The 288358-nt window shown below is 44.8% G+C and overlaps 1 protein-coding gene across 1 annotated transcript; it reads right to left on the bottom strand.

Moving 5' to 3' along the window:
* Positions 1–95147: 95147 nt before the first annotated feature.
* On the bottom strand, positions 95148–242261 carry LOC138497458 (desmoglein-4-like). Its single transcript, XM_069620958.1, has 16 exons — positions 241990–242261; positions 189660–189695; positions 188568–188699; positions 180680–181189; positions 176634–176778; positions 170044–170210; positions 166127–166261; positions 165584–165769; positions 157872–158143; positions 134818–134960; positions 127996–128217; positions 121859–122092; positions 117284–117414; positions 116200–116260; positions 104797–105143; positions 95148–102707 (listed from the first exon to the last, which is right to left on the bottom strand). The coding sequence occupies exons 1-16, from the start codon at positions 242035–242037 to the stop codon at positions 101583–101585; spliced, it is 3894 nt and encodes a 1297-aa protein (XP_069477059.1). The 5' UTR covers positions 242038–242261; the 3' UTR covers positions 95148–101582.
* Between the last annotated feature and the right edge of the window lie 46097 nt (positions 242262–288358).

Genomic DNA, 288358 nt, shown 5'->3' with positions numbered 1-288358 from the left:
TTTATCAGCACTTTCTGATACTTTTGATGTTTTTTTATTACTGTACTTTCCCTGTATATGCTCATATTTTTATATGTTGTACTCACACTATTTTCCTTAGGGTCCAGACACATCATGTGATATATATAGAAAGGGTAAGTAACAGCTTTGAAACATAGCAATCATTTCTCTGCATAAAGGTAATCAGTTAGGTTATGAACACTTTCTGCTACTATTGCTGTTTCTTTTTCTTACTTCAATTTCCTTGTACATATTCATATTTGTATCTGGTGTTGTCTCTTTGTGATTTGTCTATAATAATGCAATTATGTAGTAAGTGGGTTTTATCACCTACTTATCACAAGTTTCACTGTACGCAAAACTCTAATATGAAAACAGTTATCATTTCACTATTCAACATGGCAAGCTTATGAATATTGCACCTCTATCATGTATGCTGCACACAATGCCTATGTTTCTACATGAGTACCTTAGTATACTGGATTTTGAAGTTAATAATAGAATGCTATTTATATCAACGCATAGCTTAAAGCACTGATTAGCACTTGATATTTATTCCAATAATCTTTGACACTTTTTTAATTAACATTATATTAAGAATCCCTTGTACAGACTTTTCATGAAAGGTAAATGCACATGTGATGTCATCAGTGATATACATCAATGACATTTGTGATGTCATCTTTGATGTCCTGGGTGTTAGGCTTAGCAGTGCACGGTGGTGGTGCGAGTTATGGTTGCTTAGTTTACCATAACTGGCGAATTTCAGGGGTTTTTCAGTTTTACTTGGAACCATAACGTCCCTTTAACAAAGTTTTTTCACTGAATTTCATAGGTTTTTAGTTGCGCAACCTAACCATAACGTCCCGTTAACAAAGTTTTTTTACTGAATTTCATAGGTTTTTAGTAGCGCAACTTAACGATAACGTCCCGTTAACAACGTTTTTTTACTGAATTTCATAGGTTTTTAGTAGCGCAAGTTAACCATAAACTCCCTTTAACAAACTTTTTTCATTAGCACGCAGACAATATACAAAGATGGAGTGTAAAAAGCAATTTCTTAGGGATGGCTTTACACAGAATGTTGCAAAGTAAGAATGTATGCTTGTTCACAGTGAAGGTCAGTTGCTTCCATTTTTGTTCTCGCGGGCCGGAGTGGCCCATGACTCGCACTATAAGGGTCTATTGTTTTTTGACCTTGACAGACAGGGATCGTGCCAAAAGACTTCTTTTGAAGGAGGGGTGCAAAAACGTAAGAGCCGATAAGGATGACATTTCTGAAACTAAACCGCTTTTATATATTATATCACTATGAGAAAGATCGTTGGCACAGATAGAGTCGTATTTAGGGACTGCATTACGCGTAGACAATGGAAAATGCCAATTTAATGTAAGTAACCCTTTAGATTATTTTATACCGGAATATAATAACAATAGCACGGCGTTAAAGCCTGGTTAAATTATACTTGTTCGTTCAATGTGGCATATTGTTTTGTACCGCGCACTATCACCGCCGAAGTGGTCCCCTGGCGCTCAGACGGCTCTGAAAAAGGCAGAGGAGAGAGGGTGGGTAAGTGGGAATAAGTTAACATACTCCGTTGCACTATCCTCGCTAGCAAATAGTTTCACGCCCAAATAAATAAAATGAATATTTTTAATGAAGATCGGCTCATGAGACTAATTTATATTTTTAAAACAGGTACATCCTTCCCTACTGTCAATGCCACGATTTTCAGACCCCGGCCGACGGATTTTTTAACTGCCAGGTGCAGCTACTTCTAAACAACTTCATGTCCCTCACCATTTTTTGGGACAATCGCCAAGGACCAATATGCCCTTACGCGGTACTAGCGGCTAGAAGCAACATACCAACCATTATGGTGGTCTAATGCCTCGTTGTTGGAACAGCCTTCCGATTATCAGTGCGACCATAGTGCTTCTTTTATCATAAACCAACACCCTGTGTACCGCAAAGGAACAGCGCGTGACTCAAGATGAACTTTTGCGGATCGACAGCAAAGACAAATTCAAATCGCTGAATATTCTCTAAACATTTGATGTCAAATAAAAGTACTTTACGAAATGTACAATCTTGCTGTTTGCTTTTAAATCACAGTTTCATATTCCAAATTGTGGCGCGCTGTGTTGTGAGATGATCTGTGTTGTTTTCCGGGTTCTGTGTAAAGTCGCGTAGGACTGGAGACGACTGGGCCTTACGCGGTACTAGCGGCTAGAAGCAACATACCAACCATTATGGTGGTCTAATGCCTCGTTGTTGGAACAGCCTTCCGATTATCAGTGCGACCATAGTGCTTCTTTTATCATAAACCAACACCCTGTGTACCGCAAAGGAACAGCGCGTGACTCAAGATGAACTTTTGCGGATCGACAGCAAAGACAAATCGCTGAATATTCTCTAAACATTTGATGTCAAATAAAAGTACTTTACAAAATGTACAATCTTGCTGTTTGGTTTTAAATCACAGCATCATATTCCGAATTGTGGCGCGCTCTGTTGTGAGATGATCTGTGTTGTTTTCCGCGTTCTGTGTAAAGTCGCGTAGGACTGGAGACGACTGGGCGCGTTTGGCTACGCACTCTGTAACGTCACTGAGAGAGACGGGGAATATGAATGCTTTGATAATGTCAGGCTTAGGGGCGGGAGATATGATTTAGTGTCGCAAAAGCAGGTCAGCCAGGTTGATGGGGCAAGTGATAGGATTATCACATAATGTCGGCGCACAGCAGCCTGATTTATCGTTTGTTTAGTGGACAAAAAGTCGGGTAAGGCCCATAGGAAATTGTAATGTCAACAGACATAAGGAGGGTTCTTAGAACACTTTCAACCTGACAGCGAACAATACGAACAGCGTTCTCAGAACACCCCCATTTTGTTTAATTGCAAACATTACCTCCACGTCCACTCTTCCTCGTCCCAGTACTTACTTCATGAGGCCCCTGCCTCCGACACAGGACCTTCTTCTATTTCTTTAAATTCCTATAACTCCTCCCCCACATCCACATCACTCAGTTTCATATTACCAAGCCGGAGCATGGGACCTTCCCCGCAGGGAGGGTGAGAAGGGTCGTCAGTACTGTGACGAGGAAGAGTAGGACTAGGAGTAATGAAGATTACCGGTAAGTAATCAGCGCATTTCAGGACACCGCGAGTGTTCTTAGAACACATTCAACTTGCCAGAGTACAATATGGACAGCGTCCTCAGGACACCCCCATTTTGTTTATGTACGAACATTTAAGGACACCGCGAGTGTTCTTAGCTCAATTTTAGCTTGCTTGCGAACAAAACGGACATATACTCCGTCCTCAGAACACCCCACCATTTAGTTTATATAGAAAATTTCAGAACAGCCGTGTTGTCCGCAGACAAATCGAACACAACAAAAGTGTCTAGCACATAAAAAAAACAGAACATTGAACCTATCTCATACTCCCCCACCCTCCCCAAACACTCTTAAACACCAACACACTCCACTAAATACAATTTTTCATCCAAGTTTCACCGCGCTGTCCGGGGTCGTCGGCGAATGCAAGATGGCGGGCGCCACAGAAAATCTGACGCGCTTCACGCACCACGCCGTCCAATCAGCGAATACGTCGCATGTCCGCGGACATCACGCAAGCCGCTCGGCCAATCAGGGCACTGTCCGCGGAGCGAACCGGGAAGTCCGTCCGTGGAGCGAACGGAGATATCACAAATTTTTTTGCCTTACATTTTGGTCATTTAAAAAAAAACTACTGGACGGATTTACACCAGATTTGCAAAAGCACGCTTTCGGGACCAAGCCCCCCTCCTGCCGCAAATTTGGTGTAAATCTGTTGAGCGGTTTGGGCGGTAGGCGTGCGCAAAGTTTTTTCCCATTATGTCTATGTGACAAAACATAAGTTTTGGGAAGCCCCCCTATAACTTTGCCCCCCCTGGACCAAACCTCTCCAAACTTTGCAAGAAAATTCCGAGTGGGCCATATACTTTTTTTGCAAAGTTTGCTGAGGATTCGTCCAGAGGGAGCGAAGTTATAAGCCACCCAAAAAATGTTCTTCCTATGGAAACACCAACTTAACCATAACTACATGGACGCTACCGCGTCCATGTAATGAGTGTTAGTATAATCACTGCATGCCCCTTATCTGGAAGGCACGCCTTGAACACCCTCTAACTGCGTAAAATACAGATAATAGCAGAAAAACCGCATTGGATAGGCTTCTGCAACAATGTAAGTTCCACCGTACGTAGGCCCTGATGATTGGTTGGCACTCTCTTCCAACCTTGGACATTCAGCTTGTCAGCAGCACGTAAGCAACAAAACCCAGGTGTAAGGGACCAACGTCAGACAACTGCCTTCCTTAGCTAATTAGCCTATCATCTCTCATCAGTTAGGCCCTAAGCCAAGGCTTCTTCTTTGTAGTTGACCTTGCTGTCTGTTCCTTTCCTCTGAACTTTAAAGGGTGTGAAGGTACACTGCTATCTTTGTCTGGTGCCTTATGAATAGGCCTTGTTTTCCAGTCCTGAATCACGTGTGAGGAGACCATGATTTTGTCCATTCTGTCCTTCTATTTAGTGCTATTTGATTCAATTATATTGGGTGCTATTACTCCTCTTGGCCCGTGGAGACTTGGTTGCTTTGTCTTGCATGTGGTTTCTGCATCTTTGATTGTACAATTAATAGCACTCCAAATTATTCACTCCCTTTCTTAATCTAAGAAAAATATGTTTATCTACATAGCTTATCCGCTTCGACTCCTTTCGTTCCTTGCAGTTGCTTCTTGCTGTGGCCTCATTGATTCTGATGCAAGCAAATACCCTTTGTTCTTGCACAAATCGGTATTCCAGCACCTGTCAGCTCTGCCGTCTTGCTTTCCCTTCTCAAGGCTTCTCGCTTGCTATTATACGATGCTGACATCCGTTTTCTCAACACAGCTGCTTTACCCATGTTATATTTCCAACTTTAGCAAGCTTCTACGTTGTCTTATCTACCTTGTGTTTCTGTGTATTTACATCTACTACATCTCTTGTGACTTATTTTCTGCGTGTATATGGTTTTCTTCATAATCGCATATATGTTTACTACGTTGTTTCAATTACATCTTCATTCTCTAGATATTCATACATCCGGTTTAGTGTGCTAAATTATTTTCTCTCTTCATGACGTCACTTCATGTCTGTCAGACTTTACTTATAGCTCTTCTATATCCGTGCTCTGAAACACTTGTTTATTAGCACGATATAAATAAAATATATCAAAAATATCATATACAGTGTTGTCTGCAGGCTCATGTCTACCTCATCGGTTCGAGGGTACATTCACTATGGTTGTCTGAGTGCATATCATCGCTCATACCCTCGATGTGGTATTGGGATAATATCAGGTGTCATGCACAGTGTTTTCTTGATATTCTCCCAATATAACGCAGGTGAGGGTGTGGCCTCTATAAATGATGTGCACATCTGACTCTCTACATATGATTGTTCTCATTACAATATTAGTGAGACAATTATGGACTCACCTACAAAATAGTGGTTCCTATTTGGAATGGATATTAGTCTTGACACAGTGTTTCTAACTGTGACCAGTTTCATACGAATGGCAGACAGAAACGTCTGTTTAAATTATTTCCCAAATATGGCCATTAATACCAGCTGTTATCCATGTAAATTCTATGTATGGTTTATTTATTTATTTTTATTTATTTATAATAATTTATATAGCACTGCCACTGACCAGGGGGGTTAAGGGCGCTAAACATATTCAACAAAGACAACAGTCGGCTTATACACTGACAGAGCGGTATGTCAGATGAATCCGGAAACTAGGAAATGCTGTTAGTTAAACGGAGGGGTTTTCAGTCCCTTTCTAAATACCCTGATAGAGGATTCTTCTCTCAAGTTGATAGGAAGTCCATTCCACAGAATAGGAGATGCCGAGAAGAAGGCTCCAGTTTTGGCCTGTGTAAACCGGCAGACAGGAGTCTTAAAGAGGGAGCAGTTGCTGGATCTCAAGTTATAATTACTGGACTTGAGAACCAGATCATCCTTAAGATAAATTGTGCCCGCATTTTTCAGACAGTTAAAGGTGATTCCCAATAACCAAACCTGAATTCTCTGCTTGATTGGCAGCCAGTGTAGATCTCTTCTTGCGTTCGAAATATGATCCCTTCTGTTCCGGTTTAGAATAACACTGACAGCATTATTCTCCATCACTTGTAGTCTATTGATCTGGCAGTTGGGTAAACCAATCAGGATGCTACTACAGTAGTCCATTTTTTAACTAATTAGAACTCGTGCTAATGCGTCCCTGCTTGTTCTAGATAGAAATTGGTGGGCATGAGACAAAAGTTATAGTAGGCTGTAGAAGCGACTGCTGACCTGCACCTTCATATTCAGACTACTGTCCAAATAGACCCCTAAAGTTTTTACCTTATTTTTAGTTTCGATAATACAGCCACCAATCACGAATTGGGTATACTGTCCCTCCAGCTTGCAAATGTTCTTTTCTTTTCCTACAAGCATTAAGTCCGTCTTGCTCGTATTGAGCGAGAGACCGTTAGAACTCATACAGTTTTGGATAAGACAATAGATTCTATTGATGTTTGCTTCATCCTCAGCGAAGACACCAGTGAGTGTGATGACATGTTGGGCGTCATCAGCATAGTTGGTGAACTCAATGCCGTTAAGATCCAAGAAGTCCAGGAACGGCACAGTAAAAATGTTCCAGAAGATAGGGGAGAGACAAGCTCCCTGAGGAACTCCTTGTTCTAACTCTGTAGGGGTGGCATCCACTAGGTCACTGCTCACTCTCCAGTAATGCCCCCCCTCAGGAATGATTTAACCCATTGGGCTGCGGCAGGCTTAAAGCCCGCTACCTCCTCTAACCTGGCAACCAAAACTGCATGGTCCATCAGGTTGAAGGCGGCAGACAGGTCAAGCAGCATAAGCATGCTAGTATTTCCCTGGTCCATGTGCTGAAGAAGCCTGAACTTTTAAATCTAGAAGAGCTGTCGCTGTACCATGCTTTTCTCTGAAGCCGGATTGTCTTAGGTTCAGGATATCAACGGTTCTCAGATGGGCGAGCACTTGTGTACATGCCACCCTGTCAAGAATCATCATCAGAAACGGGGAGTTAGAGGTAGGTATATAGTTTAGCGGGTCGCTGGGTGAGAGGGTAGGCTTATTTTAGAGTGGTGTGACCCAGGATTGCTTAATGCAGGCTGGTACAGAGCAGTCTCTAAAAGACGCATTCACAAAACTGCAAAGAGTGGAAATCAAAGCAGCAGAGCATGCTTTAATAGCCAGTGCAGGACAAATGTCCCCCTTACAATATGAAGGCTTAAGTTTCTCTACAATTGACATGAATTCAGCTTCACATATAGGTTTAAAAGAGAAGAGCTCTTCTGGTTTCCAGCTCTTGGGTGTAGGGTTGCTCATATTGGGAACAGTTCTTACCATAGTTTTGTTAGATAGCCTGATACCAGCTTTAATCTTGTCAAGTTTAGAATCCATTGCTTCTTGGACCATATTACACCAGTGGCATCTCTGGTGATTGTGTCCATATTGTTATTTTGTGTAGTTTCCAGCTCTCTAAACACTTGAAAGAGCTCCTTAGGTTGCGATTGAGCTTTAGCTATACGATCATCAAGGTGAGCTCTCTTAGTCGCAATAATGTCCTTTTTATAATTCTTAACCAGTGTTTGATATGTTTCTTTATCTAAATCAGCTCGTGAGTTTTTCCATTTGTAGCAGGCTTTAATTGTATTGCTTTTCATGGCTTGCAAATCAGTGGAGAATCAGGAGTTGCTCTCCCTTTGCAATATTTTCTTAAGTCGCAGAAGAGCTAAAGTGTCCACAGCTTTTATCAGAGTGTCCTGATAAGAGTCTATCATTTCTTCCACAGAGCATTCAGCATTTACCTTCTGCTGTAGTCCACAAGTCCAAGGAGCTAAAGTTGCATCAGCTTTTTAAGATTTCTACAAAGAATAGTGGTAGGTTTCTTGTTGATTACAGTTTTTTCAGAATCGATCTGAAAGTAAATAAACAGATGATCAGACCACGGGCACGGGCTGACTGTCAGATTGGTTGCTGCTATATTAAGACCCGCCAGTCAGTCAAGAGTATTCCCCTTCACATAGGTAGGAGCATAGACGTTTTGGGAAAATCCCAGGTTTGAGAGAGCTCTATCCAGTAAATTGGCTGGAGGATCATTATTATCACCTTGCCTGTAATTAAAATCCCTGAGAAGAAAACTTTAGAAGAGGGTTTTAGGAAAGTTAAAAGGCGATCCGATAGTTGGCTAGTAAAATCCTTCATAGGACTAGGTGGGCGATAGACAAGGATAACATTCGCAGTATTTTCTGCGTGTAATCTGATTTTAATATGTAGAATGTCACAACTATCTATATTTAAAAGGTCAGTTTTCCAGACATCTACAGAGTCTTTAAAATAATTGCTACCCCTCCCCCCTTACCTTCGAGCCTGTTCTGGAAAAGTATGTTATAGTCATGAGGTATTGCCAGGACAAGAGAGGGTCCCACCACAGTGTGAGTCCACGTCTCGGTTACAGTACCAATATCAATGTTGTGTGTAGAGATGTATGCAGAGACCCTAGAGCATGTTTCACAAGGGACTGCGTGTTGAGTAAAAGGCATTTGAGCTTAAAGGTGGAATTATGCTTGCTCTTCATGGGGACATGAGCACTGTTTGAGGAGCATTAATGGCATTATTGCTCGTAAGTTTAATTTGCTCTTCCTGGATAGCAGTGTAATGCTCAGGAAGTGCTAGCTAAGAATTTTGGACCTTATCGGTATCTCTAATATTATTATCACTTGAGGTTTCTAAAAGATCCTCGTTCTGGCATGAGTGTCCAACATGCGGAATATCAATAACCATGTTAACTGTGTGTTGTCCTAACTCAGAGCATATCAAAGTATGCATGTTCTGAATGCGAGAACTAGAAACCGCAGCCATTTCTAGGAAATGAGCCGCTCTCCATTCGGAGTCCGCTCTTTCCTTGGCAATTAGATCAAAGATAGTCAGGAGACTCATGGTACTTACCAAATAAAAACGCCAACTGCAAAGGAGAAGGCCCCTTGAGACCCCGAAGCACCATGGACCGGCACAGACCGGCTTGCCCCCTTCGCGCCGGCGCGTTCACGTCAGGTTTCTATGGAAATAGAGCAGAGAACTACAATGCCAATGGGGATTGTAGTTTATCTCTCTTAGTGCGTGCAGAGACCCGAAAAGGCTCTGATTCAACTTGCAATGAAAGAAACAGCAGCACAAATGTAGGAGCACGGAAAGGCACAAAAAAGGTCAGTAAAAAATAATAATATTCACACAAGTGTCCACGCTTAAAACCAAATGCAAGCTAAACACAAGAGGTATTCAAATGGGCCACACAGGCTAAAAACGAGTGATTTAAAATGAGCAATTTAGACAGAATAGCTAACAACAGGCATACGACATGGAACAATCAATGCAGAAGAAGGACAGCGAGATACTTTTGAAACCGGCACAGACCGGTTTCAATGGAAATAGAGCAGAGAACTACAATGCCTATGGGGATTGTAGTTTCTCTCTCTTAGTGCGTGCAGAGACCCGAAACGGCTCTAATTCAACTCGCAATGAAAGAAACAGCAGCAAGAATGTAGGAGCATGGAAAGGCACAAATAAGGCCAGTAAAAAAAAAATAATATCCACACAAGTGTCCACACTTAAAACCAAATGCAAGCTAAAAACAAGAGGTTTTCAAATGGGCATCACAGGCTAAAAACAAGTGCTTTAAAAAGAGCAATATAGACAGAATAGCTAACAGGCATACGAATTGCAACAATATCAATGTGATATAAAAGAGGTAAGCGCTATACAAGAATAGATGTAACTAGTCCTTAATTTTCACAAGGTGCTAGAGAATATATCAATGTGATATAAAAGAGGTAAGTGCTATACAAGAATAGATTTAACTAGTACTTATTTTTCACAAGGCGCTAGAGAATAATTATTTGCCTTTCAGCTTCCCTTTTTACTCCTTTATTGTAGACCTAAAGAGAGAGATACACTAGAAATGCATAATTTTGGATGTCCAATTTTGAAAGGTGCATGGCATGAGCTACCCAGGTGATTAACAATTTGACTCCATGTGAGATTTGATATAATCATCAATAACCCTAAATGAAGTGAAACAGATTATATATTTGTACACTTATTCTTTAGATAACATCTGAAAAATTGCAGAATTTTTAAGAATCAATATTATTTTGCTTCTGGTGAAGGGAATGACCCGAAACTTGTTGAGCAATCTTTTGTTTTATTTTTGCTTTATTGTTCTAAACTTAGTACATATTAAAAATTGAAAAATGAGTGTTAATCTCTTAAGATTTACTTGAAAAAATGTCTGTTGATTTGATGAGAACGATTGTAATTAAGTAATTTGAATCCTCCTGTTCTTAGTGACAGTAATAACAGTGTGCAGGGGATGGGAGTGCTCATCAGTAAAGGACAATGGGCCTCATTATAAGTTTATCGGTCGGAAACAACCATTGTTTCCGGACCAGCAAACTACGGGTTTACCTGGTGGAGCCACTGTGGCCGACAGGTCTGACCCTGCCGGGCACAGCAGCGACGTTAGGCAATTAGCCACAAAAGCACTGGCACCGTTAACAATGGTGCCAGTGCTTCCGTGGTTCCTATTCCCATAGAGTCCATTAGGACTCTATGGGAACGGGGACTTACATTTTCCGGCGCCTGACTTACCGTAGTTTGTAATCCCCCGGTTTTACCAGGAAGTCAGCCGGTGGTAAATCATTCCTAGTCCTGCGGAAACCTGCTGATAGAGGCAGGGTTACCGCGAAACTCGGAATGAGGTCCAATGCGTTTTCTTTTTATATCAATAGAGCTTTGTTAAGAGGCCAGAGTGAAGCAAGGGACACTATGGTAAATGTCCATTTGCCCAGTGTACTTTCTTGGATGAGGAAAGGGCACTGTAAGGAACATTGCATATTTCACGTTAAGGTATGTTGACTTATGGTGATGTCATTTGCCTTTCCATATGTTTAAGAACCCCCATTTTTTTTAAATCTGTTCCCTGGTTGCCTATGTGTGACCATTTCCATCCACCGCCAGCATCACAGAGGTCCAGCTGTGTGGGATGTTTTTACACCACTAGTCCAGGCCCTGCAACATTACTGTGCATTGCTTGCATCAGGAACATCAGAATGGCCACCGGAAAGCATGTTGCTCGCTAAAAATCAGCCAGAAGTGCGCAGTAAAAATCTGAAAAATAGGCCCCCATCCACTTTTGCCTATCTCAGTGGTAACACAGGCGACCACTTCCAAAACCCATCATTTGGCTGCCCAAAAAGCAAGGCTGATTGCAAAAGAAACACAGAGCTGTGTGAAAATCTGTTTTTCTTGGTTGTCAAATTTGCAAAAATCATGGCTCACAAACCACCCAAAAGACCCAACCTCCTTGTTGGGTGTTAAACATCATTCTACTTCAAGAATCCACATAAATACAATGTCCACAGAAGTACACTTGTCAGAAGAAAATCCACATTGAAGATTGCTTGCTTGGAAAATTATGTTGAAAATGGGTGCAATACCGTTACTCACCTCTGTCAGAAGCTGGCGATTTCTAAAACCTGTCATGTTTAAAGTTGTACATTGAACTCAAAGTATGTCAAAGAAAGACTTGCTATCAGAAGCCTTAGAGGTGGATACAATTCAAAACCATATTTTAAAAAGGCTTGAATTAAGAAATTGGTTGATGTATTTGTTAAAAATGTAATTTATTTTTTAGGACAAGACAATTTCAGACATTGGGCCTCATTACGAGTCCGGCGGTAACCGAGGTGGTAAAACTGCCTGGTTACCGCCGGACTCGTATTACCATTCTGCCTCTGTGATTCCCGGAATTACCGGGGTATTACAACCCCGGTTTCCCGGGAATCACGGAGGCGGAATGGTGTTAATCCCCATTCCCATTGAGTCCTATGGGACTCAATGGGAATGGGGATCATGGAAACACCGGCAGCATCTCGTAATGCTGCTGGTGTTTCCTCGTCCGCCTGCAGGCGGCCGGTGTTAAACCGATGTTAAACCCTAGCGGGAATATCACCTCCCGCCTGCAGGAGTTGTGATCGCCCATCATGGAAACAACGGTGGCGGCGGGTTTACCGCCACCGTTGTTTCCATACCGGGCGATTTGTAATGAGGCCATTGTGTTTAAAGGTTAAAGTTAGCCACACTGAGCTTCAAAGACATTGCACACCTTCTCCTAAACAAAACAAAGGAATCCTTTCCCCTGTGCTCTGCTGAGTATCTGACAGGCAAGTGTGAAAGGAAATGGGAGGGGCACTCTGGCATGTTGTTCTGAGTGAAGACAAGCGACTCTCTTGAGTTGAATGAAAATGCTAATTTGGGTGTGACTGACACCAACTGCCCTGGCAGGGAGAAGCCCATGTGACTCTCTGACTCAGCCGAGCTTTGGAGGCGGGCCAGACTGAAAATGTGGATTTGAAACTAAAGTAACTGTATGTTTTGGGAAAAGACTTATAAAATATTGTGCCGAACTGACAAAAATATGAAATTTAGAGATTATTAAAATGAAAAATTTGCTCACAGTTTAAAACTAATCTGGAATCTGTGTGACATTCAGAAACTGAACCCCGGAAATGTTCATATTCTAGCTATTGTGATTACGCTAGGAACATGACAAATTACAGGCATATGCTCAGATTGTATGTGTATGCATGTGTAAAAAATTGTACAGATCCGAAAATGTGTAACCAACCAAAAGCGCGAAAAACTGTCATTGGTGAACCAAAACTCGTAGGAACATGAGACTTTGACAGAAGCGTACCTTAAGTAATCTGTAATGTAAATATGCATTATCAATACGTTTGTGATATTGGAAATATGTTTTTTTTGAAAAGTAGATCTTCTGGTTAGACACAAAGGGGAGTTTTTTTCGTTGGACCATAAACACAGTGTCACTCTGACACATGATGACACATCATGACACACTGTTCCCTTCTCAAATCAGGAGAGAGAGAATTCTCTAACCTATCAGATCCTTAGAGGGTTGGGCATTGTATAATCAGCCTCCCCACCCCTTTGGAAGATGGATAAATAGGGACTGTTGAGGATCCAGAAGACACACATTCACTCATCAACTGATACATTGGCGAAGCACCCTGCAGGAAGATCCAGACTCCAGAACCTAGATCCAGACTCCAGAACCAGAATCCAGAACCCTGAAGCAGAGCCCTAACCCAAAAAGCTGAACTTTTCTCAGTGGGCCTGTAAAAATCCTGCAACCTGATTTAACCCCTAAACTTCATCGGGGCCTAATTAAACCATTCAACAGTACCAGAGTGCCTTAATGAGAGCAGTCCATGTGTCCTGAACCCTGTCCGGTGGCAAGCGAAGTCCAGTCCAAACCTTTGACCAGATCTTTGACGGGCCCATTCCATTCCAAAGCCATTTTAGTGAGTATTTAGTATAGAACTGTCCATAGTCATCTCTTAGTTTAAAGTAATCCTATTTAATCCATTTCAACCTATCCAGAATTGCATTATAGAATCTTGTGTCCATCCTGAATCCTTCTCATTATATAATCCTGTGATAATTGTAGTGGTAATCATCTGTGCACTGATATTTTTCTGAAGAAAGTCAAGTGTCCTGGCGGACAAAAGTCAGAGCGGAAGCCGCCCTGTTCTGGTGGCTGTCCCGTTGGGTATCTTGCATATTCATAGCCCCTTAGTATAAGTCCATCTTGGTTCCTAATCTTTAAAGCGCATCTTTCATTTTGAAATCTTGACTCTGTTTCTGAAAAATCTACCTTCACTAAAACCTCTGTAACTTTTGAACCGTACGTCCTAGAAATTTAAATGTCATTTTGAAGCTAACATCCTCAGCTTTCAAATGAACCCATTTGGCTTAATTTCACTCCATGTAAAAACAGCTATTTCTTGATTTCAACTTCTGAATTTCGTTTTCCATCTGCTAATCATCCAACAATCATTGCTGGTGTTTCCCCAAATCTATCCAGAGCAACTCTCACTAGTTCTGAATCTCATTTAGTGAATTAACATCATTTTAGCATTTTTCCCATTCAATTCAAACAACATTTAAAAGCAATTGACCTGTTTTAAAATCATACCTGTTCTCTCTAAGCTTGCTGGGAGAATCGGGATTGAAACTGCAATTGTTGATTGTTATTCCTGATACCTGTGTGCCCTCATTCCATCTCTTCATATTGCATATTGGGGGGAGTGAGTAATAACAGGGGGAAAGAGTGATTACATTGGGCCTCATTACACGGATGGCGGTGAACCATGGCGCTATTAGCGCCATGGTTCATGCCGGTAAAATACCGGCACCGCCTTGGTGGAAAGGGGAATTACCGCCCTTTTCCAAAGTTGGCGGGGCGGTAATTCCCCCTTCCACCATTGCCCTTCCCCATTCCCATTTTTGCCCCATAGGGCTCTATGGGAATGGGGAAGGCGCTAATTACGGTACCGCAAATTGCAGTACCGTAATTAGCTCCCTGGTCCCTTTGCGGGTTGGTTTTTAATGCCTGCAAAAAGCAGGCGTTAAATTCCCCAACCCGCAAAGGGACCTCGTAGTAAGGCGGTAAGGATTTACCGGTACCGGTAAAATACCGGTACCGGTAAACCATTACCGCCATCCCTGTAATGAGGCCCATTGTCTTTGGTTGAATTCATATCAAGTGTATTTCTGTGTTGCATTCTTTCCTATCATTGCATTTCCTTGAACCATACAAAGTATTCTCTGCTACATTATTCTTCCTACTCCTAATTGATTAAAGAGATTGTTGATATTGTAATATTGCCCATTGCTGATCATTGTTCATATCCATAATAGTGTGATATTTAGATATTGTTCATATTTATAAAAGCGTGATCTATATATATATATTGTTAATTTCTATAAATATATCTTTTAACTTTGCAAAACAACCTTCTTCTTGGTTCAGTGAGACCGGGGGGATTCAAAAAGCGGGGAGATATATAAGGGTACATCATCCAGAATTAAAATAACTTTTGACATAAAAATATATAAATAAGGGTTTCCATTGGGCATCCCATACTAGGCATTGACTTAGTTGGAATGCTGGAGTGAAATCACTTACAGATTGGGGGCTCGTAGCGTGATTTCTGGATTAGGTCTACCACTTGTGCAGCTTAATACAGTGTGCTAACTGACAGGATGCATAAATCCTGTTGGGCTACCACGCTGTGTTACATTGTAAAAGCACCCCTCAAAAGGGAACGCTCTAAGGAAACATTCTGTTTTGCAAAAATAAAATAATAAACGTCTGTAAATCAGGAAGGAAATTAATATTTCCAAAATGGCGACATTGGTAGACATCAAGATAGCTAGAGAACACCTTTTACATTAGTTATTTGTGCGAGGTGAGTGGACTGAGCAGGATCAGAATGTGGGGTTGCAGGCAATCACACAACAGATCACTGCAACAGGGTTAGATATCTGGAGAGATCAGGGTCCCTTGCATGTGGCCCTGAGTGAACTATATATGGCCCCTAGGGCCAAGGATGAGCAAAATAAGATTGCGAAGATAGTGGCATATCTATATTTATTTATGGGAGCCATACAGGATAAATATGCTGAAGGCCAAGATCTGACAAGTAGGCAACTGATGGCATTAGAAAAGGCCCAATCTGATCTGGACTCTTCTGAGCAGAGGCTGCAGAGGAGCCAGGAGTCAGAAAATGAAAGCAGGCAGTATATAGTTAAAATAAAAGAGGACATGGGTATCCTGCAGCAGGAAAAGGCAGACCAGGATACCACAATTCTGGCCTTGCAGACGGAGTACCAACAAGGTCTGGACTCCCTACTGCAGAGCCAGAAAAAGCTGGAGCAACAATTGGATTTCAACAGGGCATGCACAGAGCAGATAGTCACCCTGCAAAGCCACCTAGATAGAGAGAAGGCAGAGAGCAACAAATTAATTCTGAAAGACCTGGACACCCAGGCAGAGTTTGATGACGAGCGCCAGAAAGCTGGTGCCCTTCAAAGACAGAGGGACGACCTGGCAGCACAGAGGCAGGCTCTTTCTCAGGAAAGGGACACCTTAGGCCAGGAAGTCTGTCACTTAAATGGGAAACTGGAAGAAAATCACCTGGCCCTCCAGGGACTGGGTGACCTCCAAAAAGAGCATGATAGATTGTTAGAGCACACCAAGTGGGTGGAATATGCTCTGGCAAGGAAGGAGCAGGCCAGTATGAACAGGACTGAGGAGGTAACCCTCCTGCAGCAAAGACTGGCCCAGTACTCAAAGACAAACCAGGAAGCACAGAGAGAAAATGAGGCTCTCTGTCAGAACAATGATAGGCTCCACAGGCAGGTAGCCATGCAAGAGAGACAGATAGTGACTAGTAAGGCCTTGATTGAGGAACATAAAGCTCAGGTTCTTGCATGGCAACAGGGAGCAGGGGCTGATAGAGATGAGGTTCACTGGGAAAGGGAAACACCTGATCATAACCTCAGGAACCCTAGTACCAGAGGCCTTCATCTCTCCCAGTCCCTGGACTCTGCCACCCCCATGTCCACTGGCACACATGAGCCCAGGGCCACGGGGATGGCTGATTACTATCCAGTCAGAAGTATGGGACTCATAGACCAGCACCTCCCAGGTATGGATGGGCGGGCATCTGGGTATGGGTACCCAAGTACAGTGAAATTTAGTGGGGAACTCCAGGAGAGTAGGCCCACTAAGGGCATCCTAAAAACCTCTGCCCAGTTAGGACAGTGGGGGGGGGGGGTACCCATCAAATCCTGGGAGCAAGGAGGAATCAGAAGACTCCTCTGAGCGCCCCAGGACACAGGAGACTAGGTCCCCAAATTCTGCCAGCCATTCTTAGGCTCGCAGAATCCGGGAGAACCTAGAAGACCAGACGGGCACCTCTGGGAGCAGTGCCCCTGAGTCAGAGGAGGATTGGACCAGGGTTACTCGAACCAAGAAGGCCAATAAGGCAAAAAGGGCCTTGCTTAAGGACCCCTTAAAACAGATCAAGGCAATAAGGAGCGTTATCACGCCTTATCATAAGAACGCTAAGTATTCTGTTTGGGAGCACTTAGAGCTCTTTGAGCAGATGATGGAAACTTTCCATTTGAAAGACAGCAGTAGCTGCATTCAGTATGTGAAATGGACCTTTTCACCAGAATACTCCAGCTTCTTTACGGGGCTGGAGGACCAAAATCATTCTAGGTGGCCCACCTATAGGGCGGCCATCTTGAAGCATTTTTCTGTACACAGAAATCCCGAAGAGGCTCGCAAGGCAGCCTACAACTTGCAATGTGGGGAGGATCAGGCCCCACAAGAATTTGTGCAGGAGTTAAAGCGCGCCTTTGCGCAAACTACCAGAAAGGTGCGCACGGACAGCAAATAATTTGTTAATACTTTTTTCCATGCTCTAGCAAAGTACATCATGACCCAGTTAGTGAGAGATTTTCATGAGAAAAGATCACTAGACTGGGTCATTGAACAGGCCATCCGAATCTATGAGGTGCAAAAGCCCATAGAAAACAAGAATACTCACAAAAAAACCCAACCCAACTTGCCTGCAGAGCAGAATAATTCCAAGCCCAGAAGGTCCTCGGGCCAGTCACAGACAGGGAGCCAAGGAGGTACCCCACAAATGGGATCCCTCACTCCCCTGACTATGTTAGTCCCTGCTACAAGGGGAACCAACCCATCCTGGGTTATGTGTGGTCTCCTCCTGCCCAAGAGGGGGGATCCAACCAAGCACCTAACCCAGGGAACTTCCCTCCTCACTTCCACCAGAAGAGCACAAATTCCCCAAATCCTGGTCAGAAGTTTTTCCCCAGGTATCCACAAAATGTTCAACCCCAGAACAATCCATCCTTCTTCCCCCACTTTCCTGAGCCCAGACAAACTAAACCAGGAGAGGGGGGGCCAAGGGTGGAGGGGTACCCAAATCTTCCACACCCGGGGTATTAACAGAGAAGGGATAGCTACCATTCCTGGGATCAGCCCAGTGGAGAAATGAGAACCCTGTATCAGTCTGAGTGGGTTTCACAGCTAGAGTGCCAGGTCCAAAACATGGCACAGGATCTGGGTCACATGCTGAGGGCTCAGCAGAACCCTCAGATGAGCATGCCTGCACAGAATGCCTCAAACTCTGGACCTCGTGCTCCAGAACAATGACGGGGGCAGCAACCCGACAACCCACCGGTTTCCAGGGAGGAGGCACAAGGGGAAGGGGGGTGTAAATCCTTGGAAGAAGCTTCCTTCCCCACTTGTAAAAAGCCTCTGGAAACCCAGGAACCGGTACCAAAATCTCCTGCCCCTGAAAGTCTGCCACCCAAGGAGCAGAGGGGGGGTAGGAGAAACAAAGAACCCAAACAGACCCATTTTGTGGAGAAGGTACAGATCTTCCACTTTGAAGGAGAGGGATCCTTAGAGGATCCTGGGAAAAGGATCTTCTCCTTCAGAGATGGGGGAACTCCTCCCAAAGAAAAATGGGTCCCAAAGGATTCAAATCCAGACTGGGTAGATGTGGGGACTGAGCTAGCGCCGCCCATCATCCAACCCCAGAACCAACAGCATCAAAATACCCTGGTTCAAACCCATCGTGGTGACTGCCTCCAAAAGGGGGGGGGGGCGGCCCAGAACCGGAACCAGGGGAACCCAAAACTTCTACTATCTCCAGTTGCCAACTTTTCTTTTCAGATTCCCAAGACGCTCCACAGAATTCTGCCCAAATCTCTTCTCTCTCAATGTCCAAAACCAGAAAATTAGCCCACCAGTTGTCTAAAAATGTGCATTATCTGTGCCCCCTTGCAGAGAAGGAGGGAAGATACTATGCCCCGGTTCAAGTACAGGGGCAGGGTACAATTTTGGCACTGGTGGACACTGGATCCCAAGCTACCCTTCTGTTCAAAAAGGCCTTTGATAAACTAAATTCAGTAAGGGGGGAGAATTACCAAATTCCTCTCACCTCTCTTCCTGGACAACTTCAGAACTTTGACAGGAAGGAAATTCCCGTCGAGGGGACTGCGGATTTGGACATTAAAATTGGGTGACCCAAGGTGAAGCACCCGGTCATAGTTGTGACTCCAGAGGCACCCCTTGTTTACTAGGGAATGACCTCCTGAGAAGGTTGTCACCCCTAATAGATTGCGTAAACAAGGTCCTCTGGACCCAGACTAGCCGACCAATAAAGTAAAAACAGAGTGTCAACCATGTTAGTTTAAACGGCACATGCCACATGGTTGAACAAAAATCTGACCAAGTAGAATTTCACTTCCAGAACAACCAAATCCCAGACGTGACAGTAATAGCAGTAGAACAACAGACCGGTGAAGGGGGGTCCTCTCTATTTCTGAAAATCAACCTTCCTTCCAGTTTAAAGTGGCATTCCACACTGGATGGAATCACTCTGAAATTCTTTACCAATCCACAATCAGACATTCCCACTCCTACAGTAAAGAAAGATGAAAAATCAGCTCAGAGCCTGGCTGATATTCAGCAAATTGGAGAGCAGTTGTTCATCCCTGTTCAGTTAAATGAAGGGAAGGACTCTGTTCTCGCCCGAGTGTGTGTGAACAACGGTAAGAGCTTCATCAGCGAAGCCATGTTCCACCAACTTCCAAAAGATCCGGCCATTCCCATATTTAGACTGATAGACAAATGGGAAATGGATCTGGAAACACCCAACTTCAAACATCTCCTGCCAAGCTGGTGTATGCTCAAAATCTCCATAGGCAACAAGAGCATAGTCCATAATTGTTGGGTCGTGCGAGACGTCACTGCCGCCTTTTACTTAGGCAGTGACATTCTCAATCGCTTTGCCATTAGTTTGGACCTAATAAACTTCAAAGCTTGGTCCCGATTAGCGGATAATCCCATGGGTTTTGATGATCCAGAGAAAGCATTTAGGTCAGCTCAATTGCTGCCTTATGCAGTTGAAATTCAGATTGGAGAGGAAGTCACCATCCCAGAAAGGACTCGACAATTCTCCCTGGAAGTGAACATTAAAAGATGACAGAAATTGAAAAACCCTGATGCCTATATTCATCTAAATGCTTCTCTCCAACAGCAAGGGTTGGGGGTAAACCCAACACCACTAGTCAACATAGAACATGACACCATTCCAATAGAGGTGGATAACAGCGACTTAAACAGCGACTTAAAGAGTATCACTCTAGCCGCAGGCACCATTATTGGAATGGCGGTTGATGACCGACATTTTTCCATTGATTTAGGAAATGAACTGTTAGGACTAATCCCCAAGGACTGTTTTGACAGTGACAGTGATGACAACACAACACCAGACAGGATCTTTACCCGGCATGGGGGGAACTTCCTGGTGTACACTTCCTGTCCTTACGGCAAGGAAGAGGTGACCTGTGACTTCAGGAGGGATGAGGTGATTTTCCAGGTCCATGCCTTCCCCACCTGAAGCCACCAGTCCAAATCAGCACTCTGACCAGGGACTTCTCCACCTAGCTGGAGGAGGCCGCTGAGATAGCGAAACCAGAAGTCTTTCCAGGCTTCAGGCAGATGGTTGAAGAGAGAGTCAAACTAGCTGATGCCTGTGAGACTCTGGAGCAGAAGCAAAAACTTAAACAAGTTTTCTTGTATTTTCAAGATCTCTTTGCAGTGGACTCATATGACTGTGGTCGCACCAACATCCACACAACAACAATTCCCACAGACCCTGACATGACTCCATTGTTTGTGAAGCAATATCGCTTGCCTCTCGCATCAATGGAGTCCCTTACTGAAATAATTAAGAATCTTGAGTCTAGTGGGATAAACCGTCCAGTCCACAGCACCTTCAATAATCCGATGCTGGGGATATTGAAGCCAAACGGCCAGTGGAGACTCTGCACCGACCTTAGGGAGCTCAACAAACGTGTCCATACTTCTCAATGGCCTCTTCCCTACATTGACCAAGGGCTGGCCCAGATCCAGGGGTCACAGGTATTCACTGCAACAGACCTGACCAATGGATACTGGACTGTACCTGTCAGTAGGGAGGACCAATACAAGCTGGCCTTTACCTTTGGGGGCCAGCAGTACACATGGACCTGGACTCCCTTCGGATACATCAACTCTGGCAATGAATTCAACATTTTCCTACATAAGGCCATGCCTGACCTTGTTGAAAGGGGTAACCTGGCTTATGTAGATGATGTCCTCATCAAAAGCTCAACTGTGGAGGAACACATAGTGGAGATCCGTTACGTTCTGACACAGTTGAGGGCCGCCGGAGCAAAACTTTCCTTTCAAAAGGCACAGTGGTGTAGAACCCGTGTAAATTTCTTGGGGCATGAGATTACTCCTCAGGTTCTCCGTCCCCAGGAAAAGAAAGTGGAAGCCCTCCAGAAACAAAAAGACCCCACAACTCTGCGGGAACTAAGGAGCCTCCTTGGACTGACTAATTACAGTAGAAAGTTCATTGAGGTCTACGCAGAGATCACAAGACCCCTGATTCATCTTTTGAAGGGGGGGTCAAGTGGGAATGGGGTCCAGAACAAACCGAGGCAGTAAGACAACTCAAAAGAAGCCTCTCACAAGCGCCTTGCCTAGCTTACCCTGTCAGAAACCAGGAGTTCTTCTTGGAGACAGGGTTCTCTAATACATGCATGACTGCAGTATTATACCAAAAGCATGACAAGGTCAATAAAGTAATCTCCTATGCGAGTAAAACTTTATCCTCTGTGGAGTAAAAATTCGACGACTGTGAGAAGGCACGCCTGGCAACGCTGTGGGCATTGAAGAATTACCGCCGTTCATCCAGGGGGAACACATCATAGTGGAGACTCCACACCAGCCTCTGCAATATCTCCAAAGTAATAGAATCCGGGCCGGAAATGTGAGTAATTCCCAAATTACTTCCTGGATTCTGTCAATGCAAGGCTTTCCTGTAGAGGTCAGATATGGCCAAAACAAGAAGAGTCCCCTCGTGCAAGGTCTGGCTGACATGCATGATTGTTCCAGAGAAAACTGTCTCGAGGACGAGAGTCTAAAAAACAAGGACAACATGGAGGCATACCTCAATTCCCCACACAAAGTCTTTGAAGAAGATAAATGTGAGGGAATGCCCACTGTCTATGTGGATGGATGCTCTTACCATGTTGACAACAACGGGGAAAAAGAACTTGTGGCCAGCATAGGGAATGCATGGGTGAATGAGATCCCAGAACCCTCCGCTGGGTACAAGATTGGTCCCCGAAGTAGTCAAGTGGCAGAGTTGATGGCTGTGCATCAAGCCATCCTCACTGCCGTCCAACATCAACTCCACAAACTGGTCATAATCACCGATTCGGATTATGTACGGAACGGGTTCGTGGAGCACCTGGTTAACAGGAAAACCAGAGGCATGTTATGTGCTAATAACAAACCCTTGAAACATGGGAAATTAATCCAAAACATCGATGATCGGGTCACCTCGAATGGGATGACCATCTACTGGAAAAAGATCAAGGGTCATTCTAAAGTAGAAGGACCAGACAAAACTGGAAATGACTTAGCTGATCAGCTGGCCAAAACCGGGGCCATCCAAGGGGATCTAATAGGGATCGAGTCCCTGTTGGAGGAAATCCAGGTCACTGCTATCACTAGGTCCCAGTCAAATGCTCACAATGAACTCTCAACTGCACAATGGAGTAAGGAGACCCCAGATGCTGATTTGATGACGGCTCAGAAGGGGGATCCAATAATTGGTAAGTTTTATCAACACATTAAGGACCCTGAGAACTTTCCCCTGACGGATACAGATTACATAGGGAAAGAGGACCTCAGAGTGTTGATGAAATGTCCAAAAATGTTCTGAATCCAAGACGGTTTGTTGGTAAGCAGGTGTTAAATCCGCCATGGCGCTAAGGGAACTCGTACTCAGGCGGTAAGGGTCGGCGATGTTTACGCCGGCGTAAACCCCTTACCGCCTGGGTCGTAATGAGGGCCATTGTCTTTGGTTGAATTCATATCAAGTTTATTTCTGTGTTGCATTCTTTCCTATCATTGCATTTCCTTGAACCATAGAAAGTATTCTCTGCTACATTATTCTTCCTATTCCTACTCCTAATTGATCAAAGAGATTGGTGATATTGTAATATTACCCATTGCTGATCATTGTTCATATCCATAATAGTGTGATATTTAGATATTGTTCATATTTATAAAAGCGTGATCTATATATATATTGTTCAATTCTTCAAATAAATCTTTTAACTTTGCAAAACAACCTTCTTCTTGGTTCAGTGAGACTGGGGGGATTCAAAGAGAGGGGCTTTATATAAGGGTACATCATCCAGAATTAAAAGAACTTTTGACATAAAAATATATAAATAAGGGTTTCCATTGGGCATCCCATACTAGGCATTGACTTAGTTGGAGTGCTGGATTGAAATCACTTACAGCTGTCAACTGACAGGGTTAGCCAGTTCGATAGCATAGTGAGTAGAGCGCTCGCTTTGACATCTGTGCAGAGCCTGCTGATGCAGGTTTGAATCCCAGCAGGGCCAAACTCATCCTTCTGAGATTGATTAATGAGCAGCACACACCGTGGGTAATAATAAACAGCTCTCAGATACCTGAGGGTTCGTAGCAATATATAAACGCGTAATTATTATTATTATTATTACTTAATGGATCCCTTTGTTCAGCATTGCCATGAGAATCCATCCGCTTATATTTTATGCGCATATATTGAGGCTGTGGCAGCCCTGGACAGCCTGTACTGGGTAGATCTAATTCAAGAAACCATGTATGTCTACTGAAATTATGAGCTAATTTCTGGCATCTGTGTGTGGGAAAGTGCCAACCATGGCTGTAATATATATTGGACTAAAACTACAGAGAATAAATCTAGTTGGAGATATAGTTCTGATAAATTAATAGCCAGACATCAAAAGCAAACCAAAGAACAAACACATGACTGCCACTCATTTAACAGGTAAAATGTCAGAAACTAACTGCCCTATATCAATCAGGATATAAATCCCCTTATCAGCTAGGACACGACTGCCCATTATAGTCAAGGGCACAACTCCCTCCCTACTAACCATGGAATAAAGGCCCCCTGTATTGGCACAAAAATATTCTACTCCATATCAGAAAAACGTAAATTATCCTTATAAACAATGACCTAAAGCACATCATAGGGCATGCCTTAAGTGCTCTTGGCCTTGTTAGAGTATGTACACCCTTCATTTCATTCAGTACCTCAATATGCGAAATAGAATTCGATTAGGAAAGAGAAGGTGACACTGCATTTGGGAGGTACATATCATAGGTATTTCTATAGCTGTTGCATCCACTTTCACAGCACTATAATATTGCACAGTTTGTCCCGATCTGTCACAGGAGGACGGAAAGGAAAATCAAATGAGATTAGGCCTCTGACATAACGTTATTTTCACACAACTTTTAGCACGACATGAATTCAACACTGAACTATCTGACAGGGTTTATGAAAGCAGAAAGGAGAATATTAGAATGCTTTCTACATGGCTGCCATTGATATGAGTTCACAGCACTGTAACCTTGTCCGAAGGTGCATCCGCTGCACAGCTCAGGTGTCCAGTAAAACAGTGGTAACTTTCAATTTGATATTGGGAATAAAAACAGTACATAAGGCCAGTGCTTCCAGTGGACGTGCACTCACTTGACTAGAGGTTAAGCTTCCTTTAAGCTTTACTTGCTGGTGCCAATTTCTGGACCCGAGGTTAGGGCATTTTCCCTGGACAAGAGAAGAGGAAAAAAAAGAAAGGAGGAGGGAAGAAATTATAATATGAACAGGAGGCAGGGAGAGAACGAGTATACCTAGTCATAAATGCACAACTATATACCTATAGTGAAAGGGAAGAGGTAGACCAATACTATATACAGGAGGGGGCGGAAGGAAAGAGAGAGAGAGAGAGAGAGAGAAAGAGAGAGAGAGAAGATTGGGAGAAAACAGGGTAAGAAATAGAAAGGGAGAGATGGGGGCACATAGCAGGAAACTGGGAAGTAGGGAAGACATACATATATGCAAGAGAGAAATATTAATTATATAGATATATAAACACACACAGAAGGGAGTAGAGAGGGAGTGCAGGGGAAACATTAACAAATACAGGAAAAGACAGGCGATTGGAGAGTAGGGGAATGTCAGGAAGAGCGGGTAGATAAGACGAGAGATAGGGGCAGAGAGTGAACACATATTGATTGATAGGTTATTTATAATGCACCTATACACAAGTGTTTCAAGGTGCAACCAGGCAGGGAGGGGAAAACGGGGAAACAGGACAAACGATCTTACTAGGCCTACTATCATTTAAATCGTGTAAGTGCACAGACAAGATGTGCAGGGGAGAGGAAGGGGAGAAGTGCACCCAGTGAAACAGGGCTCTGGGTTAAGTGCAAGGAAGGCAGGGCCTCCAAGGGGAACATGCCCCAGAAGTGCAAGGAATGCCAGGTGGAAGTGCAGGAGGGCCCGAAGGCAAGTGCGAGGGACTGGACAGGGAGTCCAGGTGTCCTATATGACTCTGAGGAGCACCAGGCAGCCAGTCAACGTAACTGAGCAGGAGGAAGGGAAGGATAGAAGAGGGAAGGCAGAGAGAAAAGGAGAGGAAAGGTTAGATGGGGAGAGGCAGAGAGAAGGAAGAGGAGAAAAGGAAGGCCTTGGGGAGCTTCCGGAACTTAAGGAGGTCCGGCTCAAGGCAGAGAGCGGCAGAGAGTGGCAGAGAGGCCTTTCCAGAGGGAGGCACCTGCAGAAGAAAGAGATATACCACCCAGTCTCTGCTTGGAGAAGTGACTCACCTGCAGAGAATTGGAAGTAGAAGAGCAGAGGGCTCTGGAAGAAAGGTACTTAGGAAGAGAGCATTGGAGATAATATGGGCCCCTGGTCCCCGGAAAGCTTTGTGGACAATGCAGAGGGTCTTGAACTTTACCCTTGCAGCCACCGGGAGCCAGTGGAGGGATTTCAGAGCCGGAGAGATGCAATCCCTGGGCTTAAGGCCAAGTATAAGTTTGCGGTCCTGTTTTGGATGAGTTGGAGAAGGCGGAGGGTAGAGTTAGGTAGATTGAGAAAGATGCTGTTGCAATAGTCAAGCCTAGAGAGAACTAGGGCTTTAGAGACAGTGAGCTTCTGGGGCAAGGTGAGAAAAGGTGGAATATCTCTGAGGATGGAAATGGGACTTTTTGGAGATGTCCGTGATGTGTGGAGAGAAGGAGAGAGAGGAGTCGAAGATACCCCCAAAGATTTTTGCCTCACAAGAGGGTGAGGGCACAGGGCCAAGGGAGGCCAGCCAGAGTGAAAGGGGAAAAGCATGAGCAGGGGTCCCAGTGAGAAGGATCTCTATCTAACTGGCATTAAAGCAGAGATCATTAGAGGTGCACCATGCCTGAATAGCAGAAAGACATTCAAGGATGAGTGAGGAGGAGGCAGAGGGTAGCCTGAAAGAGAGCGACATGCCATCTGCATAACAGTAAAAGTTAGAGGAAAAGGTAGAGATCAGGCAGGCCAAGGGGGCCAGATAGACATTAAAAAACCAGGGTGAAAGGATAGATCCCTGGGGCACATCACCTGCTGAGAGTGTGAAGGAGGAGATAGAGGAAGGACCCAACTTCAACCTGGGAAAGTCGGTCCAAGTGGAAAGAGTATAGCCATGCCAGAGCCTGATCCATGATGCCCAGGGTATCCCGGAGACGAGTGATCAGGATGTTGTGGTTCACTGTGTCAAAAAGCAGAAGAATGGTTGAGGAGGATGAGGGCAAAGGGAGAGTTAGAGTCAAGGTTAGAGAGCAAATCCTCATGGGTGTTCAGGAGAGCAAGTTATGTGCCTCTGGCTGCTCTGAGGCGAGACTGATTGTCATGGAGACAACCAACAGATTCAGTGTGGAAGGTTAGCTGGTAGCTAGCCAGTTTCTCCAGTAGTTTGCCCAGAGTGATAGAAATCTGGCTATAGTTTGCCGGGATGGAGGGGTCGAAAGAAGGCTTTCTGAAAAGGGGGTGTACAAGGGAGTGCTTGAGAGGAGAGGGGAAAACTCCAGTGGCGAAGGAGTGGTTGCAGATATCGGCCGAGGCTGGAGCGAGAGAGTCAATGTTGTCCTTAATGGTTCTGGAAGGGCAGGGAGACACCTGTTTGGATGAGACCTTCATAGACCGGACTTGTCTGTAAACCCCATCAGGTCTGACAGGAGAGAGGAAGGAGAGGAGGGGGTGGTCAGGAGGGCGTGAGAGAAGTACGAGGGAGGGGAGCAGATGAGAGTGAGGACAGGATGTCCTGAGTTTTAGTTGTGAAATGAGAGGCCATGGCCAAGCAGAGGGCCTGGGTGGGTGTGGTAGAGGAAGATACTGCAGTATGATTGGCCAGCTCCTTGCAGATTTAAAAAAGTCTGGCTGTGTTGTTAGATGCTGCGTATATTCAGGCTTGAGTCTTTATTGCATTTGGAGTAGGCAGCTGGCCAGTTTGTCAGAGGGTGAATCTGAAGCTCCCCATTTCCATTCAGCTGCTCTGCACTTGCGTTTCAGGGAGGCCAGGTCAGAGTTTTACCAGGAATTGCACTTTTTGGCAGACTTCAGGTGGAACCTCATGACAGGGGATACCAAGAATGTTAGAGATGGAAAGGTGAAAGTTGGAAAGGACTGTGTCAGGATGGGAGTCATCTGCAGGAGTAGGCGGAGGGGAGTAGCTGGAGACAAAGGCTGCCACCGACACTCTCTTCATGAGTCGGATGACCGTGATGGAGTATGGCAGTGCTGGGTGGGCCATTGCCAGGGGAACAGGAAGCTTCAAGTGAGAAGAGAGAAGAAAGTGGTCAGTCCAGCAGAGAAGAGTAGTGAGAGGGTTAGAGAGAGGGGTGTCAGAGGAGATGAGAGCATCCAAGATGTGTCCCGCAGAGTGGGTTGGACCAGACAGTAGAATGAAAAGAGAGAGCGAGAGAGTCACAGAGGTTGCAGAAAAGTGCAGAGGAGTCAGGAGAGTCCAGGTGGGTGTTGAGATCTCCGACGAGGAGAATCTGGCAGGTAGAGGAGATGAGAGAAGAAGTGAGGTCAGCCCATTCAGAGAGGAAGATGGTGGTCTGGCCAGGCGGCCTGTAGAAGGTGTCCAGGGTCAGAGATGAGCCAGGAGAGACAGAGAGCCTGCAGACCAGGCATTCAAAGGAGGAGTAGGCTTGAGTGGGAATGATGGAGACAGTGATTCACTCATTAAAGATCAGGGCCACTCCGCCTCCGGGCCTGTTGGGCCTGGGCTCTGAGAGGATCTTGTAGCCCACAGGGAGAAGTGTGTCACAACTAGTGACTGAGCTGGCCTTGAACCATGTCTTGGTTAGAGCGAGAACATCTAGATCCAGCAGTTCAAGGAGGTGGCAGATGTCAGAGGAGTGTTTCTCAGCAGAGCGACAGTTTAGAGTAGTAGTGTGGAGCAGGTTGCCACTTTTGAAAGTCTTCCGGGGAGGGGTACAGGGGGCAGGGTTCCCCACCGGAAGTGGCAGAGGAGCCTGGGAGGTACAGAGAGGAGGAGGCAGAGGAGCCAAGGAAGAACTGGATGGCAGAGGGGGCAGAGAGTTGGTGGCCAAGGGAGGCGAGGTAGCCAGGAGAGAGCCAGCTTGCAAGGGAGCCAGAGAGGTAGAGGACAAGGCAGGCAAGGGAACCAGAAGACTCACAGCTGGCAGGGGGGCCAGAGTAGCGGAGGGAGGGGGTGGCAAGGAAGCTAAGGAGGTAGATGGCAAGGGAGCCAGAGAAGCGGAGGGAGGAGGTGTCAAGGGTGCCAAGGGAGCCAATGACTGAATATAGGAGAGACAGCACAAGATTGAACATCTAGTAATGTATACAAGACAGGGGGCATAAGAGAGAGCGATCAGTGTTGACAGCCGGAGAGTGGAGTGGAGTGGAGTGGTATTGAGAAAGGACAAATGTTAATATATGAACTGGGAGACGGGGAGACAGGAACAATGAAAGGGGAGAGAGGAAGCTACATTAATGCACATTAAAGAGGAGGGAAGAAATATGCCAGAAAGCGGATAAAGAGAAATAGTAATACACATAGACGAGGGAGCAAGGGGGAAAGATAGGGAGATCACAGAGAAAAGGTGGGCATGAAGGGATATATTAATGCAAGCAGAACATTGACGAGGCAAAGGTACCTCATGAATTGAAACAGACGGGGGCAGGGTCGGATTGGCCGCTCGGCCTTTCGGCCCGTGGCCGGGTCGAAATCGTCCTTGGGGTGTTGGGACCGGTTTCTGCCCATGCCTGAGCCAGTTTTGAAAAAATAATTGAACAAAACAAATATTTTCTTTTCCATTTTTTTTTTCTTTTTCAAAAAGCCTTTCATGCTTTTTAGGTTGATAAATGAGTACCAACACAGGTTGGGTGATATTGTATGCATATTTGTTACATTAAAAAAAGCTTAAGCGTAAGTGCTATACAATAACATATCATTTGGCCTTGGACGTCTGCTTGGATTCACAGTAATTTAGTGTACTTAGGACCAATGCTATTTGATGACACTTCCTGTTTTGTCAAGGGGTGAAAGGTCATGTTTCATTGCTTCCCGGGATGTCACTTTGGGGTGGGGTCAAATGACATCACAGTGATATCAGAGGTCAAGAGGTCAAGGGTCGTGAGGCAAGGCGTGGGCCACTGTTTTTTGGGTTACCTGGCCTATTTCTTGTCCCAGTCCGACCCTGGACAGGGGAAGAGGAGCCAGGAATTCTATCCACGCAATAGAAGCAGAGACAGACATTTGCGCCCTGGGAAGCTGCCCGTTTTGCCCAGGCCAAGAAACGGGCCTGCACATTTGTTGCATATTACATTAATATAAAAGCAGGTTCTGTGTCATTCACTGTACATGTAGTGTTGGTTTTCAAGATAGCACTTGGCTTTTGAGGGCCATGCGTGTTATTATGTAACAGTGAATTCACTACATCAAAGAGTGTCCAATTCACATTGCCATGTAGGTCACTGGAGGCCATTGGGCCATTAAAAGTGGCTCAGACAGCTCAGGGGGCTAATGCACCCTCTGAATGTTTCTGTTCACCCTGTTTAGCAAAGGTAAGAATCTGTGAGTGACTCTTTTATTCTTCCGCTGCGAGAAATGGAGTATAGTTGAGGTGAGTAATAATAACATTTGTTTTTTGTCTTACACCTGGGCAGCACACTGTGCAATATGAACATATAGGGCCTCATTACGAGAAGTGCGCTAAAAACGGGGTCATTACCGGCATGGAGGAACTAGCGGGTCCGTGCTCGTTTGACGCCGCTAATAGCGGCTGATTACGAGTGCGCGAGCACGCGCGTCCCCCCCATGCCGGTAATGGCCATACTGGCATGCCGCTAAAGTCCCTCCAACCCCCCGATAGCGCAATCACGGGACCCTCCGATACCGCCTTCGCCTAGGAGGAACCACTTAATACCAACCCGGTAATAACACCATGCTAATACCGGGCTCGCAATACCGGACCCGGAAGTAACATCATCGCGTCGGAACGGGAAATGCGCCGGCGGCCATCTTTGAAAACACAATCCAATGTAGTCCTCCCAAACCACCAGTGTTTTACAGGAGAGACCAGGGCCTTCCAAATCACCATGTCCAAGGCAAGCAGAAAATCTAACCCCCGCCTGCGCAAGAAGCGTTTTTCTGATGAAGAACTAAACATGTTGGCGGAAACCCTCGCTGCCCATGCTGAGGACACAAACACCCATAATCTCAAGAGGGAGGCACAGCAGAGGAAAAAGGAGATTTGGGAGGAGGTAGCCCACAAGGTTTCTGCTGTTAGCACCACCCCACAGACAGTCAAAGACTGTAAGAAAAGGTGGGATGACCTCCGCCTGAGGGTACGAAACATCCTGGCCAGCAAGGGAGGCCATGGCCACAGGCGGGGGTGCCCACTCCCCAACAAAACTAATGTGCTGGGAGGAGACGTGTAGTACCTTCATCCAGATGGTGTCCATCGAGGGCTTTGGGGAGATAGAGACGGGTGCCGCAACATCTGGAGATGGAGGTAAGTGACCCTGCAGACCCCAGTAGGGGAAACCATGACGTAGCACAAGTGATCTGGAATAGCATCTAGGCAAGGGAATGCATGTCCCAACACACACACATCAACATATCCATGCCCAGATGGAGGCCCAAACCCTGCCACACTGAAATGCATGCTGAGTGCCAATACCATTACCATCAGACAGCCAACACAAACAGACCATTCACATGTCATACATCACACAAACCCCAATACAACGGCATGCCACCTGCCATGCAGCCTTCCTGAATTGAGACGTCACGGCTAATGCCAAAATGCCCCCTTCAAGCTACCCTGTGTGACACACCTCTAAGATATGAATGCATGATAAATGAAAATCTCCACAGCACCATATAATGCAACTTGCATGTAACACCATCACTGATGCCCTGCATCTCTTCTACCCCCCCAGGCACCGATGGAGAAGATGCCAGTGAGGAACCAACCACAAGGGCATCCACGTCCTGGGCCAAGACAACTGCCACCGACAAAACCACCAGCCTCGCAGCCCACACCAAAACCCAGGGCGAGTGCCCAGGCCATGGCCGCACATGAGGCCCCCACAGCTACGCCTGAGACCGGGACCACAGAGCTGGCAACACCAGCGGAAGGTGAGGCGAGTGGCACCCATTCGGCAGAAACAAGTTCCGTGGGCGAGGCAGCAGCCACTGTAGGGGGAGGGGGGTAGCACATTGCTGTAGTTCATATTAATACACCCGTTGTGTGAAAATCATTCAATGCCTGGACATTGTTCATTTCGTGTGTATACATTTTATTCATGACAGTGCACAGTGCCCAACACCCCACATTCCCTATGTGCATGTCCACATGGACCCAGTGTTCAGTGTAGTACTGACACATATCCATCAAAGTCCCTGTGGGTCAGAAGTATTCGTCAGTCAGTGATTGCCGTACTGCACGGCCATCTTGTGCATCACGTACTGGCAGGGGTGCTGCTTCTCCTCCGTCTTCATCCTCATCATGCTCACCCAGAGCATTCATGTCAATGTCAGGTGACAGTGGTACATTTCTCCTGACGCACATGTTGTGCAGCATGACACAGGCCATGGTGATCTTTGCGACCTTCTCAGGCCTATGAAGGAGTGCTCCACCAGACCTGCTTAGGCAGCGGAATCGCGCCTTCAACAGGCCAAAGGTCTGCTCAATCACAATACGGGTATGGACCCGATTGTACTCCACTTCATGGCTGTTACACGGGTTCCGCATGGGTGTAAGTAGCCACGGCATCAAGGGATATCCTCCATCACCTGCATGGGAGTACAGAGAGGTCTGTGTGAGTCATTCTGAGCTGCCACCTTCAGGATTCACAGCCATGGACGCAGCAATTTGCTGTTGACATGCACATGTCCCTGTATGTATGCACAAATATTATTTAGATGCATTGTATACTGCAATATGGTGTGCTATTCTAGATGGCGTTGAACGGATGATGTAGAGTGATTACTTGCATGCCGATGCGGATGTACTGTGGATGCAGGACGATGTCTTGCCTCCCATGATTGCTGTGTATAATACTCTGTGCATGATCACAGTAGCCACATTGGCACTGTTTTAATCATGTTTGGTCATGCAATGCTTGACATACCCATGGTGGCCAGGTTGGGCATCTTACATGTTGTCATTGATATACGGCATTGGTCCAATGTGTGGCAGTGATGTGTCATGTTCAGGCTGGGAGGTTCAGGTCAGGGGTGTATAGCTATGCGTGCATTCTCCACTCACCGCCCATTCCCACCCTGGTGGAGTATGCATCCCCCACCTCACGACCCCGATGCACTGCCATGGCCCAGTCAGGCAACTCACCAAACAGCCAGGCACATCGTCCAGCATGTCGCTCCATGTGACGGGGTAGCGTGGAGTTACGCAGCACCATGGCATCATGTGTAGATCCGGGATATCGGGCGCAACAATGTGTGATGATCTTGCTGGAGTCACATACCATCTGCACATTGACAGAGTAGTATTGCTTGCGATTGCGATACACAGCCTCTATGGCATGAAGGACTACCAATTCGACATGGGTGCAGTCGAGGGCAGCAACGCAATTGGGCATGCCTGCCAGTGCGTGGAAGCCTACTTTGGTGTCAGCAATCTCCTGGGCAGTCCGTGGTAGGGATATGTGGGTGCTAGCGTGCTTCAGGAGGGCATCCAGCACTTGGGTCAGCATGGTGAGAAGAGTGGTTGTGAAATGCCATGCAGCTGGCCCACTGTGTGCTGGTAGGTGCCTGAGGCCAGGAAGTGGAGCATGACACCACCTTTAGTAGCGGGGGGATGGCAGTGCGTATTTCTATGAGGCTGACGATGTCGTCATGTATCATGTCCACAATGGTGGTGATGGTGTCCCGGTCCAAACAGTACAGGGTGTGGATCTGCTCAGGGGTTAGGTTGAATGGACTGGGTCTGATGCGCGGAATTGGTGGCTGCCGACCAGGTACTACTGGCTGCACTGGTGGTAATTGCTGGGCCTGTCTCACCCTCCTTCTCCTCCTGCATCTCCTCTGTGCTGCTTGTGGATGTGGTTGTTGTTGTTGCTGTAGTTGTAGCAGTATGGGCATGTCCTCCAGCCCCATGATTGCAACAGCTAGTGGTATCATTTTGGTGTGGGAAGGGGTGTGGTGTGTGGGTGTACTCCTTTGTGCCTGCCTATGCCTGACTCTACCCTCTGCCATACCCTATGCCCATCTTATACCAGGGAACTTTCGGCCAACAACACTGCACTACTCCCAGTTACCTACTGTCTCCAGCACTATGTGCGTCCGTGACACCCCAGGAAATAGTAACCAAAGTGCATAACCCATGTGTACCACAGGACTGCAAGGTGTTACCCCACTGCATTTTTGCCAAATTGTGCTATTTGAAGTTAGGTGTTACCCCAATGCATTTTTGCCAAATTGTGCTATTTGAAGCTAGGTGTTACCCCAATGCATTTTTGCCAAATTGTGCTATTTGAAGTTAGGTGTTACCCCACTGCATTTTTGCCAAATTGTGCTATTTGAAGCTAGGTGTTACCCCACTGCATTTTTGCCAAATTGTGCTATTTGAAGTTAGGTGTTACCCCTTTGCATATTTACTGCCTACCACCTACCACTATTCCCGCGCATATTCCGTCTACAAAGCCACCTTTTTCAGATAACACCCACTTTGCTACTCCCACTCTGCTCACATAACGCCAGCGCAGTACTGCAGAAAATGCTAACCATATTACTCATCTTCTGTGCAATGGCCACGCCCGCATCCCTAGACATTCCCATCCAGGATACCGACTCAGGAGCCCCCCCTCCCCAGCCAGGTACTAGTCTCACCTACACAACTAGGTACTATCCTGACCCTTCCTACCTAAGATATCATTGCAAGTCAGGTCCTACAACTTTTGCCTCCCACCCTTGCACTACCACCCAAAGAAACAACAAACTTCGCGCCAGACTCTCTAAACTTTATGAGCCGCCCCGAAGATTCCTGTCTGATTCCAAATGCGCAGCCAAAAGTTCTACCAAAGGCACCACTATCCCCACAACCAAGTCCAAACCTATCATTCATACAAACTTCTCGGCAAAAACGGATGTACATTCTTACAAAGGAGCTCTCCTCAATACCAGATCACTGGTTGCACATGCCCTTGATATTGCAGACCTAATTATCAAAGACAAATTAGACTTTATTGCTCTAACTGAAACGTGGCTCCACAATGCAGCAGGCCCATCTCTACTCCCACTCTGCTCACAAAACGCCAGCGCAGTACTGCAGAAAATGCTAACCATATTACTCATCTTCTGTGCAATGGCCACGCCCGCATCCCTAGACATTCCCATCCAGGATACCGACTCAGGAGCCCCCCCTCCCCAGCCAGGTACTAGTCTCACCTACACAACTAGGTACTATCCTGACCCTTCCTACCTAAGATACTACCACCCAAAGAAACAACAAACTTCGCGCCAGACTCTCTAAACTTTATGAGCCGCCCCGAAGATTCCTGTCTGATTCCAAATGCGCAGCCAAAAGTTCTACCAAAGGCACCACTATCCCCACAACCAAGTCCAAACCTATCATTCATACAAACTTCTCGGCAAAAACGGATGTACATTCTTACAAAGGAGCTCTCCTCAATACCAGATCACTGGTTGCACATGCCCTTGATATTGCAGACCTAATTATCAAAGACAAATTAGACTTTATTGCTCTAACTGAAACGTGGCTCCACAATGCAGCAGGCCCATCTCTAATGCTAGCCATCCCAGACGGCTACACTATATCTAGGCAGGACCGGGTAGGTAACCGGGGCGGTGGCATCGCCATCATATCGAAAGTAAGTTTAGCTCTCAGACTAGCCCCGACCCAAACCCTGCAATCGTGTGAATCCCTCACCGCCAAACTCCCCATAAACAATACCCAATCCCTCACTATCCACCTGATCTACAGACCACCAGGTCCACTTGGAACCTTCGAGGAAGATCTACATAACCTAATTTCTAACAATGCGAAAACCACTTCACAACTACTGCTACTAGGGGACCTTAATCTAGGGTTCAACGACCCAGCAGACATACATGCCTCTACCATAGCCAATACGATCTCATCACTTGGACTCTCACAAAAAGTTAACCTAGCCACCCATCTGAAGGGTAGAACCCTAGACTGGGTTGCTGATGCCAATTGCTCAGCGGTCATCTCCGCCACCACACCACTTCCTTGGACCGACCATTCGCTGGTCTCATTTAACCTATTGACCTCTAGATCACCTACCACAACTGTGTCACTGGCACCACCCTGCCTCACTAGAAATAAGAAAAATATCTCAATAGAAAAAATCATCCCAGCTATCCTTCCAACCCTAAACGCATTGCCAGACAATCTAGACCCCAACACACTAGTTCACGAATATAATAAAATCATGTTAACTACCATGGATAAAATTGCCCCACTCAAACTTCGCTCCAGTAAGCCTAAAACCCATTTAAACAAATGGTACACACCCGAACTCAAAGTCCTCCGTCTAAAAAAGCGCAAATGTGAAGCTGATTGGAAATTATGCCCCTCCAGTGAAAAGAAAGCCATCCTGGACACGATTTCTCGTCAATACAAAGCTGAAATTTGCTTAGCTAAACGGAATTTCTATAACATCCGCATTGCCAACTCCAACTCAAGTATGAAGGAGCTCTTCTCCATACTAAAGGAACTTGAGTCACCCATAGCCACACCCGACACCTGTACCAAGAACCAGACCTGGTGCACAGACATCCAACAAGCACTAGCAAATAAAATAAACACCTTACAAAATAAAATTCATCTAAAAAAAGATTCCCTAAACCTCTCTAACCCTCCCACTTCTCCGCCCAAAGTCTCACCAAGTATACACACTAACTCATTCACCTTCTCTAAAACCACCACCCTTGAGGTTGAGAAAATCATCCTCTCTCTTAAACCATCAAACTGTAAAGGCGATATCTGCCCTGCACACATAATAAAGGACGCAGCCAGAGACCTGTCACCCTTTATCTCCAAACTTATAAACGCCTCCTTCTCCTCAGGCAGTATCCCCTCCAACTTAAAACAATCTTGGGTACTCCCCCTCCTCAAAAAACAGACGCTCGATCCCCTCATCCCCACCAACTACCGACCCATCACAACTGTACCCTTCCTACTGAAAATCTTGGACAAAGTTGCCTATGTCCAGATTCAAAAATACCTAGAACTACATAAGCTACTAGGCGCCAGACAATCAGGTTTCCGCCCACTACACGGCACGGAAACAGCCCTCATCGATCTGAAAACCCAAATTGATGACCTGAGGGATAAGGGCAAGACAGCACTCCTCCTCTTACTTGACCTCTCCGCGGCTTTCGACCTCGTCGACCACAAGGTCCTCTGCAGACACCTTGACTCAGCTGCTCATTTCTCCCCAGAAGCTATCAAATGGATTGAATCCTTTCTGAGTGAGAGAACTATGAGAGTCTTCTCCCCTTCAGCAGCAGCAGACCCCTCTCCTATCACTTGCGGAGTCCCGCAGGGCTCTTGCGTCTCCCCCACCCTATATAACATCTTCACCAAACCCCTGTTCGACGATCTGGACCATCTGGGTGTCACCTACACTAATTATGCTGATGACACTCAGATTCTCCTCCCACTTTCAGGGGATCACAGTAAGGACAGTGAGTTGGTGAATAGGGTATATCTCATCATTCAGGCATGGATGGCATCTCATGGTCTATGCTTGAACGATGACAAGACAGAGCTCATCATCTTAGGTACCCCTGCTAATATCAATAAACTAGGCCTTGAATATGCTGATTTCAACATAGATGGTAATCTCATCAGAGTATCCAGGGAAGTAAAAACCCTTGGCTTTTATCTGGATGCCACTATGTCATTCACTAAACAGGTTAACTCACTAGCATCTACCACTGCGTACACTTGCAAATTAATAAGGGCAGGTAGACCTTTCCTATCCAATGACAGCTGCCTGATCCTGGCAAGAGCACTCATACTATTTAGGCTTGATTATTGTAATGCCCTCTATAGCGGTGCCAACAAAGCCATTATCCACAGGCTCCAAATCCTACAAAACAATGCCTTGAGAGCTGCCCTCGGCATTAATAAGAGAGATCATATCTCATCCCCTAGACGCCAACAGAAATGGCTCTCTACAGACAACAAAATCAAACTAAAGTTGGCCTCCCTAACCCATAAAGCCCTCAACAATGCCGTCCCCAGTTACCTGATGGACAAGGTAAAGAGAAAGTCCTCCATCCGATTAACAAGAACTATCAATTCCAACCGTCTGATAATCCCCAGATTCAAACTCTCCACCATTGGTGGGAACAGCTTCCCGGTGAAAGCTGCCACGCTCTGGAACTCTCTGCCTCACAACCTAAGAGCTGACCAACCATACTCGCACTTTAGAAGACACCTCATCAGTCACCTTAACTCCAATAACCCTTGTATCTAGCTGCACTTTCCTACACCTATGTATAGATAGCGATACTCTTGTTCGTATCTCTGCCTTCGCCTCTAACAGCCCCGCACACTTCTGTACACTTACCTCCTGTATAGATATTGACTTTTAATGTTTGAAGACTTGTATACCTCTTATTCCTTATTAACTCTGTAATCCTGAATATTCCTTTAGGTTTACCCGCCTCTAACAGCCCTGTACATATCTGTATATTTACCCCTGCATAGATATTGACTCTGTATATATGAAGATTTGTATATTTTTTATTCCTGTAATTCTGATTATTTTTATGACTACCTCAAAGTGTATATTTCTGCAACATTGTAAGCCTCGAATTATCTTTTGCCTGCGCCCTGTTGCCCCTGGGTAAGGTGCGCTATACAAATAAATAAACAAACAAACAAACAAACAAACAAACAAACAAACAATGCTGGGACAGGCTCCATTGACTCCACCTGTGGGGATTGTATGCACCTGTGGCAGTCGCCTTGACTGCAGGTTGCTGTTTACGGGTGGTCCGCGATGCATGTATGGCCGCCATCGTGCAGGCCCTAATTACTGCCTTCGGGATGCCGATAATTGCAGGCCCGCGTGAGTTGTGATGTCCTCCTATTACGGGCATCCCGGTATTTCCTCCGCGAAGGGGCGCGTGTACGCGCGCGAGCTGGTATGAAGGGGCATGATATGGGCGGTGGCGGTATTGGCGGGTTGTCGGGGCGTAATGGCCCGGACCCGTTAACGATGCCGGTAATACCATTCCGCCTTCCTATATTCATTACCTCCATTCTCGTAATGAGGCCCATAGTCTAATTTCCCATTGCAGAATTAGCAAAGTCAGTGTGACAAAGGCAACAGAACACAGGAAAAACGAAAGCTCTCCATGTGCCCAGAGATGCTTTGCTCTGTGCAATGCACTATGTACATGTATGTGCACATCCATCGAATACAATTGAAACCACCTTAAAAATAACTTTTGAAAGAGAAGTGACAAATTAATAAAATAAATGTATTTTACGAAACGTATGCTGATTCCCCCAAATAACAAAGTAACATGCCAACAATTTAGTAAAGCATTGAAGAGGGCATGAACACCACATGAAGTGTGTACAAATATAAAACCTACAGCACACTATGCAAGTTCACTGCATGGGTTGTACATCAAATAAAATAATGAGATAGAGTCTATGCTCCAAAGTGCCTGCTTCAACCAAAAAGAAGTATTTTACATCTCTCTCAACGCCACCTGCTTTTTTGAAGACATAGCACTAATTTATCTTGTATGTGTTAAACTTAACAAGGAGTTGTTTCTGAAGCGTCCACTGAAAGTTATAAAAGATCCATGATATTCGGAGAGCATTTCATTAATTTCTCCTCCACCATACATAAGGAAGACTTGCCACGGTTGGTATGGCAGTTAATGCAGCCCTCTGCATATTAAAATCTGGCCTGTGTGTAATTCATAGAGAAGGCTTGCACACTGCCATAACCTTTGCCGGGAGGTATTTAGAGGGACGCTATATGCCCCTTCCCCCCACCCGCTCTTCATGTCGAGTGGATCCTGTTGATCCCCCTCAACTTCGCAAGGGTCACGCTGTCTGGGAATGCATGGGGAGCAGTTATTGTTTTAGAAACACCCCTGACCTCTATGTTGTACAGACTGTGACTGTTCTGCCACCAAACTTATGCCCCAGAAGGCGTCCTGACATGAGGGAGTGATAAAGTAAGGACAGGACACCAGTGAAAAAGGTATGTATTTGTAAAAGAAGGGAAAATAATGTCTGTGTGAATTCAGTGTGTGTGTGTGTGTGTGTTTAGACAAGGCAGTTTGAGTGTGTGTGCACATGTGAGTCTTAGCGCTCATGTGAGTTTGTTTGAAATGCATGTTTGTGTGTGTTTGTGTGCTTGGGGGGCTGAGTGCTGGCACCGGCACCATGAATTTGAGGGCACGCTCTGATATCCATAACCAGAATGTTATTTACAGTGGCACACTGGCATATATTGGGGGCGCCATCATGAAAGAGTTTCACAGTGGCAAAATTGGCATGTATTTGGGTATTGACTTCATAAAAATCTTTACCAATGCTCTTATGTTGGTGACCTTGCAACCATCCATTGGATTTTTATGTGTGTTTATTTGCTTCCCTAAATAACAGATTGTAAACTATATGCTGTTAGCCAGATTTTCTGAACAATTGTGTTCTAAAATGCACTATTTCAAACAATTATTTATAACAACACCTCTACATAAGATCCCCCCATCCCTGAGCCCTAGATATTTTTCTGGCACCCTAGCTACACTCAGTCACATATGCCAATTCAGGGGAAATAATAATGTACCAAAAATGACAAAATAATCGAGAACCACCACTGACCTGCACTCATTTATAAGGGAGGTGGTGCCCCGTTAGGATTTCTTGTACCCTGTAGCACCAAATGCTGCCTCCTACACTGTTGAGACCAGGTGTCAGTTTGCTTCAAACCTTCCCCATCTTTTCTTGGCTTCACACTTCCCTTCACCAATTAAGCCCTGTTCGCGAGCCACCCTGGCTTACCCCCGCAGCAGGCCATTTTCCCTGCCAGTGAGAAGTACCTGCATCCTGAAGCAGACATAGTTTAGTTAGTGCCCAGCTCCCAGTCTTAAATGAAGTACACCAATGTTTGAATGTAGGGCATATCTATTAAACATCCCAGTGGACTGATTGGCATTCCATTTGGCTAGAGAGAGAATCGTTTCACTCGTCCAATAGCATCCATCCATCCATCCGATTCCACCCACCCATACTGTATCAAGCACCCACAAATAGTCACATTCACGTACATCAACCAGGTATACACACCCATGAATTCATTACACAATCACACCCATGCATGTATTCACAATCCTAACACTATCCACACAATAATGCCCATTCAGTCACATTCATCCATTCATACACATTCCTACGCACAATTTCACCCATTCATCCATCACACCCATCTATACTTCATGTGGCCAACTTAAGACTTCCAAGAGTCAAAGCTTCAAAGAATTCAAGTGGCTGAGCATGCTCAGGTAGTTTACATGACCCCTACAGCCACCCAGGATGGAGTCACTCAACTCAAGCCTTATTTAGATGAACGGAAACAGCTTTATAATCGATATGGGATGATCTCAAAACCAACGTAGACTCCACTGTCAAATCAGCACTAATACTACTTGATCTATCAGCAGCCTTCATCCCAGTCCACCACGAAACACTCATCAAAACACTCGAAGATATAGAGATCGCCAACACAAAACTACTATGGCTAAAACCCCTCATAACATTATGAATGGAAATGCCCTGGAAAAGACCATTCGAGTCAACAACCTGCAAAACAAAATGTGGAATCCCACAAGGCTCATCACTCTCACCACTACTTTTCAACACCTCCATGACCCCCTGATTAACCTCATCAAAAGACACAGCCTCACCTGCTACAACTATGCATTCGACATGCATATCTACAAAATCAACACCAGCAAAGAACAAAACCCAACTCTTGCCACCTGCCTCGCAGAAATAAATCATTGGATGAGCACCAACAGCCTTAAACTCAACCTGGTCAAAACGGAAATCATGATCGTTTCCAATGGCCCGTCAAACCTTCACCACATTCCACGGCCTACCCAACTGAGAAACCCACCAGAACCATCCAATATGGTCAAGAATCTCAGAATATTAATGGACAACAAACTAACCCTCGAACAAGTCAACTCAGTAGTGAATAAATGCTTCTTCCACCTACACACAATCAAGAGGATGCTCCCCTGCTTCAATTTCCCACACAGAACACTCACCGTCATATCTCTAAAAATGTCAAGTATCGACTACGCCAAAAGCATGTAGCTCGAAATGTCAAAATGTCTTATGAAAAAACTACAACGAATAGAGAACGCAGAAGCAAGACTACTCCTCAGACTCACCGAGAGAGAACACATCACACCAGCACTGAGAACACTACATTGGCCACCGGACAAAAACACACTGTTTTTTCAAAACACTCTGCATAACACGCAGAGCAAGGAGCAGAATTCATACAGGGAAAAATCGCCATCTACAAACCAAAATTAACATCCGGGGATCAGCATTCTCCTGCATAGCAGCAAGAGTTTGGAACTCATTCCCAAAGTAAATACGAACAACGGAAGACCACATAAAGTTAAGAAAATTGTTAACAACATGGCCTTTTAGCACACCAAGTTAAATAGGAAACATCACTGAAGGAAAACCACCAAGACAACACAATAGAAATAACAAAAACCGGATTGCCCGAAACAGGGCCACCCAAAGAAATAAAGCATCTTACCGAAAGTCACCTTAGAATAATATTGACTTGATGGATCAACATAACCTGCTGAAAAGGACTCAGATGACTGGCCACTAACCCTATTAAAAAACTCTCTAATACTCTGCATTATGTGAGGAGTCTTACGGACTCCTCACTAAGCCCCTACCTAAAGTCTCCTCCCAGGTGGCCAGGGAAAGGCAGACGCTTTATGATCCCGACCTTGGGGTTGGTGTTCTGCCGGAGCATCACCTGGGAGGAGAAAGGGCCCAGAGCAATGAGAGGACTCCATGGAGTCAGATGCAGTATTTGTCTTCCTCTAGGGAGGACATTTCCTCAATACCAAAGTATGTAAGTGCTTGTTGTCATAACAATCATTTTGTTCCACAAATTGAACATCTTAATGTGGGTAAAATAAATCATAAACCCTTAGGAATTCAGAGAAATAAAAATCCTTCTAAAACCCTGGAGACTTACAAAGTTAGAAGCTCCCCAACTCCCAAAGGTACAGTGAAGGGAAGTCTATGAAAAATAACAATTCAAACTCTAAAGAACTATATTCTTCCATACAATCCAGTCTGGTAATTGAACCTTATGTGATATTCCTTTTAAGAATATTATGGGGAAAACAAATGGGTTTGAGACCAAAAATCAAACTAGAAAAACTAATCTTGTCATTAGGGACTTCCAGTCCCATAGTTCCCGAAGTACTGGGACTAAGAAGAGGGTTAAAGAGGAACAAAACTGCAGGAGTGGTCAGCTTTTTAGTGGAAATCACCACACCTGAGCGAGACTAGGAGGCTTAAAATGCCCCTAAGGTGCAGGCCATTAGTGCGCAGGGAGAGCAGAGTGAGCCATGGAACAAGCTGAGGCAGAAACTGGAGGAGGGAGAAGATGCCTGGACCACTGTCAAGCAGAGAACAGTAGCTAATCCTGAGAGGGTCTTGGTCTCCAGAAGCCTGAAGTGCAGAGGATGTGCATCGGGAAGTGTGAAAGAGGGAAGCTTGCCCTTTGAAGACCTCTTTTGCAGAGGATGCACAGCGGGAAGCGAAAACGTGGAATTCTTTCCTCCCTACCATGCTGTCTCCGGTGCCCGGCGATCACCAGAGAGCCTCTGTAGCAAAGGAAGCTCCTTTTACAAGTGGCGTGGGAGACGGTGAACCAAGAGTAGCAGTTTGCCGGGTCACAAGGAGCTGTTCAAGCAATGTACCTGTGAGAAGTAAGGGAATCGGACGTGCACACCTTACCCGGTGAGTTCACCAGCTTATAGTGACCCGGGAGCGCTCAGAGTCTGCTTGCATGTTCGATACAGGCATATGCAGAGTAGAAAACACTTGGGTGTGAGTGGAAGTACTATTGAAGGCAATTTTGAATACCGAACTATCAGAAATCAGCTAAAAGAGTATTTTTAAAAACCAAATGCATGTATCTTTAAACATGTGAGTTGTTGGGAGCCCAGCAACAAGATGGGGCAACATTATTAGAAACAAATGCAGACAACCATTGCACAAGCCAAAAGAAAGCCAAAGTAACACAATTTAAAACCAACAGATATTGCCAAAGGCAGGAGGGCACTAAAGGAAGTAACAAAGGTTGTACAGCTTGTTGCTCCTATTTGAAGAAGCATAACACAAAAGCTGGTATAAACCCACATTGCCAAAGCCAACGAAGAAGCAGAATAAAATCTTATCCTTGTCAGTATTCGGTCAATAGCGCATTGGGAAAAGAAGAGTGGCAAGAAGGCTGCATCTCTGGAAAAGGTTATTCAGAAGGAAAGGAGCATAACTTGCAGAGGTTTTGGAAAGTGCAAAACAGTACTAAAGAGCACCAATGTGAATCTTGCTTTACCTGATGTTGTAAAGGAATGAACACTGCAAAGCTGTTGTACAGCTGTTTTAAGCTGATCTTAACCTACTTGTTTGTGAAATACTATTCAAGGCAGGGGAGTATACCAGAGTGGCAAACCTTTGAAGTTTTAGGCCTGGCATGGGAGTAAACCAGGGGTGATTGAAGTAGCAGGTCCGGCATGGAAGTAAACCAGGTAGAGGTTGAGGAAGTGATGTGAAGTGGTGTTAACAAGTTATTCTAACAGACTTTTGTTGCTGGAGAAAGAACTGTATAAAACTGCTGCGGAGGAGTTATATTTCCTCAGAAATAATAAGTTGTTGCTAAGCATCCTGACAAAGACAATTTATGTTGCTACTGACAACCTAAAGAAGTATTCCTTGTTAAAGTGAAGATAATTGTGAATCTTACTATTGCAAAATAAAGAGAAAGAACCTTTTTGATGAACCACTGGTGTGTTGGAACTTTCTGTTGTCAAGTTGAAGTCACAAAAGAACGTTGCTAGAACTTTGTTACAAATCAGGAATTTCTTGTTTCTTTTTTTTTTTAACTGTGGAGCATAATCCTGCTTGAATCTGGGCAAGCGGAATTCACACAAATTATAAAGGGAGATTGTTATCATATTGTGAATTTAACTGTTATATTTTTGTTGCTTTTGAACTGCCATCCATTACCTTATTGAGTTACTGTATGAATAAGTGTGAGGGACAGATATCCTTTGTTGGAATGTTTCCTTTAGTTTATTTTAGCAGGGAAAAACCTTATCAATGTAGGGATAGTGAGGCATTTATCCAATCTTTTGAGTTACTAAAATGGCATTTTTTGAAAAACCTTCACAAAGTTCTTCGCCTCACATTTCTGACCCCTCACAATACTCATCCTCAAAAACTGAACAAACCAGACACACATACCTCAGCCGCAGAAAAAACAAAAACCTCCACAAACTACAGATGCCCTACCGATATTTCACAACACCCAAGAGGACACTAAACCAATCACACAAAAACCACCTATATACGATCATGCACCAAACACCACATAATGTCGACCAACTTAAAACAAGTCAGCATACACTGACAGCTTTTTCAGAACTGAAGCTACCAACAGCACACCAAAGCCCTCTTGTGCTTTCCCTCTCAATACCACCAACCCCTGCCAACCCCCTTCCTTTTCAGATCTGCCAGAGCGCCTGAAGACCATGAAAATGGCTGCGGTAAATGGTGTAAATCACAATTACAAAACATCATTTTAATAACATTTAAGTACAGAGTTTGTGAGTGAAAGGGAAGTGCTCTAAAATCTTTGGAAATATAAAAGGAGTCACTACAACTAATGCAACCGACTGTCTTGTCATTTTATGTTTCAGATTGCCTGCAGAGGAGGAGATTTCTATCGTGTTAATATAACTTGCTTGTGCCTGAGATCACGAGCCACGGGAGGATAGCTCAGAGGCAACTTGCTCGCCTTAGAAGCAAGATGACACGGAGCAACACTGGGTATTTAGCATGTTATAAATAACCTATCATATCATATCTGGGTTCTTTGCGGACCCACTTGGCTATGTGGCAGTATGCATGCATATGGGTCTACAATGTGCATACCTAGCCAGTAAACAACAGAATACTGAATAAGATCCCAGGACAAGGTCGGGGTAAAAGGAGGCATGAAGCAGTGTTCAGTCTTCACCGAGGAAGTGTTTTAAGGGAAGCGTTTGCAGTTCCTTCTTGAAGAAAGGAATGGTGGTGGCATGTGTAAAACAAGCAGGAAGGTTTCTATATTCTGGTTGTACAGGGGGCTAATAATTTTATTTTTCACTTTTGTGCATTTTTGTGTTGCAACCCAGCAGTATCAATGCATATCTTGAGATTGTGGCAAGGTAGGTTGGCATGCCTTTAAATATGGCCTTTAAGGTGATGCAGATTGGTAGGGGATGCAAATGCATTTATCTGAGGAATAGGGAGCGGTGGTCAACTTTCTTTGTGGCAGCGGCCAGGTGTGCTGGGACATGGTATAAAGCTTTCAGGGGCGTAAGTGTGGAGGCCAAGGTGGCTGTAATGCAGGCGGATGAGGACCACCTCTTGGGTGACATTTCTGGAGTCTACTGTCATTTAAGCTTTTTAGAGGCTGTAACCTTGAATTAAAGTTCTTCGTCAATGGTTAAACTGGGAGGCTTAGCTTGTGGTGTGAGCTGAAATGGAAACGTTTTGATTTTAAGGTCTCCTCGCCATGTCTGAGCTGTGTGTGCTTTGCTGGATTTTTAAGGAGAATGAGGTATGTCTTCATTGGGTTTAATTTCAAGCAGACACTTGATGCATCTCAGTAGAATTTAATATTTTTGTTTTTTTAACATTCTGATATGAACAAACAATTTGGAATTATGACATCCTGTCACTCATAGCTTCTGTCTTAGAAAGCATCATTTCTTTGCAATTTTGTCCGCGAGGAAAATAAGTTAGATGAATAGCTTGTCTACTAAACAAATGAAGACACTTGGTTACATAATCAAAAGGGTAACTTTCTGGTGAGGCACCACATACTCGGATATTCAAAGAGCTCTAGAGATTTATTTTGAAAGGATCCAGCCCTCTAGACACCCAGACTTTGAATGGCATGAGAAGGTACTCTGGGTAGCGATGAATACAATATGTTAATGGTCCAAAGGCCACCCCCCTAAGTGCCGATTTGTGGAATGCCCGAAACATAAGGCTGCCACTCGCACATAGACATGTAAGCGGCGTAGCCTAGAAAGTAGGCGATAGAGTGGAGCCGGCAGCCGCTAGAGTGCATCAGGTACGTAGGGTGAGATGGCGAGGTGAGAGCAGAGGCTGCTAGTGGAAAAGGAGTGCAGGGGGGACCCCGCGCCTGAAAGGGACTGGGAACAGGTCATAAACAAAAGGCCACACTTGCAGGATTTGCCTTTTAGGTCAAGAATATGCAAGTTCAGCCTTTTGTTTGCAGCCTACTGATATAGATCCATAAATGATTTGTTGAAGAACAATCTGAGGAGTAGGAAACGTCTGCTTGTGGCACTCCACCTCATGGACAATGTTAAGGTCTGCCACCTGGTGCTCCTTACCTATCATGAGCTAGGTCAGGCATGGAGGGGTGATGCTCAAAAGCCACACGGTAAAGGACACTGTACATTAAAGGACACTGGCGGTCTGCACGAACAAAGAAAGGAAATTCCTTCTGCCAACCAGGGAGATTAAAGGAAGAAGAATCAATGCCTAATGGGTATTCAAGTCCAAGTTCCCAGATAACTCAGAGAAAAATATGAAAAAATAATTATTGCATGGTAGGAATTGAAGTGTCAGTGCCCAGACACATGTGAGAAAGATTGAAAAGGTAATCATTGCGTGCTGGAATTTAGCTACTAGCTACGTTTTAGGATGGAACTGACAGGAAAACTAATTGAAGTTTAAACTCCCAGATCCCTCTGAGAAATAGTCAGGAAGGCAAACTATTGCATGCTAGGAATTGAAGTCTACATTCTCAGACACAGACAAAGAAACTGATACAAGAATCACTGATGCTAGGAAGCGAAGTCCAAGTTCCCTAATAGGTCTGAGGAAGAGACTGAAAGGAGACCAATTGCATGCTGGGAAGGAGAGTCACACAGGTCTCAGAGAGCACAGTGATGTTCAAGACCCCTTGTGATCAAACAGAGACCCTGATCGCTAGAGCAGCAAGGAGAGGATAAGCATACAAAAGGGTCTTGACGAGAAGAAAGTAAGAATAGTGCAAGCGACACAGAGGAAAACATAGGCACTCACAGATGTAGGAAAAAAACAGCACAACACACCTAACAATCAATATGGAATCAAACCAAACTGGATCCGGATTGGAAGTGCAGTGGAAATGCGGTTTCAGAACTCCCAAATGCCCATAGTAATGTGTCATGAGGTTCTGAAGGAATATTCAATAGGGAATAAACCCCAAAGCATGCCTGCAACTGATGGCATGAGGGAAAAGGGAGTGAGTTGTGACAGAAGCATCTGAAGGCCAGATATTGAAGCCCAATTTCCAAGACACATCTGGGGGAGGAGATTGCAAAGAGACTTAATGCATGCTGGCAATTGATGCCTGAGTTCTCAGACTGAACTTGGAACGAGATTGAGTAGCTTTACCTAAAGATCAATTGTATCGACAATGTCCATCGACTCAGGCATTTGACATCCAGGCTCAGATGAGGAAAAGATAGTGCTTATCTGAAGCTCAACTTTACAAAGACCAAATTCCTTCTCCTATGAAAAGCCACCAAGCACACCCCAGCCCTGAATTGGCTGACTGACATGAAGCTCCACGGAATCATGCCTCAGCTCTCATCCAGTGCAAAAGCTCTCAGGTTTAGTATCGACTGTGAACTTCACAAACTACACTTTTATCCCTGCCTTGAGCTTCACAACAGTTGTCCAAGCCCTGGTTTTCTCCCATCTAGACTCTACTCACAGGAGTCCCAGACACTACTTGGGCCACGTCTGAAATGTGTCCAGCATGCTGCAGCACACCTCACCAAAGGACTAAGCACATTTTACCACATCACTCCCATCTCCAAGGAGCTGCACTGGATACCCCTTCAAGCAACCATCATGTTCGAGGCTGACTGCATCACCTACAAAGCAGCCACAAGCAAAACATCACCCTACTTGGCAGAGAAACTCATCATTTCCAGAGGCCAGCACACCAACAGAAACCACACCATTGCCAGGCTGGAAAAAAGAACTTCAAGAGGAAAAAAGACAGGACACAGGCTTTTTCATATTATGCACTCTGTCTCTGCAACAAGTTACCAACGCAGATAAGACTGGCCCCTCCATGCTACAGTTGAGGAGGGGTAGAGGGGGGGGGGCTGAAGTCCCTACTCCTTAAAGAAAATCTCATCAATCACTGAACCCTCCTCCCAACCCTTTCTCCCCCCCATGTGTTCTCTGAGCTCCTTCTGCTGCCCCTGCTTCCTACTTGTAACCCCTGGGTGTGACCCGTTTGTGCAGCTTCCTAGCCAGGTGTGTGCTTTATAAATAAATAGGTCCATAAATACATTAAATAGGACAGCATTGCATGCTTTGAATTGAAATCAAAGTTTCCCAATGCCACAGGAAAGAGACAGGGCGGTAAGCATGGCGTGGTAGGAATGTAAGTTCTAATTCCTATATATCTCTGGATACCCCTTCAAGCAACCATCATGTTCGAGGCTGACTGCATCACCTACAAAGCAGCCACAAGCAAAACATCACCCTACTTGGCAGAGAAACTCATCATTTCCAGAGGCCAGCACACCAACAGAAACCACACCATTGCCAGGCTGGAAAAAAGAACTTCAAGAGGAAAAAAGACAGGACACAGGCTTTTTCATATTATGCACTCTGTCTCTGCAACAAGTTACCAACGCAGATAAGACTGGCCCCTCCATGCTACAGTTGAGGAGGGGTGGAGGGGGGCTGAAGTCCCTACTCCTTAAAGAAAATCTCATCAATCACTGAACCCTCCTCCCAACCCTTTCTCCCCCCCATGTGTTCTCTGAGCTCCTTCTGCTGCCCCTGCTTCCTACTTGTAACCCCTGGGTGTGACCCGTTTGTGCAGCTTCCTAGCCAGGTGTGTGCTTTATAAATAAATAGGTCCATAAATACATTAAATAGGACAGCATTGCATGCTTTGAATTGAAATCAAAGTTTCCCAATGCCACAGGAAAGAGACAGGGCGGTAAGCATGGCGTGGTAGGAATGTAAGTTCTAATTCCTATATATCTCTGGATACCCCTTCAAGCAACCATCATGTTCGAGGCTGACTGCATCACCTACAAAGCAGCCACAAGCAAAACATCACCCTACTTGGCAGAGAAACTCATCATTTCCAGAGGCCAGCACACCAACAGAAACCACACCATTGCCAGGCTGGAAAAAAGAACTTCAAGAGGAAAAAAGACAGGACACAGGCTTTTTCATATTATGCACTCTGTCTCTGCAACAAGTTACCAACGCAGATAAGACTGGCCCCTCCATGCTACAGTTGAGGAGGGGTGGAGGGGGGGGGGCTGAAGTCCCTACTCCTTAAAGAAAATCTCATCAATCACTGAACCCTCCTCCCAACCCTTTCTCCCCCCCATGTGTTCTCTGAGCTCCTTCTGCTGCCCCTGCTTCCTACTTGTAACCCCTGGGTGTGACCCGTTTGTGCAGCTTCCTAGCCAGGTGTGTGCTTTATAAATAAATAGGTCCATAAATACATTAAATAGGAAAGCATTGCATGCTTTGAATTGAAATCAAAGTTTCCCAATGCCACAGGAAAGAGACAGGGCGGTAAGCATGGCGTGGTAGGAATGTAAGTTCTAATTCCTATATATCTCAGTGAAAGAAAAGGGAAGGAGAAACACTGCATGCTGGACATCGAATTCTAAGTTCCTATTGAATGTTGAGAGAAAGAGATTGAAAATGAGAATTGGAATCCATGTTCCCAGATCCAGCGGAGAAAGAGACAGTAATCGCTGGTTCATTAAGGGGGTTGGGGCTCCGCCCGTCTAAATATGTCACAGAGAAAGAGAAAGTTGCCCTTAGGGAACCAGAGGTGAGTGAAAGGGATGATGAGCCGTTCTTTACTGTACATGTGTCACTCACAGGGAGCAACTTTTGTGAAGACCCATGACTCATGCATAGTTTTTACTTGTGACATGGTCAGAGAGAGGGTCGAGGCGCAGGCAGGTCTGCAAGCGGAGGCAGCCGAGTCTGCCTGCACAGGGCACTGCTGTTATCCGTAGAAAATGCACCGTCCCGTAACCAGCTTTTTGTAAGGAAAGGCGGTGGAAACTGTTGAGCCATTGGATACTGAAATCCAGTCCAGTTTTAATTTGTGGTGTCTTGAAAACCTACTTACGTTTGGTCATTTGACAACCCCAGTCCTAGTTGAAAGCGGACATAAGACATTCATAATACGAGAGAAAGCAAGTTAAAAACACCATGACAAAAATCTATTTCCACAATAGAAAGCACTATTCACATTGCAATCCAAGCGGCGCACTGGTTTACAGAAAAATCTGAATGAAAAGATGGCCTGGCATTCAAACTGGAAGAAGCGAGTAATTAGCAGTAGCATGACTAGCACTAAAGCATTAGGGACTCCATAGCAAAAATTAGCAAAGGGAAACAAGAAAGGTTTTCACCAAAGCATACATGGAAACACAATAGCCGAAGAAGGATTTTTGTCTCCCATCTAAAACAAAAGTATCCTAGATAAAACTGACAGCCAACCTTCCCAAAGCATTTGTTGCATCAGAGCAAGCAAAGGCAATGGGAGCCTTATTGTGCCCTTGCATGCATTGAACCAAGAAGCACGAGGCAAAGGAAATGGATGCCACGCCTGGAAGGGTGCTTGCACATTATGAGCTGTACCACATCTCATACAGCCTGTGGGGCTCATGGGTCTTGGTCAGATGGAAAAATAAACACAGTCCCTAAAAGATAATTTACAACATCAAAGGGGGCATCGAAGGTTGCAGAGGACTGGAGACTGATGGATTTGGCACTTAGATAGAAGTCACCCGGGCTATTACTATTCAGATAAAATAATTATGTGAATGATATGTGAGCGCATGGGAAAGTAAAATATCAAACAAGCGCGACCATTGGGTTGTGAAAAATAAATAATTTCACATTCATTTCTTTTTCCTGTTCTTTTGCAATAACAAAACAAGGATTACACCAATTGATGTTACGTTGGCTTACCATAGGTCAGAAACATGTAGGAACTAAAGATGTGCCTTTTCGTACCCTCAACCTTCGCATCAAGGGATCAAAGCAGGACGCCTGCTCTCTTTGGCATCTCAGCCAGATCCAACATGTCTGGGCTGTTCATGTAAGTTGTAAGGGCATCAGCATTGACGGGAGCAGGACTATCCTGCAAGAAAGTGGACAGTGCCAATCAAAGACGTGTCATTACCCACCGTCCTATGCTGTACACACATTCTGCAGAAGTTTCCTCCAAAGAGGTTTCCAGCTTGAAGTGCTATACAAGGACAGTGAGCAGAAAGCGGCCAGGTAAAGGATATGAGGCGAGCATAAGGCAGGAGAGGACGAAGTTGAATTGTTGATACAATTTTGAGAGGACCACAAAGAACACGTCGAATGTGACCTACAAAAGAGTGCAAATCTGAGGCCTGAAGCTTAAATGGTACACATTGCAGCAGGCAAAAAGAACACTATCAAAGCAAAGCAGGCAGGAGACTTGCCTGGTTCTTGTGTACCAATGCACACTCAGAGCAGATCCAGTAGGGATGCAGGTAGGTGCAGGCAAAGAGCAGCAAAAGAGGGTCACCATTGCACTTAGAAGCAGAGGGGCTATGTGCGCTGCTGACGGTTGTGCTAGGAGGCGGGGGAAGTGACCCAACACCCAAGGTAGCGGTAGGCACATGCTTAATTGGGAAGCCAATGTTCCATGTAACATGTTGCAGTGGTGCTGGCGCCTTACCACTGCTTTCCCCAGGATCCGGAGGAGGACATTTCTGCTTGCTGCAGCCATCATGAAATCTCGCTGGCAGCCGAAGTGAATGGGAGATGGACTCATGCGCACTGCATCCATATCATGGGCTCCTTGGCTCATTGCCAGCTGCCACTCGACGCCTAAGTTAAAACCATGAGAGTTGATGCTCACTTAAGAGGCTGAACATAACTTTACTACTTTACCAATTAACATACAAACATATAAAACAGTAACAATTGACACAGTCATCCCTTCCCTGCCAAATAAAACATTTCAGATGATGAGCAAATCAACACAAGTGTAAGAGATATTCTTTATGACTTCCAATTAAACCCTACATGACCACTTTGTCCCTTTGCTCCACAAATAACACAACAAGGAATATTCTTCAAATTTTTCTTAGAAAAAGAACCAGGCATTTTCCAATTCAATTAGGGAGCTCTCCACCTAGGGTGGTCCTGCCGTTTACCTTATCCCCCAAATGGGCTCCCACCTCCCTAGCCCAGAAAACCCTACTCCCCCCAATGCTTCTTCGCTCTCAGTGACTGCTGCCAGGTGACTCCTTTGACCTGGATCGATCCCTAACCCTATGGGAGGCTTAAATGCAATGGCCTTCTCTAACCCTGTCCCTCAGGGGCTTTCCAAGTGACCTGATTTGTTTTCTGGATGCTTCTATCTTTTTCTGGAAAAATGGTCAACTCTACAGATTCCCCTAATTCTCACACCCTGTTCCTTTCCGCTCTTTCTCTCTGTCCCCCTCTCCACACTCTTTCCTCTGATCTGTCTGGCCTCTCCTACTTCTCCTATCTCCAGCCACCAAATGAAGTCCATGCTCTCCCTATACTGCACTTCCTGGACTTCTCTCTCTTGTAGAGGAGGAGCCAACTGCCTCTACCGGAAGTCTCACACCTATTCTGCCTATACATTGGGAACAGGAAATGGTGACAAGCACGACCCCTGTAATGATGCCCATAACACAAAAAGCCTTTGGGACAAGGTATCCATTGAGAAAGCCATTCTTTATGTATCTGCAGAGAGCTGACCATCTCTTGGAAGAGATCCCTAAAGAGCATGTAAAGGCGGATGGAAGTGGAGACTGGTGATGTCTCATGAAGCAAGGTGACACGCCAAGAAGAGATGCCAAGAGCGAAGGTGACTCTTTATGTGCGGAATGAAGATGCATGTGCAAAGAGCTCTGAAGAAAATGCAAACCGTTTTATAATTGTACAGATGCACTAACGCAAGTAGACTAAGTATTCATTAAGTATTCATGAAGGCTGGCTATACGTAGTGAATAGACTGCAGGTAATGCCGCCATTATATAGAATCTGAATGTTCTACGTCATATTTTAGCAAACTAGGACCCCATGAACAGAAGGGATGAAAGTGTGGCTCTGAAGAATAAGAACAGCTGATGGAGGAGGATGAATCGAGAAGGCTTGCCTGGCCCAGTGTCAAGGGTTGAGCCAGCCAAGAAACTGGTTATCTATCATCGAAAGATACAAAGAGGCGAGACAAGCTCCTGTTAAGCTGCGATGGAAAGACAATGAGTGCCAAGTTTAATTTATTTTAATAGTACTAACTATGAAGAAGGAGCTCAAAACATGGTCTCCTGTCACATGGTCTAGATGGAAATAGAAATTGGGCAAGCTACGCCGAGACTTGATGATAAAGGTATGTTAACACTCCCTTCTATTCCCAGGAGCAGTGATACTTTGCAAGGCCAAGTTCAAAGACTATTCTAATGCCAGATGGCTTGAGTGATGATGGATGATGGGCTAATTGGGTGGGGAGGCATGGTCAAGTCCAGCCCACCAGCACCTGGGGTACCAGCTTGCATGCTGCTAGCGAGTGGAATATTTCAGAAGGGTATAAGCGTGCCAACCAATTGTAGATAGCCACATAGCAAAGAGCGCTATAGTTTAAGACTCAATGAAATGTTGTGTATTTTATGACACTGAAGATGACTTGCACTAGGGGTGGGCATAGTTGTCCACCTGACTCTAGAGACCCAATCATAATCCTATTCCTCATAGGAAGTATACCTAGATGTTGTCTGTTGGCCTACCACAATCCAACTTAGGTTTTCTTAGTTTGCCACGTAGTGTGATGTTAATGATGACGGGCTTTTACTATATAAATGTGTTTTTTTATTTAGTTCACTGAGAGCGAACTGTGAGACGTCCGTTGATGTCCGTTGTACTCCCTGTTTTAGATAATTGTTAATAAAACAGAAAAATTTGCCAACTTCCTGAGTCGGTCTTATTATTGGTGTATGAGTAACTTCTGCATCCCCATCCATCCCATTGAGCGCTACCTCGCTTAAAGGGCCTACGGTTCACTCTCTCCCTACACTTCATCCCCTGTTCTTCCCTCTCTCTCCTTGCCTGTCTCCATCCTTCAAACACCCACCTCTTCTCCCTTCTCTACAACAATCTGCGATCCCACCAGTACACCTGCCTATACTCTTCTTATCCTCCTGCTTATCCCTCTCACTCCCTCTCTATCTCTCTCTAACACAAACACACACGCACATACATCTCTCTCACAAACTCCTCTTTTCTCTACTATCAACTTACTCCCCCTTTTTACACTCTTTTTTCAACTCACTTACTCATACAACTCAATTGGTACTACCTTCTCAGACCCAACATCGAACCTTCACTCTCTCACAACATGCCAACAGTCTCCTCACCTACCACACCATTCTTGTTCTTGCTGGTCATTTGGTCCACCTCGGCTACTGACCTCACCTGAACATCTTTCACCTTTTTCTGCACTTGCTAGTTTTTCATAGCGCAGTCTACTCTGTGTTGGAATTCCTACCGGTTCCCATTTACCCACCATGTCACATTCCCCTTTTTGCCAATCTCCAGTTAATCTATTCCCCCTGGGGACTTCCCCTGAAGGTCTTTAAGAAGGCTTCTAGCCTTGCCCCTTTTCAATCTCCATGTTCTGTGGCTGCTCATTTTTCTGTCGTTCTCCTCATTTGCTGGTGACTTTTGTTTCCAACTGGGTTTGGGGAGGATTTCGGTGTCTCCCCTGTTCGATTACAGTCTTTTTCCCTCCCAGTCCATTTTCTGTTGTCCCACCATGTCCCCAGGGTTCATCTGGGGTTGGTGGGTCGGGTATTGGGTGCCTCCCAGTCCATTCCATTTCTAGTGCCGATTCCATTCCCTTGTTCTAGCCCATGTTTTCTTAGTTGCACCCAGGTACATTCTGGGGGTTGCGTTATAGAAAAGAAGAAAAAGACACCTGACTAGGACAGAGTGAGATAGGTATTGTGACAGGGACAATGGTACCACTATCCCTGTACAAGGGGAGAATCAAGTGTGGCAGGAGTGTGGGGACTGGGGGGAATGATACACTATGGAAAAAGTCCTGATTTCTTTTTGTTATGGGGAAACCAGGTTTTCCCAATGGGTGGTCAAAGACATTGACCTAACTAGCCATATTCATGGGCTTCTATGCCCCTTTTTACAATGCCACTATAGTGTGATGCTGCAGATAAGATCAGCACAAGATCTGGCCCTGCTCCCACTTGATCCTAGAAGCAAACAAAGGAACGTGCTGAGACGTTATCTGTAAACAATCAATTTAAATACTAGAGGTAATGCAACCACTGTAGAGAATAGTATAGATTGCACCACACAAGTAGGGTTAGAAGTAGAGTGTGCTCACAAGTTTAGGGAAAGGTTGCAGAATACAGAGATAGGGTTAGACAAGTAGTATAGAGATGGGCATAGGTAGGGACAGGTTGCAGAATACATGGATAGGGAATAATGTATGGCGGCATGCAAGCACGAGACACAAACATTAACATGGCAGAGATTGTACCAGAGTACTGCCATTTTTCAGACAGAATTTTGAAAGGCCTTTATTCTGAAATACTGAATCCTGATATCAAACCTGCTTTGCAAATAATCCCATTCCCCACAATGTTCAGACAGATGCTCAGGCATTCAAAGTCAGTAAGGAAGGAGGTCCTGACAGGTAATCGAAATCACACTAGATAACATTCTCCAGAAGCCCACAGCATGCAACTATGAAGTAAATTAGTTTCAATTGGTAGCAATGAGAAAGTACAGATAGCCTTGATCTCAGGTGCAAATAGCTATCATGCCAAATAACCTCCAAATCCATAAACACACAGCGCAGCACACACAGTTTAGGACATCAGTAAAACTCAATTAATAGACCAAAATGATTTCTGAACAGCGGTCCTCTACCACGTGATCAGAACAGTGATCATTTCTTCCAGGCCTAACTAGATAGTGCATCTGCTACTCTGTTAGCACATCCATACACTAACGACATGCCAATGCCACACACACATTGGTAGATAAGGCCTCGGGCCTGGGAATGAGAAGGGAATAACTTCTTCCAACTGAATCATAGCAGTCCGTTCATCTCCCCTTCCTCACCACGCACCCCAAAAAAAAGAGTTGAGGGTTGGAAGGTTTAGAATTAATCTTAACCTCTGGCACTGCTCTGGGCAACCCTCCAGACCATCGTTCGTCACCTGCCAAGCCATTACAAAAGGGGAAAGACCCTAGCTAATCAGGATTTGTCCCACACCAAAAGGGGCACTCCAGGCCAAACTACTATCACTGGCATCACATTAAGGTGCCCAAGTCGGATTAGCAAACTATTAACCAATTTGAATTCTGACTGCTAAATTGGCTAATTTAGTATAGTGCCAACCAATGAAATGTTAGAATGAAGTGTAACATTTTTAGAAGGACAAACTTAGATGGAGCCACCAGTTAAAGAATACCCAATAGTAGTAGTCCTTGCACATAGAATTCATTGGGGATATATATTATTAACCAATAGGACAAGTGAATAAACGTGTTTTCTTATCACTAACCATGATGTCATTTCTGACGTGTATTTGACATAAAAGCCTGTGTTCTGTATTATATTGTGGAGAGTATGCTGCATTGCATGCTCTCCCGGCCGTTGATATTCTTACAAAGCTGAGTTTTCTCTTGCACTTGGTGTTACTCAATGCATTTTGTTATTGATCATCTATCTATTTTCAGTGACTGGGACCACCTTAACACTAGTCTAGTAGCTGCAACTGGTGAATTTGTAAAATGGAGGGGTATACATATATTCCCTAATTTGAACTGAGCGAGCTCACCTGAACTAATACACTAAGCTTTTGGCCAGTGCTTCCTATCAAACATTTTCTAAAATAAGGAATTGAAATAATGCATTTCACAGCAATAATTTAATTAGAAATTGTGAAAAAATATAGAATTTACATTATACTCTGCAGGGCACAAATAAAACACGTTGTAACAGGTGTAGATGTTGGTTGTCCCGAAAAAAGGAAATGGTGGCACCTTGCAACAATATATGCCAGCATTGCCCCACTTTCAAATAGGTTCTGCCCAAACCAAGTAGGTTCCGACATCTGACCCCCTTTCATGCGTTTTGTGTCCAAAGAAAGTATTGAGGGTTGTCTCAAAATACATGCCAGAATTACACATGCAAAACCCATTCAATATATGCCCATGCTGCCCACCTATCTTGCTGCTAGTGTCTACATCAAATTCTACATTCTATCTTAATATATGCCCATGCTGCCCACCTATCTTGCTGCTAGTGCCTACATCAAATTCTACATTCTACCTTAATATATGCCCATGCTGCCCACCTATCTTGCTGCTAGTGCCTACATCAAATTCTACATTCTACCTTAATATATGCACATGTTGACCCCAGTTCAGCATCATGTTGCTCTCAGCGGACACAAACTTCACCTTTTACCCAGGCACACAAATCCCCACGCATACACATATGTACACATACAAACACTCAAAAAGCTTTTTTAGGCATACCTTTTTTCTTTGTTATGAGCTTGACAGTCAGAAATGATTAACTTTCACACATTCCATCGGAAAACATGAGCCCTCCTTAAACTGTCCAATACAACTTAGTAAGTTCAAGACTTAGGCACCTTCAAGAAAAGTATTTCTGATAGACCCATTTGCTTGTAGTATTCACTTGACAAAGGTCTGCATCATTGACACAGCATTTGAGCACAAAACAATCATCTGTAACATTTAAGGAGAGCTGAGAGTTTTGAGGGGAAAGGGCAACCCCTGCACTGCTTGCTGTGTCTTCTGCCAGGGACGCAACTCCACAGAAACTTGGGGATGAGGCTAGACTAACATTTCAAATGGTAGCTTTGTCAATTGCGAGTTCATGGTCCATTTCCATATGCATTTTATGATACACCCATCTAAGAGTGGGTGACACTACAGCTTGAATGTCTTTATGGTATCAGTGCGCAGTCGAAAGGTAGCTCCCGGGCAACAAAATGGAACAGTATGGGCCCTGGATTTGTGCAATGGTATAGTATCACTTTAAATAGCATCACTTAGCCCAACAACCTCTAATATGACATAATCAGGCATAACAGCTGGAGAAATAATGTTTTGCACGGACATAATAAATAGAGCTGACCAACTCTGATGTTTACTAAGTGTAATAAATTGTCCCCAGTTACTGGGGTGTTTGTCTTGGGTGAGAAAAGGTAACAATACCCCCCTGAAAATCGTTTTACCATAGCTCGAACAGGGAGCACATTTTGTCATACAATTCCAGCCCTGAAACAACAGTGTTACACAATGGAACATGCACCACTTGAAGACACACAGCTACAATAAACTGTGCTGCACGCCACACTAACTCATCATACAGACCGACACAACTGACCACCCTCCTTAAATGCCACTCTGACAGACACCACAGACAACCCCACAAACAATTTACATTAGCAATCTGGAGCCTAGATTAACTACTGCTCCAGACAACTTGCAACATATCTATAACTTAAACACCACAAAAAGCCCTAACTTTTCAAGTTTACACATATGGAGATTGCAACAAAGCAAACTTGTCCTGCTCTCCTGCTTCTAATGTAGTTCTCTACCCCACCTCTTTTAGATTATGAAGCTCTAGAACCTGTGAAAACAGCAGAACATGTGTGATGCAAGACAAATAAACATAACATAACACAGCATATCAAAGAGTTGCACTAATTTCAGTGAGTCAGTACTCTGGAAGGCCCAAGCAAATTCAGTGATTATCAGCCATAGTGGAGAAAACGAACGGTGGTCCTGCAGAAGTCAGTTTATTATACTAGAATCTCTGGAGCACTGAATGGATGGATGAGGCTTTGTCTACCTGTCAAATCAAGTTTTATGGAACAGAGGGAGAGCCAGTTTAACAATAACACAATTGTAGTTAATGGTCTCAGGGACCACTAACAGAGGAACACAAGCCATTTGTTCCTACAATCATTATATCTGCTCCATTGTAAGGGAGTTTGTTCAGAGTAGTGTTAACTTAATCACTTCTAAGAACTCCAATGCTTACACGAGTTGTCAAAGCGATGTTACATTTTTCACCTCTGATCACACTCTTTGGATGAAGCAATGAATCCAGGAGTTTAACCCACTTTGCAATTTAGGCACTTGACCATATACTTTCCAGGTTTTACTTAGTACACATTTCTAAGTTTTGGCTCTCAATGACTACAATAATACTGTCTAATCGTGAGTACTTGCAATGTAAACAAATCACATAGTTAAGCAACCTGACAAAATGTAAAATGTTTTAGAAACATGATAAGATAAAACAATATTTTTGTAGCATTACTTGCATATTCTGAATGAAAAACTACACTCCACAGATTGAAAAATGATGCATGTCTAAAAACATCCTGTTTTACAACACTGAAAGTTTAGCACTTCTAGTAGACCCTCCAGGATATTGCAGCATTGCAGTAAAAGAAATTCTGCATAAAGTGAGGGGTCCGAAATGAGTGGTGGACACAAAGTTGTAATGTTTTCAACATTAGCCATTTTAATTAAAATAAAAAGGGGTGTGGATAAAGACCTATCCGTCCCTATCCTTACAAGAGTGTCCCTGCCTATGAAACAAACAATGTGTCAAGCTGACCTTGTGTCCAAAAGATATCTGACCCTCACACTAACATACACAATCAAAAGGTGCAATGTAAATGTCTTTGTTTCGAACTCAACAAAAATGTGCACAAATCCAAATTTGTGACTCCAACAAAGAACTCCTTGTGTCGAAGGGTTGATTCCATTCACCTGAACTATTTCAGGAAAACTTGAAAGTTTTTTTCCCATCAATGTTCTGTTAAAGTCAATGAAAATGTCTCTTTCACAAAATACTTTCCTCATAATGGCAAAGCTCTTCTATATGACACTTTTCTCAGGATGGCAAATCAAATATCTTTTTAACTTGAATAACTGCTCCAAATGATACAGTGTTTCCCCCACACAACTGTTCAAAATTATGATTTCCTGTCATACTCTCCTGTCAGGAATTTCTCCACTGAATCTCTACATATTCTGGTGTGCTCCACTGCCAGCCATCTTTCAATTTATGGTTTCCTTTTGTCTAGCTCATGAATTCTTCGTGTACTCCCCTGACAGGAATTTCCCCCTTCTGATTCACGCAGATCCTTTGGTGTACTCTCCTGCCAGGTATCTCTTTTCCGGAAAAGGGCTCACTGCTTGACGCATATCTTTCACCAGGTCCTTTATACAATGTTCACTTTCCTTTAAAGTGTAACAGAGTTGCACTTCTTCACTGTTTATACCTTGTTCACTCTAGGAATCACTTGTTCCAACTTCCCCGTTATTGATATCCCACATATGGGGTTTGTTCAAGTTCTGTCTATCAACTTCATTCTTAGTGTCTCTTGGCTTACGGCAATGCTTGTTCCAAATTTCCCCAAACGGACATCTCATATAAGGAGAATTGTACAACATTTGCCATTTTATTTCTTCTTTCGTGTCTCTCGGCCACATGGGAGGAGTCGTTAGGCTGGAGATCACTGATGACTCTGCAGGATTCATCACAATAAGAAAGCACATTTTGTGGCAAAATATACTTTTTTTACCAACATTTTTGCGGCACTTTTTTTGCGACTCAGGGGTCTGAGAACACCAGGGTGTAGGAGCCAGTATGCAAGAAAGAGGCCTGTGTGTGTACAAAGCTGCAAGAGAGCCAGTTTGTCATTATTTGCACCAGTTGCATGTTGTCTCTGCTAGCAATTTAACAGAAAGAGTACCAGGTGTGCCAGTCCTGACAGAATAGTGTGTGTTTGTTCTATCTTTTTTATTTGATGCATTTCTTTAAATTATTAACTTTATTGATCGGTATCACTATTAATGCTGCAAATATTTTCTTTCCATATTCGTCAATCTCCCAGTCACCCACACCCTTCACAATCACCAACACCCCTTACCTTCACCAATTTTCCATCATAACTTACACCCCCAACATTTCACTCTGTCAATCATGTGTATACTCGCTAGCACTGTCACAATGCAAAGTCACATCTCAAACTCCCCAGTCACTGCCACTCTCCCCACTGGGCTCCCAGGCTCTTCAGTTCTTTTTGCACTCTCCAGTCCTTCATTCTTTCTCGTATCTCCAGTCTTCCCTGTGCTCCACCAATGTCTTGATCTATCTGCATCTCACGTCCTTTTGCCCATTCATTTACACACTGCTTCCCATCCTCTCTTTCTTGCTCCCTCTTTCCCCCAGTTACCCCTTCTCTGGCCCATTGCTCAATACCTGGCCTATCGCCCCATTTCTGTTCTCCAGCCCAATGCTCATAGCTTTCGCTCTCTCTCGAACACTGCACCCTCTCTGGATTTTGGCCAGTTGCCCCCTCTCGGAATCTAGCTCACGCTTCTTCTCTGGTATCTAGCCAAATGTCCACCTCTCCCTCTGTGGCCTCTGTCCCAATGCCCACTGGCGCCCATCTGGCCCACTGCTGCCGAACCGGATTCTGGCCATTGCTCCCTTCGTGGCCATTCGCACCCTCACTGGCCGACTGCTCTATATTCCTTTTTTCCCCATATTAAAGTGACTTTTTTTTGTCAAAATCTGCAGTTTTTACAGACAATTTTGCTAAAAACATCAATTTTTGCACTTTAAAAAAAAGCCTATTTTGCACTTTATTTTAGTAATGGCAAAATAGCTCTGACCTGGGAGTCTATTTAAGACGCACACTAAAAGTAATTGTATAGTAAGGTCATCTGTGCATAAACCTTGTTTGTCACAAACATCCAGCTTGCTGTTCTCTATTACGTTATGGACATTTGACTAGCCAGATAGAAGCAAACCCTTGTGCATACCCAGCTAGCAGACATCGTGGACATTCATTCATCTTTAAAGGGTGCATTATTATGTTACTCACTTTAATTGTCTTGGCGCACACACAGATTGTCTAGGTAACTGGAGAGGTGTATGCTGGCCTGGTTGAAGATGTGTGGGGACCTACTTCAACATGATGGTTGGGGTCCCCCTTGCTTAGAGCAGAAAAGCGTCTGTGGCACCATTGGGGACAAACATTATAATGGAGATAAAGATGAGGACTCCAATAATCACGAGACGGCAAGCCAGCAAGGAGCTGAAACAATGAATGCCTGCTGAATAGCTATGCATCTTTCTTTGTAAGCAACTGGCTGACGTGGAAGAACCAGTGTTGAAAGGCAATGCAGAGATAACACTTCTGTTTTCCCCAATGGAAGTGACGGCTGGACAGGCACCAAAAACGCAGCTTGTAAGAGGGGCACTGCAAAGCGCACACTATAAACCCCAGAACGTACGTAATATATAAAGGAATATATTGCCGTATTATTACACTAATGACTGGCAATATAGCGGCAGCTGCTTACGCCCCCCCCCTGAGCCTTATGGCCCCTTTCACTTGAACAGGTTGAAAGACCCTGACGCCGTCCATGGGTGTATGGTGGTCTTTCCTTTAGAAATAACCCATCACTGTGCAATTGATTAAACATTCATGCCTAAGAAAGGCTCTGCTGACAAAGGCAACGTTTTACAATGGTAAATGACAGACCTTAGTTAAGTTGCCTTACTCATTTGCATTTTGTTACCACTTGGAAGCAAGACGATGTGGAGCAACACAGGTTTGAACCCCACGCTGAGAAACCTCTGGGTATTAAGAGTATAATAAATAACCAATTACAATTACCCAATGCAGCAGGTCCCTTCAAAAGAGGCCAAAATGGGACGGGAGAGGTTGAGGCTATTAAATTAAACTGCTTTCCACTAGCAATGCCCTTCAAGAAACAAAGAAAGTGTGAAAACTTTGCTCTGCCGTACAAGCAGCCTGTTGAACGAGTAGTCAGGAATTCTTTTTCCCAGCGAGCTGCAGCGCCCTTCTGAGGAGACTATTCCCAGACGTTCTGAAATGTTCTGATTTTAGAGACCGTTGAGCCGTGTGGGGGGCTCCAAGCTGCCTGCCATGTCTGTACCCCCAGTCGGTGTGCTAATGCCCTGCACATGTTCACAGAGTCTGGGGGTTAGGGACTAGGCTCCCTCCTACTCCCCCTTCTTTTGATAGGGTCACATCCTCGACCCTATCCCACCACTTTGAATTTTTCGTCTGGTGTCTTGCAAATACCATAATGTTCTTTTTCTCATGGTTGATCGCCATTTTGTTTTTGACATCTATAGAATAATAGCATCCACAGGCCCATTTCTTGGGCTGGCGAAGTGGGAGGCTGCCCAGGGCGCAATAGCCCCTGGGGGTGCAATTGCCCTGAGAGGCTAAATTTCCCTTGAGGGTGGCAATTGCCATGGAGGTGTGTGGCACGCTTGCCCTGGGGTGAGTAGCGGCAGCAGCGCTGCCTCTGCCTCTTCTAACCGGCATAGTTACGTGGTACTATGTAATGATACGTGAGTCAGAGAAGTTCTCTGAGTTCGTGCCACCATTTTCTGACGTTTCGCTCTGAACTTTTGATGATGTCGGGGTGCGACAATATATATAACTCCTCTACACTATACAAAATCTAGAACTAGCATATGCTGTCAATTCTTATTTTTATGATTTGAGGATCTCGGTGAGGGTGAAGCTCTAATTTGGGGCTGTAGTTGCAATGAGACGTCCTCTTTGATTTAAAGCCTTGCTCTTGAAATCAACAGTCACGTTTGCAGGTCACAGATCAAGTAGAGCTGGAATGCCGAAGGGTTTCAGAGGGTAAGTGACTGAACATGTTTACAGCACTTGTTCATGATTTTAGATGAAGCACTGTTTTTTCCACACTCCTCCTTGGATGGCCATTTCTTCCTTGTTCTAATCTCCATGTTTCTGTTGAGTGGCATCGTTTACTTGCAGCTCACAGTGGAACCTGGCATGCTCTCATTCCCTTGTGTGCCATGTCTATTTAAACACCATGAGCATAAACAAGCGTTAACATTAGCACTAATGCCCCCATTTAACACTGCTTCCTGGAGAGAGTTGCGCTGCTCGCGCCCATTGTAATATATAATCCACTTTCGGTAAAAGAACGCAAGCATGCACAAAGGAAAACATTATTAAATAATTAATAAGTAGGGAGGGATTTCAAAATGAAAATGTCAATTCTTCTTTATATGGGGCTCAGTCCCAAAATAGGCCGTTTCTATGCACTCCAAATGTTGACAGATAAGGCAACAGGGGGACAGGGAGATAAAGCAATTGGCCAAACATCCCCATCATGGTTAAGTGCAGAAACGGGGGCACAGCCCCATATGGGCTGGCTACCAAGTTTAAAAGAGGACAACTCACTCACACCAGAGCTTGTGCTCCAGTACAACTAGAATATCAGAGGAACTATTCCTCTAAACTAAATATCCTCATTTAATAGTATCCACCACAATTGTGCATAACACATGTTATCAACCGCAAATAATTTAAAGGCTGAGCCAGGCCCAACTGAGATATGGCCATCTTCACACCAGCCTTAGCAACCATTCAGAATAACAGGCTGCTACAAAGTCTCTGCACTTCAATATTACCCATTTCAATGGAACTCACTAAATCATGCTGAGAAAGATGAATGTCTGAGTGAGACAACTATGACATGCCACTAACCTGGCCCCACTGTAGGGTTTAATCAATGGCCCAAACAAACATAACTTAAAGGTCCACTGGAAATATTACATGCCAACCTTAAAAAAAAGAAAAGGACCATCACACTGAAAATGGGTCTATTAAGGCAGACTGTGGGGGCTTCTTCAAGTAACACAATGAAGTGCTATGTGAAAGGGCCAACCATTGGAAATCGAAAGGCCTATATGTCATTACAAAAGGAAAGGTCAAATTGAAAAGCAACATTTTAATTCACAGTGGCAGAAGAATTTCAAAGACCCCTTTTACATGAAAAGCAGGATTTTCAAACACTGACACTAAAATGGCAATGCATGTGTGTTTGCAGTTTTAAAGCAAGACATGACATTATTTTTCCCCTGCTAATGTGAAGATATCAGGGAAAGACTTGGTGTGTGTTGACAAGATGTAATATATTGAAAGTTATTTTATGCTTCACATTCAAAATACCATCAATAATTGATAAGAAAAGGCCACTTTGTTTCCCTGGGTCACATAAAAATTTAATTTAAGCCTGAGGCTGACCCTTTTGCTTGTTGGGCAGACTTCACAAAGGACTCCCCCACTACAGGCCTTTTTGCCTTCATGTCTGGAAAGGGGATCCCTTTGAGGGTAATGGATTCCAACTATTTACGACCTGCAGTCTACAATCAAGAGAAGTTGAACTCTGAAAGAATACAAGAAAATAGAAGGCTTTCAGATCAAAATGGCAGTCAACTTCAGATAACAGGCAGGATGCCAGATGTCAGCAAGGCCGACCTGACTTATATCTTCAGTGGGAGATCTCTTTATTTAATTGCCGAATTAATGCAACTATTTCTAGCTCAATAGGTCATCCCGTTCCCGTGATAATTAATTTCTTGTTCTTTTGGCATTGCGTCTTGTGGTGTTCCGCGTACCATCTCCAGGTTATTTGTAGAAAGTTCTCATCATCATGCTGTCTGTGTAAAAGTGGTCTGGAGTTTTATTTTGTTTTCACATTTTTTCCCAAGAGAGTTAATGTGTCTTTCTTTTCATTGATTTGTTTTGCAATAAACTCGATGCATGTTAATTTCACTAATTAATTGAATACCACATGTTTATTTACCTCTGATTTAAATTCTCACATGAGTATAATATTTGTATGCTTTCTCTGATTATTTGCAGCATGTGTCTAGCAGCAAAAATGGCCACCACTGCTAACAACAATGCAATAATCAAAGTAAGCATACAAATATGGTATTCATGTGAGAATTTAAATCAGAAATAAATAAACATTTGGTGTTCAATTAAATAGTGAAAATAACACGTATCACATTTTTCCTTTGTGGCAAATAACAATATTTGTCCATCTTTTTCGGTGTACTATGAAGCAAAATCTGAGAAGGGACATCCTGGGCTGAGCCCGGTACTTAAGCTAGTATATATATATTATGGCAGTTACTAGTAAATGATGACATTCTGCCATAAAGCTACTTTCTGGCTAAAGTTGTCATAGGAAAAAAAGGGAAATTTCAAATGGGGGTTGTCATATTTATGTTCTAGACTACTGAACCAATCCTCAGACAGGGGACAGGCTTGGTTGTTGGAGAGAAACCGGAAGGAGCAATCAAAGGTGCAAGACTTTTTGCAGGACACTACCCATATTGAAATCTTGATGGTGTCATCACTGGTATATAAAGTGGATGCACTATGAGGGATGGGCAGATCTGCTAAAACTTACCAACAGGGAGAGCTGCTAAAAATGACAAACAGAAAGAGCTGCGGATTACTATAAGGATTGGGTAGAAATGGTGTAGTGGGAAAAGGAAGAGGAAATGAAAAGAGATTGGGAAGAAGAAAAGAGAGGGGAAAGATAATATATATATATACATATATATATATATTTTTTTTCTCACTATTATACTTTTTGGGAGATTTGGTTTGGTGTCTGTGTGTTGTTGGTGTTTGTGTGTATGTTCTATGTTACATGTTTTTATTGACTGTTGTATTTTGCTCTTTTATTGTTTACAAAAATGAATATTGTCTTAGTATGTCAGAGGGATCATTTGATTATGCTGTTTGTTTATTGATATGTTCTTTAATTGAATAATTTTGATTTGTGTTCTCTGGTTCACTATTCCTCTCTGTATTTGATTATTCTGTGATTTAATTTAATGACATACTAATAAAGAGATTTTTTAAAAAAATGAACTATTCAGAAAGAGCTGCAAAAAGATTACCAAGGAGGACAGCTGCCAAAAATCACCAAAAGAGATCTACTAAAAATGTCACCTGGGTGGAAATGTTGCTGGGGAGAACCGAAAAGCAGAGGCTGTGATTCTTCATTGGAGCCAGAGAGAGAGAGAGAAGTGCTGTGAGATCCAATTGACTGAAGTGCAGGCTAGAATCCTGTTGTTCCCCTACAATTGAAACTGCTCAGTCCCTGAGTGCCAAGCCTAGAAATTTCCAAAAGTAAGTAGATTGTCCAACGAAAGGTCAGCAGGGGAATCTATTTAATGAACCCATTCCCTTTTCCATTAGTGAAGATTAGTGAATGGTGGGGCAAATGCATAGATCCTCAGCCTATTTGACTGAATATAAATTTAATTAATTCCCATTTAGCAAAACACTCCTCAGTGATTTTTGTTAACATTCGAAATTAACAAAGCTCATTCCCAGTGTACGCTGAAAACTATAACCTGTAACTTAATTGGGTAATCCTATTTTTCCTATTGACCCTGACTTCTTTAAGGAAGAGCAGTGTCTTTGGGCTTCATTACGAGATGGGTGGTAGCCATGGTGCTATTAGCACCATGGCTGCCTCCCATATCGTGCCAGTGTCCGGTCTCGTTCAATGGGGACTTACCAGTGTAGTCCGACCCTGGCAGGATCGGTAAGTCCCCATTGAACATGCCATTCCCCATTCCCATTTGAGCCCCTATAGGGCTCAATGGGAATGGGGAGGGCGCTAATAACGGGCTCACGAATGGCAAGCCTGTTATTAGCGCCCTGGTCCCTTAGCGGGACCCGTAAGGGACGTGTGGTCGGACCACATGTTCCTTACGGTTCCCTCCAAGGTCCCTCGGAATCGGGCGGTAAGGGATTACCGGCACCAGGCTCCTTACCGGTGTCCGGTATCCCTTACCGCCCGACTCGTAATGTCCCCCTTTGTTATTAAACTAGAAACATCCCTAAACTGCCAACTACCGAAACACAGTGCCTTTAAGTGGAAGGGGTCTGAAAATCCCAAATTCTTAAATTATCCCCATTTTACTGTCCAGCTCCCCCAACACAGACCTTTAAAGGGAGGGGCGTTTGAAAAGACACACTTCCTATTCATTCTCATTTTACTGTCCAGCTTCCCCAACACAGACCTTTAAGCGGAGGGGGTCTGAAAACCCCAAACTCTTAAAATCATCTCCAATTTACTGTCCAGCTTCCACAACACAGACCTTTAAGTGGTGGGGGTCTGAAAATACAAAATTCCAAATCATCCCCATTTTACAGTCCAGCTTCCCCAACACAGGCCTTTAAGTGGAGGGGGATCTGAGAATCCAATATTCTTAAATCACCCCCATTTTACTCTATATCTTGCCCAACACAGACCTTTAATTGAGGGGGGTCTGAAAACAAACTTCTAAAACTGTTCTCACTCTCTAGACCTGGCCCTTGAATAGAAGAGTGGTGGTAGCCGCCGAAATAATTGAACCATTCTTAAGATATAGAATGTTCTATTATTTATAGGGGACTGTAGTGGTGTCGTAAATGATCACCATCTTCCCAGCATGTGAAGGTAGGAGATTTAGCTCATATTTTGGGGCAATAACAGTATCTATTCGAATGAAACAAAAGCAGTTATGAACCCCTTAGTTCAAATGTCATGTATTTATTTCCATGTATTATAAGAAAGTAACTTAGATATACAAGAATAGATCATTGTCGTTTGATATAATCAAGGGGTGGAGACAATATTTAAAACAATTGGACCCATATCAAAACTAAACATGGGTTAAAAAGTAAGAATTTGAAAACAATCCAAGGTTTAACAAGCAAGTACAATTCTCATGAAACCCATTCTTAAATTTAATTTAAGCCTGAGGCTGACCCTTTTGCTTGTTGGGCAGACTTCACAAAGGACTCCCCCACTACAGGCCTTTTTGCCTTCATGTCTGGAAAGGGGATCCCTTTGAGGGTAATGGATTCCAACTATTTACGACCTGCAGCCTACAATCAAGAGAAGTTGAACTCTGAAAGAATACAAGAAAATAGAAGGCTTTCAGATCAAAATGGCAGTCAACTTCAGATAACAGGCAGGATGCCAGATGTCAGCAAGGCCGACCTGACTTATATCTTCAGTGGGAGATCTCTTTATTTAATTGCCGAATTAATGCAACTATTGCAACTAATGCAACGTGGCTCCTAATATTCAAACCAAAGGAAATAACATAAAACAATTGTGCTGGTTCTTCAATCTTTTAACAAAGTGTAATTGGATTATACTTCATCCAATATAAACATTAAAAGAAAGTGACATAGTGGTAGCAGAACAGATTTTCAAACAAAATTCAATGCATTTTGTTGTGTATATATCATTTGTTAGTTATACAAATCACCTTTTGGATAAGCAAAAGAGTGAATGCAAGGTTACTTATGCATTGTTCTAGAGAGGAACAGAGCCTAGCTTTTATGGTAACCAAGCACGATTATGTTGATTATGATAACATTTGCACATTTTGCACATTAGGTAGGTGAAAGCCAATCCTTAGTCTAGCCAATCCTTGGTCTGGTACTGCATCAAAACCTGATGAGTTGTGGCTGTTGATGGTGTGAGATGGATGTATTTAATTTTGGAGTCTGTGAGTAGAGTTTGGAGCTTTTGGGAGACCGCAGGGTAGACCTCGGGTGAAATGATCAGGGATTCTTCTGGCTCCTGGCCCCAACCAATGCCTCATGAGCGCCTGTGAAATGCCTTGCTCTGCCTCTGCAGACACTGCCTTTGGTGGACAAATATCCCAGCAGGCCTCTGAGCATAGTACCTGAGAATGTTAGAGTGAGGTTTCAGGCATCTCTCGGCCTGCTAACTGTGAGGAACCAAAGGGTGTCTCACTGCTCAGTCCCCGGGGGACTGTCATCCAAGTGGCCATCACCTTTGGATCCAGTTCCTGGGGGTGGACCAGTGCGGGCGAATTACCTGAATGGGGGTCCCTGGGGAGAGAAGCGGGAACCATGTACCCATTTCCCTGTAGAAAACCCTCATTCCATGTACTATAGAGTAACTTTATCCCCCCTCCCTTTCCTACACACTCTCTGCTGCACGGACAAAGCGCTTCAGGGAAAGATAGACTCACACACAAACAGTCCGATTGATATGTCCCAACATCAGACAGAGTCAGGGACTTAACCAAGATGACTCGCACCTGAATCCTGTTACCTTTCCCACCTGGGATAAAAGGCGGAGCATGAGAGTACTCTGAGAGCAAGGTGAGAAAGGCAACTGAAGCCAAAAAGACCAGCAGATCGGAAGGGCAGAAGATCCCAGGAAGGCAACACGAATATGGAAGCGGAGCAGACGGGACCAGGAGATTAATGAAAGGCGAATGAAAGGCTGTGGTCCTAACAGCTGTGAGGTGAAAGTCGCTACAGAATCCAAGAGGGACAACTCCCTGCCACTGCAGAAGGTCATGGCAGTACCTCCTTCATGTACGGTGTGAGCATTTGAAAGGAGGCTAGTCGCGCTGGACCAAAAGCCTTGATTGAACGTATGCCTTGGTAAGCTGTATCAGCTGCTGCCGGTGAGTGAAAGGGAGACGGGCTTGTGATAGTGAATGAAAAGGACATGAACATTTGAAGTGCTCATTAGGTTGTTGAGAAACCACGAGTGAAAGCACATTGTATCAAGAATAAAGAATGCTGTGAGAGAAGCCGCAAGAGAAAAAAATTAAGAAAGCGTGAATGTCAAAGTGGTCATACAAGGAGAAAGTAAATGGTACAAACCCCCTCATACCGTCGAAGGTCTTTGACAAGAAGTCAAAGAAACTGCAGATACCAGAGGACTCGGAAGAGGTGGCCGTTATGAATCTTTTGAACTGTATCCAGTATGGCGGGTCGTGCGTACAAAGGCAGCCGTGAGAAAGAGAAGCTTGATTGTGAAAAGTCTAACGCACTTGCTACAATATAACACAGTGGCCCGGCAAGATGCAATCACTATCGGAATTCTCTGTATCGAACTGGCAAGTACGTAAAAGTGAAAACATGAAAGATTTAAAGAAACAAGTGTGATATTGATGGTTTGAAGGCTAGCACCTGATCGAGGGAAGCCAGAACTGTCTGCAGAGGAAGGTCTGAGCCCAGAGGAGGTGGACCTGAGTGGACTGATAAAGTGACTGAACAGTGGGGTAAAGACTAAGGTGAACCCAACAAAGGGGTATCACGAGAAAGACACAGAAGAGGGGAATCCTGCATGATGAGAGCTTGGGAAAAGTATTGCGCTGTCAGGCAAAAGATATTGGGCCTAATTCACGGAACGTTTTCCAATGGGGTTTTGCCATTATAAAACACTTCCGTGAACCAGGCCTATAGTTTCGAGGGATCCTGCTTTTGTGGAGGAAATGGCTTCCTGATTCCTGTAGACTCATGGGGTGTTCACAGTCATGCCACTGTTTGGCCATGTCCTGTAATGCAACATGGGGAAGGGAGTGTATTAGTTCTGAAGTCCTGAACTACCGAAACCCTTTTGGACATTTTAGTTTACATTGCACCCTTTTATTATACATATCATTGTCCTGCACACTTTTGTTAAATATAGTAAGGATTTGGCAATAGTTTTTTTTGTATAGGCCATTTTTTGTTTACACAACACCACTAGGACAGCGGTTTCTTTACTTTGATGGTCGTAGCTCGCTCCATCTTAGATTTAAGTTTAGATTAGGAATTTTTCTCACCCTTATACTGTTTAATAAACACCCTAGGATTGTACTCCTTTTGTCTGTCGTGCTTCTGATAACCATGCCCTTCTTGCATAACAAACATACTAAGCAAGGTGAGTCAGATAGGCTCTTTGAGCCCAGGCCACCCTTTTTTGAAGTTTCACGCAGAACTGTTGATGATTTGGGATTGACACTATCATGGAGGTCCAATCAACCTGCTGAAACTCAATCTTTCCCCTTCCGAGACCAGAGCAGAAACCCATCTGTGTGTTATTGGGTGGATCCATGATCCAGCATCCTTCTGTAGCCTGTCCCTCACCCAGCACAGGGGCATGGCATAATGAGGACTGTTGAGACTTGCTGCTGTCCCCTTGAGATCCAGCTTCTGATACTTGGTGGGCTGCTGGTTACCCTGGATCCTCTGGTACTTCAAATTTCCTGAGCGCCGCCTTCTTTTGTCATGCAGAGTTTTTTCCTGTAAAATAGCGGAATACAAACAATCCTCAAAATTATTTTTGGTCATTGGATCCAGAGTAGAACCAAAGAGCATCTGGCCTTCGAAGGGGGGGGGGTTGAAGGGCAATGTTTTTCTGGGAAATATCTTCTGAAGTGAATATGGTGCAGAGCGCACACAATGTGGCTGTCGGTATGCCCCACGGATGTCATAGACTCCAGTGCCGTATCTGAAATCAACTGTAACTATTGTTCCAGATAAAACAGAATGTGCAAACAGTCATCGGTCTCTCCCATGTTGGCATACAGGTTTTGGAATTGCTTTAACATGGACTCTCCCAGGTAAACTAGATCTATTACTGATCTCAGGCACACTTTAGCTCCCGAGAATACCCATTTTTCACATCATTCAGGTCTTTCAATGCCATGCATTCAGTGACCATTTAAGCATTCCCCACTGGACTAGGCATTATGGAATAGATATGGAGAGTTTCTGGAAGATGTGACTTTGCCCCCTGTTCTGGGAATTTCATCATACATTTAGGAAGGGATGCTTTTTCTGGGTCCACGTTCTGCCTGGTTCCTTTTGAGATTGTTTTCAAGGTTGGACATGATCTGTGTCAGTGGTGTCCTACCAATTTAGGCAGTCCTGTACCTCATCTTCAGATAATCCTGGGAATTATATAGGTTATCTATAGGTTCCCAAATATGTTACAGTAGTTCCGGGTGCTTTTCCCTTGTGACATACCGCCCCTTGGAGGGATCCTCGTCGTCGTCTTACTCCCGCTACGCAGGTCATCCTGCTTTCCTGTCCTCAGTGAGTATTTGTGAGGTGGCTGCCTGCATCGAGTCCTCCAGGTCCTGGCTGCATTTAGGCAAGGGGGGTGAAACCAGCATGTCCCTTCTCCTAGTAGAGGACCACTGGCTGCCATGGCTTTTAGATGAGGGTGAGGAACTGGGGGACTAGGTCCTGTCTCTCCTCCTTCTGCCACTGTCAGACAAAAAATGGAGACAAAACTTTAAAAACCAAGACTAGTATTTACTGTCTGTGTACTCTGCTTTGCCAGAGGAATTACTGTAAAGGTCTTGAATCACAATGTAATAAAACCTGTTTCATTTGTCTGGCAGTGATTTATGGACGTTGGGTATGAGTGGCACATATGCCGAGCCTGCGGGGGGAAGTGGGGTGCGTTTTAGTGTTTCACCCTGGGCACCAGAAGGACTAGAAACTGGCCTGAGCATTCAATAGACTTTGCTGAACTGTTGGAGTCTGACTAAACAGTACAGCATTGCTGCGGCAATAGATACTGTATGCCTCATTTGTTGATGAGTTAAGATGCGTGGTTTGCATGTAATCTGACAAATCAACCCCTCATAGTTTGATAGCAATTCTATGCTGCGCTGATTTGCAGTGTTTTAGTTATATCCGCTGCAATCCTGATCTGGGTTCATGATTCTTAAGTCAGAGTCACTATCAGGTTCAGCAAATGCTATTGTGTTACCAACAGCAACAACGTCCTCCAAAAATGATCTCCATCCACTTTGTCAAAGGCAAACAGAAAGTCCAGGAAGAAGCCATTTTTCAATGATAATACATTTATAGAATTGCCTTTGTTTTATAGCTTCTTTTGCAAAATAACACAGGACTCTCGCACCCATTCAGGGCATCTGGGGTTTGAGTGACCCTCAGGTTCTGACAGTCCTAAAGGGCAACAGGGCAAAGCCTGAACCCAAATTGCGAAATACTGGTGTGGGCCAGATTTTTTGGTCAAAGTGGGCCACTTTTCTGGCTAATGTGGGCCAGTTTGATGAGTTAATTCACTTTGCGGCTAGTAGTTTTGACCAGTGTTGCTGAATAAATATCTTTAAAATGCAAAATTTGCATCACATTTTATCAAAAAACTCCCTATTACTATTCAAAAAGTCTGTCACAAAAGGAATGAATTGGCATTTGCAACTGTGGGCCACTTTTTCATTGGTGCCCGACTCCCGAGACAATTGTATGCCCCAGTCCAACCCTGGTGACTCTAGCAAGCGCGCACCTGACAAGGTGACTTCTGTCCGCAAAGGAAAAGAGAGACAGACAGAGAGACAGAGAAACAGAGAGAGGGAGGCAGCGACAAAGGCTTGTAGACAAGGAGATAGAGAAACAGCACTGGGGTGGCGTATGGTATGCCAGGTAAAACTAGTTCTTAGCAATTTCCTATCCAAATATGAGAACACGATTTTGTTGTAATGAATTGCAGCGTACATTTCCTTGAATGCATACAGGGTATGCTTTAAAATGGCGGATATGAATGGACATGCTTGAAGCAGTCTTTTGACGTCTGGATGAGCGCATGCACGAGGACAGTGCAGATGCAGAAGTCCTTCTGTGGTTAGAGTGCAAGCTGTAGGGATGCGCAGCATGCGAGGTGGAACTGTGGGTGCCCGTTGCCCACCCCTATCTCACAGATCAGGCTCACGCAGTGGGGTGGGGTGGGTCTGGAAGGAGGTGGGCAGGTATGGGGGGGGAGAAGAACCGATGTCAGAGACATGCACTTTCTGAGCACTTTGCCCCTCCTCAGGAATCTGGAGCATTCTTTAGTCTGCAATGGTCATATAAGTGCCTGGAGCTGTGGAGTGCACAGTATTGTGGTGCAGGAAATTGAATAAGTTGTGTCATTTACACTGCTTAGATTGTGTACGTATTGTGAGCTGTTTAATGGCCCAGCCACGGGCCACACCATTCCTCCCACTCCAAGGGCCACTTTCCAAAGAGCTGATGTGAGAGGACAGGCGCGTGAAGGTGATGGTTACATTTAAACAGTTTGACTCTTCAGCATCACCCCGCAGCAAGTATGAGAGTGTTTTAGCACCTTTCTAGCACCCTTTTGCTGAGCCCTTCCTATCCACTACCGGTATGAAGGTGTTATGTCTGGGCACAGAGGGCTGCAGGGAGCCGGAGACCCTGCCACACTGTGAGGCGCATAACCACTGCAATAGCTACCTGATTAGGGCTGCAGGGAGCCGGAGACCCTGCGCCACACTGTGAGGCGCATATCCACTGCAATAGCTCCCTGCATAGGGCTGCAGGGAGCCGGAGACCCTGCGCCACACTGTGAGGCGCATATCCACTGCAATAGCTCCCTGCATAGGGCTGCAGGGAGCCGGAGACCCTGCGCCACACTGTGAGGCGCATATCCACTGCAATAGCTCCCTGCATAGGGCTGCAGGGAGCCGGAGACCCTGCCACACTGTGAGGCGTGTGAGGCGCATATCCACTGCAATGGCTCCCTGCTTCAGCTGCGGCAGTGGCCATGAGCTCCCAGTCACACAGGCTGTTATGGGACGAGATCCGCAGCAGTGCTATGGTGGGATGAGCAGGGTCTCTGGAGGGCTTCTCTGCTTCTGCTCCGAAGACTTTCCACGCCCATTGCAGCTCCTAACTGGCCACTGGGGAGGACACAATGCTAGGCGTGTAGGTCCAGAGAACAGGGCAATGGGACAAAACCATGGTACATGGGTTCGATACACCAGTCAGGCTGACTCAGCCCTTCATCCTCCAGAGGTCGATAAGGTGAGTGCCACATATGAGAAATCACAGTGATACTGTTTATCCCAGCACTTGGAGGCTGAAGGACTTGCTATATACTCAGTTTTGTTGACATGTCAGCGTAGTGTTAACCCTTTGCAAAGCATGATGCCCAACACTCTACCTAAACCTTGTTCCGATACCCGCTTTGCCTCAGATCCCCTGCCTGCAACAGCATCCCATCTTGTTCCTACATTCCTTTCTCCTGCACCCCCACTGCCCCTTTGCACTGCACCTCACTGAACTCTGGTGCAGGGCATTAATGTGTGTGCAAAACACATACTATAAAGCCTCAAAGAGGCTCATAAAAATGCCCGCTTAGTTAAAATTGTACAAAGCTATTGGGTTAACTTGTTTCTAAGCACTTCCCTTTTTTTAACCTCATGTCCAGGAAAATAATGCGATTTTCGGATTGGGGTTGGAAGCCCTGGCGGAAATGTTCTAAGCAGAAATACTGAAAGTTATTTTTCTGAAAATGTTCGGTCTTTTCTCAGTTGAACATTGCAGCAACGGGCTTCCGACCCCCCACAACCCCTCCACCCGTACCCCCTTATTTAACTTGTGGCGGCACACTTCACTGTGCGCTGCCGACTCGCTGTGTCCCTTCAACGCCTGTTCCCTTTCACTTCTGTGGTCGGGAACCGGTGCCACAGGCTCCTTCTCTTCCTTTCCCCTTTTTTAGTTTTTTTGTTTACCTCGTACGGGTCAGCTGCGGGGGACACCCCCTCATCCCCCATTCACTGTATAGTGAAAAAGGGTGCGGGGGACACCCCTGCTGCCCCAGCACCCCTTGCCACGAATCAGGGATTTGGTCGAACTTTTTCGGCCGTTCTCAATTTCTTCGAACGGCCGAGATTCGGCCAAATCTCCCATTAGGGCTTTTTTTTGTTACAGGCTTATTGGACGTTTCCCGATTTTCTTGCGATGCAGTGAAGTTGGGATTATTTGATCAACAAATTGGTGGCAAGACTACGTTTTCCACCCTATAGTTCCATTTGTGTGCTTTTAGAAATCAACACGATTGATATGAAATCCCCTTTTAACCTTCTGAAAGGAGAATAGGTACTGCACTTATCCTTGTATGTGAGGGTAGCTCTCACTGGTGCTGCCTGTGCTGAGCCTTTTGTTTACGGCGGGAAGCTTCTACTTCTGAGGCTCATGGCTGCACAGGTGTATGGATGTGTGTGAGGGAACATTGCAGTGCTGCTGCCCACGCTGTGCATGTTGTGTGTGTATGATACAAACATGCATTGCCACGGTTTGTAATGCTTTGTGCGTATCTGCAAGGGACGCTTGTGCAGAATTTTCATGCGCTGCACTTGTTGAGTGTGTGCTTGTAGGAGAGAAATAGGGAGAGATAGCTATCTACAAAGTGCTTTAAGTGGGTCAGGGCCTGCCAAAGCCGCCCGGTCCCACCACAACATTGGCGGGATGGAGCCGTGATGGGAGATGCTTCCACCATTAGGTCAGGCAAGCTGACAGAAGTGTCAGCCAGCCACAGCACCGCTGTAGCTGGCTGGCACTTCTGTCAGTCACTGTAACTTCATATGGTGATCTCTCGTGCGAGGGGTCACCAGAGGAAGTTACTGTGGCTTTGTTTCCCCAAGTCGCTGAGGCGTCTTTAACCCTTAGAACCTGGGGACTCCTCAACATATATCGAGATTTATAAAAGATGTCTTGAAAAGTGCACAATTCAAGCCATGTTTTATAAAGCTTTGCCTACGGACAAAGACGCCTCAGTCTTTGTCAGCCGGGAAAGCTTTATAAAAGATGGATTGAATTGTGCGCATTTCAAGCCATCTTTTTTTCCAACATTATTTTTATTGTCTTCAACACAACAAGCATTGCAAATATTCAATTGTTACATGCTTTTCACACTTGTCATGGCACTTAAGAGAAGAAAACTGCAATTAGCATAACTGAATCATGACAACTCATGGATTTTCTTCAAAAACCAAACCAATAATAACTGGGGGGGTGTGGAGGGGAGGAGGAAGGGAGCCATGTACAGTCTAGGAACGGAAGACTGCTTCATTCACAGTTGGCGTATTATGAAACTATCGGTATGTCTCTGTGTGTGGGCTTGGGATGGGTTCTTCCAGCAGGAGACTCTAACCTACGCAGCCTTCAGCGACTCGGTTGTGAGCAGGAGACTTTCCGCACACCGACTATATGTTATGTCCCTTTCTATTCAGTCCTGGGTTTCCATCCATCGCAGCGCCAGGGGTTGTCTTGCTATGACGGGGAATTGCTGCACATAGTCTAGGAAGGGGTCAAGCCATCTTTTATAAACATAGAAATGTTTAACAAAGAAGGCTTGGAAAGTACACAAACCATAAGGTACGCACAGAAATATATAAATGCTATATATTTGTGTGCGTACCTTACTATGGTTTATGTACTTTTCAAGCCATTTTGAAGTACCCAAACCATAGTAAGGCACACAAACAAATATATAAATGTAAGCATTTATATATTTATGTGCGTACCTTAATATGGTTTGTCTAGTATGCAAGCCATCTTTTATAAACACAGAAATATGTTACATATATTTCTGTGTTTATAAAAGATGGCTTGCATACTACACAAACCATAGTAAGGTACACATACAAATATATAAAATGTTTGCGTACCTTACTAGGGTTTGTGTACGTTTCTAAGGCCACGCTCATCACACAAGCCACGCCCCCATAAGAGGGCCCCCCTCTATTTCTTACCCCAATTAACGCCCTGTATCTGCATATTCACAGAGAGAGACAGAAAGATGCTTGCACTGCTTCTGCCTGGCTGCCTTTGTGTTGCTTGTGAGTGAAGTAAACTCTGTTACTGACCGTGCTGTGCTCTGTGCGTCAGGAAAGTACGTGTCAGTGCTGTAGCTGTTGCTTATGCTTCTCGGTAACCACGTTCCTATCTTTGTCATGTTCATCACATGTTGCACGCTTGGAATGTTCACTTTTATCGGTTCCTGGAAATCTATCTGCTGCAGGTTCTGGGGGAAAAAATATGGGTGTTTCTTTGAGTGAATTTAACGAAAGGTAACTCTGGGTGTTTAGACTCTGCAAGACCAAAACCCTTCTACGGTATTTTTTAAAGGTGGATGTGACGGGTGCACTGTCGGTCACATTGGCCTAGCATATTTAATGACAAGTGTCGTGTGTATGCTATACGGATGGGCGCCACACCCACTCAGCTTCTTTGAATATTCTTTTCAGATTCCATGCCCATTCAATGCTCGGCGTCTCTGCTGACATTTTTAACACAGGACAGTTCCAGAATACAGTACACCAGGCCTATTGAGAAGTTCTGGTGCTACCATATATCAATACAGCAACTTTGATGAGAAGTACCCAACTTTCCCTGTAATACACACAACGAAGCATTTCACAGTGAAAAGAAAACTATGCCTATCGGACAGCATGGACCACTCTGTGCATGCTGTTAAATACCTATTGACACCGAGTGGACTCCTGTGTGAGCCCACTTAGTGGGCCCCTCAGGGTATCAGTGGCAGAGCCCATACCCAGTGGCTATACTGTGTTACTTGGAAGAGGGCGCAGCATGGCCATCGGCAACACCTGAGTCCAAGTTGCCACTGGGCATGGTCACATTCCACGCCTATTGGCAAACCAAGTGGCTTAGGTGATGCCCCGGGAAACTTCACCACTGGGTATTGCCAGAGACCATGACTAGTAAGCATGTTGCGTGGCTCAAAGATGCCTCGGGCATGACCAAAACCTTTGCCAACCGGAAAGGGGCCTTGGAGGCTCGGGGGTACCTGAGGCATGTAGTTAAAGCGACATGACACTTTCCAAAGGGAAACTAGACATCGTTTCCTGTAAAATGGGACCTCTCACAATTGCCTGCTTGATTATCAACGTGTGTTTGGCGCACTCGTAGCCCTTACACTGAACTGGTTTAAACCGGAAAAATCTGGAATAGCAGATCAAGCAAACAAGAGATATTCAGTTTAAAAAAAAATACTCATAGATGGACTGTAGATCTCTAGAGTAACTCCAAGACACACTCGCCCACACAGACACCATCACTAACAATACGCTGTGTGGAACATATGTATTTGCCTACAATGCACACAGAATAGCATGGACCACAATATGCAGAAAGAACAAGTGTGCAATGAACGTATGGACCAGTGTGCAATGAACGTATGGACCGGACGCCTAGTTTAATGTCAGAATATGATTGATCCCAATAGGCCTAGACAGGACCCTCAACCAATATGCGTATCAAATATAATCATGCACGTGTGCACCAAAACAATAATGCAGGCAAGCAACACTTACGACATGCAATACACACATACGTGATGGTCAGAATCAAATGTACACGTAACATGAATACACACACATTTTACAATCAAACAGCCAATCCGCTTTATTGGGATTAAATCATCAATAAAAGCATAGAAGCAACATTAGATAGTGATTTTTCAGAAAGCACAATACAAACAAATATTGTGTACAAAACGATCCCAAGTGCACAAAAATGCAAAGCAGCACATTTCATATGGTTGGCTCATATACATGACACAACAACATTAATACATTTTAGGGAATTAGTAAACCTTAAGTAAATATATAATTTAGTGCACATCCTAAACATTCTCATACAATTCGGCCCGTAGCCACTTAATTATAACCAAAGACTGCATTTAAAACTTCAACACGTTACTCGGCAAATTTGGAGTAACAAACAACTCTATTTTGACAACAAAAGAACAGTTGTAATGGATGCTGCGGATGTGAAAAAAATTAGAGGGTGATGCACCTTTCTGATTCCGTTGGCATTCAATGCTCTGCCAAACCAGGGCCTTCTTACATGCCAATATAACAGGCACAACAAGAAAAAAAATAACTACAGTCGTCTATATTTGGGCAAAATCCGCAATTTCTCCCTCCCTGCCTCCCTCCAGTTTTACATTTAGCTATGAAACTGTCCAACAGGAAAACATTTAATCAATAATTTATTGTAATAATAGTTTATTATTGTAATTCTAAGTCTTGATCTGTCGCAACAGATGCCTTATGTAACCAGTACTCCTCTATGAGGGTCGGGCCCTGCTTTTTTCCATCATATCTTGAATAACCAGCCCACCAAAGGAATCTTTAAGAATGACGATGGTCGGGACAGTCGCAGGCGCGTCCCTACGCAGAAAAGCAGGAAAGTTCTGCTTTTCCAGAATTGATTTCACGTGTTTGAACCAGCACCAAGTGGTCCCTCCATAGGACTCACTCAAGTCCCACATTACGCCCCTGTAGAGCGCCATTTTTTATGATACTATTTATTCTGAACCTCAACGACGCCATTCTCAAATGTGCTTTGGATCAAATCGAGTGTACAGTTACCTCTAAATGCAGTGATGGTGATGGGGTGCTCGTGGGAGGGATAACAGGATCTTCGGGAAACCATTCTCATCAGCTTGCATGGTGTTGGGACAGGCACGCATATCTCCAAATGACAGCGCCTTAGAGGGTGTCTGCTCTATGGCTCAGTATCGGGGAAGGCTGCAGGGCCTCCCAAACCTCTTCCAAAGGGAAAGATGCCTCCGGCTCCCTGGTTTTTGCTGAGTTTGCTTTTCCAAACAAGGGGTAACTATGAGCATGTTTTAGAGAATCTGATCCTGAAGTAGTCAAATAGATCTACATGTTGAGACATATTCCCACAGAATTTCAGATTGACCTGTGTCCTGATCTTGTGTCAGGGGAGTCCATCACTGCAGTCTAAGCATTGTTAAGGGTTATGACATGCTCAATAACTTCATTTGCTTCTTGATGCCTCGTGGTTTTTAGAAATGTGTGCGGCATCAACCGCATACAGGAGGATTCCCAAGCGTTAGTTGCCTATTCTCTGGGCATCCGCATCCAGGCTGGATAGCTTCCATGCCAAATCGTCTATATACAATAGGATTAACAGTGGGGCCAAGACACAACCTTAGCCGACCCAGTTGGGGGGCAGTAGTTTCGCCCCCCGCCCATTTCTCTCCACCGTCAAGTTGTTGCTATATAACTCAAGGATTGGCCTTAAAATGGAATGCGGAACACCCATCTCATTTTGAAGCCTCGAAAGTGATCATCTTTTTACAGTGTCAAACACAGTTCTAAAATCTAAAGATACAATATAAATTGCTTCTTTACGCCGAATAACAACATTTTGGAAGTTCATAGAGAGAATGACCAAGTGAGAGACTGTGCCACTCTCCTCACATAAAACAGCCTGAAACTTGGAGATGTCACCATGTTTTTCCATCCAATCTTCCAAGCAGTGTCGCAGAACATTACAATACACTTTTATTAAATCACTGATGTGAGAGATAGGGTTTTTTTCTGGAAATTCTAATTCTCCCTTTTTTGAAACTGGAATGATTCCAGCTTTCTTCCAACTAGGACACCATCTGCAACGCTGATAACATTAAAGTAACACATTAAAAAAGGAGTCCAGGCTTCTGTATCATTTTATTGGGATCTTAGCCTAGCCACGGCCCTTCCTTGGCCTTTGTACTTCTAAGGCCTGCTTCACTCTCAGAAAACTAACTTTGAGGGTTCTCTGAGAAGAGTTACTACCTTCAAAAGAGGCAGTAGGAGACAGAGAAAACTTTACAAGCTGCTATAACGTGTCGGCCACTCTGTCTCCGATATGTCTGATGCCAATTACCTACTCTGTCTAATAAATGAGCAATATGTGCCTACCTTCCTAAATGTCTCATGGTCTTTGCTAGCATTGGCATCCTGGAGTCATTCCCAGTTCTTCAGTCCAAACTCCCCTTTCTTTCTATTCACCAGACTCTTCCATGGTGCCCTACGTTTCATAATATTATTACCCACACTGTCCCTATTGCATCTGAGTCCTTGAAACAAAATGTCTTTGAGTACTTACATTCTCCATCCACCTTGACCTAGTGGTCTTTGCCAGGGGCTTTATCTCTGAAAGGATTAATGGCTTAATTAATCTAACATATACAACTTGAATCTGAGCCCTGATTCTTGTCTCGATACTTGCTGTTTTGACAGTTTCTGTAATATGGATGACAACATTATATTTTAGAGGGAGACAACTATTTAAGCTTAGATTCGGCCACATGATCCTATGGCAAGACCCTGTAATAGGAGCATTCATTACATTTGGAATTAATGCTGGCACCAATTACCAACAGGAAGAACACAGGCAACATACAGCCATACCTAACGTTTGAATGGATGCAAACACTGATCTCTGGGCTGGAGTAGTCAATACACATGAACAGCCATACACACAAAATGCGATACACACAACACCTGCTTTCATTATTAGGTAGCTTACATCAAAGCTACAGTTAAAGCAAGTTTTGTGAAGTAGTGTTGTAGTGTGAGTTAAGGTTCAATTCCTAGTGTGATAGACTGTAGTTGTGCTAGGGAAATTCTTTATTTGTACTGAGTATTTATACTTTAAGGTTGGCCTCCATAAGCATTGTGCACTTCACCTTTTATTTGAAGCATTGTTATCGTTATTATGTAAAACCTTAAAATCAATGATTTTACAAGTTATAAAGGCAACCATAAACCCACCCCTACTACGTATTGGCCATGATGTCAGAAAAGACATTACAATTGCCCTTATTTATATTCACTTGAAAATCATGCGCTGCCTCTCACACTTTTCGATCATAAGGTTTTGCATCTTTGCCCCAAGAGCCCATCACTAAAGGTGGTAACTAGAGGACACTTTGGAGAAAGGCTCCTCTGATAAACAAGGGGGCAATGAAACAGGCTTTGGTTAGTGGCCACTGTGGAAAATGATCATTGCCCTATATACATGGGTGCAGCGCCACAGGCTGTTACTAGAGGTCGCTGTCTGACATCATGGGCAATACTTAGTAGCAGTGAGTTATGGTTGCCTTTATAACTTGTAAACATCAGTGATTTTAAGGTTTAACATTATAACCATAACATTGCTTTGAATAAAAAGTTGAGGTACACCTTCAGAATCACTGTATGCGGTTATGTTGGGGGAGGGGTGTTCTACTTACTTGTGCTGGGCTTAAGCAAAGTGAACACACAGGACCAGGTTTCCAAGAGCAGCTAGGGGAAATGTAATTACATGAAGGACTCTCGGTTATACAAAATGCTTTACCAAGCAGGTCCAGAGGCATGCTGGCATTGCCAGAATGGTCATGCTAAATATTCTTCCTTACCAGAACTCCCTGAACATCAGCGAGATGGGCAGCGACCGAACGAACGAATTAACGAACGAACGAACGAACGAACGAACGAACGAACGAACGAACGAACAAACAAACAAACAAACAAACAAACAAACAAACAAACGAACGAATGCAGAGACACAGTGAACACTTCAGCCTACTCCCAAGATGGAGGAAGCAATAGGAAAACAGAGTAACTTGTAAAGATCTTTGGGGAAATCGTTAAAGCCCACTACAAGTTAACCTAAAGGATCCAGTGTTAATGGGCACACAGTCATCTCCTCCAGTCTAGAGATAATGGCTAGCCAGTATTTCTGAATAACAGGACATTCGCGAAAAAAATGACCCGTCAGCAAATTCCTAAGAAATGTGTCCAGCACCCTCATAGTGACTGTGAGGGGCATTAGAGCTGGATCGAAACCCAATCTGGCCATTTTTGGCAGCAGTGATGTGTGCTCTACGTAGGATCTTAAGCCAAATCAGATTATATCTTGCACTAAGGGAGACCTGCTGCATGTCTACACAGATCTAGGTTCTCCACCCTGCTAGTTTTAGCCCTGTGGGCCCCACAGCTGCAATATGGAAAATATCTTCCTGTAGCCACTGGTTTTAACAATGTTCTTCAGCCTAGCGGTATCTGAAGACTTAGCAGGGTGGCAATCACTCCACAATCTAAAGGCATCCCGAATCTTGTAGTATTGAAGAACTTTAGGGAAGAGACCACCGGGAATTTCAGGAAAACAGTTCCCATGCAACAAACAACCATTCCAGATATAAATCTCCAAGTTCTGTCACTTCCAGCTTCTTCGGACCCACCAGTAACAGGAGGGGCCAAGCTCCTTCATGCCCACAACCCTAGCTCTGTAGTGTTTGGAAGTGGAAGATTCAGGCGCTGATAGATCTTCCCGCAAGACAGCACTGTGCATCTCAGAAGATCACACTTGCAAATCTCATCAACATTTCCGGGCATAGGAACAGAAGAAGTGTAGCATGGCTGGACAGACGCGCAATCTACTGCGGCCTGGAGCAATACTGAATCTGATGCATCCCAATAAGTAGCAAACTGAATCAGTGCCACAAGGAAATGCAGCCCCATTTCAGGAGTGCCCACCCCTCCTTGATGAAAGGCTTTAAATATGATGCCCCATTCAATCCTATTTGCCTTTGGATGCCAATCTAAATATAAAGGAAAGTGACGAAGCACCTCCCCAGCCATACAGGAATTCTCTGAAAATAATAAAGTAGCTTAAAGTAACTTAAAGTAGCTTGGCCAGAAAGATCGTACCATAGACATAAGGGGAATGTCACGGTGTGCAGATGGCCGATGTTGTGTACCTGCGTTCCGAGGTGATTCTGTGATGGCGCACAGACGGCCTGCCATATGGGGGGGGGCAGTCTGGAGCCTGGAATCAGACATGTTGTGCATCAATGCTAATTATCTTGAACATGAAGGCAGCAGTATCCTCCTGTGCTGGACATTAGTAGAAACTCTTTGAGCAGAGATTGGTGCTAGTGGGATTTAATGAGAAGTTGGCTTGGATTTACAGACCTCTATACTTTCAACCTGCTAAATTTAGAGTGTTGGACCGACTTCAAAGGCCTCCATGCATTGGCCAAATGAAGAATGATGAACCACGGAAAATCAGGAATCTTTGAAGGTTACGGAAGTGCAAACATTTTGGGAGGGCCTGAAGTCCATTGCTCCAGAAGGGGACTGGCTACTGTGCTTTTCTCTCTTTAAGTTTTGAAGTTCAGACAGGACCCTGCTCACATTTAGGAAAAAGTGGGATTTGATTGTCCATGTTGATGGAGTTTCTTATCATTTTTGACTTTCTTCTTTCTCCCCCAGCCTATCCAATTGAATTTGTACAGAACTTAGAAACCAGGTGAGGTATTTCTATGCATGTTAAATGACAGCCTTTTTTTCTGGGCTCCGTTTCCTCATATGATATACATAGCGGGTGGTAACTGATTCATGCACGCAAATATGCACCTGAGCAATAGATGCTTGAATAGGGCATCAATGTTCTGTTAAAGATTATGTTTCAGACGCAATATCTGAAACACTTGTGTAACCATTTCCTCACACCAGGACAGCGAAATACAAGAACAGCAGCAGGTCATAAACCCTAAAGTAAATCATAATCTATGGAAAGAGAATAATTATGTAAACCGTAAACATAGAAGAAAGACTTGCTAGTCTTTGCCCACAAGCCCGAGCCATAGAAACAACAGCATGTCCCTCTTAGTACAACAAAACCAAATGCATACAAATAATAGTTTGATAAGAACGCGTTTTGCATTATTTCTTTAACCATACTGCAGAGCACAATCCAAGCAAAGAACACAAATGCACACTCAGATCTGTTTTTATATGTAGTGTTTGTTACAGCAGTTTTCCACAATTATAGTTTGTGCAGACTAGTAACCATCACCCAGTATATTATTTGTATGTATGAAATATTTCTTAACTGTCACCATGGAAATTCATTTGGAGAGAAATGCACAGTTGGCGTTCATTCTTTAGGTTTTGTAAACGGCACACTAGATTCTCACGAGTGCTGTTGTTGACTGCAGTACCTCAAAGATGAAGAAAAAAACAACACGATTACGTCAGAACTATAACCCTCGTGTGCACGCTTATTTTCTGAAAATGTGTTGGCAAATGCCAACATTTCAAATCCGGACCCCCGCACCTCACAAAAAAATATGAATGGTGAATTTCAGAGACTTATTACTTACCAGGTAGGATTTTTGAATCCATTGTAAACAGCAGCCCGTGAGGGTTGAACAGAAGAGGAACCGCATCTGGATGGGCTGTGTGTAAGCCTGCGCGGTTTCTACTTCATCAACAGCAGCGATTGGACATAGCACATTTGCATATCTGAAACACACACAAAATATGCTCAAAACGAATTCTTAATATTCAGGTCACAAAAAATACCCGAAGACACCATTGTTCCTATTTTGTGGTTTCTGGGAGTGAAATGACTCCAAACAATCAAAATAATGTTTGGACCTATTGGAGGCTGGCTGATGTATGTGTTGAGATTTCATTTCTTTGCAAAGTTTGAACCCCATGTGCTCAGTTTCAGTGACAGCTGAGCATGGAAGCATATTGCATCAACTCAATGCAGTATTTCTTTTTTAAATTTAGCACAAGAACGACTGACCTGTAATTTTTAGGTGTGCTTTTGCAAAACGTGCTTTTTGAGGAAACTGGGGTCGGTTCACAGGTAGGAGGAATTTTACTATTTTTGGGAGCAAGTTACCATCTGAAAAGTTCTCTTAAAAGAGAGCGTGAGAAGTGATTTGGGATTGTCCGCTTGTTTAGGCAGTGACCTTGTCTCATTTCTGATTATCCACTTGTCATTAGCACCCAGCACTCGTGCGGTAGCCAATCAGATTGCTCAGATCATGGGATGGAATCAAGAGTATACAACTGTATTCTGAGTAAGCCAACAGATGCTTGTGCTCAAATTTCCCCCATGCTGCCACTCCTTGCTCACGTGCCGGGCCCCTTACTTCCTCACAATCCACCCCAAACCCCTCTCTTACCTAGAATAACAGTTCCAGAAGAAAGAATATGTAGGACGCATTTGAACTTTTCATTTCTTCTCTTTGTCTATTTACACAAGCTTTATGAACACTTTGTTTTGTTATACACCAATCAAATGTGTTTTCTATAATCCACCAATGGACATCCAGATACAAAGTTCCAGGTCTGTTTTGGATTAAGTGTTATGACCAATTGCAAGAAACCCCTGATTGTTGATTTTATGGTATTGTAATGACTATTATTAAATTGCAATTTGAATTCTTTTTTTCAATTCTGTGAATTCTTTATTTTTTTCAGAAACCCTATTTTATTAAGTTAGTGGCAGGGACACGTAGACCCATACTTGGAATCTTTAACTCAAGAGACTCGATAGTATGACTGAAAACAGCCCAAATGGACGGGTCTATTCAGTGAATCACATTTTTTCCTTTGAGAATAATACAGAGGTACACTCTTGTGTTGATATGTGAGGGTGGAAAAGGCCATTAACAGAACTAAGCCATCCGGGGTGCTGAAGTTCCACTTGCAATGTAGAAACTCAGATGTGGAGACCCCGCAAATAGTAGGCTAAAGCTGGGCACTGTTGGACTTTAGTGTAGAGTTGTGAATTGAATTTGCTGTGCCTGTTGGTTCTTAACAAATAATTAAGCTTTTAATGCACACGTCTCGTTAAAGGAATGACGCATAACAAGACTATACTCATTCTGATTGTAAACCTCCACCAATCTGAGTAAGTTTGTAACATCACCACAACAAAGCACCAGCGCATTTTCAATATAGCTAATCCAGCAAGATACCCCCTTTGTACTGCAGGACCTCCTATGTACTAATACATACATACTCAACCCAATTTTAATTTCAGTTTTCAATTTCAACAGAAATAGACACAACTACTGAAAGTGTTTCACAGCACCAGAGATATCCAAAAAGGTGTAGAAGGTGAGAGGAAGGCTTGCAGAGGCGAAAGAGATCGACAAGCACGTATGTAGTGAAGTTTGTGAGGTTTGTTGTGCTTTAGGGTTGTGGTTGTGTTTGGTTAGAGTTTGAGAGGTGTATGTAGAGGGGTGAATTATATCCAAATGTGGCACTGGCCCACCTTCAAAACTTGTCTAGATGCAAAGCCAGCTAGCAGTCACAATTCTATCTAAATGTGGCATTGATAATATTCCCAATGCAGTCTAGATGTGGCAATGGCTAATATTCGCTATTCTGTCTAAATATGTCACTGGCCGACATTCAGAATCCTGTCTATATGTGGCACATTTTAATGTTCACATTTCTAAGTGTGGCACTTGCTAGCTTGCTAGTGGGATGCAGTGTTTATAAAGGAAATGCATTAAAGTTCATCTCATGTTGGATGGACGTGGAGAAGACAGTAACTTTGAAGTCTACCAAAATATCGCTCTCTGAGACAGGCTGATCATGGATGTGCTGCAGCATGTGCTTCAGTTCATGGACATAAGATGGTCGTCTGTTTGCAAATGGTAAAGCAAAGTCAACATTGAGTGAGGCCCATGCACAAAGACTGCTCACAATGCAAGATAATCATGGAATCCCACCTGTGTGGATTTTTGAAAACATATTGTCGAAACTGATATAATATTGTTTCGTCTTCATTGTATATGTTGGCCTATGCCCAGTCGCTTTGCGAGGAAGTCCGTATTGCAAGGTTGTGACCTTAAGTTAATCAAGCCTCCATTTTAGGTTAGACCGCCATTTTGGTTTGTCGTGCAAAGCCACCCTGTGGCCTTAAATGGCCGACCTGTGTCCTCTTGTTTTCACTTTAACCTCTTTAACCTCTGTAGGCGAGTTAATGTCCAACCTGCCTGCAGGCTATATGTTAGGGTCATGTAGACCTTGTCCTTTCTTGACCTAGGGATCAGGGGATTACTTGAATCGGCGATGTTAACCTACAAGTATACAAGAACAATAATGCTATTTAAACATGACATGCAAAACATCTGTTTGACCTGCATTGAAGCAAATGTGTAAAGAGTGTAAAGTCACATCCAGAGAATAATAGTACTTGTTAGTAAATGTATTAAGAAGTAAACCACATGCCCGAAATATGTAAATTAGGAATGAACCTGGCGCGAACCCTAGCCCAGTACATGATTAACTCGTAGGAGGCTGGACATCGTTACGAAGAAACTGTACAAATATGCTGATGTCCAGCTAGCAATTCCTGTTCACTGCTCACATTGAACCTGCTGGTGGTCTCTGTGAAGTACTGACGGCCAAATAGCTATTTGTGTACTTTGTTTTGTAAACTGTTCAGTGTTGCAATAAATATTCTGGGAATCTTTACAAGCCCGTGTTGCTGTATTTCTCTTTGAATGGTGTAAAAGCCTTGATATTGTATTTTCTGATTTCACAATATGTGATGGGATTTTGGGATATGGGTTCCGCAAATAGGAATATTCTTCCTGTGTAATTAGGTTCCTGCTCAGCCCTGATAGGACAATGTCCTAACATTTTCTGGGATCGCCCACATTGGATTAGTTAGCAACATTTAATACATTATCTTCTATTTCTTTTTCTATGTCTCTAAGAGTACAGTAACTTTAACAGTGTTGTATTCTGTGGACTGGGCAGGCTCTGCGATATTAAAATGGAGTTTTGTTCCTTTTAGAAGGAACTGTGCATTATGGTTTTTCAATAACTGTCTCTTAAATTGAGCTTCAGGAGACATCAATTAGCAAACTTCATTGTAGACGAGAAATAATCTGAATTCTTAGCACGCTGCTGTACCCGCCACTTTTCCAGATAAGCAGCTAAAATGACACCCACATTTTGTTCACCTTCCTCTCATTGACTCTGGCCTGCACTAAAATGTTTTAATCTTGTACATTCAAAATGATGTGCTTTTGCATTAAAGGAAAATAGAAACATGACATTTCACATCCAAATAACAAGGTCATTGAAATATTCCCATAACCTATTGTAAATGTTCAGACCCGTCGAGTCCCCAGGTTACTCCTCCCATACTTCCACTAATGCTCCCCTCTTTGTCATGTGTTATCGTAAGAATTCTGATCAGTTTCCACCATTATTTGAACTTTGTAAGAAAAATCAAGATGCCTTTTTTGTTACTGTTCTAGGATTTGGTGGTTGTGAGTACCGTATAGGCCTTTTATGTTATGATAAAGGATATTTATATCGCGTACAATCACCATGCTTCAGAAATAACACTACTCGTGCATGGCCAGACACCATGTACGGTGGAGAGGATAGGTTATATGCTGCGTTGAGTGCATGCATTTATTACTTGCCCTAGTTAGAACATCATACAGACTGTTACTTATTTTTACAACTGACACTTCAGTTACTGGTTATTTTGAATGATAGGTGTTGTTTTAGTGGCTAAAAGCACTCCTGCAATTGTACCTGTTTTTTAACACTTATAAATGTCTAGTCTGCCTAATGTGTAAGGCCACACAATCATCGTGAACCAGAGGGTTACTGTGGCAACTTTTGCCAGATATCCTTCTGAAGAAACACAGAGAAGAGACATGTGACCTAACGTGCAATGACTACGCATGTAATTTAGAGCAGACAGAGCAGCTTGTCAATCAGTGCTCGAATCTTAGTGATGTTCTCCTCCGTCCTCGCGCTCATCTCTGTGCTCATGGGAGAGGACTTGTCTTTCTTGACATCCATGAGGACAGGAAGACTGACCCCGCCCTAAGCAGCATCCCCTTGGTTTGGTAACATGGCTTTTCCTGTCCGCTCTGACAGAAGAGCAAGGCCAAGGGGTTGTGATGACAACAGAAGATGGATGACATGTGCCAAAGGTGCTTCTGATCCTTAAGCTCTGAGACAAGCTATAGCAACTATCATTAGCAAATCACAGTCCTTCATAGATAGTCATGGTGAATTCTAGGGATCATTGGAAGTGCTCCAGAGCCTGCTCCGCCATGCGGAGTTCAGTGAGTTGGGCCCTCTGCGCCCAATTCACTGAACACATCCTCACGGAGCTGCTACTGAGGGCGTCTTGGGGTGGGGGTGGGAATCTCTTTGAAAGTACTGAGATTTATGGCATCAGGTCAGGAGTGGACTGAATAGGGAGGTAGAACCTATAAAGAAGGCATGGGATTTTGGTGGGAAATGTGACATGGGTCTTTCACCAGACATTGGGGTATGTGGCAGTAAGTCAGCAGAAGTGAGGGTCAAAGGATTCTCCTCCCGAAAACACTCTAGTTCCCCACATTATCATGGGAAGCTGCATTGTGCACTTGTGTACAGCATTCTGATTGACCTGATAGAACAGGTGCCCTCACTTTGATGCTCTGCATTAACCTAGAATCAATAACTGGATATAGTTCTCAGATTCTTCTCTGCAGGTTACGGGTGGAAAAACCTAGGTGGTGTCCTCTTTAACCTTTCTTTCTCTTCTTAGACCCTCTGGCACCAAAGGCTTTTTTTGAAAGAATAAAAGAGGAAGTGTGCACGATCAGTGAAACCATAGTGTTAGGGTACTGTCCCCAAAAGCACACATTTCCTGTGTTGGGAGTGTGCTTAGTGGCAGAGTGTGTTATGTAATGTGGTAGGAAATCCTCATTTGTTAAAAAGGGATTTGCAGGCAGAATGGCGCCCAAATCCGTTTTTTTTTCGCACAAATAATCCAAATATCTGAATGTGTAATCAAGGAGCATATATTAATGAGGTGGCTGGGTTAGCACAAGGTGCAATACAGTCACATGAATCAGGAGCAACAGTGCCTAGGCAGCCACCAATAAAGCACATGCAGTAATGTATAACATGTGATAGTAAGGCATATTCAGAAATATATCAAAAGGCATAGCAGGGCATGAAAGGCATGCCATCGCATAGCATGTCCTCCTCTCCACACTCCTACCACTGGCCTTGCACACAGGTGACATATCAGATCCTTTTCTTTGCTTTCTCCCTCTCCCCCCCCTCTCTCTCTCTCTCTCCTCTCTCTCTCGCTCTCTCTCCCACGCACACTTTCTCTCTCTAGAATAAGTACATTTTACTCAATGTGCCTCAAGGATCAGGAAGTGGCAAATGGTGGGTGGGGTTGAATGGTGACTCCCCTCATGACCGTACGTGTAGAGCTAAGTAATATGGGGGGTAACAGCTTCGAGGTGAAAGCAGCCCAACATTGGAACGCCCTACCTCTCACCCTCAGGACACCCCAAACCTACCCCCTCTTTAGACGTAACTACATTCAGTGGTTAAAGAATAACGACCAATAACTGACCTGCCTCCGTACTCTATGCCCCCATGTAAATATGCATAGTTGCAAAGTGTTTATCACTGTATTTTTGTAAACTGTATATCACTTCTTCTATCGCAACTGTATTAACCTATGCATTCACTGTAAACTACTGTACAGCACTGTAACTAAGCTGAGAATAACCTTACTGCTCCTGCGCCCTCATACCCTCGAGTTCGGTGCGCAATATAAATGAATAAACAAACATAAGCAATATTATGTCTTTTTATACAGTGCCAGCTCACCACCATAGTACTCTCAAAGCACTTGTCCGAGTTAAGGTGCATTAAAAGTACAGAAAGTCCTTAGTGTGCTTAGGGTGTATTGACTGGAAGATGGGGTCATATAACACGATGTGTTGCAGTAAAGTCAGGTGCAGAGCATGAGAATGTGTGTAACCGGGTGATAGATAGTTGGTCATTGGCATATTATGACTATATATGTAAAGTCAGGGTGTGTGATGGTTTGAGATGCGCTCGGGCTACCTAATTCTATTGTGGGCATGGTTGAACATGTAGGCAGGCGTGTCCTTTTGTGTTCAGAGGGAGTGTTGCCCAGGATATGAACACCGTAGTTGCTTATTTCAACTTCCTGGTATGTGTGTTGGTCAGCAGGCTAAGGGCCATTTGAAACGTCATTCTAACTTGCTCAGGTGCTATGTATGCATGTTCTGGTTTTTACATAGTGCAAACCTAGCCGTGAAGCAACCGAGATCGGATTACAGTAATAGGGCGTAACAACATGGACGAACGTGGGAGGAGAGAGTATTAAGGGCAGGGGTGTTGCTAGGTCTGCAAAAGATCAGGGAATAAGCTAATGTCAATACTGGCGGGACTCAGGGCTAGCTATAGCCTTTTGGTTGTAGCCCCTGAGCTTCTATCCGGGGATACAACCAAAAGACCCGGGGATGTAGCCGCCTCAGCCGCCACCGAGCAACGCCTCTGATTAAGGGCTCGTTGGACTGATATAAAGAGAGGGGATACAGAGGGTTACATGCAGGGGATACAGGTTAGGGATGGAAAGCAGACCCAATCTTCATTAACTTGCTGACAGATCAGCAGCTGTGCTTCATTTCAAGATGTGTTGGCGCCGTTTCACATGATCCGATATTCCCCACTTCTCTAGAGATACTTTTGCATCTGTGATTCTCTCCTGGGCCTTCCGCTTTCAGACAGAGGGGAGCAAGTGTGCTCTCTTTTAATTGCCCAAGAACACAACAAAGGCAGGAAGCCATTAACTTACCCCACCCTACATTTTCTCCCCAGGTTTTTTTTTATGCCAAGGTTGTCTGACTTTAGAAACAAACACTGAATGTATGTGTCTGTGTTTCTCCCCCAGATTCCACCCTTGAGATAAAAATGTATTATTTAGATTTTCAAAATATTTTAATTGACCAAAATCAAGAGAAAATGCACACCAAACAAAGAAACCCTTACTGGAATTGAGGGGGCTTCTGCAAACAGTTGTAATGCTGGATTGGTAAATGGCAGCCTAGCAGGGAAGGATGGGAAGGGTTAATTAACACTAAAGTAAGAAGGTGGAATCGGGAGGGGCCTACTTGTGCAGGTAAATGAAAACGTAGGTCCTATGCATGATAGTAACACAACTTTACCATGTCTTTCTTACGTGTTTAGAATCCAAACAAAGGGCACACTTAGATAATACTTAAAGGCACTTTATTAGTGGTTTCCACAATTTACAAAAATATAACCAAACAGTCAGGACAAAGTATAAAAAAAAACAAGTTGCACAATTTATACTTTAGCAATGGAAATTTGGAAATGGATTAACCCTCTCAAATAACATTTCTTGGTCGACGTGTTTGACACTGCACAGTGTTAGCTGCTGGACTTAACCATTTTGCATGGTTTGTTGTCTGGTATTGTGTACCCTTCGGTGCTAAGTATTCAAATAAACCTACAGTTCACTACGTTCATATGTTCAACATCAAATTCTTTTCGAATACACATCTGCATAGCATGAGGTCAAGTCAATCTAGCATGTGCAGACTGGGTTTGTATATTTGAATTCGTTTTGTACTTTACATGTACCAATAACACTGTCAAACATTTACACTTCTTTCAAATGATTTAATCAACATTTAGGAACATTAGTGTGAATCCATGTGCAATTGCATTGTTGATGACTTTATCGAGAAAATGCTTTTTCTGCCTCAGTGCATCAGTCTATCGGACCTGGTACTGGTTTTGCTACACACACTTTTGCATTGGCAAACAAATGCAAACTCATCGCTCCGCAAGTGAGGAGTCAAGGCGCATGTGTGCACATCCATGTATATTTTAAGCCTGATTCACACAGTTTCCATTTTCTGTTGCAAAGAGCAGGGGTGTTGCTAGGTCTGGAAAAGATTGGGGGCTACATTAATTTTGGAACTGTCGGACTGGTCACAGTGAAGCAATCTGGACTCATGTTCCCTGCTTGCAAGCAGGTGACAGTGAAGCAATTCGGACTTATGTTCCCTGCTTGCAAGCAGGTGACAGTGGAGCAATCTGGACACATGTTCCCTGCTTGCAAGCAGGTGACAGTGGAGCAATCTGGACTCATGTTCCCTGCTTGCAAGCAGGTTACGGTGAAGCAATCTGGCCTCATGTTCCCTGTTTGCAAGCAGTTGACAGTGAAGCAATTCGGACTTATGTTCCCTGCTTGCAAGCAGGTGACAGTGGAGCAATCTGGACACATGTTCCCTGCTTGCAAGCAGGTGACAGTGGAGCAATCTGGACTCATGTTCCCTGCTTGCAAGCAGGTTACGGTGAAGCAATCTGGACTCATGTTCCCTGTTTGCAAGCAGGTGACAGTGTAGCAATCTGGACTCATGTTCCCTGCTTGCAAGCAGGTGACAGTGGAGAAATCTGGACACATGTTCCCTGCTTGCGAGGAGGTGACAGACGAGCAATCTGGACTCATGTTTCCTGCTTGCAAGCAGGTGACAGTGAAGCAATTCGGACTTATGTTCCCTGCTTGCAAGCAGGTGACAGTGGAGCAATCTGGACACATGTTCCCTGCTTGCAAGCAGGTGACAGTGAAGCAATCTGGACTCATGTTCCCTGCTTGCAAGCAGGTTACGGTGAAGCAATCTGGACTCATGTTCCCTGTTTGCAAGCAGGTGACAGTGTAGCAATCTGGACTCATGTTCCCTGCTTGCAAGCAGGTGACAGTGGAGAAATCTGGACACATGTTCCCTGCTTGCGAGGAGGTGACAGACGAGCAATCTGGACTCATGTTTCCTGCTTGCAAGCAGGTGACAGTGGAGCAATCTGGACTCATGTTCCCTGCTTGCAAGCAGGTGACAGTGAAGCAATCTGGACTCATGTTCCCTGCTTGCAAGCAGGTGACAGTCGAGCAATCAGGACTCATGTTCCCTGCTTGCAAGCAGGTGACAGTGGAGCAATCTGGACACATGTTCCCTGCTTGCAAGCAGGTGACAGTCGAGCAATCTGGACACACGTTCCCTGCTTGCAAGCAGGTGACAGTGGAGAAATCTGGACACATGTTCCCTGCTTGCAAACAGGTGACAGTCGACAATCTGGACTCATGTTCCCTGCTTGCCAGCAGCTGACAGTGGAGCAATCTGGACACATGTTCTCTGCTTGCAAGCAGGTCACAGTGAAGCAATCTGGTCTCATATTCCCTGCTTGCAAGCAGGTCACAGTGGAGCAATCTGGTCTTATGTTCCCTGCTTGCAAGCAGGTGACAGTCGAGCAATCTGGACACATGTTCTCTGCTTGCAAGCAGGTCACAGTGGAGCAATCTGGTCTCATATTCCCTGCTTGCAATCAGGTCACAGTGGAGCAATCTGGTCTCATATTCCCTGCTTGCAATCAGGTAACAGTGGAGCAATCTGGTCTCATGTTCCCTGCTTGCAAGCAGGTGACAGTCGAGCAATCTGGACACATGTTCTCTGCTTGCAAGCAGGTCACAGTGGAGCAATCTGGTCTCATATTCCCTGCTTGCAATCAGGTCACAGTGGAGCAATCTGGTCTCATATTCCCTGCTTGCAATCAGGTCACAGTGGAGCAATCTGGTCTCATATTCCCTGCTTGCAATCAGGTCACAGTGGAGCAATGTGTGCACATGTTCCTCTACTTGTAAGAAAATGTGCTGATATTGCTCTTTTGTGACCTGAATGTGAATTGTAAAGTGACTTTTTTTTTAACAGGAAATGTACTGAACAATTCTGAAAATCCTCCTAGAAAACCATTTTTCGGACACAAAATCCCCTAGCAGTTCACAGCCATGTTGTAGTACGCCAATCTGGGCACATTTTCCCTGCTTGCAATCAACGAAAATTGGCCCATTTTGCTCCACTGTCACCTGGATCTAAACTGCAAAGTGAATTTATTTTAACAGGAAAAGCTCTGAACAATTTTGGAATGCCTTTTTAGAAAAAAGGGTATGACACAAATGTCACAGAGCAGTTCACATCCCGGTCATACTGAAGTAATCTGGGCACCTTTTCAGTGCTTGCAAGCAGGAGAGATGTGCCCTGATTGCTTCACCGTGACCCGGATGTGACCTGCAAGCTGACCTTTATGTCAGAAAACTATATTTCTAATAGGGAAAGTCCACACAGCAACACGTTAGGAACAAGGCACATTTTACCAGATCAATTGCATCAACTTTTGTGAATCCACAAAATGCCCTTCTTTCTGGGTATTAACCCGATATGGATTGCCCATCTCTGGCCATTCATATAAGATTCCCGTTCTGCGAATGCAAGTGGGGTGACATTTCTATTCTGTCCTTTTCCTACCACCTTCTTGCTGCCTCTCGCAATTAGGATATGCATACGTTGTGCAAAAACAAAGGTGGGGACCCCTACATGGGCATCTGGGGTGAGTTCAATATATACTAAACAGAGAGGATGCCCTATGTGCTGAAAAATTCAATAAATGTGTTTCAGAAAGACCATGGTGGACTGTCAAAGTAGGAATATTACTACTGTAAAGGTTATTTAGAATGTTTCTATACAAACTAGATTTGATTGTGAAGATGAATGGTAGAATGGTGTGTTAGTGATATACACATAGGAGAAATGTTTACACAAACATGCGCTATTTGCACAAAAAACTTGTGTTCACAAAAATATATGTTGATTGGAAATGAATTGTCTTATAATTGTTAAAAAATTATGTATTTTATGAAATTGTAACAGAATAAAATGATATATTTTTAATAAGAACACACTCTTTGGTCCTCAGCATGCGCTTTCTGAAACACATTTCTTGAATTTTTCAGCACATACGGCATCCACTCTGTTTAGTATATGCATACGTGGTGTACATGGGTTAAGCGTGTGCAGCACAACACCACATTACTCCCTTTTCCACTCATGGATCATGAGAATTTGTTACACACATAAATTGACAACATTTTTCTAGAGGTCAAATTCATTTGGAAACATTTAATGGATCGTGCCCAAAAGCATGTCCTCCACCCAAAGATTTACTACAGTAAATTAGCACAATTATCTATATACATGCATTTCAATAAATAATACCTGAGCTCCGCTGATGCCTCTTTTCGTACCATGAGAAAGTCTTAGCCAGTTTGTCAAAACGAGGTGAGCGCCACAGAAAACAAACGTTGAACCCTGGAATTTGTCAGTTTTTTGTCTTTGTCCTAAACAATTCCAATATTGATGAGTGTGGCCTGAAAATGACTTTCTCACTATTAGTGCAATAGCTCTACTACAATTTTGTGCACTATTATCTCCCATTTGCTCAGCTAGCTGGGAAAACCACCATGCTGAAGCCATAAGCAACTCAGTAGAGGCATAAGACAGAAGATGCTTTTGTGTCATATTCACTCCTATGTGAAAACCTTTTCTTATAAGTGACCGTTCCCACTGAAAAGGTAGATTTGCCAAGGAAGAATGGCCATAACGTTTCCTCCTAGAAAACATTATTTTTTGGTGTTTGATCCACAGGTTTCCTATCTACAACTTCTTTTTGCTCACCTGTGACACTTTAGTGGAAACATGTATTTCCCTGCCACCAGGCATTCTCTTTCTTCCAGTAGCCTACACCATTGAACAAGGGCCTTTTGTACTTACTGGTTCTTAATCCAGTGGGGATTTACAATAACATTTTTAAATAGTGTGAACATCTAAAAAGTAAGAAAATCTCACAGGGACTGCCTTTGTGTTATTACGCAATGTCATTTCCAAAAGAATACAGAGCTTAGATTAGTTGAAATAGCGCATGGCTTGAGATAAATATGGTGAGAAAGGATAAATACCACTCATTCCTGCCTTAGTACCTGAGCATAGGAACAATACTCCTACCCTAAAGACAGGGACACATTTATAGTTACAAGAAATGCTGTTGGGGTCGCTCAACCACCTGGTGGGTTGGTGCTGCCTTTTGTCCTCGAGCCGGTGGGCCCAACTCTAGCCTAGCACAGTGTTTATCAAACATCATCTCAATATGCTTTATGTTTATTAAATATATTAAATTAATAAGGGACCAGCACCCAACCTCTGCTCCTCTCCCCCTTCACATATCCTCGACTCCTGTATATCGGTTTCCCTGCATATCCTCCTCCGGCTCTCTCACATGGTCCAACATGTCCGGGCCATCAAAACGAAAGCATGTTACCCCAAGCGTGGTTGCCAGAAGGTGCAGATTCTGAAGGCCTGGCTTTGCTTTGTATAGATTTGGCACATCTGTGGTTGGATTAACAGGTACAACAGTAAACCTTTATACAATGACTGTGCCAAGACAGTCCCAGTTATGTCTCATGTTAGGCGAAGCTGGCAGGAAAACATGGAGTTATTTACCCCCCAAGGTGCCTCCTATATACACTCTCAATACCATACATATTCCATGCGATTCCAACTCCAAATCAGGAGGTTTTTTTAAGAACAAGTAGGCTAACAATTTGTACTGTTACCACCATACCCTTAAAGAGGCATATAGTGTGCCAGCATTTCCTCCTTTCTTGTGCCATGCTCTGGGTAAGTGCATATTGTGAGAAATACTAACGTGCCAAATTCTACTTTTCAAGGTTGTGCAATGGGACATTAAAATACCTGTTGTAATACCAAAATACCAAAAAATGACCAAGAAGTTACAGCAGTATATCCCACGTGAAATATATATCAGTGGATGCCTGCTTGCTTAGTTTCCTCTATCCTCGGCTTATGCTTTAGGAACATGTTGAACAGAAATAGAATATTTCAAGATTTTAGTGAGTAGAAATGACAATAAATAGACTGTAAAGGTAAAGGGCAAAGGGCAGATGTTTATGAGGAGTCTGGATATTGCAGGTTAAAGTCTCCTTTGTCTTTGTAATGTTAAATATTCTGCTGGACCATCGATATTGTGGATTTACTCTCCTGCCTAGTTTATAAGGTATTCATATTGTTTCTATTAGAAGTGCCTTACCAGACTGATGAAGCCGCATTATAGTATTGCTTTCAAGAAACCATAGTGCTCAGCTCTGTTGTATTTACACCAATTTATTTTTGAGCCTATTACAGTTATTTTACATACTTTAAATAATGAAAGCATAACAGTGACAGTGGAGTCGAATATCCATAGGCCAATGTTCTGGCATATTGCACCACCCCCTCCCTCCGACCCCCAACAGAAATTACAGAGTTGTTCATACATGAACTATATGATATGGCGTGGGGAAAAAATACCTTGATCCATCGAATATGTATTAAGAAATGTTTGAAAATGTGCAATTGTTCAATATGTGGTCCATCTCACTTTTGTAGCCTAAATTGGAATAACGTTTGAAGAAATATACATTTCATTAAATAAAATCTTAATTTTGATGCTCAATCTGTATATGACATACCGCTTCTTCTCATCATGATCTGACAGCGGCTCAAAAGAATAAACCCATTTTTACAAAATCTACAAAGATGAGAACATTCATGAAGTTGGCTTCATCTTGACAAAGGTTCTAAAGGAAACACTGCTAAGGGACATATTTACAATCCACCCAAAGTGAACGTGGAGAGCATTACAGATTGTTCCATAGCTCCACAAAATGCCATTTTTGGTTTAATTTAGAGGGCCAAGACATGTTTTTTTTGTCAATGTAAACATATTATGAAATCTTCTACTGGTTGGAATATTGCACTGTGCTGTACTTTGTTACCCTTCGTACTGTGTTTGGGGAAGGAGCTCCAATCGCTTGATTTAGAATCGCCTCAGGACTAAGCATTTGACCTACGGCACCAGATCCTGCACTGTGGGAAATTGCTCCAACCGACTGATTAAGCCGATTATCAGGATTGAATATTTGTCCTGCATTGCCAGAGCCAGAAACTGTAGTTTTCTCTGTAACGTATACATTTTGTGCGTTTGCAAATTCTGGGAGGTTGGGGAAGTTGCCTTGAAAGCCAGAGGCTGGCTGAATCACCCTTTCAGTAACCACTACATTCTGAGCGTCTCCTATGTCAACAAAATTGAAAGAGCTTGATGGCCTTGAAACATTTGGCCCTATCACTCTCTCTCTCATTAGAACATTGGACCCGTCACCCAGATCAGACATGTCTAACATGTTAGAGAAACCTGAGGCCGGGCGAATCACCCTCTCTGTCACAACAACGTTGGAACCATCGGGAATGTCTAGCATTCCGTGCCTGCCAGTGTTTGGACCAACTAGTGTTTCTGTCACTACAACATTTGGTTGAAGCCCTCGGTTCCGATTTAGTGTCGAGGGATGCATGGGGGCACCAGAGGTTGTGTATGTCTCCTCCACAACAACATTAGGTTGATGTCTGGGAGGAGGCATGGAAGCACCAGATGTTGTGTAAGTCTCAGTCACTATGACGTTTCCAGGCATTGGAGGCTCGGGCATCGCTCTGGTATATGGCATTTCAGCCATAGTTGCATATGAGCTTTCAGTAATGACTGTTGAATCGATCACAGGTGCTGGTGCAGGATCAGCTGCACGGACAAGATAACTAGAATCCGACATTGAGAAATGTGTGTCTGTGGGTATGTTGGGAATGACTGTAGTCAAGGATGGTACTGATTCTATTGTTGTCCCCGTGCAGATTTCTGCCAGGGTCTTAAACTTGGGGCCCAGCCCATCCAAGTAGCTGTCATCTAAATCATCATCAATGAAGCTACAACAGCCAATGGAGCCAACGGGACTTCCAACGCCCTCGTTATCGTAGATCAGCAGACAGTCATTTGCCGGTCGCCCTTCATCTTCATTTGCGTAGAATTCGGATTTCTAAAGAAAGAAAAGCATCATTAATTTGTAGAATTCAACTTTCCCATATTATGTTCCACAGTGAATCATGAAGTCATTGTACTGGTCTGACTAATAATCAAGAAGCATTGAAGGCCACACAACTGTTGATACATCTAAGCCTCCTGATGCAAACAATCAGTGTAAGGTCCTTCTGCCAGAAGGACCGCCATTTAGCATCACGAATGGACCATGTCTACTTCTATTTCTCTTTGTGTGCTTTCAATTTGGAGCAGAGATATAGTGTAAATGAATCTGTGAGCTTCCACAAATTGTTTGATGTGGTTATAGCAGCATTTGGCCGCAAAAGGCCAACTCTCTCAGATATCATGAATTGCCATAGAACGCTATTCTCTCTGAAAGGTACATTTCATCGGTAGCGGCTCAAGGCACTCCAGAGAAAGAGTAACTTCCGAATAAAGAGTTTAGTTGCAAAGATGTAAGGGTGTTATTTTTTTTACAGCAATGCAATGATGGCAAGTCCATTAATTTTGAACCGAAAATGTAAAGCTAGAAGGAAACTGCAAAAAAATAGGCATAAATGTTGTCCTTTGTTTTTGGGTGTGTTGTGGTGCACAACTGGCATCGACAGAGGGCCTAATTCACAGAAGCGTGTTAAAATGGTAAACCTCAGATGGAAATCGCTCTGTGATTTAGGCCCAGAGATTCTGAAATTGCTAGTTTTACAAATAAAAATGAAACAGACAGAAGAATCCAAACTAAACATCTCTTCAGGAAAGAGGAGACTTACCTTCTGAAAATCCCCCCTAATTCTTTGAAGCCAGCCACGTTTTAGTGCAGGATTTATGTGCACTGAAGCATAGGCATCATAAATGACCTTGTCGCGCACCCCATAGTCTCAAATATAATCAGTGTGGTGGACTGATACTGCCATCTGCTTTACCCTGTGATGTAGCAAACTTTTCAGTGATTTAAAGTAAAAACTTGAACTAAATTCCCCAAAATGCTTCTTAATCATTTATTATTTCACACATCCACTTCTTCACGTTGGGGAAGAGTGTACCTAACAACTGAAATCTACACATACAGCTAAAGCAGGACTATGGGCCTCATTACGAGTACGGCAGTAGGGGGTTAACGGCACCAGTAAGGATGCTGGTGCCGTTAACCCCCTACCGCCACATTCCGAGCTCTCTTAGCGGGTCCCACTAGGGCCGGCCAGTTTTACCAGCCACCCTTAGCGGGAGCTGCTAAGGGACCAGGGAGCTAATGACGGGCCCGCTATTTGCGGACCCATTATTAGCTCCTTCCCCATTCTCATTGAGCCCTATGGGGGCTCGAATGGGAATGGGGAATGGTTTTCAGAATGGGGACTTGCCGGGTCCTCCAAGGTTGGAATGACCCGGTAAGTCCCCATTCCGACTACCCGGACACGGGTTTGGAGGCAGCCATGGTGCTAGTAGCACCATGGCTGCCTCCGAACTCGTAATGACCCCCTATGCGTTGAGCCACACCTCTCCAGGTTGTACCCCAGTTGTCACTGCCCTATTGTACCCGTCTATCTGGTACTAAGTGAATTTGCTGTAACAGCGCCATGATGCCTTAGGGCAGTTGTGCGCTCTATAAATGGAAATAATTAAATAAATAAATCAATATTGTCAGGATTCATTGCGTTTCCTTCAAAGGCTAAAGTATTCAAAGCAAAGGGCATCTGCCAGATGACCAATATACAGCACGTTTGTGACCAAACATAATTTCCGGCCACAGAATGTATTCACATTCTGTCAGAGTAGAGCTGGTCACATATCAAGGTACTACAAACCTACAAAATGCCCAGCGATTACATTGGATTTTAACCATGTTGATATTTTTATTATGCAGAGGGAGGGAATGATTTACAAAATCGTTTTTCAACGAGAGAAAGATTCAAAAGCGCTTTGTAAATCAGTCCCAGAATATTTAGCAATGGTAATTGCATCATTAATCTCTCTCCAAATAGCTTCTGCTTCATTCTGGCAGTCCCTCATTCCACATTGACATACAGTGTGCCTTATGGAACAAAATATTTAGCGTAGGCGCCAGAAATCTCATGAAAGTGTGAAGCACCTACCTCGGTGAAGTAACTGTCCAAGAATGCAGAATTCAGTCCTTCGCCATCTCTGTATTCTCTCATGGTTCCTCCAGCCATGGAGCCTCCTCTAGCGCTTGCTGCAGAAAATCCATTGCCTCTCATTCCTGTCGACATAAAGCCACCTCCGTCTCCTGATGTATGTGCCGTTCTAGATGTAACTGTTGCATATGTCCCTCCAGCTCCTCCTCCTCCTCCTCCTCCTCCTGCACCTGCTCCTGCTCTTGCTCCTCCTCCTGCTCCTGCTCCTCCTCCTGCTATTGCTGCACCAGCTAAAGCACCTGCCCCAGCAGCTGCTCCTCCAACTAGGAAAGTATTTGTATATGTATCTGGAAAAAGGTATAAAGTTTGAGCAAATTATAATACTGTTTGTGGTATACCAGGGATTATTTTCTTGAATTATTGTTGTTTGTCATTTTTTACACTTTTTATCAATCTTTGTTAACGGTGACAAATGTATTGCACACATTTAAATATGTAAATACAATGATTCATAGCATGGTTTGCCACAAATGAGACATGAAAAAATATAGACAGAACTATTTTGTCAATGGACACATTATTAGCATCCAGGGGAGAGGCACTGACCAATCAGGTCACCAGGAATACAGGTGGATTCCTGCAGCATCCTTCTGCTTTCTCTCTGCTGCCTGAGTACCTCACCCAGGTGTCCACCAATTTGTTGTGTCCCCCCAAGACACTTCCCCCAGGCACCCAATGGAATTCTAGCTCACCCCACCAACCCCAACCCCAACTTCACTGCAGTCATGACTGTTGGCCCCCTCCAATTTCTAGTTTCATGGCAGCTGCCATCTTTTTTTCCATGGGAGACTGGACAAGCAAAATAAACTTCAGAGTCCATCTCAAGTGTACAAAAAAAAGAAATAAATCCAAACTATTTGCTGCCTGCAGGGGGCTTCTGTGACTCATAGTGATACACCCTGTTATGGTGGCCCGACAGGGCTGGTAATTGCAATGGCTTGAACCTTTGGGCTGGTGGAGCGTTACCGGCCCGTCTGTCCCTATCCTTCCCCTCAGAGGAATTTATAGCTATATTGTAGTTTTGCATCTTCAATTCAGTTGTTTTCAGTGGCGAACACACTTAGCGAGGAAGCAATCTTGGTATTGATTATATCGAGAGAAGGATGGCATTGTAGAAGCAGAAGTCGTCGATTTTAGTGCCACCATTAGTTTTGGCTCATAGGTGGAACTTAAGAACCACCATTGGCTCTGGCTCTTGGGTGCCACATGAGCCTCATTTAGTGATGCTACTTAATTTTGTCTAGTTATAGTTGTGGTCTTTAACTAATTTGTGAGCTTATATAGTGGTTCATGCCAGATTCCACGCACTTCGCAGTGCTGTAATAACAGGTGTTCATGGTTTCCCATATTAGGGAACTCCATTTATCGACGTTAGAATGAATCTTGAAAAAAGGCTCACTCAGCCATGAAATATTGACAGTGAATTTGATCATGCATTGAAAATACCCAGTGACAACCTGCTACAACACATACAACACAGAGACAGCATAAATACAGGACAATACCTTTGGTTCTCACCTACCATCTATTTTCAAAGAAGCTCCCCTATTTGTATATAAGCAACTGAGAATTCTAGCAAAGTCTCTGACAAGGCGGAGATTTCCTCTAGATCAAGACCAAAGAAGACCTGCAACACACTATGCATCATCGGGGGATGAAAAATATGTTAACATATCTGCACTGGATTTGCCATAACAACTGTACTGAACCAAACAATACAGATACAAGAGAGGACACCCAAAGTTGTATACCTCCTCCAATGCAAGAAAGGCCTGCAAGAAAGTATGCAGGTGAGAGCTGCAAGAAGCTTTGTGAAAGGACGAACCCTAATAGGGACACCAGGTTGAAACACTAAACAGAAACAGCACTAGGACATTATACACAGCATGGGAACATATTACAGGATCTATCAGTGATGGTTTTAAGAGGCAACCCCTCAAATATCACACACAGAAGAGCATGGAAGCTCAAGTACCTGAAGATGCTTATCCCAAAAGACAGAGGTCTGAACATATATGTAGGTTTCATGACACACTAAGGCCAACTTTGAGTCTAGGTCCAGCAATGCAAGCACATCAAAAAGGCAGAAGAAAACCCCCCAGTACTATCTCTCACTAGCTGCTGTTAAACTCTAGTATTCAGTACGACTGTTGAGAGAGGGCAAAGGACACTCACCACGAAAATCGTGGGCATATAAGCTCAAATGGTTGTTACCCATTATAGAGAATGAGACACACTGAGATCACATTGGACAATGAACTGTTCATAAAAGGATAACATATTTTGTATTTGCCATGCTGTATTTAAGCCAGGAACTCACTGTGAAGCTTGAGGCAGACTGATGACACATTGAAGACTGCACCAGTTAAACCTCAAGAGCATATTGTGTAATGTCACAACTAGAAAACCATATCAGCTGTATTGAAATCATTACAATGTCCTGACACTACACAGAGGCTAAAACATACAACACTTTTAGACTTTGTGTTAGGAAACTGAATACTGATCCTGCTTTCCAACTATGTGCTGTTAAACATTGCTATTCAATATATCTTTTTCAGTAATTTTAGGAAATTACAGGGACCCACCTTTTGACTGCCTGGCCTAACTTTAAAAACATATTACATTCAATAGTTACATGTGAACACGATTTCTTTTCCTACAACAAAACCTTTAGCTATACATGTGGACTATAACATCAGCCATATTAGAACTCCCTTTGCCTAACCTTGAACACATATTACTTTCAACAATTACACGTGAAAAAGATTCAACTATAACACTCAACTAGAACATCGGACAGTATGTAGCCCTTTATATGTGTTCCCTGCTTCCAGGAGTGTGTTTGGTCTTTTAGGTAAGACAGCAATTTCTGACCTGCATTCCATGCATATTTTGTGGTCCTTTTGCCAATGAACTTGAAATGAATGCTCTTTTTTTCTTCACTTTGAGAATGAACTGTCCTTTCCCTCTGTATCATCTGATGGTGAAGTCTATGGGAAACTTCGAAACCTTCCACATTTTTACCCTCCACGGTATTTTCAGTTAGTCCAATGAAAGGCACCCAAACCTGCATTGTATATCTTTGGATATATGCCACTTTGCATAATCACGCATGCGCATTCGGAGTACCTTCATGAATAGTCAATCTGAAAGTTTCACTGTCATTTTTATATATAGGTTCCTATTTAAGAAGGAACTATTGAAATATTCCTTTTCCTATTATTTTTAAATCCATTGTATTTTATAAAATATGTCAACAAACATATCTTGAATGTAATAAAAAATACACTATACACAAACTTTTTTGAATTTTTGAATGAGAAGATCTTACTGTTTTTTGGTGATGCATACCCCATTAAAAGGAATATTTGCAGTCCATACGTTGTTAAAGTATTTTGAGTGCTTGTTTTTTTTAAATGTAAGGGGTTTCTAACAAACCAGGTAAATAAACAGTAATGTTATGATATGCCTAACAGTTATATGTATTGTTCTTTGATATTTCTTTAGAACACTACGTGCCATTTTTCTATTCCCTTTTCAATTTATTTTTCTTTCTTTTCAAACATTTCCTTTCATTCATGTTTTACATTGTTTTTAATATTATGTTAAATAATATGTATCCATGGCAATGTGTGCATATTGCAGGGTCTCGGCTATATGTTTGTTGAATATGTGTGAGCACCAGCCTTAATATGTTATTTATATCTTAACTGTGATTTATTTTGACTATTCTAACACACTTCATGGCTGGTTCTAAAGTGACCTTTATAATGTACAACTAATAGTGTGAATCCTTGACTGGAAACGTTTAGGAATGTCCCTTTGCCTTGAAAAAGCCACACGTTGGCAAAATCTTACTTCTTGGATTAATGTTTCCTTAGATCATAATCCTCACAAGCATTAAACAACTTAAAACAAATGAAGGTGCCTTCATGATGTTGTTAACATTGTGAATCTCAAAACACGGGGCGAAAGTGTATTGAGCTCATCTCTGTGGCATGCTTCAGAAGTTAAATTGTTTGAAAAGGTTCATTTACGACAGGTATCCTTCCAATTCATGCCCAGATCATTTCCTACGGGTGCCTTGGGAGGGATGTAATTGTGAGTCTCTGAAAGACTTGAGCCCATTTGCCCCCTTACTGCTTTTCTTTTTAGCCATGCCCAATAAGGCAGTAGATGCCCTTGAGCCTGAGGTCATATTAGACAAACTCTAGCAAGCGGTTAGTGGATGTTCTTAGCAATAGCCATATGTCGTTGTTGCAAACTGTTCTGACCCAACTGAAGCATTTAACACCATAGATGATGATAATAATAGTAACTTTTCATCTCCTCTAAGCTCATATTTCGAGAGACAGGATCTGAGCTAATAGTTTCTCCGCCTCAGCCATCTGCTTTCCGATGTCCCCAGTCGGTTTACACAGAAAGGCGTGGGTGGACTCTAGAACTCATTTTATTTGGGAGCTGATTGTCATTTGGCAAAGAGTAAGGTTGCTTTGCAATTAATCGTAATACAATTATAAGGGTAACAACAATCTATTAACTAATCATTCTTACTGTACCAGCAGTGCTCTCCCCATGCATCCAAGAGCTAACAGGAGCAGATGGGTCCCACTCGGGGTCCAGTCTTGTCTGCAACCCATCCTCTCTCTCATGTTAAAGAGTGCTGGCTTGGGTAATCTTCTCCAGCAGCCCAGGTGTAGAGGGAGACCTGCAGACTCCCTTTGGTCCTAGTGTTCCCTGTGTGTATGGTGGTGTTTTAGCAGTACATGCCAAACCTCCTGCTGTTGTCTCTCATGATAAAGGGCCCCAGGCAGCTCAGACATCTTCATGTAGCTGGATGAAGAGGTGGGGATGCAAATCCCCCCGAGTCTTCATTATCCCCCGTTGCATAGTAGCATTTAAACACTGCAGAGTCATGCAGCTCCTGCTGCTATCTCCAATGCTAATGTGCTCTTTGGTCAGCTCACAGGTTTCCAGAGACCTGGATGAGAAGAAAGAGATAGAGAGTCCCCTCAGTCCTAATACTCCTCATGTATCTGGCTGTGTTTCAGCCCTGCATGCTTCTCCAGCTCCTGCTGCTGTTTCTGTTGTCAACGAGCGCCAAGCAGCTTAGTCTTCTGCAGGGTCTTGGATGCAGAGGGGGAGATGCAGACTCCACTGGGTCCTAGTGCCTCCTGGCTGTATGACAGTGGAGTCCTACAGTCTCTCCAGGCTAATGCTGCTGTCTCCACTGTTAATGAGCCATTGGCAGCTCAGTCATCTCCAGGGATGTGAGTGCAGAGGAGATCTAGATTCGCCAGGGCCGAGTGCTACATATGTGTTTGACAGTGATGTAGAAAACCTCTCTGGAGATAACTGAACTCAGCAACCTTCATGACTTTTTAGTCCCCATGAATGTCATATGGCTAGTCTACCAGAACCCACAACATCCCATTTACCTATATGGTGTTCCAAAATCAGTCTCTTTGCTCTAAATTATGACTCAAAGGATCATAAGAGTTGCATGCAACTATTGATATTTCCTGGATTTTAAGAAGGCATTGGCCGCAAATAGTAGAAGTGAAATGACGCATTGTGCACATTTATGTAACATCAGGTCTCACCGCCATCAATGACTCCTCGACGTCATTCATGGAGATGTTGGAGAGTGTTGGACCAGTACACACCTCTTGGCAAACCCCAGGTCTATCAGGACATTCGCTGTGACTTCTCCTTTCCATTGAAAATTCACCCTTCATTGTGCCCCTTCATGTATTGCCTGTATCAGGTTGATCAGGCTGTGGCCCACTTTATCTTACTTAGAGCTTCTTACGGAATACCTCCATCCATTGTCTCAAAAGGCTGACTTTAGGCCAACAAATGCAAGCACAAGGTGTCCTCCCTTGAGTTGTACATACTTAATTCATGGGCCTCATCACAACTTGGGCGGTAACGGTAACGCTAGTAGCGCGGGCGGTATTAGCCCTACCGCCGAACTCCCCGGCGCTAATAGCGCCGGATCACGAGTTCGGCGGTAATGTAAGTCCCCATTCCCCACTGAGCCCATTCGGGAATGCCCCATTCCCCATTGGGCTCAATGGGGAATCTTCGCGCTAATACCGCCGGCGGATTTCCCGCTGGCGGTACTAGCGCAAATTTTCAGTGGATTTCCCCCCAGCTCAGAGCCCTTAAATCCGGCGGTAATAGCGCGACTACCGGATTTAAGGGTTACCGTCGAAGTCGTGATGAGGCCCATAGTAAGGATAGCAAAATGCATTGCTCAATGGTCCATAAGCCCATACGGAAGGCTTCGCATTCACTATGGTGTAACCAGATACATGCAGGTCTGAAATGCTATATTACAAAAATGTCTTGACAATATCAATAATGGAAATTGAGTGGCAGCTAGTTGAAGTTACCTTATACCCTTTCCTTTTGATTAGAACCAGCCTCTCATTGCCATTTGTATTAAAGGTGTGAATGAAAATGAGAAAGAGTTTGTGGTTGCAGTTCTGTGTGTGTTCCATGTGTGTTTAAGCAAACACTACCCACGTTGTACTCGAGCTTGCCTTGATCTGCAGAATTTGGTTCTAAGTATGTGCCCTGTTACAGGCAAACTCCTACATCAATTTGAAATGTAAAAATAAGCAGAATAATATTAGTTGCATCGCATTTGTTTAACAGATAAAAATTAACTGCAGAAAACAAATATGGACAGATGCAGACAGACCTAGAAAAAATAAATACCATAAACCTGCCTTAACTGTAAATCAATGGATATTTTTCTCCTTATGCATTTACTCTTTAAAGCAGGGTTGTCCAACTCCAGGTTTCGAGGGCTGGTGTCTTGGTGGGTTTTCACGATATCCCACATTCATATTATCCCACATTAATATTAATGAGAACAAATTTGCATATATTTAGAATCATTGTATGAAAATTTATCTCATGAATATTAATGGTGGGGATCCTGAAAATCTAACATGTTTAGGGCTCTCGAGGCCTGGAGTTGGACAACCCTTGTTTAAAGCCAATGAACCATTGCCATGTGTGACATCAACTGGAAGTCGACTAGACAACCTTTGGGGATCATTCTTTCTTTCTGCCATTTTAGTTTTGTTATATTTAAGTGCTGTTTTTGGTACTGTGGATCACTACTCTTCGCTTAACAAGCAATTTTCCTTTGGGATATGTGTATCTGTTTTTCTGCTATATTCTTATCGTTCTAACTGGACATTTGTGGTATAGTGGACGGGTCAAAATCCTCTTGAAAATATGCTCCCATTTAGAGTTTTTCAAGGGTCAGGTTTAGGCCCTCTTCCTTCTACACTATGCACTATCCCACTTGCTACTTTAGTTTCTGATTTTGGTTTTAGACCACATTTTTATGTGGATGATACCAAGATTTTCTTTTCCTTTCTCTTTTTTTTTACTTCTGCCCCTCATGAAAGCCTATCTGCTTTTCATCTGCCATTATGTCCTCGATGGCTTTACATTTTCTCTGCTTAATTTGTGAAAAAAAACGGAGGCACTCTTTTTCCCCTCTTCAGCCTCTGTGTATCCACTGATTTCTATTTCTTTTCAACCTTTAATCCTTATGAAGCCCGTAGTTGAGGTTTTAATTTTGATGAGTTCCGTAAGGCTGCTACAGGCTTTGTAATATTCGTAAAATGTGTAATTTTTAACATTTTTGCAAAACTACACTGTCACTACAAGCCGTTGTTTTTCCAGGTTTAATTGCTGTTGTTGTCTCTATATTGGTCTACCGCACTATGCTATGTTACCCTTCGTTTTGTGTTATATTCTGCTGTTTGAATTCTTTTTTGTTCAAGGTTCTCATCTTTTGTGTCTCCTTACTTTGCTCAGCTTCCTGTCCCGTCCCCACTTGATGTTCATTGTGTATGTATTAATCCAAATGTGCTCATTCATGCTATGGCTCTTGGCTATCTCTATGATCTTATTTCTGTCTAGCGATGACCTTGATCGTTGAGTTCTTCTGCTCAGGTCCTTCTTTTTTCTCATCGCCTCCCTTGTGCATCTTTGCAGTTTAGATTTATTCAGTTATTAGTCATGAAATAGTACAATGCTCTTCCTTTAGATGTTCGCTCTTGTTCTCCCCAGTTATGGTTAACTATCTACAGGTGTTTAATTTTATTAGTTGTAAATGTTGACCTAGGATGAATTTGTGGCTTATTAAGTTTTGGCTGGCTGTACGTTTTAGTGGTAACTTTGTCCTTATTGTACTACTTTTTGTAAAGCACTTTGGGCAAATGTGATAAATATTGAAAATATAAACAACAGTGTGAATGCCACAGTGCTATGAAAACACGTGTGGTACTAAGTGATTTTTAAACATAAATTATTGATGTTATTGATACTAGCCATTGCAATACAGATCCCTTTTGAAACAATGGGCTAAATGTGCTGGTGTATTTGCAGTAGGTCGAGGAATGATAAAGTCCCTCATACATTTACTTTTCACTGCAATGCCTTACATAGGAAATTGTAGATCTAAATGTGTTAACAACATGGATGTGTCCCACCTCAGGGTTACAAGTGATATGATATGATATATGGCATTTGTAACGCGCCTATACAAAAGTGTTTCAAGTGACATCATTTACGAGCGCAGACCTCTAGTTATCTTTGATGCTGCTTGGAACGCTGAGGTTGACCACAGCCACTATTGATTCCTTCCCATCTACAATCTTATTTTGGTTAAGGTGATGTTCATGCTTCCGTTACCCATATCTTTACCTTATTTTGGTAACTGTGGTGTTTTTGCTGCCATAGCCCATATCTTTGCCTTATTGTGGTTAAGGTGGTGTTTATGCTTCCGTTGCCCATATCTATACCTTATTTTGGTTACAGTGATGTTTATACTTCCATTACCCATTACCCATATCTTTATCTTATTTTGGTAACCATGGTGTTTTTGCTGCCATAGCCCATATCTTTACCTTATTTTGGTAACAGTGGTGTTTATGCTGCCGTAGCCCATATCTATACCTTATTTTGGTTACAGTGATTTTTATGCTTCTGTTACCCATAGCTTTACCTTATTTTGGTAACCGTGGTGTTTTTGCTGCCATAGCCCATATCTATACCTTATTTTAGTTACAGTGGTGTTTATGCTGCCCTAGCCCATATCTATACCTTATTTTGGTAACAGTGGTGTTTATGATGCCATAGCCCATATCTATCCTTATTTTGGTTACGTGGTGTTTATGCTGCTATTGCCCATATCTATACCTTATTTTAGTTACAGTGGTGTTTATGCTGCCGTAGCCCATATCTATACCTTATTTTGGTAACAGTGGTGTTTATGCTGCCGTTGCCCATATCTATACCTTATTTTGGTTACAGTGGTGTTTATGCTGCCGTTGCTCATACCTTTACCTTATTTTGGATATAGTGGTGTTTATGCTGCCATTGCCCATTTCTATACCATATTTTGGTTACGGTGGTGATTATGCCGCCGTAGCCCATATCTATACCTTATTTTGGTTATGCTTGTGTTTATGCTGCCGTTGCCCATACCTTTACCTTGTTTTGGTTACAGTGGTGTTTATGCTGCCGTTGCCAATACCTTTACCTTATTTTGGTTACAGTGGTGTTTATGCTGCCGTTGCCCATATCTATACCTCATTTCGGTTACGTTGGTGTTTATGCTGCGTTTGCCCATATGTTTACCTTATTTTGGTTACAGTGGTGTTTATGCTGTCGCAGCCCATATCCATGCGCATATACCTATTTTTGTAGGCAAAGTCAGTTCTTCCTGTTGCTACCAGTGAAAGCTGCCTCCTTTGCATAGGAGAACTGCTGTTACTAAGATGGAAAGGTCGTAAAGAGTTGTGAGAGCTCAGGATGCAGAGAAGGAGCTGGGATTTCAGGAAGTTCCTTTGGAACCTACCACCCAAACATGGATCTCAATAACCAGCCTGCCCACCCACTAACCACCCAGCCTTTATGCTCCTTGTTCCATGTTACACTCTAAGCACCATCCAACCAAGACACATGCAGCAGTGTCTCTGCCACTCGTACAGGGCCCACCAGACGCATGTGCTCTATCATCCCACCATGGTGCGTTACCACACCTACCCAAGTTCATAGCAGGAATCGTGTTAGTACTCAGCACATCATGCCTGGGGCCTATATGGCAAAACAAAACCTACATGTCTCACTCATCACCTATCACCCTCGCACATGCGCAGCAGGTGCATTAGAATCTGCGCTCATCAATACATTAGGATTCACACCTGGCTTCTTGCTTTGCTCCAGGTAAACCCCCAACTTCCCATCTCTATTGCAGAACCTAGCCCCAAGAGGCCACCATCATTTCAAGCGGGTCATGCAATACAAGACACAAGTTACATTAGATAAAGCTTGTCACACCGTTGTGTAAAAGAGCTGGCCTTTTACAGAATCATATTACTAATTTGCACACTGGGATGATATCATGGCAGAAAATAACCGGCAGCCTCATTTACACATATTGCAGACATGCAGAAACAAAACATTGTGCTTTTTGTTCTGTATCCCTATTGCTCACACCCATGCTTTTTTTTTTTTACCAATGGCCAATTAGGCCACCCTGGACGTGGTGCGTTTGCATAGCGCACACCGAGGGTGCACTTTTCAAGGATGAAAGGATGTTCCCAAGAACCCAATAAGCACCCTTCATCGTGAGGTGTAGTTACAGACTGCACCACACTCTCTTCTTTGTGCAGGGGTGTCATGACTCCTCTTGCAAAAAGCAGTTGCAGTCACACTGGCTACTGCTTTCAGAGCCACAGGAAACACCTGAAGCATTCACGCATGCTGCACCGTGCACTCAGGGGCAGACTGTGCACTGTATGACGTTCAACTCAGGTATTTGTTCATCTGGCTCTTAGTCTAAATGCACATTTTGTATCTTTAACTGTCCAGTGGAATCCATTGACAGCAATATCTTTAACTGACTCCTTTACTTAACCACCTATTTGGCATAATGGAAATGCATCTGTTTCTAGCTTCAAAATGGCTGCCAAGTTATCAAGACTAAGTGAACAGCTGCTACAGCGGTCTGACAGAATCAAATACAACTCAATAGGGCATTGCAGCACACAATAAGAGGGAGAATGACCATTATGTGCTTGCAGTACTAATGACACATTCCTCAACCGCTGCTGCAATGGCATGAGATTTTTAATGGGATTTTGTTGCAGTCATCACACTCACAGTTTTAGGATGAAGGCAACAATACTTCTTAAAATAAAAAAGACTAACATGGCTAAAATCACCCATAAAGAGCTGCACAATTACACTATTCAGTCAGGGTGTATCACGTGAGGTTGGCTTTGACAGATGGTGTTCCCTTACCAGAGCAATCCGTGTAGTCGTGTCCCGTGGGACCTGATGTCATCACCATGCGTGAAACATCCTAGGGGATGTAAAAAAAAATACAGAGTTCATTTCAACATACGCATCTGGTTGGCACATAAACTTAAAAAGCACAAGGACATCCTGAGGCAGAGCACATTTGTGTTTCTTGGGACACCATCTCACTCTCCTGAATCTACCCCTAGTTTCTATAGTATCTTTCAAACATTCAGAATTCTAGTCTGTGTGGGCGCCTCGAAATAACTGTAACATCCGCTTCTTCCAAAAGATATACAGGGGCGCTATAAACAGAGTGGTAGATTACAGAAATAAATGGCTGTGCTCAATCATATGGATTGATCGATACCAGTCCCTTTAACCCACCCAAACTAAGTGATAATGCATTTATGAATCCGTAATAACCTACTACTACTGCACAAGTTACCACCGATTACCCTGTGACCTACAAATCATACCCGGCTCTGGGGTCATGCTGTACAGAATGAGCGTTTCGCCAGTCTCATCCCACATGATTGCACTGAAGTCAAAATGACGGGACCCCAAATGATCCCCTTCTAATATCTATTGTGTATGTCTCTGTACAGCACCCCAGTGATGTCACTGGCACATTTAACATATAGCAAACATGCGCGATTTATCAGACACAGGCACGGGGGATCAGTGGGGTCTCATCAGTTTACCGTGGACACAACTTAGGGCCTGGTTTACACACATGTTTTCAATGGGACTTTCCCATGTGAAAACATTTGTGAAAATCAGGCCCTGAGTGGGATTCCTCCTTTAACACGACCAAATCGCTCATTGTGTATGAAATGACCCTAAGGCCAGTCGTGATGTGTATATTACTAAATAATGAGTAATTCATTTTAATTAGTTACTCATTAGTAAATGTTTTTCCCACTTTTGTCAAGTGATTCCAAATGACTAGTGGGCACGTCAAACACAAAACAGGCGCGTTTGCATAAAGTCCTCTTGGATTCAGTGTTACTGGTTAGGCAGAGAAGTAGAACAGTATACAAGGAAATGAAGCATTTTTGACTGCAAAAAAAACAATGAAGCTGACCCTATCTTCAGGTTGCGCGCCTTCAATGGTCCATGGGTGCAGCTCGCCTTCTGAGATATTTGGGACAGGTACAAATCCACCACCTCCTGCCCCAGCTCCACAGCTGCAAAGGAGTAACAACAGGGGCACCACTGCCAAAAGAGATAATGGAAATGCATATTTTATTTCATGTGTCTAAATTCGTAGGAAGACATGCTAATACATACATTGATATGTCTGTGTGTGTGTGTGTGCGCCAGCCCATCGGTCGGTTGGTCTGCCTGTATAATATCTAGCTATCTCTATCTATCTATCTATCTATCTATCTATCTATCTATCTATCTATCTATCTATCTATCTATCTATCTATCTATCTATCTATCTATCTATCCGTCTCTGTATATTACCTGCTGAAAGTCAACAGAGTTATCGCACCTCTTTGCTTTGATACCCACTTCCCTAAGCTGCACAATGCAGATGCCACAGTGTTGGTACAAGCTGTGTGAAACACACAGGTGTAAGAGATCATTGTCAATGCATTTAGTAAAAGTGGCTCTCTGGCATGGCCTACCTAAGTGTTGCACACTAAATGTACTATATAGCAAAGTGGCAACACACCCTTTAAAAACAGGTAATTGACATTGAAAGCCCTTCTCCCTTTGCTCCTCCCTAACAGTAGTTCATGAGCCCGAGGCTCCTGGATTTCCAGCTGGGTTCTAGGACTCGGCAGGTAGCCAAGCAAGCTCCTCACATTTTGCAGTTCTCAGGGCTGACGTGAAATGGAAGCACTGTAGGGTAAGACAAAGGTCTGAGTCTCTGGGGATGGACCATCATCAACAAACATTGCAGTGCCTACTAATACTTTGTGCCTCAAGGGAAATGTAGATGGTGCATTTTATGAATGGCATGACATAGGTCAGGGGTCTGCAACCTGTGGCTCATAATATGTTTTTGATTACTGCTCACATGCTCCCTTACCATTGACTCTGCTTGCTGAAACTCATGGGAGCTGTAGTTCAAAACATCTGGAGAGCCAAAGGCTGCAGAATCCTGACTTAGGTTTTTGACTGCAAATGCCAACTTCCACATGATGCTCACAGCTGGTAGAACATCTTTCTGCTTGTGGGCACAATGCATAGCACCGTAAGACACTTTAATGAGACTCCCCGGTCCTCACCCTTCCTCCCCCAAGTACAGATAGTTCCAGTAGCTCTGCCATGGAGTTTGCAGAGCTTGGCTAGTTGGTAGTCGACCGCTCTTACCAAGTGATCTCTGCCAGTCACTTAACAATTTGCAACTTACTCCCACCTTGTCCCTCCTAGCACTTCCCTGCCCCCACCCTCATTCCACCCCCTCCCTCTCTCTCTGCACTTGTACGCTGTAATTGCTCACAGGCCTAGTAGGACCACATCTCTCTTTCCTTGTTATATTTGCCTTTCACTCCCATGTTCCCTCCCTGTTGCTGTGTGGGCGCTTTGAAAAACAATTTACTTGATGTATAAGCACCTTACAAATGTACAATAAAATAAATAAATAAATACAGACTATAGCTGATGGTGCCATCACGGAAGCTGATTACAATAACGCTAGATTTGTTGCCGGAAATGAATTCCTGTGCCAGATGCTAACCCGCATAGACCTCTCGCAGCGCTTCCCTGGGTATGTGGTTAAAAATTCTAGTACACCACAGAAATAAAAGGGAAAAGATTAGGAAGGACAGAGGGCCAGCTCCTAGGCTGCATTCCAATTAATGCCAGGGTTGTTATAAATGTTAACAAAGCTAGCTAAGCAATGAATAAGGTAAGAAATGAACTAAAGGCGAGCCTGTACATCAGTCCAAAATTAAAAGCGGATGGTGCCTCAAGCAGTGGACAGAGCAAGGTCAGCGTCAGAAGCTTCTTGTGGTGACACGAGGATGATGAACACAGGTCTGTAGGCCTAGACCCGACGGCATGTGGATGAAGCAAGTAGCAAGTCCAATCAAGCTCCAAAAGTCAAAATGAGAAAAAGCCAACGGAGGGAGAAGGGCCAAAGAAAGGAGCGGAGGATGAAGGAAGAGTCTGAATGCAGTGCGGCAAGAGGGGACAGGGACAGGCTGAGGACATTCATGTAGGGCACTTCAACCAGGTGATGAATCATCCACAAGGGAAGGCAAACAGTTTCTAAACACAGGCCAGTATTCAATTGGCAGTACGTAAGCCAAATTCACAGTATCAGGGATGAATGAAGGGGAAGTCCAGCTGCACAGGTGAGTTCGGCAACAGGAGGACTGATCCCAGTAAGGATTACTGCAATATGGCACTGGGAAGCACCAAACCTACAGTAGGACCGGGCAAACATACAGCGGAAAGATAAACAGCAATCATGTGCAGTCCTCACAATGCAGAGATAATGGAGGGAAAGCAGGGGAACCAGTGCCTGAGGGGACTCCAGCTCTCATTAGGGAGCAACTCTGGATATGGTAGTAGCAATGCACTGCACAGACTACGCCTCTTGGAGATGTAGTCCACCTTGCATATTTTGGGAATACCAATGTTTGGCAGCCAGATTTGTAATGTGATGGAAGAAGCTGATAGGGGTGATATGCTGATATTGTGTGTGGCTCCGGATCCTGACAGGAGTGCACAAGGTGTACATAGGTCAGAGTATTCTCTACGGAACAGGAGGAACCCTGCATTGCTGCAGACATGAGTAGACGTGTTATGGAGATCATGGAGAGTGTTGCCCCGCCCACTAAAGCACTGCTGATAAACTGGCCCATTTCTGTGGTGAGGCATGGTAGGTACCGTGTGGTTGGGTCTAAGTAGAGAAGAGGATGCATGCAGCCTTTTCTGCTGCCCCAGGTCCTAGAAGGTGCACATATGGCGGTCTAGTTCAGTCTCAGGCAGGTGCAGACCAATTGCAACCCAGCAGTTCTTCCAACCTTAGGGAGGCAAGGAATGCAGAGCAGGACTTAATCTGCTTGTTTCCCTGAGTTCAAGGGATGGAGGACCCAGTTCAGGTGTCCCCCGTCGAGTTGAAGGCAGAGGTTTGCAATGGGGTGGTTGGCTTTAGCCAATGTATTTCCCAGCGGTCCTTTGGTTGTTCTCTGACAGTCCTTCAGCGCCATTGTCTTGAATCCTGTAGTCAAATCTCTCGTATGGCTCCAGTCAATTTCTTTCATTCCAAATGTATGCTGGGGGAGACTTCAGCCCTCTAAGGTTTGGGACATGCAACATAGTAAAAGGTTGAAGTTCCCAATCATGGACAGCCAGCTACTCTACAATCTGTAAAGACAACCAGATATACTCTGGCTGGGATGTGGATTGGGGCCAGATAGTCCCATATTTAGTCAAAAATGGCACACATTTATAGCTCTGTACAGGATTCCCGGGAACACGCATGACCATATACAATAATTTCCAACCGGAAAGGGCAGGAAGAAAGCCTAAAAGCAAGATAGCACAAAGAATAGGGATTACACAATCAAGGTTAATATATGGTATTGAAAATGGCATTTGCACAAAGATATATGTGCACATCACAAAGATAACTAAAATGAAAATGGTATGAAAAGTATCTCTGCGAATCTCCAGATGTCGATATGATGAGTGCCGCAATGTAAAACAAAAGGACAAAAGAAATGGGACATTCACTCCGACACTGGGATCCTGAAGGACACCCCTGGGCACCCAAATGAGCAGAGCTGGTGAGGTGGGGACTCACTCATCACAACATTCAGCTTCAGTCCTAATGAAATAAGGGATAAGCTGAGGGGGCCCATTGAGGTCAATAGGCAAAACATTGCAAAAGAGAAATCTTTACTAACAATAATGGTATTCCCTTATATTTCATGTGTCTAATGTACAAACAGATTCTCTGTGGTCATTTCTGTCTGACATTACATGTTTTAAGAAACTGAAGTGAGTTGGATGGCATGCTGTGGTGTGCTGACGTTGTCTACTTTATGATTCCCATAGCTTAATTCGTATCTTGTTCACTCCTGGATATCTGCTGCTGTTACTTGGCTCCACTGTTACTTTCCCCTGTTGCTTGCTACTCCGAGCTAGTAATATCTCTAGCCACTGTGACTTGGAACCCACCCCTTTGAGACAAGACGCTGCATGCGGTCCATTGCCAGGGATACCAGCCCACTGAAGGGTGCTGGCATTTGTCTACAATCACTCTACCCATTGTGCGCCACTAGCAGGACATTGGCATGGCTATACTCGAAAGACGCTTCAATTGCCCATCAAGGCCTCCACTGACTGGCTCATCAGAACGTTTCAACTCTCCGGCCAGCGTATGCACTCACAGCCCGAACAACACATCCTCGCGTTGCTGGCACATGAGGCTTCCCTCTCGAGGTAGATACCTCAAGTGCTCTTGACACAAGGCAAAAACCTGCTCGCAGTGTCTGGATATTTCCCACCCGTGCACCCATCAGCACAATATTAAAACCATCGTGCACTTTTCCTGTGTCTCCTCTAACCAATCAAATCCCCCTCCTTTTTAAGGGCCCACAGCATTAGCATAGCAAGAAAATGTCATCTGCGTTTGGAATGAAACCCAACTTAATGTAACATGACACACGCACATTTGCTAGGTAATACTCACACAGAAGTGCCAAGAAGCCCAAGATCATCAGACCAATGGCAGAAGAACCAACAGTCACATTCTTGTCCGTGCCTCTCGACGTGTCGCAGAACCCATTTTGGTTGCAGGTGCAGAGCTCTACGGGAACTTTAAAGGGCGTGGCACAGCTGTGGTTGTGATTATCTTTCACTTGAAGAGTTACTGATGTCTTAGTGGGATTTTGTTTGTTCACGGCATCCAAACGAACTGTCGTCCCTTTTGAAAGAAAGAATAAAAATGAAACCGTGAGATAAATGTAAGCAAGAATAATCGTTTTTGGATCTCGTAAGCATCACCGAATTTTAAAAACAGTGAAGAACACCCACATTTCTACAGTTATCAATGAAAGATTCTGTTAATGAAGCCATTCTTTCTCTCTGTTTTAGTTTTGGCTCCTAGGGGGTGCTTCATCGCCATCTAGTGTGATCCAAAACGAATGCCATGGGACACGGACAGGAGAGAATTGCATTTGTGCGAAAGTACATAGTCACCTTCTTATTTTGACTATATTCTCACTTTCTACATACTTCAGGCCTACAAATTTGTTCTGAGTTGCAGTTCACTTCATGACATATGTTAGATTTTAGTCTTGCCTGTTGTGTTGTCTCTCTTTGATTACATGGTTCCAGTTTATTTTCTTTTAATTTACTCTGTCAGCTCTTTGTTTAGAGCAGACCTGCCATGCTGCCCCACTTGTGTTTTATCTTTGAAATATTTTCTAAATTCATTTCTTATTACTGGTAAATTGCATAAACACAGCAAGTTAACTCCTTCTGGCATCCCCTTTGTAGTCTCTTATACACTACAATTCCTTATGAATTTCTTTTCACACCTGCCTCGCAACATTCTGAACAAATATGCCATTGATTCTGATAATGTTGCCACATTTTTAATAGATCAATAGCTGGCTTTAAATGTGCCATAGCTGAAAAGTGGTTACACGCCACGTTTGATTCCTTATTTTTGTAAACTAAAGACACCCAGGTCTGGCTCTTTATTACTAGCCACCCTTTGCATTCTCTGACTTGCATGTTCTCTTGACCTCCTAAACGTAGGGCTGGCTCTATAGGTCCCAGGACACAAAATATTGTCACTTAAATAGCCTGTGCTAGCAGAAGGTGTCAGAAATCACAAAGCACTGGAGGGCTTTAGGCTTCCAGGTGCCCAGCGCAGACTATGAATCACATTCAGTGCATTGCGAACACTAGATGGACCAGTGATGCGCAGGCTCGCACTAGCCTATGGGGCAATGCTCGAACCAAAAACGCAAAATGCTAGCGTGGGGCAGTGTTTTGGTCAAAGTGGCCCACTTTTCTGGCCAATGTGTGCAGGTTTCACGAGTTAATCATGAGTTGCTTCACTATGCAGCAAGTCGTTTTGACCATTGTTTCTGAATAAATACTCTTTGAATTTCACAATTTGCATTACGTTTTATCAAAAAACTCCCCCTTGGGTATTATTCAAACAGTCTGTCACAAAAGCAATGAATTTCCATTGGCAACTGTGGGCCACCTTTTCATTGGTGGCCGAGACAATTGTATGCCCCAGTCTTACCCTGGTGATGTATGATGTTCACTTTGCTCGTTTGTGATCCTCAGCATGTGTGCTCATTAACATCTCAGCGACCTTTGAAACTGGCATTCGCAGTAGATTACTCAGATGACTCCAAGAAAATGGGCTCAATAACTTCCATTAACAATGGATTAGATCCTTCCTAACACACAGAACAGAAATGACCGGGCTTCTCCTTTCAGCTCAAGCCCATTGACTGTAAATTGTGGAGTTGAGAACGGTTCAATACTTTTAACACAACACCTATATGGCCCCATTGATGAAGACCATAAAAACATACACAGACACCACCCAAGCCATATACAAAAAAAACGGTGAGAAAAAAAAAAACAGCACTACCACAGCAACTCCCTCAGACAAGGGGCCTCATTACGACCTGGGTCCACAGAATGAGGAATTACCGGGCCATTCCGAGTTCGGAAGGCCTGGTAATTCTTCCCTCCAAGGACCCAGACCCGGTCCTTCCCCATTCCCATTTCAGCCCCCATAGGGCTGAATGGGAATGGGAGAGGGAGCAAACAACGGGCCATTACGAGTTGGCCCGTTGTTTGCTCCCTCTTCCCCTTGCGGGACCCGGTAAGCACGCCTGGTTTGACCAGGCGTTACTTCCTGGGTCCCGCGAGGGGACCTCGTAATGAGGCGGTACGGGGTAAGCGGCACCGGCACCTTTTACGGCGCCGTTAACCCCGTACCGCCAGGGTCGTAATGAGGCCCAAGGAGTTCAATGGATGATGGCTAACAACCTAAAACCCATCCCAGAGAAAACATAAAGAATTATATTCTCACTTCAAGCCGCCCTGAAACGCCTCTGCCATGGCCTCTGGAAATGGGTAACTGTCATAGAGCATCTAAAGTGGTAAAATCAATCTTGGCATACAAATGGATATACTAATGGACACCAACCTCACAATGTTGACTCAAGTCAAAACCCTAGTCAAAAAGTGCTTCTAACATCCAGGCTCAATTGCACGGCCTGTGCCCTATTTGACTTCACCACACTTGTCTCAGGAGGATAGCTCAGGAGACACGTAGCAATGCAGGTTCGATCCCAGGTCCGCGCTTATAATCCTCTGGGTATTAAGCGTGTTATAAATAACCTCTCATATCACAGAATGTTGGAATTTTTCTGGTTCTATCAGGAGTCGATTGTGCATTCAGCATTTATCCAGGTGTCCTGGACTGCTTCACAAGAAATCTACAATGGATGCAAAACACAGCAGCTACACTTGCAGCTACACTTTTACTCAGATTCAACAGGTGGGAGCAAATAGGACCATGGAGCACTTCAATGGGTGCCTGTAAAAAAAAGGGTCCACTTCAAGGCCCTGCGTTGCTCACAGTGCCCACCAAGGTCACCAGGTCAAGGAGCAGAATTCATCCAAAGCAGAATCTCACATTACTAACCAACCAGAGATCTGAGATCCAGAAATGATATGTTAATACAAACTAGAAAATTGTGCAGAGAATGTCACAGAGGATTGGCCTTCAGCACTATGGTGGCCAAACCTTGGAACATGCTAATGAGAGAAATTAGCATATTACAGCACCACTTGAAATGTAGGAACTATCTAAAAAGCCTGGCTTTTCAATGCAAAATACACTCGACTTATCAAATTTTCCAAGACAGTGGAATGAGCAGCTCTCAATCGATCAACTCATACTTAGACACTGACTAAGGGAACGCCATAGCAGCTCCCGACCACAAGCTTTTAAACCATCTCATACATGCAGAAAAAGTTAACAATGACTAAAATATGACAGCACTTTGGGGTGTCAAACGGGAAATTATATTGTGCCTCCTATTGCAATTAATATATGTATATTGGCCTACGCCAAGCTGCTTATAAGGCACTTGTGAAGAAATCCGTGTTGCAAGGTCCTGACCTTAGAATCAATGTAAGCTGCCATTTTAGGTCAATCCGCCATTTTAGGTTCTCTTTGTAAAGTCACCCTGTGAGTTAAAATGGTGGACAGTGTCATTGAGAATGTAACATGGCCGTCTTGACTTCTACGTACAACTAATATATAACTTCCCTGCAGGCCACTTGTTGGGGTTGTGAACTGAGACCTTGTCCTTCGTTGGCCTGTGTGTAAAGGATTACTTGTTCCAATGAAACTAATCCGCGAGCATATGTTAAGAACAATGTATTCAAATACTGAACTGAGAACACTTGTTTAACTACATTGTATTCATGTTTGAGAAGACTTTATGAGAAATCCTAAAATACACTGTTACCGTGTAGACTTGTTGGCAAATGCATTAAAGGCAAATCCTAAGCATATAGATGCGTGAACTCGGCCTGAACCCTAGATCAGTAACGTATTAGAGGAATATTAACCCGCAGTAGGGTTGGACATCATGTTCACAAATGGTATAAAAGTGCAACTAATTCTAATGTACGGTCCCACTCGCTCAGCCCACCGAACCGTGCTGGGGTTCGCTGTGTTGTACTGAGGGCCAATAGCTATATGATTGTTTTATCCTTTGTAACTGTTCAGTATAAATTAAAGATCTTTGTATGTTCCTTTGTAACCTGTGTTCGGTGTATTTCCTTTTGGGGTACTCAGCCTCGATATTTTAAATTTGTTTTCACAGGGGAACCGCTAAAATGTATAGAGAGTGCCTCCTAGTCTCCTTTAATATCAAAAGCACAACACAGGGCATCAGCCCACAACAAGTGTGAAGACGCTGAACATCGCTCCTCACAACACAGCCAACAGTGGCATCATGCACTTGAAGGCAATAAGGAGATTCTGCCGGACTAACCACTAATCCTGTCGACTAACCATCAATTTCTCCACTCTACACACAAACTCAAACTACCGGTCCGCCCACACCTTTTAAAAGACCCTTTCCCCAGACATCAAACAACACAACTGTACACCTCTGTTATCAACTGATCGCAGCCCCCAAACACTGCATCCCGACACTGCAAGCATGAGGTTCCCCCCCTGGACACAAAGTACTCAAAGCTCCTAACAAATCACACCTAGAAAGCTTTAATGCCCCAGGGTTGTGGATATCCACACCATCAACACAAGTACTGCAATCTCATTGTTCCCTTTTTGTCTAACTAACCAAATCCATCCCCTCTCTTCTAGATTCATAATAGTGCCTGGACTCTATGAAAATGGCAGCAGCCATAACATAACATAACATAACATAATATGGAATAACACACTTCTGGAGCAGAATGATTAATGAATTGTGATTCAATTTCCTAATTCTCATTTCAGATAATGGTTTGCGAATTGCAAAGAGAGTTCATTATCCAGAATTCAGAATTTGCTAAATAAAAAGAAAACAACACTTTCCCCTGATCTGCCAATTAATGGAGAAAAATCGATATTTGCTAGCACGATATGATCCGATGCAAATTGGATATCCTCCTTGTATAAGCATTTTTGGTTGGTGACGTCCAACGTGTTCGCTCTGTGTTAATACCGCTGTTGTCCCATGATGAAAAATGTATAGAAGGTCAGTTTCAACCCTTCCGTGCATTATACATGAAAAGGGTGAGAATGTGTTCATCTAAGATGCCCACATTACCACTCTCTTTGGGAGTTCCTCGACACCTTTCTGTCCAATTAGCTTCAGGGATGCACTAGCGAATCCCTCATATACCATTTTCCCATGTTGTGGTTTGGGGTTGGGAGATACTTTCACATCCACGTTTAGAGTGGTGGGAGGAACAAGAGATATTTAGAGGAGGTGACTGATCACCGACCGTGGGAGATGCTTTGAGCTGAGGCACCCTTCATCCTGAGAAGCACTATCCAGTGCAACTATATCACAAACCATTTTAGGCATCACGCCTCCCCATTCAAACCAGTCAAAAATACTTAACTTGCCTTGATAAAGACCCTTGTGTGGTCTAAACACGTGTCAGCACTCCTAGTAACAATACAAACCCATTGGCAAAACTCTAGAGCAAGAGTGCTCTTTATTCACTAATTGTGACCGAGCATTACTCATCAACAACAGTACTTTTGACAAACTCTGTACGCAGCGCTGATATCGCAGGATTCCAACAACAATTCTATGGTGTCTGATACTGCTTGCAGTAAATACCCCTCTGTACCCATAATCGGGCAAATGATCAAACCAGAAGGCATTTCAATATCCACATTTTTTACTGATACGTCTCATTTGTAATGTTACTCTACCGAAAGGGCTCTCTAATAAATAGGTAACCGATCTGTGAAAAGCAGAAAAGGCAGGGGGGTCCTTTAACAGGAAGCCCACCAAATCAAAACCGGTCAAAGGGAGCATTGAGCATGATCTATGAAACTCCACCAGCACTGACAAAAACGACGATACACCTGAAACAGGTACAAGAACAATGCACCTCGAACAATCTCCAATAAAACAGATAGCCAGGATATTGAAAGCAATAGAACTTCCAGTAGCAATTTCTAAAATGTCTTTAATCTGATTAAATTAACTGTAGGGAGCAGTATGGGAAGATTATTGTATTATCACATCTGAAATAAACTTTTGCACAGCCAATAGGAGCGAGCACATATTTCCATATTTTCATCCTTACCATTTATTTGTAGCATGTTGAAGGTGCCGTCATCAGAACTCGGAACAATGCTGTATGTGAATGGCGCTCCATAGGGGTCGGGGTCTTTGTCATAGGCTGTGACAAAGACAGAGGGGGCGTCTAGACAGGCAACGCGCGGCTCGCTGCTGATGGTAGGGCAGCTCTGATTGGAGTCTGGAACATTGATAGCGATGGTACCAGTGGACGTTTTTGCAGGAACATCTGTAAGAAAGCCATGATGCCGCTGAGTGAATGGGGGGAAAGAAGCCGCAATAAATACATTTAAATCCGGCCTGGTGGTCCACACCGGGGGTGGGGCAGGAGAAGCATGCGCAGATGTCTTTTCCGCCCCCTTGCCTTGCATTATGCATTCACACTGTTGCCAGAGTTCTGAGATGTAACTTTCCTTATGGTTTTACCGTGGGTGACACCAACTCTTCTACTAATTCCCACTGCATGCATGTTTTAATTTCAGTAAATCCTCTAAACAGTGTTTTTTTTATCACGAGCATCTAGCCAATCTGCAACAACGTCCCACTTGTAATGTCATGACTTAAAAAACAATACATATTGTGTATTAATATCCAGCGTTTGAATACAGGAGGAAAAACGTGCAACTTATGCACATCGCCATTTTGAATGACTGCAACAGTTTGCTGCTGAATGGATTGTAAAAATGCTTGTCAGATACTTCATTACTGAAAGTCATATTCTTCCTCGTCATAGTCTTTAACACATGACGTAGGCCCATATCCATCGGGACTCAGTTATTTTAATAAGACACTCATAGGTTTGCCCTCTCATTAAATAAATAAGGCCAAAAAGCCCCATAATGTAACCACGTTCATATTACACTCTGGTATGTTTGCTAGGATAATCAGAACAGCATGTAAGGTTACTGAGCAGTGGAGCCACACAATAAGAGGGGGTGGCTGCAAGAACGGTGTAAGGAAGAGGATTCTGTGAAATTAAGTCATCGCGCCATTGCCACCTTATCCCATTTCGCCCCGCACTTTTCCCCCTCCCCCGTTCCCTGCACTTGCGCGATCTCAATGTCACCTGGCCTAGTAGGATCGCTATCTCTGTCTTCCCTCTATTTACCCTCCCTTGCCTTGTCGCGCCTTGAAAAACTTGTGTATAGGCGCGTTATAAATGCCATATCATATCATATCATTATCGTCCCTACATGAGAATGTATATTCTAAAACATCTGAACAGCACGACGCTGCAGATGCCATGAATGCCTCCTACTATCGCAAGTCTGTCTTTGCTGTTGATGAACGCAAGCCCTGCGATCAGACAATACCTGGAGTGTACCACTGGCCATCAACCTGATATTTCATGCGTGACGGAGACATGGGCCCTCATTATAACTCTGGTGGTAGCCGTGCCGTTAAAAATGGCACGGCTGCCGCCGGAGTTGCATTTTTTTCGGCACCCGTGAATGGGCAAGAACCGGGTCATGCCGAGTTGGGCAGACCCAGTAATTGCCCATTTTCGGGTGCAGGAATCAAGGGCCTCCCCATCCCCATTCTGCCCTATAGGGCTGAATGGGGATGGGGACGTCGGATGCACCGGCACATTCAGAGTTGTGCCGGTGCATCTGACGTGCTCTGCTCGCGGGTGCCGTTACACCCGCCAGGAAAAACCTGGTGGGTGAAACGGTTCCCGCGAGCAGAGCCCATACTATGGCAGTCCGGCAAGTACGGTACCGGCATGTTTACCGGTACCGTACTTCCCAGACCGCCATGCTCGTAATGAGGGCCGTGGATTACTTATTCTGCTGGTCTAGATTCTGTACAGTCTATTCCAAAAGGACATGTAGGGCCTCATTACACGTAGTGCGGTAAGGGTTTACCGGTACTGGTAAGGGCACCGGTACCGGTAAACCCTTACCGCCTTACTACGAGGTCCCTTTGCGGGTTGGTACTTTAATGTCTGCTGTTTAGCAGGCTTTAAAAACCAACCCGCAAAGGGACCAGGGTGCTAATTACGGTACCGCAATTTGCGGCACCGTAATTAGCGCCTTCCCCATTCCCATAGAGCCCTATGGGGCAAAAATGGGAATGGGGAAGGGCAATGGGGGAAGGGGGAATTACCGCCCTGCCAACCTTGGAATAGGGCGGTAATTCCCCTTTCCTCCAAGGCGGTGCCGGTATTTTACCGGCATGGACCAAGGTGCTAACAGCACCTTGGTCCACCGCCTACCATGTAATGAGGCCCGTAGTCTTCAAGTGGTTTACCCAAGGACCAGAATGAAGGGTCAATGCAATGCTTAAAAACACTTTCACCATCAGCATTTCTTTGATTTTTAGGCAACAGAGAGATGATTTAATAGCAAACTTTACATTATCACACACTTTTACTTTCTGGTTGATAACTGTCCACCTCCACTGAGCCCTAATACTCCAGTTGCAAATGTAATTGCAGAACATGTTGCACACCTGTCACAGCCAATGTTCATGTTTTTTTTTTTATCAGGAGATATGAAGATGTTGATGGAAAGCCTCTCATTTCTAGATGCCACTCAGTTGCTCTCCAATGTTGAAATCTTAGGTCTTGCTCAATTTATCTCCAATCAGCAGACCTTAAATTGGATCGAATTTTGGTACTAAAATACTCCCAAATTTGGGGAAGCATTCTTCTGATCTTGACCGTTCATGTTCCTTTCACGTTCTGTTATGCGTTATCTTCTAGATTACGCCGGCATCAACCTTACCATCCAGTGGCCTGGAAGAGGAGACTCACCAGAAATCCTTAAACGACTTTTCCGAGATTCACCAAAAAAGTCATGATCCATAGAAACAGCTCTTCTTGTCAGTGCACGGCTCCTTCAAAATCATGTCACTGACAAACCCTGCAGCTGAACTCTATTGTGAATTATAACTTCTGCTTTAAAAAAAACACTCATTGCCTTCTAGAAAATATAATGTTTACCTCATGTTTTTAATGTTCTTAACCCTTCAAAAGAACATTTCCCTGAAATCTAGGAACGCACTTAATATCATTGTGCCCTCAAAACAATCCACACATAATTTTCAAGGTTCTTTTGAGAGCAGTTTGACATTATTGTGTGGTTGTTCAGCTATGAAATGAAATGCCCACCTCTTATGCAAGGTCTTTCGTTTTCAACCAATATTAGTGACCTAATAAATCTTCTTCAAACAATAGTGACTATTGATTCAGGGACCTTCCAGATGTAAGAAATACGGGGTTCTTCATTGCTCCAAGGGTGACAGTCATTTTAAATGTACCTCTTGAGACAGTTATTCTTCCCATACCTTTGAAATGCCACTTCTGGAGAACCAATCTCAGATCCTCAGTGCTCTATTGTTTTTCAACCAATACAAAGCACCCTAGTCTTATTATGTTTTGCTTTATTTCCGGTATTTATACAGTATGGACAAAGCATCTGAGAACAACAACATCCAGAGATGAGGTACTGTTTATTGGTGAGAGGTCAGGGGGATCTATAGGAATACAGGTGTTATAAGTAGAATGGAGCAGCAGTTTAGAGTGGGATAGGTGAATCAAGGGTTCGGAGCAGAATTTCTGATTATGTCCTGAATGTATTTAAACAAGATATGTGCAAGCTTTTAGGGGCATAGTTTTTATTAGTACCCTCATTGGGTGCAACATCCAATCAGGTTGCTCCAAACCCGGGCTGAATCTACCGATGCAAGCCTGTGTTTGGAGAACCCGAGTGGTCATTGCACCCTGCGCTTCTGTGTTCTCTCCTCCCCTGACTCCCACACACTAATACATCCCCTGCACACATCTTACTCCCCAATCCCCGCCCCAAATTTCCTTACCTTCCTCTTCAGGCCTCCTCTGCCCGGGCTGCATGACTTCCTGATGAAATCATGGAAATGGGAGAGAGGATCCAAGCAGAGCCCTGCCTTCCATTGTCCATGGCAACCCTGCCGGACACTCCCCAACCACAGCTGCGAACGAAGCAGCCTGGCTGGTTTATTTAGCATTGCTAATAGTACCTCAAGGGTTTGCCTCAGGATGCTAATAGCAATAAGCCCGCATTCTGCGGGCCTCCACGGATCTGTAACTTGGCGTTCCCAGCCGGTGTAGTTTGCAGAATGCAGGATTATTGCTAAATTCCTCCCAGTGTATTAAAGTGTTCAATAGCTGAAACACAAGCATGCATAAGTTTTAAAATTGAACATGAATTTTGGAATTGGTTTAGTGACAGTTCTTTATCAACCCCTCTAAGCCTAATGTTCTATATATGTCTAATTTTCAAGCACTTTGTGAGAAACTAGAACTACTTTCTGCTATAAATTTAATTTTAGGTGATATTAACTTGCATTTGGATATTAGAGACTCTGCCATGGTTCAGACCTTTGTAGTCCTGCTAAGAGTTATTAAGGTGTAGGCAATGCACATCGGGTCTGGTACTGGAGTTTAATGTAAAGATTGATGTCCCTTTCCTTTTTCCTGTGTCCTTTTCAGATCAAGGTTGAATTACTTTTTCTTGTGAGGCATAAAAGAAGGTTACATTACGGCCCCCACACATATTCATTATAATGATGTTTTTTATCATTGTAGTTCCACTCTCTGAGTCCAGCTGTTTTTGAGAGTAGGTATCATTCTTTCAAAACCTATAAAGGCACACTCATGTAACCACTGGTAACAGGTTGATGCCATATGCACTGTGATGAATCAAGGGTATTCGTCCCTTCCCCCCCAAGGGGGAGCTACCCCCTTTGAGGCTAGGGAGGTGAGCATGATCTTCCAGACCCTCGCTAGGGGTCTGGGCAACTGGGACCTCACTGGGATTGACTTCCCCTTAGGGGACAAGGACTCTCATTCCCACGATCATATCAGCATATATGGGACTGCCCGGTATGAAGAATAATGTATCCTCCTTACATTTGGCTGCAGGCAATGCTGAAGCGAACCAGTCATCCAAAGGAAAAGAAGCTGTCTCTTCAAAAAGAGACGTGTATTTAACAGAGACAAGTGGATTACGGGGAGCAAGAGAGTGTATGGTGCACAGAGGCAGCCTCCTGGTGTAAGCGTGCCTTGGAGAGGTGGAGCAGAAGCACGCCTCAAGGCCTGCAACATTTGAAAAGGCGAAGAACGCCAACTTGAAATGCCAGGGGGTTGACAAATCCAACAACGCAGAAGCCATTTGCAGAAGGTGAAGGGGAGTCACATGCAAGGTTGTGTCCTGACCATGAACTTATAGTGGGGGGCGAGACGCCCAGCTAATGCTGCCAAGACCATTGTTACTAGGAGAACTAGCAGCTCCCTACCACCAGCGTCCGATGACGGCAGCAGCCTGCAGCAAACCAGAGAGTGGTACGCTGGTGAAACCAAAGACAGAGAAGGCAGACAATCGATTACCCCCACGAATGTCGAGCCCTGCAAGGTTCCCCTGCATACACAAAGGTACCAGGGAGAGCAGGAGAAGAGGGATGCCACTGGGGCAACATCATATGAGTGGAGGAACTTGTCCCATTCGTAAGGACGAGATGCAAACAATAAACCAGCGTAACTGGAGATTTGAGAAGCCAATGAAGAAAACAATGATATAACCCTGCCTGGTTAGTAAAGAGAGACTGGAAATGATTACCCTGGGAAGAAGGGGAAAAGCCCCATGAGTACAGGGTGGACGAGTGCAGAGAACACACTACACAAACATGTAATAACAGTAGAAGAGAAGCAATAATCCAATGCAGAGAACCCAGGAAAGGTGGAGACTAAAATTGTATAAGGTAATCTCAAACCAAGGAGAGGTTGACTTTAATTCACTAAAAAGAGTGCAAGGTCCAGGGATCTTTTGGAAGAGCTACAAGAGCTCATAAAGGAGATATCAAGAGAATATACAAGAAGATTGTCTTCAGAAACATATGTATGAAAGAGATACATTTCTATAAAGAGAATGCGAGGAGAAAAGAAAAGACCAGGAGAAAAGAGACATTCTTTTTGCCTACCTTTAGTTGTTCCTGTTATTGGTAGGGCTAGGTAGAGTTAGGGTTGGCCAGATGACATTTATTTTGGACTTCCTGACGACAGACAAGCACCTTTAGTTATTTAGATAGGCAGGGTAATCCCTTTAGTAATAGGGAAAGATAGGCAGTGATCATATCTACTGCAACAAAAACACATATGTGTGGGGACAGTAGCGAAAGAGAGCCAAGGAGTGACCCTTCGTGATACGGATATTTCGTTGACCATGAGTGCAATGGTGGTATGACACACAAATGGGCAATCAAGACACTGAATGCACAAATAATATTAATAATAATAATTATAGTGATAATACTAAACTAATAATCTCTGGTATTTTGTATACTACCACTATCACTGGTAACCTATTTTCAGAGTGCTTGGAAACTGATGTTACTTCCCTTCATTATTACCCGCAATGTGGTACTCAGTTAATCAACCGTAAAAGGTCAGAGTCAACCTGACCAGGCTATTGAACACATGACACACAGCATTGTCCTGTTCCCAGGGTGAGTGTGTTGTGATCGAGTTATCCTCCTGACACGCAAGTAGATGCATAGAAAGGCTAACAGCAAATTGTTATTATCCATAGTTGTGACAAAAGAATACACATCAAAGACAAAAAGATAAAGGCAAGCTAGAGAGCTATATGATACTAGAAAAACTGTAAATGCATATTTTCTTTATAAACTTGAATTGGAGTATAATGGGAGCTCTACAGTTCCACACGGCAGTCACTGTAAAGCGCTCCACTATGTGGGCAGAAGCAATGACACATGCCAGCTAGCCCCTTACACCCCTGAATGGCAAACGGTCATGCAGTTTAATTCTTCATAGCCATCATTGCATTCTTACCATCACTGACGGCCAAGATTTCTGCATAGTATGTTCCATTGTGTACATTGCTGGAGTCTCGACCCATTTCTTTGGTGACCCTGATCTCGCCAGTTTTGGAATCAACGAACAGCCAGTTCTCAACATCGCTTCCTTTTAGAAACCTATTTCAATATTAGGAAACATGATTGGGGACACAATTTAGAATCCAAGATTTTACAAGCAGTGATTACCTTTAATAACAACAGAGACCTAGGATTCATTACACGTATTACATTCAAGACGTTTTGATCATTGCATAACAATTATTTGGGCATCATTATTTTCTGTGTGTAATTGAAATTTCCAAACAGCATATTGTTGCAGTTATGATGTGCCTTTATTCTTTAGCCTTTTCGCCCTATTTGCGACCCTATCTCTGCTCACTTCTCAGGTGCCCTTCTCCATGTCCACCCTTTGGGTGAGGCTCTTCATTGCCTGCTCGGCCCTAAGGGTAACCTGAAGCTACCATCTTCTGTGGGAGCTTTATCGCAGTTTACCTATAAAGCCACTGTGTGAAAGCTGATGCAGCTGCCTAGAATGGGAAAATAGTATTGTGCTTATGGAAATGTCACCATTCAAAGCTAGCCTTTTGAAAGCTCTCTCACCCTAACTGAGCCACGCTATCTCCCATCGGTACAGGTTTAAGCAATTTGAGTGGTGGCCCCATCTACTGCCTTGAACTGCTTAACAGCCGAGGACATGGCCATCCATTGCAGAGGACCTAGACGCTCAAGTCCTAGCATCACCCATTACATCTGTGGCACCACACTGCCACAGTTTCCTTTTCTGACCCACATTCATAAACATTTCTTAAAGCAGAGAACTAGCTAAGTGGTGCCACACGACGATGAGTTAAGCCACTTGTAGCATTTAGACAGTTACAAGATCTACCAAGAGGAATAGGACAGAACAAGAACTGTACCGTAGAATGCCAGTGCCCAGAGTCAGGCGGGCATAAGTACAGCAGGAGCACAATATTAATCTCTACTGGAGTGAAGTGTGACATGCCTGATTGAGGTACTGCACACAGGACCCCTTTGAGGTACTTGACTCATGAAGACCTTCTTGCTCCTACTGAACGTGACCTAGAGTGGCACGGAAGCGGGAGAAACCCACCACATGCGCAGCCACCAGTGGAGAGGAACCGGCAGTCTGACCTCTGATTCCATGAAATCATGGAGAAAGAAGGCATTAATGCATGACTGTCTGCTTTTAAAGCAACACTCAGGTTGATAGCTGGCCAAGATTTTATTCAGAAGTTGAGGGAGAATTGCACCAGAGACACTCAGAAGGTAAAATAACACATTTTGCATTATCTGTTGCAGCTCACACAGGGGCGGCTCATCCGTAATGGGTGAGGGGGTGCCAACCCACCAGTACCCTTCCCCATCATGGCTTAAACTGTCAAAGGGGAAACACTTTTTCCCCATTGAATGTTTAGTTCCCCAGCATGCATGCCCAGTGGACCATGCAAGGCAGGTCTGTGTTGCTTTCCCAAATATGCACAGCCCACTGGGGATGCGCCTGAGGAACTGCTCCTCTGAATGTGTGTAGGGGGGTCCTGCTCCTCCTCCTCCCCAAACGTTCAGACATTTGCAGCATTGACAATGGAGTGCTCTGGCTCTTGTAAGGATGTGCAGGAACCAGGGAACGCTCTTTGCTTCCTGGTTCCTGTTCTTGCTGCCCGGGAGCTATAGGGCTACATAGAGGCATTGGTGTTGTGAAGCAAAGTTCGCCCTAGGGCTGTAGGTAAAATGAATTTTTATGATGTATAATCATGTCTTATATGTGTGAAAATGAGTGAATGCATGATGTATGGGTGTGCGTGTGAATGAGCTTGTCAATGCTGTGTGTGAAGGAGAAAGTACATGTTGTGTGAACACATCTGCATGTGTGTTTGTACTGGGCCGAGGAGCTGATTTTGGTGGGTGAGCAGGTGAGCGGGTGGAGGTTGTGCGGGGTGCGGAAATGACAGCATTGTTTACTGGGTATCTATCACAAAGCAAGGAAGTTATGTGCTATTATGTGAGTGACTGGATTGGCATTTTGATGCAGCAAGTCTAGCCATTTCTTACTGTAACATGACATTTGTTACTTGGCAACTATGATAAAGGATGCACGATATGTGATATTAATTGGCTAGACTGCCAATAGCTGGGGTGAGATTTAATACTAAGGTATGGCATTTGTTACTGGATATCTATGATAAAGCAAGCATGATACATTTTATTACCTGGCTGGCTGGCATTTTGGTGCAGGCAGTCTAGCTATTTGTTACTGTGGAACGGTATTCTTTGGAGGTGTCTATGATAAAGAAAGCATCATAAGTCTTTTGTGTCTAGGCTGGCCTACATTGTGCTGCCAATTTGGAAATGTATTCTTATTGTGGCATGGAATTTTATTGGCAGAGTCAACATGATTATGGGGATACTGCCACATATTGGCAGAGCCAGCGTGGATATGGTTTCTTAGAGGATCATTACTGGAATTATGCACAAAAAATGAGTATTTTATTATATGGGGATACTGGTATACATTGGTGCAGCAAGCATGGAGATGCACAGGCATAGCCAGTGTGAACTTGTTTTTATAATGGCGTACATTGTGAGCAAAGGCAGCTTGAAAATGCAGTGGGAAATGCTCCTGGCCGCTGTTGGTGGCTTGCATCTTTGGGATTTTTAGATTGGAGTTACCCTACAAAATCAATTGCGATTTTTCTACAAAAAACGTGATCTATGATTATAAAAAATATTTTCTTGGGTGAGTACCCCCCAAACCTTGCTGGGTTGAACTGGCATACTTGTGGAAAATATATAACCCCTCAAATAAAAATAAAAAATCACCAACATCCACTGATCTCACAGAATTGTCTCCTAATGTATTCGTTTTGACTATCCTTTGGGGTCACCAAAGTGCCAAACCGGAGTTTAAAATTAAAATCAAAGCATTTTGTAATGCTATAAGTATCGATAATCACATTTATTATTGGAATTAAGGCGGCACACTACTATAATGTTGTGGGTGTAAGCAAGAGCCTCTACTTTACATAACCACAGAGTTTCAACGGAACACTTAATTTCGTGTATTTTATTTCTTGTGATTGCATGTCAACCACTCGGGATAGAGCCACTTTGTGGTGCTTCCAAGGTAAGGGACGAGGAAACATACACATGATCTTTCACAGACTTGGATGTATTTAGATCAGTGAGTGCAGAGGGAAGAGGAGGAGGACAATTTCAGGGATTACTCTAGTGGTAAATGATGGCAATTCAAAGGGCGAAGTAAGTACTGGGCCAAGAAAGGGCTAGTAAAGACCTTTGACAGGGGTAAAACAATGGGCGTAGGTGCTGAACCTAGCAGTCAAGGGTTAGAGGGAGTCAGTGCAATGCTGCAACAAAGGGTGTAGTAAAGGGATAGGCAGTGCAGAGCGTCTCAGGGCTACATGCAATAGTAGCAAGGCAAAGGCAGGGAACAAGGCAGATTATATTTTAGAGAGGAGTGCCATCATTCTTTTCCTTAAGGTCATTTTCCTCCCTCATCAAGTCCACTTGGTGGCCATTCGAGAGGGTCTTGCTGGCATCTTCTATAGTGCTTCATCCAGGTCTCTCCCTCCTAAAAAGTAGTGGTCAAAGTGTACGAAAAGAAGTAGTGGAACTCTGTTCCCTACTGGTCTGCCACCGCAAACCCCTTTGTCATGCTCCCTGCCACGCACAATACTTGCCCCCAAAGATATGCACCTGCTGTTTAAGGGAACATTCAGTGCAGTGCACTGAAAGTGCAAGTTTCAACTCCTTCCCACACTTAACGAAACCTTTCCGGAACAGTTTCTTTTGAAAATAGAAGTACAGGTGCAGTAAAAGCTAATTTAAAAAAGAAGAGGAGCCCTGCTCCCAACCTCTCTCACCCACTTCGACCACTGCTAAAAAGGCCCTCGTTTTGTTTGCATAAGATAATCGGAGCAACCTAGGTGGGTGGTCGTTGTTGAGCTTTAGGTAGCTAGGTCAGCACTATCACTGAGGGCTTTGTGAATGATACACCAGACTTTGAAGTTGAAGCAGGCAGCTCCAGAAGATCAAGGGAGAGATAATAAGGTTGACATGATGTGATTTGGGGATTAAGGAAAACCCTTAGCCAACTACCTTCTTAGGATGATCTGGAATCAATCTTTTGGGCAGCCACAGAAACAGACTGTTGCAGTAGTCAAGTCTAGAGATCCCCACGGGTCTTGTAACCGGTACCCTTTGTGCTAGGTTCAGGAAAGAGAGAATGCGCTTGCATGCAGCTGGAAATGGGATATGAGAGTGATCTCTTGGGGAAAAGGACAGCATACAATAGTGTTGAAGATCACACCAAGCTGTTTAGTGGAGGGGGGTGTGTTCTCCCCAGGTCACAGGCTAGGAGAAAGAAAGATCCATCCGTGGATAGAAGATACGCCAAAGTGCATGATATCAGTTACTGAAATGTTCAGACAGAGGCAGTTGTCAGTCATCCAATTCTGTACCCGCACGAGGCAGGAAGCGATACAATGAAGGAAATGGAAGGTCCTCTGTGACTGAAGGAAATCTCCATGTCATCTGCGTTTCTTTGAAAGGAAGCGGAGAAAGCAGACATTAGGTCTGTTAGCGGTTTGAGGTACACATCACATTCCCATGATGATAAGGGGTAGAGCTTTGCAACACTCCACAAGTGAGGAATGTGGAAACGGCCCGATTTGACTGGGAGTTTTCTGTTAGAAAGGGAGGAAGCAATCCATTTGAGAGCAGTGCCTTGAATACTAGAAGAGTATTGAAGGACATCCAGCAGGATGGAGTGGTTTTCAAGGTCAAATGAAATACAAAGTTTAAAGAGAACATAACGTGGTTTGGTTTTGAAGTCCCTTTAAGCAGGGGCACCCCTGAAGCATCATATGAAAGCATTTTACATGGGTAACGTTATTTTTGGGCATCCCTCAATTCTGTCAGTGGCCCTCATTCCAACCCAGGTGGTAAGTTCCCTACTTTACCACCATGGTGTAAACTCTGTTTACACCATGGTGGATGGTGGATTTACCGCCCCATTCCAAGGTGAGTGGGGCGGTAAATCCCCAATCCCCATTTAACCTTCCCCATTCCCATTTTTACCCCATAGAGCATAATGGGAGTGGGGAAGGTGCTAATTACGGCACCGTAAATTACGGTGCCGTAATTAGCGCCAAGGACGTGAAGTGGGAGAATGGAACAAAATGCTCCCACCAATCCCCTCACACCCCTGGCCTAGAGGATCACGGCCCAGGCACCCGCCACGAGAGGAGTTTGCCCATCTACCAGACGACCAAATACCCTGGTACAGGAACATACGGATGTGCCCACCAGCCTGCCCAGCCCATGCCGACACCTGCGGCATGGATGGACTCGACTGAACCATCCAACACTAAATCAACACATCGTTAGAGATGCCATGACGACCTAGCCAACGGTCAGCACACCCGTGCAAACATGCACACTGGACACTCCCACACCAAACCACACGAAGAACATATTCAGTGCTATGACGTAGGTGACGGACACACCCACTGACGCGCATCTTTATTATTTTTCACATAGGCTTTTTCAAATGCAGAAACGCAAGACGCACAATGAACTCATCTAAAATGCTTGCTCACGCTTCTCCTAAACCCATGCATTACAATGAGAAATATAACAAAGACATGATACTGGGGATAAAGCAATATGATACCATAACCTAAAGAGCTGTGTATCAAACGGTTTCACCTATGCGCCAGGCCCAAGTAGGCCGCAAGCAAGAGCTTCCATGAACATTGAATGAGCAAGAGTACAGTTGCTGACCCTGCAGAATGAGCCCGGCGAGAGCAGACAGTCAAGGGCACAATGTTGCAAACTCGCATGCCGCAAGCCGACGCCAAGGTCACACCTGCATTTTAAGCCAGGCACACAGTGGAAAATGCAATATTAATTGTGCAGAATTCTGCCTCAACCACGGTCTCACCTCACGTGACCAAGCCGAACCTGACAGGGTGCCAGGCCCAGGAGGAGGGAGGCGCCTGGATCCCACGTTTCAAGACACAGACAGATACAATTAAGCGACTCAATGGACATCTGCGGCGGTGGGAGTAGTCTGCCTTCCAGCATATGAATAAATCCTCACATTGTCTGCACATACCCATAGTGATACATTGTTGCAAATGACAGGTGCACCGCGAGCTGGGAACAGCGATGGTCCCAGACTGGGGAGCTCGCGAGTGGACCAATCAGAACATGGGGCTCTTATCACTGACGCCATTAACATTGACCAATCCTCAGGGGTCTTCATGTAACAATTTTCATGTATCAAATTGAAGGGACAACACAAGTATACCACCTGACTAACCCTCGACCACTAATAACGCTCTCTATACGTATGCTATACTAACCCCACCACTCGAGGAGCCAATCCAGAGTGGCGATAGGTTTTTTGCTAACTTTCCCAGGTGACGCAAGTAGCGCGTCATACTAAGGTAAAAAGGGCCTGCAAGCCCCACGATTAGGGAGAGAGTGTCAGGACGGACGCGTACGGTCCTTGACCCATCCCTGCCATTTTGTTTAATAAACAGCAGAATCACCTTGCTTCTTGCATGTGTCTCATACTCATTTTTTGGGATATACGGGAGGAGTTGGGGCCTCCCTGCCCGGAGGTCTGCGGACGGCCCAGCCGACCCCGGGAGAATTTCCCCCTGACAAGTTGGAGGCACTGCTGAGATCTGTTTGAGGTCTGCTTTTATTTTATTTTTCCGAGTACTCCCGTTGCGAGGAAGCCCGGCGGCGCGGCCCCCTCTGCCGCTGCCCCCTTTTGAGGAGTACAGGACCATCGCGGAACTGCGAGAAGACCGGACAGCGCAATCCGGATATTGGCCTTCGGGAGCCGGTTGAGAAGTATCCCGCCCGCGGTTGGCGAGTGTCCAGACGTGGTCCAGACGAGGGGAGGTGGCGAGCCGCTTGGAGGGGTGCACGCAGTCGAGCGGCCCCACATCAAGAGAACTTGGTGAGTATGCCACGCACAACAAGCAATGTGAAATTGTGAGGGAGGGGGGAGGAATTGAATACGGGAGGCGGGAGGTGTTACACAGGTGCGCGGCGAAGGTTTGATAAATTAGTGTTGACGGTGCAATGAATGGTAGCTGGACAAGTGCGAGAGCAGTCCGCTACGTTACGGAAGAGAAGGGGGCGGAGCACGAAAACATCACGTGCGGCCGCTCGTAGACACTGATTGGCCTAGGTCGCGACCACGTGTAAGGGTGTGTGTGTGTGGTTTCCTACGATTTGGTAATTATTGATCAATGAGTAGATGAGGATCCCTATTGATCGAGCAGGAAACCTGATAGATAGATGACGTTTCCCTGTAGGCGGTAGCTAGCTGGTTGCCCAATACGGAAGATAATTGGCTGGTTAAGCTCCCCTGTCGAGGGGCGTATCACACGCGAGGCGACGCAGCGTGCGCAGTCCGATCATATTGTTGATTACCTTGTTCCAGGCGTGACAGGAAGACAGCTGTGGGGTTAACGGGGGTAGATTGCAAGCGTATTTTGAACTTTTAAAAACATATGAAGAACTTACCAGTAGCTTGAAGAGATCGGTGACATCACCAGTAGGGCTTTCATAGGATATCTCGAGCACAAGGCATCTTTGTTTCTGAGAGTGGTGGGGAAGAAGGTTGTGGTAAGGGAGTGGAAACGGAGGTAAACGGTAATGAGTTGATCGGGGGAGGTGAAAAGGGGGACGTGGCTGCGCACAGAGAACGGCGGCTACGGCAAGTGTAGAAAGGGGAGGAGGAGCAAGTGAAAGTGGGACGGCTGTATAAGAACGTCACAAGGGGCACGCAGCTGCAGGGGGCTACGTGCGCCTCGGCCGCAGGGGGCCGTAAAGGTGTTCGGTAAAGGAAGAAAAGAAAGAAAAGAATATACAAATGCAAATGCTATATTTTACTAATTTTCCTTAGCGGACTATCGCAAGTCCCCAAACTTACGGGGCCAGGTAAAGATCTAAGGCTGTATAGTGTACACTGTTAGTAAGATAACCGCTACCAAATAGGGGAAGGATAACAAGTGAAGCGCTACTATGTCATACGGGGCAGGATCGGGAGGGTGGGGGAACGCCCTCACTACCCCGCTACAACACATATGTAAAACACTGTCACCCCATAGGGAGAAACTGATCAAGTATAGCATAGAATGGACACAGGGGACGGACAACAAAATGACAACACCATGGCCGCCTAATGGCAGTTTCGATCCATATACCCAACATTCACTATTAACCCATCTGCATAACACATACAAGGGGAAGAAGTTGATGCACCACGTGGAGGTGTTTAACTTATGGAGGATGTTCCAAGGGTCCCGACCAGGACTAAACGGAATGTTCATTATGGGGGAAACAACGGAAGAGGAGAAGATTAAGGAGGAAGGAGAGAATGGGGAAAAAGAGAGTGAAGGCACACAGAACACAGGGAACGGAGAAGAGGGAGGAGAGAAGAGTAACAACATAAACGAAAAGGAAATAAAAAAGGAACAGAGCGACGATATACCCCTAGCGAAGGTAGTGAAAAAGGAGGAAGGGGGGTTATATCCTTTAACAGAACTACGAGACATGGTCCAATTAAGGGCGGCTGAGGGATACTCGAACCCGGCATACAGCCCGCCACCATATACAGCCACAGGTAGCCACACAGGAAGGGAGCAGAGTAGCACGACGGGATCAGCTCGCACGAAAATGCCCGCAGGGGAAGGGGGGATTGGCAAAGAGCAGATCGCAGGAATAGGACAGGATGAGTGGGTAGCTGCGCAGGTATTATTAAAATTACGAGGTTCATTAACAGAAGAAGAGGAGGCGGTAGTAAGGAAAATGGACGAGGACAACACCAGGAAGAGTGAAAGGAAAGGGGAAGAGGGGAAAAGAAAGGGGGAAGAGCTGTTACGACAGAAGGAAGAGATTTTGGAAGAACGATTAGCAGAATTAAGGGATGAACAGAATACACTGATAAAACAGCTCGAGAGAGAGGAAAGAGAGAGAGCACGGGAAAGGAAAGAAAGCAAGAATGAGCTGGACAAAATGAGGGAACGAACTGAGGAGAAAAAGAGAGAAGCAGAAAGGGTGAAGGCAGTAGCAGAAAGGGTATCCAGAGCAGCACTGCGTGACAAGAAAAGGGAGGAAGAAGAGAAAGAAAAGGAAATGGAAATATGGAGAAGGAGATTACTATCAGAAACGACAAGGAAATACGAAGAAGGAAGGATGATAGAGGGTATATTAGAGCGGGAAAGAGCGAGATGGGAAAGGAAGAAAGAAGAAGAAAGGATAATGGAAAAGATGAGTATTGAAGTAATTGAGGAATTGAAAAAGAAAAGAGAGGAAATTGGTAGAGAAATAGCGGAGAAAAATGAAGGGGAAAGAGAAGAAAGGAGAGGGGGGAGTGAAGTAAGGAGGTATGTATACAGAGACACAGAAGTAGCAACAACATCAGCACAAAGGGGAGCAATTGGCAAAGAAGACAAGGGAGGAACGGATCTAATAGACTTAAAAACAGTAACGATTAGGGGGAAAAAGACAGACTGGGTGTTGCCATTAATGGAGGACTTTTGCAGTGAGGAAGGAGAAGGGATAGAGAAGGAAGGGAGAGACAGTGAAAGGGAAAGCTTAGATAAATTATACATCACCCGGACAAATGGAGAATCACCATGGATCTGCAGGAAAAAGAAAGAACTGGAGGGAAGTGAGGAGGAAGAGCAAAGAATAGCGGAAAGGCAGACACGTGCAGCCACACCGTCACCATCCCGTCCCACATGCTCCACTACCTCACGCTCATTACGTGCAACATGCCCATCTAAACTCGCGCCCTTCCCCCACGAACTGACACCCTATGCAGGCAGGCTTAGAGACCTCCCTGGACGCAGGCAGGGAGAACGAATACACACGCCCACATTAAATAAAGGAAATGATAAAAGAAAGGGAAGAGATGGAGGAGAAACAGTTACCAGCAGGGGAAATAGGGACCCCATTGACGATGTAGAAGACAGGGAAGAAGAGGAGGGGTGTACGGATTCGATTGTGTGGGACCCAAGGGGCCAACCAGGACACAACTTAATGCCACTTCTGGAGAGGGGAGGGGTTAGACCACAATACGTCCCCTGGAAGCATGCAGACAAGGAAAATATAAAGTGTAGGCTCCCATCATTAAGTGGAGGTGCGGGAAAATGGATATATGAAATGGAAAAACACACCGCAGGACAGAAATTGGCAGTGGGGGATGTAAAGGGCCTTCTAATATCAATATTAGGGGATGCATCAGACGACATCTGGAAGAGAGCAGGCTTCCCCGGGGTCACAATAACAAACACATCACACGATGGGGCACCATTCGCAAACTGCAGACATGCATTATGGCAGGCGCTGAGGATACAGTACCCAGACACATCGGACATAGGAGCAATTACCTCACGCAAGCTGCGTGAGAACGAAGATCCTGTTGATTATATCCAGGAAATTCAAGAGAAGTGGCGTATGGAAACTAGAGAACAATGGGACAAGACACCAGCAATATTCTATCATATACTAGTACAAGGGCTCCCAGAAGCAGTTCAGAAACAACTAAAGAAAGTAGTGGGGATGGAAGCAAAAGCATGGCCAGAAATACAACTGATGATAGTGCATCATTGTAGGACATGGCAAGAAAAAATGAAACAAAAGGAAGAGGATAGAAAAATGGAAGAGGCTAAATTAGTACAGAAAAAACTTACTAAATACACGATGGAAGGTGCACTAATAACTACACCTGCAACAATGACTCAAAGCTCCACACAAGTAGTGGCTGCACAAGATCCCTCCCAAATACAATCATCACAGAATGTAACACAACAGCTCCCGCCACTCCAACCTTACACGACTAACATGGGAGGACGATACTCAACGCCAGGAGCTGGGTATTATAATTACAACAGGGGAAGGGGAGGAATGATGAGGGGGAGAGGATACGGATATAACACACAACAGCAGGGGGGAGGATTTAGAAATTTCTACCAACCAATATACCAGGACAACCCAGGAAGCTTTCCATGGCAGAACAGGGAACCACCGGTGTGTTGGATTTGTGGATTAGTAGGGCACATGTCACGCACGTGTAGAGTGAGACCAGGCACACCATCATGGGGTGAACAGGGACAACAAGGGCCTACACAGGAACAGCAGGGCATCCAGCAACAGCAGGCATTGCAACAGGGAAATGGGCAGCAACAACTAGTAACACAACAACAGCCACAGACATATTCACTGCCACAACAACAGGTAGCGATAACACAACAACCCCAAGTACAGCAAGTACAGCAACCTGCCCAAATCCAAGACCATAACATAACCTCTACCAATACACAACTACAGCAAACACAACTGGGAAGGGTGACGGTCCTGGGACACAACCCTTACACAGGAAGTGGTCAATCATTATACCCTCAATAGGACAGCCCACAGACGGCCTTGGTGTGTCCCATCCTGTCGGTAACACCTTATAGTGCGGAGGAACCACGCATAGAGGTAACGATAGGTGACAAAATATTATCATTCCTTGTTGACACCGGGGCGACCCGGTCTTGCATAAGGGAAGGTAAATTTAAGATGTCAGGTGAAGCCATGAACACCCAAGGATTCTCTGGGGCTAGGGGGTTGGTTCCCTTTACTCATAACATTCCCTTATCAATAGGGGATTATGACATGTCAGTCCCGCTTTTATATTCTACAGCCTCACCAGTAAATATACTGGGGAGAGACATAATGAGCAGGTTGAATATGACGATCTCCTTTACGGAAGACGGCATAATTTGCTCCACTCCAGGAATTAACATGCTCACTGCACGACAAAGTATGCAAGCATACTGTGGACAGACAGTGATTAGGGCTGAGCCAGTAGATGGTGAACTGTTCCAGTACGGGACCGACATGGCATTTGCATGGATGCCAGGAATAGAAGGAAAGATCTGGAGGAGGCCAGCAGCCTATTTGTTTAGACCAGAAACACCAGCCAATGAACCAGAAGGAAAGGTGATTTCAGTGAACATAGAGAGCATTATAGCAACTGCTGATTACATTGCAGTACATGCCCAAGACAGAGAAGGAAGAGCATGGAGGGCAGTGATAGCACTAGCAGAGGGATGTAGACTCACCCAGGTGTCAGATGAGGAGCTCTTCTCAGAAGAAAAGGAAGAAGGTGAAATGGTGTTTATGATGAGTGTAGAAATATGGCTAAGAGTGACGTACAAACAAGTGGCACAGAAAATTGCAATGGCACTTGAAGCACCCACATCCACCCCAGTTCCCTTCTTTGAGGAGGATATGGCAAAGGTACCAACATCATTATGGACTACTAGTCCCTATGACGTGGGGTGCATAAAAAGTATAGGGGGAGTAAGAATAAAATTGAAAAAAGGTGCAATACTCCCCAGAGTGAAACAGTACTCACTATCAAAAGAGGCAGATGAGGGCATATATGAAACAATAACGGCCCTTATAAATAATGGCATATTGGTACCATCAGAATCACCATGTAACACAGCTGTATACCCAGTGCGCAAAGCTAAAGGGGGGTCTTGGCGCTTCATACAGGACCTCAGGCCCTTGAACAACATAGTGGAAGCAGAATACCCCATAGCAGCAAACCCGGCCACAATATTGTGCGGCATTCCAGCAGAGGCATCACGATTTACAGTGATAGACCTCAAAAATGCCTTTTTCTCAATACCCCTGCACCCAGACTCACAAGATCTGACAAGCTTCACGTACAGAAACACAAAGTGGAAACACACCAGATTGCCACAAGGGTACTGCGAGTCACCCTCAATCTTCAACAGAGTAATACAGATGGACTTGGGTAACATTGAAGTGGAAAGCACAGTGTTGCAGTATGTTGATGACATAATAATTTGCAGCACAAACGAAAGAAGATGCAGAGAGGACTCATTGAAGATGCTGACAATATTGGCTGAAAAGGGTTACAAGATAGACAAGGAAAAGTTACAGTACTGTCAGGAACAGGTACTTTACATTGGTCAGCTCATATCCCAATACGGAAGAAAGATTGCACCACAAAGAGCACAGGCCATTTCAAAAACGCTGCTGCCCCAAACAGTGAGGGAACTGCAGCAGTTCCTGGGACTGTGCAACTACTGTAGAGCCTGGGTATTTGATTACAGATCATACATAGGACCCCTACTTGAGGCATTAAAAGAAGCTAACAAAGGGGAGAAAAAGTTGAGGTGGACAATGGAAATGAAAGAGGCCTTTGATGAACTGAAAGATGCAATATCAACTGCTCCGGTGCTGGCCACCCCAGATTATGAACGACAATTCTTTATATTTTCACATTGCGACTCAGCAGTAATGAAAGCAGTGTTGGCTCAAAAAACAAGCATGGGTTACAAACCAGTAGCTTTTTACAGCGGCCACTTGGATCCTGTGATGTTAGGTCATTTCCCTTGCGAACCAGGTCTTGCCGCAGCTGCCTTTGCGGTAGAGAAAGCATCAACAATAACAATGGGGTGCCCAACCACACTATTTGTGGAAAATGCACTATTTGCAATATTGAACAAGCCTAAGTCCACACTAACCACGCAGAGGGCGTCAGGTTATGAGATCATCTTATCTAGACCAGAACTATCAATTGTTAGATGCAGCACGGTTAACCCTGTGAGGTTTATAGCAGAAGTAATTGAGGAAGGAGATTATGCACACGATTGTACACAGACTACCGAAATGTACTCATGTACTAGAAAAGTTGAAGAGAACGCACTAGATGGAGGTGAGCTCTTGTTCATTGATGGGTCATCAACAATAGACCAAAGTGATGGGATAAGGAGAACTGGGGCAGCAGTGGTAAAAATGACAGAGGAACCGGTGTGTGTGGCGATGAAATGCGTACAATTACCACAGCATTACTCTGCTCAAGCAGCTGGATTGGTTGCACTGATCTTGGCATTGAAGGAAAGCTTTGACAAACGAGTGACTATATATTCTGACAGCGCATATGTCACGTCTACTGTCCACTCAGGGTTGTCCAAATGGAGGAGAAGAGGGTTTGCTGACGGCACCCCAGTGCAACATGCTCTCTTGTTAGCTGAACTAATTGAAGTAATAAATGACCCCCAAGAATTAGCTTTGGTCAAATGTACCGCACACACTAATGTAGAAGATCATATCTCAAAAGGGAATGCAGCAGCAGACGCACATGCGAAGTATGCTGCATATTTTGGTGAGATATGGAACCCCCCAGAGTCAGAGAGAGAGAGAGGGAGGGGAATAGCTAAGGAGATGTTGATAAGAGAAGGGTACACCCATCTCCCAGCCACACAGATAATGGAGCTACAAGCGGCTGCACCAATGGCAGAAAAAGAAATATGGGTAAAAAGAGGATGTACAATGTCACCAACTGACGCACTATGGCGCCAGGGTAACACTGGAAAGATGGTAATGCCATTGGCACTATTGAACACCGCCCTGAGCCAACTCCACCACCCAGCCCACACAGGCAAGGAAGTTATTGCAGCCCGAATTAGGGAAGATTGGTTCTGTCCCGAGTTAAATTCCCATGTGACAAATTTTATCAGCAATTGTCTCACATGTCAACAGTTCACGGCCGGTCACACGCTGAAGGTGATAAAAGGTACTATACCCTGGCCAGAGGGACCCTTCCTGCACATCCATATTGACTATGTTGATATGATCAACGTATGTCAAGGAAATAGGTATATGATTGTAGTAGTATGCCCATTCTCCAGGTGGATTGAGGCAGGACTCTGCTCACACCCAGATGCATTCAGAGCAGCTAAATTTCTAGTGAGGGAGGTTTTCTAGTGGGGAGTGTGCGAGGTACTGCGGTCAGATAATGGCCCGCATTTCGCTAATGAAATGTTCCAGCACATCACATCCTTACTGAACATCAAGCATAAATTTGCATGTGCATATCACCCGCAGGCCAACGGTATATGCGAACGCCTGAATGGCCTACTGAAGGAGGCAATTGCAATTGCAAAGATACAACAAACAACAAAGAAGAGTTGGTTGTATTGCCTTCCGCTAGCCCTATTTGAGCTAAGGAATAGACCAGGCTCCGATCACCACCTCACCCCTCACGAGGTGGTGACCGGACGTCAAATGCGCCTTCCTCTAACGCCAACATCAAGAGCATTCACAGATTATGAAAACACTGCAACTGTTCTTGGTGATAAAATGTACCAATATGTGTCTTCTTTGATTACTAGCGTAGTGTTTGTGTCTCAACAGCTCGAGCGCACGCGGGGCGGGTCTAAGAGTGATCAACAAGAAGATGCGGATAAAGAATTGGAAAAGGGAAAACTGTGCAAAATTGCTAAAGGTGACCACGTACTACTCCGCAATTTCAACAGAAAGTGGAACAGCCCACGCTTCACTGGCCCCCACCTGGTAGAGGAAGTATCCACGAGAGCAGTAAAGTTACAGGACAAACGTGCCTGGAATCACCTACACGACGTAAAGATCTGCAAACTCCAGACCCGCCCTAGAGTCACCGACAGGGCCATTGGAAGAACAGCAACAGCGTCACCCACGGAAGAAGAGACTTCTACCACAGCTGACGACCTAAGTGTCTCCCTACCCTACCACCCCCCAGATTCCCCAGAGACAACTACTGAAATAGAGAAGGGTAATTCCCATACCGCCCACCCCATGGTCACACGATCAGAGAGTAAAGAGACTTCCGCCAGTTGAGCTCTAAACCCTCTGCCTATCGACGTCCTACCCACTGCAGTAATCACCCGACTGAAGGACATTATCTTGCACATATACACATGTAAACACTTGAATGTTCTCTTTTTTTTTCTCTCGCACATGCAGGTACCGCGTATTATTGTACTGCTAAGAAAACAGATAACTAACAAGGTTCACTGCCCAGGAGTAGATGATACCCTCAGACGATAACTACCCTGAAGACCTATCACACCAATTTGTCTATCACATAAAAAGGCCAAAGTACCTGAAAAGAAGGAGGGTACGTGTCTACTACACAGCATTTCTCTTGGCCATAGAACAATCAATGCCCCATATTCACCAATACTTGCCTGTCCTAAGAGATAGATCGCTTAGATTGGCGTGGGAACAGCTCTTCGCCTGGGCACTGAACGACTACTTGATAGGGAGAGCTTGAAAACAACAACTAACACTAATAACAAGCATATTGAGAATTTTCAGGTGGGCAACTTTAACGTCACAAGAATTAGCTGCCGGACTGCAGCAAGGTAAGAGCAAAATGCCGGTGAGACTAGCCTCTGTAATAAAGATGATAGGGATTTTGATGATCACCGGGTTCTTGACTGCCTCTGTATGGCAGAACAGTTATGTTATCAGTATTTTGGCTGTACCCAAACCTAATATACCCCCACCCACGGCTGCAACAGGTGTTACGTCAGGTGGTACTAGCAAAATTCCACACAACGGAAATAGAGTTAAACGCAGCACATACTCAGATAATAAAGGTATTGACAACTGCATACAAGATTCAGCACACGTCTCGAACAACATGTGGTACCAACACATGACTCAAATAGGTAAGCAGACAACAGAAGACAGCTGCTACGTCTGCTCATTGATCCCATACGCCATGAGCGCTTCTCGAACTTTCGTTGCCACGGAAATAGATGAAAAGACAGCACGATTTATAATATACTTGGCACTGTTCCAAACGAAAGGGAGATTTCAAGGGAACACGGTGCACCTGGTATGGAAAACGCGAGACACATACCCATACGAAAACAACTTCATCAAGGTTTATTTGAGTTACCACAAGACCAGTTTGCATGCTGAAGCATTCAGATACATAACAAGTGGCCCTGAAAAAGGAGAAACAAAGAAAGTAACACTACAATACCTACCATGTGATTGGTACGCCACTGAAGTTCCTGGTAAACAAGGATGTTGGGAACGACCACTGATAATAAGGGAAGGTGTACCTGGACAACAAATGGGACATAGGAGTGGTTGGCAGCAACATGGTAACGAGAGAGGATACTACAACTATTGCTGAACACAACAACAGATGTTGGACGACTTGGGTCAAGTACGTACCCATGCTAACGTGGATAGAGAAGGATGAAGACCCAATAACAATACTGCCGCTGTCTGCACCTTAGGTATGGTACCAACATAGAGGAGAAGTGGACGTGGGATACAACACCAACTGTGCAAGCGTGACGGAGTTACCTGAGGGGGGAGCAGGAACAGCAGTATTAATGGACCATTACTGGGCCTGCGGAGACAAGGCATATCACACACTGCCCCCTCTGTGGAATGGTATATGCACAATGGTACACGTTAATGTACCATCACTAGTGGTGCCCCAGAAACATGTGGATGTGGCAAACTTCCCTAAAATGGATGAAGGAAACAAGAGGAAGAAGAGATCTGTACAACCTCAGAAGGGGCGAGAGAACCAAAACAACGGCAACAACACTGTCCTGAATAGAAAGAAAAGACAAAGAGAACCTCTGACAGGAAATTACTTATGGGGAAGGTCGGAAACAGCACTCACTTCAATCCCACCAGAACACAGACTATTCAGCAGAGCAGCAATGTTCTTCTACTCAATAATACATCCGGGACTACAGGCTTACGCAAACGCAAAATGGCTCCAGATAACTCGATGGGAACTAATGATGACAATTAATTCTACAGTAAATGGATTCAACGCAATAAAAGAGGAACTGCGAGCAGTGAGGATGGTAGCACTACAGAACAGATATGTACTGCACCTCCTCACTGCAATGGAAGGAGGAGTTTACGCAAAGATAGGACAATCATGCTGCACATTCATTCCTGCTAACGATGCTGACAATGGTACACTGACAGAAGCAGTATCACAATTGGCCAAGATGCACTCCAAAATGATGGATGAAAGTAAAGGTGTGAAAAAGGATGACAGCTGGTTTTCGCTATTATGGTCATGGATGCCATCTTGGCTGTCGGACGGACTGAAGATTATAGTTGGATGCATTATTTTGGCTGGAGCTGCACTGATCATAATAAGACTTTGGAAGGCCCGGAATGCACGCACCACAGACGAAATGATCGAAATGGTTGGTATGCACCCCTTGATGCCAGCAGATGATGGCCAACACACAGGCACAATAATAAAAGAGAGAGAGAAATTGCGCAACCAGATCATCACCAATCACCTGGACCCACCATCTGTGAAGCTCGAAAACCCAAGAAAGCCAAGGAGCTACATAGGGAAATGGGTATACTGCACACCTGGAGGAACCTGTGTATATATGTATTGGTCATTTGAAGACCATGTTAACCACTATGGACATTTGGGAGGAGTAACTAAAATATGGAGAGTGAGAGGAGATAAGGAAAAGGATATGTTTGTGGTCGACAAGTCGACCAGAGGGGGGACTGAAGTGGGAGAATGGAACAAAATGCTCCCACCAATCCCCTCACACCCCTGGCCTAGAGGATCACGGCCCAGGCACCCGCCACGAGAGGAGTTTGCCCATCTACCAGATGACCAAATACCCTGGTACAGGAACATACGGATGTGCCCACCCGCGTGCCCACCAGCCTGCCCTGCCCATGCCGACACCTGCGGCATGGATGGACTCGACTGAACCATCCAACACTAAATCAACACATCGTTAGAGATGCCATGACGACCTAGCCAACGGTCAGCACACCCGTGCAAACATGCACACTGGACACTCCCACACCAATCCACACGAAGAACATATTCAGTGCTATGACGTAGGTGACGGACACACCCACTGACGTGCATCTTTATTGTTTTTCACATAGGCTTTTTCAAATGCAGAAACGCAAGACGCACAATGAACTCATCTAAAATGCTTGCTCACGCTTCTCCTAAACCCATGCATTACAATGAGAAATATAACAAAGACATGATACTGGGGATAAAGCAATATGATACCATAACCTAAAGCGCTGTTTATCAAATGGTTCCACCTATGCGCCAGGCCCAAGTAGGCCACAAGCAAGAGCTTCCATGAACATTGAATGAGCAAGAGTACAGTTGCTGACCCTGCAGAATGAGCCCGGCGAGAGCAGACAGTCAAGGGCACAATGTTGCAAACTCGCATGCCGCAAGCCGACGCCAAGGTCACACCTGCAAATTAAGCCAGGCACACAGTGGAAAATGCAATATTAATTGTGCAGAATTCTGCCTCAACCACGGTCTCACCTCACGTGATCAAGCCGAACCTGACAGGGTGCCAGGCCCAGGAGGAGGGAGGCGCCTGGATCCCACGTTTCAAGACACAGACAGATACAATTAAGCGACTCAATGGACATCTGCGGCGGTGGGAGTAGTCTGCCTTCCAGCATATGAATAAATCTTCACATTGTCTGCACATACCCATAGTGATACATTGTTGCAAATGACAGGTGCACCGCGAGCTGGGAACAGCGATGGTCCCAGACTGGGGAGCTCGCGAGTGGACCAATCAGAACATGGGGCTCTTATCACTGACGCCATTAACATTGACCAATCCTCAGGGGTCTTCATGTAACAATTTTCATGTATCAAATTGAAGGGACAACCCAAGTATATCACCTGACTGACCCTCGACCACTAATAACGCTCTCTATACGTATGCTATACTAACCCTACCACTCGAGTAACCAATCCAGAGTGGAGATAGGTTTTTTGCTAACTTTCCCAGGTGACGCAAGTAGCGCGTCATACTAAGGTAAAAAGGGCCTGCAAGCCCCACGATTAGGGAGAGAGTGTCAGGACAGACGCGTACGGTCCTTGACCCATCCCTGCCATTTTGTTTAATAAACAGCAGAATCACCTTGCTTCTTGCATGTGTCTCATACTCATTTTTTGGGATATACGGGAGGAGTTGGGGCCTCCCTGCCCTGAGGTCCCCGGACGGCCCAGCCGACCCCGGGGGAATTTCCCCCCGACAGACGCTTAGCGCCTTGGTACTTAACGGCTGCTAAGAGCAGGCGTTAAGGTGGAAATCAGGCGTTAAGGGTTAACGGCGCCAACGGTGCCGTTAAACCCGTAACGCCTGGGTTGGAATGAGGGCCAGTGTCAGTATGCAATGGGAACTTTATTCCCACACAAGTGAAATAAACTGCAAATGATGAAAGGCAGGTAATTACAACTTTTTGAGCACCATTTCAGTATACTTGCTTCAGTTTAAACCTAGATACCACTTAACCAAAGCATTTTAGACAAATGTGACTTGCTTTAGGGACAGTTTAGGAAACATAAGAATTGACTGAGGGAAGGGACCATAACATAAAAAATATGAATACCTATGCCTTTTGAATTCTCAAAGGAAAATATGTTTTATTTAAATGCCACTCAAGTAGGACTCCAGTGAGGCCTCCCACTTTCCGCTATTGGATGTTTTACCCTATGTCTGCAAGTTATGGAGCTGCCTCTGCACCAGGTGACCGTATGCTACTTTTATGCCTGTGTTTGTGAGTTTGCCATGTGAGAGTAATTTGATGCTACAGGCACCCTTTCCTCTATTGCACCTAGAAGCAGTTTTCTACATGTGGGTTGTAAATGTCATATCATGTCATATCAGGGCACCTTTCTCCAACAGGGAAAGAATCTCCTGTAGAAGGATCGGATCTGGCACCCGAAGAGATTGCTTGCTTGGTGGAGAATCTGGAGGTCTTTTTTTAGGAATGAGAAACAGTACCCTTGGGCCACTGTTTGGAGGGCCATGCATTGGATGTAATTCAATGCCATTCTTTCAGATGCTGGGTCAGTCTGCCTCCCACCGGAGTCCTGTGCACAAAGTGCTCAGAGGTTTTGGGGCTGTGGCGGAGGCCTAAGTGGAGGTGGCTGCTTGGGCAGTCATAGGCAAAAGTCTCTAAGGGCACGTGTGAATCTCCTCTGTCCTCTCTAGATAGCTTGGCCTCTTCCTCTTTGGCCAAGAGACAAGTAATACTGAATGGAATGCCCTCTCCAAGCCTGCAAAAGTGGGTGTTGCTGTTGCGGATGAGAGATGGCTGCCACAGCATTAGACGTTTGCAGCATCTCTAAGCTGTCACCTGTCTTTGGACTGAAAAGGTTTGACCCATCATAGGGCATGTCCAGTAGCCTTGATTGAACATCAGGGGCAAATCCAGGCTTGCGTCGACACGCAAAATGGCTGATTGCTGCACTGGTGCCCATACACCTCCCAACACAGTCTGATGCCTCAATTCCTGAGTCTATAAGCCTCCTTGCCTTCATTGATGAGGCTTTTAAAACCGTCCCTCATTTCACCCTCAGGAATTTTTTCTGCTGCCTGGGAAATTATATTTCATAGGTTATATGTATATGTAGCCGGGGCACGAGATGCAGTAATGGCTTTAAAGTGCCATGCTTCATGCAGAAAATACCCTTTTGGTATGGATATCATATTTCTTATCATCCATATCTGCTGGGATGGTCGGATAATCTGCAGCTCTTGAAGTGGAAGGGGTGCCTGCACCACCTCATTATCTAGAGTAGGGTGTTTGGAGAGAAACGCTCTACGTAAACAAGTCCCTAGAAGCTTACCCTCACACGTGATCTGCATGCATCAACTAAAAAGCAAAGCCAAACTTGCACTGCTCCCTCTGCTCCTACTTATCAAACTGATGCCGTTCCCTGGCAGATCATGCCGCACCAGGAGACTATAAAAGTCACAGTAGTGGCCCTACATAAAACCCAGTGACATGGCTTAAGAATACCAAGCCAAGGCTCCTCATTACCAAACATATTATGTGTACAGGCATGAATGCAAGCTGAGCCTACTCGGGCCTGCTACGCCGTTACATAGCCTGCTGGGTGCATTTTAAATAATTGCTTATACATAGTAAACATCAGACACTAAAGTGTTCTGCTGCAAAGAACAGTCATTTATACAGAACATATGTAGACATGTGGTGCATAAAGCACGGTATGGGGCAGACTAATCTTCATTAAGCCGGTAAGATTGATCAGTAAATTAAGTGCTTGTCCTAGACATGGGCTACAGGCTGCCGGAACACAAGTTAGAATCCTGGCAGGGTCTAATCAGCTTTCCATCCTTCCAAGGTTGATACATTGAGTCCAAATTAGCCTTACACAAGCAAGAGGAACCCAGCATGGCGCTCTGACCAAAAGCATGAAATCATAATAATAATTATTATTATTACTATTATTATTATGTGTTTTATTAAAATGACTGGAAGGGAACTGACCTGATAGAGTGTTGCTTCACCACAGTGCTCCTTACATTTAACATTTGTTATTTTAACTTAATGTGAATTTAACAGGGTTTCAAAATAATATATATGTACACATGGGCTGTTCACATGCTTCATTGTGACTTTAACCCGGCCCATTCATGTTACCAGCTCACATGCACTTTATAATCTTAATTGTTTTATGCTGCACTGTCAATGTTTACTGGACCCTCCATCCCAGATCTCCTCCCTTAGATTCACCTGTACGTCCCTGGCCCCCCATCATACTTCTTCCCCTTGCCTTTAGTTCTTTTCCTTCAGTGCCCTGAAGCGGCCCAATTCTGCAATTGAGACACATTACACATCACAATAAAATAATACAATACAAGGTAAAATGTCTTCTAAAAGACATAGGATTTAATCCAAATACATTTCCCCCACAATCCCTTTAACATCCCATCCTATTTGCAAGTGCGCGTGTGCGCTAACACACACTCTTTATGTATTGTTGTAGGATCAGTACTCCAATTTTCAGAATGCCTTTTATATCTAGGTTATTAGTGAAAACTTGCATACACTTTATTAAATGAAATTCTTGGACACATGTCAAGCAGTATTTAGAACAAATATATATATTTTTGTTAAATTAAAAGCTTTAAATAAAACAGTCTCTGCAAGATATTTTATCTGTTCCTCTCCTCTACAGAATTTAAATGGCACCTGAATCTTACTGACACTGAAAATGAGACTATGGATTTTACTAATCATGAAAATGGACAATCGCATTGAAAGAAAGATTAATGTAAACAGTAGACTTACATGACATTTGTTGCAGGTTTTCCGGTGTCCATATCCATGACTACGATTCTTCCAAGGTTATACCTATACAAGGCCTCCCCACTGAGCCCTGCTGGAAGGTTGAAGTACTGCGTGGCTGGCTCAAACGTGAATCCCTCTTTCACGTTGTTTACGTTGATTGTTATGGGCGTAACAGTGGGCTGGTATTGAGATATAACTGAACTGTGGAAAGCAGCTTCGTTTACAAGAATAAATCCAAGATTGACATTTTGTATTGACTCATAGTCAAGTGTCTAAATATGAAAAGAGAAAGAATAAAATAAGTCACTGATTCAGTCGACAGAAACTTGGAATAGAAAGGGAAGATGTACTTCATGAGCAATTCTGTAGTGCCCACCATTGCCTGATTTTGCTCTAATGCCGGGAAGTATTCTGGACACAGAGGTGATCATATCTTTGGGGTGTGATACATGAAGTGTGTTTGCTGCAGTGTGATCATGCATTGCTCATGAGTTTTCTCGGGAGGATAGCTCAGGGGCAATGTGCTCGCCTTAAAAGTAAGATGACACGGAGCAACACAGGTTCGATCTCCGGGTCTGTGCTTAGAAACCTCTGGGTATTAAGCGCATTATAAATAATCAATCATATCATACAATACCTAACAACCATCAGAAACAGCTATTGTTCTGTAATACTGACCAAAACGCATATAATAAAATATGCAGTGCTCAAGCAAATGTATTTGAAATGTTCTCATTTAAAATACTACAATGGTGGCCTTGAATGGGAATTGCATTTAGTCAGTTGAAATTTGTTTCTATTGGATTGTGTGGAGTCATGTGTGTTTTTGGAGACTGGAATCCATGCCATGTGCCCATCAAACGGCAAGAGAAATGATATTGGCTAATTGGGCATACCAAATAAAAACATTACACATCATTTCATTACTGTATACCATTAGCCGGTGCAGGTGAAATCCACTGGAATGCGCTCCCTAAATGCGCACTAAATGTTTTAAAAATACACGTGTTGGCAAAGGGTTCTGGGCTGGCATTTTTATCAAGTTGGGCCATGCGCAATCGGCTGTGTTACATGATGCCCTGGTTCTGCTGGTGTCCTGTTGCGTTGGACAACCATCCTTACATTCCTCTTACATGCTTGGTCTACTATCATTGTGTGTTGTGTCAGTAGCCCCCTGGTAGTAATGTTGTGGTTGTTCAGATGCAAGTTCTAAAGGCCATCTTCATACATCTTCTATTTCTTTTTCTTTTGCTGATAAATTAGAGATTTTCCACTAATTCTGAAAATACTGCGTGAGGTGAAATTATCATAGGATAATGACCGACCCACAAGTTATGGCTCGAGGTGAAGTCGAGAGGCAAAAGGTGGTGAAGAGTCCTTATGCTAAGAAATAATAATACTTCCCTAGGTCTATGTGATTACTAGTACACACTGGTAACCGCAATATAGGCTACCGAGTTGTGCTTATAACATAGAAAACATTGTTGAATAGTGAGTAAAATTAATATTCAAACCATGTTAGTAAATTAAATGTATTTATGTTGTGCAATATTTAACAATCAAGGTTGTCTTAACAATGTACGCATTTCAATAGAATACTTGATTGAACTGGCATGGTTTTAACAAGAGCATGTATTAAGTGTAATATAAAGGCAAATGGTTCATCTATACGAAAGTGAAAGTATTTCAACTTGTTTCAGCTTTTCAGCTTTACCGTTGGGGCATGAAATTGGATGCTTAGTGCTCAGGGAGAGTCTTGTTAAAACAAAATCTTTCCTAGAAGTTAATTTGTTGTTTTTCTTATCTGCTTTTGAAGTCAGAATATTCAGAACACAGTCAATATCAGCAGTTATTGACTGCATCATGAACATTCTGATTAGATGAGAGAAGGTCAATAATGGCTTCTATGTCCAAGTAACACTTAAGTTTAGTCTCATCGGCCCATTTATCAGCGTAGTGCAGAAGTTCAGCGAGCATGTTCAAAATGTTCGATGTCTGTCTACTCTGATTCTGGCTTTTCCACAGTGATTAGGACTTTACATGACTTGTATTCCTCGTGTGAGCCCAAGCAAAGGTTCTGTGTTTCTCTGCACTTGGGCTGACGATCCTAACCTCCCTGCTCCTCTCCTCCAATCCAGTGACTGCAGAGCGTATCACCTGTGTGAACCTCCATGATTACACAGCATGTTATTGCACCTTAGCTGAGTTCCCTTCTGACATGCAGGCTAGTGTGTACCCTGGTGACCATTGATTACGTTAAACATATTGTGCAGTATACCACATTGTGAGCAAATTGCTTTCCGCACACTTCAACAGTTTTAGTAAGGAAGGTTGACATGTGTTTGGGTGGAAGAGATCACAATGGGGATTTGCACGTGTATGACTGTAGAGGAAATGGCAAAATGCTTGAACTGTCCAAGTCTCCAAATGGTAGACCTGCTTATATGGGCACATTTGATGAGTGTACAAAATAAGAACCAATCATGGGTGGCTACACAGTTTGAACACATTCAATTCAGAATTTGTGGCATTTTTCCAAATAATTTTATTTTGAGAATGAAAATGCTGTGCTGCTATTTGAGGTTGGTGGGCACACCTTTCTTCATGGGATGTATACTGGCTGCTTGCTAAATTCTTGCATGCATACTTGCACGAAGAGAAAGCTTCAAAAGAGAACCAGACCACTCAGATATACAGAAGCTGTACCTATTGTGAGACTTGCACCCAAATAATCCAGTGGTCGAAGTGTACGAAAAGAAGTAGTGGAACTATGTTCCCTGCTGGCCTGCCCCTGCTCCCCACAAACCCCATTGCCACAACCCCTCCCACACACAATACCACCCCCCCAAACACTTGCACCTGCTGTTTAAGGGAACGTTCAGTGCAGTGCACTGAAAGTGAAGGTTTCAACTTCTTCCTACACTTTTATTTTAAAACAATTTTAAAACAAAACCATTCCGGAACGGTTTCTTTTTAAAATAAAAGTATAGGAGCTGTACAAGGTATTTTAAAAAAGTATAGGAGCACCGCTCCCGCTCACTTCGACCACTGCTTTGCCTTCACCCCCACCGAGGCTCCATTCCTAGACACGGGTTGTACAGCCCTCTTGACTCTGCTCTCTGCTGTCCACCACATTTACATATAGCAGATTCTATAGTTAATCAAGAGTGTGCCTTCTTGTTCTTGCCAAGACCCTATGCATTAATTCAGTTCAGTCTTTATCTCAATCCAACCTATGCCAGCTTCAAGCGTCTGTCGACAGCATATGGTGCCCGCTTCGCACCATCTATATGATCCCATATGTGGGTGAGCTGTCACAAGGATCTAGTCCCGTGCCAGCAACTTGGGCACTTGGGAAGCTAAAGCATGGCCCTATTTTCCTAGATTCTTCACTCAGTTCACTGAGAGTTATCAGTAGAAGGATTTTTGGAATTGTAAACTGGATCAACAAGGTTCCACATCTTTCTTTGCATAGCCATTCATTTGCACATCATATCAGGCCCACTGCTATAGCTGGCACATGTGCACTCTATACAGATTATCTTAAATATGCGTGTTTTTGGGGTGCTACACTCTACCACTATTTTCTATCACTAAAAGGACAAGCTTGATGAAAATATGGTTGATACTTGTGCTGAACACACGGCTTTTACATAGTTCTGTGATATCCAGACTCAGGATATAGTGCTAAAAGTGTTTGGTTACGCTAAAGCGATGAAGGACCAAGAAGCAGGTCCTCACATCACATAGGGGCAGTCGTAGAAGACTGGATGCCATAGAACCTATGTAATCCATCTCATGTGTGTTGCATAGCACTGGTCCTATGGTGATTAGAGCTCACCTCATACTCTTTCTGGGATATGCCAACAAAATGTGTGTGGATACTGAAGTGTGTGCTCTATCAGTCCACTCTAGACTCCTCCTTTTATGGCAGGGCTGATATGTTTTTGACATGGTAGGACAGATTTGCACATGGTTCTGTAATGGCACAGATGATATTAAAACGCATATATAATGCTGCCCTAAGAGCCTTTAAGTGTAATAACTGCAATGGATGTGACACATTTCCAGCACGCTTTATGTTCTCTGTATCATCGCTAGGCTAATTAATGAAATCACTCTTTCCTGTTATTTGCACATAAGGACAATATATACAAAAAGGAGACTATGAGTGGGTTATAGTAACCCGTACATATACCCTACGTTTTTCACACATGATTGTACTGGCGTACAATTATTTAGGCATCGTAGTATAATCACTGACCCTCCAACCAAACTAACTGTCCCTTCAAGTGTGTACTTGTCCTAGGTATCGGTGATGTGACACTTATCTAGGGTGAGGGGACAGAGAGAAGACTGACTTCATAGCTCAACTATAGTACACCATAAAATGTAATGGCAATATATTAAAAATTATTTAAAAAATGTTCAAGCCAGGAATCGCAATTACTTTTATTTTTCCTGTATGCTTGATCTCAAAAAAGTTAAAAGCAGTCTATGTGGACCACAATGGGACACATCATGTCTATAAGAACTAGCTATTACAGGTAACCCGTCGTTATTAGGACGTCCCCGTTCTTGGGGGGTGGGTTTACACATAAGCCTTGCATTCATTGTAGTATTTTGGGAGAAGTGCCGCTGTCAAACCTGATTTGTTCAATTCTGACTGTTTAAACAGCATAATGTCTTGGGGATAAAGACACGGGAGAGGAAAATGCTTGTTTTTTGAGTTGGATAAATACATTGTAACACCAGTGTTCACCTCAATGTAATGACATGATCTAAAGGATGCCGTTCAGCTCTGTAGACAACATATCTTTAAGAATAAAGGCAGACGACACACATGCCAGAGGCAGGACACTAACACTGTGCTTAGCTTGAACCAAATGTCCAGTTATTGTGGAATCGAGATGGCAAGCTCGTCTACAAAAATACTCCACATTGGCCAAACATTAACTCAGCATTTACCTTTCCAGCGATTCCAGTTTCTCTACACCCCATCAGCGAAGGCAACATCACCTGGGGATCCTTTTTTATTCAAATTTGGCCTTCACCCTACCTATTAATTCTTTGACCAAAGTAGCTCACCTATACCTACATCTGCTGCAAAAATGATACGGTACTTGTCCAGAAATGGCAAGGTCGAAATGATCCAAGATACAGTATTAAACAAAATTAGACAACGGGAGTAGACTCTACCCCGGTATTACTAACTTACTAAACAGCTGACATACCAGCTCTTTTTGGTTATGAACAGAGTTACAAAACCCACATACTGTCTTAGGAAGTAGAACCATCCACAAGCTCCAATGACTCCCTACCAACAAGATAATTCACCTAAATCCCTGACTCCGGCCCAACGCAACTGCTCCTTACCAACGAGTCAGGCTCCTAAAACCTGCCTCAGCTAGGAAAATCATGACTGTCTACACAAAGTAAGACACTATTCATAAGAAATGAACACCCATCAGAGACATGACAAGGATGCTAAAATAATGCAGTAATCAGTGAAAATCTAAACTCCTAGATACTCCTGAAAAACAATCTAATTGTACTGATCTCAAACCTCATGAGAAAATAACGCATGATTCCCCATGAAGATGCTCAATTTGGTTCTACCCAATTACACAGAGTACACCCTGTGGGAGGTATGTTTGGCCAACTTACTTTGATCGACCTATGGTTCACTTTTTTCTGTTATGTGGGTGGGGGTGTCCCCTCAATGTACCCAAAGCCAATGTAGAAGATAACAAATCTTCAGACCCAAACCGGGAATGTTTTGGTAAATTTGATTATGAAGATTCTCTCTCTTTTAAGGCTATTAGTTAAACAAATGTGTCCATACTTAATATGAAAACCCTGAGAAGAAATATAGAAAACATCATGGCCAAACCATGGCCACACATAGGCAAAATGGAAATCTAGGGGTAACTGTGGTTTGACCATGATCTTTCATGTAAAGATGCACAGAAAAGCCAAAGGTCAGTAAATAAGTCAGCAATTTTATTTAATCTGTCAGGATCGGTCTGGACAAGAGTGTGGGTGCTTTCCTCTATGTGTTTTCTTTCAGTCCGGCATGTTTCTTTTACTGGGTACAGTCACCTTTACCACGAGTACACTGAGACTCAAGTGGGTTCCTAATGGTGTCGGTAAGATTTGAATATGTATACACAGAAATACGTTGTTTCTGCCAAACAATTTTGGCAAAAAACTCTGCGAAAAAATACCTGCCAATGTAACAACGTTGTACCCTTTAGTTAATATGAAAATCATGTAATCTCTCTGATTCAATGTGAGAAGAGAGACACATTCCACAAGGTATTTTATTGTAACGCCTTGAAGGAAGGTTTACTTCATTACAAATTAAGTACATGTTCCATATTTGACAAAAAAATGGAACTGAAGGAAACGGATATATATTCTGGTGTCACCACTTCGGTGGGCAAGGGCTCCAAAGAGCCAAGATAGCGATAGCGGTGCAGCCACGTGGTGGCTGCTTAACCCTTTCCCGTTCAGACTGTGTCTGAGGTGGATTTAATAGATGAGGAACCTGTGCGTGTAATCGTCATGTCCATCAGAAATAACTTTACCAAATGGAAGTTCATCTAAGTCATGATTCTTCTTCTTACACGCGTCACTCACACATATTTTGCTTATTTCTATTTTAATTAAAAACAAAAAGTATTCACTTGCCGGTTCAACCCTTGCACGTTTGAAAATTAACCATTAGCTTGTTAACATAGTTGAAACCTGTTACACTAGGAAGATGTGACTTATTTCTTTAAATACTTAATTTACCAGATTGTCTTTTCAGGGAAATAATCCAGGCTTATATAAAATGTAAAAAAGACAATCATTTTTTCTCGACTGAACCCACTGTGAAGAGTGGCCCAATGTAGCAGTATGATATGCTAGGTTAGGTTATTTATAACATACTTAATACCCAGAGGTTTGGACCGGGGATCGAACCGGTGTTGCTCTGTGTCGTCTTGTATCCAAGGCAAGCACGTTGCCCCTGAGCTATTCTCCTGAGAGGGTAATATGACGCTACACGTGTCCCGAGCATATAGCTGGTATCCCTCCATTGATATAATGCCCAATGGACAAGGCAAGGGGAACACAGACAGAGGAGGATTTAGCAAGAGGGTGAAATTAACTTCTCAAATTTCAGAAATTAGAGTAAAAATCAAAATGATTAGAAGATTCATCAAGCTAAGGAATACAATCACAATATGGTATAGTGCCTCGTAATACTATAGTATTGTAATGTGTTATATGTGCGCAGTGCTCCACTTTAGTTTGAAGCAAGTGCCACCTGCGTCCCCTAGGCCTCTAGGTTATTGTTATGTTTGTAAGCCCCCCTGTTTCTTATGATTGTATTTTTTGTTTTCTTTTGTTTTGCTCATGGTCTATGTCCCACTTTCTTTTTCCTGTTGTACAGACCTCACTCAGCTCAAAATGTGAATAGAGGATGCCTTGACCGGCCTACTTGTGTGTGCACTGCCACCTACAGGCACGATATTTCCACTGCACTCCCATTCACCCAACTGGTCACTCTTATTGGTATATGACAGAAAAACATTTCAAAATAAGAAATTTGAAAAATTCGGACTGAAACATTGCACTTCACATTTCCACACACTTTTGCCGATCTCCACACGCAAGTCAGTTAGCTCGTATTAGGGCACAGTAACCTGGCGAAGGACACATACCCGAACAACCTTCAGGACTCCCACATTGGTCTGACGATCGGTGTCTATAACAAACCATCCTCCTTCGTTGCCGGAGATAATTTCAAATTTCCCCCACCAGTTGGCTGTTTGCTCTTCGTCGGCATCAATGACCTGCATCCAGAGCAGTCCGTCGCTCAGTGTATTTTCTGATATGCTTGTAGTAAACTGCAAAAACAGGCAAACATATTTAGAAGCTTAAATGTGTTATGCGTCTGACAGATGTTCAGTAGGAATAAATATAACATACATTTGAATTCCGTTTTTTTTATGGCAGTTATATTTCCAGGTCATGGTAAATTGACAAGCCAAGCACACCTCCTAGCCATTTTTTTTTTAAAAATAGGCTTAGCTTAAACTCAATAGAATACAAAAAGGGGGTGTGACTCATATGTAAAGTGACTACACCCCCTCTTTTGTAATGTTCCCCATCACCATCCACGCAGACAAGTGCATTGGAGACCGCAGTTTTTAGTAGCCATTTCTTGCCTTACGTTGCCAGATTGTTCAAAATGTAATGCTTACCGACGACTGTTCAAGTGTTGGAAAATTATCATTGACATCAAGGACTCTGACATTGGCGCTGCACTGGCTGGAGAGACCGCCTGGAGCTCCATTCAAGTCGGATCCGACCACGACAAAACTGTAGCTGCTGTATAGCTGTGAAATAATTTTTGTAGAAATCGTCAAGTTTCTTCACTTAGTTTCTATTTATTTGACTTTCCTCAAAAACAGACCACCACACTCTTGCAAGCCCCCAACCAGTATATGGCTTGGAACCCCCACCCTGGACGTATCACTTGGAGAATGCTGTGGTGCATGTCTATGTAGCAGACAATAACAGAAACGAGAGGTTTTCGATATTGATAAGTCTGCCTGCTTGACTTGACTTGAAAGGGTTCCGTGCTTCATTTGCCCGCGCCCTTGTTTTTTGTGTTGGGTGGGTGGGCATTGCAAAGGAGAGGCAAACTATAATAATAGAGAGATTGCAGGGAAAGCGAGAAACTGCATATGAAAGAGGGAGATGACCAAGAAGTATTTGAGGGGAAGAGAGCTTACAGTGGTAGCTTTGAGACTGTGGGAAAAGGAAGAAACTGCAGGGAAGGAGGGTGAGGGCGGCATAATGACCGCAGGTCGTGTGGGGTAAGGTATACAAACCACTGATCAGAAGACACATTGCAGGAAAGCGACCTGCAGAGGAGACAGTAGGGTGATGGAGAACCTTCAAAGGACAGAGATCCTGCAAGGGACTGGGAAAGGGTGCCGAGGGAGACCAGCGATGGAGAACATCACACCAGGAAGCACATCAGAGCGGGAGGGAGACACTGTAGAAGTGGAGAGGCAGAGCAGAGGAAAGAAAGAAACTCGAGGGGAATAGCGAGAGAGAAAAGGGACAAGACACCTGGTGGGAAGGACGGACATTTCCGGGGGAAGAACAGCTACTCTTGGAAACAGCGATTATTTTGGATTTTCCAATGTTTGGGTTGTTTAATGGATGACACTGAGTCCTTGATTTCGGGTCTAATGGGGGTGGGAAGGAATGAATGTCCGAAACAGGAAAGGAGGATGGATGCTTTCCAAAAATGTGGATGCGAGTGTGTGCCACTTTAGAATGAGAATGCCACTACTGCTGGAGCAAGGGAGAGGGTCCATACTGGTGCCCGACCCAACCATTGCCACAATGTCCTTCCGGGCCAGCCTCAGTGACGTTATCGACAGTCTCTCGTGTGTAGCTGTAGCAGACAGCGCTTGCCCGCAGAGCTCCTCTGAGCGGAATTAATATCTTTACTGTATTTGAACCCTTGTACATTGTGCTTAAAACATGTTTTTAAAATAATACTTTCTAGAAATGTAGCCATCTACTGAAATATAAGCATGATTGTTATCATCTAAATGGTTTTGAGAACATAGCATACTATGGGCTATAAAGGTGGAACACAACATAGCATCCACAACGGCATGGTGTAATGTATCAACAAAACATAGCATGACATAGTGCATCATTAAATGCAATGGCATGGACTAGCATAGCATGGCCAAACATGCCATCCGGTGGCGTAACATGACACCATAGCACGGGAGAAAGTAGAATGCACTAGAATAACAGAGTATAGCATAAGAATTATTAGAACAATAGCATAAAGATTAACTAACTTTGCAGCTGCCAGAAAAGTCTCCATTTACTATATGTGTAGTATGAGGCTAAAACCCATGTCAACATTTATTTGAATCTACCTCTATTTTGGAATTGCAACATATACCATAGTCTTTTTAGTTTTGCTACTGGGTGGGGCTAAAGCACCACCTATAAACCAAAACTATTGCATTAGAGTATAGTTAGGGAGAAATGGCATATGAGGAAGGGGACACAGCTTGTGGGTGTTGTTTGGTTTATTTATCTTGGGGCTTCACTCCTCACAGATGAGTCGGAGTTTGGGCACTACTGTCCGTTATATGTAGCACACCAAACTTAGTTACCAGATGCGCAGTGCATTCCACAAGCCATACACCCCTCCTTCCAGATAAATATGTATGTTTACACTGTCAAAATACCAGACTGCAGGATGCAGGTTGGGAGCCTCCGTCAAAGACGTCCTCATGGCATGCTTGCTGGCCACACCCCCATTCTGTGGGTTTTTATTGTCAAATACTCAGTCAGAATAATTTTCACAATTCTCATTTGCAGTATGCCATACCGTGCCTAATTTGTATGAAAATAAGTGCCAGCGCCCACATATGTTCTTGCATTGGGGAGGGGAAGCACCCCTTCTACTGTTGACACCACCCACTATTGCTCCATACAGTGTCACACAGCTGCGCCATATTGTATTAACATATTTGTGGTTAAAGCTCCAACTCCCACTGGTTCATTGAAGGCGAAATCAACATAACATAGTAGTTGTGTCTTGAGATAAAACAAATATGTAAGTGTTTCTTTAAAACACATCATCGTTAACATTTTGCTCTAATCCTATCAATGCCAAGTGGAATATGCTACCCTTCTAACCACAGGAAAAAAAATGCAAAAATGCTTTCCTCCTATGGTACATTGATGGATGAATGTAGCCAAAATCATTAATGAACTGATGAGTTGCCTGTCAAACACTGTAGCAAGATCGTTTTGCATATGTTGGCGCTCATGACTGGCTCTCCTGTTGGATATGGGTCTTTCCTTAACTTTGCCCCAGTGTTGGGGTTGTTGGTTGGTGACTGTCCTGTTGTTGTCAACCCCAACCCTGCTGGTTATTACACTAAAGAATGTGCTGCAATGTCCTGCAGACTGAGTGGCGCAGTGTGTGGACATGGCCAGCATCAGTGCCCAGGATTGTCATCTTGCATCTCTTCGTTTTCCATGAAAATGTATAAATAGGCCTGCCCTGGCAAACTGGGTCATCATGTTTGTGAATACCAATGAGTCAGAGCAGGATGCAGAGACCCTGGCCAGTGCACACTGTTGTTGATTGTTATGTTACTATGACTGACTGACAGTTGACAAAATAAAGTTGCCAAAACACCACAACATAATCAAGCTGGCCTTGAAAATAAGTGCAAGCGCTAAGAAATAAGTGCTGGGGCTGAGCCGTGGCATACCCCCCCCCCTTATCAAATTAAGCACTGATGCCATAACACTTTTTTAAAGTCACAGTTTACACTTGTGGCACTGGCTTGGATACTATTTAATGCTATAGACATGGGAAAAGATGATACACATGACGGTATAGATGAAACGCCATACATGTGGCCACTGGTCCATGGACAGTGTCGACCGCAAGGCATGTGGCTGCTGAGACTAGGAAGCCTCTGGCACACACGCATAAAGATAGGCATGACACCATACACGTTTATGCTTCAGGTTGAAAACATACAGGTTCAGCTGGACACTGAACAAGCAGAATGATAAATGAATGAATCAGTTTGTGACTCTGTGGGAAGCACAATGTGCAAAACGCTTGTTGCCTCTAGCTTTTTGTATGAACTTATTTTTATATGGTGGAAGAAGAACCATGGATATTTTCATAAAATAAAATAACTCTACAAATAGAATCACTGCACAAACTAAGGACTAGTCACTACCATTCAACATTGACTTAAGAAGATTGGCTGGCCTGACACCACTGGTCACAACTAACTGAAAAGTTTCTGTAATCCAAATGTGTGGCTGCGGTACCAAGGGCACGTAACACAGAGGTCAGAAATGGACAAAACTACTCATGAAACAATCTGGGACATCCATTGATAACTTAGAGGCCAGGGATGTTCTTAATTCAGCTTTCTACCTTTAATTGGGAAATGGTAAAGGGTAACTGAAAAAAAAGGATTCCTTGTCCTTCTTGCACTTTGTTGAGACTTGTACTGAATGTAGATGAAAGGGAAGAAAGTGTTCTTAATCACAAGTGTGTGCTGGCATGCAAGTGGCAGCATAAGATGGAAGCAGGTCTTACCTCTCGATCAAGAGAGCTCGTCATCGTGAAGACCTCTCCCGTGTACTGATTCATGATAAACATGGCTGGACTCTCTGGTGTCTGAGCGATGATTTTATACGCAATCTTGGAATTCAGGTTATTCGGCTCATCTGCATCTGTCCCTAAAATCTGCATCACCAATGTATCTGTGAAACAGAGCCAAGAATATGAGTGCCTCCCTTAATAGCAAAGGGTTATTTGTCACACACGGTCAAAGACATGTTTGAGCATTGTTACAACCAACAGCAATTGGACCAAGGTTCTCCTCTCTGGAGCGACCCACATTCCCTATCCCTCATCCTTCCTCTACCTCCCTACGTTAGCGCCCAAAGCAACTACTCTGCAGTTTTATTGTGCTGCTAAAAGCTAATGAAATATCCACAATGTTTCTTGCAAACTACCTGGCACATTCCTCATACTGGCTCCTGGTTAAAGTGCAGCAAGCACAGCCTTGTCAGCCCTATTTTAGCTCCAGGTATCTGGATTGTGAGGATTTCCTTTCTGTTATGTGGGTTCTGTTGTTGCTCGTTTTATACAGCGGTTGCCCCTACACAAAACATACAATCTCCATCTGAGAGATATTTTGTCACAGAGAGAGAGAGTTTAAAAATGTTATATTAGGGTCCTCTGGGTTAAAATTCCATGATAGAGTGCATATGATATGATATGCACAGATTCCCAGATGGAGATGAACAGCACGAACGAGGCAGCGCTCAGAATCAACAAGAGAATTTCTGAAATTCAAGATGGTGGCAGCGAAAATTAACAAAGGAGACAACATTCATCCAAGACATGCAGCTATTTAGGAACAACACAGACCTAAACTGTGTGTCATGAAAATCTGCTGCAGAATATCAGGATGTACAGAAGGGGGAGGGGAGTCATAGAAGAATGTTTCCACCAGCTACTGCAGCCTAACATGTCTTTACGTCGGTAAAAAGACATTGACGTGTCTGTGATGGTTTATAAACATTGGTGCAGGAACATTGGTTTACAATTTTTAAGGGAACAATAAAAACAGATTGGGAAAAGGGGATGAAGGCATATGGCCAGAGGGTACAGGGGCTTGCCCAAGAGGACTAACTACAAAAAACCCACAAGCTATACTCGTGGAGAAAATACACGGCACACTACTAGTGACCCACACGCCATCTCCCTAGCCACCTCACTAACAGAACAAGGCTATATCCAAATCAGCACAAAACCGACCGATGAGAAAGGTAGGATACTTGATTGGGTAGAGAATCTCAATTGTGACATCATGCTAATAGACTCCTCTAGTATGGTCAGACCACCACCTCATCACCCTAGAATTGAACGTGAATAACCTGGAAAAGATAAAACCTACTATTGCACCTCCTTGTCTCAAAAGAAACAAATGTAACATCACAGCAGAGACCTTAGTACCTCTGGTAGTCCCCACACTCAATGCTCTACCTGCCAACGATGACCCAAACTTGATGATCGACATATACAATGAGACTATATCTAAAGCCATCGACGCTATTGCCCCATTAAAACTCTGCAAAAGTAAAACCCTAGCCCATCTGAACTCCTGGTTTACTCCAGAACTACAAATACTCCGTACAGAAAAGAGAAAATTAGAAACATTCTTGAAATTAACCCCCACTCCTGAAAATAAAACCAACATTGCCAATATCGCTGCTACCTGCAAAAGAAAGATAATCCAGACAAAAAAGAAACCTTCAATAACAGAATAAGTCAAGCAGGCTCCAGTACTAAAGAACTATTTATCATCCTAAGAGCATTAGAGAATCCTAACCCCCCAGCAGATACGTGCACTAAGCATAAACCATGGTGCACTAGCATACAAAATGCCATATCCAACAAAATTATTGGGCTCCAGACTAAAATAGCCGAAAAAAGGACACAACTTACAACTAATACTACAACACCACCTTCAAGTGCGTACATTGACTCAGGTTTCAAATTTAATAAGGTCTCCATACCTGAAGTTCAAAAAATTATTACATCTCTTAAACCATCTAATTGTAAAGGTGACAGCTGCCCGGCTCAGATTATAAAAGACGCGGCCAGAGACCTAGCCCCATTTGTCACAAAACTCATAAACTCCTCCTTCTCCAATAATTCTGTCCCAAGTAACCTGAAACAGTCCTAGGTGCTCTCCCTACTGAAGAAACAAATCTTAGACCCGACAATGCCGACCAACTATAGACGGATCACGACAGTTCCCTTTCTATTGAAAATCTTGGACAGAATTGCTTACCTGCAAATTCAAGACTATCTATAATGCAACAAACTACTTGGAACCCGCCAATCTGGCTTCAGACCGCAGCATGGAACAGAAACTGCCCTTGTTGATCTCAAAAGCCAGATCGACGATCTGAAAGACAAGGGCAAAGTGGCTATCCTACTTCTCCTAGACCTCTCAGCTGCTTTTGATCTGATAGACCATAAAATACTATGTGATCACCTATCATCAGCAGCTCATTTCTCTAGATCTGCAGTCATGTGGATCCCATCTTTCCTTGCAAATAGAACTATGCATGTGTTCTCACCTTTGGCAGCTGCTGATCCTATTCCTATCACTTGTGGAGTCCCACAAGGATCATGCGTCTCGCCCACTTTGTATAATATTTTTACAAAGCCATTATTCAACAAGTTGGACAGTCTGGGTGTCACCTACACTAATATGCAGATGACACCCAGATACTCCTGCCACTAACAGGAATCTATGACATAGATGCACCCGGATTAACAAAGTCTACACCATCATTCAGGCATGGATGGCCACACACGGTCTCTGCCTGAATGATGACAAGACTGAGTTTCTTCTAGTTGGCTCACCCAACCACCTTTGCAAACTTAGGCCTAACTATACAAGTATCCTCATCGATGGGAACATCATACCCATAGCCAAAAATGTTTTTTACCTTGATGCCAACTCCAACCTAATCAAACAGGTAAACATGACCTCATCTGCCACTGCCTACACTGGCAAGTTGATCAGGGCTTGCAGACCCATACTATGTCCCACCAGCTGTCTCACACTAGCCAGAGCGCTCATACAATCCAAACTGGATTATTGTAACAGTCTTTACCTAGGTGCCAGTAAATCCATTACTAACAAACTGCAGATTATGCAAAATAATGCACTTAGAGCGGCATTAAACATTTCCAGGCGAGAGCACATATCAGCAACAAGAAAGCAACACAAGTGGCTCTCTATCCAAGAAAAGATTGACTTAAAAACTCTTTGCCTCATTCACAAGGCACTCAACCATCAAGCCCTGCCTTATCTCACAGACAAATTCACTTGGAAAGTGCCCAACAGATTCACAAGAGCTGGCTGCGCCATTTCCCAGTACTAGCCGCTCAGCTCTGGAACACACTCCCACAAAATATTCAAAGTATCCATGCATTTGACAAATTTAGGAAACACGTTGTCACATGAATCGTCAACAAAACTTAAACTTTGCACTCCACTCCTCATTCTACTGCTACCATTGCCTTGACCTAATCGTTACGACCGATCTTCCCTGTATATTGACTCATTCTAATTTACATATAAGTAATTTCCTGCCAGACAACCTAGAAATGTATCTCCCTTATATTGTACATATATACTCTGTGGTAATTATATCCCTACTGGATACGGGATAACTTGCATTTATTTTGTGTAAAAATGTCTATATATATGCATACGTGCCATGTAACCATTACTTGTCACACAAGCACCCAGTTACTCTTGGGTCAGGTGCATGTTATAAATAAATAAATAAATAAAATAAACAAACTACTGGAGATGAAGTCTGACAGGTCGGTTGAGGGTCTCCGTTTTACTTTCCAAACACAGTGCAACGTAGAAAGGAATTTCCAAGGATAAAAAAAGAGGAACATTATTTCGCCTCTCTGTTTCACTGGGTCCTGACATAGAGCAGCAGCTCCAACACAACCTCTGTAAAATCCCCATTGCATTGTCCCCTGATGAGGGCTGTCCGCAATGCCTCCAAAGAGATACAGCCTTTACATTAGGCGGGCAACGTCATGCTCATTAAACCACATTTCTCTACAACAAAACAAGGACCTTTGCACTGGAATTGGGATCACTATTCTACCCTGCAAATGCAAGTTCTGGATTCACCTGGCTCAATCTAAGTTCACCTTCAAGGGAGCCGCATTCTTGTTTTCAGATCCAACAGATTTACAGATACTCAAGTCTAATGTATATGCAATTGGACGATGGCTATAATGAGACCTGATTGCATGGATTCTACAAGAGACCTGTGTATTTATTTTTTATAATTGGTTATTTATAACGCGCTTAATACCCAGAGGTTTCTAAGCGCAGGCCCGGGGATCGAACCTGTGTGGCTCCGCGTCATCTTGCTTCCAAGACGAGCATGTTGCCCCTGAGCTATCCTCCCTCCTTTGAATAGTTCCCTTTGTATGTTCCACCCTAACCTTCTCTGATGGTTTCAGCAGTTTTCTTGTTGGGTTGGCATAGTTCCAATTTGGAATCATGGCAGAAGGAGACACCTCTGGTGATAGAGGAGTATCTTATGGATATGCGCTCACCGTGTTTTATGGGATTAAGTACCGACGGGTGTCTGGGTGTTTTATGGTTGCGTAATAAGACTTGGCATGGAAGAGGTCTGAAGAGAAGTTTTAAGATTGGGAATTAAACAGACTTGATGATTTGCTGCACTTTATATTGTCTTGCACTGAATGTACAGGATTAAGGAAAATGATTATCACACCATCTATGCGAAGGCTTGGAGTCAGATGGAGAATTAATGCACTAAATGTGAAATTGTCTGCTTGTGATATACCGTTGAACGATAATGTAACATGTTTTATCCACGAGGCCCTCTATAGGAAAACAACATTAGAATCCTGATCCTCAAGACTTGTGTATTTTGGTGTGTTGTCTTTTCTCTTTCTGCGCCTTGTATAGGTAAGGAAATATGGATACGTGTATACGTGTTTTAGAGTTTATATTGTTTTATCATTAATTTATTTGTAAATGCATTTAATGCAAATTCCCCAATACAGTTTGTTGATAATGACTGACACACTGTGTTTTACACCTTTATTCTATGCCTATTCAGTGTTGTGGTGTCTAAAGGTATTCACCATCTATGGATGGTGAAGTATACAGCAAATAATATGTCAAAGGCTATATTTTTAAATGGCAGGTTGGACACGCATGGCTTGATCATGCCATGTGGGACGAATAATGTTTATGTCCGGGCCTATATATTCACTATGTGAAACAGAGGTGGGCTATCTGTGCCAGCATAGTCAATGGTGAGGGATCATTGGAGTTCTTGGCCAAAACATCTGGAGAGCCACAGCACGCCACATATGATGTACAAGGCAATGGTTAAAGGCTTCCTGTAATAGGCAACATTTGGTGTGAAAAGATACTTTTTGCCAGCAACACCTCTCCTTTAGCTTGATGTCTTGAACCAACCACTGGATGTGTTTATATTCCAATGAGTTTCCCCAATCGGGAAAAGACTAGGGGTGGTCCTTCCCATCTATGAACATTTTTAATGTAGTGATTATCCAGGAGTTTGACAAGATCCACAATTTAAACCTATGACCTACAGATCATTGCTTTGTCTCTCATCCCATGGAGCTATTTTACATGCCTTCTGAGTTACCTAAGAAATATTCCTGACCCCCATTGCCCACCCTTTCTAGCAAGTCATTTAGAGGAGTCAACATTATTCAAGTTCAAACTGCTTCTACAACTCAGTACTTGATCCTCCTGACATGCTCAAGTCATCAAACCATCAATGCACCATAAGATATTGTATTAAACATGGTCTCCACTTCTTGGCCTCACAGATGAGGTGCATGCGACAACCAGGTGTAAAAAGTCAGAACTTCTTTCTGAAGCACAACTTCAGTGGGAAGGTCAAGCCAAAAGGGTCAATTTTTTGCAAATCCTGCTTTTTTTCTCCTTTGCATGCATGATCCGGGTGCCCCTGTGCTTTCCCACTTCTACAACAGTCCTTCCCGAATGTTTTTGTTTTAACCCTTCAAACCCTTCTCCTATGCACAATGTGTCTTTTAGTTCGAGCTCGACCTTATTGGAGTCAGGTAACAGGGTTGTTACTCAGAAGGCAATTCCACATGTCACCACGTCTATGCAGGTGGCGTTGACTATTAAAAACATGTCTAAATAAACAAATATGTGAAAACATATATTCATTGTAATACGTCGATCTTTACAGCCCCCTCCCATTCCCTACTTGCTGCCATTACTGGGGGGCTTGACAGCGGCCTTAGGGAAATCAACTAAACAACGTGGGAGAAAGAAGCCTCGAGGTCTCACAGCACTCACCCTAGAGCCCCACATACATACCCCTAACTAGCTGTCTCAAGACCATCGACGCTACTCGCCGCAGCTGCGTAGGAAAGGGGGAGGAAGGCAAAAGGACAATTGTCTCTGAAATAGCATATGAGAACTATGCAAGAAATTGTTCAAAAAATAAAAATCTAGGCAATTCCTATCGAACGTTTGAGCGACTTCTTAAAGTTCAGTGTAACTGTGTGTGACGGAGCACACTGCTTACTTGCGACGCTTCGTTCTTCAACCGATGCATGATAGATACTTTGCGCAAACACTGGGTAGTTGTCATTGATGTCCATAACTTTGATCCGGAGTTCCAGGGGCTTTTCTACATCCTCACCTCTGCTATTTACCGCACGTGCTTTCAGCTAAAAAAATGTAAACACAGAGGGACATATCACATTTTATTCTCGAATTAACGTTGCTTTTACATAGCACTGTAGACCACGTGAGCAGAGCCACCCGGCCGCGGCGGAAGCCATCTTGAGAAGCTACTGCACCTGTCTAACGCTAACACATTCGGCATTTCTCTTACTTTCCTGGGCCATGGCCATGCAGTGACCTGATGGCTCTTTTAAACATGTAAACATAAGTATCTTCAGGGCCAACTCCTTGGAGACACATGTAATTCCTAATGTGAAAGTTGAGAGGTAAGTGGGTGAAGAGAGTCACCTGGTGGTTCAGTTGCCCTCACTGTCGCACTAGATGGAACATCAATGTACTTGTGATACCATAATGACACATCCTAGTCACTTCCCTGTTCCCTTGTATACATTTCTTTTTTAGTGAGGGCATCAGGCTGGATCATGCATGCTTGCTTTTGAAATGAATCCCCACAACTTCACCTGCAACTACGTCGTAAAAACTGTGCCAGCTCGTGGCTTAGTCGTAGACCAATTTTTGTTTTGGCTGATGGAGGGTGGGGGGCCAGGTGGCACTTGCTCCTCTTACTGGGCTTGATTTATTCCATCCATAATTTAAGCTGAATGCATGCTACTTGCCTCTGAGAAAAGCATCAATTGTGCCTTAGATCCAATACCCCATCGACTTTTGCTTCTCTTTTTTTCTGGGGATTATTGTACAATGCCTGCCCTCACACATCCCACTAACTTCTCCATGAACTTTTCCTTTACATTTCCCAAGACCTTTCAAAAGATCTAGATTAAAAAAAGACCAATTTTTGTTTTGGCTGATGGAGGGTGGGGGGCCAGGTGGCACTTGCTCCTCTTACTGGGCTTGATTTATTCCATCCATAATTTAAGCTGAATGCATGCTACTTGCCTCTGAGAAAAGCATCAATTGTGCCTTAGATCCAATACCCCATCGACTTTTGCTTCTCTTTTTTTCTGGGGATTATTGTACAATGCCTGCCCTCACACATCCCACTAACTTCTCCATGAACTTTTCCTTTACATTTCCCAAGACCTTTCAAAAGATCTAGATTAAAAAAAGAATCCCTTCTCCACTGTTCATACTATGTAGTATGTATTCAGGGCTTCGGGAATAATGTAAAATGCGTGTCCTGTCCCTGGGCTCGCTTCCATGTATTTCATCACTACCACTCCCACCTTTGTATAGCACCTGACTCAGGATGACCCCGTTGACTGCTGTTTCCTTTTGTAAGTTGCTTTTACTGCTGCTGATGAATCTCTTCTGATCCGTGAACTTCTCCCTTCACACAGCTACGGTCATATGTGAATGCACTTGTACCTCTATCACACAATCATCTCCAACACTCTCATTGCCTTCCCTCAACGGGTAGCATGTTGCCTGATTAAACCCTTTCCCGCTAAACGTACCCAGCAATCCTCTGATTACACTTAGTAAGTCTTCCGTAGTTAGCTACTCAATCCTCTGCAATTCCTCGATTCACAAGAAATGTACAGCGAGGCACTCTCTGGTTATCTTACATTTCTACCCTTCTAATAATCCCTGTAGCTGCACCGTCCCACAAAGCTCAGCACAGTAGATGATCCCTGTTAAAGGAACCTTCTAACACTTGAAGAACCTGATCTGATTCATGGGGATTAGATACTGACTCCATGCAGGTGACATTCCCAATCAATATCTTTCAGGTCAAACTGCCTTGTGAAGCTCAACAAGATGAACCGATCTTGTGGCCATGCCCTCCTATCTGTATTGACCTCAATGAAACTCGTCTACCTTTTTCCCTCCTTCTCATCGCCCACCTTCCAACACTGGCCAGTTTATGCCACTCACTTCTTACTTCGCAAGATTGTCATGGTCATTTTGTAAGGCATTTTCATCTATCCATTCACTAGTGAGACATCTCACTCTCCAGACTCGCAGTGGGAAATCTTTCAAACCCTGAAGTATGACTGCCTCAATCGATAAATCAATGCGTGTCTCCCAAAATGCACCATTCCCCCAAGCTCTCCTCATGTGGAACTGTTGCTACCAACTACACTCACATAGAAATCCCTGTATTTGGCAAACCCATCCTAAATGCCCCAACAAATATTCCACAACCGTTCTGGCCTGCCTGCTCTGCCACTCCCAATTATTGACTGTGTCCGCTACACTGGACCTTCTGTTTGGAATGCGATGTCACTCTATTCACCTGATCCATTCACTCTCTCTGTGCATATCTCTGTTCTGCACAAAGGCACAGACCATGAATGCTACACACCTTGGCTAATGCTTCCCGCCCCCACCTTGACGATCTCCTCCAGCTACATCCCTGCTTGCCGCCATCGGCAGTGGTCGAAGTGGGCGGCAGCGGATGGGAGCGGTGCTCCTCTACTTTTTAAAATTAAGTTTTACTGTTCCTATACTTTTATTTTAAAACGAAACTGTTCCGGAATGGTTTCGTAGGGAGAAGATGAAACTTGCACTTTTGTGCACTGCACTGAACGCTCCAATAAAGAGCAGGCGTATTTGTTAAGGGGTTTGTATGGCACGTCGGAAAGGGTATGGTGATTGGGTTTTTGGGCCTCTAGGGACAGGCCAGCAGAGAACATAGTTCCACTACTTTTTTTCGTACACTTCAACCACTGTCCATCGGGCAGTCCCATGCAATCATTCTGTAAAAATACCCACTATACATTATTTTGTTTTCCCTACATGCCACAGAAACGTAAGCATATACCAATCGTGGCTGTAGCATGTGCCATAAAACGGTGCTATAGATTGTACGCCTCTATTAAAAAGAAAGCACATGATAACTGGGTTCAAATTAAACAATGGGCCTTATTCCGACTGTGGCGGCCCCGGTATGAACGGTGCGGGTAAGGGACCGGCACCGTTCATACCGGGCTGCCACATTACGAGTTCTGCAGCGGGTCCCGCTCTGTACGCCTGGCCAGACCAGATGTGCAGAGCGGCACCTGCTAGCAGACCAGCATGCTAACAACGGACCCGTCATTAATGGGTCCGTTGTTGGCATCCTCCCCATTCCCATTGAGCCCTCTGGGGGCTCAAATGGGAATGGGGACGTACTGGGTCCAGGTCCTGCAAATGGGATTTACCGGGCCCGCAAATGTCGGAATGGCCCGGTAAATGCCATTTCTCTGGACCCGGACCTAGACCCGAGTTTGGGGGTAGCCATGCCGCTAAAAACGGCATGGCTACATCCAAACTTGTAATGATGCCCAATGTGTTTAATAGATCTATTGACTGAGAGCTAAAAATTAAATCCAATGGGATTTTAATGGCAAAAGACAATAAAAATAACTGTACAAATTAAATAAATCCACATAAGACACAGACAACATCACCCTGCATTACTTTCTACCTTCTGTAGTAGCCAAATAATCATAACTGGGCAGCTTCATTTTAACTAGGCCCTAAAGCTGTTGGAAGAGTTAAACTTCATACACAGGTTGGGTCATGAGTGGAGCTATGGCAGTCTCCTACATTGGAGAGGAAGTGGGCGCCGGGATCGTTGCTGTAGCCACATTATGGAACAGATGCTCAAGTGCTCCCATCTCTGCACACAACAAAGAGAGCACGTGTGGCTGAGTGTTTCTGTTCTTATTATGCTGCTATGAGTGAGTGAGTGAGTGTGTGCATGCTTTAATGATAGCATGTAAAAGGGTGCCATGGCTATTTAACATAACTGTAGTGTAAGGTCACACCCGGGGATGGGTACTTAAGGTGTAAGGTGCACATAGACGAACTATATGAACTGAGTTATGCTTGTGTCTTCTTTCCTGTGTTTTGTTTCTACTCTATATGTTCTAGAAGGGACATTGAATGCTACTATCTTCATGACATCAGTTTTATTGAATACTTAACGATCATACTTACAATGAATTCCGGCGTTTGTTCCCGGTCGAGAATTGTTGTAACATTGAGAAATCCTGTATAACGGTCCATGACAAATACTCCAAATGGGGGCTGATCAACACCAGGCCCAGAGATTGTGTAAGTGATTTCCTTTTTCTGCTGCACAATTATCGAGCTTCCACCACCCCAGACAGCTCCGCCACTCCAGGTGCCGCCGCCTCCGCCGCCTCCGCCGCCTCCACCGCCTCCGCCTCCACCGCCTCCGCCTCCAACCCAGGTGCCGCCGCCTCCACCACCTGCGCCGCCTCCACCGCCTCCGCCGCCTCCGCCTCCAACCCATTTGATGCCACCTGCGCCACCTCCAACACCACCACCACCGCCAGCTCCACCGCCACCAGCTCCACCGCCACCAGCTCCACCACCGCCACCAGCTCCACCGCCACCACCGCCACCAGCGGCGCCTCCTCCATGCATGATGCCATCTTTTACTCCACCACCAATCAACCGTGGCACATCCTTATCCGAATAAATCTAGGGAAAAAAAAACAATGGATGAAACATCAGAAAACTTACAATATGCAGGCTTATAGTTCCCATTAAGAAATTCCACACAATACTCTATCATCAAAATATGTGCAACTATGTCCGTGTACAACACATTTTTTTAAGCATGCTCGAGCTGAAACAGAAGAGGGATCAATAGTGAAAACAAAGACAATATTGTTCATTACTCTGGAGATCAACTATGGCCACCAATATTAAACACAATTTCATTTCAGCTTCCAGCTAGCCACCTGATAGCCAACAGTATTATGGCTGACCTGGCGATGGGATATTCTACGACTCTACAGGCTGAGCCAGAGGGTGCCGGTGTATAGAAGGTGGGACAGACTGCAAAATTGTGGGTCACCAGACTATGGGATATTTGATTAATTCAAATATCAATGGCTGTGGAACAGATTGTAGTATTATGGATAACCTGACAATGGGATATTTGATGACTCTGCAAGTTCAGGTACAGATTTGTTCTAACAAATGAAGGTGTTTAAAGTTCTCCCAGTGCCTCTTGTGGTCTGTAATATCCACTCTTAATACTTGCCAAAGGAGGGGGAGGTGTAAATTAAAGAGTAGCAGCCATAGAACACATCCTTGCGCGGCTCCTACTGATTGATTATTTATTTCTATCGCGCTCGTACGCTGGTGTTTCAGAGCGTGACAAGCCAAGGGAGGGGAACAGGGGAGAAACAAAACAGCGATCTTACTAGGCCCAGTGACACTGAGAACGTGCAACTGCATGGGAAAGGGAAAGGGGAAAAGTGCATGGAAGGGGGGAGAAGTGTAAAGGGTGGAGCAGAGGAGAACAGATAAATAATAATAAATACAAATAAATAACAGTAAAGGCAATAAATGGTGGTAGTACACCAGCAAGTGGCAAGTGCGTGCTGTGTTTAAGGCAGCAGACAGGGTATGTTTGATAATTGCAAAAAGAAAAAGAGAGGGGGTTGGGGACTGTCTGGGTACCCATACAGACCCCAGTGGAAAGGGTGGCCCGGAGGCAGTACAGATGGGTGGCAGGGTGAGCAGGTACCTGGGCCCGGAGGACAGGGGGTGGCCAGGTGCACAGTGCTAAGAGAGAAACATAGCAGAGGAGAGGGGGGCAAAGGCAGAAGCAAAGGGGGAGGTCTTGAGGTGCTTCCGGAACCAGAGGTGGTTTTCCTCAAGTTTCAGAGTGGCAGGGAGGCTGTTCCAAAGGGAGGCCTCAGCCAAAGACAAAGATCTACCCCCAGCTTGTTTTTTTAGAAAAACGACTGACCCTGAGGGGGTTAGAAGTAGAGGAGCGAAGAGCTCGAGAGGGGAGGTATTTGCGGAGGGATAGTGGAAGGTATTTTGGACCCAGGGCCCAGAAATCCTTGTGGACAATGCAGAGATTTTTTTAATGTAATCCTTGGATCCACTGGGAGCCAATGAAGGGAGTTCAGAGCTGGAGAGATACGATTCCAGGGCTTGAGGCCAAGGACAAGTCTTGCAGTCCTTTTCTGCCTTAGTTGTAAAGGGCAGAGAGCAGAGGCAGGCAGATTTAGAAAAGGCTGTTACAATAGTCCAAGCTAGAGAGAACCAGAGTTTGGGAGACAATGAGCTTCTGTGGGAAGGAGAGGAAGTGAGGGAGTGTGGTGAGATTGGAGGTGCCTGTTCACGATGTGATGGAAAACAAAACGGTCTGACAAGTAGAAAACGGACCGGTGGTGTGTCGAGCATTGGATGCCAAGTTTGGGGAGGGTGTTCAGGAGAAAAGTGTGGTAAACAGTGTCAAGGGCTGCTGAGAAATTGAGGAACGTGAGGATTGAGAAGAGGTTTCCTGTGGTGGAGAAGTAGGTCAGTGGCGTTTACATGGGGTGCCTAATTGGAAGGTGGTCTGAGTCGAAATGCTTGCAGTTAGTTGCTGATTCATTTGAACATAATGCATTTAAAAATGTAGTTTGCTGGGTTGTTGAGGACAGCAGAGGTTGTTTTCTGAAAGAGTAAGACAGTAGTTATTTAATAACAGATGGAGAATACCCCAGATGTAAGAGTGAGATTGAAAAGAGTGGAGAAGTGAGAACAGGTACGTGGCAGATTATCCTTAATTATTTATGGTGCAAATTGATCCACAGGAGTGCAGGATAGGCTGTCTGTCTGCTAGAAGGGTGTCAGTTCAGGGTGTTGGTTGGTGAAAAGTAACCAAGCGAGTATGATCTAGCGGTGGGAGTTGTTGCGGAGTAGAAGGGTGCAGGAGGAAGGGGGGTGAAAGAAGGCAGGCCAGTGAAGCAGTCTCTTATCTTGGAAATCTTAGAGAAGTAATTTAGGGCAAAGACAGTGCCAGTGAGAGAGGAAGCGACTGGGAGAGGCTGGGTGGCGGAGGGTAGGGGCAGTATCATCTGGTGGGCATAGGAGAGTGTGCCTGGGTGAATGGAGAAAGGCAACATAAGGTTTCTGTAGTAGTTGGAATTAGCAGCATCCAAGGCAGTAGACAGAGAAGAGAAGAAATCCTCATAGGTGTCATGGAGTGCAGGGGCTACAGACGTGTGCCTGCATTGTAGATGGAGTGGTTTAATTTAATTTACTCTGTAAATTATTGTCATGATCCAAGATTGGGGGAAATGCTGAGAAGGAGTGAAAGTGAAATGTGCTGGAAGGGAGTCGAGAGCTGAGTGGAATTGAAAGAATGCCTGTTCAGTGGAGAAAACTTGGGGTGGAGACAAGCTAAGGTGTGAGCACCTTGGTGGCGAGACTGTAAGCCGGGTTTCAATTTGAATTTTGTCAGAGGTGTGGCAGCTGGACGAGATAGCGGAGGGGGAATAAAAATTGTGACGTGGCAGGAGGGAACGGGGTCCTGATTTGATTTGATTTTGTTTATTTATAACACGCTTATTCCTCGAGGGAAACCAGACAGAAGACTGTAACTATGAGCAGGTGTAAATTATATAGTGAAAAGAAAGGGAAAAAACAAGAGACCATATTATTAGAAGTTTAGACGAAAAGGTGTGTTTTTAGCCTCTTCATGAACAGGGAAAGAGAATCCCATTTCCAAAGGCCTGAGGTAGTGAGTTCCAGGAGCGAGGGCTGAGAACCTAGAAGCACCGCTCCCCACAATGTACAAAGTGGGAGATAGGTATTTGTAGTAGATTTTGAGCGGCTGATCAGCGAGCGTGAGTTGGAGAATAAGGACGAATGTTGGCAGCAAGATAAATTGAAGCCAGGCCATGGAGCCACTTAAAGACAAGACACAGGGTCTTAAAAAGGATCCTCTGTTGTACTAGTAAGCAATGGAGGGTTTTGCAACAGGGGGCCACCGAGGCAGTTTTAGGCAGATTGAAAAGAAGTCTAATGGCTGCATTTTGAGCAACCTTTAGGTGGTGTATCTGGCTTGCCAGGATCCCAGTTATAATAATCTAGGTTGGAATTAATCAGTGCTCCAATGACAATTTATTGATCCCTCTCAGCAATGAGAGAAAGGATAGGTTGCAGGAGTCTGAGTTGGTAATACATTGACTTTGATATCTCGCTGACCTGCAGGTTGTAGTACAAACTTGACTGCCAAATGAAGTCTAGATTTTTAACTTTAGATGAGAAGACAGAAGGCACATCAAATAGAGTTCGGCAGTAAACAGAATTGTATGAATCTGCCAAAAGATGTTTGGGGCCAAGCAGCATAATTTCAGTTTTGGAGGGATTTAACTGGAGCCTCTTTATCAGTATCCAGCTTTGGGTATCTGAGCACAATCTAAGATCTGGTTAATGGAATTTGATGGATTGCTCAGCCTAATATAAATCTGTGTGTCATCAGCATAGGAGTGATTTTCATTTTCAAAAGATACCCAGTAAAGGCTGAATGTAAATGTTAAATAATAAAGGTGAAGGGAAGGGCATTGTGGAACACCACAGACAACAGGGAGAGAACTAGAGCAGAAAGTTTCCATTTCCAACCTGAAACAAAGGGAGTGAACCATTTCAGGGAGAACTGCAGACACTTGAACTACCTCAGTCAATAAGTATATCGAAATCAACTTTATCAAAGGCCACCAATAGGTCAAGCATAATCAGTAGCCTTAGGTGACCTTTGTCTGCTGATCTTAAAATGTCATCCTAAACGGCCAGGCGTGCAGTCTCCATATCATGTCGGGGCTTAAAGCCTGATTGCAGCACGTCAAGCAGTTGGTATTCTTCCAGAAGGTTTTGGAGTTGGGAAGTGACAATCTTTTCCAGGATCTTAGCGGGCCACAACAGGCCTGCAATAGGACAATAGTTTGAAAGCAGGTTATGATCCAATGCGTGTTTTTTAAGTAAAGGAGTAAGAAAGGATCTTTTAAGTTCCTCTGAGACAATTCCTTGGGCAAGAGAAGCATTTACAAATCCAGTGATAAATTCACTCAGTTCAGCGGCATGGCGTTTTATGAGGAAGGCACGGATAAAATCGTAATTATGATTCGTAGGTTTTAAATTGGAAAGGAGCACAAATATTTCCTCCTGAGTAAATGGGGTAAAATTGAAAATAAGAGATGTTGGTAGAGAGGTATCAGATGGTGAATATCAAGCATGGAAGATGGACGGGTCCAAAGTTGTAGATCAATATTTGATCGGATGGTGGTACCTTATATCATGAAGAATTCATTAAAATCATTGATCAGTATGAGGGAAGGAAATGGATGTGCAGATAGATAGATTTGCAATATCAATCTGTTGCAGTAGAAAGCTAGATTTGGTCAAGAGAATGGCTTTTTTATAAATATTAAGCACCGTTCTCACAAACTGGTGGTCAAGTGAATTCTTGGATTTACGCCAGATTTTTTCTTTCTTACAGTACTCGTTCTTTAAGGGCCTACGTGAGTATAACATTTGTTGGTATTTTATTTTGGTTTACCTTGAGTTTGATGGGAGCAATAGTGTCACAGACTTTCTGTACAGTGAGCATATTGGACTGAAAGAAGTCTTTGCAGCTAGAATTTGAACTATGGGGAAGCAGTTCCGAAGTTAGCTCGACACCTCTAATTATGTTAAGATCTTTCGGCTACACAGGGCAATCCCAGGAGGTGGATGAGCTTTTAAAACTGTGCATGGATCTATCTGAATAAAACATATCTTAGCCTAGTGATCTGACCAAGTGACAGGTATGGTCTCCTGATATGACAATCCCTGACCGTTTTTTTTAAATTATTACGTCAAGGCAGTGACCCTGATTATGTGAGGAAGAAGAGGTAAGCAAAGAAAGATCATGAGAAATACGAATTTCATTGAGTTTAATACTATCTGGGTTGTCTTGGATATCACACTGAATATTAAAATCCCTAAGGATGAGTGTTGAAGAGCACTTGTTCCAAGAAAGAGATTCAGATTTTCTTGAAAAGCTCTAGTTATTTCAGGGGGTCGATAACCGAGGACCACATAAAAGGAACGAGAGGGTGAGAGAGCAGATTACAGGCATAAATCTGGGATGTCTCATCCCAAACAAGGGTCTGGAAATTAGATAAGGCCAAGGAGGATTTGGAAATAATTGAAACTCCACACCCTCTTTGGGATTCCTAATTCAGCCATTTAATCTGGAAATTAGGGGGAACGAGAATGTGAAAAACTGAAGTAGAGCTTGCGTTAAACCAAGTTTTCGTGATAAAATCAGATCTAAATTGCAAGACTCAATAAAGTCAGCCAAAGCTACTGTGTTTTTTACTGCAGATCTAGCGTGGATCAAGGTAGCATGAAGGTATAAATTCGGCATATTAGATATTTTTGGGATCGGGGGCTGGAGTATGCCCGAAGATTGGCCAATTCCATGGAGCCTGGTTTTAGTTAGGTCAAGTAGATGGAAGAAACCTTGTTCATTGTTTAAACCAAGCAACTTTTCTTTAGTATACGTGATCATAATAATTAAATAACATAACCTACAACAAGCAGCATGAGCAGAAGGACTAGAGCACGAGTTTAACCAGCTCAAGAAATGATGTTGAGCAATGGATAGAAAGCTGACCGGAGACAAGGAGGCAATACCACTGGCAGTGGCACAGGCTTTGTGCCAGTGCTTCTCTCTGCCGTGAGTCTTTTCAGACTAATGAACACAGAGAGATGATGCGATTCGAGGCATGACGGCTCGGAAAAGGACAGGAAATTTAGTTCCCAAAGTAAACTAAGAGGGTCAAGTTTAGTTTAGTTTAGTTTATTTATTTATAGAGCGCTCCAAGCCCTTAGGCAGCTGGGCGCTAAACTTACTTATTACTAAAATACAGACAGTTTATGAAAAAACAAGATGAAGCAATTTTACAATATTTACAAATAGGCAGCAATGCGACAGAATTTTACAGCTATACATTAAAATGACAAAGTAAGCCACATTTCCATACATACATGGTAAATCAAATCAAGCACAGTTAGTCCACTGAAAGTTGAAACAAATACAATTGACAAGCCAATTAACTGTTTGAAACATGTTGAAATCTAAATAGCAAATGAACTAAAATGATCTGGTCTAAAAAAGTCTGAAATTCATTTGTTTCAATTTCGCTTTCATTCGAGCACTCGAGAGACGCTGCAAGATGAAACGGGCAGCAACAAAGTAGCACCAGAAGAAGTCAGAGGATGTGAGGGTGGACGAGGTGAAGATCAGGTCAAGAGAATTGCATTATCATATGCCGGTAGGTTGTGAAGCAGAAACAGGGGTTCGCTCAGGCAGGTAGAGTCAAGTTCCAGACGATATGCGATGGTGAGTTACGGGAGGTGGAAGGCCAAAATGGGTAGAGAGCCAAGAAGAAGGTCCAGGTCAGGGAAGACTTTTGGGGGACCACGAAGCATGTATTTGAGGGGTTTCCTGGGGGAAGAGGGGCAAGCAGTAGATCAGTGGTGTGTTCAACGAAGAGGGGGAGAACGCGTAATGATGGAAGTGGGAAGTGTAGCTCATTTGGCTGTTTGGTATAGGGCGAGTTACTGAAACTGAATAACAATTTATTTTGTCCTTTACCAATTTGTGTTGTTAAAATGATGTAGAGCATTAAAGGGCGCAAATACAGTCAATCACATTGTACACGTTTTAAACAGTGCACACTCTGAGCTGAATCATCACTGCCCTCTTAGACCCAACTAGTTTTTAAAGATCTCCTGGAGGCTTATGTCATCCAGGGCAATGCACACTAGGCTGGCATTATCTTTCCAAAAGGCCTATCCCAGTCCCCGTCATTAAATAGCGTGCTGTGATTGGACGTTGGCAAGGAGACCTTTATAGACAGTTTTGTTTTTTTGCCCGTCCTGCCGCTCACAAACTGCCATGTGCCATAGACACCAGAGCCTGGGAGAATTTAGCATGGCCAGCTGAGCCAACGCACACATTTTTTTCAAAGTACTTCATCCAGTAACATGAATGCATTCCCATCCCCATGTGGGTACTTACCTTACAAATTGGGTTTTTCTTTGAATTGTCTTCATGTTCCCTTAAGAAGGTGGGCGCCACAAACCATTCACGTTTGTGTCTGTGCAATCCCGAGGATGAAGAAGCTGGATACCGGTAGACTTGGTGGTTCACCTTCAACAGAAAGCATCATGTTAACCAATCACACCCGCAGCCTGATTACCACACCCTTGCGCTACATATCCCATTGCGTGTGGCACTCAGAGACACATTTTACCCCATGCACACAATGCTTCATTCTGTATCCATTATGTTTAGATGTTACTCTTTCCATGTTGCAGTTATTTAAAAGGTTCCTAAGTGACAAAGAATCTTTGCCAGTTGCAGCCCAGCATGGAATGCAATGGAGTAATGCTTTATACTGTGCCGGTTGCCCCCATAGTTAGGGTGACCAGATTTCGAAAATAAAAAACCAGGACAAGCCACTGACATAGAAGTAGGATTACAGCTTCAGCGGTGTAACTGTAGTCCTACTCCTTTGTGGGTGGCCTGTCCCATGTCATATTGAAGCTTCAGCGGTGAATCTGTAGTCTTGCTTCTATGTTAGGGTGACAATATTTCGAAAATAAAAACCCGGGACAGGACACTGACATAAAAGTAGGACTACAGCTTCAGCGGTGTAACTGTAGTGCTACTTCTTATTGGGTGTCCTGTTCCATGTCATATTGAAGCGCTTGGGATCCCGAGGCTATTTTAAGTTTAAAAAACTCATCCAGGATTTGTGGATCGGGGGATACCATCCTGGTTTTTGGCAAACTAGTGGAGAAATCATGATATCCGTCCAAAAACCGGGATGGTATCCACCCGATCCCCAAATCCCGGGATGGGGTTTTTAAACTTAAAAAAAATCTCGGGACCCTGGGACGTCTGGTCACCCTACCCATAGTGTATATGTCCCCATGGCAATGCCAGTGTTCGATAGCTCACGCAGATCATGACCGTGAAGTTATCTTCATCCATATAACCATGCTTATGATGTGTTTGCGGATTCCCTAGTGACATGTCCATTTCAAGCGGCCATGCAGAAATGATGAACAATGTATCACTTTATGAAACTGATTTAAGATATATTACCTCTACTCTCCAGCCACAAACGTATTCCAAGGACACCTGCCAATCAAAAGAAATAAAGAATCATTTAGCATATTATGGTGTTATGGTTAGCACAGAATAATTATTGCAGTGTTTTTAGAGGCTTGACATTTTTCTTTGCAGCCGTTCAGTCTCCTGAGCACTTTTGGAAATGTATCATAACACACTGTCATTTATGGATGAATGAAACAGACATTAGACACAGGGGCAGCATTACCAATCTATGACAGATGGTGCCGGAGCCCTGCCGGTGCCATGCACGCACTTCCGCGATAGTGGATGGACCTCCTGGTGCTGCCGGAACCCATTGTAAAGCTAGTGGCCCCACCCCCCCTCCCCCCATCCTCTATACTTATGGTATCACTGAACTATGAGCACAAAGAGCCCACTGAGGAGAGCACTTGAACACGGAACGTGGCAGGTGTTTATGACGCATTCCAAGGTGCAATGATTTTATTAGGAACCGTCAAAAGTATCTCCCCACACACGTGTGTGAGGGGGCAAAGAGGTGCAACCATTTTCATAAATAGGCCAGGAAAAGACCTTCTCAACCATTGTCAGAGCATTAGAAGCTATAATGAGTCTTTGTGAAGTGGAATCTTTGAGGAGAGCCTGAGGCATCCTAAATGCGTGGCTAGCGTCTGGGGCTGCACTTGCTCTGGTGACAGCCATCAGGCCTCAGTCAAATCTGGGAGGTTGAGCAGGGAGGGCTGCACCTTTCCAGGTGGAGACCCGAGCACTGTGCTGCCCAGGCGACATGGCACCTCAGTGTGGGCTGAATGCAGTTTCAAAATGAGGGCGCAAGGCTATTTCGTGTATAAAATGTCCTGTATGTTGCAGGATGAGCGCTAGGGCCTCATTTACGAAAGTGTTTTTACATGGGAAGATCCCATTGAAAAACGGCTTGTTAACCAGGCCCATTGTGTCCTGTGACTGCAGTGGGATTGCATCAGCCCGAGTGACTGCCCAGTGTGTGTTGAGCTCCACACAGAGGCCACCCTCTCACAGACGTCACAGGAAGCTGAGAGTATTTGCTGTCCTGAGAGAAGTGAACCAAACCTATGCACACATACATGTGTATAGATATATCTTTATGTATGCCTTTGTAAGTGTCAACTCTATAAGTACGGTTAAGTTGGACATGTAAGAGCACGTTTTGAGATTCGTATCACTTTGGCGTCATTTAATACATCTTCCCAAAACATTAAAAAGAACAGAACAGTCAACTCTTAGGTCCTCATTTACAAAAGCCTTTTAGACTGGGAGTCCCATTGTAAATCAGGCCCTTAATTTTTTTGGGGCATGCTTTGTAATGTCTATTAGCACCCGTACAGGGGAACCAGCCAATCAGGTGGCTAGAAACGTGGGCTGAAACCTACAATCTCAGCCCGTGTTCCAAGCCTCCTGACGGCTGGTTTCCCTGGCCGCCATCTTTCCCCCACCCTCCTTCCCCTTATTAAAATTTGTATTACCATTTCCAACCCCCATTCCCGGCCGCTATGGAAAGGGAAGGGGGGCTCTGTATGGAGTCCCGCCTTCCCTTTCCATGGTGGCCATTTTAGCACAGTATGTTCAGACATTAAACAGGACGCGGGAGGCGTCCCGTTCAATGATTGAAAATACGTTTTTTTTTTTAGCACCCCGGGTTCGCTTTGGTCTATCCCCAAAACAATGCCTTTGCTTACATAATTAAACATAGTTCTACTATCTAGATATCATGCTATGTCCAATTACATCATCAAAACGTGCACATTTGATGCAATACCTTTACAGAAAGAAATGTTTCTTGAATCTGATACAGTTGGGAATTTGTCGCTGTCTGAGTCAGGAATACTCCTTGGGCTCTAGTGCCTATAATCCCATGGTAATCCAGACCTCAGAATTGTCCCTATGCAATACCAGCCCAGCCTTTGTTCCAGTTTAGTCATCTTACTCGTAGAACAGGTAGGTGTCACTCGTCCCGGGACAGGGACATTTCCACATCACCATTGAAGGCCAGGTCCCCAGCTCTGGAGAACCAAACCCCTTTGGCACTTTAGGCTCCGCCCTCTGAATGAACTCTAGGTCTAGGGCAGAAGTCCTCATACAGAACCAAAGACTGGGCCCCCAGTTGTCCCTGGGTCGCTGCAACTGCTATCAGGGTACAGGACACCGCGGGAGACAAGGAGGCAGCACCTAGGACCGCTTAAGAGAAAAGAAAGACTTCCTTCTGCAGGGATATCCTGTAAACAGTGACGCTGCATTAACCATGCATCTCAATGCAGCCTGTGTCCAGGGCGAAGGCACGAGAGACCTCTGAGCGGAGGGAAAGCAAAGCTGCCCCAAGACAGTCTGCAAGACTTTACCGATGAACAATTAGGCTTCTTGTAGTGGCGAGACACACCCAAAGCATTGTTGCAGGACTTTGCGTGCCATGTATGACAGGGGCCTTCATTTCTTCTCACCTCATGTACAGTATTTTCTGTCTAGTACTTCCGTGGGTGGGGGGGGTGCCTTCTACAAAGTATTCTGACTGATTTCAGCTATTAGTGCTCTTTACTTTACTCTGAGTTTTAGGCTTTTGCTGGGATATTGGGTGGGCTTTTTGTGTGTCTTGTTGTTGCTACAGTTCTTTTTGCCTTGTTTTGCCCACCACTGTTCAAGTCAACACACTGACAGTTACATTATTTGCACAAGGTCTCTCTGCACAAAGCTTCTTTTCTAAATGAAATGCATTATGATATCTGGTCATTTAATCTAAAACATGACCATCAAATGCCATTCCATCGACAAAATTGCATTGAAAAAATATGCATCGAATGCATGTTTTTTCAAGGTAAAGGGTTTAGTGTTATTTATAATGGGTTTAAAAGGGTAAAAAACGGGGGGTTAGGGAGGGACCCCCACATTTAAAAAAAAATGGAAAACACATGCATTCGATGGTAATTTTTTCAATGCATTTTTTTTAGATGCAATGGTCATTCGATGGTAAAAATTAGATGGAATGCCCATAAACCATGCATTATGTAAAAGGGCATGATAATGCAGTTATGTGACACACACTTTGAATTCTTCCTATGGAATGTCTTTTAAGAAAATATTTTTCATGAACAATTTACCAAATATAAAACTTCCCAAGATCCTAGCCAATAGCTGGTGGAGGCAAGTTTAGCAAGTAAATCCACAAACTTATATTTTCAATATCTCCGCCAGCAGCCCTCCATATTTTTTACTGTATCCTTGAAGTTAGGAACATAAGTTATAATATGAACAGGCAGAAATCCCATATAGGGCCCTTTTGCCCAGAAATCCAAGATAGGGCCCATCCACGCAGGGCCCGCTGGGTCACGCCCACCCTTTACACCTACACCTACTTTGATGCGTTCTGCAAGAGTCGCTCATATGCCTCTGTAAGAAACATGAGGTTCACCCCCATTTTGAGTAAATGGCCTTCACGGTGTTCTTCCAGTGCATCGTGATGATCTTTGTTGCTTTTGCAAAGTCCTAAATGTTTACTTTTGATCATTCAATTTCAAGTTCATCAGAGGATCCTGCGCGGGTCTTAAACATGATGATTTAACAAACAATGCACCCAGGATGTGATCCATCACCTTAAATACTTTATCCCAAAATCTTTCAACAGGGATGCAGCCCCAATAATGAGAACTAGTTAGCCCTTCATTATTGGGGTGAGTTTGTATCGGTTATCCACAATTGTTGAGCACAATAGCAGTATTTTCTACTAATCAGTCTTTAGCATATCAGGTAGATATTTGCGTCTCTAGGTTTAAGAGTCCAGACTCCAAAACCATCCTCCCACATCGCCTGGGATCTGTAGCCCCAGATCATACTTTGATGATTTTTGACAGTAGGACGTTTGTAAAGGTGTACAGGCCTAGTCGATTGTCTTTTAATACCAAATGTCTTCAGCATTGCTCATAAGGTGAGGTCTGAGCTCTCTGGGATTAATGCATGCAGTGTAGCACTTGTAAAGTACTTCCAAGGTTTGCCCTTCGCCGAACCAAAGATAGACTTCAGGTTAGCAAAGGACTCCATGGTTCTGTAAGAAGTGATCCAAGTATTTAAGTGTGTTTGTGTCACACTGTGATCAATGCATTGATTGTTGGTTGATGCAGATGTTGCTGAACCAAATGGTGTTTCCTGCCATTGGTTTAAGTGAAATGTTCCCCTTTTGTTGAGCAAGTTCCAGATTTCCTTAGATTGATGTAACTTAGTTTTGGGCTTGGAGTCAAACTTCTACTTTTCAAGAAAGTGTATTGTCAGTAAAAGCATGAGCTTCACATGTTCACTGTTAATGCACTTAGATCGCGTAGTGCCCCAGATTTGGTCCTGAGCTAGCTGGGCCAGTCTGGGGACCAATATGTAAGGTTTTATACACAGGACTTCTAGATCCCCTGGAGATTTGTGTCTCCAATTTGCTCTTTCCACTCCGTCGTGTCAATTTCTGAATCATGCTCCAGTGGCAGATTATCCGGGATGGCAACAACATTCTATACCGAGCAATTCCTTCAATTAGAACCACTGGACACATTTTCCAGAGCTCTGTGTCCTCCTCAGTAACTTTCTGAATGTTGTTACCATCTGTATTCACCATACACATCAGGATTTTCTGAGCTGGATGTAGGTCAGTAGGTTAGGTAGGTCAGTCACCGGGCGAGACCCACTTTTGGTAGACCTGCCTTTTCTATGTCCAGCCCATCTTCCGTTAGTGAAAGCGCCACCAAAGTAACTTTGTTGCTCGAAATGTCATGAAATTGTTTGGGTATCAAGAGTTCCGGCAAGTCAGTGTCATGATTTACTTGACTGGAGAACATGTTTTCGGCAGAGAGTAGTGGTTTCCTCCAGTGGTTCCCCATCAGTGTTTGCCACTGGTCAGCTGGTCTTCTGTGACCTGGCAGCCATGGGTTTTTAATGCCTTGAAAAAAGGCAATGCTAGAAGGCAAGCAACCCGGTCTTGGGACTCTTTTTACTGTGGACAGTGCTGACGGTGACTGACCGCTGACAGTGCTGTATGCGTAACTGCAGTTTAGCTTCTGAATGTTTTGCCATGGAAACATTCTGTCTGTTTATGGAGTAGCACTGTACTCAGGACTGTGCCTCACCCTCACTGGCAGGCTCACATTGGCCTATAAGGCAATGCCCAAACCAAAAATGCAAAATGCTAGTGTGGGCCAGTTTGTTTTTTGAAAGTGGGCCACTTTTTTATCCAATGTGGAAAAGTGAGTTACTATGTGGCTAGTAGTTTTGGCCATTGTTGCTGAGTAAATATGTTTTAAATTGCACAATTTGCATGATATTTTATCCAAAAAAACGCCCCCTTGGGTGCTATTCAAACTGCCACAAAAAGAATTGCCATTGGCAACTGTGGCCCACTTTTTCATTGGTGCCCAAGACAATGTCATGCCCCAATGTGACCCGGCTCACCGGGCGATGTGAGCATGCAGTGCGCACCACCCGCGTCTATTAGGAGGCCCCTTGAATCCCCCTGTGTAACACTGTATGAATGTTTATTGTTGCATATTGGAAACTCGGCATCATAAAGCTGTGGTTCACTTCTCTTATGCCAGTTTATTCACTATTCGGTCTAGTGCAGGCCAGCATCCGGTGATACCATTTCTCCAATAGGGAACGTGTTAGATCCACTTTGGCCAAACACTGTGCCACGGAGACACAGTGTGTGCTAAAGCCCGGTGGAAGCATTCCGAGCTCATGTGACAGACTTAGCTCATCGTCTCTGCTCTTGGCCATAACATAATGGGAAAAGATTAGGTGGCTTTAATTAGAACTGTTCCTCACTGGCCGATGCGAACACACTGGGAACTGCATACAGGGTCGCTTGAGCTGTGGTGTACTTGTCATATGACATATTGCTGCCACTGCCAGTTCATACCTTATTTGGACCAGTGTATGGCAAAACCCTAACTGCCAGGCTATTATGCAAGTCTATGCAAAAAGGACAAGCATACTCGTCATTGGCACTTAAGGGGTTAATACTCGCATCAGGGGATAACAGATCTATCATCAATGGTAATACAGCGATTTCTGCCTCTGTAGGTGACTTGAGCTTTTGCCATCCCCCTTGCTGACAACTCTGCTCGCCGCGATGGCACCCCCAGCTGCTGGCTGCCAATGCCATAGGCAGTTCAGTTGTCTACATTCATTAATGAGTCGAGGCTGCCTAAGCCACTCAGCTAGTGCCATAGAGTTAAGTGGTCATCCGCCCCCCCCTCACACCCATCACCAGATGGCATTATTGGAGCATAATACACATTCCACAGTAGGTATTTTATATACTGCATGTTAAGAAATATGTAGGTTTCTCAATGATTTAAATGTTCAATCGGGGAAATGTTTTGCAAATACATGTCCGCGCATGTGCCAGGCACATCATAACTTTAAAGGTGTGTCATTACCAGTGCTCATTCACAGGACCGTGATAGTTCCTTTCTTGTCTGGCACTTTTTTTTACAGAGTGAAATAACTATTGACAGTGGGAAGATGAATGCCATTCTGTCCTATCTGGTAGATTGCAGTTAAAAAATAAAAAAACGATGCATCATGTATGGCGCCCAGCAACTGGGGCTTTACTAGTGGTATTTTTCAGTTTTTAAAGCAGACTGTTCTGCAGAAGTCCTGGGCGTTCATGGCTTGTTGATTAACTAAGAAAAGCCCAGAATGCTGTTGTGTCTTTTAAGTGACCCTCCGGCAACAGCCATGAAGCCCACACTGTTGGCATATGGGAGCAATATGAGGGAGATGGCATGTGAAGAGAGAAATACAGCCTTTGCACCCCCCACCCACCCATTGACTGCCTATGACCACTCCCAACAGCGACCTCCTCCCACACCCACAGAACACCGCCCTTGAATCGTTTTGCTTTGAGATGAAAATGGCAGCCCCATACTTTGATGTTACTGCATGATATAACTAGCTCAATCTTCTGAAAGGTAATAACTAAATGGCAGGGATAATTCGCCCCGAGTGTAAACAAAATCACTAAGTGTGTCTTCACCCACTTGATTTTCAAGAAATGTGTGTTTCTTTGCATCAAACACTGGTTAAAACAAGTATTGGTAGAGCAGTTTTAGCTTTTTTGTATAGCCATTAGATAGGCATTTATGAGGCCCTTCAAACAAACCTAGTTGCTCTCACCATGTTACAGTTGTTGCTGCCTCATGGCCAGTGCCCGGAAAATGTCTAATGCGTGCCTACCCAAATGCCAAAACTGGTGGGATTGCTAATGCTTGTTTTACTTTTTCCGTGAATTGGGGTAGACTCCTGAACAAAACAGGGGGCTGCTTTAATTAGTACACAGCTGTTTCCTGCATTGTTTAACACACACTGTGCATTAATACTCATCTATTTCCATGGATGGCGGGGCAATTGCACATCTCGGGAGGGTAGCTCAGGGGCAACGTGCTCGCCTTGGAAGCAAAACGACACAAAGCAACACAGGTGCGATCCCCGGTTCCGCGCTTAGAAACCTCTGGGTTTTAAGCACGTTATAAATAACCTATCATATCATATCATATCATATCATGCGTTCATTATATAAAGTGATGTTCACCCTTAGAGAACAATGAGTCCAATTGATCAGGTCAATTTTCTAGGCTTCCCATTGTGTGGACTCCATATTGTACTGAAATTATGGAATTTGTGCACATTATGTAAAAGTAGTGTACAGGCTGGTGTACACTGTCCTAAGTGCAGGTTTCTGTTGACACAGTAGGACCACTATCAATCCTACGCCTACAGCTCCCTCTAGTGGTGACAACAGGCATAGCTATGCAAATTGGACCACTGTAACAGAGGAAGCTATGCAAATTGATATTGTCACTATTTATCCTAAGGCAATAGCTCCCTCTAGAGGTAATAACAGGCAAAGCTACTGCATCGGTAAAACATACAGGGACAAACATACCTCTGGCCTTTTATTATATTGTTAGATAGCTATTTCACAGGAAAAAAGATACATGGGAAATAACGTTTTGAAACCTGTCCTTTTTGCATAATAAACAGATCCAATATATATTTATATAGCAACATTTCTTTTAAACTCAAGCAGACTGTAGGAAGACTGCTCGTTTGCCAATGACATGTTTTCGTCCAAATAGCAGCTACAAATGAAAAAAATTAATTTAACGAGCCAACAAAAAAATAAACGGACATCACTGCGTGATCTGCAGAAGATTCCTCTGGGACCTGGGAAGCGAATGCATCATTTCATCTCTGCATAATATTTCCAGTAAGCCCGATAAAAGTGATCAAAATCGGCATTTTGTGTGAAACAGAAATTCGAAACCCTCTGCTGACAAGTTGTGATTGCAAGCTAAGTTTGTTCCGGCTGTTTATATTCTGAAGGGAATATGTCTGAAAGGGTTGTCATTCCAGCCAATGAGGGCCTCACTGGACATTTTAAGCACGATCAACAAGCACTGACAAAACCAACAGGCTTGGGCCTTGCTAAGCGTGGTCGGTGCATGTGGCCATGAGGAATACTGACAATAGCATTTTCCTTAGGGGCGGTGAACGGAAGGGAGCAGCGCCTCCATTGGAAAGGTAACTCTGTATTGCTGTCTCCACTGCCCCTTTACAGTGTGATCGGGGAGGGAGGTTGGGCAGGAAAGGGCCCATCACTGTACTGAGCAGAAACATTTTTATATTTATATTTCTGGCAGAAGGGTAGCAGATTTAACAAACTTTAAGCACACAAGAAGACACAGGACACTTGGACCTCGGAAGTCGCAGGCCCTCTTCTGTTGGTGACGTTCATTTGACTAAGAATGAGTAAGTAACAATGAACACTTTCAAGTACATTTTTCCAAAGTTACTTTTTACACACGTCCTCTTTTTTTCGCTGTGCCTTAGCTGTTAAAACAATCTTTTTGAAAGCACCCCAGAATGTAAAACAAGACAGGAGGCTGTCTTGGGAGGATAGCTCATGGGCAGCGTGCTCGCCTTGGAAGCAAGACGACACGGAGCAAAGCAGGTTTGATAGCCGGGTCCGTGCTTAGAAACCTTTGGGTATTAAGCGTGTTATAAATAACCTATCATATCATATCAAGATAGATTGTGAACAGGATCGTCTAATTTTCAAATTATTGCTCACAGAAAAAGTTAACTCAAATTCCCTTTGCCCAAACAACATGCAAACAGGACGAAAGTTGAATTTCTCTTTAATCAAAAAGTGGGAGCCCCTGCTGTGCGACTGTACACCGACATCATAAAATGAGAAATGCATTAACTCCACGTCCACTCTTCCTCATCCCAGTACTTACCTCATGAGGCCCCTGCCTCCAACAGAGGACCTTCTTCTATTTCTTTAAATCCCTATAACTCCTCCCCACAACCACCACACTCAGTTTAATTTTTCCTGCCTCCAGCAGGTTGGACAGCAGGTTGGACATTTTCTTCCCAGTGCGGGGCACTGGGGAACACCAATTGCTGGCCCCCTGGTGGTGGCTGTGTGGCAGTGCCCTCGGCTCCCTCAGGTGCGGCGCTGCTCCTGGGCCCCCGTGGGGCTTGGGGTCACAGTTGAGCCGGATTGCCTTGCTCGGTTCTTTGTCACAGGCATGTCACATACCAACCGCTCCTCAGACACACATGGCCCAGGATGCACCGGATGTTGGCTGCATTCTTTGCGTGCAGCCTGTGAAAACGGCACAGATTTGGACACGTCTGCAAGCAGCCGGAAGGGTACCGGCCTGGCATAGTCTACACTTCGAGTTCGAGTCTCAGCGGTGCTGACTCGGCCCTTCATCCTTCCTACACCGATGTATTGGAACAATTTAGAGCATGGGGCTACCAGCTACTGGAAACAAGGCTCAAGCCACTTCTCAGTCATGTGGCGACTTAGTGTTGTGTTTGGGTCTGTGCTAGCTATGGATGCAGACTCCTTGTCCTGTCCTCTTTCTCTGAACTGCACGAGGGAAGGTCAAAGGAGATGATTTTCTTTTCCCTTGTCCGGCATGGAATTATAGAAAATGCATCATGGAAGTAACAGCCATGCAGGGGGTTCCCAGTGTCTCTTCTTTTAGGACCTAGGTCCTCCGGTGCTGAAGTGTTGCTTTCACGCCTCCTCTCAGACTTGTGGGAAGTGATATGGCACATGGTGGCACATGTCTGTGCTTAGAGGGGTTCTCAGAGCCCCTGGTGCCGGTGGAGGGGAATGTCACTTCAGTGGGTTTTCCCAGTATAGGCATACCCCAGGTAGGGGGTTGCCTTTGATGTCTGCTATCCGGGATGGATTGCTTTGCCCCGCTTTGTGACAGTCCTCTGCCCTTTTGACGCCAGCCTGGTGGCTCCTCTGTCGGCTGAGGGGGACATGGTCTGCTGGACTTCTGGGCTGTCCTGTATCTTCCTTTTGATAGGTCAGATCTTTTTGTGGGCTGACAAGCATGCTGTTATATTGTGGTGCAGGCCTGCTTCAACATCATGTGATTTTCCTCTGGTGCAAGTGCAGTGACTGGCGGTTTTCCCTGGCTCCTTGTCTCTATCTTCTCGTAGGTGTATGGGACCGATGGGGTTTGGCTTCCTGGGTAATGGGCTCCTTCCGGTGGGGGGGTATCAGTTGCCGTTCCTGTCTCCTCCTGTCCAGGTTTGCATGGTTAGGACTTTCGTACACAGCTCATGGCCCAAGTAGTTGGCCATGGGATCTGTTCTCTCCGAATGGTTGTTGTGGGTTACCGTCTTGCCCGTTCCACTCCCTGTTAAGGGTCAATTTTTCTACTTGCGGGTGTTCCTGGTCCCTATGCCTTCTAGGATGTGTCACCTGCTTATGGGTCTCAAGGCCCTGCACTGCTTGTCCGGACGGAACGCTTCAATGTGGGGGCTTTGCAGAACGTACTCTGGATGTTGTACAGGTGGGGCGCTTGCTGGCTGTTCTGGGCTGGGTTCTCAGAAGGCAGTATGTCTCGGCTCGCCTGTTGCTGAAGTTACGGGGCACGTGGCGTCTTGCGTGTTTTCCAGTTCCTTGAGCCCGTCTTCAGATACGTCCCCTGGTGTCTTACACTCTCTCCCACTGGCTCCCAACGTCTCGGCTTTTGTAGTTTTGTTTTCAGTGTCCCCAGCGCTGCAAGTCACACTGCTATGGTGGCGGGGGGTTCCAGGTCTACAGGCTGAGGTGTGCATGGTCCTTCCTCCTATGGCCTCTCTTACTACCGACACCAGCAGAATGGGTGGGGGAGGGTCTACATTGGGGGTTCTCTCAGCTCAAGGGTTGTGAGATCTGGGGAGAGCCGGCGATCATCCAATTGGCAAGAGTTGTGCCATTATCCAAGCTCTGGTGTACTTCGAGGAGTTGCTGGACGGTCGGCGGTTTTGGTTCGATCGGACAATACGACGGCCTTGGCATATGTCAACTGCAAAAGGGGTTCCGGCCGCTCCTTGAATGCTCTGGCAGAGCTGATAGGCACCTGGGAGGAATCTTATCTGGTGTGTCTGGTGGCCTCATGTATCAGAGGGGTGGACAATGTTCAAGCGGATCTTCTCAGATGCCGGTTTCACTCCTCTGCGGAACTGGTCCTGTTGGCCCAGGTCTTTGCGGTGACCTGTGTCAGATTAGGGTCCCCGGTTCTAGACCTGTTTGCATCCCCAGCCTCAGCAGAAGTTCCCCTCTTCTGCTCTCGGTTTCAGGCCAAGGGGATTGGGGGATGGACGCCCTCTCTGTACAGTGGCCTTGGGGTTTTCCTTTATGCCTTTCCGCCTATTCCCCTTCTGCCCCGGGTGGTTTGGCGCATCAGCGTGTCCAGGGTGACTGTGTTCTTGTTAGCTCCATTCTGGTCACGCCATAGTTGGCTCCCCTCTCTGTTGGAGCTTCGGTCCTAGGAACCTTGGCTGGATCCGAGGTGGCCGTGTCCCCTTCAAGGGGATCTGCGTTTGGAAGTCCACCAGATGCGATGGGCAGTGTGGCTATTGCTCAGTCTAGGTTGATATCTCAGGGGTTCTCAGATCCTGTAGTTGAGTCCATTATGGATGCTCTTAGAACCTCCACTCTGAAGGTGTTCGGCATGCATTGGGGCCATTTCCAAGACTGGTATGGGCGGTCTGGGATCCCTCCCCTGCATTCTGGCCTCTCTGCTATCCTTTGATTCCTCCAGGAGGGGTTTTGGCAGGGGCCTGGCAGTTGTTTTTCCAGGCTTTGCTCTCGGTGGGCCTCCATGAAATTCCTTTTGGGGGACTCTGATGGTCACTTGGATGGGGAGGTGTTGGTGGGGAAGTTGCTCCATGGTTTTTCTTCTTCCCGTCCTTGTGCTGATAAAGGGATCTCACTCTTGTATTACGGTTCCTTCAAGGGCCTCCTTTTGAGCCCTTTTCCAGAACTGATATCAAACATCTTACACTGAAATCTGCTTTTCTTATTGCCCTCGCTTCTGCCGTAGGCTTGGGGAGATTAGGGCTCTCTTATGTCACCCTCCTTTCCTGAGGGTGCTGCCAGACTCAGTGGTGCTGAAGTGTGGTCCGAAGTTCCTCCCTTAAGTTGTATCTCGGTTTTCACACCTCTCAGGATCTGGTTCTCCCTGACTTCTTTCATGATCCGATAATGCCTGAGGAGGTGGCTTGGCTTAACATTATGTCCGGCGGGACGTGTTGGAGTATTTGGTTAGGTTTTCTTTTTTCCACCAAGCTGATAGTCTTCTGATTGCTTGTGGTCTGGCTGGGGCTGGGCATAACGCATCTGTGGTTTACATTTTCGGGTGGTTCCGGGTTGTGATCTCCAGGGCCTATGTGGCTTCTGACCTGCCTGTGCCTGCGCACGATCAGGTGCGGTCCGCCAGGGGTTTGGCGGCTTCCTGGGCCGATGCAAGGAGGGTTTTCTCTGCAAGAGATTTGTATGGCTGCCGCCTTGGCTGGTTTGGGCATTTTCATCAACCGCTATGGGTTGAGTTTCTCCCACTTGGGGGTTGGTTCCTTCGTGGTTGGAGTTTTGTCTGTGGGGATGTGAATTAAGAGTTATTGTGGGTGTGTTTTGCTGCACTGTTTTTGGCTCTGTGTCTCATTGGGACCTTTTCCCCGTTGCTGCTTTGGTATACCTCATGAGGTAAGTACTGGGAGAAGGAGGAGTGGACGTGGAGGTAATGCTCTGATTACTTACCAGTAATCTTCATTACTACTAGTCCTACTCTTCCTCGTCACAGTACTGACGACCCTCCTCACCCTCTCTGCAGGGAAGGTCCCATGCTCCGGCTTGGTAATATGAAACTGAGTGACGTGGTTGTGGGGGAGGAGTTATAGGGATTTAAAGAAATAGAAGAAGGTCCTGTGTTGGAGGCAGGGGCCTCATGAGGTAAGTATTGTGACGAGGAAGAGTAGGACTAGGAGTAATGAAGATTACCGGTAAGTAATCAGAGCATGAGTAGTCAGTCTGGAGGGCAAGAGATGTCTGTACTGTAGGTGTGTAGGTAGTCCTGGCTTCCCTAGTATCAGCCCTGCACTGAACAGATAACACGTGAAAGGGAAATCACAGCACATGTGTGTTTCCATGCTTGGTTATAATATGATATGATATGGCATTTATAACGCGCCTATACACAAGTGTTTCAATGCGCGACGAGGCAAGGGAGGGGGAACTGGGGAAGAAAGATAACGATCCTACTAGGCCAGGTGTCATTCAGATCGCGCAAGTGCATGGGAAGGGGGAAAGGGAAAAGTGTGAGGGTGCAGGGAGAGGGGAAAGTGCAGTACATGGGATAGAAGGATAAGAATAAATAACGGCCAGCTAGTGGCAAGTGCAAGGTAAGTGCAGGCATAAGTGCAGGTAGGGGGACTGTAGGGATACAGAAACAGTCTCCAAGTGCAGGGTTGCCAGGGAGGCAGTGCAGGTGAGCAACTGGCAGGGCCGGGCCTGTGAGCAGAGCGGGAGGCCATGTAACCAGTGCAGTTTCAGCCAGGAATCAGCAGGGAAGAGGAAGAGAGAAAGCAGAAGCAAAGAGGAAGGTTTTGAGGTGCTTCCGGAACCGGAGATGGTTTTCCTCAAGTTTCAGGGAGGCAGGAAGGCTGTTCCAGAGGGAGGCCCCTGCCGAAGAGAGAGATCTACCACCACTTGTTGCTTGGAGAAGCGACTGACCCTGAGGGAGTTGGAGACGGATGAGCGAAGAGCTTGGGAAGGAAGATATTTAGGAAGAGAGAGTTGAAGGTATTTCGGCCCCAGCCCCCAGAAGGCCTTGTGGACAATGCAAAGAGTTTTGAATTTAATCCTCGCTGCCACTGGGAGCCAGTGCAGAGATGTCAGTCCTGGAGAGATACGATCCCTGGGCTTGAGGCCAAGGACAAGTCTCGCAGTCCTGTTCTGGATAAGTTGCAGAGGGCGGAGAGTAGAGGCGGGCAGATTTAGATAGAGGCTGTTACAATAGTCCAGCATAGAGAGAACCAGGGCTCTGGAGACAGTGAGCTTCTGGGGGAAGGTGAGGAAAGGAAGAATACCTCTGAGGAAGTGCAAGTGGTAGTGGGACTTCTTAGAGACGTCAGAGATGTGAGTACAGAAGGAGAGTGTGGAGTCGAAGATGACCCAGAGGTTTTTTGCCTTACAGGTGGGAGCAGGAAGAGGGCCAAGGGAGGCAGGCCAGAGAGCTGCAGGGAAGGAGGGAGTGGGTGTGCCGATGAGTAGAATCTCAGTCTTACTGGCATTAAGGCAGAGGTCATTAGCTGCGCACCATGCCTGGATAGCAGACAGACAGTCACAGATGAGGGAAGGAATGGAGGAGGCCGAGGGTAGCCTGAAAATGAGCTGGGTATCATCCGCATAGCACTGAAAATTGGGGCAGAGAGCGGCGATGCGGTGGGCAAGGAGTGCCAGGTATTGGTTGAACAGCCACAGAGAGAGGTCAGATCTCTGGGGGACACCGCAGGTAGAGAAAAAGATATCAGAGAGGAAGGACCCAAGTTGGACCTGGGAGGGTCGATCGGAGAGGAAGGAAGTCAGCCAAGCCAGAGCCTGACCTGTGATACCCAGGTTATCACGGAGGCGGTTGAGCAGGATGGCATGGTTGACAGTGTCAAAGGCAGAAGAGAGATCAAGCAAGATGAGGACGCAGGGGGTGTTGGAGTCCAGGTTGGAGAGCTGGTCTTCACGGATGTTTAGGAGAGCAGTTTCTGTGCTTCTGGCAGCTCTGAAGCCAGACTGATGGTCATGGAGACAACCAACAGATTCAGTGTGCAGAAATGATCCCTACGGGTAGGCCCAACTAGAAGGATGCGGGCATTCCAAACAGCATTAACAGTATGAAGCTGGTGGCAATGCTCTTGCAAACACCTTTGGGACTACAAGATGTTTTGGGGAATTCTCGTGAACCTTATAGAAAGTAATTTAAGTGCTGGTGCTAGTTTTGCTTTATTTATTTATTTATTGATTTAATTTAATTTAATTATTTAGGTCTCCAAGTATCAAAAAAGAATGATCTTTTTTGTAGATCTACAACTCCCGCATTAGGAGTAAGGCGACCCGATGGCACCAAATTGGTAATGGGTGCAGAATAGGTGGAGTTCCAACCGAATGTGAAGCTTCTGTGGTCTATGTTGGCCTCGCTACATAGTTAAAAAACGCAGGAGGAGTCAATGATGAAGTCGGAGGCTTTTGTCAGACAATTGATGGTGGGTGTGGTAGGGTGGTAATGATGGGCGGTACCTGGATGGTACACTGGCAAGTACAGGGTGTAGTAGCAGTGTCCTACATGGCAAAGGGGATAGTAAGCATCAGCAGAAAACAAGCACGGAAATATGAGTCACCGGCCATCACACCTCCGGGTCCCCCTGGGTGCAGGGCGTGGATGTATTTATTTGTCACTCTGTTTATGTTTCCAGGAGCTGTGTCACCGAACCAGTTTCGTTTCTGTGTTCAGTGTCACACACTGCTCATTGGTGCTACATATCTTTGCCCAAAGGTGTTTCATGATCAAGGTAAATCAATTATACACACAGAAAGAAAGACAGTGTATCTTCGTGTTAACTACCGACAAACTAAAAATCCTTCTGTCACAAATATTGTGCCAAGTTTCACAAACTCAATGTTGCTCGGTTCCTTCATTTCAACAACACTTGTGGTGCCAACACCACTCTCGGCAGCCCCATGGTTTTCCTTCATTATCTCTCAGTAGTTCAGGATGTCCCGGATGAGGTATCCCATTTTTAATCAATGTGGGCCCTCCAGAGCCAGGAGCAGTCTATGATGATGTACATGCAAAGATGTTTGTAAAGCTTAGTGTGCATAAATTAGCAAGTGGGAGATTGCACTGACCAATCAGGATGCTCGGAAAGCAGGCTGTATCCACTGGTACAGCCAATAGTTTTGAGTTTCCAGACAAATGATATACTGCGTACCCTCCTAAAAAGAAAACAACCCTACCACATCTGCTCCTCTGTTACTTGGCCCCTCGCTTCCAGCTGTGCCGCTGCCATCGGTATCCGGGCCACCATGGAAAGTGAAAGAGGGCTGCATGTAGAGCTCCCGCTCTCTTTTCATGGTTGCTAGCTTTATTGGTAGGGATTTGTTTTGGTAAACACGTTTGCATTCCCCACACAACCCTCACTACAAAAAATAAATCCCATTAGCACCTCAGACATTTCTCCAGGTTATTGTGAGGGTGGGGGGTATGGGTTGCTCTCGGCGCCGCCACCCTGGGTAATGGTACTCGCTCCGCCCGGGTCATTATCCCTGCCTATGGGGTGTTGCCAGATGGTACGGCCCAACACCCAGGTCATTATCATTTACTTTTATCAGCAGTATAACACAGGTGTGCCACAGGTTTAAACACACGCTTTCCTTAGAAGGAACCATAAACTTGAGTTACGCAACAAAGCTAATCACGTTCCAAAGGTTGGCTTTTTCATAGCCAAGTCTACACAACTAGCACCGCATATTACCAATGGCACGTAGATGTGTCTGCACCTGAACTGAAATGCACAGGTAACCATAGAAAACACCTGTCTTCTAGTTTACCTACTAGAGCGATAGGTGAACGTCGGTCTCTATGGAGCCATGCAGCCACTGACCTCCAACAAACTTGGATCAGTCAGGAATTGAATGACTACAAAAACATGAAGCATTAGGAACAGAACAATAGGGGGTAGAGCGCACAGACTGAAAATGTTCACCAAAACCAGAATCACATGTAACAATGCCAGCATCAACATGGGCACATGGAGCTGTGACCATCAAAGGGAAATTAACTCTTGCATTAAAGACACAGGCTTAAAGTGTGCGTGCCATAACTACAGCAGCTGAACAGGCAGCTCTACAACCATACCACAGATGACAGAGAGATCTGACATCCCTTCATCACCAAGACAATTATATGCAAATCACGCACATTGAACCCCCACGCATGTACCCACACCTATACATATAGAATACATACTTTGAGGCTTGCACAAGCAAATCACTGCACAGCGCGTGACAAGTGCCACACTCATAAGATAGTCAATGTTTTTTCAGTTGTCTTTCATGACCACAGGTGCCTGGAGTTAGGCCTGCATGCCAAGTGCTCAACAGGGACACATACGAAACTCCTCCACTCACTAAATTAAAGAGGGTGTACACGGCACAGCAGTTTCGAAATTCCCCCGGGATAGGACCACCAACAATGAGTGGCCCACATTAACCAATGCCACACAGGGATGCACAGACGGTGGGCGGACATATGATGCATGTGTGAAAAAACAGCCGTATACATTAGTCAATCAGAAGGCAGTCAGAGGAGTGCCACAGAACATATGTTCTTTGCATGCTAACAATGTAGTGGTATTAGTATCAGGGGGCTGGGTTGTTATTTAGAGGGACCGGACAGCCCGGCCAGGCCAGGCTTTCTCTTCCCTGGAAAAGATTGAGTGACTTTAGCAGCAGTAGAAACGTGTATATATAAGCCAATCATATTGCAAGATTTGCACTGTCACTAAAGTGGATGAGTGATGAGGTGATGCCCCTAGAGGTCACAGATTGGCAGCAATGATGCCCAGAGGATTATGCTCTTCCAAAGAGAGAAGGTTCTAGAGGTTTTAATGGACGGGGTGGGTTGACGGGTTGGATGGGGAGGCTATTTTAACGGCTAACTAAACCAAAAACATTTTGGAGGGATTTTCAAATCTTTCGCTTTTCCTCTCTGCAGGTTCTGGGGATGTCATTGGAAATGCTGAGGATGGCCCCACAGTGGTTTTGGGGTCTGAAGCTGGAGGAATGGAAAGGGAAAACATGAATGCCAAAAGAACATGCATAGTCAAAACAATAAGAGAATTGTTTGGCCCATAAAAGTTCTGCCTAGCACTTAGGAAGAACACAACAGATACGTAATAATGCATAACAATATGCACTTCTCCAGTACACATCCAGAAATGTGCCACTTGAAGGTGCCCCGGGATTCCCTAGCAACCCACCCATCCCCCGTTAGAGAATCAGAAAGAAGCACTTAAGAAGGTCTTATGCATCATTTTGCAGTTTACAAGCTCCTCAGAGGCCGATGTGAAGTGCTTCGCTTTTCAGAGCCTGTTAAGTGTACTTTAGCGGAATGTTGCACTGGATCTGCACCTGTGGGAATTGCTGCAGAAAGTAGAAGAACTGTTCAACTATAAGTAATGGAACGCAGGTGCCGCTGGTTCCCGCGCACTTAGACCTCTCCGTGGAAGTCCTGCTTTGTCAGTACCTGTATATCGCTGCTGTCGCATGCATAACCTTGTGGCACCCAACAGAACTCTATCTCAGCACCTCTTCCTCTCCCCGCTCTCCAGTTTTCCAAACACATTCACCTCTAACACGTCCAACACTTGCCACTAACTTCTTATTCAGTGAGCTTGGAGGAACCAGTGGTCTTCCAGCGACACGGCCCATTACTACAAACTGACCTGGAAGGCCCCCACAACACTAGATCCTGTTGAACCCCACTCAAGTCCATTATACAACCAATCACTAACCCGAATCTAGCTACCTGACTTAACTGGCCGAGATTATGACATCACCGTAAATCGAACAGCACATGGCGTCTCACTTTCCTCCGATAATGATCCGATAAGGATCTTCACTTATCGCAGCCGCCCTCGTACAATCTACGACAATATACCTCCACCCGCTTCCCTTTGTGTCCTTCCCTTCTGTACATGCTTCCTGTTATTCCCGTCGCTCGTTTCGCCTCATTCTCCCCAATCCAGGTCTATTATCTTGCTATTATTTCCTTCTCAAGCTCCATTTTCTCCCTTTTGACAGTTCAAGACCCGACAGCACCCGGGCGTGGTGACAATACACCTCATTTTTACACAAGGCTTAGGAGCCATAAAAGCAATACAGTGGCAAAGGAAGCACTACAAATGCTGGATGACATAACATGCTCAGTAGCTGTCATCCTAATTAGTACAAATGACATGTTATGCTTTTGCAAAAGTGCCAAACTCTGAGAATCTGGGGAGGAAGAGGTGGAGAGAAAGAAAGTTTGAAAGTGTGGAGCTGAAAATGGGGCATCCCGATCAAGGGGAGGAAGGGTAGGGCCGCCATTATCAGCCCGAACCTTAGTTATGGGCCTGAGCAAGAATCCACATTCCTGGTGGAATGTCGGTTATGGGAGACACTAAGCACTGAGGCAGAATTTGGGAGATAAACATCAAGATTTGTAACAATGGTTAAGGCTCTCTGCTGACCCATCGTTCGCAATGGCCTACCAACAGTCCAGTGACATGACTTAAAGCTTTATAGCCCCTTACCAAGGGCTGTGCCATGAGTTACTGAAGACCAAGGTAAAGGACTGAGCACAGCAAAGGCGTTTAATGAGGTTTATGGGACTCTAACTCATAGTACATCCTGAGGGGAGTGTCTATAAAGCTATTATGAATCATGCCAAATGGCCAGGTATGGTGGATAGAGCAATTTTAGATGTATCCACATTGGGCAGGCATGAGGGTTTGGCTGTGTCTTACACTTCCATTTGCAAATCAACATGTCAAGATCCAAAGATTTGGCTGCAGTTCTCCCAGACATCACCAACATCCAACATCTGAGTAGACTTGCAAGGGGGAAGCACCATGGAGGAGCTGTAACCGTGGGGACTTGACTGAGGTTGTGAGCAGCAGAGGGAAATTACAGTACAGGTAAGTGGGCCTGGCGAAGAGAGCTGATTTGAAAGAGGTTTGGTGACGGCAGAAAGGACTACGAGATGTGGAAGCTCTTTGAACAATCTGCAGGCTCTATGAGAATGTCTGGCCTATGCCGGTTCCCATTGCCCACAGATTGGTCAATGGGCGAGCCACCTCAATGTTCCAAGGGTTATAATAGGTTTTATAAGCCGAGTTAGAAGGCTGCACAAGGTCTTATTGGCTCTGAAGACTGAATTAAAAGCCTCAGCACAGCCAGGGTGCTTAATGAGGCCTACAGCCAAAGGTTCTATCACTGTTATAACCCCCCCTGATGAGAACGATAAAGAGTCAAAAGGACATCACCTGCTCTGGCTATCTCATTAACATGGGTATGTACATGCCTGTTGACAGTACATATATTTGCCTGGCCTGTCTCAGGGAATTGCTGTGGTCATGTATGCACAGGCTTGTTGCTAGGATATAAATCCACCTAAGCCGTTGTTTGGAATTGGCTGTTGGGTTGCTCTCCATCACTTTAAGACTTGGGAATGTGGCATGCTGAACGGTATGGGTCTATTTGACCTAAAACATTTGACCTAATCACATTTGATCATATTTATTTGACCATTTTTTGGTCTAAAATGTAAGTGGAGACACCAACAACCCCTCCCCCACTTCCCCTCAACCTAATATATACCCTTAGCCACTCCCATATATATATTTAATTCAATATGGCAGAAAAAAAGGTCAAATAAATGAATGTTTTAGGTCAAATGTTTTTAGGTCAATTATGCTAATACCTGCTGAACAATCTGGGGACCATTCGGATCGTATGGCCCACAGACCATCCAATGAGAATGCTTTATGAACATTCCAAGGATTATAACTTAATATTTAGCAATAGTGCCTGGGGTGTCAGTATGCCTAGCTATTGGGAGCTCCGAAAGCTCGCTGAGATCTGTTAAGAGTAGGTCTGGGGTTACCGTATGGCTGGTAATGCTGCTTCTAAGGGTGCCAAGGCTATTAGCAACCATGGATTCAGTTGAGTGTGGACAAACGAGCTAAGGAAATCATTTGATAGCTGGCCAAGAAGAAAGGGAAACTGAGCAACTCTCCTGTAGCCTCTCCGCTGTGCTTGTTTACAATGGGGACCAGTCGCCGCAGCGGGACGCAACACACAAGGCAATCATTATCTGATGGGGTGCGCAGTGCCGTGGCACACTGGAAGTGGCTGTCCGGGGTGTGGACGAGCAGTAGATGAGCCGTCATCAGTGGAAGATGTGTGTAAGCGCTTCTTGGGTGGCAGAGGGGGAGATGAGTGGGCCCCTGAAACAAAGTGGGGAAGATCGGAGGAAGCATGGTGAAATGAGGGAGAGTAGCTGCTGAGTGGTGCCACAAGACAGCCAACGGGAAAGAGAAGAGAAAGCCAGCTGAGGCAAGCAAAGAGACAGAAGAGGGCCAGGTAGGCAGAGGGAGGGCAAACAGTTCTGTCTGCGTCCTGATTGGATGGCTGTTCGGCAAGGTCCCATACTGGTTGGTAATAAGGATTATTCACTGCAGCATGCGTTCCAACCACTTCATACACCTGTGTTACGCTCCCTACCGCAGAGAACTGATAGGGCACAGGACAATGCAGTGTGACTGACCGGAAGTAGGCCTTTAAGATGATAACCCCCCCCCAAGCAGAAGCCAGTGCTGTTTTCTCATTTTAGCAGATTTGTGACCTATGCTTGACCCCAGTAGCAAGCGCAACTATCCCACTCTGTACCAATTGACGCCACACAGAAAGGATTTGGAGGCAGGCAGAGCCCTGGTGAGCAAGATGGCGGTAGAGGGCCTTTCCCACCACCGTGGGAATGTGCACAGTAGGACAACGGGTTCCGTTCTCGCAGGTCTCGGAACTCAGTCTAAACCCCTAAAGTTTCTACTCCTATTTTAAGAACACAACCCTCAACTAAAAACAACCAGAAACCTGCTTTTGTGATGGTTGCTGTTAATGCAGAGATGATTGTACTAAGTTATTTCCACCACATGCTGCAGAGATGTGTTCATCTGGCTACTCTAGGCTGGATTCAAGCACACATGAGCAGTAAACAATATACTGTATTCATCACCTGTCTGCACCTGTTGGTGAATGATGCACACAGCCTCACCCTGTGCTGTCTTGCACTGGTGAAAGATTCCTGCAACACCAACGGAGAACTTTCTGGAAACCTTTCGGCGTCACGTTCTGCTGACTTTGGTTTGAGAAGAGATTTGTAGGTCCTTACCGAATCGGCTAGTTTGACCAGTGTAGAGGATTCCCCAGTAGTGTAATACGAATGTAATTACCATCAGCTGATAGCATAAAGTGTCATTTATATAGATGCAATGTGCAGGGTTTAGTGTGTTATTCTATTTAATTTGGGGGTGGGGGGTGTCATCCTCTAAACAGTAACAAGGTCAGAATGATATGATTTGATATGGCATTTATACCACGCCTGTACACAAGTGTTTCTAGGCGTGACAAGACAAGGGAGGGGAAACAGAAGAAGGACAAAACAACGATCTTGCTAGGCCTTGTATCATTCAGAGCGTGCAAGTGCAAGGAAGGGGAGAAGTGCCGAGGGGCAGGGTGGAGAAGTGCAGGTAGCTCAAAGTGTGGCCCGCGGGTGGCTCTGTGCAGGTAAATCAGAAAGTGCAGCCAACGGGTGGCTCATAAGTGCAGAGAGAAGGGACTACCGATCACAAGTGCTGGGGGAGCTGAGGCAAGAGGCAGTGCAAGGTGCAACTGGGCATGCAGGAACCTGGGCCCAAATTCAGAGGGTAGCCAGGTGACCAGTACGTGGAACAGTCAGGACATCAGCAGGGGAGAGAGAGGAAGAGAGAACTGGACTACAAAGTTGTATGATTGTGATCTTGATGTTCAGATAGCTGTTTTAGCTGCGTTGATTAAAATGGCATCTCGTCGCCTTTCTTATGGGTGGAACCGAACAGGCACGTTTTGTACCAGTCTGAAAGATGGATTTGGCAGAGCAGAAGGCCGGTATGCCAAAGAAGATGGCTGAGGTCGGTATGCCAAACAAGATGGCTGACTTGGAGTCAGACTATCTTTACCTTGCAAAGACTCCCTTTGATAAATGCATCACCTAAAGAAATGTCGCGTGAAACCAGGATAAATGGAGATACATGGACCAGTGACCCGGGTCACAGCTGAAATAATTTTCTCATACTGTGCTCTGAGATGAGCACATAATGCCTTTAGTTTATTTGAAGAGTGTACACATCCAGGCTACACATTACAGACCATTTTCAGCACAACATCAGAGACATGCAAGCAAACTAAACATCCTGGTGAGAGGCCACTGCCCATTCCTAGGACACTGTTTAATTTTTGAGAAGCAGATTATTGCAATTTAAACAGATATTGCTCACCCTACTTTACTGGTAATTGTGGGCAGAATACTTGTCAAATGTGGTGGTAAGGCCCCTTTAGCTCCTTTTGGGAGACCAATTCCTTCCCAAGAAATTGAGCAACTTGTTCTAACTTAACAATATGGAGGTTTTGTAATGTGTTGTATGCCACTTTTTGTATCTGCTTGTCTGCTTCAATGCGCTTCAAAAGTGGGTTGGGGGAAGGGTGAAATGGGTACATCTAGGCAAATCAGTTGAATTTGAGCAAACTACCAGATATATCTTTGAAGGTAACAAGGTGCTTCGTTGCTGTGTCCCAGAGTCAACATTCTAGTCCTTCTAGTAGTCCTCAATGTCTGTTGGCTGATATTGGTGTGAGGAGGCTTGTTGTTGAGAAGAACGGTGGTTAGGCCTGTTTTTGGTGTCTAATCCACTATTGTTTTCATTCACACTTGACTAGCTACTTTTCCACAGACATTTAGGACCAAAAGGCCAAACGCTGGGTGAACATGGGTGAATGTTGCATACTTGTTTCTTAAGGAGATAGGGTTCACATTGCCGTTTTGCCTTGGTGGGCTGTGGTGAGGTTTATATTCGGATTAAAGCCTGCTAAAGGCAAAACGCATCAGTGGGCTGGGTAAGCGCTGGACACTTCTCTCTTAAGGAAGCTTGTTGCATGGTAACCAGATCATCCTCGACTGTGAATTCCTGGATCCAGCAAACAGGCATTGGCCTCTGAAAGACCATTGATGCAGTCGGAAGATGGTCAGTCTGCCCAGGGATGACTTTGCTCTGGAAAAGCTTACACAAGGGCCGGAGACCGTGTTATAGTGACGTTATTTCTGAAAGCACTAGGCACAGCTAATAGTCTTTACTATGTATATCTATTGTTTAATTTTCACAGTGTTTGTGGTACCTTCTCTTGTCACTGCTGGGCCAATGGCTGAAGGTGCTTTACCTTTAGGCATATGATGTCATCCAAGTAATTATTGTGGTTTTTGAATATGTTACTAGGTGGCTGATGTTCATCCTCGGGGATAGTAATGATGAAGGTGTTGCTATTTGACATATTCTAGCATTCACCAATAAAGGTAGCTTGTAAAGTAGAATCGGTGATGTCGGGGTTTGCCGCACACACCATACTTTATGGTCGTTTTCTTGCCTAGTAGCTGACAAAGTCATGAATGTTGAAAACTGTGTGAACTCTGTTGGAGTAATTAAATATTACCAATTCGGGATCAGAAATAATTGATGGTACCTGGCCAGCGGCATTCTGAAGGTGGTGCCAGGGTTACGGGTGTAATCTCTAGGGATTTCAAAAATGATGACCAGCACCTCCCAGCAAATCTCAACTAAAACAGTATCATTGAGAATGTGTCCCATATTAGTATCATGTAAAAACAAGTATGACTCTCATTTCTGCTGCCTTAATGAACGACTTCTTCAGATGAAGATGCAGTTGTCTCCAAGGCCAAAGACTGAGATGCAAAAAACTTGAAATGATATATCACAGATGGAAGATTCTGGTCAGCATGCTGGATGTACAGCAGTGGCGAAAGTACAGCATGGCGAAAGTTTTGTCAGTACTATATATACCCGTCCAAATAGGTGGTATCGAGGCATTTTGGCAGTGTCTGTCGGTGTGCCCGAAGCACCTTTCTGCTAAATTCTTCAAGATGTACTCTCTGCGATGTTTAGATATCTGTGACAATTCATATACTTTCCACGTGGTCCATGGGAGATACTGAGAGTGAATTCTGGTTTCTATGGAATTGCTGTGTTGCCCAACCTTATTGGCACCATTGATTGCATAAATATTAAGTTAATTCCACCAGAAGCTAGAGAACAGATGCAGTGTAATAGGAAGGAGGTTTGTACCTTGATTGAGCAGATGATATTGAATGTGACGACTTTTTTAACAACCGCCCCAATGCATGTAACACCTTGCCCATGACTCTACGGCAGGAGCTCTATTTCTTGCGTTTTCGTAAACAACGAAAGACATTTTTGTTCAAATAGTGAACACAGCGGCATACACCTTCCCTGGCTGTGTCCCATGCTTCATGTTTTATGCTTGTGTGATTTGGCGTGATATAAAGATCTATATGTACCTTGCTCCTCTTGCAATCACTGCTCTATGTATTGCTACCTTTGTACTGTAACTAAGTCTTCAAGATTTCTTGTCTCTGTTGCGCCCGTCTACCCTAGGGCTTGGTGCGCATTACCAAACAAATACCAAATAAACAAACAATGCAGGTCTGAAGATAACCCATTGCTTTGACAACTGAACTGGGTTGGCACATGATGCATACATCTTGCAAAGTGGTAGGATATTGCAGTCATGTCCAATATTGACTAAGAGAGAAGTTATTTAGTTGGTGAGCAAACCCAATGTGAAATGTTTGTGGCATGGCAGTGACATAGGTGTGTTTGGAAGGCATTTAATATGTATGTAAATGCCATGCCAATATTGCAGACATGTGAACATTCCCATGGCAATGAACCGCGACATGACATTTGAGTTGAATGGGTCACAGTGTACACTGATGTGTGACCTCACAGCTTTTCAGATCACACGTTTTCTTGTTGTGCAAGTAACAGGGCCTTGCCTGCTGAAAACATGGGTCATGATGCCCAGTCTCCACCCTGTTAAGCTAGCACGGATTTATTACAGCCGTGACCACATCAAGAACACTATTCAATTTACATTTGGCATTCAAAGGAGCAGATTCAAATGCCTGTCAGAAAGCAATAGCGTGCATTCACTCAAGTAAGTGCATTGTAATAATGTCTGTGCTACATGCTGTACACCTGGTATTAGCGAGGATGATTCTGGAACAATCTAAGCTCATAGAAGGAAAGCAGGATGACCCTCCGTGCAAGGGCAAGACCTGCGAGAGCGATGGACCGCATATGAAGACACAGGGCTTCATTTACACGTCGTTTACAATCGCGCAATCCCACTGAAAAATGCTTTGTGGTCAGACTCCAAGAGCCTGATTCATGGAATATTGTGCACGGTACTTTTCCCTGGTGCAGAATGACTTTCCACTGCCAACAATCATCCTGGTGCAAAGTCACTTTCCATGTCCCATGAAGCAGGGCGGAGCAGTGCAAAGTCTCTTTTTATTCCATGAATCAGGCCCCAGGTCTGTAATTCCTTCTCATGATAATGCGTATTGAACAGTGCTCCTGTTCAGAATATCTGTGCAGTACCAAGGCACTGACGCAAGGTGACATGGTGGGAATTCAGCGAACCTTTACCAATGACATTAGAATCGGGGGAAGCTATTGCTACTCCGTTCACTTCTCCACGCTAATCCAGTAAGTGCTTCTGGGGTCCCGTTTAGGCTTCCATCCTTTGCAAGGTTCATGCATTATATGCTATTGATCTGGGCCATACAATGTGAACTATGACGCGCTTGGAAGGCGAGATGTATTTCTAATTATTGTAATAGTGCCAGATCAGTTTCCCAATAAACGCCAAATCAGGAGTCGACTTTGTCAACTGCAATTTAAAAACAAAACCGCCACTATGGCTTCTGCTCAGTTGATGGGCAAGTGCGGAATTTTAGCCAAGTCCGGTGGGAAAGCACAAGGATGCACCATCCACCATCTTCATGCGAGACTCCTGTGAGTTGCATGCATTACCGCTGGGTGGATAGATAGCTTGTACGTTATGCGCTCACCTCTGACACTGAGCCAGCCAGTCCATTGCAAGTTGGAATCCCAGCTCGGCCCACTCAGCACTTTTGAAGTTGATAAATTGAGCCCCACTCTATTGGGTGATAACAAGAGCTAATATTGCAGCACCTAGATGCAGGAGGAGTCAGACATGAAGCACTATGTAAAAACCTGATATTATTATCCATGCATCCCTCACAAAGTATCACTGATGCATATTTATGCCTATTTGGGGCTGTAAATCAGATTGGCAGAAAGATTAAAGTTTACCGCCAGCTCCAGTTCAATTTGCAATATGTATTCGAAAATAACCTCCTTTGTGATTCGCAACATGATCATGCAATGACTTAGAGCACACCCGTACCTGAACACAGCAATTAAAAATGACACCAGATGAATGATTGGGCGCTGCTCCGCCCACCACGCCCTCCTCCAGCTTCCAGTTCTAGGTTAAAGCCTCACCGCTTTAGCAATAAAAGCAACTGTAGGTTGGCAAAGGGAAGCTCCACCGGTTCGTGTGATGGCTTGTACACGTGACCCAGAGCAGTGACAAACTCCCTCTGGCAAAGGCATGTTAGAGTGGCGCAAATGTCGAGTGACACACGGTACAGTCACCTGCATAGCAGCACACCCGTTTGTGTAGGTTTTTTGGCGTGTTCTTCCACGCCAACGCCCCCTCAAGATGTAGCTTGTTCATAGTTTTTATACAGTATCATATTCATGTTTTATGAAAACAGCATGCACAATTACACTTCTGCAGACCATCAAACATCCCAAGAAGAAGATCATTCAGAGGAAAAGTTAACTATGTGATTGTTCCTTGTGGTAGTCTTAAAATTAAGGTGACAAACCATAGAAAATAGTTAAACACCGTCTGTATAAAGTTTGACTAGTGGACCAGGAACTCTCGGCATTCTCCCAGCTGAATCTCTGTATTTCATTAAGAGTTCACCCATATAGCCATTTGCGGCCTGAGTCATAGAATTCTTTGCACGCTGAAAAGTGGCTTTGCGCACTTTTCAGCGTACAAAAGTCCTTTAACCGATTCATGGATCGGACCTTGCGTGTATTTCCAAGCCTTCGCGGTGTTCCGTCAAGTCTTTGTGTGCAGTCGAGCTCTTTGCTAGACACTCCACGCATAGTGTGGGATGGGCCTACGCAAAGAAATTATAGGGGGCGGAACATGCATAAGTCTCCCTTAGGTTCAGGCGTAAAATGTTAAGTTATGAGTAGAGGAGGGAACTCCGTGAACACGAATAGCCCGGAGCAGAATGTCCGCCAAAACGTTACTTTAGAGCAATGAATGGCTTTCTTTGTAAGATAAAGAGTCTTGACCTTTATTTTAATTAAAGGATGCCAGTGAATTGATGCAAAGCAGGCGAGACAAGTTTATGGGGGTCCAGATTTCCTAAAATGCGTGCAGCTAAATTCTGGACTCATTGAAGGTCATAGAGAGCGTATTTGGGAAGTCCAAGATGAACCGCATTGCAATAATCTAGTCTTGATGACAGAAGGGGTTAACCAGGATAATCGATATGTTTGTAGTGACATATTTAAACACCCGTTTCAACAATCCGATCTGAAAGACCGCAGGCTGGGCTACAGAGAAGATTTGTGACTTCAAAGAAAGCTAGTAGTTGATTTCTGTGCCACAGGTATTGGCCACATCTATTGTCTTAGGGCATGGACCCATGCAGGAAAGCCACTATTGTACAGACTACTGGATGATCAAACCATTTACCGAATAAATTATGTTAAATTTGACATGGCTTACACGCATCCAGGGCTCAATTGCTCAAAGAAGTGATTTGAAGTTAGAAGCTGTAAGAACACCACCAACATCCAAATGGAGGATCATCTGTGCATCAGTGGCATATGTGTAAAGTTAGAACCCAAGTGAGTGCATAAAATGCGCCACATAAAGATTTAATAGTAAAGGTGATAGTGTGAAGCTGCGTGGGACCCCACAAGTCAGAGGGATTTCTTGAGAATCAAAGGGTCCCTAAACAGCAGACTGATTCTGACCAGTCAGATAGCAATTTAGCCATTTCAATACAGTGCCAAAGAAACCCTACAGGGATAGTCGATCTAAGAATTGACCATAGTCAACCGTATCAAAGGCACCAGAAAGGTGCAGAAAGACCAAGGCTGAAGCTGCTTCATTGTCTGCAATTTCTCAGAGATCAGCCAGTGTGCTGGTGAAGCCAAATTCCTTGCTGACTTTGGGGAAGTTCCTGCTTCTCAGAGAACACTTTGACTGCGTGGCTACCATTTTCTCCAATAATTTACTTCTGAAAGGGAGACTGAACAATTCAACAACATTGCTTTCGTTTGCTCAGCCAATGACTTGGGCCTCATCAGGAGTTGGGCGTTGCAGTAAAAATGCAGCGGTAATAGCATTACCGCCACATTACTGCCCCGCCCAATTACGAGTTTGGGGGAAAGTTGAAGGATTCACTGCCAACTCTGAGCTGAAGGTAAATCCACCGACTTTCTACCCATTTTTGGCACAATTATTGCAGCACAATTACTGCTACAGTAATTGCGCTGAAAATGCCCCATTGAGTCCAATGGACTCCAAATAAATGGGGACTTACGCTGCCACTGTCACTTGTAATCCGGCGGTAACAGTAATTGTGTTGGGTGGTATTATGGTGGATTTGATGCTGGGACACTGCCCAACTCGTGATGAGGCCCTTTGCCTCTAATGTATCCTCCCAAATCTCAGAAATAAGGGATGCTAGGACTGACAGTCTATTCCACCTACGACCACCTAGGACAAGTGATAAAACCCCATGGTGCTGCCCGATCCTTTACAAAAAACAATGTTTTGCTTCTACTTTAACATCTGTTTTTCAGCTGATTGGTCATGGTGATCTTTTCATAAACAATATTTCATGACTGACTGTATTTCATATCAAACTTGAATGTTTAATTGGGAGACGACTTGGAAATAGTCCAATGCATTTCGGACCTAAACAAGTCCTTCTTCAGGGACCACATCCATCTCCTTAACAAACATCCAAGTAAAATGTAGAAACACTTACTCTCATCTCCGCTACAGATCACGGCTCTAATGAGAAATCTGCTTCTAGATGTTCATCAGTGACCGCGAGGCAAAAGGCAGCATAGTACAGCAGCAAGGTTTGCTGAACCAGATTTAATGTTTGTAGTTGTTTCCCACTGTTTACGATAGTGGTTGCAGCCTGGTCCGAATAATGTATATATTAAATAGATTACAATATGTGAACTTCAGGTAGTGCCCGCCTCCCCAGCACCCTACCCTATTCCACCTGCCCATTCCCCCCACCACTCCTTACCTTCACTCTTTCCTCTCTACTATCATTCTCTCACACGTTGCCTACTGAATTGGCACCCAACCTCTCGGCTGCAAACCATCCTGTGGACGCGTAAGACTGACAAACAATCAAGGACTTTTCGCACCGAGCCTACTTCTAGCTGCTACCTCTCTTTATCTTCTCCCTTGCCTCAGGGGTCTTCCCACCCTACACATCCTAAATAATCCTTCTGGTAAGCCTTATTACCTTTCCCACTACCAGCCCATCTCTCACCTCCCACACTACTGCATAAGTCTAGAGTGCATAGTGTTTACCAGCATTACATTTACTTAAAAATCAACAGACTCTTCAAGCCCCTCCATTCTGGGTCCTACAAGCATAGAATGCATTTCTGCAACTTTCTCACTATTGCTCACCGCGCTAAACTATCCTTATTGATTTCTCCTCTGCCTTTGACACCATTGATCACCGCTCTCTCATACGTCCCCTCTCCTTTGCATGCACAGCTCTGCCCTGGACTGGATCACTGCCACCCTATCAGAGTGCTCCTTCTGCACCCCATGGAACATTGGCACTTCCCCCCACAATTTTTCTAACAGGTGTTCCCCAATGATCTGTTCTTGGTCCATTTCTCTTTGCACTCTTCAGCTCCTAGCAGTAAGTTAATCTCTTTCTTTTTGATATAATTTGATATAATTCTAAAGCTTCAACAGTTCATCACATCTACTGCAACAGCTGTGAGGATAAACCTATTCCAAATACTTAAAATCTGGCCCTGACTTGCCTATGACTCTACAAACACTTTGTTTGCAACTCTTTCCTCTCTATTAACAACAACATACTATTCATTCTGGCTGCGGTCTTTACACCCTCCCATCCTCTCAACCTCACCCTCCCAATCTGCCCACTGCTTTCAAATGGGGTTTCTCACCCTAAAACCCCAGCCCCTCCTTAAATTTAGGCTTCTCTAATTTAAAACCATGCATGGCCTGCAACCCCCTTCACCCCCAACGTGACTAACTCTGTTTTGCTTTACATCCCAATTCAAGACATAGGTTCCAAAGCTTTGCACAATCTGTCCTCCCCTGACCCGCTTCACTACATTCCACATCAACCCCTTCCTGCTCGCTTCCACTGAAACTCTGAAACTACAGCCTTTAAGACTGCTCTTTACAAGCACATCCTATCCAAGGAGGTGGCACCTGAAACCTACAATGGCAACCCCCCTGCACTCCCTGTCAATTCCGCAAACTCGCCCTCAATGGCATCTGAGTGCAAATGATTTAAATCATGTATGCTGTAAATTTCATTGTCTATTTGCTGATTTACTCACTCATTGAAACTCAACCCTAAAAATGCAAAGGTAGGTCTCCCAAGAAACCACACCAAGCCTACCCAAGTCCAGAACTGGCTGACTGATATGAAGATTGATGGATTCACACCTCAACTCTTTCTCATAGAAAAACCTCTAGACTTTACAATCGACAGTAACCTGTCATTCAAATTACACATCACCAAGAAGACCGAGCAGCATGGAACCAACGTGCGCTCCTCCACAAATTCAAGCCTTTCATTATTTTCCGTTTTAAAACAGTTGTTCAAGCCCATGTGATCTCCCACCAAGACAGCGGCAATAACCCTCGCTGGATTACTAGATGCCACCTTGGCCTCTCTGAAATGACTTGCCATCTCCAGAGGTCAGCACGCCATCAAAAGCCACAACATTGACACGCTGGAAAGAAGGATCTGCAAGAGGGTAAAGAACAGGAAGTAGGCCTTTCCCTGCTATGCACATTGTCTCTGGGACAGGTTACCTCCACAGATAAGACTCTTGCCTCTCTGTTCTACACTTCAGGGAGCACCTGAAGAGCCTACACTTCAAATAACATCTTGCTAACCAATGAGTGCTCGCTCCACTTAAACCTTTCTCCCCCTCATTACCCCCCCCCTCCTCTGCTACCACTGCGTATTAACGGGACCTTCTTGGTTGTCCCCTTTGCACTACACCCCATTGCTCCCAAGCTATGGTTTCACTTTCTAAATCTTATACGTTTATGAATACATGCATATATGACCCCCTCCTGCACCCGGATCACATCATGCTCCTACATCTCTACCTACCGTTGTGAAGCGGTTGTTTCACTCTCTGTTGTTTTTATGTAAAGTGTTGATGATAGAAGCACGCTCATTTCTGTAGAATAAATGCGAACATGTTCTTCTCAACCTCTGCAGAGCCAAAGCTTAAAGACCCCCGATCAAGATGATCCAAGCAGCTTCTGTCAGGCTACAAACCGTTCCCTTCTTCCTTTCTGATTCCAAATGGATCCGTCACCCTTGCCTGTTCATAGCGATTGGCTATAAGGGGCCAGATTACAGAACGTTTACACCAGTGCAAGTGCAAAGTTTGCACGGTATTAGCACTAGGGCAAAGTTTTCCCTATTTCTAAAAATAATGGGACATATTACAAAACTATTGCACCATGACAAGTGCAGTTTGGCATGGTATAAGCACCAGGGCAAAAGTTGCCCTCGGGCAAAAAGATACATTTTCACTGAATTATCACAACAGGGCAAAGTTTGCCCTAGTGCTAATAGGGAATGGTATTAGCACCAGGGCAAACTTTGCCCTGGTGAAAAAAAATGCATTGAACCTGGTGCCTATACCATGCCAAACTGCACTTGGCATGCTGCAATCGTTTTCTAATATGTCCCAATGTTTTTAAAAATAGGGTGAACTTTGCCCTAGTGCTAATACTGTGCAAATTCTGCACTTGCAACGGTGCAAAGTGTCTGTAATCTGGCCCCTGATCTATATAAATCCGTTTTCTGAGTTGCTTGGACTATTTGAATTTACAATTATCATCTGCGTCCATTGACAATCCAGTAAGCCACATCGGCAGAAGCAAAGGCGATGAAACATTTTAAAGTACATTCTCAACATTGGCTGGTAGCCCCTCGAAAACAGGGGCACACACGGACGCTAGAATTGCACCGTGTGACACTCATCTGTAAACACAAAGGCTTCATTGTCTAACTCTGTCTTCTGAGCACATTGCATAAGCACAGGATTCACAGTAATAGGCACAAGTCATCTGCACTAAATGATCCCTGGGATAATGACGGGACACACCTAGAAGTGGGTTATGAGGAAAGAAGTTGTGACTAAAGCGTGGGTACGTTGCACCTGCCCTGACAAAGCTTCTGACAGGTGGAGGTAGTTGTTAGGAGGTGCCACTCTGTCTCCGAGTTTCATAAAACACCTCGCTTTTCCATTGGCCGGTGGCCAACATACCAACCTCGACGCCCTACATCGCTCCCAGACTGCGGCAATGACTTTTTGAGTGATCTCTGAGGTTGTAGTCAAAATTCTCGACTGCAGCCACTTGTGCCAAAAACCCTTGCACTCAGAGATCTCCGTGGGCTGCCTTCATCTTCCCAAATTACTCTCTGAATGTCACATGTACATAAGAATGGAGCTTGATGTTACAGACAGGCCAGTAGGTCACTTGAGTCTGCCGCACAAAGCTTAGTTTTCCATATCCTGGTCCTGTATTGCAAAAAGCTTGCTTCGGTGCATGTGCAATTTTGCATTGTATCAGTACTAGGACAAACATTGCCCTACTGCAAGAATGGACTCTTTCTATGCACCTGGTGCCAATACCATTCACTATTAGCACTATGGCAAACATTGTCCTGGGAGAAACATGTGTTGCAAGAATGCACTTTTTGCAACTCTGTCGTTTTTGCCCCACTGCAAATACAATGCAAAATAGCACTTACACCATTGCAATGTTTCTACAAGGTGGGCCTGGCATGGTTCCATGTGTTAATATCCCCGCAAAAATATCACCATCACAGATTATCGCCTTATTTTTGCAGTGATATTGACCCATGGAACCTGCGGGGACACCCCCACAATGCCCATATTTTTTTTAAGTGAGCAACCCCTGGTTCCCATTTACCACATAAATTATACATACTAATAATATCGCCTATGGCCTTACCCCACGACCATATATATGGCGATATTATTGTTGGGGATTATATATCCTGATACCCCTGGCATTTAATAGCCCTGAAAATATCCCAACTTCAAAGGAGACAGATTTACTTGTGTTTTCAATGAAAAAAGAGTATTAATATGGGCCCATCTAAGCCTGCTAGGGATGACAAGGTCATCTAAAATTCACATGTACACATAATGTTGCTGTGGCTACAAATGTAACTAGGCCACTCTGAGCTCTAAAACAGTCGTGTTGACCAGTAGAGGCTGTACTTAAGCATGTTGTGTGGGGGACATGTGCGTGCATGTGCACGTTGATAGTCTTTGGAAGATTGTGCCAATCAGTGTCAGATATGACATCGGTTCTGCCAGTGCAATCCCTGCCCTACAGCATATATTTCTGCATCAGACTCTGAAAGATGTACAGAAATGTTCCTTGTGTGGGCGTGGCCCTCTCCCTCTGTGCTCAATCCTGCCTTTGTTCATTGTTCTTGCATGCCCCCAAACTATGGAACCATCTCCCCTGCACTTTACATTCTGTCTCTGCACTTGCTTCTTTTCAAGCTTCTCTCAAAACTCATCTTTTTGGTTCTCCCTCCATTGTTAAGGATGTAACATCCTGATGTGTGCCCTTTTCCTTGCACATGTATTTTACAGTGCGTTTTTAATTGTAACTATAAACTGGAGGTAATGCCCCATCTGTAAGCCGAAACTATAGCATTTGCGTACAGATAGAAGGGAAATGGCACATGAGGTGTTACAGAAAGCTTGTAGGAGTTGTTTGGCTATTTACCCACCCATTGACTGTCCAAGGTCATTGAAATCCCTATAAACATTCACTACCACTTCCTGCCCTTCTCATCCAAAACACATCCTCCTCGGATCTTTTTTTGCTAGCTTTATCAAGCAGTGATATCAAACTGTGTACACTGTCAGTGTTTTTTCAAAACGGTGTTTGATATTAATAGCGTATTTGGAGCTGTAGCTGTGCTGCTGGTGTAATAAAAATATCTTAATCAATTGTCAAGTATGCCTTCAACCTCTTGACTTATTAGCAGTATGCATATCCTTCACTGAGGTCCTGTTAAAAAAAAGTATTGGCAAAGCAAACAGTTTTGGCATGTGCATAGGTATTTTCCAGACACTGCTGCCATATGCCCAGTTGCGCATTCCATTTTGCAGCTGCTACCATTAATGGACATTTAGAACCATAACAGCAAAAACTGACACATGCTTAACCCATGCATGCACAAAAGCCAACACTGTTGGCATTGCCAATGGTTGTTGCACTTATGTATTGTGATTTAGGTTCTTCAGGTAAAAATAATAAAATGCATAAATACTGAAATTGGCCAGCAGAGTTACATTTGTAGTTTTTACCATATAAACCCTTGTTGTGGATGTACTCTCCTGTGCCGATCTATAGCCCCCCAGGGTTCAGGAAAATTATGTGAGAGCAGTTGGTAATGGGTGTCAGCTGCGCTGCTGTGTGCTGCAACCAGGGATCTTTTCTTGGAGAATAAATGTACCTCGGCATCTTCCATTCGTTCTAGGTCAAAAGTCATTGCAGCTTTGCGCCCGACGTACAAGAGGGACATCTTGGAAGTCCTGCAGTGCCATTGGGGACACAGAGAGGGGTCCTTCATGTGTTTTGAGTCCAGCTAGTGCAGCATTCGGTGATGCTCTGAAGGCACGAGAGCTGCACCGACCGGCAGCTGCTTGAAAGAATGGACTGTGGGATGTGCTGACACATTCCAGGGAGTGTCAACAGGTATGCTAGAGGAAAGCACCTCTCGACATGGGGTGCGTGCAGCCATCTTTGAGTGTATGAAGATTATCAGTGGTTGGCCCCGTTCTTTCCCGTCCCAGTACACATATTCCGAATACTTGCATGCTGATCTACAACTTCCTCCACCAATAATACTCTTTTAAAGGGAGAAGAAAGGAGGAAACATGCAGAATGTGCCTGCCCCTTATCCTTTCCTCGCTACACTTGGGGATCATCCTGTACCATGGGAGCAGTGGACTGATTACTGACAATGGGGTCCAATTAATTTCTGAAGAGATGCAGAGGTCCCTGAAGGATAGAGGGATCCAGAACTCCAGAACACGCACACCTCACTCTACCACCCCATGACAAACAGTTTAGTGGAACACATGAATGGATTCCTGAAGGGCACAATCCAGCTGGCACTTTCAAACCCACTTTCGTCGAGAGAGACCTTCAAAGAGTAATTGGAGGACTACAGGATGACATCTCACTCCACCACAGGGGTTGAACCATTTGTTATGATGAGAGGGAGGGTTGTGTACAACCATTTGAGTCTGTCTTGGTTGTATTCGAGGAACATCAAGAGGGTAGATGTAGTGGAGGTGCTAAGGAAAGTGAGAGAGAAACAAGCAAAATACAAAGAGTATTATGATTGCACCAGAGCCACCCATGATGTACCATTTATGGAAGGAAACAGGGTTATGGTCAAAGACACCAGGGGAGTGTATAAGGGTTTGTCTAGACACAGGGGCTCACAGAGAATTGAAGGCATAGAAATAAAGAGTGTGATGCGGGATGATGGAAAGAAGTGGTCTTCTGATGACATTGTTCATTGTCCCAACAATGTGAGATCTGTCCCAAATGGTGATGAGTTTTTCGATGGCACTGCTTCAAATTCCTCGCGTTTTGGTGTCCATTCCAAGGATCTCTCTACCAAGGGGAGCAAGATCACTCTGAATTTCAGAGATGATTTTGTTTATTTCTGAACTTGTACAGAGTATTTTTGTTGATCATTCCTGTCCCCTCCATTCTTTCATTCTCCTCTTCTCCTTCTTGGTTTGATTGGTTGGTCACTCTTCTGTCAGTTTTCTTTCCTCCTTATTTGTTATAGGGGATAGGTGTTGTGTATTAATTCTCCTGTGCCGTTCTAGAGTCATCTTCCATTGTCTGTCTGCCTCCTTATCATAACAAACCTTTTAAGGATTGTAGTTCTAGAGAAGAAATGCCACAATCCGTAAATAAATAAAATATAATTTAGGTTTAATTTAATGAGCCAGAGATATTTAGTAGAGAAACTCCAAGAAAGGGTGAAGGCTAAGATCAGGATGACACCCGCTCGCAGACCTTGCTTTTACCCATTGTGAATAACACTTTCCTAGGCAAAGCCAATGCATAGCCTGATGTGTCCAGCTGTTTGCACCAGGGCACAGAAGCTTAGCAGTGGGATAACTGCGGCTGTTGGGGATTATGCACAATGAAAGCACAAAGTCCTTTGTGCCTACCTAGCCACCCTTCCAAGTCTAGACTGAATTACAGTCAGGAGTTGCAATGTGTGCTGATATCCAAGTGTCTGGTATCACAGGCAGAGGGCAAACTCTGTGCAGTGACTTTATTCAATACACAGGGACACAATGCGGGCATTTTGCAACTCTGAAAAATTACATTGCTGCCATGTCAATCCCTTAATCGCAAGCAAGTAGGACAGTCCTCTTCTGTATATGTGCAACAATGGGCAAGACGTTTCAAAATAAGAGCCAGAAGTGGAGCACAAGACTTGAGCAGGCAGTGACAATTTTTACAGTAAAACGGCAGTTTGCCCATAAATCGTATGCATGAAACGCTCTGACGATGCCATGTTTCGTGGTCTGTGTGATTAAACATATAACTAATCTAACTATATTAACATTTTAGCACAATCTACAGGTTTCTGCCTTATATCTTGCAAGAGCAGTACACTCCCACAATTGTGGTAAGGTGACTAGATTTAAAAGATAAAAAAGGGACAGACCAATGACATAAAAGTAGGACTTCAGTTTGACAGTGACTGCTCCTTGCCAACATGATCCATTCCAATCTGTAGGTGCTTACCCAGTCCTGGTTTTTTCTTTGCATTAAGGTTGGGGTTCATGCCTACCCGTGGATGGCTGACGTGTTAATGCAAAATTCCCAAACTATAACAGTGTTTACAGATTTATAATTATTGGATTTTTGTATACGAGTGAGGTGAGGGAATTTCTACCTTTGTTCACCCTCCCTTTTTGTCAAAATGGGGAGAGGGTGTTTACATTTAAAAAAGACACTCTACAAAGCGCGGCAGTGCCCGCAAAACCGAGATGTCTGGTCAACCTAAACTGTGGTTTCTGTAACGGAACGTTATCGATGCAATATTCCCTTCGGGAGAGTGAGCGCAGTCAGTGGTCTGTCCGTTTGGGCCTGAGTGACGTAATCCACGTTGGTAGGAATATTACTTGAGCAAGCAGGATGAGGTAACACTGTGAGGTCGTGGGTCTTCGAGGGCAGCAAATAAGCCATCACCCGTATCCTTGTGGATTTTAGCAGGCCAACGTTAATATAACATGCATTATTTTTAGCTGTAATGCGTAGTTCAATAATGAAATCATGTTTTCATACACACATCCTAACCCTTCCCTAGACAAAGAACTTTTCAAGGAGGGGAGTGGTGGTTGGCAGCCGACATAAAGGGTGCAATCGCAGGCCGCTATCGGGCGATGATGTGGTTGTACTGTCTAAATGGAGAGCCCCATGAATGCTCAGACGGTGTACACCTGAAGTCCAGTGCCACTTACAGGTACACTAGCTCAGGTGGCAGAGACCGAATGTTCGAGAAACGTTTGCTGGTGAGGGTCATGGAAGCCTCTACACCACAACAGAAATACATCTGTGTGTCCCTATAAGGGATGTAGAATGTCATGTTGTATAAAGCACGTTTGCAGGATTAAGTGTTTCAATGGTGTTTTAAGTTTTGGCTATTAGGTGGTGATTGATCACCACCTATAATCTGAAATATTGCACTGGAGTACAGATATGAGGGAATTAGGACGTGAAAAGGGACTGGGCATATGGGTGCTGTTTTGTTATTTACCCACCCACTGCCTGCCCATGGCATGCTAATCCTGTGGCCATTCTAACCAACGACCAGCTCATCTCCATCATAAACATACAGCCTCCTGGCATCATTTGGAGGTAGCTCTATCAGGCAATAACATCACATGTTGTGTTGTGTAGTCCCTGTCAGTGTTACCACAAAGCTGTGAGCCTCCAGCTAGTGGTTTTATAAGCAGCATGTGTTTTCCTCACATCTGTTCTCTGCACTGAAGACTTGTTTAAAACAAGCACTGGCAAAGCTAACCGCTTTGGCTTGTGCATTGATTAGACATTTGCCAGGCACTTGTAAGATATCCCCTCATACACCATTTTCCAGCTGTTGCCATGTTATGGCCAGGTAGTATCATTAATGCAGAGCTTGGCAAATGACTAGCACACGCCTACACAGACTCCCAAACGGTTGGTCCCTGCCAATTATTGTTTTTATCATTAACCACTGAATTCAACTGGATGGTACTCAATTCCTACGCTCGGATGGATGACTGGCACACCCTGCCAGGATTCAAACCTGCTCCTGGAAGCTGTGTGTACTCATCTCTGAAGCTTGTACCTAATGCCTTCACATGAGTTTCTGCAAAGCATGCGCTCTGGTAGTGGAAATCACTGTAGGAATACATTGCCCCCTTATTCAGGGACAGCTCACACCTTAAACAAATGAGTACCAAACGTTCTCGTCATGCACTTCGGCGGTCCGCCCACAGGGCTGCAGATAGGGACTGCTGTTTAAATATTGCGTCATTCAAAGCAAACACATTTGAGAGACAGAGGAAGCTGGTCATGAAAACAACAGAATATTTTCCTTTCTCAGCACCGTCTGTTTCTGTGTTTGTTTTGACGAGCTGAAGAATGACCTCATGGCCCAGCACCACAGCAGTGTTGTGGGAAGCCATGCTTGCCGTACTATAGCCACAGGTTTCTTATGGACACAGAATGTGTTTCATTGGTGAATGGCGACGAGTTTCTTTCCTGGCTTCCTAAAAGCTCTATTTTGTTGCTATTAAGCATTTTACAAAAACACCCAAAATAAATAAATACGCACGGTTCATATACAGTCGCCCTCACTAAAAGGCCTTGAGCGCCCTATGACCACATATAAGAGCTGTGCCATAAGGCCGACACAAACAATACGGGTTCAAGCATATGCATGCGCTTTATGGCTTTAAGAGGGTCTTGCCTAGCCCCGGCAGTCTCCAAAAACTTCTCCTGAGCCGGGGCACTGCCGGGGCTCCGTTGACTTCCACCACCCCGGTAATCATCCCAGAAAATGGGCCTGTGCACGCCAGAGTCCGAAAGCGCAAACAGGGATTATTTGCAAGCAATGAAAGAAACTTGCTTTCACTACTTGTAAATGTACCCCTTTCATGCTTTCAGGCTCCTAACTGCTCCTAAATACATTGCATTATGATCCTTGATGGCGCTTTCAGACCCCCAACGACCGCTCAATTCAAACCTATTGACGGGCCAATTCAAACCTATTGACGGGCCGTTAAGAGTCGGAAAACGCGTGTGAGGAGCATTTGCAAGCAGGGAAAGTGGTCACACACCTGGAACACAAAAGAGATAGAAAAGCATTTGAGTTAGTGACCAAACCCATCTTTTTACACATAAGAAGATGATTATGGGGACTATCACACTTGTTTCTAACGTTTCAAAATGCTATTTACTTAGGGCCTGATTCATGGAATTGTCTGTGCGGATAATATGGTACTTGCGCGTGCAACTGCGTGCAAATCCACCTTCGTCGATTCATGGAATCGAATCCACAGTACTTTTCTTGGACTTGCGTGCAGTTTGCGCTGGCTCGGCACATCTGTGCATGCCATTGAGGGCCTTGCGCAAGACTCCAAGCAGAGCGTGGGCGTGGCTTGTACAGAGGGCTAGAAAGGGGGGAAGAACTTGCAAAAATGTGGGAGTCCCGAGGGATGGCCTGCAGGTAGTTCCTTACATGCCCACTATTGCGCGGCACGAGACGTATTCAGGGATTCGATCGTGCAACGTCTCGGCTGGGAAATGACCATGCAAGTCCTTCATACGATCTGCCACTCAAAGGCGGTCGTAAGTACACTTGAACCTAGGATTTGCATCACACAGGTCGGCTCACATGTCATAATTTGGGGTGTGTGTACTCAATCAGGGTTTAGATGTAACTTAGAGGTGTACCTAAGCAATGTAGCAGGGTGCAGGAAGGTTTTACGGGGGTTTGCACGCAAATTTCCCAAGTTATTGCAGAGTTACGATTTTTTATATGCATGCTGTCGGGTTGCTGGATACAGTTACGGGGGACCCCGTGCAGGATTCCCGAGTTGCAGGCCTGCTTACGGGGGACCCCACACACTGCTTGAAAGGTGTGTGTTTTCGTGCCCGGGGTAGCTGTTCTGGCTGTTCCTGCTTTGCGTGTGGGCGGGTCGGGGGCGTTTCAGTCGGGACTTGCGAATACGGTTACTTTGCGCTGTAAATTCCCTAAATACGCGGGGCATGCATTTTTCTTTCTGTGTGCAGGCTCATGCAGTGTCTTTCTCAGCACGTGGCCCTTGAAGGATTTCTACGCACATTACCATGAATCGGGCACCAAATGTTTATGTGCATGGATTGGTAATGGTAAGTATTAACAATGTTAATAATGTTGAGTTCCTCACCTTGATCCATCATCAGTGCTTTAAGTGGGACACATTATCTCACCACGGCCGCAGCGGCAATGGGAGATGCGCCCGCCATTAAGTCAGGCAAGCTGACAGAAGTGCCAGCCAATCACTGCGTCCCTCAAACAGTTTGAGCAATGCTGTCGCTGGCTGGCACTTCTGTCAGTCACTGTGACTTCCTCTGGTGACCACTCGGTCAACAGAGGAAGTTACTGTCCTTCTGTTTCCCCACGCCCTACCCAGGTCACTGAGGCATCTTTAACCATCAGCAAACCTGGGGAATCTGTATCATATTTCTAGGTTTATAAAAAATGGCTTGAAAAGTACACAATTCAAGTAATCTTTTAAAAAGCTTTGCCAATGGAAAAAGACGCCTCAGGCTTCTTTGTCCATCGGGAGTATCTCCCCAGCACTGAAATCTCTACATTGGCTCCCAGTGGCTGCAAGGATTAAGTTCAAGACCCTCTGCATTGCCCACAAGACCTTCTGAGGCCTGGGTCCTCAATACCTCCAACTCTCTCTTCGCAAACACCTTCCTACTCGAGCTCTTCGCTCCTCCACCTCCAACTCCCTCAGGGTCAGTCACTTCTGCAAGGAACGGGTTGGTGGTAGATCTCTCTCTCCGGCTGGGACCTCCATCTGGAACAGCCTCCCTTCCTCTCTGAAACTTGTGGAGAACCATCTCAGGTTCCGGGAACACCTCAAGACCTGCATCTTTGCTTCTGCCTTCTCTCTTCCTCTCCCCTGCTGATTTCCTGTCTCATACTGCACTGGTCACCTGGCTATCCTCTAATTTTGGGCCCAGGTCCCTGCCCGCCCAGTTGCACACTTGCACTGCCTCCCGGCAACCCTTGCACTTGGGTCTGTATCTATAACCCTACAGTCCCCATACCTGCACATTTGGACACCTGCTGTCTACACTTAACCTTGCACCTGCCTCTTGCTGACCGCACTTCTTGTTATTGTTTTGATCCCATGTACACCACTGCCTCCCTGCCCTGTTTCCTGGCACTCCCCCCCTCTCGCCTGCACTTGCGCGATCTCAATATCACTTGGCCAAGTAAGATTGTTGTCTCTGTCCTCCCTCTGTTCCCCCTTCCTTGCCTTATCGTGCCTTGAAACACTTGTGTATAGGCGCGTTACAAATGCCATATCATATCATATGAAAAGATGGATTGAATTGTGTAGTTTTCAAGCCATCTTTAAGTACACAAACCATAGTAAGGCACGCAAACAAATATATCCATGTGAGCATTTATATATTTATGTGCATACCTTACTATGTTTTGTGTACTTTTCAAGCCATCTTTCATAAACATAGAAAATATGTAACTTATTTCTATATTTATAAAAGATGGCTTGCAAAGTACGCAAACCATAGTAAGGTACACATGCAAATGTATGAATGCTTGCATACATTTATATATTTGTTTGTGTGCCTTACTATGGTTTGTATGCTTTTCAGGCCAGGCCCCCTTCATGCAAGTCACGCCCCAATGTTATACCCCACTTAAAGCCCTGACCGTCACCCACTGCATGCTTTAGGCCACACCCATCATTTAGGCCACAGCTGGCGTTACAGCCCATTTCTCACCCCACTTAAAGCACAGACGCGTTCCTTCATTTCACATTTGGGTTGTAATATAAGGTTGGCTTCTGGTACTGCACCGGCCAGGTAGGATGGTAAATTGGTTGGCATTGCCCTGTAGGTGACCCAGGTCGCAGTGAAGATGATACAGACCCAGAGTAGGAGCCAATGCAAATCTGTGGGGGTGGGTGTAATGTGGTAGAGGGAAACACCCACAAATGAGCCCCGCTCACTGAAGGTTGTTGACTTACAATTCAATGCAAAGGATTTGCTCTAGCTTTTCTTGATGCCAAGTTACCCCTGTTGATGCCACCTGCCACTTTTCCATGATTGCCAGATGCCCCCATTCCTGGCAGTTCTGAAACAGCACATTTACTAGGACAACTGGTCCAGTTTTTGTTTAACAGGGACTTGGTGGTGCAGCATAAATGCCTGGTGCCCAGAGCTGGTATTTACACATTCTCTAAAGAAATGTAAGTGCCTCAAGACCCACTGGGTAGGGCCAGCACTGGACACACATTCAATTCAAATGAAATAAAAAGAATAAAATAATATATTTCACAAATATAGAGGCTAAGTTGATTCAGTTCAGCCGGCCCAACAGACTAATTAATGGTCCGGGAATGACTGGTTGATACATTTTGAGTCTTTATATGCACAGCCTGAAGGTGGCGTTGTTAGACAAATCAGGGAACTTCCCACGGAAGTCAGTTGTTGTGAATTGAATATCGACTACGAGAGTGTGTTGGAAGTGATAAACAAGATGAGTTCCTCTTGTGCCCCTGGCCTTAATAAACTTTCAAACCTTGTATTCAAGGGTGATCCGGCTGCATGGGCCACAACATTAGCTTATTTCTTTGACGACGTGGTCAATATCGAGTCCTTTCCTCATTTCTGGTCAACAGCGCATATTGTGCCCATATATAAAAAGGGGGCGAGATCAGAGCACACAAACTAAAGGCCGATTTCCATACTTGATGCTTATGGTAAGGTGTTTGCATCTATTCTACTTCAGCACCTAGAGAAATTGGCAAATGAGAATTGACAAATGGCAGATGGGTTTCAGGAGGTACATGAGAACATCTTTAGCCAGCCTCATGTTAAAGTGCGTATGAAATGTAGCTTGGGTGGGGAAGTATGACTCCATTTACAGTGCCTCTATAGACCTGACAGCAGCATTTGATGCTGTTGAGCGCAGAATTGCATGATCAAAATGTAATAAGTGGGGCATTCCCAATGGTCTGGTACAGATGATAATCAGGCTTAATGAGAAATCGAATATCCAAGTTCGGTTAAATCAAAATAGGTTATTGTCTCGCCAAATCCCAACTTTTCTTGGGGTCCGACAGTCTGCTATTTAGCATCCTGCATGTTCAATCTTTTTATGGCAGACATAGGAGACTTTTTGGAGCCAGTAGCTTTTGTAACCCCAAAACTGCACAACCTGAGGTTAGTTTGGATTGTATTTGCTGACATTGTCTTAATCTTTGACTGCACTCAAATAGGACTACAAAGCTTAATTGATGATTTTATTAATTTTGCTAATATGCACTCCCTTAAGATCAACTACGTAAAAACTAAAGTAATGCAGTGCACTAGATGGAAAAAAGGAAGCACTTTCCGTTGGCGGATTGGGTTGGATCCGGTGGAGAAGGTTGAGAGTCTTCTGTACTTGGGTTTTCTGATCACTTCAAAATCACATAAACTTCAGTTACAGAGTGTTTGAAACATCGCACAATAGCCCTTGTAAACCAATTAAGTAGGGTAGATGCGAAATATGGCAAGTTTTTCGTTGATTCCCTGTATTAAGTACTTTGAGGGAAAAATCATCCCTAAACTTATATGGGATAGAAGTGTATTATTTAACTACCCTGGAATACGTGCCAATTCTCAAAAGGTTGATATGAAGTAGAGCTCTACCTCGCTCAGTTCCATCAAATGCCATCAGGCATGAACTCGGCCGTGTTTCGATGAAAACCAGAGCGTACTGGACATGTCTCTCACTTTTTAGGAAGATCATGTGTCCCGCTGAAGGCTCCTTGTTTGTAGATTTAAAAGTGATATTGCAGGAGAGAGGTAATGGGTTAGTGCAAGACTACAATGTGTTCTGTTGTGACCTTCTAATGAAAATGGGCTACTCTTTGGGTGAATTAGTTGAGAATCCAGTTAGAAGTAAGCGCTCATTATATGATCTTGACTGGATTGACACTACAGTCTACTCATAAATATGTGCTGCGCGACCACTTGCAGGAAGATCACAATACGTTGGGCACGCTTGAACCATACCTCGCAATATACCCAGACAGGAGTACCCACGTCTTTTCCTTCGCTTTAGATGGAATCTTGTATTGACCATGGAGATTCTGGTAAGATATGGCATGTTGCAATCTGAACATGCTTTGTGCAGATTCTGTAATGGGAAAGATCAACGTGAGACCCTATCATGGCTCAAATCGAGGGTACACGCGGGGGGACGTAGTCCCCGCACTTTATTCAGAGGGTGGACTCAGTCCCCACAGCTAAAATGAGAAACATTGAATGTGCTCTTTGAAATTAAGCCAAACTCGGGGAGCAAACTGCAGTAGTCGGGTTTGTAGGCCGGACACTTCAACACTGCACTATGTAACCTGATGAAGAATAACAAACAACTAAAGGTGAAATGTCCCATTTTGGTACTGCAAGTCCCAGGGAAAACATTTGTATTGGTTCTTGGAGTTTAAAACATGCACACCTTTTAATAGTTTTCAAAAACACTATTAGAAGAAAATATCCTCTCTTGGTTTTGTGTGTGTGTTGATTTTATGAAAGGCAAATGCCATTCCTGCCGAGCAATTTGGGTGGTTATGCAAAACCAATTTAATGAAATGTGCATATTTTACCTTGATATGATAATTTCTGGCTATGCCACATCCCATTCGTTTGTTGATGAGTCCCCCCACTTTAATTTTTAGGACTTCACCCCTGGACCCTATAACATCTGTTGATTTATTGTCCCGCGGTGGTGGGTCTAAGGTGGAACTCACTGAAAAGGTTTTTGGGATTATTGAGATTGGGTGATCAAGAGCTGGCCTGGAAATGTTGCCTAGCGGGTCGAACTACATCTACAGTAGGGCCAGTAACGGTCTTCTTGAAATCTCTGAAGGTTGAACACCTGAATGATATAACATCTCCTTCGCAATTGACTACAGGTCCACCCATACCCACACCATGTTAGTTAAGCCCTAGGTGTAATTCCTGTTGTGATGCGGTGGAGTAAGAGTCATTGTTTTTCCTCTTTTTTATTTACTAAACTGGAACAAGAATAGTTTCTTTTGAGAGACGTAGTTATGGTTTTATTCAGGGGTGTTGCTAGGTCTGGACAAGATCAGGGGCTAAGCTAATGTCTGGACTGGCGGGATTCGGGGCTAGCTATAGCCTTTTGCTTGTGGCCCCTGAGTTATATCCGGTGCTACAACCAAAAGACCAGGGGCTATAGCCCCCTTAACCCCCCCCCTAGCAACGCCCCTGGTTTTATTTTTAAAACTGTGATTTCTTTTAGTGTTATAATATGTACTGTTTTATGTTGTCTAATTATGATTCTATGGTTTTATGAGATTGTTGTTTCCCTTCTCTTAAGAAGGTTAAATGTTTACCATCTACAATAAAAAGGTGATTTCTTTAATCACCAGTAAATTGCATGCAATGGAAACGTAATGAAACTTAAGTGCATCCCTTTTCCGTATTCTGACACAAGCATTTATTTTTGAATGTCATCTCTGTCATGAGCAAGATGGCGAAGCGCAAGGTGCCGCATTGCATATCTAGCTCAACGCACATTTTGCATATGATGAAAATGGAAATATTTTATGAATTAGCAAGATTTCCATTTTGCGCAAGGCGGTAAATTTGCAGAGCACATTTGGCTGCGTTGAGCTTTCTTTTGTGAAACAGACCCCATGTGTGCATGCGTTGCCCTTGAAAGAGGATGGATGGTGTGCTCTGAGAACTAAAGACCCCCGCACTGGTGCCAGCTTCATTCCTACCACTGTGTGGCAGTGGGCATCAAACCTGAAACACCCTTGCCCTCTCCGTGCATGCAATCAGATCGGCGATCTCAAGTTGTCCTACAACAGGTGTATGTTGCTCCCTAATTTCTCTGAGTGTTTTTGTATTTTGATACTTAAAGCTGGACATATATTACTATAAAAAACAAATGACAAGCATTGTGTATTCACAAGATTGGGTTGTTTTACTGCGGTCACCGTACCACGGACTGAACGTTCCACAGCCATTAGGGGATTAACCGGCCGTGGCCACAGTAAAGGAGAATGGTAAAGGTGTGGTGAAGTGCGAGGGGGCTCCAAAAAATGACAAATGCTGAAGCAAAGGAAGGAAAAAAAAACAGGTGTCACTGTGTGAACGGTGCAGGGTGGACAATTCAGGGGAAAGATGGAAAGGTCTCTGCTTGGATTCCCCCCTAACACGGGGATAATAGTTTCTCCCAGGGGCATGCACATACGCTTGGCTTAGTAGCAACTGGGAGAATAAAAAGGGGCTAAAATGGAGCAGTGAGCGGCCATGTCAAGGTGCCTGTGTAAGCCGGAGTGGGGGCACCTCACTGCAAAGAATAGCTGAGGAGAACCCCAGAGCGGCGCAGCAAAGATAGGCCCTGCAGGAAGAGCGGCCGCAGAAAGAGCAACTGCAGGAAGTTGACCATAGGCCCCTCTTCACACCAGCCACGAGGAAGCATGAGCTCTGCGTCCACAAGTTTGATTCTAAATCAGCTTCATTGTGGTTGATGAGAGGCCACATAAACTGGGCGGCCGCTCCTTCACCTCAGCACACCTCTTTTTCTGGTACAGGAGGGCGGGGCCCAAACATTCGCCACAAATTCGGCCCAACCCTAGTCTTTGATTCATCTTAGGCCAGTTGAGGCAACTTAGATGGTTTAGCCTTTCTGTTGCCCTTTAGCCAGATATGGGCAGCAGTAATTAAGAACTCGATGCTGTGAGGAATACACCCAGGGCCTGATTTACAACGCGTTTTTTAATGGGATTGCGCCAGTGTAAAAGGTTTTTGTCAAACCCTCCCACATTCTTGTTTTTATTTGTTTGGATTCTGGTACTTTGTGTTTCGCTGTTTTTAGTACAGGACTATATGCCCCAGAACGCAAAGAAAATGCAAATTAAAACCTAGGACTAAAGACGCTGATCAGACAAAACCTTGGTCAACTTGCGACCTCTGCTCTATTAAAAAAAACCCACAAAGAATAGGCCGCTTTACAATACGTTACATTGTAACTGCAGTGGAAATCAAAGTATTTCTTCTGGAAGTAAAACCAAGTATCTACGTGGTATTAATTTGTCACTTTCATATTTATTATACTGCAACATTTCAAATACAAAATATATAGAACTTTGGCTGAAAAGCGCAAATTCAGCCTTCTGTGGATAATTAAAAGTTCTTACTGCTAAATATTCAATTTTTCCAGATACCCCTTTTCTCACGCCTATTAATAATTCACAAAGCTCCAAAACTGGAACAGCTAATTCATTGTGGTAATGTATGGCAGGGGGTGGCACATTCCAGAAGCGACGTGTTGGCAGTCTGCAGGATATGCCTGCCAGGCACAATGTTAAGCAGGATCAGAAAAGGCACTTTCGACAGAGGATGTACATGGTTCCCCTTACACGTGATAGGAAGTGCTTCGATTTCTTAACTCTGCGACCAGATCTATATTACAATAGGTCTGCGACAACATAATAATAAGCATTGCATATTCCGGTGGACTTTAAAATAGGCAAGTGTAACCCCTGTTGGCATCAATGATACTGCATAAAGGAATGGTATAATTCCGGCAGTTTGTTCCAGAGTTTGGGCACTAGGAAAGAGGTCACAGTAGGCGGGTCGCAAGCCAATTATGTGTCTTGGCTACTACTCGGCTCCTAGGCACAGTAGTTTGGTGCATTGGTAAACATGGGCGTAGACGGCATTAGTCCTTCATGAAACGATGCCTCACTGATTGCAACACACGTAATTTCATACCTAGAAGATAGTTTCATACACTGAACAAGCCAGAACCAATCTGAATCAACCCCTTACCTGTTCCTGCAAAGTCCTTGAATGAAATAATTGTTTGTAAAATGTTTTGCTTAGACCTACCTTGGTGAGCTAGAAACAGTGCGACGTGTTTCACTTCACTTGCTGCCAAAGTCAATGGCTTGTCAGACTGTATTAAGCTAAACATTAAGTAAAAGAGCGCCGGCGCAGTCTCTTCCCCATAACCACATTAGAGTGGGTGTTGCAGGTAGCATTTTGAATAGACACATTCCAACAATAACTGAAAAAGCCAACGTCAACACAATCACAAACATATTAGACCTGCCTAAGTATTCACTGAGGTTGTTTTTATCCAAGAGATTGCACACACTATTTTGTGGGGGTGTTTGTGTACAGCAGGGGTTTGTCTGGGAGAACACACACGTTTAGGATAATGAGTTACTTATTACTGAAAGTGACATTAAAAAAGTCAACTATTCTCAAATTTTCCAAGTTGTTGATCTCAATTTTGAGTTGGAATGACCACTTATTTTATCCCGAAGAAGTGGGTGGTTACTAAAAATATGAACTTGCGAAGCGCCGTAGAGGAGCAGGCTGCGTCTCCTCCAGCCAATGGAATGAAAAATTGAGGTTTCAGTTTTCAAAACATCATGACGCAATCTGCCAGCTGTATACACATCCAGGTCACCAGGTGGCTGAGGACGTCAGTCTCTAGAATGGGTCTCCCCGTTTGCGCACCATTCCATATTTTTATTATCGGGTGCTTTATTCCATTTGGTTCGATACATTTGAATCCATGTTGCAACGCCCAAAAGGCAGGTGCTTGGTAAATGAAATCCCCAGTGTAGATCTGGGGACACAGGCATGATGCCTCCATGTGGTTGTGAGTATTAAAGTTGTGGTCTTTAGCCCATCAACTATACCCATCCGAGTTTCTCAGCGCAGAGAGACTGGCACAAATAAACAGTCATCAATCACAGTGATGTATATTCATTAATTTAAGCTATAATTCTCTCGAATTGAATGGCCATCAAAAACATTGTATTGTGGTCCGTGGTAGCTACTATGGCATGTCTGATATCTAATATTAATAATAGAATATACCATTGAAAAATGCTTTGTAAATCAGGCCCACTATGTTTAACAGTTACTTGGATATAGTAGAATGGGCAATAATTGCAGTGCACACTATAAACTGCATTGTCTTTTGCTCATAAAGAATAGGTGACGTTATTGCCCAATACAATGATACTTATGTTTTTAAAACATTTTTCAAATCTTTATTTAATTTTCCAATCGTAAATTTGACACATCTGAATACAATTTAGGAATAGTATAAACCTCTGAAGGCTACAAGGGCTAAACCTGGTCTGCCAGCATATAGACTAGTGAATATCGGCACGTGCCTAGCCCACTGAGCTGCTTTGCCTGCTCATGTAAAAACACTGGCAAGCATTTCGGAGAACAGTCAGAACTAAGGTATGGGGTGTATGGTTTTCTTTGTGGATAGCTCACGGGTTAAGCACTTGTTTCAGACAGGGAACCAGCCTACACTTTGCAAGTTCGAATACCATGGCAGGGCCGACTCACCCCTTCATCCTTCGAAGTTCAATAGCACGTGTCATTACACTGCTTGCAAGATGGTGGCATCCAGCATGCTGAACTTGATAATACCACACATTAATGTGGGACACTGAAGAAGACATGTTGTTATGGCAGCTTATTATTGCGTAACATGGGTGTACTTTTCACACATTAGCCCTAAATGGAGGAATAAACTATGAGCCTGATTTACAAAAACATTTTTTTTACATGGGAAAGTCCCATTGAAAACGTGTTTGTAAATCAGGCCCTGTGCCTCTTAAATGAGAATGAGGCTAGGCGACGTATACACTGTTGACAACTGAAAAGAGTGTCACTTTAGTCCAAAGGGTAAGTTAACAAAGAGCTCACTGATTCCAGTCACACACGCAGTGCCTTAAAACCAAGTAAACTTGAACCCCTTTGCAAAGTAACCTACAGTGTGCAGGAATAGCTACTGTCAGTTGAAGCCACACTTCCGCCATCCCTCCCCAATGGAGATGAAGCCCGTCTCAGAAGACCAGTCCTTCCTTTATTGCGACTTGAAGAAATCCCTCCATTTTAATATATTGGGCGAAAAGTGTCGCTGGACTCGGTGTACTGTTTATCCAGAGTGACCGGGGATTAAAATAACGGGTACGACACAATCCCTTACATAACAGCTGCCCGTGTTCTAATGACATGTATTTCGCGTTGCATATTGTCATAGACCAGATTGGGGGTGGTGGGGTCTGTTCTTTCTTTTGTGGTGGTCAATTAATATAAAGTGCGCCATCACTCTACTGAGGGAAAGCGAGATAGAAAGAACGGCTCATATTAATAGCCTCAATATACTGTCCTGCGTATAGAGCAGGTCTCAAACACATAGAGACATACTGGTGTTCACAAAGGGCACGTGTAGATCCTTTACATGTCCAACACTGCCGGGAACACTGGGACCATGCCCGCTCTTTTCAGTACACAGCCAATGTATATTCTTGAACGCATAAACTATGTCGAGAACACACACACGATATTGCCACCAATTATATATCAACAATCCAGTCACTTTCCTAGCCAAAATGCGCCCCGTTATTTAACAAAAAGTGCTCTTTAAAGATACGCAATACAATAAGACAGAAAGCATATGTTAATATCACTTACCGCGAAAAGAAAGCAGGCAACAGCCACCCTGACAGGGAATGAGTCCATGGCTGCTGCCGTCGGTAGGCGCAGATGCTGGTCCTGTGGTGCCTGGCAGCAGCTCTTGTTCCCTTTGCCCTCAGACTGTCATCTGAGGTAAAACAAGGAACAGATACTTGGCCGGGACTCTTTCACCTGGGTTTCAGAGGCGTTCCCGGTCTCTGGAGTGATGCACCCGTGAAGATGCTGTGCGGCAGAGTCACCTTCCCCACCCAGACCTCTTGGGCTGGTCTGGCAGCATCATTACTGCTCCCAGCAACAGCTTAGGGACACACCCCGCTTCTTATTGCAATGAAACTTTTGTCTCGCATTCCCGGGAGAAACTTTGCCAGCGGATGGCAAGCACTTTTGGGAATGTACCAAGGAAAATTAGCAGTTACTCAGACATGAGAGTAGAATTTCAGCCCATATCTTGCTGTTAGCATGCACACGTTATTGGATGAAATTCCTCACCCGTGTGATGAGGCTCCACTTTCCTGAAGCGGCAAGTTATGTTTATCTCCTACTTCCTATGCATTTAATTCTCTAAGGATGTCTGCCCATTGGTGACTGAACATGTAAACAGCCATCCTTACCCTGGGACCCGGCTTCCCTTCTGACCACCTCCTTTTTTTAAAATTCACATTCCCTTACACCAAAGGAATGATAAATATCTCGGCCATTGTATCCTCACATACACATTCTGACCGAATTGCACGAGCTGCCCATCGTCTCAAGTAGCGCGTGTTGCATGGGCAAGCCCCGCTTCTGTCCTCAGTCCCTGCCTCAGAACATTAAACCAAAAAGAACAACTCTTATCAGAAATGCTTGCCAATGTTCCTGCCTAAGCAGATCCCACAAATGCCATATGCATCCGATTTCTGCATGTCACCTGTGCTACCCATGATCAGATCAATGCGACCAGCGGGCCTCTAACAAACATTAACCCATGATGTCAATCATTACGGGAGGTTGGGCAGCTGCTTCACTCTGCTCCCCAGGTGACATAGGACTGATAGTGAAACTATCTTTCCCAATCCTCCTCCTGTTCCTGTCTTTCTGCTTCTCCCTTTGCAGCAAGATTTTACATAATGGGACCCTCTCACCAGCCAGAGGGTAGAGGAGGCTGACGGCAAATCTCTCTCTTAGGGCAATGCTCAATTATGGATCAGCGCCCCTTCTCTCATGTGCAAAAGCAGGACAGGCTCTAGGATTGGCGGGGTCCTGGCGTCTAAAGATCTACAGTGCCCCCTAATTCGCATATGTAGTTACATTAAAAAAAATGATGTCTCAGATTCAGTTTTTGGCACTCAAAGGGACCATGGGACTTTATATTAAAAGGAGTTGCCAGTAGTCAGACGAGTGACAAATACATGTTTAGATGTCCAGTACATGATTGGTCATGGTATTATGTATTGGGCAATATTATGAGTGAGGCTTTTTTTTGGAGTAGCAGCAGTATGTGCAGGGATTTCCATGCTGGCAGATATATCATAGTGAAATAAAGTGATTTGCCTCAGAGAAAACACTTTGCTTAAGGGGTGAAGCCGGGGATTGAGACAATCTGCAACTGGTTCTATGTGATAAACTCGCATACAAAAATCCTGTGAGTGAAAAAGCCGGGTTATGTTTTGCACTTTCCTATGCATGTGTATGTGGGGGAGATACCCCGCATCCCCCATACTCCCCTTACTATAAATTATTTCCCTAACCCACCCCCATGTATATATGTGTTGAAAAGTGGTGTGAACAAAACTGCTTTTCCAGTCGCAGGGTTTTGTAGGTGGCGTTATTACTGGATACACCGCAACTATGGGCAAGAATATTTCTACCAGCTACAGCCAGGAAGATGCAATCAAGTGCCTCTCTCACAACCAACACCTCTCTTGTAACACGCTTCACCACACTCTCCAAGTCGCTCTGCTCCACTGTCCTTTCTCCGTCTGGCCTAATGGTTCGCCTCCACTTAATCTGACTTCACCCGAACCACTCTCACATCTGATGGGTTCTTTTTTATTTATGGTATTATTCAAGTAGATGTTTTTTTTTTTTGGAGAGGCATTAGTAGGTTATACATAGAGTTTTAAAGATGATTCTAGTTTTAATTGGTAGCCAGTGGACTCCCTCCTAAAGTTAGAGATATGGTCAGACTTTTTTATTTCTAAAGAAGCCCGTAGTGCTTTGTTTTGCATTAGTTGTAATTTACTGAGGTTGGTGTTGGAGGTCCCTAGTAATAACGCATTGCAGTAATCCAACTTTGATAATATCAACGCCTGGCCAAAGTGATGCAGGTAGTGGGTTTGAGAAATTGGCGGCTTAGGGCAATTCATTTTGAAGTATACGATGTGGACGAAGAGAGTGCACTTATGTGTTTAGCCATTGTGAGGTTGGCATCTAGGTAAACACCTAAGGTTTTTACTTGTTTAAGTACTGGAATCAACGTGCCATCAATGTTTATTGAGGAATACACCGAATGGAGGGCACTTATTTTAGTTTGGGATCCCAAAGTGAGAATCTGTGTCTTTTCATCGTGAAGGCAGAGGTTATACAGAGCCATTCAGTTTTGGATTATAGCATACATTTTATTGATGATCAGAGTGTCCTGGTCGTAATTCCCAGAGATGGGTATGAGGATCTGGGTGTCATCTGCGACGTTGGTGTAGATGACATCCATGTCGTTTAATGCTGAGAAGAGAAGCTTTGTATATGCATTATAGAGGGTTGGTGAGAGACACAACCCTTGGGGGACCCCAATGGGGACTGGAATGGGATCGGCAGCTTCTTTACCTATGGATACTCTGGATGTGAGTTCGGCTAGGAAGGATTTCACCCACAGGGTGGTATCTTTAGAGAAGTTGAAATCATTAGCTAAAGTAGTACACAATTTGTCGTGATCCACAAGGTCGAAAACTATGGACAAGTCTGGCAGCAAAAGTATGCAGAGTTTCCCTGAATCCCTGATGGTGTCCATCTGGATTTTCAGGTCAAGGAGTGCCATTTCCATGCTGTGGTTAGGCCTAAAACCAGATTGTCTAGCTCCAAGGTGTCGGTTTTGTTCAAGGTGGGCTTGGATTTGTGTATATGCTATTTTGTCTATGAGTTTGAGCAAGAACGGGACCGTGGTTATTGGTCGGTAGTTCGTAGGCACAATTGGGTTAAGGGTTGTTTTTTTTTAGAAGTGGGGTGACCCAAGCTTCTTTGATGCTGGCCGGGACCATGTTAGTGTTGAAGGAAGCATTGACAAAGTTGGTTATGATAGGGCTAAGGGTGGATGCACATGATTTAACTAGGTGAGCTGGGACGTTATCCCCTTTGCAGTTGGAGGCTTTTAATTTAGAGATAGTGTCCATCACTAGGTGTTGGGTGACTGGAGTAAAGTGGAATAGCAAATGGTATTTCTATTAGAATTAGTGAGGGTGTTGTTGTTAGATGTTACACATCTAGCTAAAGAACACCTTGTTTCTTAACTTGTTTGTTTAGTGCATCTTCCCACTATCAATTTAATGTGACTTAGTTATGGTGAAAGAGGGTTTATATTGTTTTTCTTTGTCTTTTACTTTCTTTTCCTTTTTTAAAAATGTTGTATCACACATTTATTTAGTCCTGTTTTGCGCTGGTGCACAAAATGCTTTTTGAAAGCGTGTTTTAATATAATCCATATAAAAAATTATCAACAGATCTAACCTTCCATTCAGAAGGCAAAAGTTAATGACCGTTCACACAAATTAAACAGTGGATACGCGATGACACAAGCGTCACTTCTTAATGATCCAGAGGCTGCCAAAGATAAGCGACCATTATTTGTAAAGAAATCTAGAGGAAGGTGTATTCACATTCATAATGATCTATATGTGCACATAGTACTAATATACCATGATGATGAATGTCCCTAGGGCATGGCTAGTGGATACACTGCTGACTCTAGTTAATATACATCTTTCCTCATTGGGTTGAATCGCTGTCCTTGCAGATGTGGAAGATGCTCTCGCAATTGTAGGTGTAGATGTGACTATGTGTCTAGACTCTAGAGCATACATTAGATTGCAGTGGCTCAACAATGGACGGGGGAAAAGGACAGAGAAGTCCTTCTGTAGTTCATATACTCAAACGGGCTAGGTTGGATGGATGGAGACTTGAACCTATACCTGACAAAAGGATTATACATTCCTTTGGAGAAGCAAATATTAGACAATACACAGCTGTTTGATAATGTGACACTGTCCATTCAAGGTTCTATTTCTGATGAATCAAGGTTAATCTTCTGTGAAAGGACGGCCACACTTAACACTGGTCCTACGGCTTAAGAGAATACTTAATGGTTCACTTTCCAGTAGACTTTACATCTCCAAAGCTAACAAACCAGGATGTTCCCGATAACCAATATACTTTCACCTTGGTCTGAAACAACTGCTTATATCAATTTGCAACATTTGCTATACATGATAATACTTCCTAGTAAGCAGAAGAAACTGTCCACAGAGGCATACGTTCATTCATGGGAGCATCAAGCATGTGCCCTTTTCTGATCATCGTTATGCTTTGTTTTTCTTCACTGGCTCTACAATAATGTAAATTACCACAAACTTCTTCCCAACCCCTGAATCATTTTCTTACCTATATACATATTATATGTACATTTAACCCCCCCCCCCTACCCCCCTGCTGCCCTTTTCTGATCTCTTGCTGGTCAAAGAGTGGATACCCCTGCTGAGGGCAAAATACACTACTCCCCAGACAAGCCTCACTGCTGGTATTCCACTATGGTTGTGACTGTTACAGTATAAAGAAACTTAACATGACATAAAAGGTATCAGCATTGGGAGGAAGGAATACAAATGTCTATTAACTGTAAAATGTTTGCTGCTCCCTCTTACAAACCATTTACAACTGATTCCCTGAAATGTTCCATCTAATGACCATCTTTGAGAGGTGTGTGGGAAACACAATAAACTGGACATTGTCATGTACGATGGGGACAACAAATAACTACCTAGGAATATTGATATCTCGGGATTCCAGAGATAGTATTGGTTAAGCGATTATGACGATGGAGAATTACTTCACTAGGTATCTTACCCGAGCTTGAACTTGTGGTCAGTATAGACATAACCAAAACAAGATCCATATCAAATATTCTGTACTTCATTTCCGGCCTGTGTCCCCACTACTTTTGGAAACAAGATTGAGAATTTGGTAAAACTTGTGTGCACCCTAAACTCAGACCATTGATTGTATTGGATAAACTCAACTAACTATTCAAAATGTTGTTTTGTTGACCCACAACTAAATGAATACTATCAAGCAATTATTTTGGATGATACAACGGGGTGCCATTGGTGCACCGCTGCTTCATGTGTGAAATTGGCACTTTATGCTTCATTTCATAAACTAATGTTGTTTTGATTATTGACATTAGACCATATGACTTTTTTGACTGCACTTCACATTTTACTTTAGACCTGCATTCTCTCCATTTGCATAGGTGCTAATGCATGCTGACCTCAGCAACCAGAAGCCTTCATTCCCTTGTTGCTGTGCTGCTATGCTGCCACTGGGCTTTGAGTGCACAAAAGAGCCATACGGGCACCACTCCTGCATTTCTGCCATTGTCACTTCATGTTTGATTGTATAAATGAATGTTATTTTAATCAATGAACGTACGCCATAGCACTTTCCCAGTGCACTTTACTTTTTACTTCAGACCGTAATGACGTCCGTTTGTATTGAAATTCACACGTGCTGACTGTGACAGACATTAGTGCACCACTCCTTCATGTGTGCAATTGTTGCTTTAGCTTCATTTTATATACTACAGTTGTTGTAATGATTAAACATAGGCCATATTGCTTCCTTACTGCACTTTGCTCTTCAGTTCAGACCTGTACAGTCTCCCCTTATTTTGGGGCTGATATTGTTCTGATGATAGCAGCTGAACTTGTTTTTACTCTTGTTTCTATGGGGTAGGGATATAACTCAAGGTGCTGCTGTCCACACAGAGGATCTGTGCAGTGTGTGCAGTGGGTGCGCTGCTGGCGCACCAAAGGCAACCCCATCTCTGCCTAACTTACCCTTACTAGCAACTATAAAGCATTGATGAATGGATAGGTAAGATCATTTATGATTACAGGATTCAGCAGACTATTCGAGGGCCCACCATTGATACTGGGGGCTCATTCAATAGTTTCCAATTCCTCCCTGGCCATTACATCTTGCAACCCCTTACATTAAAACTTGTTTAAAAAAAAGAATAAGTTCCCTTAGGTAATCCATCTACTAAGAAACATTACAGGGGCACCCTGTTCAATGCCAGATCATCCAAAAAAATAGACTCAACCTATCAAACCCACAAATGGCAGGTGTTGCAAAATTGGCAAATTTGGATTTCTGACAGACAACCCCTCACAAATGTTGGTGGGGGGCCCAGGGAAGTAAGTAGAAGGGATGTGCTGCTTGTATTTTCATGGGCATAGCTTCAACATGCCCAACCTCACCATGCAGTGAAAGAAATTCCAGACCTAAACCTGGGTTTCTCTCACCCTCATCCCAACTTTGCTCCTCTCTACCACTTGTTGTGAACCAGAAGAAGGACTCAAACTATATGGGATCATGTTATTTAAATAAAAACAAAAATGCCTACCTCCGAGGGATGTTCCCTAACTAACAAAAGTAAAACTAAGTGTGCAGGTCAAGTCCAAAAAAAAGTCTTCTGTCTGAATCCTAAGCAAATAACTGTCCCTACCCAACTAAAAGGATAAGGGAGGTGTGTACAATAGCCCTGGTATGGACCTCTGCCTGGCCCACTTGTAGTTGACCTGTCTCAATCTCAAATATCTTTCAGATGGTCTTCACAACTTTCGTATTAAATCCTTTTGGAAAATTAATAATTATCTTCTGTATGAGTTTCCATCTCCTATTGATAAAGAAACTGTCTCTTATTTTTAAATGTTACAATCCCTCCCAGAGGACTTGAAACTACCCTTCTTTCTTTCCCACCTTCGTAGTATTGGGACCTCCCAAAGTCTGGTAGCTCAGTGGTATTTCTCAGTATCTTGGGTATTCTGCCCAGTCGGGTAATGCAGCACCTGTGTTTTCATGCACTTTGTTGTCCGTATTTCAGAGTATTCAACTTTCCTTCACTCTGTTTCAACATAGGACCCATGTCTGTGTTGCCTTGATAATCTTGTTGGCTACTCCATCTTTGGTATACAATGTCCCTATATTTTTTCACTCTTTTTTAGTGGGGCCATGTGCACTTTTCATTCTCTTAATGTCTCAACACCCTTTGTGGGTTTTCCAGCCTTAAATTACAGTGTTCGTATCCCTTTCACTCTGGTTTAGTGGGGCCGGGTGCCTATTGCATTCTTTTAACTTCTCATACTTTTGGCAGCTATTTTTTTTAATTTTATTTTATTATTGTTACAGTTGATAAATCAACTTTTCAATATAAAATACAGAATAAAAATACAAAATTAAAGCATTACATATCAATTCAATTCCACCTTGATAACATGACAACATATATTAAAATTTACAAAGGTAAAAAAGGAGAACCATAAACATAACCGTAATCATAACCAACGCCTTGGCCAACGACTAATAATCGATCCTCAGATCATATGTAATCAAACTAAATCCTTAATGACACTAACTAATACAATTTCATTCAACTCTCTATTTACAATACAACCCACAGAAAAGTAAAAGGAGAGAAAAGTGAGAATGAAAACTAAATTAAAAATTCCTTCCTATCTTCTTTGCCCTTACAATACAATTTATTCTTCGTTATTTCAGCAGCCGACGCCCTTATACGGGAGCAAAGTTAAATACATTTAATATGACCAAGGCATTGATTGAACACATTCTTGCTTATTGATCGTACTCAACTATCACATCAAACATTGAATCATTTGTTGTCATCAGTTAATTTCAAGGCCAATAGATAGTTGACTATTGCAATTCTAACTTTGGTCAGTCTGGTATTATATAAATACCACCACAGTGATTCCTTCGACAATAGTGTGTAATCTTCGAAGCGAGGTCTAAAAAACACAGTTCTTGGCAGCTATTCCAGCCTTGAATTACAGTGTTTGTGTCTCTTGGTTTGTTGTACCTGCGTTGGTTTTGGTGCTCCTGGAAACCAGCAGTCATATGTGTCCATCGCCACCACAGGTCTGTAGTATCTGTTTCGCTGTTGGTACATCTTGTGGTGGGTAAGGCACTTGTTGGCTGGTGCTCGGGACCCCGGGCTCCCCTCCTTTCTCGGGTCTTGGCGTCTGTTGCTGGGTGCCAGGCCCAGCACGGCTCTTCAATGGTCACACCACCTGACAAGACAGTTGTCTTGCATTCAGCTCTTTCACCTTGACTGGAGCCTCTTACTCTGTGAATGTACCCACCACCCAATGTCCAACAAGTAGGGTTCTCATCCTGAACATCACCACTGGCTATACGGCTCGACGTGGCTCTGCCTCTCCAAGACGTTGATGCTACAGGGGCTCGCCTCTGTGAAGCATATGCTCTCCTCCCTCCTTTGGAATTATGTATTGTCTTGTCTTTCCCTGCACCTTGCCCTGTAGTCATGGAATTCTAGGAGTGACTGAGAAGGAATGCTGTGTGTGAGAATGGTATGTCATGAATGGTTCTGTGAATGTGCAGTTGAGAAGATGGGTTAACTGAGAGAGGATGCCGGTGGATGTCTGTCATAGTAACCTACTTGATGTGGCCTAAATGTATTCCTATACCCAGAGTTGGAAACTAGTAATAATGTTTCCTGTTTGTACATTGGTGTCAGTGTCATGCTTGGCCAGGAACCCATCATAAAAATGGCAACAAGGATGGGACAGACCTGTCCCCCTAAGGTACTCTGGGGCAACATGTGTACCCTGTTTTGGACAGCACCAGGAGGCAGTGATGGAGAAGAGAGGAGCTCTTCTTTCAAGTTTTTGTCTATTATATAGTGCCGTAGTGGAAAGTCTGGAAAAAAGCAATTTGTTGCTCCAGTAATTAGATCCTGATTTCTTGAATTTCTTCAGGGAGATCTCAGTTGAACATAGAGACGCTTAATAGTTTAATTCACGTTAGAGTTTTGGAATAGTGTGATGTGAAGTCTGTTGAATATTCTATATCTGTTGGTGTGCTTGTGTTTTGGAAGTCGTGGCCTCTGTTTAGAGATATTTATTGTGCATTTAGTTTTGCTTTGCTGAGGTTTAGTGTGCACTCATTTTAGCCATGTGTAAATGCCTTCTTTTACCGGTTGGACTTCTTGTTTTAAAGTTAGTTAATACATTGGGCCTCATTACGACCCAGGCGGATTTCGCGGTGCTAAATGCACCGCGAAGCACGGCGGAAAGCCGTCGATAGCGCCATGGGGGTTGGCGGATTTACCGCCCCATTCCGACCTTGGCGGAGCGGTAAATCCCCAATCCCCATTCTGCCCTTCCCCATTCCCATTCTTGCCCCATAGGGTATAATGGGAGTGGGGAAGGAGTTAATTACGCCGCCGTAAAGTACGGCGGCGTAATTAACAACGAGGTCCCTTAGCGCCATGGTTTTCTCCGCCTGGTAAAACCAGGCGGAGAACGGCGCCATGGCGCTGAGGGAACTCGTAGTACGGCGGACGGGTCCGCCGCGATTAGCGCTGGCGGAAACCCACTCCGCCAGGGTCGTAATGAGGCCCATTGACTTCTTAAGAGAGGTAATCTGCAAGTTATAATGCATGTGCTGTCAACAATTTTTGTTTACAGGCTGGACTTTTACTGAAGAACATTGAATTAGAATTTTAATTTCAAATGCATAGTTTCAATGCATTAAGTACAACAGTAAGGGAGGTTTATCTTAATGTGTTTAGTGAACTGTGATAACTGTCTAGAATATTTGTTCTGCATTGTCTGGTGTGTGTGTCATGGTGAGGTGTGGTCGTACTTGGCTTTCTGAATTGGAGTTGCTTCAGTTGTGGAATGTGGTTTTTCAGCCCAGGCGTCTTGTGACGTGTCGACACCCGGAGTACTTGGAGTGCTCTTTTTGTGGGGTGTCAGTTAACCAGGGTACTTGGAGTACCCTGCCGTGTTGGAAATGGTGCATATGTTATGGTGGGCAGCCAGTGAGTTGCAGTTGGAATGGGTAACGTTGTATTTGGGGGCTGAGTTCAGCTTATGGTATGATGAGTGTGTGGTGTACTGTGTGTTGGGAGATTCACTCTCCGTGTGTTTTGGAAGTTCTACTCTCTGTGCCCTCTGGGGTACTCTGGTATGTAGAGTGTAGGGCACACTTGGCATGTTTGTGAGGCATGGTAGTGGGGGGGGATAAGTTCTGCGTGCCTTCCGGGGCACTCCTTGCATGCTAGAATTGCATGATGTTTGCCTCACTTGTGTGGTTTGGGGCAGGAAGTGTGAATTTGCTTGAAAGTTTGGATGTGGTATCCTTTTGTTCAGTGATTGGTGTCCTTCGCGAAGTGGTAGAGGAAAGGGAGTGGCATATGATGGTGCAGATTGTCCCACTAGGTGAGGATGGATGGCTTCAAGGTTTGTGTGGGTGCATTGTTGGGAGGATTTGTTTTGGAAGTTCAGGGATGTGCATGTGTTGTTGTGTGTGTATGTATGTCTCTTGCTTCGTGGGTGTGTCTTGTATTGTTTACAGAGGAAGATATGTTGTGTCTTGACTTTCCCTGCACATTACCTTGTACGCATGGAATGCTGGGAGTTATTGACATGGAATGCTGTGTGCCAGAATGTTATGTTCTGAATGGTTGTGTGAATGTGCAGTTGAGAAGATGGGTTGACTGAGAGAGGATGTTGGTGGATGTCTGTCCTAGTAACTTCATTGATGTGGCCTAAATGTATTCCTGTACCCGGAGCTGGAATTTATTAAAGATGTTTCCTGTTCCAACACTGGTGTCAGTGTCATGCTTGGCCGGGAACCCATTATAACATGCCTCCTTGCCATTAATAGTCTGTTCTCGTCTTATACACATCATTAGAATGAATCAAATGATGTCCGTCTTCATTGATCATGGCATTCAAGTGAGGTTCACCATTAGCTGAAGCCAACAGAGACAAAGAAGAATCTTTGTGAATTACAGTTGTAACAGGGAATGCAAGTCTTTCCAACATCCATACATGCAGATAGGGGTGTTCGGACTGGGAGTTCCATGCTGGAATGGGAGTCCTTGTCCCCAAGAGGGGAGTCCCTCTCAGTGAGGTCCCACATGCCGACCCCCAGGGAGGGTCTTGCATACATGCTCACCTCCCTAGCCACAAAGGAAGTCACTCCCCTCTGGGGAGAAGGGGTGGGTGAATTGTCCACATTCATCACCCACTACTGTTCTATCATACCCTTCTTTTGCCTCCCTGACATGCAACAGCGAGTCAATGCCATGAACTATGATTCGAGGCGCGATACAAATGCTAAATATCATAACTTAACATATAGCCTAGTAGAATCAGTGAAGCTTGGTCTTCTGTTTCTGTATGGCATCACAATCACCAGAAGATTGTGATCCCATCCATGTGACTCCTGCACGAAACAATTTAGAAATTGTAGTAAATTATTGACCTCTGTGATACCTTTTCCTGACTTTGAACGATTTCTTTAAATATATAGGCCCATACTATTGCTAAAGTTCTGCTAAATGCATTCCTTGATCATATCATTAACCAGATTATTATTTTAGTATTGTAAATGTTACTAAGTGATTTTAGTATGTGGGCAGAGGCCCATTCTCAGAATTATTTTGACGGATGGGCATCGGTGCGTTAAGCGTGCGGGATTGTTGAGCTCCCACAGGGGTGTTTGGCACCCGCAGGGGGTTTCTGCTAATATCAGTTACACCACCAGTTACACCACTCTCTGCTCAAAACAAGGACGAGGACTGCTGTTTTGATAAGCTGAGGAGCTCAACGAGGGGAAGACTGCGAGAGGGTCACAATTAATGATAACGGACTGCTGAACTGTTAATTGCTACTTTCTCTCCCTTTCGTTACCATTTGACCCACTTTGGCTTACCAACAGTGTGAACAATGCCCCCTTTGCAGTGACTGATTTCCTCCAGCCCCTTACCTTTACTGCTAAGACCCTTGATGTCTGCCCAGGGAAAGGGAGTGCAGAGGATATTAACTGTTAAAAGGAAATTGCTGTTGGCTTCTTCTGATACAGGCTCTAAGGCACAACCATGAAGGCCAATTATCTTAACGCAGGACGCCTATAGGCTTATCAAAGAAACCAACCATGTCTTGGAAATCATTTGGAGGTTTTGTATGGGAGGACCATTGAGTACAATATAGTAGCCAACCTCTCCAATAATAACAGCACCAATGAGACTTCCAACAGCGAGGGTTGGACTTCCCACAGCCCGGGGAATAGAGGAATAGAGCAGTAAACAACTGTACAGCCAAAATTTCTGCTAGCGCCATTATCCAAGGAGCTATATCTGAGGACTCAGTGCCCAAGATGATTTAAACTCAGGAAAGGATGACCAGACTACCCTTAATGTTTTCAGCATTCTTAATCCCACAGCAACATCCCCTAAAAAGGCAAAAATAATAATTCCAGAGGACAAGCTTCTGGAGTACTGCAGAAACGACTTTGCCAATCCTTTGTCTCCAAACTCTGCTATAATTTGCCTCACTGCAGCTGAACCCTACATAGAATACGAAGCAGCTCCTGGCATTTTTCTACAGGAGGGGGTTTCTCTCCCTTTGAGATCAGCCCCCCACCCTATCAAGCGATCCTAAATGTAAGGCTCGGCCTGCGGGTGCTGACAACGGCACTCAGTCAAGAAGAAAATCCACCTGCATACCACCCCTGCTTGGTATTCCCACCGCCCCGTTCTCAATTCTGAACACAACTGTCAAGGGGCCAACGGGTTGCAAATGCAACCTTATTTTAGCCGAACAGTCAGACAGAAAGAAGTTACTTTTGTTAGTGCTGAATGAACAAAGGGGAGGAGGAGGATTCATGGGAGAGTATATCCCCACAGCAGAGGATAACATTGGGCCCCCCAACCAAAATCTTACTGCAATAAGGTGCTCACTTGGCACTTGCCTGACTCTACTAGCAATCACACTGGTCATACTAATGCCCACCCTTAGAAAGGGCTGTCATTAGTCGACCCAAGCAGTCCCGCCCAGACCCCATTACAATGGCTAACAATCATCCAACCACCACAGCAGGTGATATGTGGGCAGGTTGTCGAGGGGTCTAGAGGGATGTGTGTGGGTAGCAGGCTGGGGGGAGGGATAGGAGAGATGGGCAATGCCAAACAAAACGTAACCATCAAAATCACCAATGCAACTCCCCTGGGGAAAAGGGTCTGGGATTCCATCTGTGGAGCAGGAGCTCTTGTACATTTGATCAACAGATTTGAACCTACCTGAGCCAGGGGCTGTTGATCTTGAGACTGGTCTTGGGTCCTTAATTACTGATAATTATTCACATGCATGAGCAATAAAATCCTCTCCCAATTGGTCGCTGGCTTTGCTCATTATAAAGGCCTTAACTCAAATCTAAGTTTGCATAACTCACCCTGAACATATGTTCAAACCCCCTTATCAATCGGTTTGGTCAGTTCATTTTACTGTTCAATTTAGTTTTACCTTTGGATCATTTCCAATACCTTCATCTTCTCCTTCCTCTACAATTAACAATGATTGGAAAGCTTTCAATGTACAGACCCTTACTGACATTTTGTCAACCAATGACACTTCATCGATAGTCTTAGTTGTCAACGTATAAAACAAAATTAGTCGCCCTGCATAAAACGATCCTAAAAAGACTTGACTTCGTAAAATGGCTTAAACAGCAAAAAAAGGTAACACAGCAAGAAACAAGCAAATATCAAAGGACTTCATAGAAACATTGCCAAAGCAAAGCATTTCTAAATGTAACCAGAAAGAAAATTTCACAATCCTATCTATAACTCTTGCATTATTGGAATAACTTAATCAAGCCAAGAAAAAATGCTGCCACTATCAAGTTCCCGTTTCCCTTTCTCCAGAATACCTTAGACCTGCCTCAAAGGTATAGCAATTTATCAAACTGCTGTAAATTTTAATTCAGCATAAACATATTTAATAATTTATCAATTTTCATGCAGATCTATATAAGAAAAACTTCAGACTCCCCATGTGTCCTCTCCAATGTCGCTGTGACAAAATGACTACTTCTCTGAAGGAGCTCAGAGATGAGAGCCGCATAAAACTCTGAGTCAGCCATACTATGACTAAACCAGCAGTTACCCCAATCATAAAGGTGAAACAGACACAGCTTGACAGGTATACCTGCTTTGCCTCTTCTGGTAACATGGGCCAGAGGGAGGCTAAACTCTTCATGAGGTATGTGGGCTAGCAAAGGAATTTCCAAACATCAATAGTATGATATGATATGATAGTTAATTTATATAGCGCCTATACACAATGGGCCTCATTAAGACGTTTGCAGTCTGGAACTACGGTACCGGTAATGCTACCGGTACCGTAGTTCCCGGACCGCCAAACCACGAGTTTTGCTCGCGGGTGCCTGACAGCCCACCAGGTCTGACCTGGCGTGCTGTGCGGCACCCGCGAGCACAACTCGGGGATGCACCGGCACCGTTATTAACGGTGCCGGTGCATCCATGCTCCCCATCCCCATTCAGCCCTATGGAGTAGAATGCGGATGGGGAGTGCGACATTACCGGCACCCGCGAATGGGCAATTACCTGCCCGCAACACTCATAATGGCCCGGTAATTGCCCATTCGCGGGTGCCGGTTCCGGAGGTGAGTTTGGCGGTAGCCGTGCCTGTCATACAGGGAGGGAACAAGGGAAAACACAATGGCCCTCATTACGACCCTTGCGGAAATCGACTGACCGGAGCGCCACAGCGTAAATAGCGTTTCCGCCATTGCACGAAGGAGCAAAGTGCGGCCCATTCCGACCCATCGGGCACGAGCACCACGCCACGGCGGAAGTGCAAAGTCCGCGATGGCGGAAATGACCCCAAAACGGCCCACACCGCCGCCGTACGGCGCCCTAGGTGCAATACCGCCACCCCTCTTAGCGGTCACCGCAGTGTGCGCCTACCGCAAAGTACGGTGACCGGAAATATACGGAAACGGAAGTCAAAACACGGGCCCGGAACGGGAAACATCCCGGCCTACACCTATAAAAACACTAAAACCACACAACCACTAAAATCACTACCCTGAAACACACCCCAACCCGTCAACCACCCTAGCGAAACCAAGAAAAATGGGAAAAGTAGCGAAGAAAGCGTGCGACCGCAAGCGGCAGGTCCACTTCTCCCGTGAGGAACTCACCGTGCTAACAGAGACCCTCCAGGAGAATGCTGCCGTCGTCTTCTGCACGCAAATGACCAGGACGGCACTTGCAAACAAGAAGGCCATATGGGCTCTGGTGGCACAGCGGGTAAGTGCGGTGGGGACCGCACCCCGCACCCCACAGCAATGCCGCAAGCGATGGGACGACCTGCGGATACGCGTCCGCAGCATACTCTCTGCCAACCGCAACATTGCCACAGCCACCGGGGGAGGTCCTGAATCACCCATCAAGTTGACCCCCTGGGAAGAAATCTGTGCCTCCACCATCGGAATGGAGAGCATAGAGGGATTCGGAGGGATGGAGAAAGGAGTGCAGACATCCGAAGAATCAGGTAGGTGGGCCAGATAAAACAATGACAAATCCACACAGTCCATCCATGTGAAGTACCATGCGTCCACATAGTGCAACAGAAACACATGTCCAGGAGAACGTCCACACACATCGGCCTGATAGCGCACGTTAAAAACCACAATAAATACATAAATAATTAAAAACCCCTAAAACACGCACTACACGTGCAGCAGGCACACCCTAACTGCAGGCTGCCAAACAACTGCACCCTCACTCCACACACAAATGAAAGCACCTCCAAGGCCCCGACCCAAATCACCCTCAGGTACCACCCCAAAGCATGTGATACAATGCCATTCCAATTCCCACAGACCCATCAATAACCCTCGCCCTCCTTTACTCCACCACAGGGTCCGATCCAAACGACGAGCTACAGGACACCCCTACCAGCACACCTGCAAAGAGGGCCAAGACCAACGGCCAGAGACCCTCCACCTCAGCTGCACGCATCAAGACACGGCAGCAGCACAAATCAGGTGGCAGCACAGAGGAGGGAACATCAACAGGCACCCCAGCAGCCAGCATGCCCACAACACCACCACCACAGGTCCCCCCAATGGATGCCACAGAAGGCACTGCCTCTGGTGGCAGCAGCACCATAGGTGACACCCCATTGATGGCAGCATGCTCGGACACAGAAAACGGGGATGCCGAAGTCAGATCCATCCATGACCTGTCCCAATCCCCCTGTCTGTCCCATCCCGTACAACATGAGGATACCACGCAGGGGCACCCACAAGACGACGACTGGCCATCCCCCACAAGCCCTGTGGCAAGGCAACATGAGGACAACAGCCCCTCTGTGACACCCCCGCAAATGGCCATGGCCCAGCAGAGGCAACAGTCCCTCGACCAGTTGATCGAACAACAGCAGCAACTGGCCACACTCCTCAAGGACCATGCCGATGAATGTGGGGGCACTAAGGCAGACATAGAAACATCAACTGAGACACTTAGGGCAGAAATGGAGAGAGGTACAGAGACACTAAGGGCACAAATGGAGAGTAGCACCGAGAGCCTGAGAGTCCAAATGGAGAGTGGCACCGAGAGCCTGAGGGGGGAACTGCATGCGACGTCCAAAGACGTATGTGCCGAACTTGCCGCAGTGCGCCGTGTGCTCACTGAGCTCTCGCAAACCCTTAGGGACATGCATGGACGTGAGCAGGCAGACACATCATCCGTTGCAAGTTCCGTCCAGGGCAGCCCCCAACGTAGATCTGGAAGGAACCGGCGCTCCACAGGCAGGGGTGCCCCTGATACCCGCAGAGGGGGCATGCAATAGCGACAGCCCACTGACAATGAGCATCTTTGGACACTGGTGTTCGGGGGGGAGGTAGGAGGGTGGAGGGGGTGTGTTGGGCTCACTTGGGTGGCGGGTCGATAGGGTGTTCAACATTATATCACATATGCCATAAAAAGTGCACGATCAACCAATGAGAAGTGTGGACATTGATCTTTGTGTACTAGGCCATCATAGGCGTACAGTCCATATTGTGCATGTCCCAGACACACGCAGTGCCACGAGTCCCGTGTCCATGTATCAGCCACCAGGCGTGAGTGCTAGAAGCATACATCGATGAGATGCTGATGAATGTCACGGGCCTCCGGTGCCTCGCAGACTCCATGAGGTGCTGCCACATCCCCACCCTCATCATGACCATCATCAGGTGCTTGCAGTTCTGCGTCAGGGGGCATGGGCACATTTCTACGTACGCACATGTTGTGGAGCATGACACATGCCATCACCATCTTTGCAACCTTCTCATGGCGGTACAGGAGTGCCCCGCCAGACCTGCTGAGGCAGCGGAAACGGCCCTTCAGTAGGCCGAATGCCTGTTCTATGACTACACGGGTACGTGAGTGGGCATGGTTGTAGTCCTCCTCATGCTGGTCCCGTGGGTTCCGGACTGGTGTGAGGAGCCATCTCTTCAGTGGATATCCAGCATCACCTGTATGTGGACGAGAAACGTATGATGTGGAATGCCATTGATACGTACGCACACCCCCCCCCCCTTCCTGCAAGGTCATTGCCAATTCACATACCCCACATCATCATGCATGTAATGAGACTCACCGAGTAGCCAGGATCTGTTCCCTGCGTGTCGCTCCATGTAGCGTGGTATTGTAGAGTTCCTCAAGACCATAGAATCATGGGTTGATCCAGGGAATCGGGCACAACAATGTGTAATGATCCTGTTGGAGTCACACACCATTTGTACATTCAGGGAATGAAATTGTTTTCGGTTGCGGTACTGGGCCTCCATGGCATGTGGGACGACCAATTCCACATGGGTGCAGTCGATGGCACCAATGCAACCCGGTATGCCGGCAAGTGCATGGAATCCAACTTTTGTGTTGGTAATTTCCTGCTCCGAGCGTGGTAGAGAGATGTAGTCGTCTGCGTGCAGCAGGAGGGCATCGAGCACTTGCAATAGTGTCCGTGAGAACAGTGGCTGAGAAATGCCATGCAACTGTCTGACTGTGTGCTGGTAGGTGCCTGTGGCCAGGAAGTGGAGTACAGACACCACCTTCAGTAGGGGTGGGATGGCGGTTGGGCTATCTATCATGCTGACAAGGTCAGCCTGTGTCATGGCCACAATGGCGGTTATGGTGTCCCGGTCCAAACGGTAGAGGGTGTGGATCTGCTCATCAGTGAGGTTGAACGGATGTGCTCGGAGGCGTGGGATTGCGGGCTGCCTGCGTGGTGGTAGTGGCTGTGCTGGCGGCCCTTGCTGGCCCTGCCTTGCCCTCCTCCTCCTCCTGCGTCTCCTCCGTGCGGCCGGTTGTAGTTGGTGTTCGTCTTCTTCTTGGAGTCGGAGCACTTGCAGTGCTATCAGGTCCCCCAGGGCCAACATCGCGAGTCCTGCCGGTAGCATTTCGGTGTGGTTGTGGGAGGAGACTGGCTGTGCAATTTATGTGTTTTCAGGCTGTATGGCCTCCACCTGTGGTGATTGATTCCACCTGTGCAAACTGCTCTCCCCTTTGGCCGAGCACGTCCCGCGCACAACGCTGCAATTCGGGGAATTGTATCTTGCTATTGCAATCATGTATTTGTACCCGATGGCCGTGTAAGATTGGTTGATATGTTCATTCTGCTGTGGTCCCATTGTTTCCCATACTATCTGTGCAGTCGCGAACAGACTTGTGAAGGGTCAGTGGAACGTAGTACTCGAGTAACGGTGGGCCCTCATGCATCACTGTACCGAGTTGCAACGACGGGCGGGGCGTCCCATTTGTGGGTGAAGGCAGTTGCCATTTTCACACACAGCCGCACTCGATGGAATAATTAGTGATTTCAAACGGCCACAGATGCCTTTTCGACGTGATGTTGCAAATGAGGAATTCGAAGGGCGGCGCTTTCGGTTTCCAGCTAGCGGCGAGGAGATGCCCACAGGTCTGACTGCAAATATAACGTTCTATTGTTCTATGTCCTTGAGACAGGGCCCATGGCGAGGGAGCAATGATTGATATGAATAGTTTGGGATGCGCAATAGCTACGTGGGCGATGAGGCCGTCCGTTCCAAAATTCATGTTACTTCACAACACTGGAATTACGGGCTGGGGCACTGTGGATTTAGCAGGCTGCATTACGCACAGACTCAATGGATGTTTCTAATGTTATGTGAGTAATTATTCAGGCGTTTTGATCCCGGGATGAGGGAATGATGAATGGATGCATGGGCAGGTGATTTGATACAGAGTTTGCCATGTACAGGGCTTCTTGGGATCTATCCGCCTCCCCTACGCTATGTGATGCAGGGCTGCCATAGTGGGACCATCGTCTATCTGGCCTTGTTGAGCCCTCCCTGTCTCGAGGCGCCCTCAGACACTTGTGTCCATGCACGTTAACATTCCCATCTGATGGAATCTGTTTTGACAGACGCATGCACAGGTACACTCGTTTGTGATGGTGTTTGCACCTCGATATAGATGGTTATGAGTCGCAAGTGGTTTTGGGGTGGTGATGATCCTTTGGAGTGGGCTAGCATGCATATGGCTGTGGATTTGGTGTGATCATTGAAGTGAGTTGTTCGAATGTAGTTCTGATGGCCATTCTGTTCTCTTTCTTTTCTTTTGGTTGACAGGTATCTCCTCCCCTTTTGCCACTGCCATCTGTATGCCACTCCTGCAGATGGATTTTACTCCCGACACCTGCTGCTTCGTGTTAATCAGTGGAGCAGCATTACGATCTTATGGGACGATCGCCAATGGGCCACATGCCCTTACGCAGTACTGGTGGCTCGGAGCAACATTTCGGCCTTTCAGCTGGACTAGTGCCTCCCCATTGGGACGGCCCTGCGGTTCTGTGCGCTTCCATGTTGCCTTTTCGTACGTGAATGTGGCTCTGTGTACCATGGGGGGACAGGGCGACACACAGGTAGTGGCTGGTCATTTCTTGCGGAAGCAGCCCACAATGGTGATTAGTGTTTTGGAGTTCATGGCCTGATGGCTGTATGGGCTTGGTGACTTTGATGTGCATACACTTTCTATTCTGATTTGGCCCGTGTAGCGTTTTTCTTTGCAAGTGATGTGGCATATGCCTATTTGGGGGGCGATGTTTTGTGAGGAGATCTGCATTGGGTTCCAGCTTCGGGGTTTGGTTGCGTGGTACTGTGCTGGGCGCGTTTGCCTACGAAGCCCAGTGAGGTCAGGGATGGGGGCTGCCAATATGACTGTTTGAATGTTGTCATGCTCAGGGGCGGGGGATTGGGTTTTGTGTAACAGATGCCGGTCAGCCAGGTGGACTGGTGGAATGATGTGATTTTCGGAATATTGCTGGTCACAGGTGCCTGTGTTTGCGTGCGTTTCTTGGTGGGGGACTGTGGTCATGTCCATTGGGATGGCTTCTGTATTCGTGCCATCTGTGCCCTGCAGCTCCCATTGGCCCCTCTTGTGTTTCTTTTGTTCGTTGCCATGCATGGGTGACTTGAACGTTTCAATGGTTGCATTGTGGCTTCATTGCACCTACGGGGAGTTGTACTTTGTGGGCAGGGAGCGGTGTACGGGCACTCAGTGGGGCCGTTTACGGTTGATTCGCGATGCCGTACTTCTCGCCATGGCGGAATGGTACATTACGCCATGCCTGATGGCGTTAGGTGCATGTCCGCTAGGGTCGGAATTGGCGTACCCTTGCGCCATGGTGGTGTTTGCGGTTTGGCATGGCGCGCGCGCGCGTGCTTGGTGCAGTTAGCGTTGGCGTTCACTACGGTGTCGCTAATGGCTTCGTACTTTGCGGTGACGGGTCATAGTCGCACCGAGCGCTATTCGATGGCGGTATTGCATTTCCGCCATCGTTTTTCGATTTCCGCAAGGGTCGTAATGAGGGCCAATGACATTCTTACAGGCCATGAACAATAAGAATGTGAAATTAACTATCGTAATCGTCCTGGTGACATTTCAGATAGTGCAAGAGCTAACACATAGATAAGGAAGGGAGGGAGAGAGTGGGAAGGAAATGCAAACAGACAGCCGACTACCGTACTAGGCCTGACAACATTTCTAGTAGAGACTGAGATTAACAAAAGATGAGGGAGAGGGGTGCAGAAAGGGAGGGGAGGAACAAAACAAGCGACTAACGTACTTGGCCTGACGACATTTCAGATAGTGCTGTAGGGGGGGGGAGAAAAAAGTAGGGGATAGGGAGGAGACAAGCACGGTTGCTATCATACTAGGTCAAGGACAATTCTGATAGAGTAAGTGCATAGAAGAAAGTAAGGGGTGGTGAGGAGGAGATAGGAAAAGGGAGAAAGGGAGAGGAGAGAACAGAGAGTGAGCAGTGAAAAAGTGGAGAAGCAAGAGCAGAGAGCGAATGCAATTGCAGAAGTCAGTAGTAACACATAATGTTGTGAGAGAACAGCAAATGCAAGACAGTATTCAAGATGAAACATGGGAACAGCATGATTCAAGGTCACCATGAGTACAAGATGCATGGGAAGTCTAGCATGAGAGTTGAGAGAGGGTGACACACCGTGAGTCAATGAAGTCCATAAAAGTAAAATCCAAGCGTTGGCAAAAGGCGTTGATGGTGAAACCAGAATGTATCAGGACAGACTCCTGCAGAGGTAGGATGTAGGGGGGGAGAGGATTGGAGGAGGGGAGCAGGGTAGAAGAATCAGGCAAAACAGGCAACTCCTGTATGCGAGAAGGTGGGGGGACAATTGAACATCACGGGGGACCAGAGATGGGGATGGCCTGTGGGGACAAAGGGAGTAAACACATGTTGGTGCATGCTTACCTGCTGTCTGGGCAGGGGTTCAGGGTTTCTGAATAAGGTACAAGGGTATCAACACAAAAGACTGTCCAACTGAGTGTCTATACAAATAGAAGACTTTAATTAAACTGAAAATATAGACACACTAATTTGAAACACTATAACCCACAGCTGTAGAAGAACACACAGAACATGTAGCTTTTTAAAGGAAAGTGGCACTCTGGGTTTGAAAGAAGGGGAAGACAGGCAATATTTTCCACAGCAATGCTCAAGTTCAATGAAGATGTCTTTAAAATGGTAAGTCATGGGGTCTTAATTATCACTGGTACCTTTTAAGGTAGTCCAGGGGGACAGAACCAATTCAAATACCACGTAGGCTTTTTCTTGAGGCTTGACGGTGTCCAGACAGGCTTCTAGGTGATTTAAAATGGGTAAAATTGATATTGAAATGCAGTTGATTTGTTGGTTCCCATTGCATCGAGTACATCAAGACAGTAGAGTACAACAGGCTGGCGATGGTCGAGTCAGTGGGGGTCATTATGAGGTTGGAGGTAATGGAAAAACGATGCCGGTAAGGGATAACCGGCACTGCATACCGCTCCGGTCTATACCGCTGATACCGTACACCCCTGTACCAGCAGGCGCGTGGGCACACGGCCCTTCGGCCCGGCAATACCGGATTGGCACAAATAGGAGAAGATCACAAGTCATGCGGACATGCAAATACCAGCATCATGAAGGCGGTAAAAAGGGATACCCGAATGCCGGCATCACCGGCATCAAGAACTGCCCGCAAACAGCAATGTGCAGTGTACCCAATTGCCACAGGTGCACACAATCAACCCAGGTGGAGGCAATGGAGTCTGACCCAACACAAAAGGAGCACACCCACAGACCACACCCCATTCCACATCAAAATGATTCCACTTGCAGTAGAAATATTGGGGCTGGGGGACATGCTTGCATTGCTACACCAGCAACAACAACAACAACAGGCACCACAGAGGAGACGCAGGAGGAGAAGGAGGGTGAGACAGGCCCAGCAAGCCCCACCAGTGCAGCCAGTGGTACCACGCAGGCAGCCCCAGACCCCTCGCATCAGAGCCAGTCCATTCAACCTGTGAAAACAAATTCAAAATATCGAGGCTGAGTACCCCAAAAGGAAATACACCGAACATGGGTTACAAAGGAACATACAAAGTACTTTAATTTATACTGAATTCAGTTACAAAGAACAGAACAAAATCAGATAGCTATCGGACCTCAGTGCAACCCAACGAACTCCAGCGTGGTTCGGTGTATTCAGTGATAGACACTGTACATTAGAATTCATTGCTCTTTTATACTATTTGTGAACACGATGTCCAACCCTACTTCGGGTTAATATTCCTCTAATACATTACTGATCTAGGGTTCATGCCGAGTTCGCATATCCACATGTAACTGGTTTGCTTTTAATACATATATCAACAAGCCTACACGGCAACTGTGTGTTCTGGGATTAAAAATCTTCTCAAACATTAATACAATGTAGTTAAACAAGTGTTCTATGTTCAGTATTTGAATACATTGTTCTTAACATATGCTCGTGGATTAGTTTCATTGCACGAGTAATCCTTTACACACAGGTCAACGAAGGACAAGGTCTCAGTTCATGACCTCAACAAGTGGCCTGCAGGCAAGTTACATATTAGCTACATGCAGAGGTCAAGACGGCCATGTTGTATTTTGGAATGACATCGTCCACCATTTTAACTCACAGGGTGACTTTACAAAGCGAACTTAAAATGGCGGATTGACCTAAAATGGCGGCTTGCATTGATTTTAAGTTCAGGACCTTGTAACACTGATTTTTTCGCAAGTGACTTACAAGCAGCTTGGCGTAGGCCAATATACATATATTCATTGTAATAGGAGGCACGATATACTTTCTCATTTGACAAACCCTCCTTTTGGCCTATGCCAAGTGCTAAACTACTTTGGATCTCTTTGCAAATAACTCCATGCATCATCGTCCATGCACCCTGAATCGCTGTCGGAAATATCTTTTGCCATTAGGTCATTTGCTAGAATTTCTTTCAACACATATTCTTTGGAAGTTTTATCTGGGGCATACACTTTATGTCCTATCGTACCTATCGCTTGTGCGCAACATCCCCCTAGTATCGAGCATATACTAGGTAGACACTGAATACAACAACAAAGAAACAACAGAATTCCCAAAATAATCAGCAAGACCGAAAGTACCTTCCAACCCCAAGATCGCAAGAAGTCCCAGAACCAAGCACTAAGATCCCAGTTTCCCTCGGGAACATGCACTTCTGAACTAAGGACGTGCAGATTCTGTATTGCCTTGAAGATAGTTGGGGAGGAATCTGGCACAAAAACACAGCAAGTGGACCCCACTAATTTACACACTCCACCACGTTCAGCCAGAATAACATCTAATGCCATCCGGTTCTGAAGTGCTACTAGTCTTATCGCCTTCTGTTCTAATGTCATATTATAGAGTATGTCCGTGGTCCGGTTGATGGTTCTCTCCAATACTCTCTCTAGTCTTCTGATATCTTCGGAATTCGATATCTGCCTCCAAAATGGCACAACTGATTTTGCTATATTTCCCAAGATTTGTGCTGGAGTGTCACCATTCTCGTCCTGCCGTGGACGTGCCTTTTGAAACTTCTATTGTACTAGCTATAAACACCACAAGTAACAGGATCCCTAAATAACAGGTTCCCTGCCAACCTCTGGGCAACCATGGAAATGCTACATTACCACAGACAAAGTAGACAGGTTCGCCTACATGAAAAGGTCTGTTTTCCCCGGTCAAATTTGCAACGTTGGCACAACCTAGAAAATCTCCCATTGACTGAGTGCCATTCCTCTGTATGCAAAAAGAAACTGAATCGGGGCTATGGTTGACAATATAAGAAGGAGGCATGGCATCCTTGTTGCCTATCGGAGCCATCTTAAAGGAAATCAAAGATTGGAAAGGACGAGACAGTCTATCAGAAGGCCTAATAGAAGCAACATTAGGTTTACTCCTGTTTGCAAAAAGCGAGCATCCCAGGGGAGTCAAAACACGTTTCTCAAAACTATTCAAATTAGTGCCGTCAAAGTTCCCTGAGATGCTATTAGTCCAACAACCAAAGAACAGTGCTCTAGAGAAGCATAACAAGCAGTTGTCAAAGGTAAAGGATGAATATACCAACCTAGCCCCTTATCCCCATGTTGCGGTAAATGTGAGCAGACCCAACAGTTGGACTTATTCAAAATGGCATGCGTTGCATTCATGATAAGTAGCAGAGTATTATTGTGGTATCTTTGTCTATGCTGAGAGTCCCTAGGGGACAGATTATGGAAATGTACAAAGGGAGTAGGAACAGTAGGTACATTTTCAGTAGGCAACAAGGATTCTAAAGGATGCGTTTCCTCGAGGTACCACAATCCTAAGACAGTGGCCCTCATTATGACCCTGGCGTTGGACCATGGTGCAAATAGCACCATGGTCCATGCTGGTAACTTACCGACTCCGCCATGGCGGAATGGGGAATTACCGCCCCATTCCGAGGTTGGCGGGCGGTAATTCCCCATGCCGCCATGGCCCTTCCCCATTCACATTTTTGCCCCATAGGGCTCAATGGGAATGGGGAAGGCGCTAAGCACGGTGCCGCAATTTGCGGCACCGTACTTAGCACCAAGGTCCATTTGCGGGTTGGTTTTTAACGCCTGCAAAAAGCAGGCGTTAAAGTCTCCAACCCGCAAAGGGACCTCGTAATCAGGCGTTAAGGGTTTAACGGCGCCGCCACCTTTTACGGCGCCGTTAACCCCTTAACGCCTGGGTTGTAATGAGGGCCAGTGACTATTAAAAACCCAAATATTATTTAAAAAACACAACAATACGTTTTCGGGGCCCAGGTGCATTGTCCATTGTCCCGGTTGGTCACACCATCATTTATAGGTCCCATACGAGCTTTAGCGGTGACAGGCATTGTAGTCTTCAAACAGAAACCCCAATGTTCGTTGCTGGCGACCTCCCGGCCGTGCGACTTCTTAGTCCTTCCACAACCCTAGCCAACAGAATCCCCTTTCTCAAATTTGGGCAAAAACAAGCCCTCAATGATCCTTTCTTTCTCCAAATGCACAGCCGAACCGTGCCGTAAGTCTAGCAGATGCACAGCAAAACCGTGCCGTAAGTCTATTTTCTTGGACGCAGATTGTACCTTGCTTTTCCCGGTACTGATTGATCCGGAAACAATGTATCATCACTTCCCGTTGGAAGCAAAGTATCAGAGACAAGTGAAGATGCCGAATTTGAAACAGCAGTTTCCGGATGCAAAACTGTCAGAGAGTGTGGAGACAAAATGGCTGCTTCCCCAAGCCTCACGGGCTCAGAAAGATTCTCCGACACACTCGCGCCGCTATTTACTGCTTTGGGATCGTTGGTTGCAGCGTTAGCGAGGGGTTCTGTTTCTTCTGTATCATGTGGCACTGGGTGAGGAAGTTTCTTGACGTGCGATGCGTGGATCCAATTCTTTCTTCCAGAAACCCGCACCGCTGTTTGGGTGACCAACAGGATTTGGAACGGGCCCCGCCAGCGAGGTGCAAGGCAGGAAGAGCGCTCAAATGCCTTGATGAGCACCCAGCTTCCAGGCCGTATGCTGTGGACCAGGCCCTCGTATCGCACAGGTAAAGCCTCTCGTACCTGGTGATAAATTAAATACAGGTTTTTAATCAACTGGCTGCAATAATCTGAAAGTAATACATTGTCAACATTTCTTAATGAGCTACATTTGGAAAGGTTCCAGATCTTGGGAGGTCTCCCCATTACCACCTCAAATGGAGAGTGCCCAGTCTTAGTTTTAGGGGTTGTACGCATGGATAATAACACGATCGGTAAGGCGTTTCAATTCAGTGCCGGCACACGTCTTAGCGAGCTTGTTCTTGATGATACCGTTGTGTCTTTCTACTAGTCCGGCGCTCTGAGCATGTCTGGCTGAATGGAACAGTTTGTCAATCTGTAATGCCGCACATATCTGCAGAATTACAGCAGTGACAAAATGTGGACCATTGTCCGACCAGATAACTCTTGGTAGCCCAAACCGTGGGAAGTACTGCTTTAACATGGTTTTCGCAGTATTCATGGCTGTAGCATCTTTAACGGGGAAAGCCTCAATCCATTTGCTAAAAGCACAGATGACCACCAGCACGTAATTCATATTGTTGCACCGCTCCATTTCAATAAAATCAAAGTGGATAACTTCTAAGGGGACAGAGGGTGGCCCAAAACTTCCCTTTGAAGTTGCTGTCCCCTTTCCCCCATTGTGTTGTAGGCAAATAATGCAACTCTGTACATAGCTTTGGGCAATTTTTGAAATTTTGTCATTTGCCCAAACTTTCTCTAACATTTTTGTCACTTTCTGGGCACATACATGCATGCGTAGGACCATGGGCCATGATGACCATCATCATTACATACGCGTCAGGGAGTAGCCATTTCCCTTCAACTATGTCCACCCAACACCCGTCATCATCAAGTTTCCCCAAGCCTTCAATCCACTTCTTGGATTCTTCTAACGTGGCATCAGCTTCGATATCCCGTACAGACCCAACACCCTCATCCATTGCATAAGCATTTACAGTCTCCCTTGAAACATACGTCTCCGTAAGGGGATCGGTAGCAGTTTGCCTAGCTATCTGATCAGCGAAAGCATTCCCTTTTCCTATGTCATCTGTAATCTTTCGATGTGCTGCACATTTCATAACAGCTAACTGAGTAGCGAGCGCAAGCGCTGAGAGTAGTTGTACTATTAGGGAGCCATGTTGGATTTTAGTGCCATGTGAAGTTAAGAACCCTCTCTCTGACCAAAGTCTCCCAAAGTTGTGAACAACCCCAAAGGCATACTGACTATCAGTATATGTGTTTACTACAAGCCCTTCAGAAAGTTCGCAAGCTCGGGTCAATGCTGTAATCTCTGAGGCCTGCGCAGAGTTGTGCGTGATTCTCTTGGTCTCCACGACCGTGCTTATTGTGGTGATTACATGAGCAGCTGTGAATTTACCATCTGAAAGTTTGAAGCAGGAGCCATCACAAAACAGCTCTCCTTGCGGATTATCCAAAGGAGTGTCTTTCAAATGAATTCTACCCTTTGTCTCTTGTTCGGTAGTATACAGACAGTCATGTGACTCTTCATCGCCGCAAGTAGTACATTGCGCGAAAGGTAGGAGTTCAGCCGGATTAAGAACACAACACCTCTTAATTTGGATGTGAGGAGCAAACAAGATGAATTCATATCTCGTCAGCCGTGCAGAAGTGAGGTGTTGCGTTTGGGTTTGGTTCAGTAGAACATCTACAGAGTGAGGCACCATCAGGGTTAGATCATGGCCTAGGACCTTTCCCTCCCTCTGTTTTACAGACGCAGCAGCAGCAGCGACAGCTCGCAAACATCTTGGCAAAGCGCATGCTACAGGATCAAGGGCGGAAGAAAAGTAACCGCACGGCCTATTCTTCCCTCCATGTTCCTGCGTTAATACAGCCAAAGCACATTCTTATACAAACAACACAAAGGCCTTTTCATAGTTTGGTGTGCCCAATACTGGTGCAGAGCATAATGCAGTCTTGAGCAACTCAAACGATTGCTGGTGTTCCACGTTCCACGGCAATGGCGAAGAAATGCCCTTCTTTGTCAAAGCCAACATTGGTTTGATCACTAGTGAAAAATTAGGGATCCACAACCTACAGTTAGAAGCCATACCTATCAAGGCTCTAACTTCCTTCTGTGTATTTGGGACAGACATGCCAGAAATGTGTTTTATTCTTTCAGATGTCAATCTTCTTCCCTCCTTTGACAGGAGATAGCCTAAATAGGCGACCTCCTGGCAACAATATTGAAACTTTTTAAGCAAATCTTTGTGACAATGCTTAGCTAGATGGACAAGCAATAACACAGTGCCCTCCTTACAGGCACTCTCAGAGTCAGCAGCTAAAAGTAAGTCATCAACATACTGAAGCAATGTACAAGTAGAGGGCAATTCAAGGGTATCAAGCTGTCTTTCACAGCCCTACTATAGATGCTAGGACTCTCTGTGTACCCTTGAGGTGCACGAGTAAATGTGAACGAGCGTCCCCCTAAGGTGAACCCCTACACGTATCTACTATCCTTGTGTATAGGAATACTAAAGAAAGCATTGTTTAGATCCACAAATAAAAGTAAGTAGCTGTAGCTTGGATCATGGTTAATATTGTCGTCACATCAGGCACAATTGGAAATTGCGGAGCGACGACTTTATTAATGGCACGTAAATCAATTATGAAACAGAATGGAATTGCATTATCGCCTTTCTTGTACACGGGTAAAATCGGACTATTGCACAAACTTCCTGAAATTTCCTCAATCAACCCGCGATGCACAAAATCAGAAACAATGCATTTCAAAGCTTGCTCACCCTCAACTGAAATCTTATACTGGGGAATGCGTGGCAGCTCAATTCCATGTTTCAAAACTATCTTAACAGGTTCAATCTGTAAAACACCAACATCATTGTCGTCAACAGCCCATAAGATCTCTGGTACATCAATGAATTCTGGCGGCAAATGTCTAGTCAAGAATTGCGAGACAGAGTATTGCTGTGGTGAAATTGTCAGGCGCACTCCATCAGAAGAACAATAAATCACTGCATTTAATTCTTATAACAGATTCAACCCCAGCAAGTTCTCCCCACAATTCGAAGTCAACAGAAATGGACAGTGGTCCGTAAAGGGACCCAAAGAAATGGGTACCGGTGAAGAAACTGGACAAACAACTGGTGTGCCAGAAAACCCTACAGAAACATTGGTTTGCCCTGACAGTGGAATGTTTGGAACCCGCGAATGGTCAATGGAACACTTCTGTGCTCCAGTGTCTATCAAAAACTGATGTTCCTATTTCCCACCACCATTTCAACGTAGGGACCTTTCTGATTGAAGGGACTAGGTATAGGTTCCAAACCCTGCTTCGGGCAATCCTAACAAAACAGAATGTCATCAAAAGGAAGCTCTTCAGATAAATATGCAGCAGAAGGATGATCAAATATGTTCCTAGTATCCACACTCAGAGTCTGATTATCCTGTGAAAAAGGTTGCTGAGGATCCTGTGTAAACTGACCTCTACCAGGGCCCCCTACACCTGGGCGACCTCTGGATCGTCTACCCATATTCCCAAATGTGTTATTCGACCTTTGTCGAAGGACTGGGCATTGTGCATGCCAATGACCCTCTTGACGATAATAGGCACACTGGTTAATGTTCACAGGACCCAAGGGCACATTCCCTTGTGGGACATACTGACCTCTAATCTGCGAACTACCCCCTCTGGGGCCTCTAACAATTTGCTGTAATAGTACTTTAGTCTTCAAATCACCTTTTTGTTTTTCAACTCTATCTTTTTCATTATTGACACAATTCTCGTAGTACTGAGCCAATTGCAGTACTTCTGATTGGGACTTCACCTGCCAAGCGCTCTCAGAGGACATAATCTGTGACTGGATGTCAGACAGCAATCCACGCACAAATTTGTCCACAAATAACCTTTTCCCAGACTCTGTGCCTAGGTCTTGTCCGCTGAAGTCCGAGAATACCTGTTCGAACCGATTAAAGAACTCGGTAGCACCCTCAGACTTCCCTTGGACACAGGCCGTAAGTTTGTCCCAAATAATTCTTTTCTCTGGATATTATAGTTTTCAATTTTGCAATGATTCTATCAGGCAAAGTTAGTATCACCTAAGGCGGTCTTTCACCAGCTGGCCTTTCTCCATCGAGTCTAGTTATATTCGCCCATGTATCTCCCAACCCTGGCACGTCGTCTATAGTTCTAACTTGTTTCTACAAATCTACGGGCAGGAGTACAGGAAATAACAAATCAATATCCCCTAAGGTGAACACTGAGGACTGCAAGACGGACTCTATTTCTTTATAGAATCCTGTAGGATTTTTCTAATATCAGCAATTGATTGTCTAATAGTATTCACTTCCTGTCTCGAAAACGGGACGTGAACAAATTGCGATACATAATGTGCAGGAATGTTCACAGCAACTATACCCTGTGCAACATCGGCCGCAACCTCAACCTTCGGGACAAATGTCGGAGGAACCTCTCTCATAGGCAACTGAGAAGCAGGTGACTCCGAATGCTTACTAAGCAACAGGGCTAAGTCGAGCGCTAAAGCAGTCGAAGAAGTGTCAAGTGAAAAAGCTCTCTTATAAATACTCAATAATTCTGTGGGATAACTAATCTTTCTTTTTACACAATCATCCTGTAGGTACTCTATCATTACCTGTATCACTTTCCTCTGCATTTCTGGCGTATACTGACTATATGTGCCATATACTTCAACTGGAGTTATCGACATATCTGAAATCCATCTAAGCGTGTCCTTCATACAAATTCGTGTTTCCTCAGATATCGATTCTCGACAAGGAAGGAACCGTTTCTGTACATACATACTTTCCCCCTCGTCCTACTCATTCTGTAACCTTTCCAACTCCTTTCTATACCCAAATAACCCCTCGACATGCTCATTTACTTTCTCCACAGTGTCTCTAGAAAACGCTAAAGTATTTGTATTTGTATCTGTATTTGTATTTGTATTTGTTTATTTGTATTGCACAACCTGCCCGAGGGCATCAGGGTGCATGTTTAGAAAGGTGGTTACAGAAGAGTGTTACAAAGATAGGTACAAATATTACATTACATTATATATACAAGATTTACAGCAAGAATAGTAACAGAGATCATAGATAATGCATGGACTGGGAGAGAGGTCAAATATACAGTATGTACAGTGGGAGGCCTGATTGCAGGTGACCGCTGTGAGAATTACAAGGCAGAGGTCAGTGCATCTTGTTCATGAAGCCAACGTTTAGTTCTGTTTTGGAAGGATTGGGTGGCTGGTACATTCCTGAGATCATTGGGAAGGGCATTTCACAACTTAGCAGCCAGGACTGGGAAACTCGAGCCCCTAGCTGTCTGAAGCTTGAAGCTAGGGATGGTTAATGTATGCACCTGTGCTCATCTCAGTGGTCTAGATGCTGTATGTTGTGTAAAGCGTGAGGACAAGTAAGCAGGTGCAGCATTGTTTTGTGCTTTGTGTGTTAGAACAAGTGTTTTGAGTGAAATACGGCGTGTAATGGGTAGCCAGTGTAGGTTGCGCCTAGTGGAAGAAATGTGTGAGCGCCTAGGGATATTGAGGGCAGCCCTAATGGTATTGTTTTGGGTGACCTGAAGTTTGTCACGGTTTCTTTGACTAGTCTCTAAATAGAGGGCGTTACAACAGTCAATTTTCGACATGATGAGGGTTCTGGCTAGTATCAGGCAATTGTCAGTAGTGAGGAAGGGGCGACAAGCTGTGATGAGTTTACATATGTAAATATTACATATGTATGTAGATCCCTTAACCCTTGCGGGAGATCTGTATTATTTAATTTACCCCACATTACACATAAATGAATCCCTAAACCTTCAATAAAAACGTTTTTCTCAGGAAAATTATCCATATTATAAAGTGTGGCAAAAACATTAGCTTGATCATCCCTCTCCATACAATGCTTAGCCCATGCAATCAAATCATGTTTCTTCTTCTCTGGTGGTACAGTATTGCGAGTGACAACCTTCGACCCTGCACCTCGATCGACTACAAGCGCCTCAGGACCACTTCGAAGAGAGGGAGCAGGCAAATTCAATGGAGGTACTGTTACTGGTGCGATAAGAAGAGGTGGAGGAGCTGGAGGAAGAGGAACATTAGGAGGAGCAGGAACAACGGGAACAACAGTAGGTAGAGCAGGAATAGCAGGAGGAAGAGGCAAAGCAGCAGGAAGAGGAACATACAGAGGTGGCGCAGAGGCACCAGGCCTTCGTTCATTTAACAATTTGTCTATGAATTCGTCAGAAACATGATGGTCTTTAGAAGGATACATTTTCTGAATTCCAAGTGAGAAAGCCCTATCCATATTCCTAGTCGATTCAGAATGTTTATCTCGGTCATACAATAATGCTTTTTCGGCGTTCGTCTTATGACGGCGCGCATGTTTTTCTCTACTTTTAAGTTACTGCAACGCTTCTTTTTTCCAATTCTGCAAAACATCAAATGCTGCATGTCTAGCCTTTTTCTTAAATAGAATTGACTCTAAATATTCAATACAAGGGATTTCGAAACTACCATTGATTGGCCATTGAAGTTCGGAGGCATGTCTGGTTTGTCTGTGCCAAATATCATTAAATACTATACTTCCAATGCCATGCTTACAGTACATAGTACACGTCGGCGACCCCTCCTGTGGTGCGGGACGGCTAAATTCCAAAGATTGTCTATCGCTGCGGAACAACGCCCTGAAGCAGGTCGACAATTTTCCAGGCATATCAAATTATTGGTGTTACCTGGTCAATAATTGTGTCTGCAGATACAATACGCCAAAATGAAATTATCAGGATTATATTAAGAGTTGGGTCACGACTCACCTGATCAAGCCTAAGGAGGTCCGATCGGATTTCAAAGAATCTTACCTAACTAATCTTACCTCGTGTGTGGTGATTTCGGCAAATCTGCCCGCCTCGATAAGTGGACCCTTGTCAAGATGCCGTTCTCGGACCACAAGCTAATCGTCCAGGGATCGGGTCGTGCAGCACTGCTGAGGTGTCGCGTCTCGTTCAGTGGGGCCCCTTTTTGTCACACCGTCCGATCCCGGTCCGATAGCGAGTGTCAACCTTCGATAATCCGGCATCAATCTTGAGGGTCCCTATTCGGGCACCAACTGTGAAAACAAATTCAAAATATCGAGGCTGAGTACCCCAAAAGGAAATACACCGAACACGGGTTACAAAGGAACATACAAAGTACTTTAATTTATACTGAATTCAGTTACAAAGAACAGAACAAAATCAGATAGCTATCGGCCCTCAGTGCAACCCAACGAACTCCAGCGTGGTTCGGTGTATTCAGTGAGAGACGCTGTACATTAGAATTCATTGCTCTTTTATACTATTTGTGAACACGATGTCCAACCCTACTTCGGGTTAATATTCCTCTAATACATTACTGATCTAGGGTTCATGCCGAGTTCGCAATATCCACATGTAACTGGTTTGCTTTTAATACATATATCAACAAGCCTACACGGCAACTGTGTGTTCTGGGATTCTTCATACAAATCTTCTCAAACATTAATACAATGTAGTTAAACAAGTGTTCTATGTTCAGTATTTGAATACATTGTTCTTAACATATGCTCGTGGATTAGTTTCATTGCACGAGTAATCCTTTACACACAGGTGAACGAAGGACAAGGTCTCAGTTCACGACCTCAACAAGTGGCCTGCAGGCAAGTTACATATTAGCTACATGCAGAGGTCAAGATGGCCATGTTGTATTTTGGAATGACATCGTCCACCATTTTAACTCACAGGGTGACTTTACAAAGCAAACCTAAAATGGCGGATTGACCTAAAATGGTGGCTTGCATTGATTTTAAGGTCAGGACCTTGTACTCGGATTTCTTCGCAAGTGACTTACAAGCAGCTTGGCGTAGGCCAATATACATATATTCATTGTAATAGGAGGCACAATATACTTTCTCATTTGACAAACCTAACCCCTGAGCAGATCCACATCTTGTACCGTATGGACCGGGACACCATCACTACCATTGGGGACATGATACACGACGACATTGTCAGCTTGATTGAAATACGCACCGGCATCCCACCTCTACTGAAGGTAGTGTCTGTGCTCCACTTCCTCGCCACAGGCACCTACCAGAGCACAGTGGGGCACATGCATGGCATATCACAATCCTTATTTTCTCGCATGCTGAACCAAGTGCTGGATGCCCTCCTGAAGCACTCATGGTACTACATATCCCTACCACGGACGGCCCAGGATATTTTGACACGAAAGTTGGCTTCCATGCACTGGCAGGCATGCCAAATTGTATTGGTGCACTTGACTGCACCCATGTGGAATTGGTGGTCCCGCATGCAACGGAGGTGGTGTCACGCAATCGTAAGCTATATCACTCCATCAATGTACAGATGGTATGTGACTCCAGCAAGATCATCACAGATCAACTCATGACTCATGGTCCTGTGCAACTCCACGCTACCACGCTACATGGAGCAACATGCAGGACGACGTGTCTGGCTGCTTGGTAAGTTGCATGACAGGCACATGGCAGTGTAATGGGGGAGAGATGCACACACCACCATGGCGACATTGTTGTGGTGACAGCACGATGTCCACATCCCAAAACACTGTGCCCCAAAGCATCCCAAACTTAACATGACAACCAATCCCCATAGCAATGATGGAAGCTGCACACCAATCACAACATGCCAAACTTTCAACCACCCCACATCCCAAAACACGTCCACCACCCATCATCAGACTTCACCCTTTGTAACACAATCCAGCAACATGCTGTGAGTGTGCACAATGTAAAAATCTGCAGCAATTCACTACACAGGACAAGCATCCATGAGAGTGCACAAATCAAAACCATCAAGGGAATGCACTGCTTGTCACAGGGCCACCACCACAGTAGCGCAGCATGTCACCATGGGAATAATAAGCGCTGAATGATAAATAATGCAGATAGTACTGCCAATGCTGCCAGTATGAAAATCATACTGATCACTACACATCACATATTTAAAACAAACACAGCGGCATGCGTCCACAGTGCATGAGCAACATCAAGGCAGTGTACACCGTGTATCATCTTGAAGACGGAATCCACACCATAAGACCATGGCACAGCACACATTGCAGCAAGGTAAAATGTGTGCATACAACCAGGAACATGTGTATGTGAACCATAAATATCTGCAGGCATTTGTGATAAGTACAGGTGTCCATCATGAATTGATTAACACATACCTTATTTTGCACCCATGCAGGTGATAGTCGCTATCCCTTGAAGACGTGGCTCCTCACTCCTGTCCGGAACCCGCAGAACAGGCACGAAGAGGACTACAATCATTCCCATACCCATACCCGTGTGGTCATCAAGCAGACCTTTGGCCTGTTGAAGGCACGTTTTCCCTGTCTTAGCTGGTCAGGTGGGGCACTCCTCTACAGGCATGAGAAGGTGGCCAAGATCATCATGGCATGTGTCATGCTGCACAACATGTGCATCCGACGGAACGTGCCCCTGCCCCCTGACATTGAACAGCAACCACCAGGTGGTGATGAAGAAGATGAAGAAGATGCGGGTGCACATCATCGCGTTGGCGATGCACAGGAGGGACCTGCTGTGCGCCAGTCTGTGATTGGTCAATATTTCTAAGACATATGGGTGCAGAGGGTGCCATGAATGTGGGACTGAGGGCACTGGGTGTGGGAGTACATGGACACTATGCACTGTAAACCAATAAATGACACATACACAATAAGGAATGTCCAGTCAGGTTTTTTTTCTGGTACACAATGGGTGGATTAAACAGTAAAAAGTAAAAAGTGCTCATACCCTCCACCTCAAACACACCCCCTCCCCCTCCACCTCCCCCCACAACTCCCCCACACACCCTCTCTCCCTGTCAGAACTACCACAGCCTCAGCTGTGTCCAGTGTGGAGATTGGGTCTTGTAGGAGCCATAAACTGCTGTATTTCAGAACACTGTTGTGTCCACGTTGCAGAACACTGGCTGCGGATGGCAGAAAATGCCATCCGGTAGCCGGAACTACAAGTCCCAGTAAGCTCGCGTGCTCGCAAGCAGAAGAACTACACGGGACAACGCCCGACGGTCCGCGCATGCGCGCGACGAGCGCACGGATCCCCGCTTTCGCTAACAGACACGGACTGGAGAGGACGTGTAGGCTGAGGGCTCCTGCAGGCTGCGACCCGCGGGGCCATTCCCCGCCTGTGATCTCTGCAGGCCCCGCGCCTCTGGCAAGATAAGTGCATTTTCCTTGATATTTGCAAACCGTTTGTTCACAGAACAAGGCAGTAGTGCATGCAATGTTGTGGGAAAAGCCCCCACAACTTTCTAAGCTAATGCAAGCGCCGGACTGAGGAAAGTTTCGGTGATATTTGTTAAGACAAGGCCAAGTGGCCGACTCGTAACTCAGTTTAACCATTGCGTTGCCCTGTGAAGCAACACGGCCCTTGTTGATTCTTGGGGGAACTCATCAGCGTGTGTGTGCAATGTGATGGGCCCAGTCCGCGACCCGAGCTCATTCTTGTTTCTGATTCCCTTGTAGCGGCATCCCGCTGTATCAGCAGCCTGAACCCGCTGCGCCGCCGTAGTTTAACGGCAAGAACTCTGGCAGTCGCCTGGCACGCAACCCGGTATCATCAAACGAAGCTAAGTGCTCATTTGGTTAATACTAGAGGTGTTGGATGCAAATGATAATGCTAACCTTGTGGGTTGGTAGTGACGAAACTACCAAATCGATGTCAGAAGCTGTACCGTGTCCATAACGCTTTTTCCTATGGTGTTAAGTCCTAAATGCTGTTGGTGAACCTTGCATTTATGTCACAGTGTTTTGGGCAAGTTAGCTAGGAGTGTGGAGGCGTGCATGGGCGGAGTACCGTCGATCTCAGGAGCCCCAGGCAGAACACATCAAGGCGGACCTTTCCTAAACCCCTTCTTATCCATAACCCTTTCCTACCCTTCCTCCCCTTTACCCGGTTACCCTAACTACCCCCTACCTATCCAATTCAACGGATCCTAACCCTCTTTCCCTGGCGGGTCGCGGTGGCCTGTGTTGTCTACCTAGCCAGGTGCCAAGATCCAATGGGGAGGTAGGTGTACGTGCTACCCCTGCGCAAGATTGAGAACCTGACAGTAGCGCAAGACCAAGGATCATCAAGCGCCTGGGTAGCACGACACCATGGAGGAGGTACTTATGAGATTTAAAAGGGGAACTACAGGCTACCCGCCAGGAATACGTAAATCTGGCAGGGCAGGTGCACACACTTACTCTGAAAAGTACCGCCCAAGCTACCCCCTTGCCCAGGGATCCTGCTCCACCCACCCCTGTTCAAGTACATGGGTCAACGGAACATCCTTTACCCTTGGCAGCTCCTGAAAGGTATCACGGGGACCCTCAACGATATAACCAGTTCGTTATGCAGTGTCAATTGCACTTTATCACCAAGCCAAACATTTTTCGCAATGCCCAGTTTCGGACTGCGTTTGTGATATCGTATCTGGGAGGGGACGCAGCGTCTTGTGTCTAAGGATGATCCTATACTGTATAGTTGGGACACCTTTCTTGAGGAATTTGGAAAAATCTTTAACCGCAAAGCTGCAACCTTAATCAAGGATAGGGAGTTGCTTTCTCTGCGTCAGGGAGGAAAGGATCTGATTACCTATGTAACCACGTTTAACCGGTTAGCTGTGGAAACAGATTGGCCGGAAGAAAAACGTTTAGCCCTATTTTATCAAGGGTTACGTGATGAGATGAAAGATCTCATTGTACAAGTGGACCCACAACCAGATAATTGTTCCTCGATGATAGATCTTGCGTTACGACTGGATCAAAGGCAAAGCGAAAGGAGGCAGGACAAGAGAAAATGGGATATAAGACCTGTAGCTAGGTTGGATCAACAACCCAAGGCAATAAAACCCGAGAAATCAGCTGAAGAACCTATGCAAATAGGAACAGTACGTGGACCTCTAACTAAAGAAGAAAAAGACAAGAGGCGCAGAGAAAAACTCTGCCTGTATTGCGGTAAGGGGGGACATTTCGTTAAAGAATGTCCAAACAAACCTGAGAAGGATATGCCAGGAAACGAGAGAGCTGGCCAGTAAGGGTGGCCCGGGTGAGCCAACTAGAAAATACCCCGAGACTTTTGGCAAATACCCATCATGTGCAGGTAACTCATGTGACACTTTCAGGTCAGGTTAGTTGGGCAAATCAACAAGTGCCCGTAACCTTAATGGTGGATTCCGGAGCGACAGGCAATTTTATTGATCAAAACTTAGCATCAGAATTACAAATACCTCTTTGCAACAAGGAGTGTCAGGAGGAAGTCAAATCGGTGGACGGGTCGCCGCTCACGTCAGGCCTTATAACCAAGCAGACCAGGTGGGTACACTTAGAATGCACCTCTGGACATCATGAGGACATAAGATTCGATGTAATTGCGGCACCACAGTTTGGAATGATATTAGGATTACTCTGGTTAAGAACTCATAATCCGGAAGTGCACTGGACTCAGGGCTCTGTGCGTTTTACATCCAGTTATTGTTCAGAACATTGCTGTCGAACTTCAGCCGGAATCCCGGAAGTCCAACCTGTGTCAAAACAAGGGCATGTGGTTGGGAGCATGGAAGCCCTACCAATTGCCTATCAAGCCTACAGGGATGTTTTCAGTAAGGCCGCTGCAGAAACCCTACCACCTCATCGGACGTTTGACTGCAGGATTGATTTAGAGCCTGGAGCAGCGTTGCCATGTAGTCGAATCTATGCTCTAACGGAGGCTGAAAACGAACACCTACGGAAGTACATTGAGACTAATCTGGCTAATGGGTTTATACAACACTCAATGTCACCGGTTTCATCACCCTTGTTCTTCGTCCCAAAAAAGACCGGGGACTTAAGAACTTGTATAGACTATAGGGCAATTAACAAAATAACGATTAAAAACCGGTACCCTCTGCCCTTAATACCCACCTTATTAGACCAGGTGCGGAATGCAAAGATTTATACCAAGCTTGATCTAAGAGGGGCTTACCACTTGGTGCGGGTGCGTGAGGGGGACGAATGGAAGACTGCCTTTAGAACCAAGTATGGGCTCTACGAATATCAGGTCATGCCATTCGGCCTCTGTAACGCACCCGCCGCCTTTCAGCATTTCCTGGATGAGGTTCTGCGGGGTTATTTAGACATCTTTGCCATCGTCTACATTGATGATATACTCATCTACTCCCGGAATCTGGAAGAGCATCAAGATCATGTAAAAGCCGTACTACAATGCTTGAGGGAACACAAATTATATGCAAAACTTGAGAAGTGCGTTTTTCATCAAACAACGGTGGAATTCCTAGGATTTATCCTTTCACCAGAAGGAGTAACCATGGACCAAAACAAAGTGCGGGCGATAGTTGATTGGCCGTCACCTGCATCAGTTAAGGATGTGCAGACTCTACTGGGGTTTGCTAATTTTTATCGCCGGTTCATTGATGGGTTCGCAAGTAAAGTACAACCAATTACTAGCCTGTTGAAGAAAGGAGTGGTGTTCCAATGGGATACGGCCGCAGAAACGAGTTTTCAAGCTTTGAAAAAGGCATTCACTACAGCCCCAGTGTTATTACATGCGGACCCTACTCGCCCCTATGTCATCGAAACCGACGCTTCCAGTTACGCTCTTGGGGCTATTCTGTCCCAACGAGACAACACCGGCCAATTGCACCCGGTGGCGTATTACTCTTGCACCCTCTTACCAGCAGAACGTAATTATGTCATAGCGGATAGAGAACTACTAGCCATTAAAGTGGCATTCAGTGAGTGGCGTCACTATCTGATGGGGCCCAACACACTATAACAATCCTGACTGATCACAGAAATCTGCAATTCCTGAAATCCGCCAAGGCGCTTAGTCCCCGACAATTGCGATGGGCCATGTACTTCGCGGACTTCGATTTTGTAGTTACATTCCGCCCTGGAGTGGAAAACAGGAAGGCTGATGTTTTGTCTCGCTACCCAGAACTAGACTCGAAAACCGATCAACCAGAAGAACCAAAGCCTATTGTACCACCAACCCGCATAATTGGAACTATAGTGGTTGATGACATGTTCGCAGAAATCAGGAAAACACTAACCGCACAAGAATTGGCCCAGTGGAATGACCCAAGCAAGAAGAAAACCGTAAAGGATGGATTACCCTTTTTTGGAACAGCCTTATATCTACCCACACCAGCTATCCGTCAAAAAGCCATCAAGTGGTGTCACGATTCTCCTTTTGTGGGGCACCCCGGAAATGCTAAAACTAGTGAATTATTAACTCGACATTTTTGGTGGCCAGGTCTCAAGCAAGAGGTTCAACAATATATACGTACATGTGAATGTTGTTTGAGGAACAAAGCAGACCATCGAAAACCAGATGCACACTTACGCCCTTTACCCACTCCACCAGTACCCTGGCACACCATATCACTAGATTTCATAGTGGACCTGCCATTAAGTCAAGGATACACCACTATACTAGTAGTAGTGGATTCTTTAACCAAATTGGCACATTTCATACCCTGCAAAGGAATTCCTACGGCTCAGGCTTTGGTTCACCTTTTCCTTCAAAATATTGTCCGCTTACATGGCATACCATTACATGTTGTTTCGGATCGAGGAGCGCAGTTCCCTTCACGCTTCTGGCAGGCCTTTTGTACCACTGTTGGCATGCAGTTGAAACTATCCACAAGTTATCACCCTGAAACAGACGGGCAAACAGAAAGGGTGAACCAGACCTTAGAACAGTACATCCGCTGCATGACATACAATAATGAATCCACATGGGCGGATGTTCTTTGGCTGGCGGAACTAGCATATAATAACGCTGTACATAGTTCAACTAAGGTGACACCTTTTTATGGGACCTATGGTTTTCATCCCCGTTTCCAACCGGTGCCTCATCTGCCCAATATTGATGTACCAGCTGTGACCCAGCTCAGAACGCATTTAGAGAATGTCTGGCGTGGTATAGTAATCAATCTGAACATGGCTAAAGCTTCCTATAAGAAATATGCAGATACACACAGGGAACCCGCTCCAACATATAGGGTCGGGGACAAGGTATGGTTAAACACGCATAACCTGCATTTGATAGGCCCACGCAAGTTCCAACCCAGGTTTGTAGGCCCGTTCCATGTAGAAAAAGTCATTAATCCATTAGCAGTCCGCCTTACCTTACCAACACAAATGAAAATTCACCCTGTGTTCCATGTGGCACTACTCAAACCCGCCCGGTGTCCATACGTTCCAAAAGACCTCCCCCGATAACTGTGAATGGGGTTCCTGAGTTCGAGGTGAAGGCGATTTTAATTTCACGCTTTCGTCTGGGACAATTGTATTATCTGGTGGACTGGTTGGGTTACGGGCCCGAAGAACGCTCGTGGGAACCAGCGTTAAATGTTCATGCACCCCGACTAGTACGCTAGTTTCATAGAAACAATCCTACAAAAGCTGGACCTGTTGGGAGGGGGAGTACTGTCAGAACTACCACGGCCTCAGCTGTGTCCAGTGTGGAGATTGGGTCTTGTAGGCGCCATAAACTGCTGTATTTCAGAACACTGTTGTGTCCACGTTGCAGAACACTGGCTGCGGATGGCAGAAAACGCCATCCGGTAGCCGGAACTACAAGTCCCAGCAAGCTTGCGTGCTCGCAAGCAGAAGAACTACACGGGACAACGCCTGACAGTCCGCGCATGCGCGCGACGAGCGCACGGATCCCCGCTTGCGCTAACAGACACGGACTGGAGAGGACGTGTAGGCTGAGGGCTCCTGCAGGCTGCGACCTGCGGGGCCATTCCCCGCCTGTGATCTCTGCAGGCCCCGCGCCTCTGGCAAGATAAGTGCATTTTCCTTGATATTTGCAAACCGTTTGTTCACAGAACAAGGCAGTAGTGCATGCAACGTTGTGGGAAAAGCCCCCACAACTTTCTAAGCTGATGCGAGCGCCGGACTGAGGAAAGTTAAGGCGATATTTGTTAAGACAAGGCCAAGTGGCCGACTTGTAACTCAGTTTAACCATTTCGTTGCCGTGTGAAGCAACACGGCCCTTGTTGATTCTTGGGGGAACTCATCAGCGTGTGTGTGCAATGTGATGGGCCCAGTCCGCGACCCGAGCTCATTCTTGTTTCTGATTCCCTTGTAGTGGCATCCCGCTGTATCAGCAGCCTGAACCCGCTGCGACGCCGTAGTTTAACGGCAAGAACTCTGGCAGTCGCCTGGCACGCAACCCGGTATCATCAAACGAAGCTAAGTGCTCATTTGGTTATTTCTAGAGGTGTTGGATGCAAATGATAATGCTAACCTTGTGGGTTGGTAGTGACGAAACTACCAAATCTATGTCAGAAGCTGTAGCGTGTCCATAACGCTTTTTCCTATGGTGTTAAGTCCTAAATGCTGTTGGTGAACCTTGCATTTATGTCACAGTGTTTTGGGGCAAGTTAGCTAGGAGTGTGGAGGCGTGCATGGGCGGAGTACCGTCGATCTCAGGAGCCCCAGGCAGAACACATCAAGGCGGACCTTTCCTAAACCCCTTCTTATCCATAACCCTTTCCTACCCTTCCTCCCCTTTACCCGGTTACCCTAACTACCCCCTACCTATCCAATTCAACGGATCCTAACCCTCTTTCCCTGGCAGGTCGCGGTGGCCTGTGTTGTCTACCTAGCCAGGTGCCAAGACCCAACGGGGAGGTAGGTGTACGTGCTAGCCCTGCGCAAAATTGAGAACCTGACACTCCCCTCCCCCCACAAATCCCCCACAACTCCCCCACACACCCTCTACCCCCTCCCCCTCACCCCACAACTCCCCCATACACCCTCTCCCCATCCCCTCCCCCCATAACTCCCCCACACATGGTGTGCAATGGAATGCTGCAGGTTTCAGCATCAAATGCCATATTCAGGCTGTCCCTGCTACTTTTGCCCACTTCCTGCCTCTGGTGGCAGCATGTTAGAGCACTGCAAGGTGCCGCCAGACATGCGCAGGGGGCTGGTCTGTGCGGAGCTCGAAGAGGAGGCCGTGCCCGCTTGCTCCAGTCTCAAGGCAGGACGCTGTGCCTCCAAGGCATCCGCAATTCGGCAAAGGACCTGTCTCACTGCAGACAACTCCTCGCAGATGCGAGTTGTGCTCGCCTCAATTGCCACTTTTAAGGAAGCTGTGTTGTCCCGGCCCTCCTGCCTTGCCTGGGCACCATCAGATACAAACTGTCTGACTAGCCCTGTCAGCTCCTCCTGGCGCTACTCCGTCAGTGCCATTTGCTGCTCCCCATCCCGGACACCAGTGGAGGTGGATGCTGCATGTGGCAAGGGTCCCAAATCATGTGGGTCCTATGTGGGGCCCCAGCTCCCTTGCACTGGCTCCCCTCCAGACTGCTCCTGTGTGCTGTCATTGGTGGTGCTGAATGTGGTGATCTGGGCTGATGGCAGGGGGCTGGGTGTGCCAGGTAGGTCTGATTACACGTCCTCCACAGGGACACACACCTGGCCTTGGCTCTGTACCTCGTCGTCACTCTGGGTGCCGTGGCTGCTGCCTCCCCGACAGAGCTGCTGGCAGCAGAAAGGGCCCCATCGGCAGTGGCTCCTGTGAAGTGGATACAGCTGTTGTGGGCACTGTTGCTATGGCAGTGGCCATTAGCCACCCCAGTGACTTTGCATCCTGTGGTGCCTTCGCCTTCTGTGGCAGTTGTGCCTTGCCTGGGCCTTTTGATGTAGAAGGCCTGTTGCCTTCTTCCCTGCCCTTGGCCTTCTTTCTGGGAGTCGTTGCCTGCGCCGCAGAGTCCCGGGCCTCGCTGTCAGGATCAATGCCTGGACTGAAAGAGGGATGGCATCAGTGATGGTTCTACATGCATCATGCATACAGTGGTATTATTACTGTTCTACACATTTGGGGGGATTCGGTATTGGAGTTTTGACATTCAGGTTGCTTGCTATATGGGGGGATCATGCAGGCATACGTCAGGTTCACACATGTTTGAGGTGGTGTATGCTGTGTGACATGCCTTTCTGTTGTGGACTGCGTGCAGTGTGACACATGCCGTTTACATTTTTGTGGGGTGTGTCTCAGGTGTGGCATTGGCATGCTGCATGCATGTGGATGTGTCAGTGCTGAGGGCGGCATCTAGGCAGGGATGTGTCCATGTGTGTCTAATGGGCCATGCAATGCCTCATGGCACGGTCACATTGGTGGACTATCATCATACTTTGCCTTACAGTGTTTTCTTAGGACACTCACGTCCATCTGTCGATGACGTGGCTCCATGTTCCATCTCGCCCACACCTTCGATCGACTCAATGCCGATTGTGCTGGTGCAGGTTTCCTTCCAGCGGCTGAGTTTTATTGGAGAGCTAGAGCCACCGCCAGTAGCCAGGCCCTGGCTCTGGTTGGGCGACAAGATGTTGCACACTCTGAGGTGCAGGTCGTCCCAACGTTTACGGACGTCCTTCAGTGTGTGGGGGGTGTTCGCAACCACACTCACTTTATGGGCTACCATCTTCTAGATCTCTTTTTTCTTTAGCTGGGCTGCTCTTTTGAGGTAATTTGCAAAGACCACCTCAGCATTTTCAGCCAGAGTGTCTGCAAGAATTGTCTGTTCATCCTCCGACGCCCGCTCCTTCCGCTGCCGGGATGCCCCTTTCTTAACTGCCTTTGGCATGATGCTGGTGGAGTAGAAGATTTTCTTGTGTTGGATTGAGGCTCCAGGTCCTGTGTAGTGAGGATGGCAATGGATTGTGTTTTTCAAGATGGCCGCCATGCCGTTTCCCGTTCCGGCACGATGACGTTACTTCCGGTTCCGCTATTAGCATTGCACGCTAATAGCGGAGGCCGCTAATGCCATTTTCATTCATGCCGGGCCCGTAATTTAGAGGTGGACGGCGGCGGAAGTGCTGTCTGCGCTTCCCATGACGCCGCTAATGGGGGGTTTTGGGACTTTTGCGGCAAGCCGGTACTGTCGATACCGGCATGCCACTACGGATGTGCACGCGTACTCATAATCGGCCGCTGTTTGCAGCGTCTTTGCTACACGGACACGGTATTTGCTCCATGCTGGTAAAAACTGTTTTTTACCGCAAATCTCGTAATGACTCCCAGTGTCTTGAAGCAATCAATTCATTTTAACGAAGTGCAATGATGTAAGTGGTTCTTCAGTGGCAACCATCTCGAAAACAGCTGGAGCACAGGCACTAGATGGTGGAGGAAGCAGCCCAGCAGCTTGAATTGTAATAAAAGCAGTGTGTCAAAAGAAGTCCTGTTGGGCTGCAGCAGCTCACAAATGACTCAAAAGTGCTAGAGTCATTTTGAAAATGCACTGAGATGGGAAACAGTGTCCAGTGCTGTTCATTTACTCCTGTGTTTCTGGGGATGGCATCCATGGTCCCCAGGGAGTCCTTGTTCTTCCCTCCTGAGCTGGGAAGGTTGCTAGAACGCACTTGTAGGGGCTGTTACTTATAATTAGCAGAATTCTGGTTCCAGGGTTCAGGCAGCATGTAGGACTTGTCCGCACAGTAGTTAACCACAATTGTTCCCCTGGCATGGTGCTGGGAAAGGTATATCCCCCTTCTTAGAGTCTTTGCCTTCACTTCACCTCTATGGCAAATGATTTTGAGCAGACTATGCCCTGATAGAGGTCTAGGCGAAATCCCTCTTCTGAAGTCCAAAGATGATTCCCAAAAAGTAGTAGTCTCACTCCTTTAAATAGTCAACCTGTCATTGCAGATGGGTCACTTTCAAGCCTTGTGTAAGGGTCCAGTCCTGGCTGAAGGGATCTGTGTCTTTTTCCTGG

The sequence above is a fragment of the Ambystoma mexicanum genome, chromosome 5q, assembly GCF_040938575.1.
Source record: "Ambystoma mexicanum isolate Mex_15411 chromosome 5q, UKY_AmexF1_1, whole genome shotgun sequence".
NCBI classification, from domain to species: Eukaryota; Metazoa; Chordata; class Amphibia; order Caudata; family Ambystomatidae; genus Ambystoma; species Ambystoma mexicanum.
Note: the sequence above shows the minus strand (reverse complement) of the source record. Positions and strands in the feature narration are given on the sequence as shown.

Bases quoted from the DNA above. Each gene is read 5' to 3' on its own strand.
- LOC138497458 (XM_069620958.1), bottom strand. From the start codon at position 242,037: ATGGACTCATTCCCTGTCAGGGTGGCTGTTGCCTGCTTTCTTTTCGCG. The intron at 188,700-189,659 runs GTAATATATCTT...TTTCTGTTGAAG, and splicing joins TTTGTGGCTGGAGAGTAGAG to GTGAACCACCAAGTCTACCG. The intron at 181,190-188,567 runs GTAAGTACCCAC...TTTTTTCCCTAG, and splicing joins AGAAAAACCCAATTTGTAAG to ATTTATTCGGATAAGGATGT.